We start from the raw sequence: 288,358 nt of genomic DNA on the forward strand, positions 1-288,358 counted from the left end.
ATTATTTTTATTATAAGTAAAATAATTATGACAAAAATAAATAACAATTATTATCATTTCACTTTTTGTTGAAGCCAAGACAAACAAATAATCCAACGTAAATTTATAATAAAATAAAAAACAGCTAAGCATCTAGACAGTAAAAACTACAATATACAATGACATTTACAAATCCGTGCTATTATAAATGGAGAAATTTATGTGTGGCTCAGCTCAATCATTGATAGAAAAAATAATAAATAAGCAAATTAATTAATTAATTAATTAACTGTCAATAAATACATAAGTAATGTTTAAGTACCTCTTCTCCCCATCGCTCATTTGTCTTGACTCTCTCTTGACATTTTTCACCGGAAAACTCTTTCCGGTGAAAATTCTCTTTAATAAATGCATATATGAAATAATGTGTGGATCCCACAGCAACACAGTGACATAAAAATTGAAATTATTCTAAAGTAATGTTACTTTGTTCTGTACTTTAGAAGCGTATATGACCGTATTTAACATTTAACCGTTTCTGTGCCGGTGCCGCACCTGCGCAGAGCGTTCTGATTCTACTTCCGCTGCAAGCACACTGTCACTTATGGGATTTGTAGTTCTCAAGGCTGTGCTTTTAGAACCCCTGTCAAGAAATTCTGACCAGAACGCGTTTTACGCCGTGGGTCGGGACTAGATGATTTGCAAATATACAAAATCCACTTCTTTCTTATGTCAACAGTGTGTCAGACCGAAAAAATGTCGAAACGGCGTTTTTTCGTGCACTACAACAACCAACATCGCCCCTAATGAAAGCGAGGCAGTGTAAACACAACTCCAGGAACATGAAAAGATCGGGTGACAGTGAGGGGGAGAAGAGAAGAAAGGTATTGATAGCGTTTTTCTCCGTTCGGTCTGGCATATTTTTAAGCCCTGTCGCTGGTTGAATATCTAACGCTCCGTATGCGGTGCTGCTGGCTGCATTCTGGAGGCTAGAAAGCTGCGGATGTCAGCGCATACCTCACCTTGCCTGTTTCCTTTATTGTGTTTTTCCATTTTCCCCCTCTCAGTCTGCCACAATGAAGAATTACAGTCACATTGAAAGGGCGGTTTTATCAAGCAGATGAACTGCTGATGTGTGGCTTTAGGTTGCAGGAGCAGGTCTAGACTACACTCCATATTTGTGAAGAAAGACGACATGATGCGAATTAAAACAACACGCAATTATTCGAATATAGATTCACCTCAATTGCAATAAAGTTTTATATATATATAAATACATAACTACCACAAAATCCGAAAACATTTGCATGTTACATTTGGATGTTACACTCGTATGAATGGAATAGAGGAAAAAAAAAAAAAGATGCTAATTGCACTACAATTAGCATCTTCAGCGCAAGAGCTAAAACAAATAGTGAAGTTAGTCATCGGAGTATTTGGGATTTTGGTCAGCTGCCAGGTCAGCAGTCTCCTGCAGCTTTAGGCTTCACTGCTGATGCGTTGGCTTCAGTATCAATTTGATAGTGCAGGACAAACTCGTTCATTCTCAAATAACAAATTACGACCTTTCCTGTTATATATTTAGAGATATTCACTCAATACGTCTTGTTATTCTGTCACTTTGCTGAAGTTACACCTGAATTTCCCCACTGTGGAAGAATAAAGGATATTTCTATTCTATTAAATCTTCGAAATTAGCTTTATGCCAACACAAAGGATTGAATCTAAAAGACTATTACGATGAACTTTACTTTTAAATTATTTTACTTTTAAACTATGTGTTTACGTTCAAAAATAAGACAGGTAAAGCAATCTAAATGCTGAAATTGTGGGATAATTTATGTTCTTCAGTTTATATTGTTGATGAATGAAGGAATAATTTTTTGAACAGTTTGCATGAATGTCAGTTGAAGTTTTTTCAGCCATTATTTTTGCATATGTTAACCCTAGCTGTATCTAATGAACAATAAGATAGCTACTGATGTTCTGGGTTTGTTTACATTAATATGATCAATTCCCAATATATATTTTTAAATAAAAAGCTGTTGGTGAAGGAACAGTCGGCATTGAGGCATTTTGGAAGCCACAGACTTTCCCACAGAGATATAACTAGTATTTGTATCAAGGTATTTTTGTTTTAGTTTTTAAGTTTCAGGAACTCAGAACATGTTCCTTCATATTGTTTCTAGGATTTAAAGTCCTTTCGATGAGGAGAAAATATCACTGTGACTGAAATTTTCTGTGGCTGCCATTTAGCATGGTAAAACATACATATCACGAACCAGTGGTGGATTTAGTCAAAGTTATCTCACTGTGGAAATGCCATTTTTGGTCCATGCCTTCCTATTGGGACTTCTGCGGGGAGACATAGCTGTTGCTTGATGATTATTAGGACGAGACATGGGCCTTTATGAGATTGTTTGATAACCGTGAGTGGAAATTCTAAAGTTTGACTGCATCATGGAACTTACACCAAAAGTTTACTTAGAAACCTAAAACATTATATAATTGGTTTGACATAAAACAGAAAAGCCACAATGATTCATGTCACTATATATGTTACAGATCCACTATTGTTTCCCATATTTTGATCCTGCTTGGTAGACCAAATCAAAATATAGAATAAAAAGACGCTTTGCTTATTGCATAGATTATCATAGAATAAGCAGAAGGCAAGAAAATGCTGTTGTAGGTTTTTTTTTCCCGGCCTGCTGAACTGTAGGGTGGCTTTACTCTCTTTAGCAGGCTCAGAAAACTCTGGGATGGTTATTTGATACTTTCTCTGGCATCCCATTATATGGACTTTAAATTGTTAATCTGCAATGACCCACAATTCTGCACCGTTGCACTTATAGTCTTGCTTCTTACCGTTTGTCTGTCTGTTTCTCCTCCTATCCTCCAACTTGGTGACTGTCTGCTGAGGCACATGTGTTTGGATCATGTTAGACAGCAGTGAAACTATGTAAGACGTGGTTCCTCCTGTTTATGAAAGCAGCCATGGCGGCCAGATGAGCGGCTCAGAGAAGGAACTCATTCCAGCTGGCCCTCCAGGCAGTCGGGCGGCACAGACCTAATGGCTTAGCTTCCTTTCTCTTTAGATAAATAAAAGATTGAGTAAGAGCCAATGTAATTGCAAAATGACTTTATTGTAGTAAAGCAGCCAAAGAAAGAATTGCATGCAGTTTTAACCAGGTTTCGTCGTATCTGTTGTTTTGTAATGACACAGTTAAGAGCAACTTTAGATATTATCTGTTTTTCTTTTTTTATATTAAATCTGTCTGCTGTTCCATTCTGAAAAGGATTAGAGATTATCTTAATGGGTGCTTGTTTATTTAAAGAAACCAACCCTCAGCAAGGTAGTTATGGTTACTTAATTTTTCAATTTTAAATTTTTTGGCAGCTTGTTTTCTTGATTATTTATGAAATAAGTCAAAACAGAATGTGATATGACAGGTTTTGTTGCTCGATTGAGTGAACATGTAGACTATTTGATATAGTTCATAAGTTTTTTGTTTTTTTTCCCCTCGAGCTCCTCAAAGTATCAATTTGAAATAATCATCACAACCACGAAGGACTGTTGGGTTGGTTATAATATTTATATTAGGGCTGAAACGATTAAATGGATTAATCGTGATGAATTGATTATAGAAATAATCGTCAACTAATTTAGCTATTGATTATTTATTAACATGCGTACACAGATTTATAAAAAATACCATTTGCTGAAACAGCGTCAGAGTTGTAATTAAATCAAAACAGCTAAAAAAAGTATACAAGTAGCAGCATTTAAGATAAAAAAAAAAAGTTTGTATCTGTATCTACCAAGAACTCCTCAAGAGGCAGGTTTCATATTTTAATATATTTATAATATTGTACAGAAAGATTTAAGTGGTTAAATGAAAAATCTTCTGAATTGCAAATTTTTTTTTTATTTGATCAATCGATTAATCTTTAAAATAATCAATTAAGAAAATAATTTCTAGTTGCAGCCCCAGTTTATATTATATTTAGCTATTGTATGTCATAGAAGCGGGCTGCACAGTGGCGCAGTTGGTAGAGCTGTTGCCTTGCAGCAAGAAGGTTCTGGGTTCGATTCCCGGCCCCGGTCTTTCTGCATGGAGTTTGCATGTTCTCCCTGTGCATGCGTAGGCTTTCTCCAGGTTCTCCGGTTTCCTCCCACAGTCCAAAAACACGACTGTCAGGTTAATTGGTCTGTCTAAATTGTCCCTAGGTGTGAGTGTGTGTGCATGGTTGTGTGTCCTGTATGTCTCTGTGTTGCCCTGCGACAGACTGGCGACCTGTCCAGGGTGACCCCGCCTCTCGCCCGGAACGTTAGCTGGAGATAAGCACCGGCAACCCCCCCGACCCAACTGAGGGACAAGGGTGTAAAGAAAATGGATGGATGGTTGTCATAGAAGCCTAATGTAGATTTTAGTCAACAAGATGCTAAAGGGAAAGAGTAGAGTGGTAAATGTGAGGTGATTGCAATTGATATTGTCATTGCTGTATTTAAAAATATCACATTTTCATGTTTTCCAAATGATATGCAGCCCTGGTTGTGACCTGAAAGGGGTAATATTTCTTTTACATTATCGCTGCAGCCCCTACTCCCCTCCCACCGCCGTAACGATTCCATTTGGCTTGTAAAGGGCTTTAAAGCATTTCATTATGTTCTATCAGTTTCGTCATCACAGGATGAGTTTCCACTTATGCCTCGGCAAGTGAGAAAACAGCTCTGACCCCGTCCTTTAACCCGATGTTCTTTGATGCAAACTCACCGTATCAGTGTTCTTTGATGCAAGCTCCCCATTTGTACAGTGATGACAAGTATGAAGTGTTGGGTCGAAACAGGAAGCGTGTGTGTGTGTGTGTGTGTGTGTGTGTGTGTGTGTGAGCAGCCGGCTAAGTAATGATCACACGGGGTCACCAGATGTTGTGAGGTCCTGGGCTCAGCCCCAGCCATTGCTTAGATCAGCCTCATTGGTTTGCTCTGGTTGTGGCACCTTGTGCAAGCTGTTTAGGGTATTTAATTTCTAAACACTCATTAAAATGGTTTGTGTTTCCCTTGGTGGGCCTGTTAAATTAACAGCTACTGAGGTAAAAGCTGATTATGTAGCCACACATCCGGACATGGTTAATCAATTCTCCCCTACAAAATGTTAGCTGATGAATTAGTGTAAAGGAAACGATTTATGGCACCTAATGCCAATGTCCTGTCGTGTCAAGGCTGATGTTTTAGCAAGAGAGGGTGTCAGATTTAGCACATTCAGCAGCTTCACGCTCTGCCAGCCATCTTTTCTCCCTCAAAACCTAAACTGCATGCTGCTTCCTCTATTAATGAGCCAGTAATAGAGAAATAGTGTAAGGTAGTGACATAAAACATGGGTATGTGTACCTGAGGCTGGGTAACACATAAGCTCCTATGGAGCCAGATTTACACCTAGGCTCTGTGTAGAATGGTGATGGTGGAACACTTGGCATGGGGGCTCTCAGAGCTTCATCAGACCCCCGCTGGTTGGACTGTATTAAAGCCGGTGCTTAGAAAAATACGGCTGTGGCAGATAATGATACTATTACACTAATGGAGTTGGCAAATGAAGGAGAACCCAGATGCCCTGCTTTATTACCAGAGGGGGTCATTTCCTCGCTGCATTCCTAATGGCCTGAGCACACAGTATTGATCAGGCTATCATGCTACTAATCCTCTACAGAATTACTTATCGCTGCCTAGGTGTCGATCCGCCACATGCCCTGTGCTGGCCTAGTCACTGGGCGGCTGCTATTCGTCCAGTGGGGACCCACTGGGCCACTCACCCAAACATGATTTAGGGCCGAGCAGGGATGGCGCCTGGGAGGTCTTCAACTCTAGGCAGGTACGTTTTGTAAAAAAGAAGGGAGGTAAATGAAACTAACAGCTTTCATTTAATTAAGGAGCAGGCAGTGATGCAGTTCCCTTGTCTTTATGGCCTTGCTGGCCACTGCAGAGCAGAAGAAGCTGTAGTTGGGTGTTGTTTTCCTGTGTTGTACTGTAAATTAGAAACAGGCAGCTCTCTTGCTGTTATCAGCAGCAGAAAGTAATGATCACTGGGGTTAATTTGATGTCCAGCTGCTCCTCTGTGCTTTGTTTCTCTGTTCATTATTTGCTTACACCATAAAACCAAGGAAAATATATTTTTTTAATTATTCATGGTGTGCATCATTTTAACATGACAAGAAATGATATTCTCTGAGATGGTCATTAGTATAAATGAATTGGGGGTCAGGGCTCTTTGCCCAGGGCTTGTGACTTGCTATATTATTGGTCCCTTTACTGGGCCTCTGCGTGCATTATCATCCCCAGGTCACTGGAAGTGTGGCATCCCTGCACATACACACCCTTTTATTCACCTCTGGCCTTGACTAATCAAAGAGTTTACCTTTAGGGGTGCATTTGCACTGTTAGTTAGCATTAGTCCCGTAGCCATAAAGAAGTATTTATACATTTCCATCTGAAACAACCTGTCCTAGCAAGGGAAACGAGCTATTGATCCAGATATTTAGTCATTTCTTTCTGCGTGTGCCATCAATATTGTACAAACATCCATCCATGTGTCTATGTGAGAGTTGACCCTGGCCCTTGCCTCCATTTTTGCTCCCATTGGAGCTCAATGATATACTATTATGAAAAGTAAAATCAATGAATGCATATGAAATTTTGGTGTGTAATATAGTGCTGGCCAAGGGCCCCAGGTCTTTCTATTGATCGACCGTGTGAGTGTTAGAGGGGGCTGATTAGTCTGCCGGTGAGCTTTTCGTCTACATGTCCTTACCTTGTCTTGGTTGTTTGATCTGTGCTCGTATATCTGGATTGACATTTTTACACATCAGTTTGGGTAGTCAAACCATTCTTGAAATGAAATCAGTCATTCAGACACTAAAAGCGCCACAAAACTTCTGATTCCATTAAGCTAATGGAACAAGAAATTCATTTCTACTAACAATATGGACACTGGAAAGTGCTTTAAATGTTGTGAATTTGGAAACCCTAAAAGAGTTGCATTCAATATGGAAAGTCTTAATTTTTCTGCTCTCTATATTTTTTCAATTTCTGGAAATACAACAGTCCAGAAAAACTTAAATCATCCAGAAATACATTGATTAGGTATAAAGTTATGACTACTGTGCTAAATGCAAAAATTAGATTCTTGATAGAGCTGAACATCAAGTGCGACTGGATATATATTAGCGTGCAAGATAGCAACTTGCTTTTTATTAAATTAAGTCAACTGAGTCAAAGCTAAAAAAAGGGGACAGTAAAGCCATTTTGAATAACATTAACAAGGGTTAGAATGTGATAGGTGGTGCTGTGGTGGCACAGGGGCTTGGCACGACCTATTATTAAAGCCTTAGTCCTCGTGTCGGTGGTCATAGGTTCAATTCCTGGCCTGGTAACATTTGCTGCATGTATTCCCCCTCTCTCATTACCCTTTTTCCTGTCTTAACTCCTTTCAAGGTCACTAGAGGCAACAAAAACTTGAAAAAATTAAAATCACTAGAGGCAACAAAAACTTGAAAAAATTAAAATGTGATAGGTAAACATCTTACTATCAAAAGTACTTTGAATACTTTAACTGGATTGTTATGTTTTACAACATAAAAATTGTGTATTCTAAATTTAAAATGCAACAGGCATTTTTAGCGTGTTATTTTTTATTAGGAACAGAAAAACACAAGACTTGTTTGGTTGCTGTTTCTCTTTGTAGTTCTTATGATAGTCTGTTTCCTTTTGTGCAGAGTGCTCCTCTCACTTCTTGTTACCGTTTTTTCTGAGGTTCTTTGTCATCTTTAGGGTTTGTATTTGGTTTTCTGGTTCTTTGGGATGATTTCCAGAGAGCCATTTAAATTCCCTACATACCTCTGTCCTCAGCTGTTTTCACTCAGTAATTAGTCTCATCTGGTCTTTATCCTGGTAATCAGCCTCCCCTGTATAGAGTTAAGGTTTTGCAATGACCCAACCAAAGTCCCAATTTGAATCTGTTGTAGAATCTGTGGGTGGGGCTAAAGGGTGGTAGTAGGGAGGCCTTTGAACCTCACTGACTTTGAGGTCATTGCCAAATATAAATGGCCTTAAACATGCAGAATCGGGTTAACCACTTTGAGGTGGACCTTGTTGCTATGATGCCAAAATTAATTATTTTGTTGATTATAAGAAGTTTGTAATGACATCCATCTATTTTTTTATTTGACACAAACCTCTTGGTTAGAGTAAAATCGTTTATATCTGCCAGACGTTTGGCTAATTATTGGCTTAGCTGTTACACTTCCTGTTTCCTTTTATTCTTTGCAATTTCCTCCTGTAATAAACCCTTCATGCCTCTGGCCCTTGAACTTGTTCAGTTTAGGTTTCTTTCTCTGCTGTAGACTTTAAGCAAGTTTTTTGCATCCGTCCATATGGATAACTGAGTTTGTGGGCATCAATTACCTTTTTCGACTAAAGGTGCATGTAACCAGTAAAATGTGGTTAATCATAATGCAGCAACTGGTCTTCTTTCGCTGTGACATCTTAGAATTGATTAGCCTGGAAAAAACAGCCCCTTATTCTATGCTTTGCTTTGTGCAGTTTCTGGACCCTCAACTGTTGAGAAACAATTGCGTCGACTCTGTTGAAGTTTTACATTATACTTGATTGCTAACATTTGGCCATGTGTGGGAAAATATCTTCACCAAACCCTTCTTTGCAATTGTATTTGTTAGTATTGCCAGGCAGCTGTTTTACAAGGTTGTAGAAGCTTTAACATGGCTAGTTCAAATCGCCTCTAAAGGCTTATGTGTCTGACTGCTCTGTGTGTTGGTGCTGAGACATTACCCACAGATGGCAACGTATTTGCAAACAAGGCAGGAGTATTTATCATGCAAACCGACTGTCCGGTTCAGCTGTTCGGTTCCATGAGGTGACTTCCAATGTGACCTGTTCAAGTAGGGTTCATTTGTCATGCATGTGTCCTTTCACTGGAGAGACATATAATAATCAGTTCAATCAATACATTGTGGTTGCTTATCGGACAAGTACTGAATAAACATGGAAATGACCTGCTCACCTCACACACAGAGGCTAAATTCTCTGAGGGGTCTATTAGCCACTCAAAGCTATGATTCAAGGATTTTTTTTTTTCTCCATTCAGCAGTGTGCCAGTTTTGCTCATGAAAGGATTCCTCTGGAAGAGCTCTCGTTGCTGTTTATTTGTGAGGCGTATTTCCCTTTGTAATGACTCACCTTTCTAATAAAGTAAGAATGCCTGCTGCTATCATCTGGTTTCAATGGAGAGTTTGCAAGCCTTCATTCACAAAACCTGCGGGGGCCAGGTTCACAAGGTGCTGTAAATACAACCTGTTAATTTGTACATCATAAGTTTTTTCTTTTCCATAAATGCGAGCTGTGAAAGTGAGTTCAAAATTCTGCCACACGTCTCTTTTAGCCAAAAGACAGGGTTTGGCATTTCTCTCACAGTGCCTCGCAAATATACCTTTTTTATATTGTATCAGATTACAAAAATACTCAATGGTGTTGTATTGAGGATTTATTTGATATATCAAATGAATGTTGTGCATAATGGTGAAATGCAGGATGGTTTTCAAAATGTTTTCATGTAAAAAGTGAAACATTTGACAAGGAAAGTGGGCATTTATGTATATTCAGCACACTGTACTTAGATACCCCTAAATAAAGTCCAGTGTAACCATTTGCATAACAAAAACAGCAAATCAAGTTAATCTCTGTGTGTTTTAGTCTCAGTAAAATGCATCTATTCTGTGAAGTCATTAGAGAACATTAGTTGTCTAGAAGCATCATGATGGTCAAGGGACAGCCAATACAGATTAGGACATTCACTATTCACTATTATCTTGGTCTACAATAACAATCCTTGTAAAATGTTTTGAAATTTGTGTCTGTAATCTGACAAAATGCAAAAAAAGTTTAAGGGTGTGAGTAGTTGCTCATAGCGCTTTTTGTCTGCCTTCTGGTTACAGACTTTCACCTATAAAATGTTAACTACTTTCTCATTTTGAAAGTCATTATTAGAGTGGGAAAAAAAGAAGCTTCCAAGAAACTTCCAGGGTTGTTTGGCTTTTCTGGATTGTTTTTGGACCTTTGTGTATTGCTCATTTCAGAATCTACTCGGAAACAAGTCTTTGAGGGGTGTCTGCTCACTTCAGGTGGTCTGTTCATGTCTCAGTGATTTCTTCTCGGAGCCCCCCGTGTGTTTTTTTCTTCATCAGTCTAACTTTTTCTTGCATATGCGAAAGAGCCAACGACAGTTTGACTGGCATGCTGTCAGACAGGTGATGCCTTTCCAGTGGTGGAGCATCAGCCCTTTCCTGAGAGCTTGTATGCGCGAGAGTGTGTAGAAAAAGTGGGGGTATTGTCAGGACGTGACCGGCACACTTTGCATGTTCTCCTCGAGACAGGTGCTTCTGGGCGAGCACTGGTGCATGACAGTTGCCTTTCATCGCTGTCTTCTCTACACTTAACCCCTGACCAGCGCTCCCTTCTTCCTCTTGCTCGTCGTCTTCTTTGCCTTCTTCTTCCCTGCCATTTTTCTCCATGTCTGACCTCTTATCCCGACGCTTCCCTCCGCCGTCCTAAGTGATGGACTGGGAAAGCTAGGAGGCAGCTCGCATTTTGTATGTGTTGGTGAGGAGGTACGGCAGGCTTGTCACAAGCCTAATGCTGTCAGGCCTCGGGAAAATTCAGCTGTCCAGACCAAGCTGCACAAACACCCTCTCATTTCCACCCGCCTTTACACCCTCACTTTTTGTTCAGCAGTCCGTAATTCCATCCACAGGCGCTGTCAAGCACTTGATCAAACGTGCATAAAGAAAGGAGCCCCTTGGCTGATTCCCATCCCCTCTCTTCCTATCATAATGTAGGCAGATTTTCCCTCCTCTGCCTGTTTCTTCAGCACTGTTTATTCAGATGAGCCTGTCTGGGGGGCAGCAGGTCACATCCACTTGCCTGGCTAAAAAGATCCTGAATTGAGGGCTGTCTCCTGTGAGATGAAGAGAGAAAAAACACAAGCAGGGGTTAGGCAGGGCTGCGGAGCGGTCATGTCAGTTCTGTTTTTGGACTGCTTGGTTGTGTGTGTGCGTGTGTGTTTTTGTGCGTGTGTGAATGCCATAGTGGAGTAAGGGTTAGGGAGCTTGAGGGTTCACTTGTCAACCCTTGTGTCATGCTTGCCCTGGCCTTGCTGTGTAGAGGGCATCCACTGTCATTTGTTTCAGGACTGTTTGAAGTGGAGTGAGCCACAGAAGCATAAAAACTAGTCAGGAGTTTGTGAGCTCTCAGGTGCCCCGATGTACTGCATAGTCGTTTAAAAGTGCAAATACCTGCTGGAAAAAGTGACACCAAAGTTTGACTTTTATCGTGGATGCACACTTACCACCTTCTTTATATGACACACCTGTTCAGCTGCTTGCTGCTTAACACTAACTGGAGCCAATCACCTGGTAACAGCTCAATGCGTTTAGAGATCTGCAGAAGATGATGACTTGATGAAGTTCGAACAAAGCATGAGAACGGGGAAGAAACTTGGCATGGCAAGTGACTGAACATGGCATGATTGTTAGTACCAGACGGGCTGATTGGAATATTTCAGAAACTGCTGATCTACTTGGATTGTTCAAAAATAACAACTAACACTTGTTACAACCAACATCTAAAAAACATCTTTGAATGCACAAAATAAAATAAAAAATCTAAAAAAAGATACCCTAATCAAATGAGCGTCATTCAGACAGTAGTCCATAATTTGGGGTTTCACTGGAGATGGGCTTCATCCCTCCATACATCACCCATCAAGAATGAGCGGGCATGAACAGTGAACTGATGAAGGGATGTTTGTTTTATACTACAATTTTATCTGTAGTCAATATCTTTGAGGAATTTTTCCGAAACCTTGTTGAATATTTGCTATTAGTTTTAAGAGTTCAGGCAATTTTGACAAGAAGCGGATCAGATTTACAGCTGACAGGGAGCACCTAATAAACTGGCCTGTTTACATCCCATCTTAACTGTGTTTATAGAAGCAAAATATTTTTCATTGTTTTCTGCTGTGAAAAGTTAATGTGTTGATTTCTGTTGTTAGTCCTTGAGCTTCATCATTTGGATTAAAGTCATTCTTGAGGCCAGTTCCAGAGAAATACACCCTAAGCTTCTGGTTTTCTTATACCTATTCTAAACTTCTGAGCTTTTTGAAGTTTTTTTTTTCCAGTGTGTGTGATCTGCATTTGTGTTTGCCATTGCAGGTTTGTATGCGTCTTTCATGTGACATACATCTCCTACATTCTTCCCACCATAGGGGGAAAAAAAAGTACAAAACAAAAAACCCCCAAGTGGTTAAGACCCCTTAACTTGTTGTTTGAGTGTCAGTGAAGACAGGAGTGCCAGGCATGCTGTGAGCTTAATCCAACAACAGCCTGTCTGCCACACTGTTGAGGTGCTATCGGCGAGCGAGTGGACCCCTTCGTCGCAGCTATTGTCATATACACGGGGCATTGTCACTTATGAGATGGACTCATGTAAATGCGATGACAGGCTAGTGTCTCAGCTGACTGACAGCGCAGAGGGATTGGGGTAATCTGAGTGACTGATTTGAGGCGTGCGCCGACTCGCCTGTCCCCGTAACTCCTAAGAAATAGACAGCTTGAGCAGAGTTATCTGTGTTTGTAAGTCCTTCTGCTGCACTGGGATGACAATGGGGATTAGTGCCAAGGTTCTTTAAACTGTTTTATTTTTTTATTTTACTTTTGGGAGGAGGGTAGGGGGAGCCTTATCGGTGTCTTGGCAGGATGCTGCCGCAGCCAGCTTTTCTTGACTGTCAATTAAAGAGGGGATCATTAACTTCAAGGGTATAAATGTTCTAACACTGGTATTACGTTGGGAAGCTAAGTCGCTGACAGATGTTCTAACTTTAATTCTCCACTTGTTTTTTTGTCCTTTAATTAATTTATGTATCACTATTTGGGTTTTAAATATTTTTTTCTCCTGTCTGCTCTTTGTTAGACTGTAATCTCAGTTTCCATGCTAGTCGCAAAGACGATTGGGCTTTGTCACTCGCCTGTGTTTCTCATAGGGTTCAATCAGCTAATGCATTCAATATCATCCAAACTGAAAGGTAAACAGTATCTAATGTGTTCCTCCACCGCCTCGGTGCAGCCTGAAGGCATTGGGCGGATGGAGCACAGAATGCACGCCTCTACTTCCCCAGGCTTTTCAGGGGGACCCAGGCACCTGGAATGGTGCTTGATGAAAACAAAACGAGCTCAGCTTGTACCTCTGTACATGCACGGTTGTTCGGAAGGTAAACAATAGTATCGTGCTACTTTGGGGTTTTGCCTTTGCAAGCTTTAGTTGGCGGTTGTGAAGTATCTGTGTGACAGCTGCGGTTTAGGTTCTCAGGCGCAGAGCTGCAGCGGGACACTATAAGGAAGGTGTGTGCTGATGGTAGCTACATGGAGATCGAAGGGAAACCATAGGCGGAGAGACGTTAAGGGGAGTAGGAGAGAGACAGTCGACAGAGACTGCTAATGGGCAAAGTCTCTTCATCCACCGCCACTGCCATCACCGCTGCCACCCCGCTCTTTTATGACAGCTCTTTTTCTTTGTTCTACCCGTCGGCCCACTCTCTGCTGGGGATTCGTGACAAGTTTTCGCCGGCTGATCAAACGTTACGGTGACACCTGATTAGGATATAGCGCATGTTTACAGTTGTGCATGGCGAGGACACCCCCTCCGTCTTTTTCCAGACAACAAGGGAGACTTCACCTTGACTAATTAAATTTGCACCTGCAACACCAGCTGTGACAGGCACTGTAGGGCTGCATTTATTTATGTCACTCTATACATACTTCCTGTGACGTTTACGGAGGCTGAGTTTTCATGAGTTCATCTGTTTGCTGTCAGCGGGGGTTCCTCCGATGATTGTCTTCATTCTGTCTATGTCTTTTGGGATGTTGGAGGTGTGGGGGTGGATTAGTCTTCTGCCATCCAGGCAGGTGATTGCACCGGACGTTGTGGTACCAGGAAATCCTGAAGTGTAATGTGACGGCTTTACTTTACCGTTACTTGTGTATTGAGTCAAAAATTATCTAATTGTTTTCAGTTTTTGTGATGTTTCTGTTTGCTTTTCATCTAGTATTAAAACCAGAACATACGGTGACAAATTTACTTGGACCTTTTAAAGAGAAAATTGAAAATCAATTTTTTTCAAAGTTGGGTGCAATATTGTAAAGATCTCAGTGTTTAAGTTACACAAATTTCATGTTCCTGGGTCAGTCTGTGTATATTCAGTCATGCATTAATGCACATACACGCTCCGTTTGTGCTCGTACATGATCTGCCTTTCAGAGCGTGCATGTATCTATCTAAATCAGTGTTAAGAATATAAAAGGCCACAGCAGAAGCGAGCAGGACATCAGTCACCCGGCAGCCGAAGACAGGGCCCTGATAATTTGCGACTCTACCCCCTATCTCAGCCTCCACTCTGCCTCCCCAGCCTCAAATTGACCAAGCTCGACTGCTGGTCATGCTGTATTACATGGGTTAGATGAAGTAATTATTTCTAGGCCACTGACTACAAGCAAGATTAATAGTTTTTGAAACGGCCATAATGGAGGGCTGACCTGCCGTGACATAAGCATTATTTCAAGCTCACCTCCACTCCCATCCCTCTCACCTCTGGGTACCAGCAGAGTGTGATTTATACCTGAGCTAATGAGGGAAGGGGACCTAGGAGCTTGGGGCTGCTGGCCTACCATTGCAGTGTTACCGGCTCACTTAGACAACTGTACTGCTCAGACAACATGGTCACCTCAACATAGGTGACTGATTGCTTGCTTGATCGACTCTTTGGATTAGATATAATTAAGCAATAACCATTTTAATTATAAATAAATCTATACGTTATGTTGACGGTTTAATTGAGACTTGATTGACATTTGCTTTTCTTTGGAGTGGATGGTTTGCTTGTATATAGGCATCTCATTAAATTACAAATTACTTAAAAATGTTTTTTTTCCAAAAAGCAGTGATGTATTTGATGATGACTCCATGTATCTTAAAAAAACAAATGTAGGTTTTAAATATGTAGAGTAATACATAACATCAGTGAAAGCAGGAATTTTAAAACCAAAGTGTCCAACCTAATAAACAAATTACCAAATTACCAACCACTCAATACCTTAAGTTGGCTCCTTTTCAGTGCATTATTGTACGGAGGTAGAGTGGTACTGCTGAGATGCTAAGGAACCCTTCGAGCCTTCAGCTAATCTGCAATGTTCAGTCTACTATCTTTCTTCATAGCAGTTTTTAGGCCATTCAACCACAGTAATATGGTCATTAACTCAGGTTGCCATACCTTTGTCAGAATGGGTGACATACAAGTCCTGGTGAGACAATGAACTCGGCATATGTCCATAAAGCTTGTCAGTCTGTCCTGGTAGATTGCTATATCGACCTTAAACACAGTGGAGCAACATCAGCAGACATGGCTCTAAAAAAAAAAAAAAAAAACGACTGACTGTGAAAACTTTATGCTGAACACAAATACCTTGGCTTTTGCTGCCTCTCCGTTCTTCCCTCAGACTCTGTTACCTTGATTTCCGAACGAGATGCAAAGACGGAGATGCGAAGACGTACTTTCATCTGAAAGAGAACTTTGGACCACTTAGCAGTAGACAAATTGATTTTATTTTTAGTTCATCTGTTGTTCAGGAGTTGAAGCTCATGTCCTGTACGTATATGAAGGACTTTCAAGCACTGGGTTCAGCTACAGTCTACGCCTTGTAAACCTCTAACAAACCTCAAAGGCCTTTGCTTCGCAATACTGAAACGGTACCTGTTGCTTGTGCAACTTATGGTCAACCTTTATATTAGTTTGCATTTATACAACACTTTTTGCCGTTAAGTGTTACTGTTGTTTTTTTTTTTTTTTATTGGGTTACATTTATACTACACATTTAATACAATTGCTAATTTATTGACATGCATTTGTAATACTGAATCCTTTTGCCTCACCCTTTACTCTGTTGTGCCTGTTAGATCAGAAAAGTCAGAGAGCTGTCACTAGGTGGCACTTGGACATCACGATATCAGGTGTGCCCCCCTCCTTCCTCACCCCCCTTTTCATTTCAACATCCTCTTCTTTTTGCCTCTTTGTTGCCATCTTCACTTCCTCCCTCTCCTCTATGCTAAGTACACCTTAGATGTCAGGATGTTTTATTTTTATTGGATGAGGGGCAGCGTGTAATGCGTTCACCTCGATTCCAGCCAGCTGTTAAATGCCGCGTAACATGGTCTGGCCAGGCTCCGCCCCGTTAACCCCTCGGATTGGCTGCAATAATTAGCAGAAGTGAACAGTAACTATGGTGCCCAGCGAGTGGTAGCGACAGCTTGCTACCCCTTCACACAGTGCAAACGTGAGCTTTAGTGACTTGGCTCTGGCCCAGCTTGCCCACGTCCCTCCTGACTTGTGACATGTTTCCGAGCTTTAATATTAACTCCCAAACTAAATGCATGCATGCAGTGTGACATCTGCAATTACATTTTCAAATGACTGGGTTCTAGACCTCCAGAATGTTAATCAGTCACCATTCTGGCTACTGTGAAGTGTGAAAAGGATTAAGATGTTCAATTCCTAGTAGAATATTTGCCTTTGTACAGAATGAGTGAGAGAAAAATAAATATGGAGAAGAGGCAGCTCTTCATGCAAGACAAGTGCCATCTGCTACACTTCTGGATTTTACTAATGCCATTACAATAAACTTATCTACTGCTGGATTCCAAGAAGATAGTCTGGGTGTTGCGTAAACAGACAAGTATGATATTCACCCCTTAATTTGATATTAATCTCAGGTCGCATCATAATGCCAGTTTATCTGGGTCAAAGATTACATGAGATGGGATTAGACCTGTCCTAGATGTGCAGTCGACATCTGTTTTGAGCCATATGTTTTTCTAGTGGTTTAGGATTAAAACTTGGACTATTGCACTTGCTTTGTAATACGACTCTATGCTAAAATGTGATTCAATAAATAGGGCAACAGATAATTCAAGAGTTGATCCAACTTATTTTGGAAAAAACATAGTTGTAAATTTTCGAAAAGTTAAAGGTGTAGAAGGCCTGTTCGTGGAAAACTGAAACAGATTGGTGGCTTTCTTTGGTATTTGTGAGCTTCATTGATGTATTTTTGTTCTAAAATGATGCATTTTGTCTTTAAATTGTTTCATCAAACAACACACTGTATCAAATCTAAAGGTTAGCATAAGGTGATAATAAACGACATGATAATGGTCACAGCTGCCAGCCAATTATACACAACTCCCATGTCTTAGCCCCTTGTTTACCCTTGACTCCCAACCATTTTGGGTTGGATTGAGCGTCATTCTTTATCCCAGCTGAAATGCCAGACTCGGTAGTGTCAGAAGATGATCTAATACGGAGCAGAAAGGACACAGAGCTGAGAAATCACCGTCATCTGGAATGGTTGCTTGTCACACGATGGGTTTGATCAGCGCATGCGGCTGTACGCAGAGCCGGGTCTTTGCTCTGTCTAACAGTGGTACCGGATTAGAGGCACAAGCCACTTTTACTGTGATCAGTCACTCATTCATGGAGACACGCGGCAGGACTGAAATCCTCCTTGCGCACTTCATCCACATTATGTACAAGCTCCTTCGTCGTCAAGCCTACTGTATGGAAATGAGAAACACTGCTGTTGACAATGATAGCACATGTTTTCAGACGTTTCTGTTCTGTTACTGGCAGCGTGCAGCTGTAGTAACACCTTCAGAGCTGCCTTGGAGTAAGATACAATACCGAGATGCTTCAGCCTATATAGCTGCTTGACCTGCCTGAATCCCAGTGATCTGTGACATGTTGAGACAATGGCAGCGAGTGTGAAGAGTCTGGCCTTACACCCCTCAGACATTGTGTATCGCTAAGTGCTATTGAATTGTTTACTGTCACAAATCACAAACCTTACAATGACCAAGTCTGACTGCTGCACACCCAGTCACCACCCTGAGTGATGTGCAGGTCCGATGGACTCTGAGGAGCGTAGCGCCAGCCTCTGGAGCGGGGCATTTTAAACGCTCCACCTGGTTATTGATCACTTCTGCCTCGCTGAGCCATGCCTAGCAAAGGTAACAGAGAAACACTGAGTTTAAAAGTAGGCAAGACGCAGAGAGGAAGGGTATTCTGGTGGCCTTGGTCCTGTGGACCTCTGGTTTGTCCTTGACACTGCCTGTGGGACTGGCCTTGAGGACGCTTCTTGTCCTCGTTGTAAGCCCGACATCCAGCCCCTACAGTTAGCTCACCCTCCCCATGGGCCAGGCTGCACTTTGCACAGCCATATTGATTTTTTTGGAGGGCCAGGGAAAGTGTGGCTGGATGGCGAGAGTGAAAGAGGGAGGGGGGGAATGGAGAAATCAAGGGAGCTCTCTAAAGCACTGACTTCTCCTTGACTGCACCTCGAGACGCGACAACCCTGTTAGAACAACTCAGTGGCCCTGGTGCTCCGCTGAAAACTGCTAATCACAGTCTTTCAATCAAACGCTCTTCTGCCTCTCCTCTCTTTCCTCCCTCCATCCTCTCACTCCTCACCCTCACTGAACTGGACCCAGCCGGAATATCAAGGGACTGTATCTGCATTAAAACGGGCCTTTCCAGGTGGAAAACAGCTGACCTCAAGCAAGTTGTAATTTGAAGGTGAAAACTAAAAAGCTTTCCTCGATCGACATAATCTTAATGGAAACATTATGGCCTGGCCGCAAACTAACAATTAGGGTAAAATGGGTATTAGCAGTCCTAGCCAAACGGTTCATTCACATTTTGTCTCTTTGAGGAGGAATGCTACTGGGTTGAATCCTGGAGAGGCTAGAAAACTAAACAAGCCCTTCGAAAAATGTTTTCTGCCAGCGTGAGTCACATGGAAGGATAAGGGTTGTTTTATTGTTCACAGGAACTCTTTAGATGTAGTGCAGCTTTCTTCGTGTGAAATACTTTGAGGGAGAGCGTATGTTTCCGATAAAGAACATGCTCAGTCAATCTTTCCCGGATAAATAAAAAAAAAGTTGGGTATGCCATACATCAACAGATCTCTTAAATCCCTTTATTTTCCTTCTCTTCTTTCCTTCTATTCTTCTCTCCAGATTTGACACTTGCTAAAGGTCAGAGAAGCATCTTTCCCCCCTCCTTTGAGGTGTAGATAAGTGTGAAATAGATGTTGACACCGCAGACACATTGAAAAGCACTTAAAGCGAGTGGCCATGTGCCAACCTGTCTGAGTCTGGCTTTGTGCATTTGTAAATACTTTTGAATGATTGATCTGGAAACCTGGGTCTTTCTGTAAGTCTGGCAGGTGCATCGAAAACGATGGAAAGTCCAAAAAGACAGATGAGGCCTGATGCTTCCTTCCCTCTCACCACGCTCTCTCCAGCTGTCAGAATTAGTAGTAGCCCAAGTAAAAAAATGGAAAGTAAACATAAAGATGAATAGGACAAGACATGTGTGGTAGCATAGCCATAGTAGACGCAGTAGATACTTGGTATAAACAGTATTTCAGCTTTTCTACAATACTGTAATTTAGCAGATTTTCCAGTTAAGTATACCTGGAAACTTGATTTTCTGTATAAAAAAACAATGCAAATTAGATTAAACACATTTTTATTGCATATAATATAATATATGTTCATTGGACATGACTGAGACAAAAAATAATCTGCAAATCAAAATAAGAACCAATATAAAACCCATCTGGTTTAAAATGTGCTAAAGTTAACCGTATTTACCTCTAAAAATACATTAGATTACATAACTTATTTCTGTTTTACTTGCAAAAATTAAACAGTGTTTAGTTCAACTGTTTTATTCTGTCAAAATGTTTTATTTATTGGACATAAATGATATCAAATACAATTTTTTGTTTACACTTTTCCATTTCTTAATTCACCAACTCTAGTTTAAAAGCGGAGGGGCCTTCTGGATCAGAACTGTCTGGTGCAGCTTTTTGCAGGTGTTTCAATAGAAGTTCCCTTCACATTTTGATGTATGACCCATACGCTCGTAAGGCGTCCATGTTTCTACTTGTGTGTGTGGCAGAGTAAGTTATCCTGCAGGTGTGACTGGTAGACGGATGTGAAGTGTGGTCACATCGTGTGGGTGTGTGTGCACACCTAATTAATGGCCGGCAGTGCCCCCCCCCCACCACTCTGGTAATGTGTTCAGATCAGTGTTATAAACAGGACGTGAAAGGTCTGCCCAGCGTCGTCTTTTTAAACGACCAGCCTCTTGTTCCGGTAGATGGATGGAAGTGGTCTGATATTAATGATCACGTCTCCTGCTGCCCTGTCGCGAGGCGAAATCAACGACACAGCGTTCAGCCTCCAACAACAATTAGCAGACTGGAGCCCGCCTGTCTACCATTTGTCATCGCTCGGGCCACCTGGGCACCCCCCTCTGAACACATGCTGAACATGTCTGTCAATATATACAGAATGATGTCTGATTTGAAAAAGTATGCAGTGCTTAATGGCAGACCTACTCTTATTTCTTGGGATATTAATCTTTTCCCCTTGCTTGTTGCTAATCAGAAATTGGCATCAGATATACAAAACGGTCACTGAATCTCATGAGTTCAGCATAACCCGAAGTCTTATATACAATACCTGTTGTGTTTCTGAGAAAAGTTGAATGATAAGCTGCATAACATTTGACATATTTTGTTTGTGCAAGTTTGAATGGGGTGCAAGTTTGAATGGGGTGACTTGCATAAAACATTCCCTGCAGATGTAAACTAGGCCTACACGCTGAATAGAATCTGTAAATGCATTGCAAGACAAAACACATTGTCTCCAAAAATTTACATTTTAACAAGGAAGTTGCCGGAAACAAACTTTTTTAAGATATTTCCAGCAACATCCTGCTGACTGCCCTTTGGCTCTCATAGTCCCTATTTAAATTCAGTTTCTGCTCTGTGAACAAAGGTATAAAGTGAAGGGGTTACACATTACCAACACCCCCATGCTGAGGTCAGCTCCCACACATTCCAGTTATCCATTTACCAGTCTGCCCTGTTAGCCATCTCACTGGGTCGCCATTTTCACTCTGCTAGTCCTTCTTGGTTGGTTTTAGAGAGACACGCATTAAAAGAATACAGTTTTAAAGTTTGGTCAGGTGTCTTGCAAATGTTTTTGTACTGCTTAAACACTTTATAACGTATTTAAACTACAAAAAATATTGTCAAAATACATTTAATTAAATTGATAAAATGTGAAAAAGGTCAAGGATTTTGCAGTTTGCAGACGAATTGAGACGGCAGATCTTTGTGGAGATGAAATGACTTCCATTACCTGAAGAGCATTTGGCATTTGATCGAACTGCGTTCTGTTTTTTTGCGCGCATGTTTTCTCCAGGTTTTTGTTATTTTAAAGTTTAATACAAGTCTTCTATAGATGTTATGTCCATCACGCATACAAACACAAAGCATCTGACAGACCAGGCACACCCTGCATCTGCGCTCCGTGTTGCTTCACATGAGGATCCTACATTCTTCGACCTGTTGCCAAATGGTGCGAGGAGGAAGCTGCTTTGATGCTCACAGGCAGCCTGTCTTTCTGAATTTGACATTTTACAGCCAACTAGTCAAACTTGATGATCCACCATTACTTTTGAACCAAGTGATCCCTTCTGAAACTGGTGTCTAACAAATACCAGTAACTTGCTGTTTAAACACAGCGGTCCGTTGCAAAGCCATCTCTAAAGACGTCATACCTGTTACTGGGGGACCGAAAGAAGACACTTGGGAAGATGGTGAAAAAATTGCCAGAGTGCCAGTCAATTTGACCAACACAGAATTAACAGCAGAGCATCAAAGTAGACATTAAAATGGTTGTGTTTACCAAAAATTATTAAGGCAAATATAATTAGTTTGATCCTTTACTAGCCCAATTTGCAACTTGTTGTTGGACACAGCAATTAAAGGGGCGGGACATTGAGAAGTAGGAAAGGGTAAAACGCTATTGCTTTGTCCGTGCTTCACGATGCATTAGCCAAGTCATGGTAAGTCCACCAGGAAGTGGGTGTCCTCTGTCAGTATTTGTACCAAACACAGTTTTTCTTATCCCAGTAGCCTTTCCGAGGCAGACAAAAGTCACACTGAAGGTGTTTTTATCCCTGCAGCTGTGCAGTTATCTGGCTATTCTGAGCTATTGATGCTAAGCACCGGACATTAATCTACTTTGTGAGGATCACTTTGAAGAAAGTGTCCACTGGGGTGTCACAGATGTGAAATAAATGAAATTATTAAATATATGGTACACAGTATGATATCTTTTATAGGCCAAGATCAAAGCAAACCAATTGAGTTCTATTCTACCTAATATGTTTTTCTGTGATAAACAGTCCGGCTGAAGGAATAATCCTATCAAGGAAGGGAGAGATTAAAAAAAAAAAAAAAAGCATCAGATATATCACTTAGCACAGACGGTTTGCACTGCTCCCATGAAGCACCCGCGTTACAGTATTATAGAAATTGGTAATCTTGTTTCTTGGATCTGAGTTGAAACGCAGACCTTTTTTCGCACCTTGTGACTTCTTTTCTCCCCCCCTTTTAGAATCAGTAGCAGACATGCAGACAGGAAGACAGACACAGCAGCTCTCTAATGCTGTGAGAGTCCATCTGCCTCAGAGGGCTCCGGTAACTTCCTGTCTTTGGCTTTTTTCCATGGAATTTCGTAGCAGGCCGATGTATTTGACATGTTTGTGACAGCTTTGGTTGTGCGCGTTTCAGGCTGAGGCATCACGCTCGCAACCCCAGCAGTGCATTATTCAGAGAACTCATAAATGTGTGTGTGGGTCTATAGGAGTCTCTTTCTTTGCTCGACAAAAGATGAAGCCGGCTAGAAGTATATTTCTTATAAATACGTTAAAAAGCATGCGAATGAGAAGATATGGATTTGACCAAACACATGGCTGCAATCATAGACAAACACACATACAAGAGTCGACCGGAGTCTCACCTTGATATCTTCAGCCTCTGTCATGGGTTATACTTTGACACCAATGAATGCGCGTCAGGTTGTCAATTTCTTCCAAAAGCCTTTGAATGCAGCCTGGTCATGAATAGTGTATGTTGTTTTGTTTTTTTAGGTTCCAACTGTCTGCAGGTCTGTTTTTGTTTGTTCCAGAATAAGTTGGAAGGCCTGTATGCTCTCATGCATCCTTTAAGAAAACTTCCAGCAGGTGTTGTGTTGTTTAGCCTAAGGTGAGGATTCAGCCCTGAAGGTAAATTCGTCCAGCCGCCTTAAACCAGATGCCCTCCCGTTTCCTTGGCCTCCATTATCGGGATCTTTTCTTTTTCACCCTCTTCTGTCTTTAATGTTCAAATCCTTCCCTGTTTGCCCTGGTTCTGATCCCTCTCTCCCTTAAATCGGGACACACAGCTTTTTATAACCGCACTGTAATGTTTACGAGCAAGACGTTTTATTTCACTCTTAAAACTCAGGAAATATTTTGGCAGCTGTCTCCCGTATTCCCTGCAGCGTGCCACATAAGGTCTTTGGCATTATTAGTGAAGGCAAAATGTTGGACGCATGCTGTAAATGTCGCTAAAATATACACACGGCCTTTTTTCCCCTAAACTGTTACAAATGTTTGGTTGTTGAAGAGCACGCCATTCATCTTTAAAGATGTAAAAAGTCAGTGGTGTGCCGGTGACATTTCACCTCACTGCTGCAGGAACACCACGCAGAGTGTGTGTGCACCTGTGGAGAGTGATTGTCTACATATGCACACAGATGCGGTGCTGCTGTGCACATGTATCCTCCTCCTGTGAGAGAAGAAGAAAGGCAGAGAATTATTATTTGGGTCAGCAGTATTTTGTGCCGGTTGCCGTTTGATTTTCGGATCAGAATGGAATGTAGCCCCCTTGAACACGTTTTACTCGAAAGGTTCATGTCCGGTACGGCGGTGGGCATAGACCAACGAAAAGCCCCTCTTCATTTATTAACCCCAATGGTAAAATGTGTAAAAACAAATATGTTTTTATGGACTTAATCTAAAATACATCAGACTTTTAATCTTTGTGGGGGTTCGGGGAGGGGGGTTCAGTGGGAACTTCTTAACAACTTTGCAAAAAAATGCTATCTTGCTTCACTGATAGCATTTCACAGGGTCAGACGAGGATTTTGGTACATTCCTCATTTTACACACTTTTTCTAGATCATCCAAAACCCTGGGTGCTCTTTAATTCCGTCTTCTCTGCTCTCTGCTGGATTTTGTAGTATTCAGATGTGGGGATAACAGTGGAAGAAGGTTGACTTTTTTTTTTTTCTTGTCTGTTGAACCGTTTCTGTCTTGATGTGGTCACATGCGTTGGATCATTATCCTGCAGATAGACCTAAGGACAACCCATCTCCAGTTCTCTAAAAGAGAACACCAGACGTTTTATTTAAGAACGTTTCCTAAGAGTTTATGATTCGGTGCTCTCTCACCATTTTCCTAGGGTATTAGACATAATAATAATAATAATAATAATAGTAGACATAGGGGGGATTTCCAAAAAGTCGTCCTTTATTTTGCGCCAGACCAAAATGGAGTTGGTTCAAAAAGCTCAATCTTAGCATCATCTGACAGAACACATAGTTCCCGTTTAAAGTACCGGTGGTGTTTACTGACCTACATTACTCTGTTTGTGATGGAAGGACAGAACCCACACACTCACATGGCATCTGGATAGCTTTTAATGGTTGGCATAGTGACCTGGTGACCCCAAGATGTCACTATGTTCTGTTTTTCTAGTCCATGCTGGTTCATTGCATTGAACTACCTTGCTGCTGAAATGTGCTGTAGGAAAAAAACTTGATGATGATTATAGTAGAATGTTGCTGACTTATGAAGATAAACTCACATCTGCCTTACTTTAATGGCCTGTTTCCTTGTCTTTCCCTTCTGTGTCGTGTCATGTTACAGGAATTAATTACTCATTGCAAATCTTGAGAAAATATGAGAATTATTTACGAAAATGCAAATGTTTAAATATTTGGTAGGAATTGCTGGGGGTGCCATTAACTGTTTGTGTTGTATTTTTTCTTACACCAAACTAAAAAAAACAACAAAAAAAACAATAATTTCTTAATATTGGATTTTTTTCCCCTCACTGACTTTTTAAATAATTCTTAGTACAATATGTTTCTGCTGTATATGACCCCAATACATATGAGGCATTCTGTACATCTTAGTTTTCTGATTTCTCATCTTGATTGGATAATTGTTTTACTGTTTCTTTCAGTTTACTTATGCAAAACAGATTTTTACTGTGCTTTCAAACAAGTTAAGAACCACCGTTCTATTCGGAAACAACCCTGTCAAGTTTCTTTCACTGATCTGTTTTCCACAGAGGCGTAGGCTACTGCAGGAGTTGGGAGACCAGAAGATCCCTTTTCTGGGACCTTCAGATCGAGGTTTTCAGCAACTGGTGAGTTGCTCTTACTTTTTTAACTGTGACAAAATAGTTATGAATAATTATACAGATAGAGATGTTGATTATGTAAGGCCCTTGTTTCTTTGTATTTTCAGTGGGATTCCAGCTACTCTGGCTTGGTGTTGAGGAAATCGTGTTCGCTTCCTGCTGAGCTCCACAGCCGAGTCCAGGCGGCTCTGCTCACCCTCAGAAAGAAGGGCTGTCTCCTGAAGGATCTGGTCCGCGTCCGCGACCGAGACGTGTTCACCGCCGTGTCGCGAGCGCTGCTGGGTGATCCCGGCCACACCTACCGATATCTGGACACGCGGCTCTTTGCCATCCCCTGGCACAGCGAGGACGCCGAGGTTAAAGGACAAAACTGCTGTGATCCCGATTTGAGGGACGCTTGCAAAGCATTGTGGGAGCTTAACACATTCCTCTGTTCTGATGTGTCTCAACTGAAGGAGGGAGACCAGTTTTCACAATGTATGAAGGCCGAAGGGGAAGCAAAACTAGTTGAAGAGGGTGAGACAGAGTCCAAACACAGTGACGACTCCAAGAATAGTGAAGGAGGGGATTCGGAGTCCAGACAGAGCGAGGAGGGGGACACCGAGTCCAAGCACAGCGAGGAGTGGGACATTGAGTCCAAGCACAGCGAAGAAGGATGCTCTGGGTCGAAACAAGAAGCGGGGTGGGAGACTGAGGAGGGCGAGTCCTCCCAAGTCAAACCGAGTGAAGGTAGTTTTGCAGGAGTTTCAGAGCACAGCGAAGGAAAATGCCCCGGCTGGACGACGGAGGCCTTCAGTGGGACAAAGCCTGATCCCGTGGGACTAGAGGCTCAGGAGAAGCCTGTGGCTCAGCTAAAGCACAGCCTGTCAGATTACCACATTCAGGATAAAGAGGAACTTGCAGGTGGGCTGGGCTGTTCGCAGCCCAGTCCTCCCCAGGTGTGCACCGGTCCAGTCAAGTTTAATGTCACCTTACTGAACTACATGGACCCCACACAAATGAGCCACCTCAAGGAGGAGCCGTACTACGGCATGGGGAAAATGGCGGTAGGGTGGCACCACGATGAGAACCTCATCACTCATTCACCAGTGGCTGTTTACAACTATAGTTGTCATGACGACAAAGGTAAGTTTAAAGTAAAATATAGGAGTTAATCTCAGTAAAATCGAATATAATTAATGATTTTATTCTATGGATTCAATTCAAAAAGTGAAATGTATGTATTCATAATGTATTACTTTGATGGTTAATAAAATGCATAAATTTAGTTTCTCATGAAATTCATAACAACGTAAAATCAATGAAAAATGACTTTTAGTGCAGAAAAGTTTGACCTTTATATGTCTATAAATTACTGTATCAATGTGCTGTGGCAGAAAGACTATCGGACCTCAAGCAGTTTGGATTCTGAGCCTTTCTGCTTTTAGTCTCTAGACCATTGAAGCCTTGACTCAGCAACATGGTATTTCTTTTTCTTTTTAGCTGCAGTGAGATGCTTCTGATGTGGTCTCAGTTTCAGAAGTGTCTTAATGGAAAGAACTTAATCCTTTCAGCTCTCGCTAGAGCGCCCTTTTCTACAACACTTTTTCCTTCCACTAAGCTTTCCATTAACATGCTTCACTAAAGCACGCTGTGAACAGCCTGGACTTCTTCAGCATTGGACTTTATGGCTTACCTGCTGGACAAATGCCAAGCTAGCATTCTCCCTCATGATCGTGTAGATAATTACACGGCCATTAGGGTATTAAAAATATCACTTTTGATCTGCTGTCTGTTGTATTGTAATAATTTCTTAGAAAATTGACTTGAATAACTCAAATAAATTACATTTTTAATACTATTATAATTTACTGAAATGCATCTGTATTGTATTTGAAGTGCATGTAATGCTACTAAAATTGATAATGGATGTAAAAGGCTAGATTTAATTCTAAATCTAGCTTCTGAATACATTTTTACTTTAATACTTAACATGAAGAATGATATTCCTCTTCCAGTTTAACAATCATCTAAGTCACTTATCTCTATTGCTGTGTGGTGGATCAGATGCAGGTAACCTTGTGTATGAAGGCCCTGCAGCCCCGCTGCAGCAGCTGTAGACATGGCCTCTGGTGAGGCAACCATCAGATCCATCTCTGTGATAGTGTCAGGGCATTATCAAATGTCATCACCAGTTCGCCGCTGACAGTCTTATCGCTGCCTGTGCGTTGGGAGATCACAGACATTTGAATCTGAGCCCTTAACGTCGGCTCAATGGCGCAGTCTAACAAACAGGCCTTATCGCAGGCGCTACATCTCATCTAAATCATTTCCCCGAGAAATGATCGATGTGCAATTATCTGATATGGAATAATGAGCCCTGCTTTGATAAGTGTTCCTAGACTGTACCATTCGGATAATACGATGTCTCCTAATTACCGAATGCATACTCTCTCAAGAGCTAATAGTGTTTGCTGATTGACTTGATAAGGGGATACAGAGAACTTTGCTTTTTAGATCAGATACAAAACAAACTGTAGGACACCACACATCTAAAAGCACATTTTATTGGAGATATTGTCAAGTTCTAGAAAGAGCTGTGTAATTTTTGTGCTTTTAAAATATCAGAATATATTTAATTATTACTTTTTACAACCACCTTTTATTGCATTTACAGATTTAACTTTTCTGAAACATTTCTGTCTGATTTGCATACCTATACATTGAAATGTTTGCACATTTTTCTTTGCAAAATATCCCGAGCTCAGTCTCATTAGCAATTTTCAGGTCACAGATTCTCTACGGGACGTCGTAGTCATGTGTCATTCTAACACATGAACATGCCTTGACTGTTGCTCAGGCTGGACGTTTAGAGATGGTGAGACTGCTGCCTAATCTCAAGTCTTTTACAGCCTGATGTTTTAACCCCATCCATCAAACCATCAATTCTGACTAGCTTGTTAGTCGTGTAAATCCCACAGGACTGTGCTGCTGACACCATGTTTCACAGTGGGAACTAGATGCATTGCATGGAGTCATCTACTGTTCTCTGTGAAATGTTCAAATCTCACCCAAGGGATGTCGTTTTATAACATTATCCTTGACTTCTTCTGTGTGTCCCTTAATCTTTATGATGCTTTTTGTTCTCTAGTTTCCTATTACAAACCCCAGAATCTGGTAACAGAGCAAATGCATTTATACTGATATTTAAATGACATACATTCAGACTGAATTTGCTCCTTACATTTGAAGGCGATACGAGTCACTGGATTTTAATCTGAGGTATCAGAGTAAAGGTGGATAAGTCAAAATCCATATCACACTTTTGAAACATTTAATTTTCACTTCATGCTTAATAATTATGTTTGTATTGGCTTATCACCTAAAAATCCTATGTAATACAATGAGATTTTTTTTTGTTAAAATGTAATAAAGTTCAAGGGTTATGGGTACTTTTAGCTGATGGTCCAGTGTTTGTAAACTTTAGAGCTGGGACGTTCCTGCATTCTGTGTCTCCAAGTTGTACGTTTGCAGTGCCACACAGGTGTGGTTCTGATTGATTCCTGACACATTTCTGAGCTGGGCTGCATTGACCTTTCATATGGAGCAACACCTGCTCTAAAGGTCTGTTTTCCTAATTCGTTAAGGACCATTTCAACTCTGACCCTGTGAACACTGGCTTCAAACATGACACCTTCCAAGTTCCAGCTCTGGATGACCCCACAGCTCCAAACTTTGGTGGGGATACTCTGATGAGAACGAAACACAACTGTGTTCCAGTTGAGATGAGACTTACCAGAGCCAGGCTGTGCTTTTAGAGGCCTCATCCTAAAAGGACACAATGCAGTTTGCTGTAATCATTAGGAATGCAGATGCGCTCTCTCTGTTACACCTTTTGAGATTCGGGTGGGAAATTTTCTTCTCTGTCTCGGCTGCCTCACCTCGTTATTTCCTTTGACCTGAAGAACTGCAGACTGCAGAGACGTGATTTTTTTTCCTGGCCGCTCCGATCCAAAGGAATCTGCCACGACTGAGTGTTTTCCGGCACAGAGGATGGGCTTGCACCATTCCCAAGGCCTTCTGGGAGTCCTGTCATTAGCTGGCTCTCAGAGCACAATGGCTGGAAATTAAGTTACTATTTATCCTTGCTGAGCAAAGGAAAAGGCAGCCACGGGGCAGAGAGGCCCAGAAAGACTTTAGTATTGATTTTGCTGAAGGGTGTCGGCCGGCCAAGCCAAATCTTGTTTTCCTAGGATGCTGTGTAAGAACTGAGGGAGTGAGGGAAGAACGGGGGAGGTGGTATCAGTGAACGGGTTCAGCAACAGGAATATCACATACCCTCGCACACTCACCAAACAACATCAGGGGCTTTTATCCAACTATTTCCTCTTGCACAGCATAATGGTAGCATAAAGATCCTGTGCTAACAGCCAGTTATAACCACAGAAACACGTATCATCTTTGCTTGGTTGTTAAGTGATTCTCACGTTCTGGAGACAAGGCCTTACATCTTATATCCATTGTTTGGGTGGTATTGATTTAATCGCCACAGTCCAGACTTTTATCATGTTAATTCTCAATATAGTTTTTAATGTTATTTTATGGCCGTGCTGATGCGTGTTCATGGAGTAGTACTGTTTTCCGCTGCATCCTTTGAGAAAAAAACTGTTGTAGTTCAAAACTAAACTTATTAGTTTTCTTTACAATCACAGTAACATGATATATTTAATCAGGATTTCAGGTGGTTAACCAGTAAGCCTGTTACAAGTGTAATTAATTAACACCATAATAAAACGGGTTTCATTATTTACATACCGATAATATGTTTGGTGTACAGAGACTTTATGATCCATTTTATTTACGGTTTCGGTTGTATGTCTTTTGTTATTCCCGTTTTATGTATCGTTTTTGGTCTTTGTATTTTATATTGGATATTTAAAATATCTTCCAGTTCCAGTGTTGTGTTCTTTAGAAAATTACATTTTATTGGTGCTTGAGGGGGCAAATTTGCATTGTTATTCCGTTATCTATATATTACTTGTAAATGGTAACAAAAAGAACAGAATCATCGCTGGTTGCATTGATAATTATTGTCCAGAAAAATTTGTTACCATGACAGGCCTATTGACCAGCGCAGAGGAGATGTGAAATAGAAAGGAAATTATGCATGGTTTCTAATATTTGTTAAAAATAAAAATCCAAATGTTGCCTTGAGATAAACTCAGTCTAAATAAAACCACGACCAAGCAAGACATCAAGACAAGTCATGGATAAAGTTGTGGAGAAATTTGAAGCAGGTTTAGATAATAAATCTCAAGCCTTGAATATCCTCACAAAATACTGTTTCACCAAAAGAGTATGACATGACTGAAAACCGACCAATTAATCCGAAATGTCTGTTATAAATCTGAATGGGATACAGAGAGTCACAGCTCAGGTGGGAGAATCTGTTGACCCACCAATTATTCATTATGCTCCCTACAAATCCAAACGTACTTATGTATTATGGGTATTAGAATTGATTAAATACTGTACACGGCAAACATGTTAGAGACTGTAAAAGACTTGAGACTGGGGGGGTTTACCTTCCAGCAGCATAACGACTGGAACGGGCAATAAAATATGGTTCCACAAAGTATTAACCAAGGGACTTTGAATCCATATGGTTGGCACACTTCAGATTTTTATTTGAAAATATTAATTTCCTTCCACTTCACAGTGATGTTCTGCTGTTTGCTGGGCTATCACATAAAATTGCAATAAACCCATTAAAGTTTGTAGTTGTAGCAGGATCATATGTGCCAAGGTTTCCTTTGGTGAGGCGCTGTATTTAAATACTGCAGTGAAGTGGGATGTGTGTGACCGGCAGGTGAGTGCAGCGAAGGCAGCAGCGTGGAGAAGTCATGTTGGAGGATCGGCCTGAAGGTGGCCTGGGACATCCACACACCTGGCCTGATGCTGCCGCTGGAGTCCGGAGACTGCTACTACATGAGAGGTACTGAGGCTCTTCCGAAAACACGCATGCACATGTTAACATGCATTCACCACCATGTCTGAATACGAGAAGAGGAGACTTTCATTACTCTGGGTTTTAGTGTTTTCTTGTACCTTGTCCCAAATGACCCAAAGCAGCGGGATGTACTTCACTCGCACTTTTTCTCTGCTGCCCTCATATTTCTAATTCTCTCTGTGAGAGAAATGGAACTGAGGCACTGCGTGTGTGTGTATGGGTGCGTGTGTGTGCTTGTAAAGGAGACAGAGTGAGTAAAAGAGAGGTTTCTTGGCCCTGAACACAGGGCTTTAAGGTTCCATGAAATTGTGTGCATTAGAGAGGTTAGGAAAACCAAATGTTATTTTTTGAAGTCCTGTGACCCATTGCTGACTACGTCTCTATGGGGAGAACAGACAGCAAGCCACAGGGGTGTAAATCATGGCTTAATGCTTTTGGCTGCGGCAGACACCTCCACCCTCCTTTTTTTTGGTCCCCTGGGCCCATCCAGGCTCGCTCATATTTTCTGAGTGCAAGGACATTTATCCACATCACAGCAGAGGCCTGTATGTGTTCAGATGTACAAGAAGTGAGGAGTCCTGCTTGGATGGATGACGGGGATTTATTATTTTATAAAGGCACCCTTCTTTAGTAAATATTCTATTTCTCTGCTTGATAATTTCTCATATTTTAGTATAGATTTACTCTTTAATTTTATTACTAAGATTGACAAGACATACATTTTGTTTGGTGCTATATGTAAAACCTTACAGGTCTACTTGTAAGGGTCTTACTTAGAAACAAACAACAGTCCATCACAACAAGCTTGATAAATGTTGCTTGTAAAGCACTGAAATTCAAATTTTTGAAATTTCTGTCATTCAGACATTTTTTGTCATAATGTTATTAAGTGCAACCATGTATGATACTGCAGTGATTGGCAGTGACCTAGCTTTTCTGATGATGCTCTTGTTTTCAAAATGTTATCAATTCACCTTCATATGTGAGAAACAGATTTTTGACACTTTATCGTAGACTTTCTCGCTTCACCGTAATGCCACAATTATTGATACAGGCTCAAATATATGCATACATCCCCTACCAAGTTTGTATTAAATGTTCCTTAGCAAGTTTAACGGGAAGTACATTCTTCTTTAATCCTCTGGCAAAGTTATTGCATCATTTTGACTAAACATTGCAGCGCTCTTCTTACCAAACAAGGTGAAGTCCATTTAAATTTGTTGGTTTCCTGACAATAACTTGGAAAAATGTTCCACTAAAGGTTAAACAATTTGGACTTAACAACTGCCATGCATGGTAGTAGTAAGATCATGCTGAGTTTTTTTTTCTGCTACCAAAGTTTTTTGTCTATCTGTAATCAGTCTCTAAAACTATCTTTAGATCTATTGATTGTTTTTTTTTTGATTGTTTTTTTTTATTTTTAAGAGAGATCTTTAAAAGATATTGGGTAGTAAAGTAGCCACACCAACATTTACTTTGGTAATTGAGTTGCTACCACTTTAAGCCAGATTTTTCATTTGTATAATGGACTTTTTAATAAGTGCAGAGGGACACAGGCAGTAAATTGCTTCATGCTGGGGGGAATCTGCTTTCCAGAGCCATCTGCATCATCATAAAATATTTCGACAATAGGCATATTTATAAAGCATAAAACCAAATTAGGTGGTTAACCTCCTATAAAGTGAACTTTTAAATTCACCACAAACAAATAAGCAGAAATAGGATCATTTGATTGTTTTTATCATGGAGCGCCACTGTCTGCCAATATTTAGCTCGACAGGGCTCCGAACCGACCTTCTTCAGCAGGAGATTTACAATAAAACTGTCAGTTTAACGCCAGCCATGATAATAGAGAGATGGGCTGCTGTGCAGACCATTCTAATGGGAGTTGACTGTCGCGGATCAGTGGGGATTTATGCTCCACTTGGTGAGTACGCCCCTGAGAGGCCGACTGCTCCACCACGATAGCAGCTCGCGCCTTTCTCGGCCGTCTGTTGCTTTGTCGGCCTACCTGAATGAAACACTTGGCATGGCGCTCCAACACATGCGCTCAGCTATAAATTTTCAGAACTCGCATTGCTCAAAAATGCATCACGCATGCAATTCTTAGGCACGGCACCCCTCCCTAATCCGAAATCCTCACATTCGAGGCAGACACAACTAAAGCGGGTGTTAAAATATATTGTACTTGTGTTTTTTGGTGACATACACCCCTTGATAAGTAGTTTTGCTGTATTAAAAGGAAACTACAATGGTGTATAACCACATACGCCATTATATAATTTCAGCACCATTTGTCGGCGGCTGGCCCCTTTGAACTGCTAATGTCTAAGCTGCTGGAGGCAAATTGAATCACCATCATTTCCGCCCAAATGGAATTTCAGTGGTTAAAAAAGAACAATGCAAGTCTTGACACCGGGTCTGTTCAATAATCTGATTTCCAGCTCCCATTGCACAGGGGGGAACTGCAGAAAAGAGTTGACCCAATATATTTAAAAGCCTGCTTCCTGGAAAAGGAGGACAAGTGGCAGCAGGCACAGGGGTTGAAAGAAAGATAAATATTTATTACAGTTATCGAGTTTGCCTCGACTCCCTCCTGATCCCACTGGCTGCATTAGAGGCGCCAGGAAAAGAGCAGATTGATGGAGATAATTTGTTATTGGATATAAACAGTTTTAAAGACGCAGAGTAATTCTGCCCAGAGACCTAATCCTTCACAATCTCATCAGGGTGAAGAAAACACCGGCAAGTTGTTTTGTTTGTCGTCGTCTTCTTCTTCTTTTTGTTCCCCCCCACCATCCTTCCACCAAACAATAATATCTTCTTCCTAAAGCATTTGGCTGTTTGACTTTCAAATCACAGGCATTAGCTGGTGTACTCTTGCTCAAGGCGGGTGTAAATATGCACATGTGCTGTGAATGACAGCTCTGTCATGGCTAAATTAATTATTGGTAGGAGGCAAATAATGGCAGAGCTGAGAAACATCTATACACACAAAGAAACACATGGCGGGATACACAGGAAACAGCGCTAAGGCCTCACTGTAAAGCTTGTGTGATATTGGACAAATGTTTGCTGGTATGGCGCTTCCATCTTGACAGATTGAGTGCGATCTGGTTCTGTTTGGTAATTAAAAATTATATTACAGTGCTCTTCCCTCTATCTGAGTCGATGCTGGGCCGATGGGAATCTGTCCGAGTGTACAAGTTGATTTAGTCTAATTCACTGTTCGCTTTTCATCTGTTTTTCTGTTGTAATATCTCCCTTTTATTCCCATTAACAATCAATTCCACATCAATATGCTCCTTTCAGCATCGAGGATTGGCATCGTGCTTCCTGGTTTGGTGGTTTGCAGCGACGATGTCGGTTGTTGTGCTGATGGGTTTTTTTTCTGCTTGTTGTTTTTGCCAGATGACCTGAACAGCACCCACCAGCACTGCGTCCTCGCTGGAGAAACGGCACGCTTCAGCTCGACTCACAGAGTGGCCGAGGTGAGACGTTAGATTTTTATTTGCTCTGAAAATACCATGTAACTTGCTGCTAGTTTTACTAAGTAACACAATTATTATTAAATAAAGATTGATTTCCCTGAAGATTTGCTTTTTTAAAAAAATTTTTTAACATTTATTCATACCTTATTTTAATTTTATAAAATAAAATGTCTCTACTTTTTAATTAGTTATTTATTACCCTCTCCGATTTTCTTTTTTATACTTATTTTTACACAATTTAACATTTTTTTTTATCTCAAATATAATTTGAGATGTTTTTTGTATTAAACCTTTGTTAAATTAAAATTTATTAAAAAAAAAGAGAGAGAAAATATCGATTGTTTAAAATTTTTTTGACGTACATTATCAGCTTTTTCAAAGCCTCATTTGATTAATAACCTTGTGTAGCTCCTCCGTGTCGTGGCGTTGTTTGTGACACTGGTCTCGTTCCTATCAGTGTTCTAAGGGGACCCTGACCTACATCCAGTCACGGTGCCAGGAGGCCCTGTCCAACCTGCACACTGACCCCGAGACGGGCTCCCACAGCCTGATGACCCTTCAGCCGACAGCATTACAGCACTGTGAGGAGATTCACAATGAGGTGGGGCCACGGTGGTTACGTGTTAACCTTCAAGCGCACATGAATACATACATTTACTTGTTTTTCATTTCCTGTGTGTACACCTTGGATGGTTAGTAGCTGTTTATTTAATTTAAAGTTTTAGAAAGGCATTTGAATTTGTTCAAAATGGAAATATTCAAATTAGCAGGATTTGTGCCAGACAAAATGTGCAGAATGGCATTGTCTTCAAGAGTTCACATTTATTAATTTTTGATTGTGAACCTCTCTGATTCTGTCTGAGTGGCCCCAAAGCTCTAATCCCCACCCATCTGGTACCGCAAGCAGGTTCAAAACAATGAAGATCCATCTGCAAATAAGATGATGAGGATGATTTAATCCGGACAGCAGAAATTGTTGTTGAATACACTGAAGGCGTTCTCTGAAAATTACAGGGATAAGCGTCTAATTAAGGAAGCAAATGTATTAGCGCAAACATATATTTGTGCTTTTTCTGTCGAATGGATATAAACCCTTGTGACGTATGTAAATCCAGTGCACATACATACGTTATAATCTTTTTTGTTGACTTAATGTTCTGCATGAGAAAGAAGTTGAGACAGGAATCTTACAAATGAGGCAGTTTAGATTACCTATCCATCAGTCTGCGAAACTGATGGTTTTATTTTTCAGCATTTTTTGGGCCATTCAGTTTCACCTAAAACACTTAATTCTATTGGACATTTACAGTTTCACATTCTGCTAAATTGCAACAACAAACTTCAGTGTATTTTCTTGAGGTTTTATGTTATTGAAATTGTGATAAAGAAAAAAAACATGTGGCATTTGTTTGGGTTCAACCACTTAAATGATAATTTGTAGACCCACCTTGCAGCGCTGACCTTTTCTGACTTCCTTGTAAAATAGCTCAAACTCAGTCACATAAGATGGAGAGCCTCCGTTAAAATGTATTTCCTGGTTGTTTTTTAGGATGCTCCTGTATTTAGCTCCCTCCATCTTTGATCACTATCTTCTTTCTAAGATGTTCAAGGATTATGATATTGTTTTTAGCCCAACTCTGACGTCTGTTTCATAAACTCTTGATAAAGCACATTGTTTTAAGGGACTATGGTAGCTTTAATAGTTTCTCATTAACTGATCTTAGTGTTTTTTTTCTGCATCATGAGAGTTTTAGCTCATTCTGGGATTTGTTTAATGGCAGGTTAAAGCTCTTTGAATGGCAGAACAGGAGCTTGCCAGCTGCCCACCCTCTGCTTACCGTACTTTGTTGTTATACTTAGGGAAATGTCTACAATATGAAATTCAGGTTGCTCTCATTTGTCTTGCCTTGTGATGGATCGCAAGCCAATAGGCTCTCCATATGCTTCCTAAAGATGGAGCCGTGCCCCTGTCCTGCCTCTAACCTCTTTTCATATAAAACAATGAGTGATGCTGGCTTGGGGTTTCGAGGGATAAAGTGAGGTCAACAAAGAGAAGGCCTCAGCCTCCTGCCATATCTTGCTGCAGGCCAGCAGTTAATATACTATCTCACCTCTCACCCGCTTTACACCCCTGCGCCTGAATTGCACATCCGAGCAGACGCCAGCATCCGGGACTCTCAGCAGGATGCCATGACAGATGAGTCTGACATAAGGTTGTTTAAAGGTTGAAGACGATATTAAGCATTCAGCGCTGCCAAACAACAGGGCTGCCTGTGTTTGGAGAACTGCTGCATTGGTTCAGCTAGCAACACCTGCTAGTTAGCCTCAGAGCGCCACAGGATTACCAGGCGTCGGCTTTCACCAGGACGGTGAGGCGGGTTGATTCACAAAAACAAGGAGCTTTTTATACAAGCATTGGTGTATGTGCGTGTTTGCATGTGTGGGAGTGTGTGTTTAAGTGCTTAAGTAAGAAGGGGGTGTTCTCAGGGGCTCGGGCCTACCCTTCCCGGCTCTCGCAATGATCGATGTGGCCATTTGTTTGGAGTTGCCCACGAGAGCAGAACACCCAGCTAAATGATGTATTGTTGGTGGAGTTATTTATGATGGCAGCCCTCTTTGGTGCTTGGTGGGTGCACATTGCACAGGTCGTGTTTGACATGGACGACCGAGGAGTGAACAAGCCTGAGACACGCGGGCAACCTGACCTGAGCAGCGCCTTTGTGGGTCTTTGCTCAAAAAGTGCTAAACCACGCACCGACTGACAGTCTATTGATGCCGTGCAGTTGAAGGAGGGTCAGGGGGGCTGGCGTTTGTCAGAGGTAATAGGTGGGGCCTGATTGTGAGGGAGTAGAGCATCTGCCATCCGTCTGTCTTCGTTTGGGATTGGAGCAAGGTGCCTAATTGAAGCAGATATTGAAGGGAGGCAGAAACTGAAATAAAGAAAAGTTCCCACCTGTTTAGCCCTTTTCTCTCTGTCTCCTTTTAATCTTACCTGCTGTCCTAGTCAGTCAAATAAGTCTAACATAATACCACCACATGGCCCCTGTGTGCATGTTAGGCTTTGAAATGCTAATTCCAGACACAAATGTCTTGTCTCATTTAAAGCCACTATGTCTCTTCCCAGGTGGGCGTGTGACAGAGTGCCCTGAGGGACACCCCCCACCCCACATATGAGCTAGTCTCCAAATAGTAAATATTGAAGGAAGGGAATAGTCTTTTTTCACATCTCACAGAAAGTAAACTGAATAAAGTGTGTTTAGCCTTCCACAGTGTTCGTTTTAGGGTCATGATGCCTCCTGAGGTTCTCTACACATTTTCTTGTGTGTTTATTTTTTATTTTTTTACCACCATAAAGATTATACAGTCATTGTATTCTCATAAATTGCAGTTTATTTGTACTTTGTACTTATTTTTTAAGATGTTTTTGGGCTATAGTGGCCTCTGTTTCGCATTACTTGTTGCTAAATTCAAGGATTGTAAAGTAGTATTATTACTGACGTTCTTCATAATAATATTGGGAAATAAAACAAGAACCTTTTATTGCTAAAGATACAAATGAAAAAGGCTCACGTTATTTTGTGCAGTCATACCCTTGCAGATATACACCCACTCTGGCAAGTGTGTGGTAAGTAGTGGAGAGACTCACAGAGAGTTTGGGGAAAGCAGTTATTCTGGCTCTTGTGTGAGGAGGCTGGGATTGGTAAACAGAGAAGGGCAGAGAGAGATCGATCACACTCTCATCAACCCTCACCTCAGGGCCCCGGCCCCGGAAATTGATTGGACCCGCTCTGGGAATACTGTGAAGGTGTGAAGAAAAAAAAAAATAATTGTGCCTCATTAAATGGGGGGAAGAAACGAGGTTTTCAGAGCTTTACCAGCAGAGATGCCATAGTGGGTGGTCGCTGGACTAATTTGAAGCTAATGTGTAGTTAGTGTGTCCATCACCTGGAGAGATGACAGCGACTGCCGCAGGGGAGTCACCCTCCCTTACCATCTCAGAGGAAAAACTCAGCCTAACAGCCTCTCCTTTTTTTTTTTTTTCGCACAGACTTTCGATCCGCCTGCACGGGAAGGTGGCATTTAGTCCGAGTTTCCTGCCTGGCAGCTCTCAGCTGGGTGGCCACACTCCAAATACCAAATAGCCAACGCTCCTCGGTTGCTTTTAGATGGCCTGCTTTGTGGTTGCCTCTGGCCTGCGCTGTGGGGGACAGGCAGCCGTGTCAGCTCAAAGTGGAGACACAGGTTGGTTTCTTCCCACCAAAGGACAGGCAGACAATCAGAGAGATAGAAGGAGGGACAGCCTGGGAGAAAAGGACGTCCGATATTGGCCCTCGCGGCTTTGTTGTGTGTTTGAGCTGTAGTGATCGAAGGGGAGTGGATTTGGAGTGTGTTGAAGGGACCATAAAGGATGACATTTCTTTGAAGGGTGTGTTGTATGGAGCGACTGGGAGGCTGCTGAGCAGTGCCACTGGCTGTGTATTCTCCCTGACATGCACCAGTCCTTGCATGTCATCCCCACTGAGATCAGAGCCTTTTGGGAGTAAATGGCAGGATGACTCTGTGCACAGCTTCTACCTCAGACAGCCCTCACTCGGGTTGTTTGTGTAAATAGTTCTTGTCCTTTGTTGTTTTGGGGGTGATGGAGGGGAAGGTGACACTCATCTGACACAACAATGACCACATAAAAATGTCAACATTTTGAAAGAAGAGTTTTGGAAAAGATTGTTCAAAACTTTTCAACGATATTTCATCTTAGGCCTGAAACAACTACTTGCATTTTCCTTTAAACGGAATTAGTTAAGATTATTACAAAGATACATTCCATTCAGACAATTTAGGTTCGCACAATTTACAGGGTACTTAAGCAGTCACTACATTTTTGTAACAATATGACATTTGTACAGGAACTGGAAAATAGAGCCTGTTAAAACTAATTTATGTTAAAAATCTTTCTCTTTCTTTGTATTACTAAATGTGAATCAAGGCAGCAATAAATAAGTCAAAAACCTGACTACTTTGTACATTCACTCTATTTAATATTGTATGTAAAATATGGGGATAATCATAGCTGGGCCTTTTCTTTGTAAATTACATTTCATTGATGAACCGATAATGATATATTGACAGCAAATAAATGATAGATTTGTATTAAGGAGTGTGTTTTGGTGATTCATAAAAATGCTAAATTCTAATTCAGACATAACTATTAAATGTCATCATTGTTTGTGCAAGGGCTAGGCAGAGAAGTAATGAACACACACCAACACAAAGTCGCACATAAATGTAGAATGGAAAGAACTAATTTTGACAAATATAAATCTGAGAAGAGTGGCATTCGTTTGTATGCAGCCCTCCTGAGTCAAGAAAACATAGAACCACCTTCTGCTCCTGTGTCTTAAATGTTTTTCCACATCTAGAGACTAAACGTTTTGCTTATTTTTCTTTGTAATATAGTTCCAGGCCTGTCAAATTACACATGGAGCATCTGTAAACTGCAAATTTCCAGTTTTGCCACAATTTCTTGGTTTAATCAAGGTTTGAACTTTGACTGGACCATTCCTGAACATGAATATAGTTTAATTCAAAGTGTTCCATTGCATGGCTGACTGAGTGTTTACAGTTGACCTGCTTGAAGATGGACTTACACTATATGATGATGACACCCTCGTGTTTCACTGTTGTGATGTGCAGTGTTAGTTTTCCTCCATTCATATCACGTAGAACAAAAAGTTTAATTTTGATGTCATGCATCAATAACTCCTCCTCTTTGTTGTTTCTCTGATTAATGGTCTTCTTGTCCGACCTGTGATTTTACGATGACTGCCATGTCTCTCTCTTAGTTTGCAGTTTTGTTATATTCCTTGTATTTTCATGATGCATTCACTCATTCATCTCTCTAAAATATTGGGATATTGTTTATTTTTAACCTAACACTGCTTTAAGCTTCTCTACAACTTTTTCCCTGAGCTGTTGCTGTGTTCCTTGGTCTACATTTTTCACTAATGTTCACTATCAAGCCTCTGAGGCCTTCACAGAACAGCTGGAGATATACTAAGATTATATCACACACTGGTGGCTTCTATTTTCTAAATGGAAAACTTTTAAAGTTGCACTAGATTTTAATTGCGGATATAAGAGTAAAGGTTTTAGAAAACCCTGTTTCCCTCCAATTCACAGCGTGTTACTTCGTGTGGGTCTCTCACATAAAATCTGTAGTGAAGTATTAAAACTTACATTTGTAACATGACAGCATATAAAAAAGTTCAAGAGGTATAAAAACTTTTGCAAGGAACTGTATTTTGGGACTTGAAAAGTTGTGTTAAACATAATACTTTGTATGAGACATCAGATAAAATGGCAAAAAGAATCCTTAAAAAGGATGTAGCTTTTTTAATTCCATAGGACATTTTCAGCTGTATTGTTCCGCTTAAACTCGTCGAGATTATTTGGACGTTTACAGCTGAAAAGGCTCATCTTCATCCGTTTGCTAATGCTCTGTTAGGAGAACAATAAACAAAAATAGTTGTCAGAAGGGAAACAATAGTGCTTTGAGTTCCATGTGATATACGGCCCTATTGTACGCCAGTACACTTTGTGCTGTGCAGTTGTCTACATCAGGCTTTAATGGGGTTTGCATTGTTTTGGGTGAATGCCGCTTCGTGGGACGTTTTGGGGGAGGAGGGCAACTCAGCACCTTCAGTTGATGCTGGCAACATTTGGAGCAATCTCTGACACACACACTCAACACGGCCATGTTCCGCAGAAACATTACCAAAGCCACTCGCACACTTAAGCAGACAGGTACAAGCAGAGGCACAAACACACCGAAGCTCGCTCAGCACAGGCCCAAACTGACAAACATGCAAGCTGAACAACATACGCAGAAGTAGCAGGGCTACACCTGGCTATGCGTAGCATCCTTTCCAAGGATTAATTCAGCACTTCAAAAGAGCAGGAAACAAAAACACTCCAAGCAGAGGAGAGAGGGAAGGGGTAGGGTGGAGGGGGGGCGGGGGGGTGGTCTCCGCAGCAGAAACTGTCAGCTCCAGACGGTGCAGCAGAGCAGGGGAAGATGGGTGGGGTTTTCAGGTGTGCTCGCTCCAAGGTGCACAGATCCACACATATACATTATTTGGTGCAACTGTGTTTTTTGTTTCCAACTTTGTGTCTTTAAAAGAAGTGAATGTTTGTTATCTATGGTTGGAGCATTTATTAATTGTAGTCTATGCCGTCAGTGCTTTACTGCAACATGGAGGTTTTTATTTTGTAGCTATTTGAGTGCAGATTTGTTGCTGTGCTTAACGTCGTCGTCCTTTTGTCCAGCCTTCAGACTGATGTTCACAGGTTTTTCTCTAGAATATGTTGGTAAATAGACTCATGATAATAATAATATAATTTTCCATTGTCAACCTTGTTGTGATTCTGATGGGTCTTTCACCTCATGGATCATTGCTATCCATCTTAACCTGATTGTCTAACGTGCCCTTTAAAAAAATATTCTCGGTGTTGGAGGACGGTCTCTAAATGGTTTGGAAATGTCCTTAGAAACATTCCCAAATCAACATTCAGCAACAATGCTTTCTAGATGGCGGTATTGCACATCTAAACGTTGCTTGGCAACCGTCATAAAAAAGACGAATAAGCGGAAGACGTCGCCATGTTGATACACTGCCACGTCAGAGCGTAGGGCGGCTAGGGGAAGGGGGAAAAGTGGGGGTTATCACGAAATTATTATATTACGAGAAATTTTCGGGAGATAACGGCGGCAAAAATGACAAAAATACGGTAGTTTCCTGGCCAAGACGGGAGACTTGACTGGTATGGGACTCTGTCCGTGGTTTTATATGCACTACCAGCGGCAGTATAGCTCCGTAAAGTTTCGTCTGTCGCTCGCTAGGCGCTGGCGGGGTTTAGGCACTCAGTTTTAGTAAAAACTGTTTGCACAGGCTTTGGTTTTAGCTTGCCAAGGTAAGGACCACCTGTTAGGGCCTTCATCAGTTTTCCTCTCTGGTTGAGGGCACAAATAGGTCTTTCGGAAGTTTTATTCAGCGCACTACTAATTAATTTTATTAAATTGAAGCCGACAGTGACGCAGTATGATATTGTCTAAATTTGCACCAGTCAAACAATATCATAGAACAGACCCAATTGCGTCAACAACCCAGGATGCATTGCGCAGGTGAAGAAATGACAGCCTCCATGGGTAAAAAATATACCAAAAGATATATATTTTTTGAAGTAATTATGAGATTTGACATATCAAAAACATAATTTTTTTTTACTTAATATTAAAATGACAACATATTTATTTATCCCAACCATGGATTCGTTTAATATTCTACAATTAAATGCTTCAGTCCTTACATGCAACACCAAAAGAACATAATAATTCTTTTTATTTTTTATTTTCCCGTGAGTTTATTTAGAATTATAGCAAATTTTAGCCTGACTGAGTCTACATGTGTTTAAGATAGTGAACATTTTAGTGTTTGCATGCTGTTGGTATTTCTCATTGCTTGTTTGTGTTTCCGTAGGTGGAGTTTGAATGGCTGCGGCAGTATTGGTTTCAGGGCCAGCGTTACGCACGCTTCTGCAGCTGGTGGACCCGACCGATGGAGCAGCTGGAGAAGGACTGGAAGCTCATGGAGACCATGGTAAATCAGTTTCAAGACACACTACCCGTTATGTCACTGCTTAGGAAAAAATAGAACAGAAACACTTTGTACACCAAACTACAACTCCTTCCAATTCCGTAAATTTTAAACGAGTACCACCGAAACTATTTAACACACTGTGTTTACATGTGTTTAAAAAGTCCATTAATTAATATTTGTTAATTGATAAGAAGTACTGGATTTGTAAATGGTAGTCATAATTATGAGGATCCATTTATAATAGGTAATTTAAAAATGGTAACATATGGTATACTTTGAATAAATAACTTCTATTAAGTAGTAATAATCAGATTAATATTATTTCTTTTATTAGACTACATACAGTTCAGCCCAAAACTATTCATATCCCTGGCAGATTTTAATGTAAAACTCTACTCATTAAACCAAGAAATGTATTTTTGATAAGAAATCAGGCACTTCCAAAATATAATATAATATAAAGAAGTACATTTTAATTATATTATTTTTATTTACTTTTTTTTTAATGGCATGTAAAACATTTTAAACCATTGTCAACATTTATTGGGCAAATCTTTGTAGGCTCTTCTTGTAGTTGCTGACCAGCATTTTGCAGGTTTCCACTGGTATTTAACTGATTTAGTTTTCAGTGATGAGCTTCGACTGTAAGCGATCTGCTGTCCAGTGACGTTCCTTGGGAGGGAATAAATGGTTTTTAGCTGCTCACTGTGCAAGCTCACGTTGGAGGCATTGAGTTTAAGACGATTTTTAAATAAAAAAATATGCTCACAGCTATTTCTTAAAGAAAAAAAAATAAAAACAGTAGGATTAGAACATCAGATTTACAGTTAAGTGAGTACATAGTAATTATGCTGTTGGTTTAAGCCTTCATTACGTTTTGATTTGAAAAGTTTACTGTCTCATATACTCTTCTATTATATATATATATATATATATATATATATATATATATATATATATGTGTGTGTTTTCCATACCCAGACACGAGAAGCAGCAGGGGGCACTCTTGCATCACTGTAGCAGCTGCTTCTTCAGCGGAGAGCGGAGCTCCTCTTTTCCTCCCTGCAGTCAGTCTCTCTCCCGCTCCTGCTGTCTCTGGGAGCTCTCGGTCTCTGTCAGTGTCGAGCGCTGAGCAGTAATCACATCTAATGCTCAGGCGGGGATAAAGACAGGGGCTGGAGGGGAGAGCGGTGCCTGTGCCGCTGCTGCTGCTTGGCTCTAGCGGCAGGCCCGCTCTGTCTCGGCCAGCCGGAGACCCTGACAGAGAGTGGGTGAGGGGGCTTTAGAGCTCCACCTCTGGGTCCAGAAGAAGTGTGTGATTCGGACCGGTGTTTGGGACAGGGCATTGCTAAAGTGGAAAGTTTCTTGTGTCGGTATTCGTTAGTAATTTTGTGCTCTTCAGTGAAAACTTTATATGATACTGTAAATAAAGTTGAAATTCTTTAAAGTAGAAACATACAGTAGCACACTTGGCAATATAATTTCTCCAGTATTTTTCTTTTTTCAAAACTTGAAATTACACTGTCATATGTTTATTAGAATAAGTTAACTTTATTTATGTTTTTGCCTAAATAATTTATTTTTGTTACAATGTCAAAAAACAAAGGCAGCATCTCCTCTGGAGAAAGAAATAGATGTAAAAGCAACACCAAAAAAAAGGGAAAAAAATAAAACACTGGCACAGCACACAAAGGTAACGATTCTCTATTGTGATGAAAGACAACATTATTGCTTTTGCTAGCAGTATTTACATACATGCATCGACCTCAGATACACTGATGAAACAGCACTTCATAAATATGGCTTATAGATTTCTCTTTGGGAGCTTTTGATAGCTGAGGCTTTTCTGCCGTTGGATTAAAACACATTTCCCTAAATTACTTTGAGTTATTTAAATAATGGCGGTCTCTCCTGCAGTCCCCTATATTGGCATATATTTTACATTTTGAAGCTGGCAATTGACAGCGCCGTCTAATTTGGTGAAATACGAGTGACCTAGTGTGAGCAGATGCTGTTTACCATTTATTTATTTACATATTTTGGTTGCCTGCGGAGTAGATTTTAATGCGACGCAATTTTATTTATTTTTTTAGTCAAATCTGATATCGGTGTGGGTATTTTAAAAAACCAAATACGTGTCTATTTAAATAGGCTTTATAAAATGACACCGTATTGTTTTATATACTGCGCTGTAGCAATAAAAGGGCCTATTGTTTCATCCTGCTAAAATAGTAATACAAACCGCCAGGCTTCCTTGCTTTATTGTCATATTTAGCAGCAGCGTTGTGGGATGCGCTGGGCTGCGTATGCGTTTGTTAGTCTGTATGAAGAATATTGCAATATGGAGAGACTGGCTCCTGTATGTGGATACTGTCTCTCCCTGGGGCTCCCTCTCTGCTCCTCAGCCTGTTGTCATGCAAATGCTCATCCTTCTATTTGAATGACATTCTGATAAAATACATAAATAAATGTATAAAGAAGCAAAACAAAACGAGTCCACCGGCTTGCTGGGCACCTCTGTTTTTTTTTTTTTTTCGTTTTTTCTTTTTCTTTTATAAGACTCCCGAATAATCTTCAAGTGTACTTCACGTGAGAGCGCAGCATAGTGATAATGTGTGTAAAGGTAAAGGTAGGTAAAGGTTGTTTCGGGCAGGTGGAAGAAGGGCAGGAGCTGAAAGGTTTCTATGTTCCCCTGTGATCCGGGGTGCTGGATTCCGTTTAGACCCGCCTGGCTCCGAGCCTCGTGTTCCCCCAGGACTCTGCTATCGTTGGAGTTGTACAATAGTGACATTTCCTTAAACTAGCAACAATGAATGGCTTCTTTGTGAGTCACAATAGGCAGAAGATCTTGGCTCTATGCAGAATATTTTAAATACCGGCGCGGTATTTTTTTTATCTTTCTTCTTTTCACTGTAGGGGGAGAAGCGATGGCGAGCTCATGAGCACATTTCTCTCTCTCTCTTTCTGTTGTCCTTTTTGCTTGTGTGCGTGTGTGCGTGTGTGTTTGCGCAAGCCATTGATGTTAATGTATGCACTCGGCATGACTTTAATTGATTTAGCAGCTCTGCTTGCACAGTACAGCTTTTTCCCTAATTTGTCACTTTTCTGACTTCTGTGGCTGCTCATCTCACAACTTCAAAAGCCAGCACTTGCAAAGAGATTTCAATGCACTCCATCTCCTTCTTCTTTTTCTCCTTCTTACTCTCGCTCTTTATTTCTCTAGTTCTCCCTCTTTCTTTTCCTCCATCTCACCATATCTCTGCCCACCCCCCCTGCCCCTTTTCATTTGACAGGAGAGCGAGTCTTGTCGATGGAAATCTTTTCAACGCATATCAAGGAAATTAATCCACTTTCATTATAAACGGGATCCACACTGTTGAATACATTTGTATACTTCAAGACGTACAAAACAGGAAGTGGTGTCGGGGCCGCGTCTCCCTCCGCTCCGTTCACCCAACCTGTCAGTCCCTGTTTTCTGACGGTTTGGTCACAAACAAACTCACTCGTGAGCTACCTTATCGCAAAGCTCTCTCTGATTTATAATGGAGGCTAGCTTTTGTACATTTGTGTGTTTGCACAGGGATAATGTTTGATGACCATTTCAACACCCCCCCGCCAAACTCCTCACTGTAATAACAGTCCTCGGAAACAATTCGGGCTGCTGAGGTGGGTAGCGCTTGCAATCATACGCGGCCTGGCCCGGCCGCCATCAAGAGCTGATTAGGTTATTGAGCAAACGTGCAGACGAGGGGGTGGGTGGAGAGGGTGTAGAAAGAGGGATGGAGAGTCTGTAGAATAAGAGGAGGAGGTGGAGAGAAGTGAGAGAGCGTTTGTGTGTGTGCGTGTGTGTGTGTGTGTTGGGGAGACTTTGGAGGGGGTGGGGGGGTCAATGTAAATGTTATTGCTGTGTGAGCTCATTTGATCAAAGTCCTGGAAAGGTTAAGCGAATCCAATCTGGTTTTGTATGGCAGAGTGGAGACACAGGCGCTGGGGAAGAAACCCCCAGGACGGAGAATGGATTATCATATTGGCGCTGGAGTAGCAGGGGCCTCCGACGGACAGTTTACTCTGCCCGTAATGCGTTTAGACAGCAATTGGCCTTAATAACCTTTATTGACTTCAGCGGGTCAGTGCCAAGAATCTAATTATCAAAGTGTATCAATTTCGTTGGAGTTTAGAGTTGCACCGCTCAAAATAATTATTTTAAGGTCGGACCGGGGCAATTAATCCCCTCTCTCTTTATTTGATGGCTTTGTAAAACATTATAAATGTTATGGTTTCCCGTTGTGCTAAATAATTTCCAAAACATTTTTTTGTGTGCATGCGTGTGTGTAAAAAAAATTTCTAGAGAGCTTCCTGGTCCAGGTGAGGTGGGAAAAAGGCAGTTTTCTTTGTTTTTCTCTCTTTTTTTTTCTTTTACAGCTGCATGATGCAGCAGATGTTTCCCAGCACTCATTTTTCTCTTTTACTTGCACAGAGTTTTATACCCACTTTAAATGCACACATGCAACCCAGATTAATTATAAGTGTGAACTAAGCAGTAAACTGTTTAAGGACCGTTTTTATTGCTCATTATGAAGCCATTTATTATCTCTAACATTAAATCACACTGTGTGTATGCGGCATATTGTTTTGCGTTTAGAGCTCTGTCCTCAGTAAATAGGCTTATACGTTTATTTTATTCCGATTCTTTGTGGTTCTTATGCGCTGACGGTGTGTGTGAATGAGCGTGCGGGTGTTGATTTATTTGTAACCATCAGTGTTTCTGTTTGTGTGTCCACAATGTGAGTGTAGGAAGTAAATAGTGCAGCTGCAGAGTAGTTTATCCTTCCCTGACAGCCAGAAAGTGCTCTTACCTGCATAGTAGTCGCTTTTTTCCCCCCCTTATCGCCGAACATAGACTGGAGGCCCTAATCCACACGTTCATTACTGCGCGGCCTTGTTTATCCACAGCTCTTTATTAGCTTGCTTGCTTTGCCCTATTTAGACAGAGCTGTGCAAGAAAGAAATTACTCCGAGATTATTGTTATTATTCATTTAAAGAGGAAATATATGGCTGATAATACATTTTACATCACACAGCGGCTCATGTTTGGAAGCATGAAAAAAGAAAATGAAAAGAACCAGGAAGAGACGCGGAGAGGCAGAGCAAGAAAAAGGGGAGAGAAGAGGGGAGAAAATGTAGCGGTGCGAAGGTATTTGCAATTCTCTTTGAAGTCCCTATTCAACAGGGTAAGCTGAATTTTTCGGCAGTGCCTGATAGTGTTTCTTCGTAAACGCTTAAACCCCTTTAGAGAATTTCCATGGGCAGATATACGCGGTGGCTTGAAGGGAGCGTTTATGTTACCTGGAGCCAGTGCAGCCCGCAGCTTTGTACCTAAAGATGTACACTAGTGTTGAATGGAATCCCGCAGAGGTTTGTCTACGACAGAATCTCACTGCAACATCGCTGTAAGCCGGAGTGGGGAGGGAAAAAAAGGGAAAATGAAAGCCCTGAACAGCTTTAACCCTGTCACAGTATTATGGCTGTGCTCGCATAATAGAACAAAAACACTAGTGTCCATTTTGAGAAGTTTAAAACGGGCATGAGGCGGTATTAGAGTCTCATGGTGTGATGGCCTTTTGTGAAAGATGAACAAAGACACTTTTTCATTGTGACTGATATTTCTACAGAACAAGCAAAAATGATCATCATGGTATATGTGTGTTTAAAGCACAAATGCAGCTAATAATAATACTGCTGCTAAAATACCATTATTTATAAGTTGTATTCTAAGACAGATTTCAGCAAAGCTGTAGAATAAAAAAAACACAATTTACTGTTAGTGAATTTTCAGACACTGATTTTCCACCAGAATTAATATTAATTTTTTTGTTTTACTAAAGCCAATGTAGTGAAATTTAAAAGTTAGAATTCAGAAAAATAAGCCGACAAACAACTTGAGTAAAATATGGCATCTTATAAAAAACCCTAATAAATTTTATACATTCATATTTAGTTTTGTTCTTCTGTTCTTTAAATGGTAACAAGCTAATCTGTTCAGTTTACTAAGTTGTGCCTCTGGTAACTTGCCAAATATAGTTAGAGACTACATTGCCTTTATAAGTTTGACAGGCTGAGAACAGAGGAGAGTAAATCCTTATTGTCAGTTTGAGTAAATAATTGCCTTTGGCTCATTATCATACAAATGAAAAACATTTTAAAAATATGATTTGGTCTTCCTTCAGCCTGCTGCCTAGCAGTGTGCAGCAATAGGTGGGAGAAGGGTAACTCTGTGCCTTGTGTTCATAACTCTGGTTACTTTGTTTGGCACAAATACTAAGAACAGTGTGAAGGCAAATTAGTTTTAAAACAGGCTTGATAGCAGTAACCGGCCCATGTCTAGTTTTGGTTGTATGTAAGGTTTCTTTTTTCCTGTTTATGATTTGGTTTGATGTACTTAATTAATCTGTTTGTAATTTTGTGTGATTTCTGTAAAAAAAAAAATAGCTGAGTTTTTAGAAACTGTACTAAAAATACAAATAAAATGTATTATTATTATTATAAAGCAATTCAGGTTAGGTCAAGTAAAGAATGTGTGAAGAAGTTACTGCAACTGCTGATGTGCCTTATACTTTAGTATTCCCAGTAAAATTAAGGTTATTATTCTGTTGTCAGAATTTTTACTATTTTATTAAAATTACATTCTTCCAATAACATCATGTCTTAAACACTGTGTGGGATGAAATTAGTATTTTCTGTCACATGATTAAGTCAAACCTGACCAAGATTGTTACCCTGCTGCACCTGAGGGAAATATCATCATTATTGACTGCTTGTCTGAATGTAGAAACTGCACAGAAAGTAATGGCATTTATTTATTTACTTTATTTACTTTGAATGGCGGCTGCGTACTGTCGTCACCTTATCTTTTCACTGTTATTGTGAGAAGATTTATTCAAAGTTTTGTCCTCGGAATTGTAACGTCGACAGGATTTTTTTCCCTTAATTCCGTCTGTGGGCTTCGAAGGCAGCTTGTCTCGTCTTCTTAGAAAACAAATGAGCACTTTACAGAGACTGATCTGCCTTATCCGCTTAGCAGCACCCTCAATCCCTGTTTTTATTTATTTACTCACTTTATTTACTTGCTTATTCATTTACTTACCTCTGTATGGATTTATTTTGATTTCTTCCCCCTTACCCGTAGCCACTCTCCCTCCCTTCCTTTTCCTCTCCTCATCCTTGGCCCCGATCAGCAAGATAAGCCTTCAGAGGAGGGGGAGATAACATCCATTAAAGTGGTAAAGAGGACTTATGGGGCAGCCCAGATTAATCACTGCTCACTTTAATCGCATTCAGTGTGGACGGCGGCGTTGGCTGCAGGGCTCAGCTTCTTCCTGTGTCATACCATCAAAAAAAAAGAGAGCAAAAGAGAGATGAAGGATGAAGTGTGTGTTTGTTAAAACATGCCTTGATGGGGGAGAAAGTATAAAAAGATGAAAGAGATATTTCCGAACATCTCACAGCAATGCCCGCCCCTCTTCTACCTGACAAGAGACGCTAATGCCAACCAGCATTTGACATATAATTATGGCTCTACTTTGATCCAGGTGTAATTGTTTACTCCTCTCACAGGCAATCATGTCACAGAAGTTTAGCGAAAGACATTGCCATTGACAAAAGAAAACATCCTTATTTGTCATTAAGACAAGAAAGTAGATTTTATGTATATATTTATGTAATCATTTTATGTATTAAAAATATAGCGTCTAGCTCGGGGATACTTGCAGTGTATTGCAATAACATTTTCCCATTTTGTCTCGTCACAACTATAACCTTCAATCGAGGTGACAGGTTAACACAAAGTGGTGCATAATTGTGATATTGGCCAAAAAGGGGACACTTGGTTTCTAAAGTACTTTGACACGTACAAATATTTTAATCTGATACCCTTTAATGAAATCTGGTCAACCAAATGTCTTTAGAACTGACCTAATAAATATGCCCATCATCTGTGCAAAATGTTACCATCAATATGTTTGAGTGACACACTTAGATGTTTGTTCGACAATATTAGGGAACCACCTGCTTCATGAAGACCAAAGAGCAAACCAGAGATGCTAACATTCTGAACAGGTAGTGCTAGGTTTTTTTAAGCACTGCGGTCTATGCTAACAGGCCTAACAAATAAAGAATCAAATGACAAAACAGCCACTATGGTAGCTCTGGACGAACACCAGAGAGTCCCAGTTTAGGTGAGAATCTGTTTAAAAGACAAGTACTTGTTGTTGTTCTTGTCTGCATGGAAGAGTAGTAAGATTGTTAAATTGGTGTTAGAGAGCCATAAGACGCTTCACAAGCCATTAAGGGGAGACAGAAGCCGTTTTAAGGTGCTTAGTTAGATGAGACAAAAATTATCCTTCTTTGTCTACGTGCTATGTTGGATGAATAATTGTACACTCTTAACTCACTGTCACCAGAGTGAAGCACGGTGGTGGCAATGCCATTTTATGGTGATGGAGCCAAATACAGGGTGGTCCTGGAAGAAAACATGTTTGAGTCTGGAAAATACTTGACACAGATTCAATAGTTCACCTTCCAGGAAAAAAACAAAACAAAAATATAAAAATCAAGGCTCTAAACATGCAGGCAGAGCAACAGTGCAATGATTCAGATTAAACACATTCATGTGGTGAACAGGCTCTATCAGATACCAACCTGAAATCCAAATAAAAATATGTTAAGACTTGAAAATATATTTTCACAGGTGCTCTAAAGCCAGTAAGACTTGAAGTATTGTGCAATGAAGATTTCAGTCTCCACAAAGTTGGAGAGACACAAACCTTAAGACTTGGAACTAAGGGCTGCAAATGGTAGTTTTTGCACTTTGAATTTTAAGCTCTTCATTAGAAGAAAGCCATTTATCATTGTTATTACACTTACTTTGCAAAGTAGTGCTTCAATATATACAAAGTTTTTGGTTGCAACCTCCAAATGAGCTCTGCAAGCCAAACTGAACACAAATACAGGTCTGCTATCCAGAGCTCTGTATATTCTTTTAAACAAATCTTTTAAATCCAAATCTGAATTTTAATCAGCTCCCGTGGTTGCCATTTTTTATTATTGTTTATCTTCAGCTCAGATTCATCTCACATTTATTTACAGAGCCCCTAATCACAGCTGCTGTCTCTGAGGGCTTTATTTTACCCACACAGATGAAACAATAAATGAAACCAATTAATGAAAATCAAAACAGCCCACCCCAATTGTAGATCCCCCTAAAAGTGGAAGAAAAACAGTTAAAGCCTAATTAGGGACAAAAATAGAAGATAGGTGTTAGCGAGGTAATCCATTTTCTGGTATTGTTATGCACCAGTGAGATCAAGATCCAAAGATAAAATGAATACACTTCTGTGCAGCAGTCATAAAAACACAAAAGCGGGTTGGCCATTAATAAGATGACCACTAATCAAATTGGTCAACTGATTTCTTCCAGATTATTTCACTGTTTTTGATCTTAAGATGTCCCAAAATACTGCTTTTGAGTTTATTATTGTGAGTAGCTTAAGCAGAAACCATTTACAGAACCAACCGAGACCCAGTATAATTTATTCCCTATAACACAAATCTTTTACCTTACTAATGTTTGTGTCAGATTTGTATGTAGTAAAAATGCATTTTCAGCTACATTTTATTGGCACCCAGGATAAAGATAAGTAAAAAGGCTAAAGGTGAATAAATTGTGCTCCCAGTTTGTAATTTACAACTTTCTGTTTTAGTGGGCTAGCCGCTTGGCTGGATTATGATCCATGTTTATCTTGCACGGTGAGCAGAATTGCAAAGGAGATAAAAAAATAAAAAATGAAACATCCTGCTGTTAAAGAGTGTAATCTTTCCATATCAAGTCATCGTCACAACCATTATCCATCCGTCCTACCATCACAAAGGTAAACATGTGGAATTTGTTGAACTTGACTAAGACTTTACCTGGAACTATTTGAAATAAGACAATTTAAGTAACAGTTTAACAGAATTACTTAGTGATACTTGATATTGGCAAAGCATATCATAATGGAGAGTTTGATTGCTTTTACTGTTTGGGCAGATTTGTTCCGCTCCACAGGAAATGATGACAAATTCCCTCTGGTGCAAAACTGACTTTATTCAGTTAAAGAAATAAAACATATTATCTTAAGATAACCAGGTGGAGAGTTCAGTACAGTCATAAAGGCACAATTATAACAGAAGGGAAGAAGTTTGTTGATATTTGTGTAGTTCCAAAAGAAGTAGGCCTTCTCCTATGTTTCAATTTTTACAGCTTCTTGCAGTGTACAACTAGAGTGCACCACCTACATCAGTGACAGTCTTCTCATATTGGCCAATAATCACACTTCTGGTTGCCTGAAAGGTCAAATGTTTAGAAGCAGTATCAGATTGGCAAGCATCATCACAAATAAAAGTTCTCAGCAAATATGAAACAATAGTAAAGCTGATGCTGTAAACAAGATGACGGTGTACATTAAAGAGGAAGTCCAAGGAGCATTGAGTGAAGTTCTTGTCAGCGCCTTTCAAAAGAAAGCTTGTACAGTACAAGAAGCACAGCACACCTGAGATCAAAATGAAGTTCTCTTGTAAAACTCTGCAGAAAAAATATTTTTCAACTGTTTTCTTTTTCAACTGATAGTTCTCTGTTTTTACATTAACAGTTACATTTCTTGAGTTCAGAGTGTCCATCCTTGCGCAGTGAAAGGCCATTGCTATCCCTTCTCTGCAAAAAGAGATCTGATGTGTGGTGTTAAATGGGTGAGATGTAGGACATTGTAATTAACGCTAGTCCTTTAGCGAGCCCCGCCTCACTCAGCTGGGAGCGCCCGATATAGCACTCATTAATTCCTATTTGTGCATAATGAGAGGGTCATGTTGGAAGTAATGAATGACTCTTTTATTTGGGTGAAAGCTGCAGGGCAGCATCCTCTCCTGGCTAACAGTCTCATAAACACCTTTTAGCCGCTCTCATCAGCCTCCCTGGCTGAGAACCATTCACACGTGCACATACACACAAAACATAATGAGAGTGAAAAAGCACCTGGGTGAATGTTTCAAGAAATCTGGTATTTGGAGATGCGAGTATTCTGAATCTAAAAAAAAAAAATCATTTAGATTACAATCTATAAGTGAAGTATGTTTGTTTAGGGGCAACTATTCAAGAAGCATTCTGTGATTAAAAATCACCTACATTAATTCAGTTTTTTTTTGTTTTTCTGCCTTTCCAGAACTGTCAATTGATAAGCAGGCTTGATCTCCCTGCTTTTTGTTGTTTAGTAATGTTTTCAAAGAACAGAATGTTTGAAAAATCCTCTGGGGTTTGTTTCCAAATGCTGATTAGATAAAGCACACTTGCAATAAAAGTTGGCCACCAAACATCATTCTTATTAGCGTCTCTTTTGAGAAAAGATGAAACCACATAGAGCCAACACAGACACACACAAACACTGAAAAAGTTTGATCTGTTTGAGCTCTTGGATGTGACTACACTGTATGGCAGATTTTTGATTTATTTCAATAATAACATCCATGAAGTAACTCAGTCCAAAGAGTACCATATTCAGTTGTAATTCCTTTTACTTAATTAGATTATATCAGCGTTCTCCCAGATCTTTGAGGAATGTATACGGCTTTGTTCAACAGGCATTATTAAATGTAAAAGCTATTAGTGTGTGAGATTTTCATTCCAGACTGTAGTAGACAGTAAGCACACGTGAGTTCCTAATCCAGTTATAGTTAACTGCTTACTAATGTGTGCCATTGTCTGCAACTCAACAACCAAAGCTGGGGAGGGGTTTAAATAATGCAGCGAAGCACTGGATTTATTTACACAGGAAAACTGCAGATGACAGATTTTGATTGAAAAATAAGATTTAGAATTCATGAATTTCTTATGTGCAAAAAATCTATAGATCAGCAATGCTTGATTGCTCCTGTGCTGGAATTGGCTTCTTAAAAATCCCACCAAAGATGTTGACTTTTAAGGCTTCTATAGGAACCTCTAGGATCTTTTTCTCATCCAGGCCTTTCTTGACTTGACCGAGATTTAATTTGTCAACAGAAAGCAGCTAGTGTAATGATCTCTCTTTCTCAGCTTTTGTGAAAAATGCTTTTGTTTTACTAATTACTTTGAATGCTATCATGGGAAAGTCCATTTGGTTAGTTGAATATATCTGACTGCAATCCTAGCTTTGGTTAAACCAGGTTTCTCTTATAAAATGTTGCTCACTCCTCGTAGTTTTAAGAGACTGCACAGTATGTCATGGCACGGAACCTATAATTTTAGAGATCCCAATCTGCTGCACTTAAGATACAGTCACTCTTTTTTACTGTACTGCTATAGCTAATTCACATTTGATGTAAGACATGACATTTAAGAAGGCCTGTAAAATCTCACTACTGCAGCCAGATGCTAAAACTGAAGAATCACTACTTCCCAGAACCCAGGCAGTCTATCAAAACTTTGTTAGCTGTGCATTTCTGCCCCGGCGGGCATTTCCCCCTCTTCTAAAACCAAATTCTTCTGTGTGAGCATGTCAAGATGGATGGAAACTCATTTTATTGGTTTAGCATTTTTGAAGACCTGATGTATGGTGCAGTGTGAGTAACACTGTAACTCTTGGGCTTAAAAAGACTGGCTTTGGCCCCAGTCAGCAAAAAGCTTTCTACTGGCAGGAGAATGAGGCACTGATCGCAATCTGCTATCTAGCTGGAATCTAGACTCAGCTTTCATAAACTGAAAGAGAGAAAGGGGGGGTTTAAGAGAGCAGAAGGTGCTTGAGTGTCGCGCTCATCGCAAACATCTCTGTCCAGCTCTGTCTTTATTGTCCTGAATTAGTCAAAGGGCCTCTCAAAGCTTCACTGTGATGGATGGATTGCGCATTCAAGCCAGTCCGCTCAGGAGGTTTTGCACTATCCTTTTTTCGCCCTCCTGGAAAACTCGTTCATGCTAGGACCTATGTGACTGAGCCATTAAATACAATTGATACACACACGTTCATGATGAGTCAGAGACAAAACTTGTCCAAAAAATTAAGTACAAAAAAACAGCATGGCAAACTTTTTATGTGATTTTTGTGGGTGCGTTGGATTGCAACCTGACAGCAGATTTGCCTTTTCTTCTCACACCAAAAGAAAGCGGCACAAAAGCCTGTGAGTTCTGCTTCATTTGACCCTGTGCAAAGCATATGTCCGTCCATCCTGCTCGTATTCTGCCCAAAAGATGGACTGCCTTAAGGGTCAAAGAAAGCGTCCCTGCCCACTTGAGTGTGTTACAAAGCCTTCAAACAAAATCACATGTCAGGGGTCTCTCCTTTTCGGGTCTGTCTCTATTTCTCCCCAACCCTTTGTCACTTCAAACAAGTTGCTCTGATGTTTTAGACACATTTTTCTAATGTTTTACACTCCATATAATCTGCTATGTTTTGCAAAGCCCATTTTACTAGCTGACGTAATTGATGGCGCCCGAGACGCTGCAGAGGTCAACCCGGTAGAAAAGCCTTGGTTTCTGTCACCATGGAGATGGCAAGAACACATCAGCACACTCACCGTTACCCTCTCACAAAAGCACATACACACACGCTCACACAATAATAATAACTACAATGCCCTGGTGTCCATGTCAGGTTCTCAAGGTCACTTTTTTAAAATGAACAAATAAATGAAAATGCCAATAGTCTTTGAATATAATATTTTTTTATGATCAGTGTGGGTGTTAAAAAATGTAGAAAACCCCCCAACAAAAAACAAAAATGTTATGTTAGTTTCTTTGCATTTAGGCAAGTAGTTTTATTCACGATTTTACAAACTCTCCATTTTCCCCCTGTGGTGTAAAGCCTGAGATGCCAGAGAAAGTGCTTTCTGTTGCTATATGGAGGCTGTAGCAGCAGACCACTGCCTCTCACAAATAATATTCTGTGTATATTTTGAGAAATTCTGAAACGAATATCTTTTTTTCACTGAGGTTTATCAAAATTCTTGTTTTTATGAACATAGGATAACAAGATTTTTGTGAAATTTTAAGACTTTTAAAGACCATCCCTTGTTGGTATGATAAAAAACTGTGTAGCAGCGAAGAGGAAATAAGCATATCTAAATGAATAATACTTTGTGGTATCAAATTTTGATATATCATAATTTGTGCTACTTCAAAATCTAAAAATCTTTACTCTAAATCTAACCACTACCATTACATGCCTAAATCTAATCCTAATGTAAATTCAATTCAATTCAATTCACACCTTGGTCCCAAAACAGCACTCCTTTCTACGGGGTCTGGCCTTTGGGCCCCATAAGGAGCAGTGGGTTCTCACAATGAGGTATTTGTTGGGAAAATGAGCCTTACAGTGTGAGACACAGTAAAGCACAAACACACAGTCACACACATACAGAGCACATGCACTCGTACATTATCAACCAATCTCTGGGAAGTAGAGTAAATTTAATTTCAGATATTCCCCAAATTTTGAACGAGCTATGATCTTGTGACAGCAGGCAGATGGCAGAAATAATGTACATACAGTTACCCACACACCTTTTTTTATAACTGTGGTGTTGTGTTACAGAAAAGGGTACGTGGTGTAAGCGTATTTCTTTCCCAGATACTGTAGTTGTTCCACCGATAAAGAGCACAAAGTAACTCTGCGGTGGAAGGAAGCAAACACACACAGATCCCTTGTTCAGACTGGAAATGGCCTTGACAGGATCACAGCTCCCCTGTTGTTTATATCAGTGAGCAGAAGCTATCCATTACCCAGAGCAAGGTGCCTGATGCCTTTTTTCCCCACTGGCGGTCAAAGTGATATTGGTTTCCTGTATTAAAGGGGAGAGGAAGATGCAGGCAGCTGTGAATCTGCTAAATTCCCACTCCCAAGGCCAGTGAAATCAGGTGTTAGAGCAGCTGGTTGGAAATGGTGGCAAAAGTCCACATTGGTGACGTGTTAAATGGGCAAGAAGAGATTGAGTTATGGAAGAATGTTGCTTGATAAAATAAAACAAGAACGCTAAATCAGCATTTTACTGTAGGTAAAATTTGAAATGGTCTGAGGGAGTCCAATCAAAAATAATAAAAATGCTTATTCATTGCAGTAGGTGGTGCAACAACCATGTATTTTATAAAGAAGGTCCCAAACATAGGTAAAACTGTGCTAACCTAAAGACACTTGATAAACAGCTGTAGCTTGTATTTGTTTTAACATTGTTTACCTTTTAGTCCCATGCAGCATCTTCTGTCCAGCATATGGAGTTTGATAAAAGCAGAGTCAAAGCAAAGCCAAACAGATGAGAAAAAAGCTCATAAATTAGGAGTAGGTATGCATAAAGTGGGCTTCTACATCATTATTTCTAAAATGTGTGTCACACTATTGTGTTTCTGAATTGTGAATACATATTTGCCCTATTGCAGAATTCACACTTCAGGAACCAAAGAATTACAAAACTGTTTTCAAATGATGATTTCAATTATTTCAATTAACAGAAGTTAATTTTCAATATCACTCTGGCCCAGTGTGTGGAAAAGGTAATTTACCCCACTGTTAAATTCTGAACTATTTGTGATTATCCAGACAAATATGTTCAGTTTGGTGATCCACATTTAGGCCTGATTACCGTCAGACCTGAAGAATCAAGAAGTTGCTTAAGCAAAACCAGTATGACGACAGGAAAATAGGCTGAATATTTTCATTAAAAATATTAAAAACAAAGTTGAGGATATCCATCAGCTTGGAAAGGGTTTCAAAACAATTTCTTACGATTGGGACTTCACTGAACCAAACTGAGAGCCACTAAACACAAATGGAGAAAACATGGAACCGAGGTGAAACTACAGGAGTGATTGGTTCACCAAAATTGCAATGTAGCCTGGAAGTCACTAAAACCCAACATTTAAGCAGCGTTTCATTAGAGAGCATCATAGCAGCAGTCAAAGATGGTGTCATATAAATAATAGAGTTGTGATTCTGGCTTCTGTATGGGCAGCAGTTTCTTATTTCATGTCGAAGCAAAGTTGGGTAATGCAACAGGGCAAAAACCTGAAGCATATCAACAGGCCCACTGTTGAACAGCTAAACAAACAACAACAAAAATGTTTTGGAATGGTCTATTCAAAGTTTAAACCTAAATCTGGTTGAGATGCCAAAACATTATCTTAAACAGTCTGTTCATGGTTGAGGTAGTAATATTACACAAAGCAAAGGTGGCAGCAAAATCAGTTTTCTGACATGTTCTTTAGCTTTGTCTTCATGAAGTGTCATGGACTTCATGAAGTGAATCTCCATGAAGAGATACGTGATATCTCTTCATATGTCTGTGTCCGAGACACAAGAGATAGTCTGAGCATCTTTGAATATAGAGCATATCCAAAGAGTGACCATTTATTGATCAACTTTCAACTAGAATTCTTTTTTATTAAACAAGTTATTACATAGTCACTTTTGAGGTTTGTGAGCATTTGTGGCCTGCAAATGCAGAAGATTTAAGAGAGATTAGTAGTACTTCGGGTTTCTTGACAGTCTTGTATGAAAATCATCTTATGCATTCCATGGAGGCGTTGATAGCTTCCAAAATACTCTGCTAGTCAGCAAGTAGGTAAGTTTTATGGAGTGCAAACTTTCAGTGCCTGCACACATCTTTTTGTTTTAACAATACTGCCTTCAAAACTAGTTGGCCATTATGTAATCAGAGACAGCTATTCTGTGAAGTTTTACATCATGTTGCACTCTGTGTGCAGCAACAGTCCTCCCATTGTGTTATTCTGTGTTGAATGAGTGACACGTTGTTATACGATAGAAATGTGATGGAATAGACAGATGCTTGTTGGTGTTAAGATACAGTCCTGACTCGAGGTGTTAGTGAGCTGCCCCAGGCTGCCCTCCAGCCAGCCTCCGCTTGGAACACTATCATCACTCCAGCTCTCTCCACAAGCGAAAACACCACCTTTGCTTGCCTGCGTGTTTGTTTACCTACTCTGCCTCTGCACAGGAACGGAAATGTTTATGCCGACATTGTAGCAAAATAGACAGAGCTCAATTTGGGGGTCTGGGAAACGGGGATGGAGGTACCGAGGTTCCCCTTGTCCTCTGATTCACCTCAGGCCGTGGCCAGGGTCAGCGGGACATCTGTGGTCAGCACTGGGCTGATAGAGGTGGACTGTGAGGACAGCTACTGTCATCGAGGAGTAAATAGAAGTAAAGAAGGGGCTGATTTGTGCTAACATAAGCCCAAAGATAAAGGACTGAGGTCTGGCTTTGGCTGGGCTTGACCAGTAAACAAGCAGTGGGGTGCCTAAATGGCCTGGGGATCAGCCTGGGGCTAAACCTGAAGGCCTCTCTCAGCACTGAGTCCTTTAAACAGAAGATCATACGTGCGCACGTTCTGACACGCAATCACACATGCACACGAGAGGGCCCTCTACTGCACACACACACACAAAATTAAATGCAAATCCATGCTCACAAAAATTGAGCATTGAGCAGTCATTGAGAAAGAAGAAAAAAGCTTGTGCATGTAGTACTTTATAGAAATCTAAGGTCAATAATGATGTCCTTGTATTTTATTTCCAAGGATGTTTTTTTCTGTCATTTTCTGTGCATATAACCACATTAACCTCATAAACACATAACTGACATGAAAAGTTTCCTAAACTCTTAGAATAAAACAAGGTTGTATCCTCATGTGACAAACAACTTAACACAAAACTATTTTAAATCATATTTTTTCTTTAACAGTAATAAGCAGCATGTGGCAAGAACACAACTTACTCATATTCCTTTTGATGAATTTTAAAAGCTCTAAAAAATACCTCAAGTTGACCCAGATTGTTTTAATAGAATTCAACTTTTTTCATTCTTGGGTCTTTTTCTCTCATCTTTTTCTCAGAAATACACTATTTATGGACTGTTGGTCAGGCAATTTAAGGAGGAATTAACCACGTTGATGCAGTCATCTTTAGCCAAAGTATTGGCAGTTTTTGTCAATGTGGTGAGTCGCCAAGTCCTTCTGGGAAATGCAATCACCACCTCCATAAATATTGATCAATCTCTGTTTCCACAGTGGCTGCCTATGTGCTCAATTTATTTATGGCTTCACAATATTTTCACTGTTTTTATGTTTCTCCACTCTTTCTCCAAACTCTTTTGGTGCTTTCTAGATTGATTAAAAAAGTGTACTTTGGTCAACATTTCAGTCTTTATCTGAGTAAACTCAGGTTTGACTTTTCCAATGTTTTTTGGTTCATGACTGGTGGGTTCATTACACACCTGTGAGTGTTGTAGGCCATGTCCTGAATCTGATCTGACTCTTGTGACTTCACTGAATTGTAGAAGGGGCTTTGCTTTATGGTTCTGTCAAGGTTGCTTGTGCACCTTTTTTGCCACAATATGCAATACTCTCGTCTAGAAGGATAAACTGGACAAGAATTAACTCAGCAATATCCCAGGTGATTGTCCTTAAATTAATATTTATTTTTAAATAATGTTCTTTGGTCTGTTCCAACCTTCTGTGAAACTTAGTTTTGAGTTGTCATTATGTGTGAGAAATAAAAAATCAAAACAAATCAAAGTAAACTAAACTGTAAACATTTTTCCTATACTAAATCAAGTTTATGATTTTTGTCACCTCGAAATTTCAAATAACAAAATGTATTTTCAAAAACTTAAAAAACATGACCCGAGTTAAAAGTTCAAATAAATACATGTTTGTAACACTAGATGGTAGGCACTGGGCGGGCTGCAATCCCTCTGAACTATGGAAGCTCAAGGAGTGCATTGACGGAAAAAAAAAAAAAATCTAGATTTTTACAAAAATGGAATCTTCACTATACAGGAAATTTGATTAATCAATGAAATCGATTTATAGCCCACTCCTAACAGTTATGGGTTTGGGCTGACGTCTTGTCAACACTTTTCAATTAATCATATACCTCAGCTTTTATCCAACGTGTTTTGTTAATCCTTCCCATTTCCGTTCATCCTGTTTTAACTTTGAAATGTGTTGGAACAAGATTGGAATCACACAGGAGCAGGTTTCAGATCAACTGCGAATCATTTGCTCTGCAGCGTTTCAAGGGAAACGTTGATGGGGCATCACAAAGGCGGCACGGCAATGTGATGTCTACCAGCTGGGGTTGTGATACAGTCTGAATGCACTTTGTGGTACTTTCTCAGCCCGTCACTCATCCCGGGAGGACAGAGTTTGATCCAAACTGAAAGACACAGTTTGCAGAGGGAGTACAGCTGGCCCTTCCTCCTCCTGGTCACTGTAATCTTTGGTGTCTCCTCCGAGTTGGGTGTAATCATTCACACACCGCTACGTGTTTTGACACCTGTCCTGCGTGGTGCAGAGGGAAGTAAGCATATTACTCGTCTCCTTTGGAAACACGTACGCAGACAATCAAAGCCATCGTCACATGAATTAAGACAGACAGGTGGATTGTCAGAAAGGGATTAAAAAAAGGTGGAGAGGAAGAAATGAAAGTTCTCTCATATTGTGGAGTATTTCTGAAAGGAAGGTTGGATGACTGGGTTGGGGAGTCACTGTTAATGGGAAGAAATGAACATGCCTGACTGGTGGATGTGACAGGAAGAGACTGTTCTTAACAAGGCGTCAGAGTCAGTCACAGTTACAGATCCATCACTTCTCAGGCTCGGCTAAGGGGGGAGGCATTTAAGGATATTCAGAGCGGGAGAAAATGTGTGACGGGTAAAGAGGAAGAGGGATTTGAGTGCGGCTGACAGCGCTGCATTTAATTTGGGCTGCCAGATCCTTTTTCGTTTGACTCCCTCTCTACCAGCTTAGAGGCTGCGGAAGACTCGGAGGCGAAGGTTTGCCAGGATGTCTCTGATTAGCAGTGATGTGCCACGTCACACTTTAAGCTGGCCTGTAATTCATGTTCAACAGGGGGATACTCACACATTACACTTCGCTGTGCAGGACGCGATTAATTGACTCACACTCTAATATTGGGTGTAATTTGCCCATCCTCTGATGTGAAACTGACTTTATACTAGACTTACTGTATGCTGCCGTCCCGAGGATGTTATAATTGAGTCTCAGCTCAGAGCTGTGTAATTTCTACACTGAGAATAGAAGCTCAAGTGTTGTATGAATCACTTCAGGTTGTCTTTCCACCTAATTCCATGGTCTTGAACATTTAGGCTGATATTAATTAAAGCCAGATAGTTTGGATGTTTTAGTAGGATGTAGAGGTGTCATTTCTCTGTTCGCTGTTTTTAAGATCACGATTGCTGCTTTTACACGTATTTCTCTTAAAATCTGTTTTACATCTTTTCAGACCATGCTTTTCCTGGCTACTGTGGAGGAGGAAGGCCAAGCCGAGGAGGGACGGAGGGAAATGGCCGAAACCCTGCTGTCTGCCCTGACAGACAGGCACCAGCAGAGGCAGACATGGAGAGACAGGTAAAACCATGTATCTTGAATTTGGTCCTAGACACTGTACTCTTTAGGCAGATAAATAGCTCTATGTCAAATCTGAAGAAGACAATGATATACAAGTTCAAAAGTAACACAGGGGCTGCTGTGGAGGCGCAGGTGTTAAGTACAACCCACATATGAAGACCTTAGTCCTCGACGTGACCGTCGCAGGTTCGATTCCCTGCCTGGCGACCTTTGCCGCATTTCTTCCCCCTTCTCTCAATACCCACTTTCCTGTCAATTCGCTAGAGCCACTAGAGCCAATAAAACCTTTAAAAAAAGTAATCCAGAAAACTGAAAAAGTTTGGACAAATTAGTATTTTTTTCTCCAAAGTCCAAACGTGTTCTTTACATTCAAATTAAGCAAACATTGTATGTTTGTGGTTGTTTCTTTACTATATTAAGTTTTATGCACTAATACAGAAAGATTACAAGGATTTCTCTTCGTATTATTAAACCCATGAAATAATTTAGCTCATTAGCTTTTTAGAGTGGATATTTTGTCTATCAATGAGTAAAAAGAGGAACATAGTTGATTGCAAGGGAGTTTAAAAAGCATAATTTTCAGTTATTTGAAACATTTTTTTGATTGTACTTACATTATATATTGTGGTTGTATCAACATGTGACAATATTGCTGACAAAGTGGAGCCTGTCTTAGGAAGCACTGTTTAGTTGATGTCAACATGTTACTTGATCTGAGACAAGTTCACCCTCCTTTGAAGTAAGAAAAGGAAGAAGTTCCTCAGTTGACCTGTTGTATTGACTGAGTCAACTTGTCAGGTTGGTTGAAAAAAAACTCAATTAGACAGGGATTCCGAACATGGCGTTACCATTTGTGTTGTAATATTTAGTTTTTTGAGGAAATAAAAAAAAATTAACAGACAAGACACATTTGGTAACTTGAAAAATTATTCATGCAGTGACTTGCTTGTAACAGTAGAATTGGTGGAAACAGAGTGACGAGTAGTCGTTGATAGGAAAGGGTTCTTTCACCGTTTTTCAAATTATTCTTCGCTGTCAAGTGTCAAGTGCACATAATGTTAGAATGTGTACGGTTGCAAGACCCAAGTGTAGTCAGGTAGAGTCATGACAACAGTGTAGATTAATGATATTATATCTCATGTCTTACACAAAGAAGAAAGGCCTGCCTGCCATTCTCCCCCCCACACCCTTCAAAAATGGCCAATAGGAACATAACTGGAATAACAGGAATTACAGAAGTGGTTGAGAACAGGGAATCTGAATCTGGAATTAATTCAACTTATAACTGGGAAATTCCAACTTCCCAGTAGGAAAAATTAACTGGATCACCTAATCAAGTTGTATTTTCCACTGGGAAAATGGGAGCACCTCTGACTACCCCCAGTCACAACATGGAAGGCCAACTTTGTGTTTCACCATGGCAAGGTGAGGCGGAAAGATGTTTATTTTAAAAGACAAACATGTAAGAGTTCGTCTACAATCAATGTTACATGTAGCACCTGCAACTCTAAACTGAACAAATTAAAAGTAGTGTTTACTTACGGAAAGTAAAGCTTAAAATGGTGTTTGTAAGAACTACTGCAAATAATGGCTATGGGCGTTGTCATATTGAAATACCAACTTCTAAACTCGAACGCTTTTACCTTGGGTCTGACGTCAATCCCACCTCCAAGTTCCAACTTACCTGGTAACTGGAATGCAGCATGAGAATAATGGAGTGAAGAACAGGTGAGTGCGATTACTTGATTGAGCTGCAGCTGTGGGGTATGGCGGGCCTGGAAGTAAAGTAAGGGAGAGAAGCTACAAATGGGAAACTAATGAAATAGATTGCAAAATAATCAACTAAAGGTACTCAATACTCAAAGTCTTAAGCATCAATCATAACCAACAAATAACAATCAAAGTAGTGTTTGCTTAAATTTTGCTGCGGTTTGCCTCAAGTTAAGTAATTTCCATAACTAATTAGATTTCTTTGGCATCAAGAGTCAAAACCCAGAATGCAAATGTTTCTTTAGGCATTCAGTAACCAATATCCGACACAAGCAGATATTTAATTAACACCCTTTAGCCCTTAAGAAAAGAAAATACACAACCAAATTCATCCTGTAGCAAGTAGCACCAGTTTTTTCCCACAAACTCCAACTGCAATCAGCTCATGACAACATCACCAGAAAAAGTCACATCAGTTCCAAATTGATTCATCGATGACTCCTTCCAAAGAGCTGAAGTGAATTCCTCGGAGTTGCTTTGCCGTGGCTGGTGTGTGTTTTGTCCTGCTCGGGCCTGGCAGCTATCACCCCGACACGTGCGTCTTGGATAAGCCCGCTCACTTCCTTCCCTCCTGATAAAACCAGAGAGCACAGGGATTAGAGCCCTGGCCATTTATTCAGATAAGGAAAGGCCCCCACGCATGCCCCACAGTATTATTTTAGCTGTTCATTTTCTCAGTCACCCTCTACCTCAATGCTAGGACATACAAAAACACTGGTATGGCTGCTTTTTCCAGCGCTTGACTCACAAATGTTTAACTGCTTATTGTCCTTTTGAACAGATCTAACATCAGTGTCTCACTAACAAATGCTTCTATGTGTTTGTTGTGTCCCTTACATGAGTTGTGACAAACTTTTTGCCACTTTCTTTCAAAAGAAGAAGAAAAGAGGTGCACAACTAATAGCTGTTGTGAACCATTGGCCTTTTGGCCCTCTTTCTTTCCTTCTGTCTTCATGGTTACAAGCTAGTTTATGTTCGTCCTTTTCAACAAAATACATCAAAGCTTTGGGTTTTAATGTGAGAAAATCTGAATATTTGTTCAAGATGTAAGAATACCTTTTGAAGGCACAGTATTTGTTCACATCCCTCTAATTAGATTCTCTCATCTTTCCGTGGTGCCTGTTTTTGCGTTAATCTATCCCCTTTACATGACCCTTTGCTCCGTCCCATCCAGATGAGCGTTGTAAACAGCCTGTTTCCACACACCTTACTCTGCTGTGTCGACGCCCAGAGTCTCACAGCTCTGATGTGGGTCCTCCACTGATAGTGCATTCCAGCTGCATGTGCTGAAAGCTAGAAACCATCCTACCATCAGCACCATGACCTCCGCCACCCACAATGCGGAGTTACCACCTACTAACTGTGTCTAACCCTAGACTTTGCTCTGCAATCCTTAAGTTCCTGACAACGAGCATCACAGACCGGGACAGGAAATGCTCAGTCCTTGTCGGCTGGACAGAGAGACGTTTACTCTATCAGTGCTGGAAGACTGATGAGATTAGTTTTGGTGGGGGGCAAGACTCACGTGCGATGTGTTTGAACTCCGGCTGCTCCTGATACCCTTCTCTTCCCTTTAAACGCACTCAGTGTTTGTTCTCTGCCTCCACTATCCTCTTATAAAAAAAGCACGGGTCGTCCTGTCAAGTGGTTGTCAACAGAAAGCATTTGTGCAAACCTAAACACACGGCTATGTGCAATGTTAAGTGAGACAGTTGACTCTATGGGTGAAGATATGCTTTGCTTTTTGGGGGGCCAAAAGAGCAGCACAAAAGCTTTATTATCAAATAGAAAGAAATGTATATATTGTTAGACTAAATTGTTAAAATATGGTGCGCAATGTGCTATTATTCTACAACTGTCTTCAGAAGTCACATATTCAGATTGGTATTTGTCAGACAGATGAGATATCATGTATTAAAGTTTGTAGTTGTGTGTTCTTGAGATGTTAATACTTTAGCAAGGCATGAAACACAAATTGAGATTTGTCAACTTTATTCAGTCAAATCTTTTCAAAACATCTTGCAATCTTATTTAAGTTAGGATTTCTAATGTTATTCTAATACTAAAATTATAGTAAACAGATGATTTTGTTTTTCTTGCGGCATTTTGATGTTTCCAGGCTTGCTTGTTGCAAGGGTTTTTGTTGTCCTTTTCTTACCGCATCTTTTTTACAGGAAGCAAGAAAAAAAGAGGAATTGGCTGTGTTGACCAGTAGTTCTTCACAAGTGACTTATAGGCCCTCAGAGTGAGTGATGCCTGTGCGCACCGTGCGAGCAGAAGCAGTCCATTCATTCACTCTGAGCCAACAAAGTTATGAGAGCTTTTTTATTCTTATGAGCTTTTCTGGTAACTGGGTTTTCCCGATGCATACGGCAAATTCTTTGATAGATGCTGGCCTCCCTGTCCCTTCGGTAAATGCCCCTCGAGTACCTTGGAAATAGATGGATTATTATGTGGGTGGGTGACTGTGCCGCAGCCGAGCAGTTTAGCGTACCACACAGGAAGCAAGATACCACCTCCAGGGAAGGGGTCCTATTAGGATAGGAAGTGGCACATCCCTTTGGCATCAGGGACGTTTCAGGTTTGAAAAATTCATAGATCATGTTTCACATTTATGTGGTCACTGTTCAGTTTTATTCTTAGTTGTATTTTTATTTTTTTTTCAGCTTTTGAAGAGTAGTTACTACTTCTTCTGAGGTTGTGTTTTTACTCTTTGCGCTCATATATTTACTACTTTTGAACAGTTATGGATAAAATAATTGTTGCTGACCCTACAGAACCTCAAACTCGGTGCTCGAACCAGCAGAAAAAACAGCACTGGAAAAAGGTTTGTCACAGTGGCCAAGCAAACACTGAAGTGAACAGCTGCGGGTTTTGTACTGACCACGCAAACTGCTGTAGGCTTTGTAAGGTCATTATATGATAATGAAAATCATTACAGAATTACATGGGGGTTTAGGACATGAGAGCAGCAGGGAGGGGAGAGGAGGGCCACATTGGGTTTGATAAATGGACTGTGAAGGTGCCCATCTGGCCCTCTCTATGGCTTTTTCTTCCTGCTCTTTTATCCACTCTTGTCGTTTACTACCCTTCTTTCATTCTCCTCCTCTGTTCTCTCGTGGCCCAATGTAAAAGCGAGCTGGCCCAAAGTGAAAGATTAACAGAGTGCAAACCCTACTCACCTCGGTGGGAGAGAAAGAAAAAGAAAAGGAGACAGGCCGAGGTGTTTATGACCTAAAACAGGGTTTGTGCTTGACTTGGCAAACCCCAGCCTCCCATCTCTCGGTTCTGGATGGTAGGACTGAGCCCAGCGATTGACCTTTGGCATCGGAAGCAGTTGAACAGCTCAGGATGTGTGGATCAGTTTACTTTAGGAGAAGTGGGTTGCTAATGCATTATAACGTTTAAGAAAAAAGGACCTTTTCATTTATTCCCTTTGCTTCTTTGATTGGACAGCGTGGGGTTGTGTATACATGGGGGCTAAAAACATGTTTGTTAGTGTGAAAACTGCAGCAAATTAGGGTAATTTACCTTTACATAAATCCAAGTTAGAACATTCCTATTTGTTCTAACTTGGTAACTTAGTAATACCAAATGTATTACTACATTTGGTATTTACCAAATGTAGTAATACATTTGGTAAATACCAAATGTATTACTACATTTGGTATTTACCCATTGTTAATATTGAAGTAGGTGAGCAAAACTAAAAAAAACATCATTCTTATTCTTTTACTTTAGTTTAATATGACACATGGTGAACTTAAACCTTTTTTTTAGAGTTGATGTCATTAGAAATGTTGTGGCAGCTTTTTATTTATTTATTTATTTATTTATTTATTTATTTATTTATTTATTTATTTATTTTTATAAATTCATCTTTAGTTAAACATTGTCAGTGTTCACTCTACATTTCAAGGTGTGATTTCCCATCATGTGTGAGATTGCTAGATTGTTTAACCTGCCTTTCTATCATTGTCTTTCTACACATCCAAGCCTGTGTAGACCTCTTCAGTGATACTAAATTTCTCCTTGGATTATTACAAAGCATAGCCTTTGTGTTAGTTTGTAATAATAGTCTAAATCAATCTATTTTCTTGTGATTTGGATAAGTCAAGTTGATTAGTATAGCACTATTTATGCACAGGCAAAGTTAAAGTGTTTTCCATGAAAACAAATGGAAACATCAAATATATGACAAGAACAATAGAAAAATTCAGATGTAATTCTGGAATCCGTATTCCTCCTCCACAGTATGTTTCCACTGTGCAAGGCTGTAGATCACAAAGAAGTCAGTGGTACTGATGGACTCTCATGCCTTTGAAGTCCATATCTGACCTAAATTTTAGTCACAAAGATGCTAAGGCCCAGATATCGTGACCATTGTGATGATATAAAACAAAAGGAGTAAGGTAAATGTTAGGTAATTACAACAAGTATTCTATAATTGCATGTTTTGCTAATATTGTAGCCCTAAACCCAAGTAAAACAATATGATATCGGCTTAATACTGGGTAGGTAATGCAGGTGGCTGCTTGACAGACATACATTAATGGTGTTGCTTTAGTGATAAATGGCCCTTCTATAGCTGATTAAAAACGCAGCACCCCGACTGGGTTTCTATGAATATGTATATCATTTGTCTTGCAGGTTAGAAAGAGGCCATGCAGCACTTACAGTGTAACTATGATTTTTGTTAACATTTGTGAAATCGATTACCTTTAAAAACTCAAATACACTTTTGTAATTTTGTCTGTCTTATCCATTGGAAACAAAAAATTAAATCCACACAGAAGAAGCTGTAGGGTCAAAATGTCAGAAGCACACCCAATTTGTGATGTACTACATCTGTTGCCTGTGTTTATTTCTTTTCTCTAAATCTTGGAGGGTTAGTGAGGTCTTTATCCAAGCACAAAGGAAATATCAGCTGACATGGTCAGCAAAGCCAATGGATAGACAAGGCGGCCCACGTGTCCACAGCTGCACTCATCACTCAACTGTCCAGCTTGACCCGTGACCCTTGGGCCCGTCTCCAAGCCTCTGTCGGCTTTATCTTCTCTTCTATTGTCATCCTTTCTTGTCCTCACCTGGGCTTGCTGCTGGTACACAAAAAGTCCAGTCTGTCATCAAAACCAAAGGTCACCAGGGGCCAGAAGGGGCTGGAGAGGTTAAAGCTGTGCCCAGTCGGGGATGACCCCACCAGAGTTGTCAGCAAACGGTTGCACCCCTGTGGTGATGCATAGTCGCACACCCACAAAAAGGAGCGAAACCTTAATCGGCTGGCACTTCATTCCTGGAGTGGCGACATTCCTTTTGTTGTGCTGCCCCTGACAAACCTCGTCCCGATTCCTGTGTGGGCGGGACAGAAAGTTGCTACACAATGGAAGGCCCTCCATCCCAGATGGAAGCTGCAAAGATTTCCGGCATCATGATGACAATAAAGATGGACAGATCCAAGTCTTTTCTAATGGAGCCAATTCTTAAATACATGGAATTACAGTCATGGCAGTAAGAGCTACTCATTTTGTAAAATCAAGAGCTTGGAGGCCATGTGTTCCCTTTGCAACTATAGCAAACTATAATTTGTCATCAGGACAGTAAACAATAAACACATCTTTAAATTCCACCTTTTGACAAATGGCTTTTTTTATACTAGTTATGATGCTAAACTCAGTTCAAAAATGCAAAGGGTAGCTTGCTTCCCATCATTTGAAAGGAGAGGTTGCTTTATTTGAATTTACCCATAAGGCATTTGCTATAAAACACAAGGAAGTTCGCTTTGCATGTAGTTAATTTAATTAAGCACTTTATGAGCAGAAGTTCAGATTTATTCAGAATGGCAACACCAAAACATTATTGTTAAGGCAAAACCAGACATAAGCTCAATTCAACTTAAACTGAAATGGGTAAAAGTGATTTAAATGGCCGATTTAAACTGGATGCAGGGTAAATTAACTTTAGAGAGTGATGTCCCAAGTCCTGATGCAGTTTATTGCTTATGGCTCAACAACAAAGACAGCATTGTCGTTAAGAGTGTGTGCACGTTGCTAACATTACCTGTTTAATAGGTAAATCTTGTTAGTTGTTCAGCATTTGTTAGCTTAATCAGAGCCCACAGACAGTAGCCTCGCATGAACACCTTTATTATTGTATCGATAGCAGCTCAGATGGGGTTTGCAGAGTCTGTTTTCTTTGGCAGAAGTCACAAGCCAAAACTTTTGCTGGCTGCGCCCTTGTTTCTCTTTACCTCAAGCGTTTGTTCTCCCCAGCGGTGGCCAAACACCTGTGTGTGGTGGGTGGAACTCTCACAGCACAACTGTATTTTCTCTGTCTCCGTTTTGTGTGTTTCTTTTACGCTGTGCCACGTACTTTTGCCGTCAACTGCATATCTGTGTTTACTTGGTTTGGGGCACTGAAAGGAAAAAAAAACAACCAAATAAGGACATTTCATCTGCCTCTTTCATCACCAGGCAGCCTGTAATTAGCGCAGGCACAGTGGTTAGCTTGAGATGCTGTCATCTAATTTGTCTGTCTTTATCTTAAACATGTCTGTGTGGTCCCTGAGACTGTGCGTACTTTTCGTGCAGCCTTGATCGCCCGTGGCCTGGGTGTTTGTGAGGTGTGTGTTTGATTGTAAATTATGATTTCTTTTCTCATGCACCCACCCTTGTTAAGCAATCAGACTGTTGAGCATGACACGACCTGACCTCGGCAGAACCTCATGGCTGCTGTTGCTGTAGCAAATCGTCCCCCATCCCAATTTGCTTCCAGGCTGAAGAATGTATCAGAGAGTGTCCTATTCTTGTAGGGATGTGTTGTGGATGAGATGACTGATGGTTTTATTTCTTTACCTTCTACTTACTGTACAGACAAGTTCTCTACATAAATATTCCCTCACCTCTATCATGCCTGGTTTCCAAACATGCCAGTAATCAGCTAGTGAGAGGCATGCTTTCTCTCCCTCTCTCTCCCTCTCTTTGTGGTTTAACTGTGGAATTGGAACGTTGGCAAAGCGAACACTCCCTCTTTGTTTTATATCTCTGCTTGCCTTGAGACACAAGTGCACACAATTATTTACAGGTTTTAATTGAAACACTCGTTTCATAATTACGCATTTCACAAGAAGACATTGTCAGTGGAATGTGGCACAGAAATTGGAGAAAGGAGGATTTAATATGTCATTAAAAGTCCCACAGATATTTAAACACACTTGTTAGAGACATAGTTGCCCATTAAAGGCTGACTGTTTAATATGAAAGCAGAATTTCTTTTTGGAGAAGAAGGTTATGTGGAGTGACAAGGGGTAGAGAAATGGCATAGGCCTGTTTCACGAGTACTTGGGCAAACCAGGACATTCCTTGTGGTGAACCCCAACATCCCAGAGAGCTGATAATGCATGATTGGGTGAGGTTGTGTGGGAGGGATGTGAAACAAACAGCAAAAACATGCCATTATAGGATAATTTAGGTTGTTCTCTCCAAACCCTGGTTTTTAGAATTACATTTTACCAGGGTGTAACGATATATCCATCTCATGAGACAAGTTGATGCAAAGTACAGGGTTTTTGTGAAGATTTTATCATTACTTTTGGGAAAACAAAAAATTTACTTTTTCCTACTTTTTCCCCCAGTAATGTGAATGAAGTAATGAAACCTGCTGTTAATGTTTGACTAATGTAGCATGGCTAGACAGTGTTGCTTGAAACATAATGTCTATAATCTTAATCTTGTTCTGAAAAGTTACACTTGTCTACTCCGGAGTCCACTTTTCATATCAGGCGAGAGGTTTCAAGATGTTACTCTTGTATTTCAAAGTTATTTTTAGATGAAAAAATTACATTTATATTTCAAGTGACAAAAGTAATCTTATGTAAATAGAAGCTGCTATGTATGTATAGAGTGTATAAACTGTTTAACAATCTTATCAGAAACCATGTTACTATGTTTTATAAGCAAAAACAGAAATTTTGATTACTTACCAGTACATATGCACCACTCCAAAACCATCATTTTCTTTTTTTTTTAACCATTGTGTGGAGGACTTGCTTGAGTGAGTTTTGTCATTGTTCACTTGCATTACCTACATTTCTTGCTGTTTTTGACCTTAAAGTGACAAACTGACACCTGAATATTCTCCTTTAGGATTTATTTGGAATAGAGCAGAATTTATGGTTCCATGAATTTTCACAAGTCACTTATGAAGCGGCACAAGTGACCCAGACTATCACACCACTACCATCATATTTGACTGGCTGTTCATTTTTTTAATTCTGTGCTTATTTTACACCAGATTTAGAAGAACACACAACTTGCAAAACTTTTCACTGTTTTCTCTTTAGTCCATGTATTGTTTGTTTTAAATTGGGGCTTAAGATGCGTTTGGCTGATGTGAGAAAGGCCTTTTCATGTTTTTGGCAGCATATTTTTAGATGACATCAAACATTCTGCAGAGCAGGACACTCAAAGGTCATTGATGCTCTGTTCACCAGTGCCACATGTTTTCATTATTTGAAAGTAATGGCTCTCATTGTGCTCCACAGGATGTCACAAAGTCTTAGATATAATTCTGTAATCCTTTACAGACCGGTGCGTTTCTGTGACTTCTCTTCTGTTCTTGATTTTCTTTAAATTAGTGTGTAATGTTTTGCCTTTTTAGATCTTTTTAGTCAACTGTATGTTGTCAGACAAGCTCTACCTTGCGACTTCTTGAATCTAACGGCTAGAATTGGTGTAGCTAATGGAATTCAACCTAAAAAAAATTGGTTAAACACAGTTCATATGTGGATTGACAGTAGGGGAAGTTACATCTTTTTCCTGGAACTCCATTCAGGTGATTAAAAAGTTGGCACTAACAGGCTTTGTCAACATTGTCATTTACTGTCAGTGCAACTTTTTAATTTAGGTTAGTCTTGTTTTAAAGACTATATATTTCACAAATTAGTGTTTTAAGATGCTTATGATACTTGATGTAAATTAATATACAGTGTACATGTTTTTCTTTAGATCGTTTCCATATGTGTTCTTGTTTTTGTTGTTATTTGTGTCTAGGGTGATGCAGTAAAAGCTGTCCAGGAATAACAAGTTTAAAAAGCTGCATTTTTGGCCAACTCTGGCACATTTAAATATATATTAATGTCCTGACCTAGTAAATTAAACTTATAAACTGAACTTTAGCTGCCTTTGTGACTAACAATAAGCCAATTATTGTATTCTCACAATGCTAGAAAATCATTCTTTTCTTCTGTCAAGTACCAAAATGATTGAAAAATAAAACCAAATGTTGTCTTGCCTGACAAGCATACACGATTAATAAGCTCCATCAACACAGCAGGGAAAGTGAAGAGCCTTTATTGTTTCACACTTAGTGTAACAAACAGTCAAAACTGGGTGTCAAGCTTAAAGTGCACACCTTCATGTTCATGGCTAATTATAAGTTATACTTCACCAGACGAAGCCAAATCCTGACGACGACTACATACAATTTCACTTTGACAACAATAACTAAATTTCACTTAGCTAAACCTCCACATTTTATTGTCTCAGAATTCATAAATCTAAGAACTACCAAGGAAGAAAAATCCTTATCAAAATATGCTAAGAAAACACTTACGTTGATGAACTTGAGCTAATTTTCCAACATCCAAATCAGGGGCAAATAATGTTTTATATTAGCTAAATATTTTTTTCAGCTAACTACATCTAGCATTTAAATACACAAATGTGTACAATATAAGTGGTTGCACAATACCTGCGCCCACTAAAATAAGGAGAACACACGCACCTCCCCACTCTAACCCAATATACACACATCTTTCTCCCCTTCTCTGTTAATTATAACCTACACTGCAGGAACACTTCATTTCATTGCAAGCATATTGTCTCTTCAAGGCTGGCAGGCAGGTCATAAATTATCCTGAAGGTGAGGATGGAAGTTGGAGGAGATAGTTATGAAAATTTCATCTGTCTGCCGTAGCGGCTGCAGCTGCTCCTGTCGCTGGAGGGATTACACCGGGTCACCGTGCACGTGGGTGTGCTAGTTGGTTTTTGCACACGCCTGGGTACATGAACACATGCGTGCAGCAGCAGCGTGGACAAATGTACATCAAGCAGGTGCATCTTTGTGCATCCCTGCATTCGTCCCCGTTCTCGTGCGTGTCGCCAGGGCAATGTGTACAGCAGGTTGGCCAGGTAAGACCTGCCTGTCAGTGTGTGGAACATCTCTGGCATCATTGTCACCCCGGGACCCCCGGCGCTGCCCCGAAGCAGGAAGACTGGGCGGGGGGACAAGCTCACAGGGCCGTCCCCAAGCTGTCTCTGTTCATTACAGCTTCAAAGACGGGATGCGGCCGGCAGGTGGCTGGACCTTTACTCCTTACCTACTGTGATCATCTGCTCCTCTATTCTTTGCATGTATCGGTAGGTGCGTATATAAGTTTCCTTGAGAAGAAGAACAAAAAAAAAAGTCAAAGAAAAGCCTTGACTTAAGCAGCGGAGTGCATATTTTACCTGTGACCTACCAATTTGTGACAGATTCATTGAGGCACCTTTAAATACATGTGCTTACATATTTATACACTTACATAAGTTCTGCATTTGGAAGAAGCTGAAGTGCTGCTGTAGCATTTTCTTGACACAGACTGGAAGACTTCTTCTCAACAGACAGCCTCGCGGTACAGCAATTAGTGGGGGAAGACAAACACAGTAAAAATCCCTCCTCATCACCTTCTAAGTCGATCTGTAGTTTCCTGCAAAAATTCTATTAGGGGCAAAGTCCATGGTTGTTAATTACACTTCTAACTAGCTTGCCTCCTGACGAATGGATTGCTTCAACAGTGATGTAGGATAAAAGGGATATCAGCGATTTCACTTCCCCGTACAAAGGCTGCTTCTGAAATGGGTCATCAATCCCATAGTGATAAATGTCTGGTGGAGTAATGACTCTCTTATCGGCGCCGGATTACTACAGATATTTGTAATTAGTGTAGCCACACAAGTCCCCGATAGATGTTTTTTTTTTTTTTTTTTTTCAACCAGCACAATATTGAAGCCTTGGTTTAGTGCTAAATGAGAACTTTCTGGGAATAATAGGGATGGTTATTGAAGGTTATTGTATTGAAGGAAAAATTGTAATATCCAACTATCTAAATCTGTAGGATTAGATGCATATACACACACACAGACTTGGGGTTGTGGGTGTTGGGAGTCTTCTTCTTCTTCTTCTTCTTCTTCTTCTTCTTCTCCTTCTTCTTCTCCTCCTCCTCTCCCAGCCCTAGAGGTAGCCAAGTATATGCCAGGGGGAGTGAAGGGTACACTTTTAACTTCCAATTTTCCTGTTTTGGGTTGAGATTCAACTTGCGGCCGTGAATTTTCTTTGCTTCTTCTTCCTTTTTCCAGCTCTCATGAAATCACAATGAGATGTATTCAGCCTGAGGTGCAGCTCTATTCACAGTGCAGTTTGACACCATGAAGGCCCGCTCCCCTCTGCTTCCACAATGCACCTGTACAGATGGGCTGCTGACAAGTCGGCATCACTGATAAAATTGTCTTCGCTGTGGTCGACGTATGAGGCTGTTTAATATTGATGTAAAAATAAAGGTAGCAGTGTTTAATTTGTTTCTTGTTAACTCCATTGATAAAAGTGATGCCAGTGAACCCTTTGTAGCCAAACTACAGATGATGTTTTGTTGCCAGAATATACACCCACTGACCTATAAACCTATGCACACATGCACAGCGTGCCCACTGCTGACAGACGTATAAGCAGATGTAGCCAGAACTGGTAATGGCAGGTGATTATAAGTGGCACATGTGCCAAACTAATTAAACCCCTGGGTTGACAGCAGCATTTGGTAGCACCGGCATGCTGGCATTAGAATAATTGTAGCAACGGCACATTTCACCTGCGAGACCACAGCTAACGGCATCATTTATTTTGCAGCAGGCGGATGTTATAACAGAGGCTCACGTTAGTTTGCTTTTGGTTTGACGTGTGCAGACGTGCTCTGTGAAAACATATTTTGCTTGGGGGGTAATGTTTTAACATTGTAAACACCAATAAAGAGCAAAGCTGTGTCATGAAATTCAAGTGTTTTTTCTACAACAGAGAAACAGAACATGGAAAATGAGGGAGGAATATGTTCATCACTCATCTCTGTGTCAGCTGATGTAATTAGTAACAACTGGAAGATAGAGGAGTAGTGTAAGTGGTCTTCAAACATACAAATAATATACTGTTTTTATCCAGTATGTTGGAGTTTATGGGTAAATAATGAAGGCATCTTTTCTTAATCACATAAGACTCATGCAGAAATGCATGTTTTAATTTAAAAAGCTAGGAAGTTTTGGAGATCTCTGTGTTTTTCTCACAAAATTTGAAATGGTGCAGTTGACATTAAATTTACACTCGATATCCGTTACTATCCAAGTAATTGAGATATACAACGGAATCAAAGCAATTTAGTTCATATAGTTCACATATAAATATTATGTGCAATACAGTGGACTGTATATTGTGTACAAGATTTAGCAGAAGATATTAAAGATGATTGAGAGAAACTAGGCACTTGCAAGGATTTTGACTCATACTTCCATACTATTTTCTATACATTGGATTTTCAATCAATTTTAATTTGGATTGAAATTATGTGACATGAAACATGGAGGTGCGGTGACATTTAAAACACACAGTGTTTTAAATGGTTGTATGTTTATGACCCAGCCTTATTCTCTCAGTGCTTCATAGATTTATTGAGATGCTCTCTGGAAAACCTTGACGAAATTTGAGCATGCTGAGTTTACACAGATGCAATTTTGATTTAGTGGAATACTTTTTGCTTTCATCAGAAACTTGTACCTACTTACTCAAATAGGTACACGTTAGAATGACTAACATGTTAGTCATTCTAACAGCGTGGCATAACTTGGTAGAATAGGACTTTCTGGTTTAAGGTAGCATGATACTTTTTACACTTCCAGATTATGTCTCGAAAATGTCTGCAACCAATACCAACAGTGTATTTGAGAACAAAAAAGTATAAGAAGGTGTTGAGACAGCTCTTTGGTGTTATCTGTCATGACTTACTTTTGATGTCAGACCTAGATAAAGGGAGGGTTTTATAGGACAAAAGCAATTGATGTTAATTTGCACTAATTGGGTGCAGAATTGCTTTCTAAATAATCTTTTTGATTTTATTTTTTTACTGCTTCTTTTCTTGTTATATGCTCAATTCTTGTCCTTCCATCATTGTTAGTACTTATTATACACAACTTTATTTATAGGTTCATTTATTGTGAATTGCTTGTATGTGAGGATTATTTAGGTTGTTACCAGAATATTATGGGAATTCCACTTCAATGACTACATTTGAAATGTGTTTTCGGCGGAAGAAACACATGTTAAGTACTTACCTTACTTGTGGATTAAACCGCATTGTCAAGAATGTTGAACCATCCAGTTAAGACAAGATTGTTAAAGGAAATGAAATGAAACATTGAAGTATAATAAGTCATTTAAAGGCTGACAGCCTAATGATGTTCCTAGGCAGGTCGACCCAGTTCTGCAACTGAAAGAAGACAAGGACACAAGGACGAATGTTTTTCTTTTGTGCTGTTCTCAGGTCATCACTTCTCCAGCTGGAGACCTGAGAGTCTTCATCACAGAGGTTAGGGCTGGGGCAGGAGGCCACAAACTGCAACAGGAGGCCCACCTGCACACATTCTGTGCATACCCTTGCATACACTTTCCAGTGCACGCACACGCACGTACGAACACCTACACACGCATGCATAGCCGGTAAGTTGAGTAAGAATTCAACTGTGCTTGCAGTTCTACAGAAACTGGTGTGTCTGCACCCGGCTTGACTGATTCATGTGAACGCCTTGTGTAATGCAGCAGGTGTGGCTAGCCCAGGTGCATAATGCGCGGCATCAGAAGAAGTGTGTGTGTGTGTGTGTGTGTGTGTTTGTGACAACAGTGAGGGAAAAATCTGATACAGTGCGTTAGTGTTTTTACCTGTACTGTCAGGTTTATGAAGTGTGACGTGGCATGAGATACCCTTTCATCTGAACTCCAAAAAGAGCAAGACAGATACGCTTTAGCATTCCCATGCTGTAAATCACAGTGATGACAAATGACTTGCACACATTTTCCCAAGAGACTACACCATCCTGTCCACCTTAACTTAACTGCCTCTTTGCTTTTACTGTAGAGTGTACATCACATACTGAAGCTTCTTTGCCTTTTTCCTGTCTTTTTTATTTTTTATTTTTTACACCACATACTCAGACTGTGTTCCCTCTTGATAGCTACTGTGTTAAGCTTGTTGTAGAAGAAGTGAAAAATCAGCTCTTTGAAGGCGCAACTAAGTGGCCGATGGCAGCTGATAGCTAGGGCTTAGAGGATCCTCATTATGTGCTGTAGCAAGCTGATTAAAACATTTGATTCCTTCCAAGCATGTGTGTGATGGTACCATTAGTGGTCTGTGTGTGTCCCGTGCACGTGGAGGCTTACGTGTGCACGTGCATGTGTGAAAGCGCGGGCCTTTGGGCTGTTGCCGTGTGTTATCTCTTCTTTCAACCTTGTCATACTAATTACAGTCCGTATTTACTTACATTCTCTTTTTGTTTTCTGTCCTCGATTGGCATCTGTAAGCGCCTCTGTCTAGGCTGTTCTCATTAACAAACTGATGATGTGTGATAGGTCTATCTTGTGGTGATACGGGGGAGCTTTTCCAGAAAAAGAGGTTACGATAGAAATGTTTTCAGCTTTTTGCTGCCACAAAGTATTATGCTCTTGTTATCACGGATACTGTGATTGCATTCTGTCATTCAGTCAAACAGAGAAATATTTTCAAATTCAAACAGAAAAATTTGTTCCAATCGCTTTAATCAGACCTTTGTTAATCATCTGACACAGGGAAGTGTGTTTAGAGGAACAGGATAAAAAAAAAAGCTAAATTAAAACTCAACAAAACTCTCTTTAATCTCACATGGCCGCAATTTACAAGCAACAGCTACTGGCCTGGCGCTGGTTCTGCATGTTTCTTAGACTGGGTTTCAGTAATCCACATCACACAAATCAGATGTGCTGTATTAGGCTTACAGCAGAATTAAAAGGTCCAGAGTAAAAGAAAAAGAAAATATATTTAGGCTGTCTTTTGGTCCGATGAATTACATTTCATCACGTTACAACCACTTACGTCAATGTTTTTCTGTCACTACTGAAGAAAAGCATCCCCACAGCACAGCTAAGGAGTTTCATCTAGGCCAAAATGTTCATATGGTTTTTGACAAACTCCAAACATGACTTTATATGAGTTTAATTTAATATTTGCTTTCTTCTTAAATTGCTTCTTAAAAAAATTTCTAGAGTGCTTGACTAATAGTTGTCCTATCAACCAAGTCTCCCACCTGATGTGCATCTCTCCTCAACTTACATTATGCAATAATTAGGAAATGTCTTCTTTTTTATATAGGGGTATCAGAGTAAGAATTGTGTTCTGCAAATGCATGTCCAACCTTTCAGGTTGTCAATTGTCAGACAAATTGAAAACCTTCTACTTCACATTGAGACACTACTTTGCATTGGTCTGTCACAAACAGGGCTGTGATTGATTATGTTACTGCTTACGTCAGTTGTGGCACACCCTGGAATTAAGCTGTCTTTTTCAAAGCCCTGTTTGCTATTAACAAGGTTCTTTTATTGAGCTGACATGGTTAAAGCGTAGTCGCCGAATCACTGTCCCACTCCGTCACCCAGACTCTGATAATGGAATTTGTTAGAAGTTAAACTACACAGGAAGATGTGAGTACACATGTTGGGATAAGCAGGATGATAGGCCTAGTAGGGCTTTTTTTTTGGGGGGGGGCCGGGGGGTGAATGGTTTTACGAGAGTGTGAGTGACTGATTCCCGGACACAGAGTACTGCGCATCCTGGATGGTTAAATGGCATTTATTCAGCCGGTTAGTCTGGGAAAACATATGGTGCCATTTGGAGGCCCAGACTGGTGCACGCTGTTCTCCTGTAATTAGACTGGCCCAGCAGAGCAGCTACATAACTGCTTCATGATAAGCAGCCTACTGTAGCCTACCGTGCTGCTGCCACCCAGTCCTGGCTGCGGCACAGCACCAGCACACCGCATTACACATCCTGTTAACACACTGTTCGACACCAGTGAACAGCAGTGACACCGCAGCTTTGGCAGCTGCACCTAAAGCTGAGAGGGCCGGTTTTACTGTACGTATGTGATGGGACACACCAAAAAGTGTGTGCTGTACCTTTTAAATTCTTTGTGCATGTTGTACTGATTAGTTAAGGTTGTGATTGAGATTATGCTGTTCAAATACATTGTTCATTGTACAAGGAATTCAGAAAGTAAACAAATTTTTCCTATGCATTTAAAAAACATTTCATAAAATGAAAACAAATTTGTTAGATACGGATCTAAAAGCTATTGGTCACTATTTTGCATATTTGAGCATAAAACACAAATACACTCTGTTTTTTGCTAATGTGGAGCTTGCAAACTCTAACCAATGCTGGATATTCTCATGATCATTTAGTTCAGTAGAATGAGTTTTTCATTTCATCACTTTAAGGAATGTTTTAGTAAATTCACCTGTATTTCTACCCTTTTCAACAGCACATCTGATTATATGGTACCCCTTTTATTTTACCCTTTTTAATGCTTAATTGTGTTTACTCTCTTCCTCTCCTCACCGTCCCCCCACCAGGTTCAGGGAAGCAGATTGTGGGTCAAAGGCATAGGTTTTTTTGGCAAAGCCACTGGGGTGTCAGCTGGGCTGTTGTCCCATAAGGGGTGGAAGTGGGTGGGTGGGGGATCTGGACAGCCTGGCAGCCCTGCAGGAAGGCCCTGTTAAGGAGTCACTGCTGGGAATCGGACTGAGACTTGCCCAAACTATGAACATGTTCACAAACACACATACAATGTTTGAGGATTGTTAGAGAGAGCAGAGGGGGGGTGTCCGACTGTGGGATGAAGATGTTTCCTCCCTCATTTATAAAATGTGACACCAGCGATCTGCCTTCTCCTCTCCAATCAACATCCCTTCACAAAGACACAGACGGTGGTCCTCTATGCTGCAGTTCTTCTCAAAACCAATAGATGTTTTCTCAGAAAATAGAGCATCACTGTTGACATACACCGATCAAGTTGAACTGTTTAGGTTTCTGCTTTTTATTTCATTTAAAGCAACTAGGCACAGAACACAAGAATTTGATTGATTTTAAAATAACTTAATTGTCAGCTCATAGTGTTTTAACAGTAGATTTTAAAAAGTGAAGTAACACTGTAAGTAGCTGGATGTGACTTTTTCCACACAGTCAATGTCCCATTTCATGTTTTCTTTCTTTCTTCTTTTTTTTTTGCAAATGAAATTATTTTTAGATTGCTGGATTTGTCTGTATCTGTGAGATGTTTTAGCCAGCTGACCTTCAGTGCTCAGAAACGGCATGAAACAGTTGTCTATCTTGATTTAGATACCTAAATCCAACAAGCCCAAATCTAAAACGTAGCTCTTTGAATTTTCTCACAATAGGACCTTCACGCATAGCAACTGTAGTTAAAACTTACTTTTCATTAGGAGCCGCAGTAATATTTACAGCTTACAACCCCCAGCATACACACATTGCAACTGCATAATGTCTGTGGCCAAAAGGTGCTGTCTACATGCCAGCCTGCTCTCTTGTTGTCTGTTTAGCAAGTACAGCATGCAGAAGCGCTACCAAATTTGCATACACAACCATGTATATTTCAGTAACATTTAAAACATCACTGGCAGTGAATTATGCATGGGGCTTGGTACAGTCAAGGTGCTCGTTTAATGCTCATGCAAGAGGAAATTGAACTGTGTTTTCCTTTGCTCATGACACTCGAGGCCCAGGGCCCCTTAAAAGTACACGGAGCATGCAGCCTGTAAATGGACCGGTGGTGTACACTGTATTCCCCTCTTACAGGCATCTGACAGGTTCTGACGGCTCCGTAATAGGATTCCCACCTCTCCAAAGGGACTGACTGAGGTGTTGCCGTAGTATCCTTGTAGACCCCTCTGTCTTCCTCTATGCAAACGCACACTTGTGTTTGTTAAATGCGGTGCTGTGGCAAAGACGAGCGGCTGAATAATTCACAACTGGCATGTCTCACAAAATGATGCAAACCCGTGCATGGATTGTCAGTGGGAGGAATAGAGTGTTGCAGTAAACACCGCCTAAAAGGCTCTTATGCATTATAGACAAGTCTTTTCAAAGCTGTTTTCTCATATGCAAATTGAACACACTCAAATGCAAAACTTTATTAAGAATCCCACGCATTCCTATAAATAAGGCACACACTTGTGGATGTTTACATTGTGCATGTGACTAATGGAAGAGGGTGGAGGGTGTTGGTCGAAGTGCACAAAGGGTACAGTAATTGACACAGTTCTGCTGATATCAGTGTTTACTTACCAGCAGTCGGAGCTGAGGCTTTCCCATCGCACCATAGCTGTGTTCTCATAACCCTTTTCTGCTCAGTGAAAATAGACTGCAGAGGATGAGCATCATTAGATATGTCATTTAAGACACCTATGCTGTCCCGCTGCTCTATATTTATCTCCTTGCAAGTCTGTAACAGGCCCTCAGGTCAACACATTGTGTCCCTGGCTGTCAGCTCTGCAGTGGACCAGACATATGTGGTGGATAGAGGCAATATGAAGCCGCCTACTTGTCACCCTGCCCTCTTTTTTCTTTTTTTTACCACTTTCTTTTCAGCTCCCCATTCTCTCTTCTACTCTACTCACCTTGCCACTCGATGCTTGTATTTTCTTCATAATATAGAGGTTAATATATCTGTTGTAGTTTGACCAATAAAGCAGTTATTTATGGAGTTTGTTTTAGCCAACTATTTTTGCGCTAAATAAAGATAAGCTAAGCCTGTAATAAACAATCTCGTAAACAACTCTGCAGCTCGGCCCTAGTGACCTAAGGGGCTTGTAAGAGCTTTATAACACATTTATTACCCTTTTAATGGCTTGGGAGCTTTGAGTCATAAAATAAGCCATCACTAATTTAATTTCCTGACATATATTGAGTTTATGTTATCTTTAGGTCTTGGTCATTTTGCCATTCTGATGGATTTTATGTTTACCTACGGCCGTTCTTAACGCAATGTGACACCAAAGACAGCAACAGTATATTCAACACGTGCCTCAATTATATTGCCACTTAGTATTCTTAGTCTAGGAGGAAAAGAAGAGAATCTATTACTTTGCTACCCAAAAGCACACTTCTACTGAGAACAAACGAAAGGGCCAACGTGGGGAATAGAGATATTTGATGTTGAATCTACCCCCTATTTACTGTAGGATGCCTGAATAAACGTGTTCAGAAGATGGAAAGTGCATTATGACCCATAACCCCAAGGTATTTGAAATGGAACAGCAGGACTTACTTTGAAAAAGAATGGGAGATGTGCTCAGGGCTCGCTGTTTATACCTTGATGTGATTTGGACTGAAATATCTTAAAAAAGAGGGCTGTTTATCTGTTCTTTCCATTTTATGGCTGAAAATTGCAGGGTTTCAAAGAGAGGAGGGGAGGCTGTGCAGAAACATTTTTTTCGGAACAAAAAAGGAGACTCGGCTTTTGTTTTACGATTTTAAATCAAGTAAAAAAGCAGTCAATGAGCAGAACTGTTTTAAAAATTCTCACAGAAGTCATTGTAACCCACACTGTGGCGTTATAGCATTCAAAGAATGTAATAGATCCAGGTTTTGGTCCAAATTTTGGTGTTGCTGTTATCCATTATAGTTGATTAAACTTACTCTATAACCTTTATATTTAGTTCTGGTTTCTGTTCTTGTCTCGAAATACCCTCTTCAGCATTTCCTCCATTTTCCTTAAGTCGAAAAAGAAGCAAAGTATCAATTTTTCATGCTTTGGAAAAATCTGGTGAGGGCTATTTTCCCAGTCTTCCTGCTCAACAGAAACTGTAAAGCTTGCATGGGGAGAGAGAAACACAAAATTGCAGAGTAAATCAATACTGGACCTGCAATGTAAGGGGGGGCATGGGTGATCCCTTTTCAAAGAGCAGTTGAATTTGTACGCCTTATGTTTTTGATCTCTTACTGTACTCATTCCATTCCAGACGGAGTTGTTATCATAGTTGCTCTTGTTTGTATGTTATTTTAGCTTCTTTTCCAAGTAGCTATTTTGCAATTTGAACAAAAATACAATTGAAGGTCCATCTGTTTCCAATAGTCCTAACGTCGGACAGATGGGGCTGTATATCGAAGCCATACCAGGATCCTGGCAGGTCAGAGGATTCGGTAATGAACACGGCGAATATGCGTCCAGACTGATTTCATCCTAACGAGGTCAGCATGAGCTAAAATGTCTAAAAAATATTTAATGTTAAGTGATAGTTGGGCAAAGCAGTTGCACTTAAGTTTTTGTAATACCTTTAAAAGAAATTGGGTGCATGTTTATAGATGCTTTTCCCGAGTGGTGCAAGACTTTAGAGACTGGTTTTACTGACCTAACACAACCTGAACCGGAATAAGTGAAAATGATGTGCAGAAATTTGAGGTTCTACATGCATTCATGTGCAGCGTCAGAATTTTTGGCACTAGGGTTCTTTTAAACAGTCAAAGCAAATTTCTTCTTTTCCTTTTGTTTTCATCTGTTTTGTTTTTAGACTACTTACTGTAGCATGACGGCACGTGTCATCAGCATGAGAGGCCCCAACCCTAATTGAGCCCCTAACTTCTAAACCCGCTCAGTACTTTGCGGCGCATGCCATCCTCATTCTGGTTGAGCTTCGTTGGGCTGCTGGAAAGCACCACAGCATTTTGCAGAAACCACTGCGACTTTTTGAGGAGTCATGGGATTTGTCACATGCCTTCACTTTCAAACTCTTCAAATTAGACTTCAAACCAAAGGCCTTATACTTGTCTAATTATACATGTCAAAGGAAATCTTCATACTTACCACTTAAGCATTGCATATGTGTGTAGATAGCTTGGCCACTATCCTGGATGTTGTAATAGAATAGCTTTCCATTTTGTTTTGTGCTGCTACTATCCTGCTGTCCTACAGTTAACATGAGGAACAGATTGCTCCACTCTTTGCTGTCCTGATGTCTTGAAGTAATTGTAACAAAAACTTGCCACCCCTTGTCCCCATCCCGTCTTGGGTGACAGTTGTTTGTCGGAACAAGTCTTTTGAGGATAGAGCTTGTTTCTGATTATTACCAGTGGACCCGTGTTTAGCTGAGACCCTTGAAGCTGCCAACTTTTTCAGCCTCACAAGCATGCAGACGGCAACATTTTTAACTGGATTCTTTAACCTAGAGACGAGCCTCGGGGCTCTAACCAAAACACTTCTAGTATAGGAAAATTGAGTTGCTTTGAACTTCTGTGTTTTTGATAACTACTTGGTATGCTTCCTGGAGGATAACCTGTGAGTTTCGCTTCCCAGTTCTTAATCCCTTTGATTAAGTGCCAGGGCAAGATAGCTTGGCACTCAGCAGGCCTCTTTACCTTCCTAATATCCTGACTGTCCTGGGCTTGAAAGTACCAGTGCTTTGAAATTTTAGTATGAGATTATATTCTTCCTTGTTAGTCCAAAACCTCCTCTGCTGATAGTTTCTATCAAAGTTTGAGCCAATAAACCTCTTCCTGATCGTTTGCAGCCTCTTGTCCTGTTTCAGGTCAAGATGTCCTCTGTTTTTCTTGCTCGGTTTGCACATTATGATTCATATCAGCAAGAGTGTACGTGAGACTGAACTGCTCTTCCTTCTTAATCTTGCCTCCCTTTATCCTTTGGAGCTGACAGCAAGGCCACTGATAGCACAGCTCATAGAGCTAACTAGTTGTGTCTGCTATTATGCATAATGTTAGTGGTCTTCCAGGTCCTTAGTTCAAGGCTACATAATTAATAGAGTTCACACAGTTCATTGCAAAAGTATTCACACTGCTTGACATTGTTCACATTTCTTGATTTTGCAAGCACAAAATGTATTGTATTGGGATTTTATGTGATTGAGCACCCTTTCATATGAACTTTAAATAGGATCCACTTGTGTGTAATTGGATCTCAGTATGAATCCAGTTTCTGTTGTAAAAGGCTTCAGAGGATTGTTGGAGAGCATTAGTGGTAAAACAGTGTCATGAAGACTAAGAAACACAACAGAGAGGTGAGGGATAAAGATGTGGAGAACTTCAAAGCAGATTCAGGTTGGAGGACATTTAATTCACCATCAACACATTTAAAGAGTAGGGCACACTTGCAAATCCACAAAGAAATGTTAAACCACACAAATTGGCTGGCCGGGCAAAAAGAACGTTAATCAGAGAAGTCAACAATAGTTGTATAGTAAACCCAAAAGAATGCCATAGCCATTCAGAACTCAAATAAATATAGTTCTTAGTTGTTCACTGCAGAAATGAGTTTCTTGTTTCATAGAAAATTCGCAAGATATTTGAATTGCAGACTGATGAGATGACCTCTAATTGTTATTGTTATCCGAACAATGCTCTAATTGTTATTAGTGGTCATCTAGTCAGTTTGTATTAAACAATGTATGGGACACAGAAAATATGTGATAGAAGGTGCTTTTGTCAGATGACACCAGAATTCTACTTTTTTCAGTGCATGTGAAATGCTGTGTGGCTAACTCCATAAATACATTATTGCCACCATGAAACATAGAGGCAGCAGAATCATGTGGGGATGATTTTGTTCAGTAGGACTGGGAAGCAAGTGAAAGTTTATAAAAGATGAATGGGGCTAAATACATTGCCATACTAAGAACCTGTTGAATACTTCAGAAGATGCGAGACTTATATGCATATCATTTTTCTATGATAAGTTGACTATTTTAATTTTATAGTAATTTATTGTAGAGCAGTTAAATCACAAATATAGTTTTTGCAAAGACAGCATTTTTCTGACCTATGATACTTTTGATCTGATGATGTTAATCTGACTTAGCAACAAGCTCAGTTCGTTTACATCTGTTTATTTTTTCGACAAGTTTTGCTTCTCGGTTATTTGAAATGCATGTCTGAAAAATCAAAACAATCATACGTGCAGCAATGGTTTGCTTTAGCTGCAAATCATGACAAATGTCTGCGCTTGAAAACAGTGAATGCATTTACTTTATGGCAAAAAACCTTAGCCTTTGAATAAACAACTCATTTGCTGTATCTCGATCCCAATTGCTGCTGTGATTAGCTCAGCCTTTCCAAAGGAGAGCTTTGTTATGTATTTCAGCCGCAGCAATTCAAAGGGAACTACTGGATTTAGATGAAGACGGGAAACAAGACACTGAAGATTTGGCTGACCCTCCTCAGTACGCTGTACCCTCTCTGCCCACACCGCAAAGATACGAGGGCACCTTGACACACTTCTGATGCATTTTTGGTTGTTGTGTAGATAAACTCCACCTCCCACTGAACTAACTAACTAAAACAAAAGCAAGATCTTTAAAGTGACATTCTGAAAAAGTGGATCATTTTTTAAAATTATAAAACAAGCTAGTTAATAGTCTTTTGTCCGTTAGTTTAAATTTTTAGGTTGTCATGATAAGGACGTTTACGGTCCAGAACACAATTAACTGCAACTTTGTCCGCAACTTTGTACCTGTTGTCAGCTAAAAAGTGCTTTATTAATAGCTTAGCTATGAAAGTAATTAGCACAACTTGAGAAGGCCCTGCTACTTTTTCTGTTGTGTCCGCAAGCTTATCAACTGCTGATTAATTCCCAGCTTTGCTGCTGACATTCAGCTCTTCTTTAGTTTTTCCACCACAACAAATCAATGTCTTATAGCAGATGAATCATGATTTAAAGGGTTGAGTTTTTCACCGTTGTGGATAACGGTGTTTAATGCATTTGTGTATGAAAGCTCGTTTGCATACTTTGACTGTGAGCACAAGTATGTGCAAAACTCAAGATGGGCACTATTATTTCTGTTGGAGGGTATCGCCTCACCCCCATCTTTTTTAAATTATTTATTTCATATATGTATTTTGTTGGGGGGCTACTGGGGCATGAATAAGCGTGTGTCACGGCCTTTTTCACAATCCCTTCTGAGCAAATCCCACCTCCCGTCCCTGCCTTGCCCCCAGCAGGCCGAGCTCAGAGTTCTTCTGATAGCCATGAAGGGATTTGAGCTGGATGGGCAGACCCTGACTGGGCTGATTGCTTTGAATGGCACTGGCTAAAGCTGCCTTTGAAAGCAGGGGCGTTGATGAGCGCCTCCTCGGAAGAGTCTGTGTAGTCACTGCCTCTGGGAGGGACCCTCGCTAATACCCCAACATAAAATACAGAGCGGGAGGCAGGGATCACCGTTTACCCACAGCCATACGCATGCAAACACACACACACACATACATGCACCCAAATATATATATAAATATATATATATATAAGTATATATATATATAGCACAGAATTGCTGACTTAGGCAACAACAGAAAGTACTTTGGGTAAACTTTTGGTTACGTTCCTTCCCTGTTGATGTGTCTGTCAGTCAAACTATGCAGTGATAAATGCAGCCTTTTGGAAAGCTGTGAAGTTCTTCACATTCCCATAAGTCATCATTCAGTGGAAGAACAACATGCCAGACATCTTTATTTTTCTGCTGAAGGTTAGTAGATAATAAGCTCTGTGCCGCTTGCAAAGGCAGGGAAGGAGGGAAGGTTTATGTGGGCTCACTTGTTTGCTCGCTGTTTCACCTTGTCCCTTTGCTCCCATAAAACACCTTGAACATGAGAAGAGACAAATTACAGCTCCAGACACAGGTGTCTGTATGCATTTTTGTCCCTCAGCGGGGCCCTGGGGTGCATTGCCTGTGTTCTACAAGGCTGGCTGTGACATGGGAGCTGTCACTATTGGGAACCCTGAGGTCCATTGATGCTTCTCTGAGCAGGGTGGCCTTCTGGCTTTGATGCCCTGTCCCCCTGAGCAAGAAGGACTCAGCTCGGGACAGGTCTGCACTCAGCACTCTTGACCTCTGGCCCAAAACCCAGTTCCCCCTTGACTTTGCTATTACCTCAGTCATGGGAAAACATACCATCAGCATCCTTGGTGATTAACATGAAAGAAAGAGCCTGTACAGTTTCAAGCTCATTATGGTGGTTTGGGCAAGTTAAAACATGAAGACATCAGTGTTTTTGGCTACCTGTCTTTACTGTGCTCATACATATAGAAGGATTCCCTTGGTAACGGTTACTGAAGTCAGTAAACATTGTGGCGGCATCAGAGACTTTTGGAAATGTTCTTGACTTTCACAGTAGATTGAACGGCTGCAGGCGAAAGAAACACAATTTGTGTGAAAGAGAGAAAAAAAGAAGAGGAAAAGAAGTAGCAGTAAATTACAGACAAGTGACAGATAGAGCGCAGCTTATCTTCTGACACCATCAGTGTGGAATGAGGGCCTGTTGTGTATAAGGTAACTCTCTGACAGATCTCATGATGAGGCTGAAGGTGAGTGAAATCCAGAATATCAGATGAACCACCATGCACGAAAAGGGGTGTAGTACCAAAAAGATTCTAAGCAATGAGTAGCTTCAGTGTGAAGTCTGCTACATTTTCTTTACAGCTGCAGTTTATGATTTTTCATGGTCATGTCTCCAATGCCTCCTTTTCAAAATAAATCCACCATTGGTTTTTGCAACTCTGGCCTTCTTTCATTTCAGAGGTTTGTTTTTGAAAAGGCCGCTATTACAGCCAAATGGTTTCTGCGCTTTTCTAAACACGGCAAGGCATTAGGCGGAGCTCGGGTTGCAGGGCCTGGCTCCTAATGAGAGACCCAATCAAACTGAAGGAAAACACAGATCAGCCCCGCTACACCAGACCCAACCTGTGGTTTACCTCTTGAAACATAACCACACTAAAGTGCATTCTCCCTCTTTCCCCTTCTTTTCTTATTCTCTTTCCCCTCCCTCGACCTCCTGCCATGACTTTATTTTCGTTTACAGCCAAACTTGATCAAAGTTGACTGTGCAGCTGGTCCGTTCCACCCTGATCTGAAAGTAAATAGATTAACACTGGGGCCAAAATTTGGGCTGATGGTTTGTGCAGATTACACGCACAGTGTTAGTTTGTCTTCGTATTAGTACAGATTTTTCCACCTAGTCCCAAAATCTGAATTAACAGTATAAAACCTAAGATGTCATGTACGTCAACTAGGGATTAGTATATCTATAATTACAATGTATTGTCACACCTGGAAATGTTAGCATTGCATCGTTTCCTGATTTGTCATTAGGTCTTTAATATTCTCCGTCTTAGCCTGTCACATACTGCAATATAATCTGACCTATGTGGCGTTAAGAAGAAAGTGTGGCCCATTTGATTTACATTTTACAAAAATGGAGACTAAATGTTTTTATTTGCTGTGAAATGTACATGTGTAAAAAGGCTTAAAATAACTGTTTATTCCAGTTGCAAAATCTTACACATATTTTTTGGAAATTCCCTGCTGTTAATTATAGCACATTTCTAAAGTTGTGGGAAAAATATGCTAATTCCAGTATAAGAAAATGTATAAATATGAAGTGAAACAGAGTTCATTTTCCCCTAACCTCTGGCAACCAGATTGGAGGAGGACTCATGTTTATTTAAAAAAAAAAAACATGGTCTTCAACACAACTAACAGATACTATACCATGCCAACTGATTGCTATGGAGATAAGCCAAATAGACCTTTCTGTTCTACCATCACAAACAACAACAAACATTGTGGTTTTGGTGTGAAGCGAAAGATGGATATGTGGAAAAACATCTCATGTAAACTCTTATGCATGGTGGAGGATTTCTAAAGCTGGAGACTGGCTTCTCTTAAAGAAAGGTCTTAGTAGCCTTGACACATTGTTTGGTTCTATTTGATATAGCAAGAGGTTTATTTTGTAAAAAAAAAAAAAAAAAGAAGATATTCATTACTGTCTAAAACGTATGATAAATTGATACAGAAGGGTAAATCAAGAGGACCCATGACTGAGCAGTCTAGAGAGATTGAGGAGTAATGAGGAATTACATCTCTGTGCATGCTTCAATATTTTGAAGTGTTATAAAAGAAGTTCAAGTGCTCTCCTTTTGGTAACAGTACTGGTAATTTTGGCGAAGACAAAGGTCAGTGTTAGGTAAATGTCTTTCCTGTGTTATTTAATCTGTGTTAATAGGTGTCAACTCTGACTGTCAGTAAAATAATAATTCTTCATTGAATGTCATGATGTACTTAATTTAAAGGTTGGATTTCTGTACCAAATCCATGTGACTGCAATAAAACCATATTTAAAAAAATAAAATAAAAAATCTGTATATCCATATCTACCCTGGCCTTCATGTTGACTGAGTGAATACTGTAAACTATAACTTATGCTTATAGTGCTTATGCTTATGCTTGTTTAACAAAGGCAGCTATATCTATGTGGTGTGGAAGCGTATGGCCCCATCTTAAAATGACTGGTCTGAATTTCATTACATGAACCACATTCATAGAGCATGGATAGAATCAACCATGGTGCCTCTGCAAAATATTCTTGGAGTTGAACTTATTTTAGTGGAACTAGTTGGCATGCAAGATGTCAGGCTTTGGAAATCCTTTACTTTAAAGTTCTTTACAGTGGTATACCATGAAAAAAGACTGGCCTGCCTTTAAATCTCCCTCAAAGCTGTCATCTTTGGATTGTATGCTGCCAGGTGGTTGTTTTTTCCCGTAGTAAAGGGAAACTCTAAAGAGTTTAACAATGAGCAGAAAATCTGCAGAATAAGTAGTCAACATTCAGCGAGCCAAGACTAAACTTCAGCTGACCCCTTGGCTCTCTGCAACTCTTTCTCCAGTGTACACAGACTGCTATTGTATTTGTTGTGGTGCTCGCCTGCTCTGCATTACCGAGCCAGAACGCCTATCAATAAGACAGTGGATTGGACTCCTGCAAAGCTGTAGTGGAAGAAGGAGAGGAGGCAGAAAGCAGTATGCACAGTGTCATCTGTCACTCTGACACTCGTCAGTCTTCTTGCGGTGGGGACTATGATTTATGGAGGAGGCTCCATGTTGAACCTTGAGAAAGGGAGGTGGGGAAGCGCAGCCTACTCTGTCCCTCGTGTTTCTCCTGCACACCTATCTGAGCTCTTCTTATTTCAATTTCTGTTTATAGTTTTGACGGATTATAAAAAGGCAATGCCGGATGGATACCTAAGTCGCCCCCCTCCCTCTGTTCTGTTCCCTCTTTTTTCAAAGTGAGTGATTGTTAAACAGTTTATGTATTCTCTTTCTGCCTGTGTGTTTATTGGAGGTAGTGAATTAGGTTTGAAACCATCACCGGAGGTTGTGTTTGAAACTTGAAAGGAAGCCCCAACAGCACAGCCCCCCCACCCCCCACCTCTCTCTCATCTCCCCCATCCTCTCACTTTGCTTTTCTCTTTCTTTCTCTCCGTCCCTGCCGCTCAGTCACTCCCTCAGTCACACACAGCCTCTTGCAGCACAGTTGTCACACAGTGGCGCTGCTATCTGCACATTATTAGTTATTACTTTATCGGCTCCCAAAGCTGTCAGAAGACACCCTCCTGGAATATACAGCAGGCATAAGCCATCAGTCCTCATTACGCTAGACCCGTTTGCAATTTATACCCAGCTGCCGCTCACACAACCATGACAACATGCTAATATGAATGTGCTTTTGGTGTGTGTGCATGCGCGTCTATGCAGATGACAGGGCTGCACACATATGATACGAGCGCACCTTTGAGGGAACCCAGTCACATGTATGAACGGAGCATGGCTAATGTGCAGCATGATAAAAGCATCCGCAGAGGCCTTTATGTATGTGTTTGAAGATGGCTTATGTTTTTTCATGATCTGTGCTTCCGCTCTCAAGCCACCAGGAGGCAAGGACACTGCTGGAAAAAAAAAAAAGAAAGAAAAAAAGCTCAGGACAGCTCGAGTCCTGTTTGACACACAGGTGTGCTGTAAAACCCCCTCCAGGCACCTTGGACAGGAACAGGGCCCAGCAAGTTGAGCTGAGAGAGTTACTGCATATCCCAAAGATATATGGTGAGATCTAGATAAACGTCATGGCACCTGAAGAGAGAGCTGCCTGTGTCTGTCTGTGTGTGCAGGATGAAGGTGGTGAGTTTGTTAAAAAAAAGGAAAGAAAGCGTTACATCAACATAATGAATTATGTTTGATTCAGCCCTTTCACACTTTGCCTGAGGTGGCTGTCATAAACAGATGTACAAGTCAGGTTTTCATCATTGCTGTTGGTGTTTGACTAAGGAAGAATTTTGCAAATTAGACCTCCTGCTCCGACATGTTTTTATGCTTATTATACAGTCCTGCTGCCAGTGACTAACCCTTCTAGTGTTTGATCTTGCAAAGTGGCCACATTAGCGTTGACTAATTCCCTAACTGGTGATCTCGAAGTGGAACACGTTCCTGAGGCCTACTGTCACATTGTCGTTGTAAGAGCTGAGTTTTGCAATCATTTTCTTTCTCCCCAGTTGGTATTTTGTTGAGAAACATTCGTTGAACACATACTTTGACAATGCTGTCATCCATGTTTGGCATGGCACATTTTTTGAAGTGATACCCATTTAAGTTTCCTTTTCCAGGTCACCTAGTTTCAAGTGACTTTACTTGTTCTGTAAAACCTCACCAATTACAAAGGGATGTTCTTATTTCTTTGTCTTTGTAAGCCGTTTAACATGAGAAGCGACTAAACTTTGTTGTTGAACCAGTGTTGAGTCTGCGCCTCATAGAGAACTTGGCAGTGATCCAGGTTCCAAAAAAAATGTCAAGACACTTTGTAACCAACCGCCTGTCACACAGACACAATTTGTTTCTATGTCTTTGATTGACTTTGTGAAAAATACCAAAACGGTTTAACAGACCTAAATTAATATTTTATCACTTGGCAATTTCCCAAGTCTTTTTAGCTGAAAATGTCTATGGTAGTTCAGACACGTCAAACTTAAGGCCTGCGGGCCACGTCCGGATTTCTTGAACATTTGGCTCCTTTAAAAGAAAGCATAAAGTAATTAGAAAATTTTTTCACAGAACATTTCTTTAATATTCATGTTTAGTGAATGCTTTTTCTTTAGTACTCAACAGATGCAAAATACTATCTTGTGAATTTAAAGCCAACTTTATCTAATCTCAACTGGGATCCTGCTTTTTCCAGGTCAACATCAAAATATGGTCAGTTAGGGAGTCTGAAGAGCTGATAAAGATTTAGTTCAGTTCAGTTAAAATTTCCAACAAATTTCATCTCAAGGTCCTTCAAAAGAAAAATAAACATATCACAGTTATATTCAATAATATATATTATTTCATCAGTCTAATGCAATTAAATCACATAAAGAGATGCAAATTCAATCATAATTCATTACAGTCAAGTTTCTTCTTGCCAACTGGTGTAAAATGTACAAAGAAGCTCAATGGACAGAGTCAAGGGTATTATCTACAGAGAGAGCACAGACAAAAGGGAAATGTTCTTTTGGGAATTATCAAATCAAATCAATGGAGAACCGTAAATTATATCCTGGATTTAACAGAAAAACTATGAAGATGAGCACAATTGGTGAATTATCATCTCTTTTGATTCACCACACAATCTTGCTGCAACAAAAAGAGAGCAGCTGAAGCAAAATTTGGGGTTTTATTCTATGATAAAAAATGATCATAGAATAATAATTCCAGCTTAACATATCAACTACTTTTTCTGAATTCTTTTAGGACAAGAAATTTCTATTTTCGGGAATATTGTATTGTTTCTCTACTTGGTATTTTACAAAAGTCACTATTATACAGTAAAAATGTGAATTTAACTTTATCTCAAGTTATTATTTTTATTTCCATCCCCAATCATCAATACATGTTTCCTTTCCAGAGAGCAGTTTGTGAGTTGGTAAAGCTTTATGTTTAGCTGCTGTAGTAATATTGTGGAGGACATAGTTGAGGAAGGTCATGAATACTTATATTGCATCGTGCGAGCCTTTGAAGCAATAGTGTCTCCATATTGGTTATTGAAAGAGAGAAAGAGCCAAGTCCCTATTTGTCTACTAACAGCATTATCAAGGGAACGCAGGACTGTAGATGGCCAGCAGCAACAGGAAGGATTTGAAGTTGCTCTTGGATAGTGAGTCTCCATCCCACGTAATGCTAAACACAATTATGCAAACTTTTTGCTGTGAGAACAACACAAAATAATGGCTTTAATATATGCCCTTACCTCCAGCTAGTGTTTTGTATGCAAATTAGGTTTGATTCCAGGGACGAAGAGGCGGAGTGTCTCTTGCATCCATCCATCTTTTGTTGCCGGGCGGATTAAGGGAGATCTGTTATGGTTTGTTAACATGAGAGCTTTTGATTCGAATTGAAACGAAACCATGTGTAGAATTAGATTAAAGACAATGTGTGATGAGTGGAGGCCCAGGCATGTTGCTGGACTTCACCCGCCCGAACGGCACGACTCGCCACTGTGGTCCCATTGTTTGGCCGGTTTCTGTTGTGAAGTGGGGTTTTTGTCCTGATTTTTTTGTTCTGTAATGGGCTATAATAACTTATATAAATCACAGCGACTGAGCCGACGCTTCTCTGTTTGGGCTTGGCATTGATGGAAGGCACAGCTCTCCGGAGGACCTGTGAGCAGAAAGTCTTGTGTACGGCAAAGGAAAGTTTGAAAGTCAGCGGGCTTTAGGTTTGACAGTGTTGTTTTGTTGTGAAGGGAATCAACCTGGGGTTTACTTCTGGGGAGGAAGGTCAAATAAAGAGAGAGGAAAGCTTTGATAGTGATCTACAAACAGTGTGTTAAACCAGTGCAGGTGAAGATGTGAAAAAATAAAAAATTTAAAAAAGGATCTGTGTTGGTGTGAATTCCTTTTCTCTCTTCTACCTTGCCTGGAGGCTTTTTTTGGACATCAAAAAGAAATTGAGAAAAATGATGATTATAATATCGGGCTGCTCTTATTAAAAGAAGTACGCTAACATCAACAGAAAAAAAAGAACATAAATAATGCGCTGTTGGAAAGTGTGCTGTGTTTTTCTAATCTTAACTGACCTAAGTTGAAGGCATGTGGTTGTGATAGTGTGCAGGGAAGATAAATGAAGGAATCAGGAATTAGTCTCAGCCCTCACTGTGTTCATTACTAGTTAGTGATGTTTTGTCAATAGCGGCACCCACATCGTCTTGTAAGCTTTGGGCGGTGTGTTTAGTCTGCACTGCTGGGAATTGTCCATAACCCTGTTTTACATTGAAAATAGCCCAGAGGAAAAGCGGTGGAGGGAGGGTGCAAAGAGTAACCACTGATTAATTATGCACATCCTTGATTGTGACATGCTATCTGCTGCTATTAATGGGCAAGGATAATCACTCCGGATTGTAATTGCAGCCTCTGACTTCGGAAGTGCGCTGTGTCCAACATCAATCTTCATACGAAGCCCCACAACGGTGACTGAGAACTTCATTCACGACTGTCGTCGAGTCTCCAACTCATTTTCGGGAGAGAACAGAATAGCTAAGGAGACGTGGGGGCAGGAAGGGTGGAGGTTGCTTGATATTGTGTCAGCCATAGAAAAGGCAAGTCAGAACCGGGAACTGGGATATTATCGTACACTGCTTGAGGTGATGAAAAATAATTAGAGATGTGTGTGGAAGAAAAAAAAGATATGTGTTTTGAGGTGTATGAAAGTTTTTGCAGCTTTCATTGTTTGGAATTTTAATTCAACTCTAAATGAGCGTCATTACTCTCACTCATACATGGTAATATTGTGGGAGGAAGCATACATGAACTTGGGAAAGAAATATTGCATTAAAATGTTAAAAGATGAGCTAATAAGAAAATAGCACCATTTTAAAGAATCTTTAGAACTGCCAAAGAGCTGTTTGAGGAGCTGAATTTGCTCTGAAATGTGTTCTTGGAAATATAGATGTCTGTTTTTTGCCATAGCTGCAATAACTCTGCCTAATAAAGGAAAATATAAAGATGATGAATGGACAGTTTATTCCCCATATAATCCAATTTCAGCTCATTTTTTTCATTAAAAGCTGAAACCTTATAAACAGTAACAGTGAAACTGAGCCCAGATCTCAATTATCTTTTCACCCCTTAAAAAAAGCCTGTCTGGCTGCTTAAAAGCTTAAATGAAACGAAGAATATAATTAGAGGGCAGGAAAACTTTTTAGGGAAAATTTCAGAAAGCAGAGCAATCAAAGCCTTAAAAGTAGCATTTGGTTCCCTGTCAATGTCTCCTGACCAGCCAAATGGTGTCAGTGTAATGGGGGCCCTTTCTGCCGAGACTCTCAACACATTTCTCTTTATTCTACCTTCTGTATGCCTTGCTGCTGTCACACTTTGTAGCTATATGTGGCTTAAATAACTGGGGGGAAAAGCTGGTGTGAGAGTAGAGACAGTTCGGAGGTATGGCATTTGCATGATAGGTGATGGGACGAAAATAAGAGAGCAGAGGAGCGAAAAACAGGTGTGAGAATTGAAGAGAAATCATTTCTTTTTGGTTCTTCCAGGCCCTCTGGTGAGGCAGAACAAACTGCGACTGCTTCGGCGAGACACATTAACTGTAACTGCCCTTGATCTGGCAGCGCTTAGAATGCTGTCGGCATGGCTAATAAACACTTCATTTAGTTTTAATGGTGCCGGCGCCTCTCGGCAGCCTTCAAAAGTACCCTTTATTTGGGTCATTTACGGCTCTTCCTCGAGGAGCACCCAAGGGACGGCAGATCCAGTCCACATCACTGTCTCCCGGAGCACTCCCGGCCTGGGGAAGATTAATAGGGCTATCTGGGAAAAATAAATAAGTGATGGGCTTTACCCCTGCCAAACAGCCCTGAGAGCTTATTAAGGAAAAGTGAGAGAAGACGGGGTGTAAGAGAAAGAGGTTTTAATATTAATTTTTCACCTTTTAATGTGGAGCCAAGCCGTTCCTTTACTCACTTTCATTCATTTTTTCCAGTCTTTCACTCCGCTCTTCCGTCTGCCTCCTCTTGTGTCTCCGTGCTCTTCTTCTGCAGTAATTGTAAACACCACAATTATGGATTGTGTGAGATTTAATTATAGTTTGTGGAGAGCCCTGGGGGAGCTCTGGCGGAATGCAGTGGCTGATAAAAATGCCAGCTCATCAGCATCCCTCCAATGATGGTGAGCCCCAGCGAGGGTTGACCAAAGGGAACCGTTCCCCCAGGGCCCCATTGGCTGACGGACCAATTAGTATTAGGCGGGAATTAATCTTAACAGGACGCAGTCACTCAAACAGGTCCTCCCAAGGTGAGGAGGAATTAATGGGGTTGCCTTATTGGTTATTGCTGCTGTTGTCTTCTAGGTCGTTCCCCGCTCTGTGAGTGGGCTTAGGAGTCTCAATAGACTAGATTGCTCTGTAGCACACATTTGTTCCTCTGCATGCGCCTGATCAAGACGTTACTTGGAGGAAGCACGGAAATGTAAACTCAGACTAAAGGAGAATGTTTCCTTTCTTACTGTTTTGTTGAAGTGCATTCCAGATCTGTTTAGGGATTTTTTGGGAATTTGAATGCACTAACGTCTGAATTGCAACAGTCATTTATTGCATTCAGACATTCAAAGAGCAATTGTCAGACCCCATCAGCAGTGGCTCATATTGTGATCCATGTCCAGTTTGAGTATTGATTTTTAAGGAGCATGGCTCCATTAAGGTCCTGCCTGGGGGTGTGGAGGGGTCAGCAGGGGAAGTTGTGGGCTGCTGTGACCTCAGCTGCAGTTTACAATCGATTACCTCTGACTGGGAAGCGAGAAAGTCCGAGGGAAGTAAGCACAGGGCCCCACATGCGATTAAGCTACATTAGCCCTCTGGTCAGAGCTGTTCCAGAGGTTGAAGTAAGTTAATTAGCACTTTCTTATGATATCAGTGATGACAGGGGTAGAGCAGCAAGCATTGATTTGGCTTTTCTCCATTTCAGCCTTGGAGACCAGCAAGAAAAGAACCAGGTATTGCAAACCAGCTCCTTTCTAATCGAGCACAAAGGGCACCTCATTACCTAGAAGTGATAAGTAAACACTAATCTCTTAAGACTACTAATATTTAAATCAGATGTAAGGATAGAGGGTTGTATAGGCCTATAAGTCCTTTGAAATTATCTTCAGGGAGTATGATATTATATTATTTAAAATATACCAGATATCTTGTTATAATACAACCACAAACTTATATTTAACTCTTTTATTTGAAATTGTGTCTGTTTTTTGAGTGGGTAATTTTAACACATGAATATGCTTGAATCTAAACGTATCCATTATAGATATGGCTGTATGTTTAGGATTGTTAGCTTGATGGCAGGAAAACCTCCTTCCCAGTATCTAGTTTTCTGCACCCTGAACAGATTGTCCATTCCAGATTTCATCTTTAGCTTCATCTGTTTTCCTAACAATTCTGAGCAGTTTCCCTGTACTGCTGAGTAACATTTTGATATTTTTGGAAAAACTGGAAACATGTCTTCTTATAGTTTTCTTTCAAAAATGTTTGTCTCCTTGCCAACTTTCTACAAAGGAGAATTGTGGAATGCGTAACTTGGTGTCAGCAGATTCTTTCACCTGAGTTGTCTATCTTTACAGCTCCTCCAGAGTAAGAGTGGGTCTCTTCACTGCTGCTCTATTTTTCTTCCTTCCCTTGACTTTACCTTAAGGTGGAAGGCCATCATGGTAGGTTTGACTCAGTCAACTTTTGGATGACAGATTACAACAATGCTCTTTGAGCTGTAAAGTGTTTTCAACTTCTCAACCCCTCCACCTCTGACCTCTTGTATGTCCATTGGTGTTTCTGACACTGTTTGTTTACAAATATTCTCTAATGTTCTGTCTTGACAGAACAGCTTGATTTATAGATTAAGCAGAAGTAAAACATGTTCCACTTGGACAACTTCTTAAGGCAGTCAATTAGACTGCATTTTATTTATTGGTATCAGAGCAAAGTTGGATCCGTGCAAATGGCACATGAAGCTCATGATGGTTTTATCGTGCATGTCGTCTTGTGCTTGAATATAATGTGCAATCTTTGGCCTTTTGTTTGTCCTGAGCTTACTTCCCCAGGGAGAAATAAAAGGTTTAAAGATGCCAAAACATATTAGTGTCTGTCTCCTATAGTTACCACATCTTAGACATCACCCTGTTTCATCACTTCTCAGCAGTAATCTCTTTGTTGTTTGGCAGCCATTTTCTTCATTTGGCATCCCACTTTGGTTTTGTCATTATTTTTAAAGACTTCATCATTGCTGTTTTTGATACGCTGTCTTTTTACCTCTCTGCTGGCCTCACAGTGCGCTCTTTGTTAAATAAAAAGCTTTGCCAGCGGATCAGTCATACGCTTTGTTCTTCCTCCTTTACAGTACACTGCTCTCAATATTGTTTGTTTTACCAGCAGCTAAACTGCGTTACACCTTCTTCTTCTCTCTGTAATGCTCCATCTCCGCCTGTCTGTTTCTTGCTCGGGGCCTAGCCAGGCAAAGTGAACAGCGACAGATGAAGCACCTTCTCTGTCAGCAGTGTTGGAGGGAATTAATCACGATTCAGTAAGTGCTCTGATGAGGATTCCAAGATCCTTGTTAGAGATAGAGCCATCAGGTGTGTCTGATTCATCATTCATTGACAGCAGCCTCGGGCAGGACACCGAGCCAGATATTAAGGCCTGTTTAGGACCAAGTCCTGCCCTCCGGTGTTGGTGATCATGAGAGCTCAGAACTTGGAGTTATTATCCATCCAACCTACCTCATTAGAGTGAAAACTCTGGCATGCTGTGTTGTCAGATTCCTGGACAACCAGAACAAGAGATCAAAGATTTGTTCAATAACCCTTCTAATAACTGAAGTTTACACTAAATATATTGTATTTAGGGTTTCAAAGTCAAACTCTGAAGTGTTTCATGCAACTTCACGAATACACCCAAATAAAAGTATGTCAACTCTATTAAAAATGTTTTTGTTCAGCTTCAATGAGAGACAGGCAGACATGGAACAGACAGATTCCTTTGCATATTAGTGACTATGTAGCCATGTCCTTACTTGTCAAGGAAGAGGTTCATCTCCTCTGCAAAGACGGGCGTTGTGTTATGGTCTTATAACAAATGTCTGACACAGCATCAGATAAGAACGTGTGCCCGAGGCCACAGAGGTCCAATAGGACAGGAGAACAGGTTGAAAAACAATAAATATCCCCAAAATGGGACAAATTATAAGTGTTCTGTTATTGAAGGAGTCTAAGTAATGTGTGCTTTGTGTCTGAACCGAGTTGCACATTCCTCAGGGTAATTTACAACACAGCTTCAAGCAGCTTGTTTAATTCTGGAGCCCAAATTAAAGCGTTTGCGGCATATTGGCATATTTTTCTTGTTAAGCAATGTTTAAGGTAGAGAGAGACATGGCAGTAATTGCAGGTTTGACTGAGGGTTGGAGTTTAGTTAGCAGACATCAACATTCGCCCCCCACCACCCTCCTGTTCTCCCTGGCCTGGGAAGAAAAAGAGGATGAAAAGATAATGTTGCAGATGAAGCATGAGAGAGATATGTCATCCTCTTAACTGTTTTACAGCTGGGGATTCACATGGATACTGCAGAGAAGTTCTAGAGTACAGCAGGAAACATTTGAGAAGAAGATAAACAAGAAAGCAATAAAAAATAACTGGGACAGAAATTAAGAATGAGGACACATCAGCCTGTAATAGCGGTAGCATAACAAACACAAGCCAAAATTAGGCTCTCACAATAAACTGACAAGGGTATAAAAACAAGCCTGCATGCATGTTGTGAGATTATAATGAGGCATTGATTGTTTGTCCTCAATTTCCATTTTAGTCTGCCTTCAGTTTCCTCTCAAACTGAAGTCAGACACTTGTAAACATCCATACCTTTGTCTTTGCTCTGCTCATTAGCCGTTCTTTTGACTTTCTCCACGTGCTACACAGATAGATGTAGTACATCTAGATCCGAGGACCTATGTCACTTCCTGTTTGCAGGAGGGCTTCCTGTTTACCTGACCGGGTTTTGCCTGACCTTCTGTTCCAGGGGCTGCTGTTTATTGCCTGGTTTGCAACAATCTGAGTGTTGCCGTCTTCGTGGATGTTTGTTTGCGCTGCCTTTTACTGTGCCATTTCTTAACTGCCAGTGTGGCAAGACAGGAATGTGCTATCACTTGTTTTTGGTTTGTGGAGTGAGAAAGCCCAATTACTAAGGGTCCCTGCGCCTGCTTGCCATAGAAGTTGAGCTGCACGTGTGTGCTGAGGTTGTTCTGGTGAGCAGCTGTCCCAGGCCCGACTGGCAGTGATGGCAGGGGATGGTTATGGCTACGGCGCTGACAGCAAGGAGGGAGGAAAAAAAGCAGACAGGCTCATAAGGGACACCTCATGTGCTGTGCGCTGCCACCCTGGTACCGCTCAGCAGCCAGCACCCACTGTCTGTCTTCTCACCACTTTTAACTGCTGTCTAATGTTGTAAAATCCTGAATGTGACGCTGCAGTTGAAATTCTCCAAGTTTACACAATATGTGTGGCCAATTAGAGCTGGGGTAATTACACTGATGTATAAATTATAGTCTATTATTCCCTTTTCCCTCATGTTGACTGTTAAATGCTGTGCCATTAGCTACTTTACCAGCTGTGATGGTGGCCCATGAGGGCACACAGACTGTCAGAGTGTTGGTTACCAGCATTGGGACACATGAAAGTGCCTGCAAAATGTTGACAGTTTTCTCGGATATTTTAGAGACCCACATGTTGTGCATTTTAAAAATAAAAGAAAAACGACAAATAGATGAGTGTTTGTCCTGAACTGACTATATATGCTGTTGATGAGTTTGAAACTGCTGCAGCATTGCAAAATCTGAGTGAAACAAAAGAAATACAGTTTCTTAGTAAAATGTTCATAAAATGTTATCTTTTTCTACATTCTGGCATGTTGCAAATAAAAACCTAGGGGTTTATGTGGCCCATTACCACAAAGTAGTGAATAACCATAACGTAGAAAAAACAAGTTTGTTTTTTTTTTTTTTATTTTTTAAGATTTTACCAATTAAAATCTGAAAACTGCAGCAAAGATTTGTATTCAGTCCCCTTTTTTCTGGTGGCCTGAAATAAAATCCAAATGCAACTAACTGCTGTTAAATGTAACCCAATTTGCAAATAAATTCCAAGTGTGTGTAATTTAATTAGAATTTGTAAACGTATACAGTGCCTCTGTGAAGACCACAAAGGTTTGCAAGATAAGATCAGACAAGAAACAGCAACATGAAGACCACTCCTTGCAGTTAGTTTCACCTTGACATGGAGCGCTTCCATTTATTTTCCTGAAAGGAAGGATGAAGACACTCCCACAAAGAAAAGGCTAGTCAAACCAGTGATGTCCAGACTTTTGCAATGCAGGCCAAATTATTGTTTTTTTTTTTTTTTTACAAACATAATATAAATGGATACATTTTTAAAAATACTTGTTGTAATACTAATCTAGTTTTTGTAGGAAATGTATCAGGAATTTGAAAAAAAAAACTTAATTTGATTTAAATTTTGATGTGTTGGTTGGGGGTCTCTTTGTACTCTGTGATCAGATGCGAGAATGGGAAATGGGTCACTGTTTGTCAGGTTTAATGAATGGGCGCACTAACTTGAGTGAAAACCACTGGATGTTTGTGGTCCTGTTTAACGTGAAATTAAAATGAAAGCACAGTGTGACTGATAAAAGATAAATACTTTGTGTGCACCCAGTGCTGTTAAACATCATTTAAAGAGTTGCAAATGGCTCCCAGGCAGCTCTTTAGACACCCCTGATATAAACTGACAAGCCAGGCAAAGAAACCATTAAATCAGAAAAGCGGCACTGGGGCTCATTTTACCTCTGGAAGAGTTGGAGAAATCCATGGCTGAAACAGGGAAATCTGTTGACAGGATAATTATTAATCTTACATTTTACAAATCTGATGTTACAAATCTGAAGAAGGCAATTGTTGGAAGAATGTTAGAAGTGTATAGCGTTCTTGTTAAATGCAACCAAAATCCAAGTTTTATGCTTTCAGAGAAAAACTCTGAATGCACATCAGCATGAATACATCCCCACACCGGTAGAGCATGGTGGTGTCATGCTGTGGAAATGTTTTTCCTCAGGTGCCACAGGGAAGCTGTTGAAAGTAGCCAAAAAGATGGATGGAGCAAAGTACATTGTAAATGTATTTTATAATATAAATTAATAACCTGTCAGAGGTTATAAGACTTAAGACTGTTGCAAAGTTTCACATTCCAACAGAACAGCAGCCCTAAACATACAGAACTGCAACTGGTTTACATCAAGGCAGATTAATATGTTAAAAGGGCCCAGTCAAATCCCAGACTTCAATCTAATTGAGAAACTGAAATAGACTGACTAACAACTAACATTGAGCTAGTTCACAAAGAAGACTGAGCAAAAATCTCACTCTATATCTACAAAGGTGCTTGAGTCGGGGTTGCTAAATACAAACACATGCAACAGTTTTGGGATCTTTGTTTTGAACCTTGACAATAATGCATTTATTTCCTTCCACTTTAGATTTGTGCACAAAAAAAAAAAACGTTGAATAAAATGTATTTATGTTTCTGGGTCTAATGTGATGAAGCCTAGAGAAGTTTAAGACGGATGAATGCTTTTGCGAGTCACTCTGAATCTGTTCATTTTAACATATTTTCTTTAACGGTCAAAGATAAAAAGTAAGCACGCATTTGCCTTCAGATTAACAAGCCTCAAATTAAAACGGTAAAACTGAAGAAACATATTCCTATCCGAGACGGCGTGCATGATTTGTCTTCGGTGCTCCTGCGCTGTGGGCAGTGTTGTGTGTGACGCAGCATTGACTCCCCGCCTCATATCCAGTGTGGCAGCGTAGTGAGCGGTGTCTAATGGAGCCTCTGATGAATAATGAGTCCATACACTGGTAATGTTCTGTGCCGAGTAACGGCTGCATTGGTTTCTGTCCTGTTAACTCTGCTGCTGTAAGATTGATTGTGGTGTGCACCCCAGTCATACAAAGACACTTCATTGCTTGGCAATGAAAATAAAGCTTCTCCCGCGGAAATGAAGAGCAATGCCACCGTGGTGCGGCAGACCCGCGGCGGGCCTGGAAACAACCACATCCCTCAGTGTCGCTGTGAGTGAGTGACACACCATGAAATATGCACTGCTTCTGTAAGACTTGTTTGTTTACACTCTGCTGTGTACTAATTGAGGTGTGGCGCAGTTTATTTTTGCTGCAGTTGAAACGAACTTAAGTCCCCCCGATTAGGGCCCTCACCTTACTTCAGAGATCCTCCACCAAGACTCTCCTTCAAATTACACATGACACTGTGAAGAAACATCTAATAGAAGTGTGTAATGGGCTCTGATGACAAACTACACGGTTGGAAGACCATGTAATCTCCCCGCAATTAATTAAAGTGTGTCCTGTGGATGTGTGTGCGTGTGTTTGCTGTTTTTTTTTCTCCTCTCATTCCTTTTCTCTCTCGACCAGCCTAACCAGATGCCACCAAATAACTGAAATAACATTGCCTGTCAACAGTAAAAAATGAAGACCCATACCCTGACAAAGAGGGGTACTTAGAGCTGGCAGAGAGAGGCAGATGCAGGGTTGTTTGTGCTCCAGTGCTTCTCAGTGTCCCGGTTAGGGTCCTCCACAGCTCAACATCTGTACCTCCACCCGCCTAATTACCCACAGCCCCCCACACCCCCGCCCTGCCAAACGAGTCTGTCACTAACTCAAAGCTTGCTGAGGAGACTTAGAAGGCAAAGATGATTATGAGGAGAGCTTGTCCTGCTGTTCGTTTTGATGGATTTTCCCTGTTTGGTATTTTGTTTTTGCCATGTCTAATTGTTCCCGCTTCCAAGGCTGCAACATTGACCAGCCTGCAAATTACACACCTATTGCATGTGCAGTGCATTGCATATGTATTCATACCCTTACCTTTACAGTTGCAAACTTTTACATATTTTATACACAAAGTTTATGGTTCATAATTATGAAGTGGTCAAATATAATACATGCTATTTAACATATTTTGAAAAATACATTTGTATTTAGGCAACCTGAGTCAATAAAATAATTTGTAGAACCCCCTTTTACTGAAATTATTAAGTCTGTAAAGCTTAATAATTTGTTTTAAGTTTTATCTTTTAAAAACATACACAGAAGTTGAATCTTATACACACTGTGGAAGCACCTTAAACTGTTGCAGTGGCAAAGATTCAAAAGCTCCATCTCCTTCAGTTTTAAGTCCAGCATGAGTGATAACAGGTAAACAGTAATAAGTTGACTGGTAAGTAGAAGGAGCTGAAGCACAATATAATTCTACCACCATCTTGCTTCATAGTATTGTTGGGGTTTTATTTTCAGTTAAACTTCCTCATATTGTGTTTTACACATTGACCAAGAAGTTCAGTTTTGTCTCTTTCCAAAAGTTTGCTTTGCCTGTCATAAAGATTAGGTTTGTGGACTGTATGATTTATAGTTGTCATCTCAACAGGATCCCTATTTACTATCAAGTAATTGCCTAAATTGGATTTTATTTAGGGGCTTCAGTATGCATAAGCAGACCTCGTTATTAACATTTCCACTTGTAAAGAAATATTAAAAACTCCAGCGAAGAAAACATCCCAATAACAAGCATTGTAGTTTGTGCTTTTGATGTTGCAAAATGTGAAAAAGCTTATTTTAATAGCAGCCCTTATCTTTGCGGTCAGATGTAGCATCTTGCAAGCATAAAATCTTTCATTTTAAAGAAGACAACCTTTCTGTCCTCTTTGTTGCAGTTCCCACTCTTAACTTTTCTCATTTATCGTTTTTCTTATTTATTTCCCTCCGTGGTATTGATCTGAAGACACAGAACAATTAGGTCCATTTTGAGGATAATTCGTAAGCCATCACTTATTTTTATCATTGAATGAGAAATTTGCCATGCTTTATGTAAGTTTTGATGGGAGCTATCAGTTTAGAGTTGCTTGTGCCATTGATTTGATTAAAGGCATTACGCATTGTCTAATGAGTTTTACACATGGCTGAGTGGTGAATAATCACCCAGTGATTTCTGACCCAGAACTCCTCTTTGCACCGCCTCCTCCCTACGTTCTCCCTTTCTTGCACGCTCCAAGCCGAGGACCAGACACTTAGTAGTTTAGGGAAGAGGTAAAGGAAATCGATTGAGACTGTGATTTGAAGAGGGGATTTTTTTTCTCTTTCCGTTTTCCTACTTTTTCTCAAGTTAAATTGATTCCCAAGCTTGTTCTGCTTTAATATTCACTTTAGCTAAGTGTTCAGTAAATGCGGAGAGAATGTGAATATTAGATGTCGAGCGTCTTTGCATTAGATCAGTTTGGAGAACTATAAATTTTATCCAGCCGAAAACTGTCTTGCAATTAAAGCGTATTGTGTGAAATAAGCACCGTCCCTGTCGGGTGTTCAGTTTTATCGAGCCTGTCTGAAAATAGAACTCATACCTGCTGCTCTGTGAATTGCAGCACATAAAAGATGGACTGAATATGTTCCCGGGGAATATTGCCCTCTCCAAAAGACCAATCCGTCTTGCTTAGGGAGGCAATCTTAGGTGCGGTAGATAAACTAATATTTGTGTATAACCTCAGTCAGACAATACAAATGATCGGATGATTTTTCATCTCCTTATGCATACAGGGAAATATGAAAAATTGAGGTTTAGGAATATTTGCAGGGTCTGCGAGGCGGCTGGCTGGGCCGCTGAGTGCCCTGGGCCACGCTCCTCACCAGCGACTGCGGAGTGAAGAGTGATGAGAATATTATACCCGTCTGTTTCCCGTCACTCCCCTTCCTCCCCTCCCACCTCCTTTATTCTCTCCTCACACCACACTAATTCATATGGCCACAAGATGGAGAAAAAGCCAGCGAGCAAGGTAAAATGAGAGACGGATCAATTTGCGGGCTGCCTTTCTGATTTGCCGGCTTTGACTTTCGCCTTCAGTGATTGACAGTCAGGCTGGCATAAATCTCCTAGTCTCCATGAACCTTCTTTCCATTTCATTGTCCCCATCACCCCAAACCAATGCTCTTCTTGCTGCTGCCAACTTCCGTCAACGAGACAAGCCCCCTTCTCATCCTCTAGCCATGCCTGGGTTCATCTACTGGTAGCGGGCCAACCAGTTCCCCACATTTGGGAGTGGGTGGGCAGATGGGGGCACAGACTCGTTCATAGCACCAAAGTTTTGTCCTCATGTTTGCGGAAGCTGAGAGAGGATACCGAAAAGGCTGTGAATTCTAATACTCCATCTGTTCAATTGATTGCCTAACATGGTGTCAATCACCCCTAATCTCAAACACCACAACTGAACTTTGCTTCCTGCAGTATGTGCAGGAGATTCAATGTTTATTAAAAACTTTCAGAAGAATCTTCACTTTATTTTGTTTTGGACAATAAGCAGCCCATTAGATAACAGTACGGAGTGTGCTTTACCAGCGTCAGCTCTAAGAAGGGCATGTTTCGCTACAGGACAAAACGCGTTTGGTCTCTTTGGAATATTATTGCCCAGTCTTACTTTCTGTTTTCTTTCTGTCTTTAAAAATCTGCTGAATCCCAAAGAATCTAGCCGTCAAGTGCAATTCCCCTCACCACAGCTCTCTGACACGGAGATGGTGACATTTACCCCCGAGCTTTCCTCTTCTCCCCCTCAGGTTAGGCGGTTTTTATTTTTAGATTATTGCGTTGCCTCACGCCAAAGCCTCCATGTTTTTCCTTGAAAACCTTTCTGTTTGCTCTCTATATTTCTGCATTATTTGCCTGTGCCCTCTGCTTTTCAATATGTCTTTTTTCCCTCCCCCTTTTTATTTCATTTTCTCCCACCCTTCCTTCCTCTTCCCCTCTATTTTAGCTTTGCTGTGGTGAGGAACTTCTCCCCTCTCGTGTTCGTGATAAATCAGGGGTGTGAGCGGCGGCACTCGGTCGGAGGCATCAGTCGCGGGGCTGATGAGATAAGCGGTGCTCATCTCGCGGCCCTGTATGGAGATTTATTGGGCTGGGATAAGCAACAAGCTAGCCATCACTCTCAGCCAAATAGACTCCCCGCCTGCATGTGTTTATTCTTATTGCACTGCCACGACCACTGGCTCTGTCAGGGGTGGAGTAGCCCCCGGAGGCCTGCTCTACGGTGGTGGAAGCCTAGCCCTGCTCTCTGGATCATTACCTTCTATTAGATCAAGAAAACAAGGCTCCACAGTGGGGCTTTGAGTGACACTGATGGCCCAATTTTTCTCTATCTCTGAGGACCACATAGGCATATATCTAAAATAAGGTTATAGGATATATTGGCTCATCAAATCTGATGGTGTTGTCTTGCTGTTTTTGAATTTCCAGGTTCTTCTTTTGGCACATAAAGAAGCTGTCTCAGATAAATACAACCTATATTTCATTGGTAGGGTTAGACGTCAAAGAGCATTTAAGGGAAAGGTTAGAGTAAGTGCACATGTTGTCTCTTATCATAAATACCGGTCCCTACTCTGGTGTTGGTACCTGTGGTAAAGGTGTTTGCAAAAGCACTTAAATGGGATTCTTATGATGAAAACTTAAAATGTCCTGGTATCTCACATCTTGCTTAGAGAAGAAACTTCTGCTGGACTTTGAAAGAAAATCAGTCCCACAGCATCACTGATCCTCCACCTTACTTAACAGTAACCATGAAGTGTTTTTCCAGCTTTTTCCCACTTAATGATATCATATTACTCAAGTTACAGTACAAAAAGAGTTTACTAAACTCTTGACCCACATGCTTGGAAAAAGAGAGACATATTGATGTATTGAGAGGACTCAACCTGCTTCTGCCATAGAGGGGTATAACCAGTGATTTGATATATTGCCTGTATAGTTTGTTTTTTATTGTATATCCTATGGTAGCTTGCATGTTGGTGAAATGTGAAAGAGAAAAAAAGCATCATGTCAAGTTGTGATGCTTTTAGAGCAATAGCCATTTGACACCTGAATGTCATTATTCTCTAATGGCATCATAAGGCCACGGCAGCTATTCTTCAGCTAAAGTTACACCATCTCACTTTAGCTTCAGCTGCTGATGACAGCATTAATTTTAAGGAGCACAGAAGTCTAACACATTGAGCGGTACCCGGATGGTGTCACGGAGCCATAGGGCACGATGAGCACATCAAGCGTCCGCTCCTTCCTCTGCTCACCCCTCTATGGCACAAAGACATACACTCCACTCACCCAACAAGATCTCCTCAAATTGCTTTTACCCTCCTCACCCCGAGTGTGTACACAAGAACATGCACGTCCTCACACAAACTTAGGCCTGGGCAGGGTATGGGGGTTAGTTTTCCAGCACTCAGGTTATATTTAATCATGGCTGTCGGATAAGGAGGCTTTTCTCTTTATGAAAGGTATTAGAGCAGCAATGTGTTTTCCCTCTGCTTTACACTCTCCGCTCCCCCCGCATGGTTCTCTTCACCTGACCTCTGTTACCGTGTGCCAGGGAAGAATTTGATAAAGTGACACCATGCTCCCAGCATCTCTTCCTCCCTCTCTCTACAGGTCCCTTCTCTGTCTCAGATTCTAATAGCATGTCTGGCAGATCTGGACTGCCTCTCATCTCATCAGCGGGGTCACACCGTTGGGCTGCCCTCGCGCTCCTTTCACCAGCACTCGCCTTGTCATTTATTTTGCTGCTGAGAAGGCCTGCGAGTCAGCAGGTCTGATTCAATCTCCTCCATCTTCAGGAAAGGGTTGCACTCACAGCGTAATAGTGCTTGGAGCGATGAAAAGGGGGCAAGTTTTTCCTGGACAAGATCACAACTTCTCATCCAATAACTTCCTAGTTTCAGCTTTTCTTATACTTTTTCTTGTCCCATTCGTCGTTAGAGCTATCCTTTCTACCCAATTTAATGCTCACATTCAGAATATTCTAGACTTCCTTTCCTTTTGCAGTCTGTGATTCACCCCGACCCTAGTTGCCCTGTATTTCTTCTATTTAGGAGCCCCATTCTCTTTGATCGAACTAAAGTTTCAGAGGAAAGTGTGAAGCATTGAGGAAGCTCCAGCAGGGGAGGGTTTACACAGCCTTTCAACAGTTTCAACACTTTGAGAAATAAGGGGATACTCTTTATTCTGCTTCATGTTGCACCCGGGGACCCACCCCACTTCAGTAGCATGCATCAGCAGACACTTGGTCATTAGGTAGATTGACAGTGATTGTCTTGGCTGCAGAGCTGAGGCAGTCTGTGCTCAGCCTCAGATGCCTGCTTTGAAATGCACACATATAGATTTTGTGTGGGTGAACAGAATTAACAGAAAATGTTACAAGCGAAGAGAATCGATAATGTGTGAAAGATGCGGCGGACAGTGTGGAAATCACATTTTGGACAGGTTGCTACGCCATCATTGATTGTGGGTAGGTTTAAGCAGCTGCTCTTGATTTTCTGACTTAAAGGCTCACGGTCCGAGCATCACTGGTGCTCAATGCCTAAACTCTGCAAAAGTCTTAAAGAGAACAGGTGCGGCTTTAACTTCAAAGTGAGGAGCCCTCATATTTGAGAATATTCATTGTCAAAAATGTTTTGCAGTATGTTGGGCGCATCTGGAACGTTTTGGTAGTTTCTTTCCCTTTGAAAAAGTTAACTTGTTTTTAATCAACCTATTTAAATGTATATTGATATATTTCAAAGTAGAGCTGCTCGATATCAGGAAACTATTGTGATACTGTTGCTGACAATTGCAATATCAATTACAATTAATCAATATTGCATGGTCTTTTCTTACCATTAAGCAATGCTTCTGTCACTTTTTATGAGTTTTTGCAGCTCTGCTTCCACAGATATACATCTGGTGAGTGTAGCACTTGGAGTCAATTCAACTGCCGCAATATACTATTAAGATGCATAGCCTGATTGTCTAGCACTTTAAGCATAATATACCATATAATACAAGCAGTCCTTTGCAATTGTGGTGATGGTACATTTTCTTCTGTCTTTTTTTAATGAAGATCTCATTGTGGACATTATGTGACAACAGGAATCTTAAAGAGCTTGAGACTGTCCTCTATTATTCATCAGAGGTAATGATGGAGAGGAGTTTGCAGGATCTGTGGAGCTATTGATCCCCTCTTCTGGTTTCATTTCTCACCCCTGTGGGGAAAGTAAAAGGAGAGTTTGGCCTATCCCGGATGCACACCTTCACTCCTTGGTGATTCTTCCAGCCTCACTTTCACTATCCGTGACTAAAAGTTACTGGCTATAGATCTGTGTTATTTTGTGTTTAGGGGCAACTAAAATATTTGTCACGAGGTTTTGGAACATTTTCTTTCTTTTGCTATTGTTAATGGGAGAAAGTTGTCCAAGTTTATTTAGCTGTTTCTGCATAGAACCTTTTAAAGTGAATACACATTTTGATGCTGAAAGCTTATTTTTTTTCTTTATCATGTTCATATTTGGCTTTCATGCAAACTTAAAGTTTGGGGACTGTTACTTTGTTTCTCTCTAAAAGGACCTATTAAAACTTATGGTAATAGCCCTCATCTGGCCTGTTGACCGTTCCATATATCGGTGTTTGTAGAGGCTTCCCTTTCACATTCTGTGCCTACGTAATCCCTCACTCCACCCTTTTTACTGCCTTGGTGCACAAATGCAAGCAGGTCAAATTAGGCCTGCCCCTCTTTAATACCACAGAGAGGGGAGAAGCAGCCATTATGAATTATCCTTAATTACAGCCATTTCCTAAACTAATAAAGCTGCAAAATCTTTACTGCAAAGGTTAGTTTACTCGGGATGCATAAAAACCGCTGCACATGTGCCATTCAACGTCTGTGTGTGCGCTCGCACATGCTCGCGCTGGGTGTGCATGCCCGCGCATTCAAGCGTACACACTGGTGATTGCTGTGTGTGTGGGCACAGGAGAGCTGCCTGGCTTGCTGGCAGCACCCATGGTCCCATTAATTTCACGTGGGCTCCCTATCACCAGCCACAGATGCCTATAGACACGTAAATGAGTCTCCTGTGAGCAGTGGGCCGCCTCAGCCAGCCAGCTCGGGCCTAATGGTCTGGAAAGCCAGCGTATGTGACGGCAGGAGATGTGGGCCTTATTTACACTGGCAGACATTAGTGGATGGACGCTGATTCCCTGATTAACACGTCAGCCTCGCTCACATCCTCCCCCAACCCCATGCCTCCACCAGCTTTCTTCATCTTTCTGCACGTGCAAGCCTCTACATTCACACAAACACACACGCACACATGAAGGAAATATTGTTCACTCACATTATTCTCTTCCTTCTCTGAAATGTATTTTACCACTCGCATGGCCGTACCAATAGAAGTATGTGGAGTGAAAGAGAAAGACACAAACAGGCACACATACTGTGTTGGAAGTGCGTGGTGGCGGACTGCTGAGAGGGGGAAGCCATCTGTGAATGATAGCTCCTGCGGAAAGATAATGTTTCTCACGCAGAGCTGCGCGAGGCGCTGATGGAAGAAGATGACTCTTTGAATGGCTAAGTGGGTAAACGTTAGATCATGGCCACAGCGCTCCCATTCGCCTCGCCTGCCATCAATCCCTCCCTCTCTTTCTCGCCATGCTTTTTCGCTCCTCTTCTTTTCCGTCTACCAGATTGTTTATTGAAAAGGCACGAGGAGGCCGCCGATAAGAGAGGCAAAGCTAATGCCGTGATTTGTGTCAGTCACGCCGTACAATTTGTAACAATCGCAACACTTATCACAATATAATATGTTTATTCTGGTCAATTAAGTGGCGCAGGAAGGCTCCTGCTTTTGAAGTGTCAAATGCAAAATGGGACAGGGCGAGTGCGATCAAAGGAAATGGAACTAATCTAATTGTACAGCATCTCACACTGCTGCCACCGCCATCGCTACTGCCAGCAAGCCTATGAAGTGATTGCATTTTAAAGAAAAAGAAGAAACATCTGCACAGGTTTATCGCCACCAGAGGAAGCCAGGAGCCGTTTTCAATGACAGACTTGTCTGATACAGTGCACTTTTTTTTGTTTTGTTTTTTGTTTTTTTTTACAATCAACTCAATCTCATTACGTTGTAGGACATTGAGTTTCACACAGAAACAAGCATTTCTCTTCAACATATGAAAACAGAAAGACAACACTTGCAAAACCTAATGCAGTTTAGACCTAGTTTTGTGCACAAACTTATAAAATTCTTGTATACAAGTGCTTCATAACTTTCTAAAAATCCCTCTTACAAAGATAGAGAAACTCATAGTCATTACCGTACAAGTATGACAGCAATGCATCCAAGGAATGTCGAGAAAGCATTCAAATAAGCATGCTGTTGCAAAGGTCTTATTGCTACAGGGTGCCAGTACACCCATCTGTACACAAATACATGTATATCGACTCGTGTATTAGAGTTGACTTGTTTGCGCTTCAAAAATGCTCGTACATGCAGGCAGTATTAATAGGCCCATCAGCACTCTTTGTTAGGTCTGTGCTGCACAGCTGAATGCGCACATGAAGACACACACCTGGATGCGCTGTAGCTGGATCCAGCTTTTAGTCAGAGGAAGAATAAAAACAAGCCATGCAGTGAGGGCAGGCTGTGTAGCAGAGCGGTGCCTCCATCGATCTGAAAAGGTTCATTAGGTAAGTGCTGACATCACAGATTGATGTCTCTTTAAACCAGTGCCTGCCGAGGAGCTGACGAGGAAAATCAGCATTATTGACCCCCCTTGGTCATACTTGTGTCTGTGTCTTTGCAACATGTAAGCACCGTTGGACATGCTCATATGTATCACTGGATGAACATGCATGAACCAGAATTTGCCACTCGTGCGTATTTCTTCGTGTGTGTACATGTGTGTTTCCCTAAATGCCACATTGAATACTCATCTTAGATGGGTGTAGGTGCTCACTAATGCTGCTAGTTATACACTCAGCGATGCGGCTAAGGAGCCTGTCAGCCTGTTTGGGCTTTTACACCACCACCCGTCTGCCATCACAGAGTGGGGAAGAGACGTAGTGGAAAATGGAGATTAAGAGTAAAGAACCTAGGGTGGAACAGTCAGGGAGGGACCAGATAGAATCTCTCCCCATCCATATTTCATCAGCACATCTAGGAACTCTGTTTGGTAATTATGTTGTGTGAGCTGCTGACTAATTTGCAATCCAGGGAGAACCTCGGCGGGAGCGGCCTCAGAGCTGTTTAGTTCAAATTAAGGATGCAGACTTTCCAACTCATTTGTGAAGGAATTGACAGTAAGTTGCCTCTCTCTTTGACCCCGGTCTCCTCACAATGTAGCTGTCGATCGAGTTGAGATGTCGTTTGTATCTGATGTGTTCCTCTAATTAAGATCAAGGGAGAATCATTGGCATTGAGCTGCTCCACTCACACATTGATTGCATTGGGTGTTGGTGTTGGGGAGGATAGCATTGATGCAGTGACAGAATGGGATTTGTGTTGTGTTTTGGTCTTCTTATACTTTGTCGTTTGCTGCCTTTACTGTTATTTGTATTAGCTGTAGATTGTAGGCATTTGTAGACATTATCTACTTTAGCTTCTTGTAATAAATGGATTTAAAACTGCAATTTATGGATACTTTACAATAATCTTCAAAAGAGGTTATTGACAAGTCGATAAGAATTGTGCATATGTCTTCAATGCTGATGATAATCTAAGTATTTCCTACTGATAAAAACACAGGAAGACAACCAGTTTCTTTGGAACATAAACAGGGATCCCTGTGTCAAATTGAAATACCTTTAAGCAATCTATTGCCTGGGGAAAATGAAGGGGAATTGACTAATCTGTCGGTATCAATGTTCAAGATGGTGCAAGTTCACAAATAAGAGAAAATGAAGCACTTTAGAAAGTTTTCCAGGACTTAATTTTATCCTGAGCTGAGCATAATGCAAAGTAAGTGTTAGGATGGAGAAATGTGCAGAACTGAAGATGTGTATCCCTTCTAGGCCACCATCACCTTAGGCATATTGCTATTGGCTGCCTTCGGGAGATTAAAGAGAATAATTGCCATCTGATTGGATGTTTAATTTTTCATAGACCTTTGATGCACAGGGTGTTTGTATTACCTTTATCAACAGGCCTACATTGCCTTGCAAAAGTATTAATGCCCCTCAAACTTTTCCAGATTTTTTTCACGCTATAATCCCAAACTTCAGTGTATTATACTGAGATTTAGTTGTCATAGAAAGAATACAAAATCTGAAAAGTGTGGCATACTTTGGTATTCAGATCCCTGAGCTCATACATTGCCCAACCACCTTTATTGCAATTGCACTTGTGAAATTTATGCACATCTAGAAATTGAATGTTAGCTTAGGTAGAGTTCTCTTATAACTGCTGTCCTGTGATTTTTCCACTTGAGTTGTGGATCTGTGGAACTTCTCCTAAACTACCATGGTTTTCTTGGCTTCTCTGACTAAAGCTCTCTGTGTCCATTTTTTCAGTGTAGGTACAGGGCCATCATTTGGTTTGATTGGCTTTCATTTATGCAAACCTTTCACAAACCGGGGTCCTGGGTTTAAAAACCTGTGAACATTCTAAATGCAAATACCCAACAAATTGCAAACTAAGTGCTAAATTTGGTCTTTTAATAAATTTTGCCCACTTCATGTGAGGATTATCCATTCTCAATTGCAACCTAAAAGCTTCTCAACTGATTTTCTGAAAGCAGTATGAGTACAGGAGAACTAGATGTGCAAGCTCCTCCCAGATCACAACATTAGCTGACAGTCCCATGTTCATACCTCTACCTGGTGACACTAATCTCTTCTAGTAGGTGACCTACCTCCCGTTCCAAATCTGTCTGTGGAGGTGTGTGTGTTTTTGTTTTGTGTGATGCTTGCAGCAGATGTCTCCTCTGCGGTTCCGCTTCGGAGGTCCAGGAAAGGTGAGCTTCTCATGGTTGTCATTTTGAGGTGGGAGAGCAATCATTTCCTTGGACAACAGTTCCATCCTTATCCCTGCTTTCCGCCTGTTCGGATTAGTTTCTCTCTATGAGAAAATTTGCATCCAAAACATTTACCCCTGATGTTTTTCCTTCTATATTTCAAACTTTCTTTACATTCTATGGCACCTGCCTCTAACCTTATCGGTGTCTTTCCTCTGTGTCCCCCACCGATTGCTGTACAACATTTTATTACAATTGTCAGAAAGAGAAACACTTATTTTGTTGGCTGATTACATCAGGGTGTTTTACCCGCAGATCACCAGAGCAATTAAAATCTGTAAACAAGGCAACCCATGATGCCTCAGTCCAAACAATGGGGTCCTGTAGGATAGGGAATGTGTTTGAAGGAGAAGTGTGGAAGAGAGAGTTTCTCTCCCTTTGGCTCTCTCTGTTTTTCTTCCTCATTAATTAGGAGAAGCTCCTTGAACCAGACACAGCTGTGTCGATGGGCAGCCTTGTACAATCAAAGTGACACATATTTCAGACACAAGATGAAGTTGTTTACTTTTGTGTAAGACCTCGCGTTACGCTGATGTACTTTGTTTTGCATCACAGCAAAGGCAATGTTGGCCCTATTGTGCCAGTCGCAGCTGTTAGGAAGAGAAAAGAGAGCAGCCTGCATCAGTTGCTGTGAAGAGAAGAACCTCTCTGCAGAAATTCTTGATCCAAACAAACCCAACAAAATTCAAAGAGAAACATGGAAGCAGAATTTCCCTGGATGCCTCTGTTTTAGAGCAATTAAGCTACTGAGAAGGCCTCAGCCATATGCAATAATGTAAGTATTTATGAGTGTAATTATTGAACTTTATTTTCTGTGATTCTATAACTGTCTAATAGTTTATTGGTCTGTAATTCACAACTTTTGAATGAATTACAGACTAGTACTCTGGACTAAGTTGACAGTGCCATCATTATTTAAATAAGCAGCTTATTTACAGCTGAAGATATCAATTATCTGTAATTCAATGTGGTTAACTGTGTGGTTAAAAATAGTTCTGAAGGTGTTGAAAACACCACAAGCTCCGTTTTAGTATTTTAATTTCATTAGACAAAAGGCCTCTTTGTAGTTTTGTGTGAAGACATGTGGAACATGTCATGTATTTGGTGTCAGGATGTGTGCGTATTGCTTCCGCAGTCACCCCCGCCCAGATTTATAAATTACTCAGTAGCTGAGTTTGGGCAGGTTGGAGCAGAACAAGTAGATGGAAGGAGGGACCGTGGGAGTACTGCAGTTCAGCATGGTACTGTAATGATGCCAGTCTCTGTGGGCCTCACCAGAGGCTATATGCCTTACCAAGATCCTGTTTACCGTCAGCCAAAGAAGCTGCCAGCAACCCATTTCCATAACGCCGCCCGCGGTCTTCTACGGAAACGAATTTCTCTGCGCCGGAGATGCACCATAATGCTCCCTGCTTTGTACCACTCACTTTGCATTCTCTATCTTGTGTTTCCCCCTTTTGTTTCTGTCTGCTTTCTTGCCATTTCATCTTTCCTTCAGTCTTTTCCACCACATATAGTACCGTATGTAGACAAGAAAATTACCTTTTCATCTCATTTGGCCTGAGCACCGTCTTCCATATATTTCTGTCATCTGACTACTCTCCCACGATGCACAGACTTGTGAAGTACATTGCTGGAAGTCCAATTAGATTCTCCCACTGTACATCTCTGCATCTCCTCCAGAGTTATCATGTAGCGCACATTAATTAAACAGAGGGTTAAATAAAGGGTAGGCTTTCCTACCAAATTATCCTTAGTTTTTTTCTCAGTTTATTTAAAGGGACCATTATTTTTCATGGTGGGCCAATTTATGTTTTTATCTTTTATACATGGAGAAGGTGGATTTTTTTTGTAACATTTGTATTTTGCTGAAAATAATGTGCAATTGATGTATGATCTTGTGAGTATAACTCATGCATCACAATGTTTGTATCATAGTCTTTCCCATATAAGTCAACTATGTCTGCCCCATTGTGTATTTGAACCTATGCCTCTGCACAGACACATCTCTGTGTGAGCCTGCCATCCTCAGCTTTTTCCCCTTGTTCTTTCCTGTCATATGTTTGTGCAGATTTTTTTCAGCTTCAGCCACTTGTGTAGTTGCCATGTTCCTGCGTCTGTACATCAGTGAGCATCTGCTCTTTCAACAAGGTCCCTATGGCCTCAAATGTCAGACCAAGCAGCTGCCAGACAAGTGCATTGTGCAGTAGGCTTGTGTTTCACCTCCTCCCTTCCCTCCACTTCTTGTTCTGTGATGTTAACTGTGATTGAAAGTAAGTAGGCAGCAGCAAGCGGAGAAGGGATGAGGAGAAAGGTCGGATTATTTTTTTTAGGGAGTTTTACTTTTCTTTAGTGCTGCCTTGCTCTCTAGGGCTTTTTGGTTGGGTAGGGGAGGGAGTGTCCTGTTGTGCATAACATGCTGCTCCCTTTGCCCTCTGGTGTAAAAGTCTACCGCAAAGAGACGCCATTTGTATTTTGTCCATATTTGGTCCATGTACTACTGGATGTCAAGGGAAAATACAGCGTGTGCACAAGTATCTCATATGTCTTACTGGCTTTGTCTGAATTTGCTTGTATTTACCTTATGCAAGTCTCTACTTGCATAAGGTGAAATACCACTTTATGTATGAAAAAAAGCAATTCCTTGTTTCATTCTTTTACATAGATGGCATGAAGTGTCACTCCATGATTGTTTTAGGTACTTCTAGACTTGTTTCATGCATGTGCTTTTTGTGTGAGCAAGTCAGTACAGGATGGGAGCAGTGAAGCAGAAGGTTGAGGAGGCAGACAGGTACTTCCCAGATGGGGCTTAGGGGTCAGCAGGTCATGAATCCTGCTCAATGGTGAACTTCCTCCATAGTTTCAGGTCTTTTGTTGCTAACAAAGTTTTTTCAAATATTACTCTTTATTTACCTCCACTCATCTCTCTATAGACTCTGTGCAGTGCTAGTGTTTGACGCCACATAGAACTTTGCAAATTGGCCAAAAATGTGATTTGTGTTTTATCTGATCAGAACGCCTTCTCCCACATGTTGCCCTGCAGGACTTATGGCAAAGTAAAAACAAGACTTCATTTGGCCTTGCCAATGTTGCCCTGTCAGCAGATTGCTCTACCTGAGCTGTGGATCTCTGCAGCTCCTCCACATAGCCCTGGAAAACAATCTTTGCACCTGTCTCACTGCATGTGCATAAGCAGCTGTCAAAACTTGCTGGAATAAGCTCTTATTCAGCTCATACAGACTTGCACTTGCACTCTAATATTTAAGACAGCATTGATTCCTTGTTGCACTTCATTGTAAAGATGGCACAAGATGTCCCTGGATGCAGGTTTCAAAGCACATCTAGGCTTGTTGCATGTATTTCTTATTGTGTGAGCAAGTAGCTGCAGGATGGGAGCAGTGAAGCAGAATTAATCGAGGTTGAAGAGACAGACAGGTACCCCCCCAGGAGGGGCCTGGGGGGCAGCAGGCCAGGGGTAGCCCCTCTAGCTCCCTTCCAGCACACTCTGCTCTGCTTTTAGGCGCTGCTATTGATTTGTCCAGTAGATAAAACCCACAAGTTAGCTTTTCTGCTAAGTACTGCTCTTTTCACCTCTTCTTTCCTATAAACACACACTGGACATTGGTTTACTTTGATGTCAGGTGACATTCCTTTGCCATGCCATACTGTCATTAACACAAAGTAGGGATGAACCATTAGGGGGCACTGTTAGACGTTCCTTTCCACCCTATAAACCAATCTGACATACTTTTTTATTTGATTCAACTAATGCTGTAGGAAGCTGTGAATGAATAGAAATGGAGGCTCCAGTGGATGAGAAAAGACACTTTGCTTGTCCACCATTCGCTTTCATGCATGGGTACCAGGAGGTACCCATGCATTACTCTGGTAATTCTAGCCTAAATCCTGTTATTCTAAATATCAGTTGAAATTGTTTCTCTATTTTTTTATTTTTTTTTAATAAAATCAACATTTGCAGTGAAATATAAAGTTTGAACTTGTCAGATGCAGATGGAAGCCGAGGCAACTCTTGATCAGCTTAAGACAGTTCATTTGACTGCGAAGCCTTCGTGTGATCGGAAGTCAGTCAGCACTACCTCAGTGCTAGCTGACAGACGGATGATCCGTGTCTTCAAAAGGCTTCGTTGGTGACACATTAACATGAGCCGAGCTTCCTGGAGGACTCTGAATTCGGAGCTGTCACAGGTGGCAGATGAGATAAAGCTACTATGCTGCTCTGCTTGTTTCGTAACATAACCTAACTCATGTTGAGAAGAAAATTGGCACCTGCTTGACATCAATTAAAAAGCTGTTTCTGAGATGAGAGGGAGCGTTGTTGTAACCCGTCTTGTATTTTTAATTAAAACAACCTCCTCTGAGTCATCCTCGGCTTTTTCATGTGTCCGAAGTCAGAACAGGTGTGAAGGTAAAAACAAACAAAAGCAAGACGGGAACGCCACGAGGGTTTTGGGCGTAATATAACTTCCCACGCATAGAGTTGCAGACTGGTTTATCCTTACAAGACATTGTGACATGATTTATCATTTTAATCTGTTCTTAGTTATTCCCCTTGTTTCAAGTTCTGTGTCGTTTTTCATGACAGTGAGCCAAACCTGTTATTTTGTGTCAGAATGGTTCTGTTTTTAAGTGAGAAAATAGAGGCTGTAACCAAAAGTGTCAGACATAAAAGTGATACATTGTCAAAGACTTCTGCTGTGTGATTCTGAGGATATAATTATATTTACCTGTGTCACTGTTGTGCAATAACTTCACATTAGATAGATTAAGATTTAGTAATTGCTAACTGATTTGTTTTTTAATTAGTAATCTAGAACACCATGTCACATCAGATGACAACATTTAAATATTATTTAAGGCCATTTAAATATATTTTTTAACTATTTTATTTATCCTCCATAGTGAAGGCAGTTTTATTCTTCACATTTTGTTGTGCAATTCAGGGCTACATATTATTAGAAAAACTTGCAACATGCGCTAATGTTGTCGAAGGTTGAGATAATGATATGACTAGCACTCCATAAACACATTAATTTGTATAGGAATCGGATGATTTTTTTTGTAAAGTACATTGAGAAGACATTTGTTGGGAAATAGTGCTATACATAAATGTAATTGAATTCAATTTATGTTACCATCATCTTTCTTTATGTACTCAATACATAAACAGATTGAGTTCATAGGTCCAACATAATGAGTAATCTGTCCTGCTATACCAAAGGAATTATTCCATCTAAACATAGTTTTTTATTACAAAAGGGTTGAGTCTGAACAGTTTACTCTTTGGAATAACTCACAGCTACAAAACTAGCAATATAAAATACCCCTAACTTGCACACAAAGTAGTTTTGGTAACTACCAGTACCATTTACCTCCAACATGAACAAGGAGGACAGAGACTAATTGCAGGAACAAATGTTCCAGACTGCGGGGTTTTCAGTTGTCTGGGCCTGGTCCAGGCCCTGTTCATCTCAACCTCTGTTGGCAGTCATATACACACTACACACACTATGCTCTGATTTAACCAGAGGCAGAGTCCCTGCCAGCCCCCACTCACTCTCATCAAAGATTCATAAAGGCAAGGTTCTCAATGATTTTCTGTCTCTTCCCGTATTCACAGCTTGTTGTCCTCACCCTCACCGTCTCCTGCCAGTCAGGCAGCGGAAGTCAAGCGGAATTATGGCTGAATTGGCCGCTGGCTCCCACTGTGCAAGTGTGTTTTCATGAAGTGTGTGTATGGCAGTAGGCTTTAGGTGAAGATGCACAGGTAGGAGCACATGCACAGCAGGGCAAGGGGACAAATGGGCAGTGACATGTTGATGTTGTACTAAAAATGCTGAATCCCTTGTGAGGGTAGTGAAGTCAGACTCCACCTCCTCTTCTCATTGCCTCACGCACTCCTTCCGCTGTTCTTTGTCTTCCCCCTGAACCCCTTAGCCTCGTGTGTTGTGGCAGCTTCCACTCTGGATCTAAAACTAGCTCAATCAGAGCCCCTGTTACCAGGCCCAGGGCATGCCATCTGTAGCCCTCGGAGTCCTTCCGTTAGTATGTGTGTGTCAATGTGTGTTTGCCGCCATATTTCTATTTGTGTGTGTGTCCGTTTGCACCCAAGTTTCAACGCATGGGTGTGTGTTTGTGCGTGAACCCAAACCACCGTGCCTCAGCCTGTTAGTCTTGCTGCTTACTGGGCTTAGCCAGATGAGGGCCACTCAGCCCGGATCTAATTCCTTCGGCTCTGGCAGCACTTCACTCCTGGCTCTTTTCGCCTCTCGAGCGTGCATCTGTGACCTTGGCTGACATCAGAGGGGGTTAAACTGTGGACTTGGAGATGCAACCACAGTGATTGAGTTGTAAGCTAGTTTTTGGATCAGAGCTTCCTCACAGCCATCTGGGTTTTATGTGGGGCTCAGAAAGAGGTTATCCCTCTCTTACTCCCCACAGCTGACCCGGGATCAGTTGCAACGCCAGAGAATTTAACAAGAGCCATCCTCGCTGGGATAGGTAGGGCAGAGTGGGGATGTTTATGGAGAGGGAAAATCGTTGAGACAGGAAACTAATAAAGAGTTGATCTGTTACCACTTGACTTGTAATCCTCTGTTTTCATTACGCTGAGCGCTTCTTTTGGCTTTTGTCGTCTTGTTGTCTTTGTGGCAAACAGACTAAGCCTCTGTAACCAACTTTGGCTTTTGTTTTGTTTTTTTGACACACCAAGAAGTATCAGCTTTCTCACATCAGTATTTTCATAATGAAAGGTGGTGAAACGGGATTTTCAGGTATAGTGAGTTGATTTTTGTTTGATGTTTTTTGTGGCATCAAATCATGTTAGAATCCATAGCTGATAGATTGCAGTCAAAATCTAGTCACTAGAAAGAGCTTATATTTTTGCCCCACGAATACATTTCACATATTAAATGAGAATTCATAGTCATTTTGATTTTCTTTTATTGTACTTTTAATTATTGCGCTGCCTATGCTGCATTGTTTTTTTTTAATGTTGCTTTTGACTCTAAACCATCTGGCTTTATTTTATTTTTACATCATATTTTTCACAGGTAATTTTTTTCATTCCACATTTTTATGTAAACTGATGTTCTTTCCCCAAATGCAGGGGTGCAAACAAGATCTCATTGCATGAGATGTTGGAATAGAAAATCACACTTTGGATGTCCTGGGAACCAGTAGGTTGTTGCTGTCAACACATGATATTGTCCGTTAAAGTTAATGTAATGTATTAGTCAGAGTCCTGGGAAATAGACGTAAATGTTTTATCTGTTTCTGACTCTTTTGAAGCAATAGAGGGATTTGTTCTTTACTTGCCATGTGTTGACAGAGTTGACTAAAACCAGGCTTCTCAAGCTGGCCTGTTGATTGCATTCTTTTGGATCCTTGGCATTAAATAAATATTGTGCTAGAGGTAGATTTTTTCAGAATGTTTAATTGTCAATTTTCTAAAGGATTTAAAGAGCTTGTTACTGTATTTATTATCTTGATTTAAATGTTAAAATATTTCTTTGAAAATGATAAACTGGCTATATGGGTTAAATTAAGAGAACTTGGTGTTAGTTTTATAGGCAGACTAGATTTGGCAGCTGGTGAAAAAATATTCATGTCAGCCGTTAGACAGTTGAGATGTGACAAAGACTTGAGGAGAAAGACTTTAGACTTCATTACACTGGGGGAAAAAAGAGAATGTAGCTCTGTGTTAGCTTGTTACATGCAATTGAATTAAGTTTGTAAAACTTACTTTCTTTATGTTTTTACATTAAATACTTACATTAGGTATTTATAATATTTAAAATAATTAAAAGTCTTGTCTCGTTCTCATAAGCTTAACATCATGTATTGCCTTGTCTCAGAAAACTCATTGCATTGCATAATGCCTTACAGCATTGGCATTGGGAATTGTGCTGTATTCTGCGTGACGTGTTGTGTGGTTTGTTTCTGCTTCATTTGACTCGGTAATCTACTTTCTTGGCTGTTTACTTTTGTTCCGTTTCAGGTTTTTTTTTTTTTTTTAGCTCGACTAAAGTTATTTTTGTTTCTCCACTTCCCTACCTGGTAGGTCTCATGTTTGGATCCGCCATCTAATGTGAATTATTACATTTAAAGTAGCCTTAAAACCACACACCAAGTCAACTGAATAGCCAGGTATTCATTCCATGACTCACTTCATTAGCCTTTTGAATGGTGTTTGGTGCAGTGCCTTAGGGCCTAACCTGACTGCTCTTCCAAACAAATTGCTGGGTGTTCACAACGTTTTTTTTCCTTTCGTTTTTTAATGCAGAGGCCCCTTTGATTATACTATTTACTTAATAGGGTGAAAAAAAAACTTGTGTTCTCGCAGCAGGAGTACCTGGTGATGCAGAAGTTCAAACACCTGGCAGAAAGCCCTAGTCTGGCACGAACGCACAGTTCATGCATGACTGCACACACATTCTGTGCTATGCTTGAGTGAATTTGGGACTTTGTCTATTGTTGCTTTTCTGAGGAAGTAAAGCACCAGTAGGATTTTGTCTTGCAGATTAAACAGAAAAAGTAAAGGTAGTTTTGTTATTGACTTCTTGCAGATGCACGCATGTGAACATTTTCTCGAACAGCACCACTCCTTTGTTTGTTGAAAAGATGAAGACTCAAAGAGCTTTAACTGAATCACCGATGCTGCACCTAAAATAATTACAGTTGTGCGTGCTAGGATGGCAATATTTACCTGATCATTTAACAATAACTTTTAAATGGCTGTGTCCATTTTTGCTTTATTACCAAGAGGGATTTGGATGGCCATATTAGACTTCCGCCTACACCCATCCAACTAATGAGCTCCATAATTTACGACTGCCACATCGAGAAGGATTTAACGTCATTTATTGACAAAGCCTTTGATATGATCTCAAGGAGTGTCAGCAATGAAGTGACTACTTGTATGCTGTTCAAATAAAATGTCATGTTGATTCAAAGTTGTTTCCTGCTATTGAACACTGTGCTGTTTGTTCCCATACTTTGTTTAAAGGAAAACAGAACCTTTGCTGTATGTCACTCTGTCTTTCTTGTAAAGCAGTTTAATACACACATTTCTGAAACCTGATATCTGTTTTGCAACAGTTTAAAGCTTCTGTCTCACAGTTTGCTTTACATAAAGGCTTAAGAACTTAACACCACATCCCCCGCAGCTACAAGGATGACTTGTATCTTGTCCATTTAAGATACAATACACTATAATTAGTTGAGTTAGCTCGACCCCTCTATTGTCGCTTGAAGACAGGTGGGAATTGTGCCGTCGTTAGATCGACCTTATCATGTGACTGCGGTCAGGTATTGTCCAGTAGCTGGGCTGGGCTAGGTTGCTATAGCAGCACACCACATCCATCACCAGCGTTATTGCACTGTTCAGATGATGCCCACAAGGCCTAGAGGATCTGAACAACAAGGGAAGGGGAAGGATAAAATATTTTAAAAAAATATTATTTTACAATATCACTCCCACAATAACTTTTCACAGCAAAGGCAATCAATCAAAAAATAAGAGTTAGTGCTCCCATTGCCACATTCACCATGTTCTTGATGAAGCCTCTTCGCCATCGTAAGATTTGCAGCCTGTGTAATTCTAAGCTGGGAAAAGCTTAATCACTCTCAGGATTGTAACCATTTTTACCCTTACCATCAAGTCTTCCTATTGCTCCACTTTCTCCCCAGGGGTTTTATAAATGAACGTCATTCGGAAAAACCTCAGTGTCTGGTCGGAACAGAGTTTAATTAGTTTTGTCTGTTTACATACAAATGTCTCATTGTGGTATTTTGTCACGTTTGCATGCTGAGTAGAGCCAGGCGCCCCATCGCAGTACAGATATACTACGTTAAACTTTCTTTTAAATTGTCTTTCATTTCTTTTTCCTACTTTAAGCGGTGTGTTCTACTTGAATAACTCTTCAGCCAGATACAGGTGGCTGGAAGGCCAAAAGTCACAATCATTCTCATTCTTACCGAGTCAACCTTGAGCACACACACTCAAGCCATCTCTCTTTCAGCCTTAGGGGTTGATCTGTCTCTCCTCCCCTTGCTGGAAAAGTAAACTGCCAGGAGGACCCTATCTATTTGTCCTTTACCTGCCTTCTTTTTTTATTAGAACCTGATTGCATTTGAACAATAGTTGTCCTCTCATAAATTTTGCGCCTGTGTTGACATTAGGCCACATTCCATCCAGTACCCTCAGGAGGAGAAAGAGCAGGCCAGGGTGTTTGGTAATTTGTTACGCTGTTAAGCACCTAATAGACGTCCACCTGGTTTTTGAGAGCAGTAGCAGCAGTTTAGGAGCTCCCCTCCTTTGCACTTCCAGGCTGCTAGTGTTTTATTGCCTTCAATTATGAAGGCTGACTTTAGCGTCTACCTGGCTTTTGTGTGTGTGTGTTTTTTTCTGTTACATCTGGTTCATCCAGCTCCAGACAGGGCAGAGAGCCAGGCCACATCAAACACTCTCGGTGTAAAACAGGCGAGGACTGTGAAGGTATAACAAAACTTCTATGATTTTGCCGTAGACTCCCTTGTAACCCAGAGTCCTGGGTTTGAAGCTAGCTTAAGATGCCAATAACGAACCTTATTTGTTTCATGTGGTTTAATGAGCAATATAGACTTCAGCTGGCAATGGGGAGACCTCACAGAGTCTGAGGAAGAGGCTACCCCACCCACAGGTACCCATACACTCCGACAGAATCATTGTTCCCAGCAGCAGCGCAGTCGTAAGTGGCACGTGGGTGGAGTGGTGGGGGTTTTAAACAAGCCCTCTTACTAATGCCCCCTTTTTGCCGTTACCGCAACCATTAATTAAAGGGGAAAAAAAGAGTGCATCAGATGTTGGTTTTATTAGCCAAGGCTCCTTAGAGGGACTCAAAAAGAAAGGAACATATGTCACGCATTTGATCATGCCCCCCTCCCTCCCTGGTACTTGCCCACCTCACATACAAAATGTACAGTCAGCAGCCGTCTGCAGACACAATAGCATTTGCTTGATCTTAAGGAAACTGTTAAAAGCTGGCCCTGCTCACGCTTTAGTTTCTGCTGGCTGGTTCATATTCTCCACTACTTCACATTTGAAGCTATAATTATGGTAGTAAATGATCAAATTTAAATTTAAAGGTTTGTGTGTCAGTCTAATGTCTCCAATATGACAAAAACCGGGGTTCAACGTGACTTTTTGAGTTCTGGGTGGCATAGGCTGAGATTCAAACCTTAAAAGTACGTGGGTTCTGCTCTCTGGATGACTGTCTTGTATCTTGCACAATACCAAGATTAGTACCTGGATTAGAAGCAATCAACCCGTCTGTCTTTCACCCATTAAAACTGTAACTGCCTAAAATAAGAGGCAGATGTGCTAAATCACTAATTTTGTACACAATGTTGCATGCATACTAAAAGTACATAGATAATATACTTCTTTCATTCTCATTTTCCCTTGGAGCGTGATTGCATGCCCTAGCTTCAGGGACACGCTGATTTATGAGACACATGCCTGTTTTTTCATGACTTGTTTGATTGCATTCTCAGCTCTCAGGCACTCAGGCTGCCAAAACCATAAAAGTTCACACCTGCGCAAAATTTCTTGCGAGTCAGATGAAACAGGCAGAGCATGAGGAAGCAGGTGATCTAAGGTATTTCACTTCCCTTGATCAGCACAGGCATGTAATACAGATGAAAAAGTGGCAAGGCTGATTGATTGATGTTCAGTATACTTTTGTACAAGTTTTATCTTTTGGGGTGGTTAAGTTCATAGGCAGGGAAGGACACATACTTTTGAAATGGTTCTTTGTTCAGTGTTGATATTGGTCTCCGCTGGTGTCCTTTAATGTACTGTGTACAAAATACACCACTGGGGTAGCTATAGTTACACATTTAAAGTCTAATATTTCTTTTTCTTTATCTGTTCTGATCTTCATAAAACATACTTTCATTGAAGTTAGGCAAGGGTAGGTGTGAGATTCTCACAGTAACATAACCCTGAAAATGTTTCTTGATAACCACACAAAACTCTTAGACAAGGTGTGTAGCAATAGTTTTTATTCAAACCACAAAAAGTAATACTTATTTGTTGTTGTTACAATTTTTTTTATATTTACAGTTAAAGTTTTCAACACATTTTACTATCATTTTCCGTACGCACTGAATCATTGCAGAGTCATGTAGGGGCTGCTGATTCAGGGCTCCATAACATTAATTTGTAGTCAGGAATAGAGAGTTAGACAACTCGGGCGAATGTGTCAAGAATCATAAACCTACTCCCTTATATAATTTTTTTTCAGTGATGTATGTTTAAAAAGAAGAATTAGATTTTATTTAAATATAAGGTGATAAATTGTCAAAGTTGGTGTAAGCCTAAGGTTGTTTTTTTTTCCATTATTGTTACTTTTTTTTTTTTTTCCGATAAACACTTATGGAAAATTTAATGAACATGTAGAGTGAATGGCTACTGAGGTCAGTAGAAGTTTAATTAAATTCAAATGCATACCAGCTGTAGTTTCAAACGAAAAAATGACCTCACCAACCACACTCCTGCAGTTTCCACCCAGTGGCTTTTCAATCAGTCAGCTTTCTCTCTTACAGACAATAGGAACGTTTACTTGTTACCAACGCTGAAACAAATAAGGGAGTGCGATGCTTAATTTGTAAATCAAACAATGCCGGAACTTAAATAGCAAAGTGAGAGAGGAATTAACTGAGGCCCAAACACAGATACTGAAAAATTTTGCTAAATTATGTTTAAATGCTTCATGTGTAATTTATCACATAAAGCAGGACCATGTATTGCCTGGTTATTTAGTATACCCCACAGTGCGTTTCCTCCTCCTCCTTGGAAAACAAGCGCTGCTCTAACTTTTTTGCCTCCACTTACCTTTTTCTTTCTTTGACTTTTGTAAAAAAGCAACACACCATTTTGGCATTTTGTATGATGATGTCCTGAGTCAGGAAGCCCACGCACTGTAGTCCCTTGTGATTACAAAAAACCTTCTGTAGCAATAATGCAATAAGCGTTGTCTCCTATCTACATTCTCGGTTGTTTTTCACTTTGCCTGACACAATTGTGCATTTATCAGTGTAATTGCTTGAGTCGGAAGCACTGATGTTGTCTATTAGGCGGATTTCTACCCTGTTAAGAGCGTAGAGCCTTTTAATGTATGACCCTGCTTGAGTGTACTCCTACACAATTACACACCAACCAGAGATTGAAAGTACTGATGATGCTGATGATTTGGCTGGTCAGGACGGTGGGTGATCTGATGGCAGGGATGATATTGGACCACCCTTCACTCTTCTGACAAGCCTTTCAGATGGACTCAGAGAGCGAAACAACAAAGTGAAACTGAGGTTAATCATTTTATTTACTCAGTTTTCTCTCCCCCCTTTTCTCCTCTCCTTCCTTTATTCAACCAAGTGATGGAGCTCGGACCATGGAGTGCAGGGGGAGGAAATCGATAGGGAGCGCATTACAGTAAAACGTATTGATTAGGAGACCTGTGAGCAGTGTGTTGGTCGCAGAGATGGTGGAATGATGCAATGCTTAAAGGAATTTATCCTTTGACTTTTACATTAACCTTTTATTGACTGCTTTGCCTGTCCATAATTAACACTCACTTTAGCTAAAGTGGTTAGTTTGAGCGCAAAGGGGCTCGGGCCCTTATTACAGTGAGGGCCGTGGAGCTACTGCCCCAGCCGCAGTTCAAGTGCACTGTGCTGCACGGAGGTACAGGCCTCTGTGGAATAGAGGCGATGGAGTCCTAGATACCTTTCGCATTAGCATACCATTTGAGCAGGGGCCTGCCAGGCTATAAGGTTTCAGGGCAAATTGAAATGAGTGATTGTATTGCCAATCTCTCTTGACCGAGCGCCAGATGGGATAGTTAGGCCCATATCTGTCTGGGGTTAATCCATTGGAACAGCCTGGACTCGCAAACACGTTCTCTACCTCCTTTAAAGCCCTCCCTTTCCAACACCACTGAACACACACATGCACGCCTTTTTGTCTTTGACCTTAACTTTAAGGTGGACTGCTCTGCCAGGGGAAAGTCTTTCGGAGGGCCTTGTTTGTACGCCACTGTGGCTTACACAGAATATCTTGTGAGAGCCCTGGAGAGCTTAAGGCACCTCGCCCGGTATTGACTTTTTGTTTGGTTCCATTTTAGCAGTCAGGGGACGGTACTCGGGGAAACAGTGGTAGATTGTGTAAAAGTGTGTGCTGAATTACCTTCACTATATTATCTTTGATAGTCCTCCAGCCTCTATATCTTTTATATCTCTGGTAAACCAGGAGCCTTCTGTTTGCGTACAAATGTTGCAAGATCCCTTGTCAAATAAATGCAGCAGCTCTGTTGAAGGTGGCCAGTCGGGGTTTCACGCTATGTAGCCTTTCATTATGACTCAGGGCAGCAGAAAAAGGCTGTTCTTTCATAGCTCTGCTGCATGAATACTTAATCAGACCAAATCAAAAGCATGGCTTCCTCTGGCCTGTGGTGTCCATAAGCCGATGTCAGCAGAATCGCACGGTGTGTATGTGTGTTTGCTGTCTGGGTCAGTTTGCACTCACACACTGCAGAGATCAGTATGCCATCCATGTCTTCATCTTCCCTCTCTGAAGTGGTGCTTCCTTTAATTCGCACCCTAAATAAATGATGAGAACATTTAAACACACGGCTCGTCGCAAAGCCCCAAGGTCGCTTAATCGTATTATTTATGAAGTGATGTGCTACATAATGGTACTTAGTGCATGTTAACAGATGCTATTATCAGGCCCTGATCCAGAACGCCAAAAGATATATTGGACAGTGGATGTTAATGCTGCTCCTCACCACCGTAATGCAGCAGCCGTTTAAAGGGCTAACCGCACCAAAAATGCAGCACTTAGGCTGAGAGCCAGTTGAACATTAAGTGGCTCTGGAGAAAATATATTACAACAAATTGTGGCAGCCCCCGGCTGTCCCCTAACAACTTTAACATCCCCTCATCCCATCCATAACTGACCCCCATATCTTTCTTTTGGTCTCCTTCATGCCCTCCGCTCAGTCGGTGGCCACAAGGTGGTGTTGGTGGTTGGGCGTCTGTGGATTGGGTAAAGAGATATGACAGACGGTGGCATAATGACTGAGTGGGGAATATAGCTGGCCTTGTGGCTCGGGAAGCACACACTACACAGGGAACATACAAAATGCCATATCCAGCCTCTCCCTGTTGCACCTCCAGGTCAGGGGTCACTCTCGTCTGTCAGGAGGAAGAGGGAGGGCAGATTTACAGTGACAGCAGAGAGCACAACAGAGTCACAGCAGTAAATATTTACACAGGTCTGACAAAAGATGTGGCCGAGGTCTGCGGGGGTTCAACATACTGTGGAAATTACAGATGACCTCCAATTATTAATCACACAACAATCATGCTGTTACACGAAGAGGCTGGGGTTTCTCACTGCAGCAACAGAGAGTGATGTTCTTATGAAAGCATCCTGCTGTGTGGGGCTATTGGTGAGTGTGAAATGAACAGGGCATTAATCATGATGCATGATATCATGTCTTATCATCACTTTTATGCTGTCACAGGCATTCATCGCTTGAGAAAATATGTTCTGACATCACTTTTCCTATTTGTCTCAGCTATGTTTGGTTCTGGGAGCTTTCCTGGCTTGAAAGTGTGTCAGTATTGCCAAAAACAGTTCAAGCGTTCAAGACAAGTGCAGGAAATTCAAATGCTTACAGTCTCTTTTATACAAGAGAGACAAAGACAAACTCCTAAGCTGCAAGTGAGATAGAACATCCTCCATTTATCTCCAGCTCTTAACAAATTCACTGTTGTTGAACGCAGCAGCAGAAAGTCTTCCAAGTCTGTTGCCCTGATGTGTGTTTCTTCCAATTAGTTCTGATGGGAGGGAGGAGTTAATGGCTTTGTGTGTTTCCTGTGTCCTCTCGCCTCAGGTGCCACTCGAGTCTGGCGCAGACGTTACCCCCCGAGGAGGCCCCAGTGGACCGACCCTTCTGGGGTGTGGATGACCCCGGCATGCCTCTGCCCTTTGATCTGGCTGATATCATCAGCAGAGTGGAGTCACTGCTGTGGAGGTGGGCTCAAAATAAATGTACACACTCACTGAATAAGTATATTTTTTAATGATGGGCAAAATTGCCTGAGTCATCTTTTATTGCAGTAGCATAATCTCACACAAAAATTAAGAAATCCAACATTTGAGTGCATTTATTCAGTTGGGAAAACAATCTCATCTTAAAACCCTTTTTTTAGTGGTAAGGGATCCACGTAGAAAAAAATCTAAAACATTTGTTTGACTGTAACTGGAGTCGGGTCGGGTCAGTTCTTCTCACACACCTGCAGCCTCCAGTCTTCACCTCCTCCAACACTAACAGATTTTTGTGCTTAGTCTGTCTGCCAACTGACCACAACTAGAGAAGAAAAGAAGTGTTGGTGAGTATCCCGTTGAGATTTTGAGGGTGTTTTTAACCTCCATTACTCCCTTCAAATGTTGGTAATTTAAGTATTGGTTCTTCTACAGTCTAATCAATGGAACCTGAAAGAACCTGATATCTATGTCATAAATATGCATACATAAAGTGAAACATAGAGCCATAAATTATGTAAAAATTTCTAGAAAATCTCAACTTAAAGTTAAATACAAATTAAAATAATTCTACAGTTACAATCATTTTAAGGTATAATTCTGGATGTCAGTAATTGTACCAATCAATTATTTTTTAACATGGTATTTGTCCCAAATTCATAACTTAAGTTAAAGGTTGTGTTTTTCTCTTTTTTTTCATTTGGCTAATATGCAACAGCAATAAAAGACACTTATTTCATGGCTTTTCATACAGCAAAACTAGGTTTGCATTACATGTGCCTGCTGCTGTATGATTGTAATAATACACCAATTCAGCATCCATTTACTCAAGTGCTTGGCCTGTTTATTTAACACTTTTCTATAAGTTAATAGACCAGCTATTATTATTCAGTGTTTTACATAAATACGTGCACACAGACACGCAATAACTGATGTGATTATATTTAGAGCAGTTTGTGAACCGTCAATCATGACATGGAGACTGAAACGTACATGTGGAGCACACGATGTGGGAACAGCTGAAAGGCTTGCTCAAGGCACTAGCAACACAAATGGCCATTTATGGTCATTATGAAGACCCAAAAGGACAATTTAAATAAAAAACAAAAATCAAGCACGAGTCTTAGCAGCACTATTTCACTCTGCGCAGAGATTCCTACAGCCCTAAAAGTCTAACTTGAACTGGTCACTTCACATACAGCTTGAGCCAACAGACACACCTGCTTCAAATTGTGAACAAAATTATGTTTAAGATTCAAAATTTGAGTTTATTTTGTGTAAATGGAGCCAGTTCAAAAGTCCTCTACTTTCATGATGTCTATTTCATGTTTGTCTATTTCTCTTTGTTTTCAAATTACATTACAACCACAAAATAAAAATAAAAATGCGTTCCATTATAGATGAAAGCGATGCATGGCTTAGAAAACTGTTTTTTCAAATGAAATCAGAAAAGTGCAGCATATTTGTACTTGTACCCGACCCCAACTATAAGACAAAAAATTTTAGAATTACCTTTCACTCAATTTATGTTTTTTCTTGGTATGGCTCCGTATCAACTTTGCACAACCTAGTGACTCAATATTTGCAAACTCTTCTTTGATCACACAAAATTGAGCTCATTGGTTTTGCAAGAAAATGTGCATCCACTGTTGTTTTAAACTATAATTGAGAGCTTAATAAATTCAATGATTCCATGTTCAGCCTTAGTCTTTCACATGAATAAATATTTCATATTTATTGTTTTGTTTCTGTTCCATTAGGATGTGAAGGACAGATAAAGGAACTAAGGATGAAAGAAATCAACCCACCAGCTTCTCTGAATGGTCCCCACTTCAGTTTGAGGAGACTGACCACTGATGCTACATTTATTGTGATTCCATCATGGTTGGATTCCTTGTGATTGGGGCATCTACACCCTTTCCTTCTCTTTCACCCACCGCTTTCCCTGCCGATACTGGCATTCCGGTCGCTCCAACTTGGATTTGTCTGGGAGCAAAGACCAGACCACCACCTTTATATCCAGAGTAGTGCTTCAGTAACATGCTAACAACGCAGAGCTTAGCATTGAGCTACTAGTATCACAACGGTCTAACAAAACATACGTGGAACCTACATTTCAGTGTTGGCATACATTGTGTAACTATTTATTATTTCTGTGTACTCTGTTGCTTAATCTCACGTAATCCGAACATGCTTTTATCAATGGATCGACTCCTCGGTAGTCACAGTACAGTACATCCATATATGCTTTCTGCTTGTCTCACAGTGTTATGATACAGTATAGATTGGTAAGAAAACTCACTTTGGTCACATGGTATCGCATTCTTCACTTGTGTATAGTGTAACCCCGTTTTATTGTGTTCAGAAGTGGAATGAGCCTGAAGAGACCAAAGAGAGACTATGATAAGAAAGTTCTGAATGTCATCCGGTGGAAAACATGAAGAACGTGTCGTGTTTGTGGTGCAGTGGCGTGCTTGTGCCATTTTGCTTTGCGAATGTACTTTGTGTGTGTGTGTGTGTGTGTATGCGTGTGTGTGTACATTTACCAATGCGACTATACATGTGATCGGTTGTTGACTTGTGTGTGTGTTTTTTTTTGTGCACGCTCTCTCCCCCACATGCCTACATAAAGGCGCGAATGTGTGAATGTGATGGTGTGTGTGAGCCCTGCAGGACGCCTGCTAGTTGTTTGTTCTTGAAGACGAAGAAACGGGGAGCTGCAGAAGAGTCCCTTCTTCCTCTGCTCTGATGAAAGGCAGCTCTGATAGAATGACCCGGAACACAACCGCCGTTTCTCATAATTACAGCTGTTCAGTCGCTTTTAATTACTCTTAAAGCGTGTAGAGCACCACGTTCCCCTGTAATGCTGCGGGCCATCCGAGAGAGCGAGGGGAAGATCCGGAGCTTCTGACAAAATCCACTTTCAGAAAAGCTGCAAAAACGGGTTGAGGAAGAGGGCCGACCTCAAAGTGATTTAGCAGCTCAGCTAGTTTTATTTTTCTCTAATTCATGATGAAGTAGAGATGCTGTTTGCTATTAAAAATGCAAAATGCACTCCTTTTTTTACTTCTAAGGTTTTTTCCAAGATGTTAATGGTTGCCAAACGCTGTTCTTCTTACTTCTTCTCTTTCAGCGCTTTTTGTTGTTTGTTATTGTCGGGGAGATTGGTTTGTAGATCAGCAGCGGCGTTGACTTGTTTGAATCACTCTGTGCTCCCAGCGCCTCAGCTTGTATGTCTGAAGCAGTAGGAATGGCAGTAAATAAAAAAGAAATGTGTTTTATCCAATCGCCTGAATCCTTCTCATTTTTTGAAAGTTGTATTCCTACCCAGTAACAGCACACAGGTACAAACTGTTCATTACAAAAATAGGTGCAGACATAAAAAATCATGTTTCCAATCATATTTCCTAGCCTAAATCTTTTGAAACCAATACGTATAGTAGTTAACAAATGTATGCAGGCTTAGCCGATAAAAGATAACATTAGAACAATGTAACTTGTGTGCAAAAAAGAAGTCTTACGTTAGAACATGTCTCAAAAATGTACTCAAGTAAATGTGAATACAATATTGTATTTTTATGGAGTTCATATGGTTTTGATTTGTCGGTGTGCTGCAAACATTCTTGTGCAGCTCTCTCTTGAAAAATGGATTTTTAATCTCATTGAGACATACCTGGTTAAGTAAAGGTTACAGTCTCTGTACTTTGTGTTTGTCTATTGTAACGGGAACAAATCTGTAAAAGTTAAAGGGATCTGAAGCCTTTTGCAAGTCAATGACTGGAGAATATGTTCTGCTGATTTAATGGGCTACAACTTAAAACAGTGCCAGTATCTTTAATATTGCATCCCTTAACATTTTGCCATACTATATTTTGTGTTTGGAGAAACCTCCCGATACCCCTGAGTGAGCACTAGAGCTTATTTTCCTTTCCTTTATTTTTATCAGATAACCTGCTGATTCTTTTATCTCCGAGAAAAGCTGCTGTGTCAGCAAAAACTTTCCTCCGACTGACTCGTGGACAGATGGATTGAACGATGTCTCTCCCAGTAAAAGAAATGACGGCTAATATTCTCAATTGCACTTTGAGACCTCACCGCCCCGCCCTTTACCAGCTGCTGTCCCAGAGGTTGCTTGTGTTAACTACTTCCTGTAGTGGCTGAGTGACTGAGTGATGGATGAGTGTGGAGCATTCTCCCCCCTTAGGGGGCAACTAAAAAAAGGGGCCCCACTTGAAGAGACAATTACACGGCGCTGGTGAGAGCCACAGGTATGCATTGTTCTGACCGGGGTCAGCCGCCATCCAGCCAGCCGAGCCATACTCAATTAGGCCGACAATAGGGGCAGAGAGAGATAAAATAACCAGGTGTGTGGTGAGGAAAAGGTATCGGTTTAGGGTCAAATCCCAGTCAAATGTTCCAGTGTGCGGCTGTGGCGGTAAGGCTGAATACAGTTTAGATAAATAAAATAAAATCAAGAAATGTGTTTTAACTTACCTGTGATAAATATTTAGACACCACCTGCAAAACGTAGATTTATTATAAAATTTTGGTGAATAAAAATCAGTCAAGGTTAAATGAGGAACTACTCCAGATCTATAATGTATCAGGCAGCCCTGGTCACACTTTTGGTTCTGGGCTCTGTGCAGCAATCAGTGCACGAGCTACACACTCTAAAATGTATTTTGTATATACCAAAAATGAAGACACTTGTTAAAAAAATGTGCATGCTTGAGTTTTTGTAAGCTGATCCGCATGTGTAATGTATTTGTGTGTGCGATCATTGTGTGTCCAAGGAGTCCTGGCTGGTGTCAGAGGCCCCGGGGCCACAGAAGCAGCAGTAATTGTAGAAGCAGGGAGAAGAGCTGAAGATAGCATCGCAGCTCTGGGGCGGCTGTCAGCAGTGGGACGGCCTGCTCTCATTTGTCACCAACGCAGACACACACCACTCAGCACCAACAAAACATTGACTTGATTGAGTACATGTGAAGCAACACAAGCCCTAATGTTTTGCAACTGTTAATTACACTGAAGGTCATAAAAGAGGCAGAGCGGAGAAGTTTCACATCAGCATGAAGACTGTGCAGCACATAAAGTAACTGCTGTAAATCCAGCTAAAGGTTAAAGATCTGAATCACTTTCTGGGGCCGGTGCAATCTTTTCCTATTCATGTGCAATTTAGCTCGTAAAAGCTTTGGGTTGTTTATGCAAGATACATAAAAGTCTATTTTGTTTCTTTGCTAGATTTCTATTTATTAACCACCATAAAATTTAAATACTAAAAACAGAAGAAAAACATTTTTTATAAACCATAATTATGTGCCTTTTGTTCCGAAGTTATCCATGCGTTCAGTTATTTTTTTATTGCTTTGCCTGTAAGGTAGTTGTTTTATTTACGTGATTTGATCATTCTGTTGTGTGTCAAGTGGCTGAATGTCTGTCTCTGTATTACTGAATTCTGTAAAGTACTTTATGTTACACCTTACTGTATGAAAGTGCTCTACTAATAAAGTTGGATTAATTACTTGATCATGGAATTTTATCATACAGGAACCCATTTATTAAAGGAATTTGGATTATTATTTTTGACTCGACTCTTGACAGAGACCTTTTCACTTTTTAAAAAATATATATCATTGTCAAAAGAAGCTTGAAACAAGAAGTATTCAGTAAGAATACATATGGTACCATATACAATTTAAGGACTTTCCCAGTCCACCTGATAACCAGATGATAGATTTTTTTGAGGGTAGTGTGCAAAACACTGAAGTTGACCATGCTTTCCTTTGATGCCATGCAATGACAGTAAAACTATTTGCTTTGTTAGGGCCACGCATAATTGAATCATCTGCATCTCATCTAAAATGGATGGATCCACAGTCCAAACTGGCCATCCCAGAACATTAATTTGTATTTTATGTTGGCAAGATGCATTTAAACAAAATTAATTACACAACGTTTTTGCACCACGCTGGAGAAATTCTCTGATGAGCATTATTATTTTTATTAGTAGTATAAGTATTGTCTTTTTTTTTATGTTTCAAGAATTTATTTTGCAGAAATGCTACAGTAGCGCTAAAAACCAATAAATAAACATTCAAATACTCAGTGTTGAAACATACCTATTTTTGCTTTTACAGTATTGAAGTTGCAGGATGTAAGAAGCGCAGCCTATAGGCCGATAGAAAACTGATCACCACTGACATGCTTCCTTGCCCCCCGTTCATTCAGCATGAGAGTGAGAGCGAATTGACGGTGAAGTCATGTTGGTGATGTTTATGTAGTCAGAAGCCTTGCAGTTAAGCAGCTCTGATGAACACAAGCTATGGCGTGATGAGTGTGTGCACTTATTGCAAAGTGGAGAGGAGGTCTTCAGGGAGAAAGCCCTTTCAGATCAAACAGTAATCTGATCAAATGTAGAGCATGTTTGTGGGTCTTTGCTGTGGCCCTGGCTCTGGTAACCAGCCGCCGCAATATCATCTGTCCTGCAGGACCTCAGTCTCTTTATCTCACCCTCTTTCATTACCAGTCTGGAACGGCTGACCCATTTCTCCCATTCAATCCCCATATTCATTCCACACTCATTGATCTCTGCTGGTTGAATTTTCTACCACTGGAGTTTGTCTGAAAAGATGATCTTTGTAGCAGTTGCAACACTGTGGCTAGTGTAGAAACAGATCCCAGGAGCACGGGAGTTGGGATTCTTTGTATGCTGAACGGTCTGCTCCACTGGGTTATTTGATCTGATGACAAAAATCACCTGGCTTGCCTTGGGGAACCAAACCAAAGTCAATGTTACATGTCAGCTAATGTTCAGCTTTTGTTCTTTATTTCAGAATGAAATTAGTTGTACTTTAGCCAACTATAAAGCACAGAAGCAACAAAAAGAAAGTTTCTGATTGTGAATTCTCACTTTTACACCATTCCAGTCCACTGAGCCCTGTTTCTCCAAACCACCGATGAAGCATCCCCACTCACACCTGTCTCCCTCTCTTAACATTGCGAGACCCCTTATTGCCCCGCCATTCATATCAGTGGGATTAAATGGATCGTTTTCCAACGTTAGCAGCTCCTCCGCCGAGTGGTCTTGATGTCAGGGCCAAGCATAATTGAGTCATCTGCATCTCATCTAAAATGGATGAAAGGACTTTCTGATATCGTCAGTCCTCTCCCCATGCAGCAACCCACTAACACACGCACACACACGCATGCAATCCACACCTAGGACGAAAGAGAGAGAGCTTTTTATTCATTTTAGGAAGATAGAACAAAGGCAGCCAGAGGTAAAGGAGCTATAACAACATCACCAGTGGAATTAGAAACCAAAGAATACATTTATCAAAACGGTTGTACTTACTTACATGCAGACCTTGCAAAACTATTAATAATTTTCCACATTTTGTCACTTTATCTTGAAGTCTCAGACAGAGGAAGATTGAAAAATTTACAAATATTTCATAAAAAAAAAAAAAAAAATTATTTTGTTTTTTAGAGAAAAAACAAAAAGAGAAATCCCGTATAATTTTCCAGCCGCTTGGTAACTTTGCTCTAGTTTGTATGGGCTGATTACATAAAATCCCAATAATACACACAGGCTTATCAGTTGTACAAGTGTAGGAAGAATGTGCAAAAGTCCAAGCGGTATTTATTCTTCTGCAAGGCAATGTACTGTGTGCGACTGTACACTGCAATGAATTGGCACTATTTATAAAGCTTTGAGCATTTACACAAGATTTGGGAAGATGCTGTCATTTTTCTCCTAACAGGACTTTTTTTTTTTTTTTTTTTCTCCGAAGCAGCACAGGAGAACAAAGTGACAGCTAATACTTTACAGGTGAAGCATTCCACCTGAAGGCAGCTGGGGACAAAAGTATCAAATTGTCTCCTTTCAACGTTGATGGCAATTAGAGTCATTTATTGTACGAGAATCATCACAGTGATGCATTTTACTTACCGGGAGTTTTTTTTTTTTTTTTTTTTTTTTTTTTTCCTTTTCAAAATCTCTCTGAGATCCTCCTCAGAAAACAACAAAAGGACGAGTACAAAGACGCAGATGGATCTGTTGATCTGCCTCATTTCAAAAGATGAAGACAAAGCTGAAGATGAAAGAGAGATGTTGTTCAACAAGAAACAGAGAATATAACCAGAAATGAGACAGAGAAAAAAATTGTGTAATATCTACTGTTCCTCGTCTTCTATCAGCATTTGAAGTCTTTCTCAGTTGCATCGGACTGCAAAGGCAATCGACCTCATCATTCTCTTCCTATGCTGCCATCGTGTTTAATATATCTCCAGGAGACTGTCAGAACAAAATTGTGAATATTAGGTCATTCTTAAGGATTATTTTATATGCAGAATCCAAGAGGCAATGGACAGATATGAGAAGGGAGGAGGGATTGCTTTGAAAATGGGGGGTGTGGGTGGCAGAAAGGTGTGGTGTGTTCGTCAGGAGTGATGCTCACCTTATCTGCTCCAACCTTGAGGATGAATTGGCAGCCACCCGCTTTAACACACACACTCACGCACACACACACCATCTCAGTAGCGCGCACACTCATATCCCTAACGCTACTGCCCCTTGATTGACAGCTCTTCGAATGAGTGTCTGAGTAGAGTCGGGCTCTGGCCCTCCAAGTAAGTGGGCCGTCAAATTACATCCTGGGGACCGGCTGGCCCTCCACTCCCCTGGCAGAGGAGATCTATTTATTTGTCTGTTTATTTGCTTGGTTTAAATATTTGGTGGGGGAAAATATTGAATTTTTGTCCCCCGGTCAAAGTCCCCCTCATATTTAGTTAATAAAGAGCAGAGGAGGTTGTTTGCCCAGAAAAGTGCAGGATAGGGGACTTTATTTAAGGGAGTCCTCGGAGAGAGCCGGTGACCTTCTTCCGAAGGAGGAGAGGTTTGTGTACACTGAGATGAGATTCTCCCTCCCTGCCTTCGCTAGCCTCTATTTTCCAGTCTAGATGTGTGCTTCCTCCCTTCTTCCTCCTTGCTTGCTGTCACTTTCTGTCCATCCTCGTCTCTGCACTTCTTTTTCTTGCTCATCTCTCGGCTGACTTTCCTCCCCATCTCTCTTGCCCACCTCTCTTTCTTTGCAGAGCCTTGCTGTATTTGACTGGAGCCTCTCTGTGGACTCCCCGGGCTGCATCCAGGTTAAACTCTTAATTGCTTCGGCAGTGGGTGGTTTAAGGCATCGGCTCACTGCAGCTCAGCCGGTCCCTGTGCACGGGGTTACAGGGGAGGAGAGGGGGGGGGGGGTAGCTCTGAGTTTGGCTGTGAGTGTTGAGCACAGGGAGGAAGCGCTGCAAGATGATAAAGATTTATTAATAGATGCTGGAGACGACCTCTGACTGCTGCTCTCCAGCACGCTAATGCTGTGTGTTGGAGATGAGAAATGATCTCTACATGCCCCATCTATCTATCTATCTGTCCATCTGTCTTTCTTTGTTCTCCATTCTTCATAATATACTTAAATTAACTGCTCATACAATGGCCTAATCCATACATCGGCCTCTGTTGTATGGATTAGGCCATACAACTATAGTCGTCATGCAACTATAGTGACGATTTCTGGATTATAGCAGTCAGAGGAGCACTTTTCTTCAACAACTGTACATTTATAATAAAATTTCAGCAAGATTTTACTAAAAAAAAACAACAACTTTCAATTAAAAAAAAACGTAAAAGAAAACAAAAACTTTTCTTGATGCACAGTCAACAGAAAGCTTGTAGAAAGAAGCTAGTCTGTTACAAATAGTGAAGAGGATAATGATCGAAGAACTTAAACTAGAATTATTTATTTATTTTCTGAAAGATTTCTGTGCACTTGTAAATACCAAACTCTGCTGTTTTCACTTCAACAGACCACGTGAGACAACAGTGCAGCAGTCGTAGTAAAGGCATACACATACAATATATTTCACTCACTTCTCACTACATTAGACACACTTTTTCAACCACTTGACAACAAAGTGAACAAAACAACCAATTGACAAGCAGAAATTGTGTGGATTTAGGTGAAGTATCAGAGAATAACAACTCAAACTATGATTTTTACAAACCGGTTATGTAAAAATCCAGTACTGGCAAGTTATGACAACTAAGAACAGGAAGCGGTGAGTAACTGGTTTAAAAATGATGAAAATGTTTTGCGTTGTTTCATGGGTCTTCATTTGTGAAGCAGATTTCTAAATCTGCTAGACACCAACATGGGCAGATCATAAATTGGCATAAACAGCATGAATCTAGTGAGTATTGTACAGTGAGTAATGTCTCTAATCATATTCATCCCTCTTATGACTGCAGTCCATCATCTGGTGGATACCATCAGCAGAATAATGCAGCATATTGCAACCCAAGTTATTTGGGGTAATCCAGATATTTTTAATAATTAAGGTTATGTCTCCCTTTGTCTCTTTTATCCTGCCTTCCACCATTCGTGAACTATGTATGAAATCTTGCAAGATGTAGCAGGATTTGAGTATTTAAAAGTGGGGGTGGAGCCCATTGTTTGGTCTGGGAGAGCATGTTGTGGACAGGGAAGTTCAGGCCTGGCTGCTGCAGGTGGGCTAAATTTATATTTTGCTTTTCATTTTTGATTATGATATTCTTACCGATATGCCTTTCAGTTTCTAGATGCCTCTAATCTTTGGAAAGATTGAGTTTGACGGGCTTACAAACAGGAAGAAAAGAACCGGTGAGTGTTTATTTTATTTCTTGGTGCATGCTAATGCTAACATTAGCATGCTCGTAACTATCGAGCAAATTTGTTCAACACTATTTGATGAAAGAGATGTTTTTATATTGTCTGATGGTGCAATATTAACATTCAAATATTCTAGAACATTAATGAAGATGAAGAGTACTCTATTTGAATTGTCATTGTATTGGGTTATGATAACCAGTGAAGGAAACATGCACGTGTATTCCTGGGCTGGTTACTGGTGAAGCAGAACTGGACTTTTACTGCTTGTTATAGTCAGGATCTTTATCAGCATATGGACTTTTTTTTCTAAATAAAGAATTTGATCATTAACTTATTGGAAATGTTTGTGGTTAATGTAAAACTAAACAAGTCGTCTAATGGTGAAAGCTTATCCTGTATATATTGTAAATCATTTTTCCAACTATAATATAAACCACCTTCTGCACTATTTTTTTGTCCGGTGTGTTAATAAGCTCTGATCCTCCCTGAGTCGTATCTTTAGGTTTTCTGATATATTGGCCCTTACTTTAAACAGTTATCATCTCATTTTAGCGTGATTGCAGCATCATAAATGCTACAATATCACAAGGATTTGATCTGCAATCATTGCAATCTGCAATACATAACAAAGAATTTGCGGTATTTCTTTTATCCTCTCAGAGTCACCAGCTCTCAATCTATCAGAGCACCTTTGGGAAGTGGCAGAGAAGATGATTCATAGTTCAAATCTGCTTTGTTGTCGCGCTCGTTCAGTCATGGTAGCCTGTGGGGCAGTTTTGGAGATTTCGCCCAGATACGTAGCCGGTGCTTAAAAACCACACCTGATTACTCCAGTCCATCCTGGTCGTCTTCACAAATATCTTCTATGTCTTTTTTTTTGGAGACAAAGGACTTGTTCTCATATACAGTACAATCTGTACTGCTTCTGTAAACCAAGTCCTCTGTGATATCCCTCAGTGACTTACACAGATGGGTTTTTTTTTTAAATTATTTTAAGAGTACATTTTAACTAGGTTGCTAACACTTTACACCAGGAAAACAAATCAGTTATACTGTCTTTTCTCCTCCCCCTCTTACAGATAAACTGTGCTGGTGTGTCCATCCGTCAGGTTCAGCTTGTCACATACAGCCTCAACACATCTCCACATTGATCCAGGCTGCAGTTTAGTTGAGGCCCCTGCTACTTCTAATGCTGTTCTGCCACCAAAATAAAACCCGGCGACATGCCTGCTCAGCTAATCAATGGGATCAATAGTGCATTGCATCCTCTTATAAATATGTTGACACCCGTCAGGTCCTGTAAGTCAACTGTGAATTACATTTTTGTGCTGCCATGACAGTTAATAGAGTCAGTATACTGCTCGGTGTGTGACAAAATCCGGCAGTCGTGGCTCATTTGAGTTAATGCCCCCCCATCTCAGTGCTCCACCCCTGCTATTGATTACTGTTTAAAAGGCTATGGGTAGTCAATACGACCCCTCATCACCATCTGTCTCTATTTACTAATAAATAAAGTGGAGTGCATTGACTGCTTTGGCCTTGCCTGTAAAAGCATGCATGCTAATAAGCGTCAGGCCCCTGTAGACACAGGAGCAAGAAGGTGTGGACTTTCTTCCCCCTCACAATCTCTGCCTGGTGCTTTGCACGAGGCACAGAACTCCAATCATTGTAATTGCCTGCCGGTCTTCCTGGTGTTCAATATCCCTCATCAAACGAAATGCGTCTTCGCTCCGCCTGCATGGATTTTTTTTTCTCCACTCGTGTCCTCGCTGTTGTGTTGTTGTTTTTTCCTCTCAAGTAGTGTGCAGGTCAGCTTTTAGGGTCCTGTCTAGTCATTTGTCAAGACGTGGGCCATAAGCTTTGCCTCAACACACTCTGCTTTACTGATCAATTACTGTTCATACAGAGGGGCTCATTTTAAAAAGCACCCATAAAGCAAGTTTCATAAATGACACAATCTTTTTCCATCCAGGTTTTCGATCTGACTTTTTGCTGTATATGTTAGGGAATAAATTAGTCTTTGTTTTAATAAAGATGCTGTAGAGTTGTTATGTTATGTTAAACTGCATGTTTCTTTGCTTTGCTGAACGGCAAATCCTTTTTTTCTTTCCAATGAATGATTTTTTTCACAGAAAGTCATCAGATTTTCAAGATTAAGGTTTTTAAAGAATTAGTCCAAAATAATTACACGTCATTTAAGGATCTTAAGAAGAAAACTGGTCCTATTGATGAATGTAGTTATGTTTTATTCACATTAAAATGTTTACTTTAAAGAAACAATCAATAAAACAAATGTATCTATAAATTCCATTCGATTTAAGACTTCTTGCTAAAGTTGTTTTGACATTTTAAACACATAATTATTCTATTGTATACGAGTTAAGACCTAAAGTTTAACATTTATTAATATTCAATCAATTAATTATTACAGATTCTTAATTTCTAAGTTATAAACAATGGCCCATTCATATTAGGACTTTGATATATGATGATGCGCATTTACCATTTTTGGAAATGACAGTTGTCAAGGTCACTCAAACGCTAATATTTTAAAGCGTAATAAAGTTATTCTGTGGAGTAACATGGATTTTGTGACTTCATCTATAATTTAAAACATGTACCTTCAAGGGACAGGAGGGAAAAGCAGTTGAAGTAAAAAGAGCAAAGTTGTTTCTCGGTGTGTCCACTGCAATGGGTGAAGGAGCAAAAAAAAACAACAAAAAAAATGCCGATATTCACAAAGCAGATGCACACAAACACATTCCTGCGTACAGACAGAGCATCCATTTGGTCTGACACTGATTTCCTGAGTGAAGGCGCGCTGCTGATGTGAGGAGGCTCTCCAAGCTCAGCATAACACAGTACTGCTGTGTCAACTGTGACCCGAGCGACCCTGCAGGAGCTGGAGAATGGGCTCTGGGGTCGCTCTGTGGCTCAGGTGAAATGAGGGGTCAGGGGTCAGCTGTCCAGTGTGTCAGGCTTGCTGATCAGGAAGTGTAGCCTCTCACTTCAGGGAGTACAAAGGGAGTGTCATGTTTTGGATACATACTCGCACTCTGACATAAATCTTCCACGCTTACATGCAGCAGAGCTCCCTGCTAGCACACTGCCACAAGAAAGTGATGCAAATTATAATGCGGGAGGTGCGATCATTATTTTTAATGTGCAACTCTGAATATCTTGTGGAGTTTAATTCAATTTACAGACTTCTTGAACATATTTAGAACTCGACCTTATTTCTTCCTGGGTTTGTAGCAACATTACACACAGTTAAACAGAGCAAGGGCTCATGTTTGTTTGTCCCTACCCCGGCTCTCCGTCTGCACCTCTCTCCCATTGTAGACACATCCAAACGGACCCCCTACCTCTGCCGTGCTGAGGCAGCCCTTCCTTCCATCCTCGATCCTGAGTCTCAGGTTAGAGAACTCACTGTTGTTCTGAGCCACCCCAACATCCTGGTACCGCTATGAAGGGAAAACACTGGCGCTTCAGTAGGGTTTCCTTCCCCTTGGCTTTTTCTAAAGCAGCCTCTGCTGGCTGTCCGGATCAAACCGGCCCACAGTGTGGTGCCGAGTCCTCTCTGCAAACAAGAGGAGGCCCTCTGCATTAAAGACTCGCAGCAGGAGAGCCCGTCCTAGAAGTTTAACTTTTCAACAGCCTTGGAGAGGTAGTATTACAAGGACGGATTATTGTACGAGTTTCCTCCCGAGTTTGTACTTGCAAATGATTCAAGTTCTTTAAGTTCTTTTTTTTTATGAGTCAATATGCTGTGTATTTAATCAACCTGCTTTTTGCATACCAACAGACACAGAAACGCTGCCTATAGCAAAAATACTGACACACATGAGATGTTTAAACATCTGAAAAGTGCGGCACGTTTCCTTATTTCTCTGACTACTGACTCAGGAGGACGGCTCATTTCATGGCTATACCAAGACTTGTTGACTCCTGAAGGCTTTGTACATCAGGAGGCCGACATCGTTGCCAACGCTGCTTTTTAAAATTGTTAAAGCAAAGTCAAATTGGGTGCAAAGCATCTGTGGACAAATATTTTCAGGTATTGCTGACAATTCTTGTTTCAATCCAAGTTTGAACTAAGACGAGGTCAACAAAAGTGATCATGTCCCATAGTTTCACATCATTTATTTGGCTGCTGTGACACAGATTCTTCCACCTGAGCTCTGGATCTCTCCAGCTCCTCCAGAGTTACCATGTCCCTGTCTGTTGGCTGCTTCTCTGATTAGTGCTCTCATTTCTGTACCTATCATCACAGGCGGATGGCCAGGTTTGCAGTTATGCCAAACTCTATTAGGATGACGGATGGAACATCTGTGGATATTGTTTTAATCACCAAACCTGCTTTCAACACACACAACAATCTACAATTATTTACGCTTCACCTTTGTCCTCGTGATGAGGTTCGTTCACACATATTCTCCGACAAAGTTCTGAGGTCTTCACAGAATCGCGTTTACACACACAGGTGGGAGACAATGAGCTTAAGATTAGTTCAAGTTCAAGTGAACTGAACTTGAACCTGCTTGTATCATAGGGGGCAGAATACATACATCCTACATTACATTTGTCCTTCTCTGTTCACTTTGCAGTTATGTGCTACTGTGCACAACACAAAGGTTGATCCTGAACATAAATTCCAGGTAAAATACCTTGAAGCTTGTTGCAAAATGTAGAAAAGTAACTTTGAAAGGCACTATGTTCCTGTTTAAACATTTTAAAGTTCATTTAATGTATTTTTTTTCATCCCAAATTTTGAATAGTAGTGCATCTGTTGGTTATGCCAAAACCAGGTAATATTCTCAAATTAAAATTTTTCCTTTATCATCTTGCTGTTTAAATAAAAAACAGGAGATAGCCCCTCTTCTCTCTCCATCTCTCGCTTTGCTCCCCCCCACCTGCCTGCCTCCCTCTCCTCCTCTTGCCTTCTTCTTCTGCTCACTCTGTCCAGGGAGTCATTATTGCTTTGGTAAATATTTCATAGACCTCAATACCTTTGCACACAGCCACCTGCCAGCAGCATCCCTTCTCGTGGAAAGAGAGATCAAAATGAAAGAGAGCAAAGTGGAGACTGTGGAGGAAGGAAGAAGGAGTCTGTGTTTGTTAGATTTTTTTACTTTTTGCTGCCTTGTGTGCATTAGCATTTACAGTGAGGATGTCAGCTTTTTAATCGAGGCTTCTCAATGGACCATGTCCCTCCACGTGTTCTGGAGAACTTCAGGGTGTCGTCACGTTTATGCAAAACAACGTTCCGTTTTCTTTGGTCCTATTTTTCACTTTACCATGTTTTTTTTTTTTTTCTCAGTTTGTTTTCAGAGATGGCAGTGATGGGAGTGAGGGCGAGTCAGTCCTCGCTCAAGACGAGACACATAAAGAATACTAAGCCTCTCCTTCTTCTAACCTTGAGGAGCCCTGTAAGTGGCTCCCTCTCTCCCTCCCTTTATTTTCCCCTTTCGCTTCTACAGCCCCACCTGTTTTTGACCGCGTTAGAGAGGGGTCTTGCATCACCTGCAGTGGCCCCTCTCTTTCTTCACCTGCCCTGCATCTCTCCCCTCCATTCTTGCCTTGAAGAGAACTCAAAAAGAGCTGCGATTCAGAGATGAAATATTCAGCCTGGATGTAACCGCTTTAAGTTGTTTCAGAGTGGATAGCGTGTTGCCACAGAGCTTTGACTTCATAAATAAATGGTCAACAGCAGCTTCTTGGACGGCACTGCTTCCTGTATATATATGTGGCCAAGATGTTCGTGTGCCTGGGGCTAGGCCCTTCCAGTGAGTTCCAGGCCTTAAATATGGATAAGCTTTAGCCGCCCCTGGACAAACTCCTGTGTAGTCGGAATAAAATTGAAGCTTAGCTGTAGATTCTGACCTAGGAGAGAAAAGAGGAAAATCTTTGGAAAAGCAAGGCTGTTAGTGGTAGTACAATGAGAAAAATTTGTTTAGATGTGGTTCAAACTTCACGGATGTTTGTATATTCAGCCAGCCGGCCAGCATGAGACCTTTCAGACTGAAGCACTGCCTTACTATATTGCTAGCTGCCCATCTACGCTCACCAGCTGCTTTATTAGGTAGATGTCAGAAGCGATTGGCATGATGAACATCATAGCTGCTGTACATCCATGATGCAGAACTCCCCAAGATGCCCTGTTGGGCTGAGATGTTGTGATTGTGGAGACAACTGGAGCCCAATGAACTTTCATGTTCAATAATCTAGTTTGAAATTGTTTGAAAGCTTGCTGGATGTAGTCCTCAGTCGTTCTTAACACTCAAACCAGCCTGTCACAAACAACCAGGCCAAGTTCAAAGTCTCTCTAATCCCTTTTCTTCCCCGTTCTAATGCTTGGCTCGAACGTCCCCAACCAAGTTGTCTTCACCACCTCTAGGTACTTAAATGCAGTAAGACACTGCTACGTGATTGGTTGATTTGCTGTTTGTGTTAAACAATTTAGCAGCTGCATCTAATAAAGTAGCCGCTGAGTGTAGCTACACTCTAATCCTTTCTAAACTGGCCCCCCTCCTATTTTCCACCGGAGGTCCAAAGCAGCTCCTGTTTCTGTTGAGGGAAAAGCTTGATGCTTGGTTTCCTTTGAGCCTTTCTGTGTAAACTCATGTTCACGCTTTTGCCTCACAGTCCTGGACGTTTTAACCAGGAAATGAAATGAGTCTGTAACAAATGTTTTGGCTTCTGTTGAACTCTTTAGTGAACGGGAGCTTGCCAAACGTCCTGTTCCCAGTAACCTCCTGGGACGGCAAATTCTCAAACTTCAATATGTGGGGGAAGGTTGCAATAGTTTCTCTCTTCTTTATTGAAAATGCTTTAAAAGAAATGTTTTACAGAATTGCTCGGGTATTAGGATAAGGAGGATTGAAATGAAGGATTTCTTTTGTGAAGTCCATTTGTATTTCATTTCTGCAGATGGAGATACAGTCTTGGTTTAGCCAGGCCGCTTAAGGCATGAGCATTAATCTGTGGGTGAAAAGGCGTCTTTAAACGTGATAAAGACGCCCTTGAATACAGGTTTGGCCTCTATTGCTGCAAGTTGAGCTCAGGTCACGAACAATTTGTGACTCATTGATTTTGTGTGCGCTGCCATTTGTGTGTGTTACTGTGAGGATACGTGGCATGTTAAACCCTATGAACTCGTAGGCATAAATCAGCAATGGGAAGCAGCGTGACACAGGCTGTGGGGCCTTGCCGGTTCAGACTGGAGCTATTACGGGTCTGGTTTCAGGTGGAGGACATCAGCTGCACTGATCTATACTTCCCTGCAGGGCTTTGGAGATTATTGCTGTAAAGGAAGAAGAACTACAGAAGAAAACCTATTCAGGTCACCTAAATAGTAAAAAGTTTTTCTTCCCAATGCCTGTACGACACATGCTAGCTCCCGTGTAGCCTTTGCAGCGATAGCTTCGACAGTAGCGTACATGAATCATGAGCTGCATTCATGGATAGCTGTGTGCACACTCAGACAACATTGTTTGCTATTCTGTCTGTTTGTTGCAGATAGAGCCTGGGTCTTGTTAGCTGTCAGACCAGGAATCCACAAAGCGTTTCTCTCACTTATTGATGGGGATCCACTAAATTACAGGCTCAAACAAGAGAGGCGGCTGCAGAAAACAAGCCATGCAAAAGTTTCCTCGGAGCCCCTCATGTTTCAGCATTGTGAGCATGTACACAAAGAAAAAAAGGGAGTGAACGTCAGGAGGATTCCAGATGCGTTTTCCTTTATTTCACTTTCTCTTTTCTTTCGGCTGCCATTCTTTGGTCAGGCCCTGTCTGGTCTTGCTATTATCCTGGGGTGTTATCAGTGTGTAGCTGCTTCTTCAGATCGCTGCTGCGATAAGGGCTAAATAAATGGAATGCTTGGCTAGTGGACATAGGTCAAACCTTGTTTCGTCCCTGTTTTTTCGTGTGTTGCTGTGTATGTCTGCAGGGGAAGTGGAGGCTGCAGCACGAACAGGCTGTGCAGTCTAATGAACTTATTGATTTCAATTTCAGGTCTGTTCTCTCGCTGCCTGACGTTCCTGAAGCTTTCATCCATAGCTGGACATGAATTAGTAACTGTGTCTCTTGATCGGAGCGTTTCTTTTTTTTCTTTTTGGGCCTGCCTGTCTCGTCTTTTTGGGATGGGTTGCCATCTTGAAAGTTTGTGTTTTTTGTGTTAAAAAAAACTCAGGCGGTTAAAAAGGTTCTGCCTCTGTGTGAGTGTTTTCTGTGTGGCTTACACCTGTTTCTGACTGAGATGGAGCTAGCAAAATGACAAGCTGTGTATGTGAGTATATGAATGCTATCAGTTATTAGAGGTCTTTGGAGATGCTGAGTGATCTTTCCCCAAGGGGTTCAGGGAGCAGCTGACAACTGTTTGGAGATGTCCAAGTCTGCATGTGTGTGTGTGTGTGGGTGTGGGTGTGGGTGTGTGTGTGTATGTGCATCTTATACTAATCTGTATCTTGTGTCGCTTCAAATCTATGCATATATCTAAAAAAGGGGTGAGCATAGCACATTCCCAAAAGAAGTCCAGTTCATGGAAAACGAGAAGCCGCTGGTGTTTGGGACAGGAAGCCTTTCTAGGCCTGGCCCTAACGAGCACTGTGGGAGCCTCTAATGTGGACAGAGTACATCTGATATCCCTGATGATGTCCAAAACTTAAACAGTTAGAAGGTCCGGTTGCCATATGTAGATGTGCAGCAGCCCCTTGTTTTGAATCTGATACTCTGGGAATCACAGTGACGGGGGTGTGAGCTCTGGTCAGTTTTCCAGAGTTTCCACTGAGAGTCCCTTCAACAACCAATGACTGCAGAAAACCCAGAGAGAGAGAGACAGATAGATGTAAAGTGTGAAAGAGAATTGATGCTGAGTAGCACAGGTTTTAATAGGGCTGTCAGAGTCGTATTGTTTATGTCGTGTTCCAGATTAATCCATTCTTCCTTTATGAGCCTCTGCAGCCACTGTAAATTGCAAGCACGAGGCCGGTCGACTGCTGAGTTACGCCTCGAGGATCAGTGCCACACATGGGCGGAAAATAAATCATTTCCCCTGGATTTAACGCTGGGCAATACCTGGGCCCTTTGTAAATAAAGCCATAGATGTTTTTACACCCACCCGCCCCCTGTTTTTTCTCTCTCCTGCCTCCAGGGCTCTTATTGAATCTCAAAAGGAGTAGGAGACATGAGAGAATAAGAGAAAGCAGAGCTGAAGTGAAAGCAGGCGGAAAAGATGGAAGGAGATTCCAAGCAGCGAAGGATGAAGAGACACGAACGAAGATAGCTTCACCTAACAGACAAACGGAGAAAGAGAGAGAGAGAGAGAATGTAGATTGTGGCTGGGGGTGATGTATGATTGGAGCACAGATTCCGCGAGTTCTCAGGGTGTGCAGGAGATCTGTCAGACTGTCTAAACACAGGCCCGGCTGTGATCCACTGTTCTTTGGCAGTGTGCACAGCTTCACCAGCAAAACCAGCAGGGTGACCAGCCTCTTTTCCAGTGCTGGCCATTGCCCATGCTGCTTTCCCACTTACATCCTCCTTCCGTCTTCCCAGCCTGTGTTGCCCAGGCAGAGCAGTGGCCGAGTCTGGAGAGGCAGAAAAACAGAGAGACAGCAGGAAACAGAGGAGGACAGAAAAGAAAGGCAGGAACCAGTTGTTCATCCTGACTTTTGCAGTCTGTCACTCCTAGACAACCAATGGCTGTGTCTGAAGTACTCTGTCAGGGCTTCATGAGAAATATATGGTGGGCTATGTGAAAATGTCTCTTCTGTAGTGTGTATCAGGCCTGTCTTTCTGCTTTTCTTTGCCTTTTTAAAATCCCCTCCCTTCCCTTTGTCAAACTCTCTTTATTTCTACTTTTGCTTTCAAGAGCTCAAAGTTTGCTTTGCTTTCCTGTGACAAAGTATTCCCCAGTTGTTAAATGTTAATCAATGGCATGCAGTCGGATGACACCAGAGGCTTCAGCTTTCCGTAGAAGAGAGAAATTCAGCTGGAGCTCACCATGGATGTTCATGGTCCACAATGAGATCAGAGGTTCTCTGCCTCCCAATTTAACACTGTCTTTGTTCTCTTTGTAGAGTCCAAAGCCAATAATTACATAAATACAGCCATGGAACAAAGCATATCCTAATTCATTCTTAGCACAAGCATTTAACCTATCCATTATTCATATCTCCAACAATGCCAGGGGGCAGAAATCAGTGCTCCCCTCACCCATATATCTGCCCAGCTACAGAGGGAGTGATGCATTATTCAGGCCATGCCAGGCTAAAGACCGCTGTGTCTTGCTTGCGTCTGCTGGAAGCAACAATCATCTCACTTGGAGGCTGTTTGTAATTCTGCCCTCTTCTCTCTTCCACCCCATGTTGCATCATGACCAGTTTTCCTCTGTCCATGTCTATCGTCTGATGCTCTCCCAAGTGGACCTCATCTTCTTTATTTTGTCAGTGAACATACATAGTCGAAGGTTGTTTTAAGAGGGGATGTTTTGTTTATAAGGAGGGCTCCGTATTACCTGTCTACCACTGTGGAGTTCCTCCACTTTCTCATACAGATGATCTTTGCACAAAAGTGCTCTCTCTATCCATGTCCAATAAGCATGTCCCCATTGGAAATGTGTAATTTCTTTCACTGTGTGATGGTAGATCCTGGGACAGCAAACAATGTCTAGCTTGTTTCCTTGGACATCTGGTCAGTTTTGTCTCGTCTGAATTTGCAAACTCTGCTCCACCTAAAACCATAGACCTCATAATGCAGAAACGACTGATCAGGACTGCTCTGCTGTACGGTTGAATCCCCCAACTTCCACTTTCCAGCCAAAGGTGAAACAAAATCCTACAACACGTAAAAATTGTAACAAGACATGAAAAATACTTTTTTGGTATGAAAAAGTGAAAACTGTTCTAGGAACTTTCAGCCCAATCGCAGCTAGAAGGAATACGTGAAGCAAAACGTCTGTTTCTTTTGACGAACTGCGTGGTGAAAGCCTTTGACTTTCATGATTCAAAATGGTTGTTTTTGTTTGAAAAATCTTGTTTTAAAATTACTTATCCCATTTGAAAAACTATGGAAAACCAAATGAAGATGTATTCATGTTTCATAGTCATCCGGTTATGCTGAACCTTTTGTCCAAACTCAGTTGATCACTGCAAAATGTAGTATCGTAGATATAGCAGCACATTTACACTTTATTTTAGATTTAAATATAAGGATATTAAATACTAAAAACATCAGATATTTTACTCACATGGATAAGCAGTACATGCACGCTCCAGTTGGCTCTATCAACATTAGGACCTAAAATAAACTTGACAGTGTTTAGGTCACTGCACAAACCCATTAAAAACCTAAATAAAAGAAAATTTCTCTCTCTCCGAGTAAGGGTACCTGGTTGGCCTCATTTCTTATTTAAAATCAGCTTCATAATTTGATCTCTGTAAAACTTAAGTTGCTTCAGGTGTTCGGCAGGAGGAATGATAGCCTCAGGGCTCGAAGCTACCGTGAGGCCCCGCAGAGATTTCCCATCATCCCTGCAGTCTGGCAGCAGCTTTTCAAACAGCGCCCCTTCTGAAGTTGCCCTTGGTTCTACATGTGTAGCAGTAATTATGGATGAGGGGGACTAAGATCTGTACAAAACCATCAAACATTTTACAGCTTGCTGCTATTGTAATAAAGATCAATAGACACAGTATCAGTCCTGGTTTTGAAGGAGAGGTGGTGCCGAACATTTTCCCTCTTATAATTCCTCTCTTTCTTTTTTCCTCTCTCCATTTCTGACTCATGTCCCCTCCCGTTCCTACATCCTTTCTCGTTACTCTCTCTCCTCATGAGGAGACGGTGTTGCACATCCGTTTTAATTGCTGAGGTTCTGTGATGTGAGTTGCTAATAGACGCCGGTCCTGCAAAAGAGCAATAGATGGAGACAAAGAGTGAAGAGCGAAACATCTTCAGGCAGAGCAAGATGGTTGTACAGCAAAGGGCTAAGGCCAGACTTCAAACCTGGCATACAGTATGTTGTCTGGATATTATATGTGTGTGTGTGTGCGTGTGTGTGTGTATATACTTCTTAGAAAAGTCTTAGATGCATGTGAACATGACGCATCAAAGCAAAGGCAAATAAATTGTGCCTGTGTGATAAAAGTCCTACTCATTCGTGTGTGTATGAATGATGGATAGTGCTTGAAACGCTCGTCAGCCCAGAGACAACCCCATGGCCTTGTGAACACTCACACTTTTCCCCTCATACTTTCCAAAACCTAGGAGTGATGGGGCTGTTAGTCTCCATCTTAGTTTGCCCACCTCTTGATTTACCATTGCATCACTGGCTGTCGGGAAGCTGCTGTGGGCCAGAGAGGTGAGGCGCTGCTTTGTTCTGAGGTGAGCCTGGCACTCTGTTTATCTCCTCTTGTCAGAGAAAATGTTGTTTGATCTGTAGCTCTTCCATGTCTCTAGTTTCAGGTTGAATGACCTCAAACCAGCATAGGAATCTGCTTCAAAAGATCATGTTTTGAAAAAAACACCATAGTTTGCCTAACTACTTTGTTTCTGTAGATATGTATGTTCATAAATAGGTTGATAAATCAGTCTTCCTTCATATGCAAAGAGATGAATCGGTACTTTGTGGGTGGGCAGCATCTGACCGAGGTCTTGATGCTAAACCAGTGAAATCAGAAGTAATGTGTGTACAGTGGATCTCCAGTATTTGTGCTGGTCAGAGACCACAGCTGCCTGAGAGTAGCTCAAACCTTCAAATACTTCAAATGCCTCTAGAAATGCTTGCAACTGCCTATTGTAATGATTCAAACACCAAATATACCTTATTGTTGGTGGGATAAAGTGGTTGTTTCCTGCAGGTCACATGTGACCTGCATTTCTGGTTTTCAGTAGTCAGGCTGCTGTAAACCAGAAATGTTCCTCTGCTGCGTAGAGCCAAGATTAAACCTGGTCCTTCTGAAGCAAGAGAGGGAGGTGTGACCAACATTTTCAAAAATGTTTTAGATGGTAAATGGACAGTTTTTACTGAAAGTATGTAACTTTTAGTAAAAACATTAATAGCTTTATCCCTCTTACCATCAGCTATAACCTGCTTCTTTGTTCCAGCTAAGAACAATGTCACACTTCACTGCGCAAGTTTTCAGGGTCATGTGCAGTTTTATTTTTCTGCTACTAATATTACTTTGCATGTTAGGCAAAAAGTTCAGTTCTGATCTCATCTGGCCAGTGTACCTTACCTCACAGGTATGCTGTCACGTATCAGTGAGTGATCAGTGTGAGTTTAGGCTCTTGTCAAAGCTGAATGAAAATGGAAACGATCCAGGGAGACTTCTTACACTTTCTCACCAAAAGGAAAGCGAGGCATTCCGCTCTGATCACAACACAACATCGCAGGGCCTCTGTGTTCGCGACGGCATCGTGATGCTTCTCAGCTGTGATCGGCTATCTAGCAGCGAAAGCCTAACTGATGAGACTTTATCTGTTTTATGGGGCAGTTACATTCACTGCCTTGTCAGTAAGTGATTAATGGATTCAAAATGACATGATGGCTGGGATATCAAACTGTGTACTGTAGAGAGAGTATAGATTTTCTGCTGAGCTCCAGTGTGTCTGTTTGTGTTGATAAAGACTAAAACATAATCTGCCTCTCATTATATGGATATTTCATTTCCTTGAAGGGAACTATGTATGATTGAGGTTCTCATTCAAATAATCCTCAGCAGTTGTCCTTGGTGAGCATATTGTGAGCACTGCAGAGAACAAATGAAATACACACACAAATGTGTGTTAGAAAAAAAATACCACTTGGGTGAATATAAGCCCTGTTTGTGGCAATCAATGAAGTTTGGCATTTAAGTGTTAACTTTAAAAGGCACCCATAATCTCTCGGCATTGTTTTTTAATGGCCACATCAACGTCTTCAAGGATAATCATTTTATCTGATCAGCAAGGATTTCTAACGCTCTTATCAGCCGTGCACTTGCTGCTGTTTTTTAATCCTTCCATTCTGTTTCATTTTTCAAATTGATTCTGCAACACAGAGGCTTTCTTCAAGAGATAATACAACTCACGAGAGCAGGTCATGATCCGTAAATAAGGGAATTTCACTCCAGCTGGCCGCATCGTATCTGCCATCCTTCCGAAGACTTTCCAAGGAGCAGGACAATTCAGACTGACTTTTTGAGGCTCCCTCCCTGAATGCGTTTCCGGGGATGTCATACATCTTCCACAGGAAATAACGGTGTGAACTAAAAGCCGATGGTACTCTCTATGTTTTACCTAAACGTTTGAAACAAATCTTGTGTGTTGGGATGAAAATGGTCTCCCCTTCGTTCCCTATGTCTTTACATAATTTCAGAATGCGAGCATAGCTGGAACGTGAGCAACACTTATTATCCAACAGCATGACCCGGGAGGACACAGAATTATAGATAAATAAAAAACAGGAAGTTTTCTTGCATGTGTACCGTGTTGGAGTCTGATAACGGCTTATCCATTGAAGGCCTCGGTTCACCTCGCTAAAGTACGCCGCCCGTTCCGCTCACGGGCCCCTGAGAGGAAAGCTGTTAAATCCAAAGCACTCCCTGAGCAGAAATCTTGGGGTTGATGTGGCTGTGTAACGCATGGTGAAGACAAACCCGGGCCTGTTTAGTCTTGTGGGGAAAACATGGTAAACACCACAGAATGGAAGCAGATGAGGATTTTCTTTTAGCTCAAATGACCTTGTTTTTACACTGCTGGTTTCGATACACAATATAATAGACTTCTGTAATGACCAAGTTTTACACTGACCAGAATCATTTTAGTCTGGTGAAACACGTTTCTATACACACTGTTTTATGTTTGCCACAACGTACAATGACTGAAATGCAGCCTGATCTCCTTGTAAACTTGAGCGCAAGAATGTTGATTGTTAGTTTGCAAGAAATATGACTGATATATTGAGGATTAATGCTATTTTATCCAATTAAAGATGACTTTTTATGTTGTTTGCAAATGTACCCTTAGTCATATTAGAAAATTGTTTGACTAACATGCAAAGCAGTATGTTTAGAGACAAAGCCCTTAACATTGGGGTTTACCTTCCTGCAGGGAAACCACATTAAACATGCACTCGGAGCCAATTAAATAGTTTAGAACAAAAGCATATTTTTTATGTAATAAGCTTCAATCACAGTCCAGGCCAAATAAATATAGTTCTTGCAGTACTAGAAAACTGATGTTCACATGGTATCAATACAGGCTGGCAGAGACATTTGCTGCAGTTAAAGTTAAAGATTTGCAAGCTTTTTATGTTTCTTTTGGAATAATGACATTTTCCTCGGGGCTGCACAGTGGCGCAGTTGGTAGAGCTGTTGCCTTGCAGCAAGAAGGTTCTGGGTTCGATTCCCGGCCCCGGTCTTTCTGCATGGAGTTTGCATGTTCTCCCTGTGTATGCGTGGGTTTTCTCCGGGTACTCCGGTTTCCTCCCACAGTCCAAAAACATGACTGTCAGGTTAATTGGCCTCTCCAAATTGTCCCTAGGTGTGAGTGTGTGTGTGCATGGTTGTGTGTCCTGTGTGTCTCTGTGTTGCCCTGCGACAGACTGGCGACCTGTCCAGGGTGTACCCCGCCTCTCGCCCGAAACGTTGGCTGGAGATGGACACCAGCACCCCTCCCGACCCCACTGAGGGAAAAAGGGTGCAAGAAAATGGATGGATGGATGGATGGACATTTTCCTCTCAAATGTCTTTCTGCCCATGTCTGGTACAGGACACATTTCACTGTGGGTAATAACAGCTAGCATCTTCAGAAGGGTTAGCTTTTTTTTCTGGGGTTGATTAGAACATTTCAGACTGAAATGTGTTAATCTCTTGGACACAGAAAACATCTCCTTCCTGAGCTGTATGATGATTGGATGTTGCCATTGTGTCCCTATGTGTTTAAAAAGATAAACCTTCAAAAACCTGGAAATTGTTCCCGAGGTGGAACCAGACTTGTGCTCCACAATCCTGTTACTTTGGCTGATTTCTTTTCATTTTCAAACAAGAAAGGAGTGTGTTTGAGGTTTGATCTTAACATTTTTGTAGAAGTTATCAAATGGAAATAGTCTTGGTAATTCCAGCTGACCTTAATAAGCAAGAGATTTAACTTTAGACTGAAAAAAATGGCATGTGTATATTTATGTAATTGTACAGAATTTTCTGGGTTCAACTGTGAAAAGAATTTTGTTTCTTTCTTTCTTTTAATTTACAACTATACTCTACTTTATCTGCTTCACAAAGCCCTAGTAAAACATGTTGTTCTTTTAATGGGACAAATGTGACGTTTCAAAAAGTAGTCAACACTTTTGCAAGACACAGTTTAGAAAAAGTTAACCTTCCAAGCTGATTGCTGTGATCTTAGCACATGCAGTCCATTACGGTAAAGAATTTGAAGTATGTGCCCACTTGGATATGTGATTTCAAAGTACGAATGTTTGCTGGAATGGCAGGATGAACTGCTTCCAGCCATTAGGCTGCTGAATCCCTCTTGGTATGGTGACATGAAGATACTTCCATCCTCTCCACAGGCACCTGTCTGGAGGTCAGAGGTCATCCTGTTAGGGGTAATCCCCACAGTAACCTGACCAGACCGAGGGATAGTGCCAACCAAATGTGCTGCGGAGCGCCAGTCTGTCCCCCTAATTCTTCCACTAATCGCATTTTAATTGAATTCCAACAAACATGTAAAAACCTGTTTGAGTTTTTTTATTTAATTTTCCTAACAGATGTCCCTGTGATCCCTGTAAAGCGATCCGCCATGCTGACGTTTTGTGTTTGGAAACGCACGAAGTGTCTGAGCTGATTGGTGGAAGCGAAACCGTGAGCGGGTTCTTGGGGTGGATCGGAACATGACTGATTGAAAAATGGAAAAAAAAAAAATAATAATTGGATCAAAAATGTACCAGTTCTTACTGAAGTGCTTAATGTTAAAGGTCAGAATGGAAGCGATAAGCTAAGAGAGTTGGGTCACCTGCTGACATCCCACTAAAAATTACATTATGACATTTGGATGTTGAGCCCAATACTATTACTCTTTCATACCATAGTGTTAAAGAATGTGAAAATAAAACCACAATCTAACTGCTTTTATTGAAAAATGCAAATATTCACAAAAAAGCTCAGACTCAATAGTGTCAGGTTGCACAACATTTTACTTAGGGGTACTATGTGTCATTCCCTTCTACTCATCTGTTATGCACTGTTGTTTTGTGATGTATAACATGTATAAAATCCCCATCAAATGCATAGAAATCTGTTGTTGAAATGTGAAAATGTCCAACTGTTCAAGCGGTACGAGTACGTAATGATCAAGACTTTTCCTGGCTTATTTTTTTTCTCTTGCACTGCCAATTGGCTGTAAATACTGGATCTACATACAATCTTTCTTTAACAATATGCGAGCACATTTTTTTAATAGAATCATTTTAGTAATACATTATTTATATCTACCACTGTCTAAAGAAGAGATTTTAGTTTTACAGCGGATGTACAAAAAATAATTTTTAAGATTGAAAGCTGCATGTCAAGAGGGGGATCCACCAAAACACCTCAAACTGTTTGGTTTACAACCAGACAAATTGAAATGTAGTGCCTGCAGCCTGTTACCAAGGCCTAAATCAAAAGCCTTTCTGTTAACAGAGCCAGTGATCTGCAGAGGAAAAACAGAAATCTGACTGTGAGCTTAAGAAGCTTTTGTCAAATTTGATCATTTTTTGTACATTTTAGTGATTTTTGGAAATAACCGAGGCCTGCATGATTTGCGTCCCTAATCGGCGCTCTTTTTCTCCCATTAGTATGGCCAGACTTGTGATCCCACTAAAAACAGGCAGAAGAAAAAAAAACAAAAAATCTCTTCCCCAAACAAAGCGTTTGTCATCAGTTTGCAGTTGCTCTGTTTGCAAGCATGGTTCGGATTTGCTTCAATGCGCAGCTGTCACTGAGCCTGTTGGACGTCCTGGACCCCAAACACACAAACCAAAAGAGATTAGTGTGCCATGTCAACCCACTGCTACCACAGATGGCACGGATGCTTTTAGCCTGCTCCCTGTAGACAGCCACTCATTGATCTTTCATACTAAACTCCCCACAGCATGAGTCTTGATACTGTTTTATTTATCATTCTGGCATTTACTATTAAGGCCAATAAAGTTTGACATGTGTGGATTTTAACTATAGGGGGCACTGTGGTTTCTGTGCAGCATGCTGGAGGTGGTGTTGGGGGGGATTGTGGAGGGAAGTCAGATTTATATCCTGGCAGCCAGAACTGTCACCCACAGTAATGCCTCCCCTGTCTCTCTTTCCTTCAGCCTTCGTTTAGTTCCAATTCCCAAAATCCAAATCCAGTCTATAATTCACAAGTGTTGTCTCTCACCTTGACATACACCTAGTAAACGTGTAAAACATTCTGGTGGGATCTGCTCCAATTTTAATAACCAAATGCTTGAGGTGGTTGTGTGTGGTGTGTGTGTGTGTGAGGGGAAAAAAGTGAGATATCAGTTACTAGCTTTTAAGGATCCTGGCAAATGCTGAAGGAGCCCCTCAGCTCTGACTCGGAATCCTTGTCCAAAACCAACACAAGGGACAAGTAGGCAATTTTGTAAATGTAGTTTTCAGTTCCTGCGCATATTTTCCAAGGGTGTTGCACTTAAGCTCACCATGATGATGTTTGGTTCTGGCTCTCATCCAGGATATTACCTGGGTGAGTGTCAGGTGATAGCCTCCCTAATTCCATTGGAAGGCAGACAGAGATTCGCTTTTTTTTTTTTTTTTCGTGGAGATTTCACAGAACCCCAATCCCCTGTAAACGTGTTGCTCCTGCGGTAAAATGTGATCTTTCAGCTAATGAAGGACACGCTTCGTTTCCTTAACTCAATCGCTCTCTAGTTTTGGCCTCTAGGGGGAGCTTAACCCACTTTACTCCTGTTTTTACTGCATCAGGCCCTGGCAAGAGTTTAGGCAAACCTTTGTGTGCGAGTATTGATTTATGGCCTCGGCTTGAGGTGTGCATCTCTCCAGGGGTAATCAGCCTGACTGGACAGAAGCTTGTGTGAACAGTGGCTCCCAGACATCACTGACACTCTGTCCGACCGCTGCGCCGGGAACCGCTGATTGGAGTCTGCGGTCTGTGGCGTGCGAGTCTCATGCACACACCACAGCAAAGCAAAGCCCTCAATCACTAGGTCTTGGTCCAGTTCATGCCCTGTGTTGCAGAGCTGAGTGACGCGCAGCGTGCAGAACGCTCATTAGAATCTATGTTTCACAAGCAGAGCAGGGATAGTAAATCGCCAAGGCCTCAGAGTTGTTATAGCCAGCGCTAACAAGCTGCATTCTGTCTGCTTTTTTGGAGCTAAGTGGTAGACACTGTGTAGTTTTTGGCAACTTTGGGGTATAAAAAAAAGAGCAAACAATGAAAACTCCTGGAGTAAGGGTCCAAACCTCAATGTAATGAAAACTTGTTTAGTCTTTCAAAGTAGCCCTTTAGGTTTCCGGCCCCTCTTCTGGTTAAATACTGACAGAAACATCATTAGACAACAAAAACATTTCAGTGACATCAGTTAAAAGGTTTGCTGTGGGAATATTGTGGAGCTTTTGGAGGACGCTTTGCAATCTCTCAACACGTGGTCAAGGGCCCCTGCACCAGAACTGTGCAAACAGAATTTCCCCCTATGGCCCCACTCTTAAATCAGATCAGCCTTTTTTTTTTACATGCTACATCTAAGGGCTTGCTATCCCATGTCTAACTACCTAGTCTTTTGTTTGCTCGTGTTTTCTTTTTCCTCTGTGGACCGGCTGGCTTTGACCGTGTAATAGAGTGCATATTGGCCAAGCGGGGCAGCCTGCTGTGACCAGATCAGATGTGTGCTCCTGATTATGAAACTCCCTTTTAGTCACTGACAGACATGGTAATAAATGTGTCCATAAATTGAATTTGGGGCTTTTGAAAAGGGAGCAGGAATATCTGAGGAACATTTCAGCTGATTGTCTCCAGCCGACATGGCAGCGCTTCAGTGGGATTCTGGGGGGGAAAACTGATCCTGCTGTGGTGCGGTTGGAGAGTTTTGGAGTCGAGGGTGAGGGGCATACGGGGGTGTGTATGGATGGATGCCCAGCCAAGTAAAATAAAGACTCCTTTATTGCAGTTCAGAAAAATTATATGATTGAGTTTGCACAAACGTAAAAGAAAAAAAGTGTGCAGAAGTAAACATGAACGTTTTTGACATTGTAAGCTTTACTGTTATTTTTATGTGTGCCTGTGTGTGTTTTTGTTGAGGTGCATGTCTCTCTCTCTGTGTGTGTGCTCTATAGAAATTTAACTTTTTCCTTGAGCACTGCTGAACAGCAACAAGTTTCTGAGTCATTCCACCAAATTTGGAGGGAAAGGATGTATAATGTGCTTATACTAACTTAAGCACCCCCATTTGCAGCAGCATTACAGAAATGTTGGCAAAGTGGTTTTGACAGCCAAAGCAGGCCATAACCTTTCTTTTTCTTTCCCTGCTGGATCAGGTGTTGGATGCATTTAATACAAAGCTTACATGGGATTTTTGCATCAAGGTTTTTTATTTTTAGAAAGATGTTGCTGGACTAACTTTAATTTTAAATTGACCTCAGCTGAAACTTGCTTCACAAGTAGTGGAAAGGAAACGTACAGTAGCTTACTGTACAAAAGTCTTGAGCCATTTCTTGTTTCTCAATATTCTGCCTTTAAGGAGCCAAACTTTTTTTGCAACATTTCTTTATCCTTCTGAACAGATTTATGACATTTATGTCTTTGACATGGCAACATTTTACCCGTTTTCAGTCCAGCACCTGACAGCTTTTAGAAGACGTTTTTTGTACCCCTATCTAACCCTGACCTGTGAATAATTCAAGCACGCCAACATTTCAAGGAGTAATGACTGATTTAGGATGCTGATAAATGCCACTATTAATATCATCCTCAGAAGCAGATGTTGAACAAAATAAAGAGATGAAATTACAAAATAATGTAATAATGAACATCTAAAGTGGATAACCTGTTCTTGAATATTCTTACACAGCTCGGCTGACAGATAAATGATAATTCAGTGGAAGGAAAAAAGATGTACTTATTCTTCATGGAAAGTAATTTTGAAACTGTACAAAGCGACTAAATTCACCCTGAATTTTCTCTTTACTTTTTTTTTGTTTTGTTTTTCTTATTTATTGTTTAACTGCTTGATAGTGGTTAACATAGTACAGTTTGAAGGAATTTTGACTTTTTAAACATTTTATCTTTTTATTGCTTCAAAGAATAATAGAAAAAACAGGAACTTTAGTTCTTGTTAAACAGGAACGTTGTATTTCTTCTCTTGAAATACAAGACATTTTTTAATTATTATTTTGGGGTCTGGCCTAGTGTGTATAGTGGGTTCAATGCCGGGCCATTCTAGCAATAAATTATTTCATAAATTTTAACTGCAGAGTCCAAGGTAGTTATTTTAATTCACAGTATCGGTAAATAATTATATTCATTTCTATACACAGTCAATGCAACATTTTCGAACCTCTGGTAAAGGTTTGTGAAAGCTCTTCAAATATATATTTTTAATTCAAACTTTATTCTAGGTACATTTACTCAGAAAAATACAACATTTACTGAAAACACCCCAGCTTTTTAACAAAACTGCCCGTGGCACAGTTATTGACATCTGCAGTAAATATTTAGTGCAACAACCCTTTACCGTTACAACAACACTTCTCTCTTAGAAGATAGGCGCATACAGACAGACTGATCTTTGACCATTCCTCGTAACAGCATCTCTTTAGATGGTCCAGAGTTCTGGGTCCTGTCCTTTGCTCTCTTCTCTTCAGTTTCACGCTCTGGTTGTCTGCAGGATTTAGGTTTGGGGGTTTGCAGGGAGAACTGTTTTGAAGTGATCTGACCATTATATTTGGACCATTATTTTTGTTAGAGGACTGTGTGGGAAGAACCGACCTTTCGGTTTACTGGTAGAGTCCATCAGATTTTTATTCAAAATCTCCTGGTGTTTCAAAGATTTCAGATTAATTGTTTTGCTTGACATGACTTTTGTAGGAATACAATCCCAGAGCTTCTCAGATCCACCATTGTACTGAACAGTGAGTCTGAGTCTATTCTTTACTTATTCTTAGTTTTGTTTTGCACTGAACGTGTCTGGAGTGTTTGCTGTTCTTTAATATTAGACTTATCTGACCAAAGCTCATCATTGAAAGTAAAGTTTCTCCACATGTTTAGATTTGTGATTGTAAAACTACTTTTTTCTGATATTACTCCAAAACTACAAGTTGCCATATAGGTGGTCTCTAGTGGTTGTAATATAGACTCATATTTATATCCAGTGAGATAGAAAGTTGTGAATTGTAAGTTTCCTGTTTAACGTAATAATAGCTGTCTTAATTTTTTTTATTTTTTTTTAATACTCAAATAATATTTATTTTGCTTATCTTTTTAAGGCCAATTATTGTGACAATGCTCAGTTTGTTGAAAATAACTATTTTATCTAAACTAGATTTTCCCTTCTGAGCCAATGTGCTAAAACTGAAGATTGGATTCTTCAAAATTTGTAAAAGATGAATTTATTTCAAGGCGTTTCACAAAATCCACCAGGAGTGCTGATGCTCGTGTCCTGCACTGTAAATGCTTCTTGCTTCAGCAACTATTTTTATCCAGGGGAGTCATAAGGGAGGGACGTAACTTCTCAGAGCTGTGTGACACATGTAACTCCGCTACCAAGAGTCGCACATCCACAAGTGTTTGTCAGGCCTGTCTTCTGGGCTTTATTTTCATGAAGCTGTGAAGTTGCAGGTCTGAAAGGTTCCCCTGGGGCAGAGGGGAGCCTGAGTCACAGCCAGAGACACAGACGCAGACAAGAGCCGTCACAGTCCTGTTTTAGAACTGGCAATCTAACATGATGCTGTGAAACTGCTTTACTTTATTATTTATTCACCATAGACATGTGTCTTGGCTAAAGGAAGACGAGTGACTGTGTAATTTTTTTGAAAACCCCCAGCTTTCTCAACTTCTCATTGCTTCTCCTTCTACTCATTTTTTTTATCATTATATCTAAGTTTCTTTTCTTTATCTGCCATTCACCGTCTGTCCCACTCTGACTCTTTTCCATCTACTTCTTTCCTCGCTCCATCCGTCTATCCTGTCTTTCTTTGAAATGTTATGATTCACAGGCTGTGATCTCTTAGAGCTGTCTCCTTTAAGTCTATGTGTCTCCTGAGTACGACCGCAGAATGGTACATCACTTCTATCCTATGTAATTTCCTGGGCTTTATAAGGTGCATTTACTCACCCTACAATGGTGAAAACTGTTCTTTTCTGCCGAGCTTAGAGGCTCTGTCATGGAAACCATTATCTGGTCTGGGAGCGGGCCAACATTAGCCTTCAGAGTTTCTCCCCTGATTAGACAAGAGCAAAATAAAAACTTTCTAAAAATTGTTTGAATTTTAAGACCATTATAAAACAAAAGTGTGTAGGAGATGTCGAGCGTTACCACAATGCGGCAGAAGCATGAAGTTACGGTGCGATCCATCATGAAGTGATTTTCCATTGTAATGAATAATAAATGTTTTAAAGGTGGTTTCAAACCAACCAAATAAATCTAGGAAATGAATTAAGACACATTGTAATAAAGTATAGGAAATCCTGTCAGACAACAAAAGTTCTTTTGGTATAATTCTCTATAAAGTCCAAACCTATTTAAATGGCTCCACCTGTATTACTTTTTCACTACGCAACATAGTAGACAAGCTCAATTACTTTCCTATTCTTACTTATGCTTCTCCTTCATATTCACTCTTGTGCTGTCAATAAAAGGGGGCCAATAAATCACTTAGCTGTCCCTGCGGGTTTTGGGGTATTGGTGTTGGAATGAGTTGTCCTACTAACGCAGCTGAGTAGACATTACTCCCAAAGCCCCCTAAAATAAAAAAAAAATCCTTTTCCTACCACCCTCACTTTAAAAAACCAACATGGTGAAAATTACATTTCGGTTAAGGAGGCTAATAAATCTCAGCCAAACGTTGCAGCAGAAGTGGAATAAGGGGGCCCTCCATGGTGGATGCAGTCTCAGTGATGTGGATTTTATATTGAAGGAAAGAGGGAAGCCATATAAGAGGAGGGTGGTGTTTTGCGGTGATGTGTGAGACGGGTCAGATAGATAATACAAAGTCTAAGCTATGCAATGAAGTCTTTTAGATTTTATTCAGATAAGCAACGTCTGATGTAATCCACGATTACTGTAAGAGTTTGTTGGCTCAATTTGGGAAAAGGAGACAGCTCTGACTCACCTCTTGTGAAGAAACACAGTTACAGCTCTAATTTTTACTCTTGGGAAATGCCTCAATAACAACAGTCTGGGTGTAAGCATTACCTTTTAGCTTATTATGAGTTACTGCAGTGTGTCCACATGGTCGCCCCTTGTTAGTTTTCCAGTTCTGGTGCCTGTTTGACAGGAACAACCTCTGTACTGCCATCAGAGACTCATTAAAACACACATCCACAAATCTGTCAGCAATCACTGCACCAAGAAACATTCGGTGCCACTCACAAATTAGCGGCAAAAACGGCTGTGTTTACCATGTTAGCTTTTCATTTCTCAGTGCATACCCACAAAAACAAATAGTGGTTGGAACCTTGTTTGATACAGCAGCGTTCATATTTATTTTGCCATTTAAATGTTACAAAAATGTAGGCATTGGGAGACATGATAATGGAATCCAGATTTTAGGTTTATTTAATTTGTAGCTCTGCAGAGAGTCATTTTATTTTAGATTACAGCCCTGCATAAGCCGTGCTGTTTGTGTCTCTCGGGCTTACGTTGAGTAACAGTGTTGTGTCTCAGTCATCTGGATGTGCTTTCCTGTCCTCAACAGAGCGCACTTCTTATCTTCATCTTTTCCAACCCACAACCTCATGATCATGTGGTTTATCCACTTTGCCCAATCACAAAAGCAGTGAGGTGGACCATTTACATGCAAATGTGGGGAAGTCATTCAAAGTTCCCCATATTTTTTGCATAAAACTGATGGCACAGTGAGACATGTATCCATGCAAACCGATGGGTAACTCAAATTCACGATCAAAATCTGGAATTAGTGGTTCTATTGATATTGGTAATCTTGGATTACCTGATACAATAGGTAGGATGTACTGGATTACAGTACTATGTGTATGAAAGATTTATTCAACACAAACCATTGTAAGTTGCTTATTGCTGCGGATAGTGCTATGTTTTTAAAAACCAACAGTTGTTTGGATGTTGTCAGGGTTCATAAGAAGCCTTTGACTCTCACTTTGAATTTTTATTTAACACTTGCTCCTCTCGCCTCACCTCTTACCTCCTCACCACCTACCCAGCTTGCAAGCTGAGACAAAGTGACTTTGTCTTTGCTAAAAAGGACAAAAAATATATTAAAGACCTACAGTATTCAACCATCTTTGAGAAAATGTCAGATGGTTCTGCTTGTGTTTCTGTTTTCTGAGAAGCTTTCACTGTTTAGATTATGTTATGTGTACAGTCACCTCAAAGGCTTTATTTTTCTGTGTTCAACTTAGTAATTTCCAGTAACAGTTTCAGCCTGTCTTTTTGGTAATAAGATTGATTGTCCTAGTAAAATGCAAATTCCAGTCATTGTAAGCGTACTTAGGTCTTGTTAGTCATCATGGCCGATACGTTGTAATAAGATATGGCTGCTTACTCTGTGGAAACATTGTTTCTTTCATACCAAAGAACTTTCCCATGCAAGAAAGCTCCACCCTACACCAGGTGTTGGTAGGTCTAAATGTTCTGTGACTCATAAACCAATTATAGTGATTACTCTGTTGAGTGTAGTGAAGTAACAACACAGGGAAAGAAAGATGCACATGTATCATAAATCAAACAATTGACAATAACAGATACAAGATGGTATGTCATTTCAAGATGTACCCAATTATCTGATAAAATCTGGGAGAGTCACCTGTGAATGGATGATTTAATGCTATGACAGATACTGGGTTTGGATTCTTACACAGGATTTCTGTATTTAAAAAAATGAATTTGCTTTACGTAACCTGGAGATATAATTAGGTGACTATTCGTACTGACATCTTTTTCAAGATCAAACAAGACATCCAAATTCTAAACATCTTTCTGGAGTTGGTGTTGCTCAACATTAAATTGCAGGTTGTTGTACAGACAATTAAACTCTTTTAAGTGGCACTGTGTGGTTATTACAGCTGGTTCTGAATTATCTGAGAACAAGCAAAGTAAAAAAAAATAATAAAAAAAACTAACAAAAAAAAACAAATTATCCACTCATGGTAGATATTCAGTTGCAAGAAACACTTGAAAAGAAGCAAAACTCTCTGCTCCAATAATGCCTTTCTGATAGTTTAATTTAATTTCCAGGTGCTCCATTGATGCAATGAGATAACGGTGGTAATGCGAAAGTACGGCAATGTACTCCATCTCGACATACTGAAAGGTTGTAATTTTCACATCCTTGATCCTAAAGACACACACTATTCAGACGTGGAGCTCATTAAAAGTGGAAAATGAACCTCAATTAGGTGCAACACTTGCTGTTCCACAAAATCTCCCTAATTTCCTCATTCTTGCATGTTTGTAATATGCATACCAGTGCGCCAACACATCTGACAAGAAAACCGACTGACAGCAGCTTATTAGGTTTCAGGATTCCCTGAATAGAACTGCATGTCATTGAGGCATAAGTACAGTTTGATGCTGGTTATGTATTTGTTCAAATATTTCACAATATGTTTTTGTGGACTTACAGGACTAATTCTAATTCCAAATGTCAGAATCAAAAATATGATGATACCGTAAAACACTCTAATATTTTCTACTATATTTTTGTAATTTTGTGCTTTAAAGATTCCTTCCAGTGACACATAAGCATCTGTTGAAACTGCATTAGTGATATCATGGGAATCCAGAGCTGCACAGAATCTGAGAGTGAATTGTTTTCAGCCGATATCCTGAAAATAGCTAGAAGGGTCAAAGCTTCAGTGTTTAACTTTTGTAAATACTAAAAAAAGCAATAAAAACACAAATGTATTAAAGTTGTCACCATGTTGTGACACTGTAACATGACACAGATAGTCTCAGTGCTAGTATTGCTAGGTTTTAGCACTGTTAATTATGGTGAATCTGATAGTGGTGGAGAAAACCAGAATGAGCATTCATTATAGGCTCTGGAGAATTAGCTATAGCATAGCAGAGTGTGAGCAGCCATACACAAGCATGATTGGTAATTCTAAGATCCTCTTCCTGCCTCTGACAGATCCAGATACAGTTTATTCAGGTGTTTTGATATCCTTCCAAACATACAACTGCTGTAATTTGCAACACTTGGAATCAAAAATATTTACTAGCATTTTCATTATTGTTTTTTTTTTTTAAGTTCAGATTGAAATTATTTAACTTTTTCATTCTTCTACCCGCTCAGAAATACCTTGAAGGCTCTGATAATTCAGTCATGGAATACAGATCAGATTACTTATATTCAGTGTGCGCTCCTCTGTTGTTACTTTTTTAGTACATTAAGATGATTTACTTGAAATGGGGACAAATGAAAAGTTGTATTGGAAGAAAATTGCAGAAACAAAGATGATCCCAAAGGATTTCAAAGCAGAGGCCCTGGAATTAGATTAAAGAGCCTACTGAGAAACACCTGTCTGTCATTGACTGATCCCCCTCCTACCAGGTCCCAGATGGATTTTGGGTGTAGTGGGCCCTATTATAACTTCCTCCTTCATCCTCCCCATTAACACAAATGTTTTTCTTTCTGTCGTTCTGTGTTGACCTCCTTCCGCAGTATTCCCTTTCCGTGCATATCAGGAATTCTGCTAGGGGACTGGATGGTGCTGAAAATTGAAAAACAGTTTAGTTGGATGACCAGCTGTGTGCCAACAGAGCTCAGAGCACCGTGGAGAATGGCCCATTATCTTCCACACACTCTCTCCTTCATTCACACCCCAAACCCAGGCCCTGCGAAATTAGGCAGACAGACTCTGCTAAAACCATCACTCATCCTCAGAGATGCATGTGGGCCACTCCAGCACACACCCACTCGTATCCGCACACACACTCGATTGCTTATTTTGAATGCTGTGTGAGAAGTTATTTTCCCTTCACTCCCCTTGTCTTTGAGCTCACCAACAGGGGGGCCAAGAGCCTTCATGCCATGTGTCACTGCTTCTGACACACAGGACTAAGCAATTCATTAGAGCATGGGTCGAATCATCCCTACACATAGTCTTATCTGTCTGCTCTCAGTCAGCCAGCCTATTGAACAGCGGCTGGACGCCTCTCACTGCTGGTAGGATATGAGCAATTAGCAAGTAAGACCTTTTAGCGCTGCCAGCTGATTTGCGGCCAGTTTTCTGCATACGCCTGTAATTCACTCTGACATTTCATCTCCTCACTTGTCACAGTCTTTATTGTGTATTACCACAAGATAAACAATAATGATGAAGTAATAATCAAATTGGAGGCAATATAATCATTTTGTTTTCCCTTGCGCCAATGTCCACTGGTTGAACCTGTGGGAGACAGCTGAGAAGTGAAGGTTCTTATGCGAAGCGGCGGTCTCAGGAGAGCTGGCTCAGGCAGCCGGGGGGATTCTTCCCAAGTCAACCCAGGGGAAATGGATGACAGTTACACTACCCTCCGGCCAATTAACTGTCATTCTAGCTGTTGGTTTAACTTGCTGACCTTACCTCTACTCTGTTGTTTGTCTTATCATTTCCGGAATAGAGGGCCTCATCTGTGTATGTAAAGTAGAGTGGTGACCTTCAGGGAATGAGAGCAAAGGTCACAGTTCATCCACTGTATTTCTTTCGCGTCACAGCAAATATGCCAAGAACTCTTCTGGGAATTTCAGGGTGCAGAGAAAATGGAGTCCTGTGGGACGAAAGGGAGCTTTCTGTTATTACTTCCAATTACTTCCCAATCTCCCGCTCTATCTACCTGTAAAATGACATTAGATATGCCTGTTCTCATGGTCCTTTACACAGGAAGGCTGTGCTTCTCGGTGATGAGGCCCGTGGGAATTCAAGGTCCATTTTGCTTGCCCTTAGAGTCATCGAGTGGCTGAATGCATCCACAATATAGGGGAGCAAAGTTAATTTCTTAAAAAATGACAAGGGGTTTTGTCATGTGGAGGACGTGTTGACATTGGTGGGAGGAAGCTATGTGCAGCTCCCACATTTGTCTGCGGCCAGGCGTGGGCTTGAGGCTGATGTGTGAATAAGGGTACAGTTCTGGTGAGTGCTGCTGTCTTAGCATGACAACAGAAGGGGTGGGTGGCACTTGTCCCTCTGTAAAGGGAGACAGTGATACAGCGCCCACCCTTCTCTGCCTGCCACAGTGCCACTTCATTGTGACCAGTTGCTACTAAAGGACAAAAACCTTGAGAGCCGACACAGCTGGAGATGGAGGGGAGCATTCATACTTGATGCTTGACTTGTTCAGACACTTTTCTGTGCTGTGTCTCACAAAAGCACACTTCCTGATTCCCATCCTGTCCGTGACAGGAGATGGATAGACAGCTTTACTTTATATTGGCTTGAGTTTTTTATTTATTTTTTTTCCCTGGAACACAGGAGGATGAGTTATTATTGGTGATTTTCACCTAGTTGTCAGACTTTCTTGTTTGAATTTACGTGTTTAGTTTCTTAACATTTTAAAGGAAATGAGAACCTTCATTGACGCCACGTGTCATCAGATCCTAACCAGAACTTCTGTGTTGATTTCTGGTTCAACTCTGTTTTTGTGTCCCACTATTGACTAATAATTTTAATGCTATGGAATGACTTACCAAACTAAACAATTACTATCTGTCTATTAAATTTCCTACTACTATTGAACACAGTTTAAAAATACTTTATTAAATCATTCATGCTTTATCGATGCAGTATTTAGTTCTATTTTTTACAAGTTCCAGGTATGCACTTTGATTTTTTTCTTTCATGTACACTAACCCATCCACAGTTATTAGCTGTGCTTTTAAACTAGTTTATTTTGTGTTTGAAATTGACTACCAAATACTAATTGGCACCATAACTCAAGCAGAAAACCTTGGAACGGTACAACATGTAGCAATGTCTTGTTTCAAGCTAACTTACTTTTTACATTTTCTATTCAAGCTGTTAGTTATCACTGTTTAAAAAAATTGAGTCATGTTATTGTTTTTGTTTACTAAATATTACAAATTTCATACAGTCATTTTCTGTTGATTTATTTAGACAAAAATAATAATTAAAAACGTTCACTTCCCTTTTGATTGTTCTAAACTTCACCAATTTAATATAATTTTATTACCAAATAATGCAACTTGTCGACTATATGAGGCAATATGTCGTTAATGTTCAGGATAAAATGCTTAGGATTCAGGACAGAACCATGAGGATCAGCACAAGTAGCTTTCAGTAAATCAGAATTAACTTATTTGCACATTTTGATGTTCAGTATTAAGGTATCTTTTTACTAAATAATCTGATATTCCTCTAATATATTGTTTCCTGAGCATTTTCATCAACAATCAATAGTGTATCGTGTCAGAGGTTTTATAAAGTTAATAAAATGTCAGAAAAATCTCTAGTATCCCAATACATTTTTTTATCTTCATCGTGCTGCATTACTGTCATTGAGTTTGGTTGGTTTGCTTAAAATCTTTCATTGTCTCGAAGCAGCTTGTCTAAAGATGAGTAAGATATGGGGAAAGAAGTGATTGGGAATTAACTTCAGGCCAGAAGTTTTTCTTCTGAGTACTTTTAGATCCTGAATACAGAAATGGCAACAATCTTTCCTGCCACTGCCGAGTTACTGTGTCGCATTGGCTTTCTTTCTCTGGGAAACGCCAACAAAACAGCCGCATGCATGAGAGCCCACACATGCACGTGTACACACACATACACGCTGTTGGTATATGTTTCCTCATTGCTCATTTGCATGGCAATGCCATTATCTGGGTGTGAGGTGTCATGCCGGAGTGGCTGACAATGTTTCTTACAACAAGTTTATCTAGGCACAAAGAAAGTTGAGAAGAATAGAGTTCTTTCTCTACCTCCTCCTTTCCTGGCTTTAGCGTATATTCTCTTAAACTCCCCATGGAGTACGAGGAAGCAAGTCACTCATCCTCATCCTGCATGATAGAGTGGTAAATCTATTATTTATACCCCTAGTAAAGCCTGTGGTAAACACTTTGTCTAAACATATAGTTACTGTTTTAGCACTGTGCCTTTCTTAGTCCCTCTTCAATATATTTCCCAGCCTCTGTCTTTTTCCTTCACCTTTTCTTTTTTTTTTTTTTTTTAATATAAAATCTGTTTATTTTTACTGAATTTGTTATAAATTACCATAACCAAATATACTCATGCAGTCTTGGCGAGGCCTTCCTTGGAAACAGGATCCCTGCTCTCAGTGGGACTAACTACATTAAATAAAAAAATACAAAGGTTGAGCTGCTTGTCAGTATTCATTAATAGTAGCGGATATTGGATTCTGAGCAGACACATTACTGTGGACCTTCAAGCGTGGTAGTTTGAGGACTATTGGGTAAACCTAAAGACAATCAATAACAGGGTTTACAACTTAGACACTGGTAAGCATCGTCATTACACTGAGAAGCCCTCTCACCTGCTGTTATCGACCCTTCCTTTCAGGTTTACAAGTCTTGTCTGGTGATGTCATGCGCCATAGAACTGTACGCGTGTGTCTGACTTGGAGAAGCAAAGCAAACAGGACCCGTCTGGGTCACGAAGCAATGTGCAGGGATTCTGAAAGGCCCTGTGTGCGGTATCCATGTTTGAATAAATCTCTCGGTGCTGCTGGTGGTGAGGTTGCAAAATGCAGCAAGGTGATAAGTCGGAGCTGCTGAGTCCGGCGCTGGGAAAGTCTCTGGTGCTTCTGTGTTGTGCTGATAAGCGGACACAGTGCCGAGGTGGATAAACAGTTTCCTGAACAAGGTTTACTCCTTACCAAACAGCACATAAGTTCTCTGGTACAATGATAAGCCAGCAAGCTGCTAGAGCACACATACCAGCCACGTGAAAAATAACAAGAATTTGTTGTAAAGTACATGTTTTATTTATTTACAAAAAAAATTCTTATTTTTATTATTATTATTATTTAAATTACTATTATTACTTCAGGTGTGACTGTCTTTCATAAGTCATGAATAGAAAAATATAAGCAGTAAGAGAATGCGGGAGATTCATAAAGCGATTTTTGCTTCTGTTTTCTCTGACATTTAATTTGCGGTAAAATAAAGGAATGTTTGAATTTTTATCAAAAAGATAACACAAGGAAATTTTATATTGCAAACAACTGGGCGTGTAGTGAGGTGCTGCTGCTCATATAGTTTGGGTTTATATCAGAATAAAGTAATTATAAAAATATAGGTATTTATATATATATGCACACAGTATTTCGTCTTCATTCGAGGTTTGTTTTCAGAGCTCAGTGTCTCTTATGCAATAAGTTAAAGATAATAAGTTAAACACTGAAAATATGCATTCTTATTTTTCCTATCAGAGGCACTGAAAGTGAAATAAAACAAAATGAAAACGTTAAATGATTATTTAAAGTACTGATTAACCAAAAGTACAATGTTTAGTTTCTCTCTATTATGTACATCAGCCAATCTCATCTAAGCCACTGGATCCAGAGAAATATCTGCATCATTTTATTTCCAAAAACGCATTTGTTAAAGGTGTTTTGTGGTCTCCTTAGCCGTAAACTGCTAACAGAAAACATATTCAATAAGGCCCTCATATTACCCCTGAGAGACGTTTTTAAAGAGTTTCATATTGGCACAAAAGAGAAAAAGAGTTAATAAAACAGCCTGTATTATTTGACTCTCATAGAGAAGTGATGGATAACGCCTATTGGAAGAAGTGAAAATGAACTCACTGAAGAGGATGTGAATGAGACAGAGGGACAGCTCCGGCCATCATCGTTAGACTTCCTGTTTCCCTCCCCTCCACCCCCTCCATCATGCCTTCATTCACATTACCATTATTAAAAAGGAGAGGACTCTTTTAATAAAGTCTATTAATCACACCAGGGGAGTCGGTCCATCGCCTCACCCTCTTGCGGGGGGTTCTAATCAATCAAGCCTGTTGGTAATGTATTCATGGGAGATGTAAGAAAGGACTTGTTTGACAGTGTTCCAAGGAGGAAGAATTTATTAAGTCCCCCTTCAGGAGTCAGGCAATCCAGAGGAGCCATGAATGCTCCCCGTCTCTCACCCCACCCTTGTCCTTTCTGCCTGAGACTGGGAAGAAAAAGGCCTTCATCATGTATGAAGTCTGTACAAATATTGGAAACGTTCAAAATATGTCCTCTCATTAACAGCGATGAGTGAAAGCTAGGACTTCTGGCATTTGTCAGATGTGCTCGGAGTGTAAAAACACTGTTGTACAAGGCCTCTGCTGTGTCGGGCGATGTCGGGACATCACTCTCCTGCTATCCTCTCAAAAGCCGGAGAAAATGTGTCTTATTAGTTCACACGAGGTGGTGAAATTCTGTGCTACACCGCTGACTAATGTACAAAGCTGAGAAAGCACGGCGCTCATGGTTTTTGCCGGGCCTCTGTCAGTGGCGTGTGAGAGGAGAGGGTGTGGAGCCGGGGCACCAGGCGGGTAAAATCATGCAGCTGTTGGAGGCCTTCACCAAGTCCAGACTTTATATATTTATTTGCTTATTGCTCATCTCCACCTCAAAACTTTTATTTGCAAATTAATTAGGTGCAAAGGAGGCCCTTTACCCAAAAAATACCTCACAAAGCAACTTTTGTTTGCCGCGTATAGATGCTCAGAACATACACATATGAGACTGAAACATGTTTTATAGAGGAGGGGGCTGCCTTTGCTTTGTCCTGAGGAGGGACTCAAATACGGCTCTACTTGGCTTCAAAGCTGCATTTCCATAATTGCCCTGTAACTTGGGTCTGTATGAGAGATCTGAAAGGGGCTGAAAAAAAGCACAATCTTTCAGCTGAGTGAACGGCAAAAGCCCACCCTCCCAAAACCCTCTCTCCCTCTGGCCTGTGGCCCCCTTCTCCACTTGTTGCCTTTCGGATGCAGTGAAAGAATTCCTCTCCCTAACCTTCGTCAACAAAAGGCATGAAATCAGTGCCCTCCCTCTCTCTCGCTTCACCCTGGAGAATGTCACTCCTTCTGAGTCCTTTTGTCCTTTCTTCAACCTAAGGAAGCACAACAACCCTGCTGTCTGTGCTCCCTGGCAGTTCTTTAGCATGTTACTCGTGCACTTTCACTCGGTTTCTCAATAATGCATGCCGTATAAAACATGCAGCAGACACAGAATGTTTGGAAGGGGTAAAACTGAGCTCCTCTCTTCCCTAACAAGTTGCCGTGGAGTGCACCGACCCACAGGCCTTTGCACCAACGTGAGTACTGTTTGGAACATGTGCTCTCCCTGTCAGGTAACACACAGGCCCGGTGCTCCCAAAGGGGGCAGCGACTCTCCTGGCCTGGGCAAGCGCTCGGGTGGGGGGCGGGTTTTGACAGTGGCTCATAAAAGGATTAGCCCTGTGCACAAAGACAGCAGGCCACTTCTAACCCCAGCTAGGTTCACAAAGGAGATGACATTTGTCTGTTTCGGTGGAAGGAGGGGGTGTGGTTGGACCGTCCAGGGTCTTGGAGGGAACCGTGGTTGAAGTGAAACATTGACAGAAGGGGTGGATGAGGTGAAAACACAAGAGTGACCCTTTTAGTGTGCAGCAGCCTCCTCTTTCACAGGACTCCTCTGGACCCCTCCAAAGATCTGCTCTAGTGTTTATTTACTTCATGGTTTCTCCTCATTCACATAAGGTCCTCTGATGGCTCCATTGGCCGGAGTCTTCCAGTTGTCTGGCACTTCTGTCCACTTCTCTCCAGACACATGGCAGACGTATTAAATTTCATGTTCAAAAATCTGCTTTCATTTTTTATTTAATTTCAATAATTGGAGTACTGTCTCAGTGTGTTGAGGGCAAAAGCAAGCAGAGGTCAACAGCACTCAAGACAGCATATGAAATGATTAAATAGGAAATTAAGCATAATTTGTTTTTGCTGTCAAACGGGGCAATGTTTCCCACAGTCTTTATACCACAAAATTGTTAATTAATTAGTTTTTAATTACAGGACAGGAAGCATAATTGGGAATTCATTGTCTTTGAAAGTGCTAAATCTGAATCTGTATTGAAATCTTGAAGTGTAGTTTCACAAACTCTATCAGTCGAGCTAAACCAAACACAATGCACAGGCCTCGGATACCCACGCTTTTCACTTTGGGTGGTATGGCTCTCTGCTCAGGGTTACCGTGGCTGGGGGTGCCGCAAGACAATTAAATCAATAAATCAATCAGGCAATAAATAAATAAATAAATAAATAAATAAATAAATAAATAAATAAATAAATAAATAAATAAATAAATAAATAAATAAATAAATAAATAAATAAATAGGATGCAATTTTGATCGATGAATTGCATGTGATTGGAAGTAAGCAAACAAAAATTAAGCAAACAAATAAAATAAAGGTAATAACAATTTAAACTGCTCAGAAAGCAACTGAATTTTTCTTGAATGAACAGATTCTTTAGAACAGAATCTCAGATTTAAGAGACGATGCTCTACTTTGTAAAATACAACAAAGTAGAATTGTTAATGTTATGAAAGGTGAGCGCTTTAAAAACACAATGTATCAACTGACTGGAACGAATTTATCCTACGTTTTTGTCGATGCCTTAAAACACATTTTGTGACGTATAAATCCTTTGAATATGGAGAATCCTGTCCATATATATTTTTACTTCTTTTTTTTTTTGTTTGTTTGTTTGTTTTCTGGTAATGGGGACATTAGAAGAAGTTTCGCCCAGGGCACCATTTATGCAGGAACCGGCACTGGCCCCGAGATCTTGATTTAAAAAAAAAAAAAAAGGACATTTACAATGTCATTTTTTTCCACCTGACTTTTTTGTGATCAGATTATTGTTAGGCTGTCGGGTGCTGCGTTACACCCCTGCAAACTCTGAAGACTTAACGCTGCGTGGACCCCAGAAACAAGCAGAGGAGTCAGTGTTGATTATAGCTCATTAGCGGAGAGAACATCCACTTAACGTGCGGGGAAATGAGTTACACACCCGTCCGCGCCTCCCCCTGGAAATGGTCCCTGCGTAAAGGCTCGGAACAAAATGTAAGCTAATGCATTCCATTTGCTCTTTGTAGCCGGGAGCAGGTTGGACACGTATGGCGACATACGCAGCCGTGATTACTTTTGTTTCTGCGGAGGCATTTTTAATCCCTAATTTCATGCACTGATCAGAGGAGAGGCCCTGAGTCCCAGACATGATCACTGGCCCTTCAGTAGCGTTTAGTTTCAGCGCAATCCTGGTGATCAGGAACGGTCCGTGTTGTGGGGCCCCCTCAGGAGCAAACATCCTCAGAGCTACAGGGAATAAATATCAAGTCCTCTGTTGCTGTGCGCTTGAAAACACAGCCGAACATGTAGCCTACATATTGCTTTTTTAAAATTATTATTATTATTATTATTATTATTATTATTATTATTATTATTATTATTATTATTATTATTATTATCTAAGCGAGAAAACAAACAAACAAAAAAAACTCAAAATGTATAGATTACGTGCTGCATTAGTTCAAATGAAAGAGTCTCGTATCAAAATATTAGATGTAAAAAAAAAATCTCCCTTTTAAAAATTCAGTTTAAAAAATCCTGGCTGATGCCACTCATTAATATGTATCACACGATTGGTTGGGCTCTCTGGGATGATAATTGATTAGACAGGAAGGTAACATGTTTTTTTTCTTCTTCAATAAATAAATAAATACATAATAATTATTACAGATGTCCATAATGATAATAATAATAATAATAACACACTGTTTCCTTTGGCCAAGTTCCGTTTTTCATGCAGATGCTCTGACATGAAGAGTTTGTCCCATTGACTTGAATTGGGCCTCTGTGAGTTTCCTAAACAAACTTTAAAAAACAAGCGAGAGGAAATAAACCGAGTTTAATATAAACATGTGTTGTTGTTTTTCAGCTTAAAAATAAACAGTCCAAAATAAAAATGCATTTATTTCATACCCTCCACACTTTCACATGCTTTCAGTTTTAGATTGATTTTCACCACCTTTTTATTTCCCCCTCTGCTCTCCAACCTTTTTTATTTTCAGATGTTTTTATTTGAACTCATCTGTCGTTGTTGATGTTCTTTTTTTGTTTTGATAACGTGATTTGCAAGACTGAACTGAGAAGTCATCCAAGCCTAATGTTAAATAACCAAAGAGATGGGAAAACTCAATAAACACTCAGCCGAGGAGATCCAAAAATAGCTTTTAATTATTATAATTGTAATAATAATAATGATTATCATTATTGTTATTGTTGTTGTTGTTGTTGTATTGCTAAAGTGAAGTCCTGAAACGCTCTGTACTTTTTCTGAAGCGTTTGAGTAAATTCAACACACGCATTTTCTTGAGGATATCAACGTGCGCATATTTATAAATGCAAGACATTACTATCAAAATCACTTCGCATCTGGTTTGAAAAATTAAGAAAGGGTGGGGGGGGAGGATGGGTAAATGTCTGGACAGAACATGTGTGTGGACGCGCGCGCGCGTGTGTGTGTGGGTGCGTGTGTGTGTGTGCAGCAGACCATGGCCGACTGCATGCGACTGTAGAGGGAGCTCCAACACTAAGTTTCCATAAACTTCCTCTGATAAGCTCTCTCACATGCAAATGCTCACATCGCGGCCGAATAAAACAAATGATGTTATTATTAGTTATACAGCCACGATATATTACAATTACACTACAAAGCGGCCTTGGTTGAATGAAAAAAATAATAGTAATAAAATGCATGATTTATGCGGGAGAGAAACGGAATTACAAACGGAGCAGGATGAGATGTTCGAAAGGCAAAAATCCATCTTCAGGATCGACTGAACTAGTGATGCTCAAACAGCCATTCATTACCTTTAGTCTGTTTTTTTAAAAAAAAGCACAATTTTCAGCGAAAATTAATGAAAGAATTATGCTTTTTAATATGAGCGCTACGCCTGTATATGGGGATAATCCCACAACATTAATATCCAAATGTATGCTGCAGCGCTGGCTAATTAGCCTTAAGTCCCTCCGCTATAAAAGTGTGATAAATCCCTCTCGAATATTTACTTATCACTGCCACGGAGGATGAAGTCTGTGCCCCAGGCTGTCCACTAACACACACACACACACGCACACACACACACACACACACACTCACACACACTCACAAACCCAAAGCGGTGGACTTCAAGCTGCTGTGCACCACCTGCATCATCAAAATCAGCTGTCAAAATACCTTCAACTAAAACAGAAAAAAAAAAATGAAGAAAAACATTTTTTTCTTCTTTAAGTTGCAGCAGTTCATTTATTAGCCAAAAATATAGACTTTCTTGTACAATTTGGTTCACAAGTATGTACATATTCTTAACTTTATATACAAAAAAAATTATAACATCAAATCCTCACAGAACTTACAAAAAGAAAAAGGGGGGGGAAAAGCTCACAGACTACAGGTTCATACATTATTACATTAGCAGTTTTACACGGGACATGCTTACAATGTAAGTAGGCTATACAGAGATCTTTTATTCTTATTTTACATTCCATACTCGATTTCAAATTAAAAGATGAGAAGAAGAAGAAGGAGGGGAAATTGAGGAGCTGGGAACCATCGCTGTTTTAAGTCGGTCCTGAAGCCTTAAAAATGAAATACACAGGAGTAAAAGCTAAATAAAAAAATGCAGTGCAGGGGAGGAGAAAATAAACAGTAATAACGGCCTCGTGAAGAGTTAAAACATAAAGTGATATAAAAGACAATTGCCTTTCAAAAAAAAGAGAAGAAAAAAAAAACGAGCTTGAAATGAATTTGCATTGAGCTCATTTGCATGACCAAAACAAGTGAGTGTAAAGAGAGGCCTTAACGGAATAACACAAGCGGTGCACACACACTCTCTGTCTCTCTCTCTCACACACACACACACTTACACACGGGGATGAATTAAATTTTCAGAATCAAAGCTCATTTGGATAAATATGGCATTAAAAACAAAAGAAGCAGAACAAAAGAAAAGAATGAGATGGCATCAAAATAAAAAAAAAATAAAAAAAAATCGAAACTGTCAAAACCAGACAGCCTTCCGTCTGTTTGATCTGCCGCTTTCTTTGCATCCAAAGGCACTAGATCTTCAACTGCGGGACAGAAAATTAACATGAAATTGCGCTAATTTTACTGCCTGTTATCACAACCCACATTGACTTTTGTTAAAAATTTATCCGCCTTGAAAGAACAACAACAACAAAACCATCTTGTACATGTGAATCGATGTAATGGCGAATTTTGGATTTTTTTTTTCCAAACAAATTTAATATTTATTATTTTTTCTTAAATGCTTTCGTTTCCTTTTTTTTTTTTTATAAAAAGGGTAAAGGGCTTTTTCCACAACAATTTATCTTTCATACACACACATACAAACAAACACTGTCTGCTCCTAGCTGTAACACTTTAACACTGATCATCTGTGTGGCCTGGACAGAGAGAGAAAAAGGCAAAGGGAGATCTAAAATTAAAGAAATGAATGACAGGAAATGGCCTATAGTGTCTCTGGAGTTTAGTTTTTTTTTTTTCTCTACATGCGGGTCTCAGTGCCGGGGACATGTACCTGTGACTGGAGTCTCTGAACTATGACTCTTGTCCTCCGTTTGCCTGCTGCTGTACAGTGCCAGGCTGGTGGCGGTGGCCTGGTTCGCCAGTCCCAGATAATGATTGGAGTTCAGTAAAGCCAGCTGGTGCGCCGAGAACGCTCGGTTCGTCCAGTTCTGGATTTTCCCAACGGGACAGGAAGAGATTAGTCTGTGCGGGCCGAGGATGGTCTGGGTGGCCGTCCCTCCTCCCGTCGCTGCTGGGCCGCTGCCGTTCACCTGCGGCGACTTGCGCGGATTGTCGGGGGCCGTGGCCGTCTCTGCCAGGGACCAGATCTTTGGTTTCTGGGCCGGGGCTGGGTTGTTCTCTGAAGGCGGAGAGCTGACGGACACCTGGTTGAGTTTGAGCTGTTCTGCGTTTGGTTGGGACGCCTTGATGTCCAAAGATGGGTGGTGGTGATGGTGGCCGTGGAAGAGCTCTCCACCTCTCTGCGCCTCCTTGGCCTCCTTCCCCACAGCCTTCAGAAACCTCTGCTCCGGCCCTTGTAAATCCTCATAGCCGTCCGAAATCTCAGAGTCGCTCCTTCCGTCTAGTTTTATGTCCGAGTGAAGGTCGTCCTGGTCGTCCAAGTCGTCCTTGCTCTCAATATTTTCCGTGTCGATGTTCTCCAGGTCAATCTCCTCCTCATCCTCCCTCTTGTCCCCCTCCTCCCCCTCATGGTCGCTGGTGTAAACATTCCCCTCTTCATCGGTGCGGTTCCGGGGGGTCCAGGTCATCTTGTTCTCCTTCTTTAGCCGCCTCCTGGCGTTGGCGAACCAGGTGGACACCTGGGTGAGGGTCATCTTGGTGATAATGGCCAGCATGATCTTCTCGCCCTTGGTTGGGTAAGGGTTCTTGCGGTGCTCGCTGAGCCAGGCCTTCAGAGTGCTGGTGCTCTCCCTGGTGGCGTTTTTGGGTCTGGACGGGTCACCGAACTGATACTGGCCATATGGGTAAAAAGCAGGGTGAGGGGGGGCGAACCCTGGGTGCTGGACACCGTGGCCGTCTTTCAGATCATACTGGGCGCCCTAAAAAGACAAAGAGGGATTCATGAGCTGAATCGCCATGTGAAGTGTTCATTTACAGCGATGGGCTAAAACTGCAGGTTCTTATTGAAGGTAGAAACAAAGTAGGTTTTTATACGTTTTCAGTTTTAGTTTGTTTTATTTATTAATATTTTTCAAATTGCCCCCTATGCATGTTCGCAAATAAATGCAAGTGTAATTATTAAAAAATATATTTCTCATTAATTAATTAGCTATGCACTTCCACCACATTTTTCACTTTTCTAACTCGCTTTAATCAACTTCAGAAAAGTGGAGCTAAGAATAAACTCAAACAAGATTTTGTTAATGTTTCACTTTGTAAAAAAAAAAAAAAGAAAGAAAATACTTTTTAACTAAATGTCCAAGCCACAAAGTTCAACCCGGCGCTGCAAAAGTTCTGCCTCTAAAAACTCCCAAAAAGTTTCTCCGCGTAAAAGTTGAGAGAAAACTCAACACACAGAGTTAAGACACTCACCAATTGATTGAAAATTGATATATCGTTGGAGTAAGGTAGAAAGGCTCCGTAGCCCTGCGCGGCTGCGGCGAAAGGAGATCCGTACATGCTGGAGAGGACGTTGGAAAGTGCGCCGGACGGACTCAGCTCCGTCCCGGCCCGGGCGCTGCCGGCGATCCCTTGGCGCTCCGGCGGGTATATCGGTCGGATGTACTGATATCCCAGCTGAGGGAAAGACATGTTGATAGGAAGCGGGGAGGAAGAGTCTTCTGCAGCCTCGCAAAGCAACGGACTTGCCTCGGTATCCACTTTTACAGTGTGAACATGTGAGCAACAAAAGGTGCCAGGCTCGGGAAGTCTATATTTCCTCGGGAACAGCCACTGTAAACGATCCCGGTTGCGCCCCTTGTTTCTTCCTCCTCTTCGTCTTCTTTCCACCCTCACTTCCCTATTGATCTGGATGGACTAAGGTCAGGTCCTTACAGATTGCCTCAGATTATTGGGACTCCCTTGCTCAGATTGACATTTCTAGTCGTTTAGAAGCCCCTCCTATTTCTCAAATCTCACCCCTCTGGTACAAACCACACGCCAAACAGCGCTCTTTCGCTCTCTCTCTCTCTTCCTCTCTCTCTCTCTCCTTCACCCTCTCTCTCTCCTCCCTCCCTCTCCTCCCTCCCTCTTTCTCTCCCTCGGATAAATGCACTAATGTCGGGAGCTGTTTTTTGAATGAGGCTTCAAATCTCATTTTATGGCTCGCCAATCTATTTCATTTAGTGTTTGTCAAACTGCAGACTTAAAAAAAAAAGTTATTCAGATATTTTGACCACATGAACAAAAGTCTTGAGCATTATGATTAACTTGGCTGGTGATCTCTCTTTTTATTTGTTTGTTTGTTTTGCGTTTCTAACATATATGCAAACTTTTCTTTCGATAAAACTGAAAGCTGCTCGTCGAAACAAAAAAAACAAAAAAAATCATCCCTCTTTGAATTCAACCTGTTTTAAATTTGAATTTAAACGCGCTTTTTCCTCCTTTTATGAAAGTTCACAAACACCTAATATTTATGCAATGTTCCAAAGTAAATCCGAGGCGGAAACTTGTGTCTTTAATAATGAATGCATGTGCAAAATGATATTTGTCACACTTTAAAGGAAATGTATTTATTTAAAAGGCTTGATCGCTGGGTAAGAGCCGCGCTTTTCTGCACCGGTTTGGACTCATGGAGAGGCAGCAGAGTCGGAGTCCTTCTTTTAATTCAAGACATCAAACGGGGTCGCGTGTAACCCCTTGGTATCAAAGGGGGAAGACGCCACTGATGGGGCGCATTAAGCCGCTAATGAAGACAAAGTGCAAAGTAAAAAAATGTGAAAACCAGATGGATGCACAATTTAGTGAATTGGGCTGCAGGGATGTTTATTCTGAGAATAAACATAAACACAATTAAATATATATAAAAAAATGTAATAACAATAATAATAGTAATAATAATAATTAATAATAATAAATAAAACAAATTTTAAATTACACTTTTTCTTTTGAAAAAAGAAAAAGAAAAAAAAATCCCTCATCCTTAAACATCCATTAAGTAATTTTGATGCAACCTGTTTCTTTCGTGTAAATAATGCGGATTAAAACTAAACAAGGGAGTCAAAATTGGAATTCCATGAATCAATAAAGAAAAGTGTGTATTCGGGACAAGCATAATCTCATTTCGAGCCGACTTTGGTAGCTACCAGCATCTGTTTTGTTAATCATTCGCCATACAAACCCAGAAGTTCAGTTGTTTTTATTATTGTTATTATACTACTAGTAATATTATCCCCCACGCACCCCATTTAAATATGCTTTAAGTCTTAATGCCTTATTGACGGCGTGATGAAATCCCATCAATCTCAGTTCTGGTCTGATAATGCGATCCGTTTTTTTTTTTTTCCAAGAACTCTGAACTTGTATAAACCTTTAATCTTCTTTTGAAGCAGATAGTTATCATTGTCTGGGAGGGATAATGGCAGCTATAATTTCTACTGTGGGGCTACCCATAAGGATACGCCTTGTTTCTGTAAAACTCTGCCCTGAATGTGTGTGTATGTTTAAATGTGTGTGCGTGTGTGTGTGTGTGTGTTCCTCGCCGACATAGGCTATACCCAACCCGGATTATGGGGTTATTAATTACAGCGGCTTGCTGGTGCCATGCGACCGGAATGGTAATCACTACGTAGCAGTCAATAGCACGGGCACACGCAGGCGCGCGCGCGCGTGCGCTCACGCCCGTGTTACATCGACCCGCAAAACTGAAGGGGTCTGTGGGGGGAGAAGAGGGGCTGCGTGGGAGATGTGACTTTTAGATGCAGAGGAAGTTTAAGAAGGTAAAAAAAAAAAAAAAAAAAAAAAATGTGTGTGTGCGTGTGTGTGTGTGTATTTCAGAAAGAGAGAGAGAGACAGAAAGAGAAAAGAGAGGGAGAGCCCACGTGGCTGCTCGAAGTGAGAGTGTGGGAGTCCAGCGAGGTGTCTGCCTGTTTTATGTCCGCTCAGCAGCGCCTCTAGTCCGGATGGGCACGTGTCTCATCTCCGGGTCCGCGTAGCTCAGAACTTGCACCTTCACCGCCCGGCTATCACCCCTCCTAGCCCACCGCCCCACCCATCCAGACTAGAGACTTCTGTCTGATTTATTGCCCCCAATCAAACACACCACGCACTAAGTTAACACTTTCACACCGTCCCGGGAAACTGGCGCAGCCATAAAAGCATTAAGATGCTGCAACCCTGTGAGCCTTGGTAAACAGTAAGCATGTGCCGGGCTGCCCCGAAAGCCACTGACTCGTAGTAATAATAATAATAATAATAATAATAATAATAATAATAGTAATAATAATAATAAATTTTATTTATTTACTTTTTCAAAACGTTAGTGTGCAGGAGCCAATTTAATTTGCAGCTGTAAAAATAAAACAAGAAAAAAAAAAAAAGAAAAGAAAAAAGAGGGCAATCACACGCGAGTGACTTGAGGGCTGTTTTGTCGAGAGCTCTTCGACGGTAATTATGCAGATGACACAATTTCACATTCTCATAAGCAAACATACACGGCCTATCGCTCAACAGTAGTTCCTTATGCAATACTCAGGGCACCAGCGACACGTCGCAAATGATGAGCCGAGGCGCTCTGCAAAAACAGGCGAGATCAAAGGCTTCAAACAGAGACACTTCAAATTACACATTTGGATCTTTTCCATAATGCCTCGGTGACACACTGAGAGGGAGAGGGGAACAGAACATAACTCTTATCCCAAAATCGATTTTAAAAGAGCCCTTGCAGATCAACTTTACAGCTACATATTAAAATAAAAGGAGAAAATAAAAAGGAATTCTAATTAATTACACTTAATGGACACACACGAAAATAATAGCTATAAATTTTACACGAATAACTTCCAGTATAAACAAAAGCTAATGGTCGACTGATGGCAAATACGCAAGCTTATCTGGAAGCATGAAACGACAACTAAAAAGTTCGGGAATAATTCACAAAAGTGCCCAACCCTCCTGATTACAAACTCATTATAGTGAGCTGCTGTTGTTCTATGAGGAATGTTCCTCTGCGGGCTCAAACCTAAATCTGTTGGTAACCTAAAAAACTAACTGTGCAACACATTCAATCTCCAAATATGCTCTTTTGAAACTCATGTCCCATTAGGGTTAAATAAAGGGCCCATAAATCTGGCGGTGTTTAAAGAACAGAGGCTTAATCCAATAAATGAATTAGTTTCTGGAAATTAATTGTTCTTAGCAGCAGAAGCAAGTGTACTTTGAAAATACATTTAAAGTTTAATTTTTTTCACTGTTGGCATAATTTAAAGAGCAGGATTTTTAATTACATTACACCAACCAATCATGCATGTTAAATAGATAGCCCAAGTTTGATTTGCATTAGTGGAAAAGTAGAGCATTTTGGAACCCTTTCCTTGTGCTCGCACCATTTGGAAACAAATTAACAGTCAATGGACTGCAACTTATTAAGTTGGGTTATGACGGCAGATCAAAGTGTGAATTAATGCATTACCTTGCAAGTGTTTCACATTAACTTGTTAACTTTGGGGTGCAGGCAACTACTAAATTTAGGCGTACAAGCTGCACGTATCCCATTTTAGATTCAGATCTTGCGGAGCTCTCGCCAGGCACCTTCAAGCATAGACATTTTGTACAATGTGCATTTTAATTGTAATACTGCATGTGTGCATGCATACATAAAATACACTAAGAAGAATTAAGAAAATCTAAGCTAAAACTGACTTAAAACTCATAATATTTAGACTTGTTGTGGATCTGTTTTTCTTTCCATTAACCCACTAAATAATTGTCCCTAATGTCTGTTTTAATCTGGCAGTTTTTTTTAATGATTCAACCAAAGATGCTTATAGATTTTAGTGTGTGCTCTGAAGCATAACCTGTATATTTGTTGTAAAAAAAATAACAAATCTCTCCTGGCAGGTATTTATGGAGCATCAAAGTATTTAACTAGGATAATTCAGGGTTATTTTAGCATAAAACAGGCCCGCAGAACAGACACAGTCTGCTGTCCTGTCAATGTAAAAGCAGTTAAACTGAAATTTCATCACATTATGTAATGCACTAAGCATTAAAAAACACTTGCACTGCACTTTGGTGATGAATCCCGGGCTTAAGGGAACATAATGTCCACACTAACCAGGAATGCATGCTTTGAAGGTGAGTTGTACCTTTCCTCCAATTTGCTTCCTCGCTGTCCATTCCCTTTCACTCCATTTGCTTCAGTTTCCCCCTGTATCAGTAACACAAGGCATTGATTTTACGGTAAAGTCACTTTGTAAAGGGAATGAGTAACTCTGGGCCCCCACTATCACTGTATTACACGGGTATGGCCCACGTAACAAGATGAACATTGATTCAGCATTACGGATGATCGATAATGAAATAAGTAACTTCAGGGCCAAATTAAAATGCAAGCTGGCTTGATGCTGCCAGGCTCTTTGTGAGGTGACGGCAGGAGAAAGGCAAGAAGAGGGAGGGAGGGGAAGGGAAAGGCAAACAGGGGGAGACAGAAACTACGAGGTTGTGGCACTAGAGAACTTTCTGGATACAGCAAGAGTGACGCAACTCCTAAAATAATCCTTTATTATCCCCAAAAATATTCAGACGTTCCAATTTCATTTAAATTATAAATTATAAATATTTGCTACTGAGGCTTAGATTGACAATGTTTCCTCAGATAAATCGTGAACGCAGTAATTGCCTCGGATGTTTGTACTTGTGGTCAATGATTTATTCTCCATGTAACATTCTAAACATGATGGAAATTAACTTTGCTGGCCTGTTTATTTGAAAGGAATTAACATTTCACATCAAGTGGAAACGTGGCTTAACATTGCCCCTGGCATGATAGGAAGCTGATGACATGGGCAGATGATCCTTTGCCTCTGGCTGATGGAATTCAAATGATGTTTATAAAAATATAATACTACAGGATATGTCTGCAGAATTTGTTTCATTATGTCTTCCATGATGGTTAATGACCATCGACCAGCTAAGAAAAAGCCTGTGAGAGAATTGAATTCAGCCGATAATGCCTTTCTTATTGTCTGTTTTAATTCTCTATAATTTATTAGTCAAACTTCAGAAACCATGTTTTATCTCTATAGTTTACCATTGAGCTACTTGCTTCCGTTTTCCCCAACTTGGCACTTTTGGTTCACAAAACCATTATTCTTTGATTTGCACGATAGCAAAACCTCACAGTAACGGAAAAATGACTACAGTTCACACAAAACACCTCAAATTTGACCTTTTACCGACACAACCTGCTTTTTTCCAGGTCCCTTAAAAAAAAAAGCACTGCTGGACGCTAACCTTGTTTTGATCATTTAAAAATTGAGAAATCTTTGAAGCAATCTATTGTTAATTGTACCTTAAATGTTGATAATTGAGGCAGTTAAACCCTGAATGTGAAACTGTCTTTTATACAATTATAACATTTTAAAACAGCCTTTGTCATGAGTCAGCTATTTTGGCTGCAGTACTGCATCCTTGCCACTTTTGGTACTTACAGAGTTCTCTTTGATGGTTTTCCAAAAAAAAAAAAACCCCAAAAAACCATAATTCATTCTATTTTTCATTAGCTGTCCAGTGAGATGTTTCTCTCATAACACAACAGGTTATCTCACTTTCTGATTGGTTAATCTGATCCCATGATGTCACCTCTTTTATAGAAGCAATTTGAACTAACACTGAAATACTTTGAGACTTTGCCCGACTGACTCAGAGAACAGACTAATCACCCTGTCAGAAGATTTGGTTACCACACACATTCCCATTTGCATTGTACACTGTTTTGAATTTATGTCTTTTGAGTAACTTTCCTGTGAGATTTTTGTTTTGTTTTGCACCACATCATTGACGTATGATGTGTTTTTGAGACTCGGCACCTCTCTTCCCTTTCTTCTAACCAACCTGGTGCCAAATTGACAGTGGAGAACTATTCAGCTGTTGGATGATCTGGGCCAGAACAGCCTGCCTGCCTTCCTTTAGTACTTTCCCATTTATTTAAACAGCTGTTTGTGCTGATATTTCCCCATCAGTCAAGTCAAGATAAAGTTTCGAAACAGCGCTCCTGCATGGACCATTAAGTGGTGAAGTAGCTGAATTTTGAACCAGTAAAACACATTTTCTTGTTTTAACGTGCTGGTTCTGGCTATAAACTCTGTTGGATCAAGACTTAACCCTGATCTTAGAAATCTTCCTTTGTACTTACCACACTTAGACTGATAGTAAAGTCGTAACTATAAATTAAGTAGTAAAAATCCCTTTGTTTTGACTTCTAAAAAAGTACAAATTCTAAACTAAAAGAATAAAATAAATATACAGATATATCATGATTTTTTTTTCTTTAAATGTGTAATAAAGGTCAATCAATGCAAAGGTGAAGAATTAATCCTTTTGATCATTTTTATAGATCAAGACAGATTAGTTCAACAACCTTACATTAGCATAGCTGGACAGTGAATGAAAGCATTCTTATAGATTTCATCCGGTCAGCTTTCAGCCCTTTTCCCTGGCTGACATCTCAACTGTGGACACTCAGTATCAGTTTTCAAGCATTTTGTTATTTTATTTTTTTACTTTTATTAAGCACGACAAAACCTCGGTCCGTTCAGCTGTTGCTTCTGCTGGTTTGAGACTGGAGGCCAGGCAGCTGCACCAACATGGGTTACGAACTTTCTCATGTGTGTGGAGGCCTGGACTTTGCAGGGGGAATACTAGGCAAGTAGATGCTAATGACAACAAAGCCAAAGATGGCTTCAAAATCAGGACATTAGCAGCCGTGTAACTGAATATTTTCATGAGCCTACAGTCACCATGTCTAATCAAAGATGGATAGCTTGAGAAGAGCCTGTGCTGACTCTTTGGCCTGGAAACACTGGCTAGCCTGTATTAAGCCTCACTAATGTTGAGCTGATGCCATCATTTACATCAGATGAAAAAGATGAATGTGTGCTGACTTCAGAAAGTAAAACATTTGCTTTAAATGTTTTTTCATTCACTTCTAAAGCATTAATTTTAAGAGGTTTTAATTGGTTTTTGCATGGTCAGTTTTTTTATCCAGAGTTTGTAATTATCAATATTTTCTGAATATCTAACTCAAGTAAAAAAAGGTTAACAAAAGTATTAAATTACATAAATAATAAATTAAAAATATAGACAGATTTTCACTGTGCCTTTGGATTCAGATGCTTACCACTTGTGGTTTGCTTGTGTTGGAAATCAACAGACTGGAATCTAATCGCTATTATACATGAAGATTATAATAGTGATTTTAGAAATACATAAATGTGATCTCTTAGGTTGAGCTATAAAATAACATCAATGTTTACATTAGGAAACAATGTTACAATGTTGCTTGTGTCTGTCAATAAACCCTGCAATGTCATAATATTACAGCAGCAGCAACCTTATATTACCCCAGTGAAAAAAAATCCTCATCTCATTTGTCTGTGAGTCATAATTAGCATTTTCTTATTAATTATTTACAAAGCATAGCAGAACTTTCCTCTTTGTTCTCTTCAGGATTTAAATATGATTCAGTCACCATGGAATAACTACAAGGTTATGACAGATTTTGCTTCCTATTTAGAGAAAAAAAATGAATCTCTGTGGTGAAGTTAGGCAATTATGGCAAAGAAAGATGTCGCACTAAATGAAAATATGCTGGAGTTTTCCTCAAAATGCTATTTTATGACAACTTAGCAATGTTGTGATGCAATGAACCTTAGGCTTGGCGGCTCTTTATTTTGTATTGATCAGGGATAACATGAACATTTAGTGATATTTTTTATGAACAGTAAAGGGCTATGTATCTTACCTTGAGCCCAGTTTAGTGGTGCAACCTAACAAATAGCTGATTAGATTAAACGTAAAAGAGAAACATCAAAATTTCTGTTGTTATCCAGATTTGTGAGATAAAACTAAAGGTTGTTTTTTCCAAAAGATGGTTAAATAAAATGTTTCTTAAGCAGTTGGCTTTTTACTAGCTGATAGATGATGGAGTTGAGGCTCATCAGTACTGGCAAAAGCAACTTTAATATGGTGAGGAAAATAACATTTATCCTACAATTAGAGAGCTTTCTGGGAATGCTGCAAATTACCATCATTCTTTCACCATTTTGTCAAAAACAGATGTCAAGGCAATTGATAAGGTATATATCTCAATGACAAATGATGCATGTCCATCAAAATCGGCCAAAAGTATTTATAATATCTGTATCAGTTTACAAATTTGTATTTTTTTAATCAGCCTGTAAAATTGCCATGTAAGATCTTGGCTCTTTACCATTAAAATAAAATAATTTATGAAATGTCAGACTGAGTTTGAAATCATTTCAGTTTATGGTCCTCAACTCTTTGATTTTCTGTTTCAACTGACTTCAATAATTCAATAAACTTTGCATTGTTACACCTAAAGAAGATATGTGACACATTGACACGTGTTCTGGGACATGTCTTCAAAAAAATCTATTACAATAATTTGACTCTAAATGTGAAGATGTTTTTACAAAACATCCTGTTGTACTTAAGAAGACTTAAAGCCTGTGGTTTAAATCCTAAATTCAATAGCAGCTATTGATTTTTCCTTTCTTAAGAAGTGCTATTTTTTTCTTCTCATGTTAAGTAGTTTTTCTTGAATTTGGAACAAACTTATAAAAGCCAGTCTAATACATAAATTTTGTATGTAAAAAAAATATATATATATTTTTTTTGATACATAAAAACGTGTATGTGGGGAATACCTCTGGAGTGGTTGTTTCCAATGCAAGTGCTAGACATAAAGCTGCATTGGAGCATGAGCTCACATCTTAACTAAAAAACAACTTTGTGAGATAAAATAAGATTGTAATAAAAAATGTCATAAATACGTATACTTTACCGTATTGGGTTCAGTTTGAGCATAGATGCATGCAAGCCCCTGCACGTGGTCGATAGCCGGCATAAGTGTCTGTGCCTGCACAGTGTGTATGGGTGCGTGTGTGTGCGTGTGTGTGCGTGTGTGAGCGTGTGTCTGAGTCTGATCTGTTGTACAACAAGTACTGGAGCAAGACTGGACCCAGCTGTCAGGTCACTGCTGTCACAGCCAATAACGATTACCCTCTCCCTGCACCTCTATTGCTGCTTCATAACCACCAACGCAGGGGAGATCCGCCCCTTTTAGGAGAACAATGCACCCATGAGTGGGCCTCATCATCGCCCACGCCCACTCTTATCAGCTCTCTGAGGGCCCTCTGCTCCACATCTCAGTAGCTCTGTGTTTAGATCTGCTAATCTTTGTGTTTCTGTCATTTTCTTTGATACTCCGACTTTTAGTTTTCTCCTAAACTCTGGTTTGGTTTGATTTTAGTCAATACAAGTGGATCACAGACTTTTATTGTCTTATATAAAGCCTTAATCATTAACTTTAAAAAAAAAAAATGAAAACTTGTTTTTTTTTTCACAGTCAATTTTACAAACAGATTCTGAGTTTAGCACATATGCGAAACTCCTGCTCCTCCATTAGCCACATTAGCAGACTAACACGAAATGCTCATCGCTCATCAGCATCATTTGCTGGGATTGGACAGCCATTATAGCATATATTAAAGAGGCCTCACAGCCTGTCAACCTCGCCAGGCCAAGTCTAATGAAATGAGTGCCCCAGAGCGGCAGTGGATTAGGAACACAGGCAGGAGAGTATATTTTCATGTATACATACGCATGATTATATATTGGAAAAGTGTCTGCATGCTATTCCCCTGGTTCCTTTAAGCTTACTGACCAGCAAAGCATTTGGGCCCCGTGTGACAAGGCGGAAGAAGAAAATCGCTAATGCTCTTAGCATCAAATAATAAATCCTTGAGTTGTTTGCCACCATGTTTAATTAAATATTCAAAGAAAAAGAATTCCTGTGATTGATTCACCTGCTGGATTGATCCAGCATCGATTGTGAGCCGTTTTGTTGCCCCACTTGGGTTAATGCTAAATGGTGTCTGAGTTGCTGGGATAAATTGCTAGCTTGCACTGGAAGCAGAAAAAAATAAAGAAGAATTTTTAGATTGTCGACCAAAAGGTTTTGGAAAACTATAATTAAAGAAGCATTCTCTTACTGTGTTGTGCAACAATAGGTTTGGTTTGGCTATTCATAGTAAATATGAAAGGGAATTTCTAACAAAGATTCTTTGGAAAAGAAGATGAAATTGTTTCGTCAATATCATTAGAGATACAGTATCATCTTTGGGAATCTATGTTTCTGTTTGCTCTGACAGCCAGGTTGAGGCAACTAGTCTTTAGGATACACGTGTATTCTCAGGCATGGTAGATAATACTAGTGTACACAAAATAGCCAACTTTATTTTGGATTTAGACGAAGACCTACACATGTATGACCACACATCATTAGCTTGGAGCTCAATGATATTATGGGGATTCCAGCTGTGAAGAAAATCATCATACCTAGGAGCTGTTGTAGAAATGTACATTATGGGATTCAAGTTTTTTTCAACTCTCTTGTTCTCCGTCCATAGTTGGGGCCAACACGTGATAAACTTTATACTAAAAAAAAAAGAAGAGACCACTGTCACCTCAGCTGTTTAGCTGCTGACTCCCTGTTTGAGCTATGAGTCCTTGGCACGGTATAAACTGATGCTGTCGTCTCTCAGCTTTAGGTTGTTGCTGAAGTTATCAATCCACATTTGAAATTAATTAAAGCATTTGGAATGTAAAATGTAATTTTATAATTCTTAACATTTTCAGAATTTATGGCTTTAAAATTTGATGCTTTTTACCCTCTAAAAATTGTGAGATAAGAATGAAACGTCTTGGTTCCAATATTTCTAAAAAAGGGGATAAGAGGGGAGGAGGAGCTGTGTCCAGACAACCCCACTAACCACCTCCTCAGTATTTGAGCCCAGCATGCTTCACTCCATGGCTTCAGGGATTCAGATTGCTATCAAGGGTTTATCAGTCTCATCTTAGCGCAGCATTGATCTTCAGCGAGAATCTAATCCAGACTATGAAGTTCAATAACAACTCCATTACCTGAGCGCTTCTGATTGGAGAGTTGTAATGCCAAGATTAGTAGCAGGCAGCCTGACCTGCCAGCATTGATTTGCACTGCAAAATCACTTGGTTGAAAAAAAGAGAAAAAACGTGTTTACCCCGTAATTGAACAATTTTTATTTTCTTTCCCCATCTCCCCCTCTTTTTTTCTTTTTTCCTGGCCATCTCAGCAAGCTTGGCCTCCCCATTGATTACTTGCCTGTTTATGTTAGGGGTTACTTAGGAGCTAAGTAGGCTTCTCCTCCTTCTCATTTGTGTCTGTATTTGTTTTTGTGTGTGAGGTTTACCTCCCTCTATTTTGTTTTAGTGCTGCAACAAAGCCCCTGTACTCTTGCAGGTAAGCGGCAGAGGCTCTGGGATCGATGGCCCCCTTCTCTCAGTGAGGCAGGCGAAATAGCCCCCTCGCAGCCTCCAGAATGGATGGCTTCACAGCCTGTTAGCCTTAAGTAATAGAAACATTGAGCCCATCCTGGCAGAAGAGACAGCTCATTTATAGCCTTTTTTTTCTTCTCCCTCTCCCTCTCTCTGTGCGTGTGTTTTCTACCCACACAGATTACCCAGGTTAAATAAATGAAACAGACTGTTTTGCTCAGCCATCACAGGCGGGGCACTGAAATGGATGAACCTATTTCCCTTAATGCAGACACGAGCGTTACACCACTTCTCCCCCCACGCTGGGGTTACAGGTTAATGACATGCTCATTTCGCTCAGCCATTTGTTTTGTTTTCCTGCAAAGTTCTGATAAGTAGCTAACCAACGAAGCTTGTAATTACAATCTTACAGAAACCGGCCCGATCTGTATATAAATCTCACCATCCAATTACAAGATGTAATAATTCTGCACTCAGGCTGGTAATGAGGTCTAATACTGGCGCATGTGATAATCCCCTCTGGATGCGGGCTTGATCAGATGTTGGCTTTGTAATTAGACTGGCAGAAAATCATTATTTCATGTTCAAATAGAAAATGAGGTTGGTGGGAAGTTAATTTCTCTACGCTCTGTGAAGCGTAGACAAGAATTTAATGATTTAATTACAGTTGTAAGCTCTTTGGATGAGACTTAAATTGAGCTGAGATTTTTTTTTCCCTCACTGTCGCATTGAGAGCTGGGCACATCAGAGGTTTTGACAAGAGTTCAGAATGATAGGACTGCCCGATGCTTTTGATATTGTAAAATTCCTGTTCTTGTTATCCATTGCATTGTGCTTAAGTGAATTTCTGATTACTGAATAAAGCAATCAAGAAGGTTTGCGGGATTAAATTTTGTGATTATAGTTCTTAATTTAATTTCATTGAAAAACAAAACAAAGGTGTGTCTTCAGTTTGTGTTTATGTAGTTTTCAGTTTAACTTTCTTGAACAGAACAGTGTTCTTTTATATTATCCTCTTGTGTTTTTGTCTAGACTTGTTTGACACAAAGCAGTTATGCACAACTTGTTTTTCGTCTGCCTGTTTTTCCTGCTTACTTGTACCGTTTCCTCCCATAATTTATTGCATTGTGTAATGATGGACAGCTCATATAAATAGTAACAAAGTTAATGTTCAAAGCGATCCTTAACTACATTGTGTCCTTTACTTTCAGCAATACAACTGGTCCTGAAACAAAGAAGCGGTATTTTCCCCTGGTAAAGCCAACAAAGGACATTTTTTACTTTGCCTGTGTGATCACACTGCCTCCCTTTTCCTTTTACACTTGGCATTAAACAGGAAGGAGGCGCGGCGTGTGTTGTCTGTTAAGCGCTGTGCAATCACTCCCTCATTCACAGACTTAGGGTTTGTTGTGTCACATCCTATGACAGTCAGATAGGAATATCTCACCCTGGATAAGATGCGCAGATTTGAGAAATGTCACTCAACATGACTGATTCTTGGCCTCCCCTCCCTCCTTGTCTCACTTCCTTACTTAGCATTTCAAAATTCCCTTTCTTTGCGGTGCTCCAGGGAAAAGCGGTAAGAGGACCTCCTTTATGAGGCCTATCAGTCCCGGAGATGGATATGTTTGCTTATTGGACAGTAAAAGGCCAGTCTTCAGGTGACAACTGGCCATGGTTATTCAGGCTTTTATTCATGCATATTTAGAAGATGGTAATGAGCTTTTTTTGCATTGTTGCATGAGAATGGCGGGTCCCTGGTGGCGCTGACGGGAGAGTCTGACTGGTCGAGTGTCCTGTGCCTGTGTGTGTGTGCGTGTGGGGGTGTGTGCACGTGTGTTGGCGCCTAGCATCCCCATCTATCCATTGACTCAACTGCATCATCTTTTCCTTCACTGTAATCCTCCATACTCTCGTATACAAACCCACCCAGTGGAAACAATGGCACACCGCCTCTTCGTCCACCTGCCAGTCAGCAAGTGCCTAACAGCTTTTTCCTGTTGCCCAGGGATTGGCTTTGTGTACCTTAGTTGTTTACAGTTAAATAGCTTCTTGTATTATTGATGGCTTTATATCCAGCTTTAATATTTCCTGAGCGAAATGGACAAAAAGTCATTATGATTTGATATTCAAGAAGATTAATCCAATGCATTTATTTAGATTATTTGTTTGAGACAGGCCTTGAGGAGAATTTAAAAAAAATGTTTTTTAAAGCTTATATAAAATTGCGAGGGTGACAGATTTAAACTCATTTGCAGTTCCATCTTATCAGAAATAATAAAATATTGATAATAAAAATTAAAACTTATTAAATAAGTTGACACATTTTCAGTATTTGTTTGTAATAATCCTACTTGTTGTATTTAAAGCAATTGTAAAATCACAAATTTAGTTTTCTGGAAGGTTCCAGGATTTTTAATACAGAAATGTTGTTGCATGGAACAGTCAGTTGGAAGATTGTTTTTATGACAGTTTTCCTGTCGACAGCCAACGACTCTCTCCAAATTGAGAGCAAGTGTCAAAAGGTCATTGATAAATGAAGTGTTCAGGTTCCTGTATCGAATTAAATGATGTACAGTTGAGTGGATGAAAAAAGTGTGTTATAAAAAGGTCAATTCACTTAATTAATATAGCATTTTTTGGAGGAGATTCACTCCTGAACCAGTCAACTTTATCTGGTAACAAGAAAAAAGATTGGAATGGTGCTCAACAGTTCAGTGTAGAAGTGATCACAGAGTTCTCTGTGTTTGCACTATAATTGAAGGATAATAGGAAGAAACAGGTGCAGTTGAAAAAGCTGCACAAGCAAAAGTAATACCCATACTTTTGAGAAGGTTGTATAGCAACGGGTTTGGGGCCAATATGTAAGGATTGGATTTTGGCTGGAGTAGGTCCTTCAAGAATCCTTTTGTTATGCCATTACTGAACTGTAGTCAGTCAGAAGCATTATATCTGGGCTAAGGAGAGAAACCCAGTCCATGTTTTTTTCAGATGGAAATTAATTTTAGATTTCATTTGGAAATCAAGGTTTAAAGGTTGGAGGAATAGATTAGAGGCACAAAATCCAAGTTGCTTCAAGTTTCCAGAGTCAGATATGATTTAGAGGACCATGTCATCTCCTGGCATTAGTCCACCGTGTTGTGTGATGTCCAAAGGCCATGCAGCTGTTTACCTGGGAAATTTAGCACATTTCATACTTCCCTCTGCTGACAAGCTTCATGGAATGCAGATATCACTTTCCAGCAGGATTTGGCATATATCCACTCTGTTGAAAGAACCAGCACATTGTTTAACTGCCTTAGTATACTAAGCTTAATTAGTCAGTAAACTCACTTAACATAAACCATGAAAAAAATCTGTGGGGCTTTATCAAGAGGAAAATAAAAAAACCCCACCAAACTCAATATGATCTAAAGGCCACTATGATAGCAACCTGGATTTCCTTAACATCAAAGCCAGAGTCATTATAGCTAAAAGAACCTCAACCAACTACTGCAATATAGTGAGATATTTTATAGCAGGACATTTCTTACACTGGTTTTATGCAATATTACAATTTCTCCAGAAACAAAACCTTATTTATTTCCATTAGTAAGGCATTTTAAAATGAACAGAAACAAACACTTGAAACAATCAAAATAATTTTTTGAAAGATCCACTGAAAAAAAACAACAACCTTTGAATCAATCTATTTTACTAACACGTACCTCTACATTTTTACCTATGAAAGATGTTTTTTTGCAATATTTGGAGGGGGGGATGGCACCATGAGAGATTACATATGTAGAAAGACAGGAGAGGTCAAAGATCATTGTCAATTAGCATTTACCCAGATGAGCAATTACCAGCCAACACTAGGGCTATGAAGATTGCACCATTTCTCATCAGCGTGGCTTTCAACCAACACCGTTCATGTGCTTGTTGGAATCAGCAGAGGGATACTGAGGAGGATGTTGTTGCTGATTAAGGCCGTGTTCTTTGCTTGGATATTAAAAACCCACCACCTGCGCACTTCCCTGTCACAATACCCTCTTATTTAGCAACACAGATTTCCATTGAGGACCCTTCTCACTGAGGTTCTGCTCAGCTGTTGTGTAGCTTGTGTGTCATCGTACAGTTGCAAGTGTGCTTGCACAATGGTAGAGGTTAGTGGGGCCAGCCAAGACGGAGAACCATTCTCCTCTTCGTAACAATGGCCACATGTACCAGAACTGAATACGGCTTTTGAGCATGTCCTGACTAAAAAAAAAACCCTCTGGTGCAGGCATGTCCAGTGGGACACCTCAAGTCCAGACTATATGTCACTCTGATTTGTATCTCAGTGCTTATTATTAACAAGGTGGCTAACACCAGTGCACCATTACCTAGGTTTATGAACACTATATCATACACCTGTGCTCAGTCCAGACAGGGTGTAACTGTGATGTCTGTGTTTCTTTGGCAGACGCGTCCCCAGCTAGACCCCAGTTTGACAAACATTTGGCCAGGCATACTGGACGTCTTGGGGAGTGTGCGGTGGCCTGGACAGGCCTGAGACAGGAAAGAGGACTTCTAAATCAGCCAGCAATCCAAAGGCCCGCCATAAATCCTCCAAATGGGCTCGGGTGTGGGACGTAAAGCACACCTGCAAGACTTATGTAAGACTTATTAAACCATAAATTGCAAACACCAGACCCTTGCTAGAGCTGCTCTTTGCTAGAATAAATCTCCGAGTGTGTCCGGCCGGGGAGAAAGAGAGAGTGAACATGAGAGATAAAGCAACTGAGAGGGAAAAAGATATATTGTGGGTTAGAGGTAGTGAGAGTGAAGTGGAGGATACTGAAGGTCTGATAGCAGAACCTCCATTCGATGATAGGATAGACAATACTGGGCTTTGATTGTACTTAACGCTTAATACTTTGCTGTCTCACGAACTGAGTCAGAATAAGTGATGTCAATCACTTTTTATGATATTAGCCTCTGTCGTCATAGTGGAACTGCAAACAATTATTTTCCGCAACTTTTGGCCTTGAGAGGAGTAACTGCTCGATATCCACACAGGCAGAGACCGATGAGAGCAACACAGGGAATATTTATAGGAAATCAGAGTTCCTGAGCTCCGGAGCCCCCATGAGTTCCCAACACACCCACGCTCTCCTCCCTGCCTGGTTGTGGGTCCTTGAATTAAACATCAAAGCACACAGGAGTGGAGGGCCCAACTGCCATAAATAACAGTGCGCTTGGGGAGGGAAGGGGAGGATGTTCAGACGGGAAGAGAGCAGGTCACCAGATCGCTCATACACATACTGTCAAAGCAAATTCATTTGTTCACAAAATGGGTGATGTTGTGTGAGGTTATTGATTTCCGCGTGCCATCTGTCTTCTGTGAAGCTTTGGCAAGCAGACTCTGGCACTACCAGCCTCAGGTTCCCCCATTTTAGTCTCTGCAGCACCAGTGAAAAGAAAGGATGTGGAAATCAAAAATTGGGTGCCAGGTTTTAAGACTTAATAACAAAATTACTTCTGCCATGAGAACAAAGAATGTAATGGATTTTTATTTGGGTTTCTAAAGAAAAAAAAATGCATCAGGCTTACAGTATTTAACCACAATTATGAAACATTTATTGAATTCTTTTTATGTTTGGAGAGAATGCGCAGAAAACATCAAATCTAATTTTCCACCTCATTTAACTGCTTCCACCAAGTCCTGTCAAAATGTCCCAGCAGAACTTTTAGATCCAGCCCTAATCCTCCTTCACCTCCCTCACTCCATGCAGATGGTGTTCCAATATCTTTAATACACATGAATGCTTATATGACCCTGTTAAGTGCCATGCTTAAAAGAAGTTTGCCTTAAACTAGAAATAAAAATCGAATCCTTTGTTTCCGTATCTGTTGTGTCACCAAAAGTCCTCTTCTGATTGGATAATTATGATTCTGTTCAGACAAATGTTTGTCTGAACAGAGGTTATGATTCTGTTCAGACAAAAGCATAAAAAATTGTATTTTTTATGCTTTTGTAATTTTTTAATGAAATACCAACAAAGGCTATTGTTTTTGTTATTTCTCTTTTTTTTTCTCCTTGGAGTTAGTCAGCAACGTTTTTCAGTTTCTTTAAGTACGTCACCCAGTTCTGAAACTACAGCGAGGGACTTTTGAACATCCGAAACCCAGAACCAGATGAGATCAGTGCTTCTCTTTGCAGAGTGACCTCCAGGCAAACAAAACCTCTGAGCGGAGAAGCTGACTTTCCTTTTGAAACACAAAAGCTTCAAGTACAACTGACCCACAGATTTTGCCTCTCTCTTAAATTAAAATGAAGTTCTGCTGCTCATGACCATAAATTACGTTGGTTTGAAACAGCAAAACTTTTGAAAGTGTTGAACTTTCCTATGCTGATAAAATAATTTGAACATTCATATTTATATTTTCTCCTGTCTTTACAAGGCAAATTGCAGAGAAATTAGCTTGTGTGACTCTATGTGTTGCCTTTGATCTAAGAAAATATAAGGCCTTATTTGAACTATGATACTAATAATGTGTTCTATGTTTATTTTTTTAAATCATTAAATCATTTGCAATTATATTTGACTGGCAAATAATAGGGACAGAAAATTTGTAACATATTTTGGATAAAAATTCATTTAAAACGCCACAGTAAGACGACACAACGTCCCCCCCGAAAAAACCACAAGATCACGACAAAGTTGGGTAAAAAATTCACACTGAAGGTCCTGATTAACATCTTATTTGTCACCAGCAACTGCATACACGAGTTGAAGCCCACCCTCTGTCTCCTCCTCTCACTAACAAGACTTGAAGTCACAGCGTACCTCCATGTTGAGCTACCAAGTGTGGAGGGCTGGCCTTCAAACATGGAGCCCAGCTGCTGCTGTGTATTTTTGTCAGCCAACTCACACGCGCAGCGGAATCCCTTGGTGTTTGCTCTCGTGGAGGGCACATGTTGCTGGGTAAATTATCACAGCAATGGTAAATAGTGTTTTTATGAGGAAATGTAGCTTGGTTGTTATATTTGAAGTCTGTGCTTTGTATACTGCTGCGTTATTAGGACAGATTGAGGATGTTTGCGCCTGGTGTCTGCACTCCGCCCATGTGGGGTACGCACTCATATACACACACATGCAAATACACACATGCATGCAGAATGACAGGCTTAGTTCTAGCTACGAGTCTTAAATGGCTCTTTTGTTGTTTCTGTACAAAGAAAAAATAATAAAAAAAAGCAAACATCACAGCCTAAGGAGTGTGTCAGTGTCACATTCGTGTCAGTCTCTGGGTAAATGCAGATGAATGGCAACAGCAGGGGAGGACTGACTGAATTTTGAAGTAAGGAAGAAGAATGCCATGAACTGTGAAAATACACTGCCGACCTTTTTATGATTGAAATCTACTGCAATCCAGCACAACAACACAGACAAAAATAACTTTAAAAAAGTTTCAACATTGAGTTGACAGTCTCAAAAAGGTGTGTTGGTGAGAAAATACGCACAGAACTGCATTCGATCCAAAAGTTCAGCTAATATTTAAATACCAAAGTGTGAAAATAGGATGTTCAATGAACAAATGTAAAGTCAGTGTGACAAAACCTTGACTTGTCTTTCATAAAAAAAGATAAAAAGGAAGTTATTTTATTAGATTGCAAAAATTGAATGCTTCTATGCTTTAAGCTTTTCAATGTACATATTATGTATTTGATAAAAAAAAAAGAGATCCATGCTAAAGCATTAACTTCATGTTTTCAAAAATTACTTTAGATTTTCTGCAGCTTGGTCCTTATAATTTTTTTATTAACACTTGAAATCACTGATGCATAGAAAACAAGGTAGTCGCATAATGGTAGTATAAATTCCTGGTGCTTTAAAGTCCTCAGCATTACACCATGGACACAAGCCCTACCAATTAAGGCCCATCCAGTTTTAAAAACAAGGTGAAGTATTTTAAGGAGAATTTGTTTAATGTTGCAGTTCTTAAGTTTTTAAAGGAATTTGAGAAAAAGCATATGATAAACAAGTGCTTCACAAAAGTACTTAAACCAGTTGATATTTTTATCATTTTTTCATGCTGGAACTTCTGATGTAAAAATATTTTATGGGGATTTTATGTGATAGATCAATGTATGTGTTAGATTTTTTTTTAACGTCCTCCTCCAGTTCCCAAACTTTTTTTTTCCGGATTGCTCTGTATTTACTTCCATCGTCTTATTAACCCTGAGCAGATTTCTTGTCTGTGCACAGCAAAAGCATCCCACAGCATGATGCTGCCACCTCTAGAGCGAACAAGGTGTTTTACACTGTTGCTTTCCTGCTATAAAAAAGCTCTTAAATGTTGGGCGAAAAGTTGAACTGAAGTGAACTCAAGTTCTTTTAGCGATATCTTTTTTGTTCTTCTTCCTTATAAAGGTCAGATTTGTGGAGGGCATGACTAATAATTGTCACCTCTGCTTCTTTGCCAAGTTTGCCACAGCTGCTAACTTGGCTAACCACCAAAACGGCGTTCCAAGTTTGCAGCTGTGCCATGATCATTACATTTTTCATTGATAGATTGCACAGTGTTCAGTGAGATGATCGAAGCTTCAGATATATTTTTCATAACCTAACCCTGCCTCAGACTTCTCCACTACTTTATACTTGACCCGTCTACTCTGTTTCTTGGTCTTCATGATGCTGTTTGTTCACTAATGTTCTCTGGGAAACCTCTGAGTTTGACAACATTTCATTTTCCCGTTAGTTTCATGATTTATATATAACACAAAATACCTATAATTTTACTGAGTTAATTTTGGCACACTCTATTCACTAATGAGACCAATTTTTGTATTCTGAGAAAAGAAAGTGTGGAAAAGTATCAGAGTAAACAGGGAAGAATACAAATAAGAACTAAACCTATTAGATGTTGTTACCTGTTAGAAATGCTGAAAACCAGGCATCATGCTCCTTTCACTTGACAATTCTGTACGTTTGCTAGTCTGTCAAATAAAATTCTAATGCAATACATGGAGTTTTATGCAAAATATCAAGGGGTGTGAAAGCTCATGAAAGCCACATTTTTTACTGTCACAGTATTAACTGTACACAGTAAAATTGTGCATGTAGTCCAAAAAGATAAGCTGTCTAAGATATGACATAAAATGTTAGAATTTCATTTAAGATGTTTGAAGTGGCTAAATGACTGGTGTACTGACTTTGTGGACACTGTAGTTATCTTAGTGTTTCATATTTTCTTTATCAATATAAATGGATAGAGTGCTTCACCCATGAATGGATGAAATTGAGGAAAAGAGGGGGCATAATGACGTTGACATTCTTCTCACTTTTTTTTTTTTTTCCGGAGCCCCAATTACCCACTAATGCGTGATAAAACCAGAAAAATGAACAGTCACCATTTCTGGAGCCTTGTTCAAAGACAAAATCATTCTTTCCTCTCCTCCCATTCTTTGGATAGAAGTAATCATGTTTCGTCCCAAACACCTGCGCTTCAGTTGCCCTGACCTGCAGCTCAAATGAGAGCAATTAATGACAATTACCCTCCAGGTGTCACAACATAGACATGTACTGATATGGACCTATCTGGATGGAGCGCATGCTTGTCCTCCAAGTAAATATGTAATGATAACAGCTGTAACACAGTGGAGTGGAGAGGCAGACGATTGTCACCTTTGCAATCTATTTGTGTTTGCCTCAGCTCAGCACCACATTAACCGGTTCAGACAAACCAGAATGAATAGACGCGGATTTCCCTGTGGAACAGAGTGGAGTTGACTGGAGGTGTTGGAATGGAGATGGGGACAGATGGGGTCTGGAAATAGTCTCCGCATTTAACCTTAATGCTTTTCTGTGTCAGTGTTCGAAAATAGTTTGTTAGCTTGGAAGCATGAAGCTTAAAAGTTTACCATTTGTTCTTGTTAATAATCGTTTAGAATTATTGCTGTAATTTTCAACTTTAGCAATGTAAAGGAACACCTGAAAGCAGACCACAGGTCATTTATTACGGCAGTGACCCCTAAGCATCTGGGCCCACTGTCCTACATGTTCTTAAGTGTCCCTGCTCCAGTGCACTGGATTCAGATGAGGGGATCATCATAAAGTCTACTGATGATCAGTTTATTTGAATTAGTTTTGTGGGAGAAGTTTAAAAGCTCAATCATGCAGGAAATGGCTCCTGACCAGCAGAATTGGGGGCCACTGTCATTGTGTAGTTAAATAATTTGATAAAAACCTTTATTTTATTAGCTTTTGATTTCTTTTTTTGTTACATATACACCCAGATTAACTGGTCAAGTCTTGCTAAGACACCTCCTTTTATATCATCCCATATGAGAATTATGAGAATCTATGAGGAAATAAAAATAACTTTTGCAGACGAAAAAATTAGTTCCTTTTCAATGACAAATAAAAATAATTCTGCTTAATGATGTTAAAAACTGTTTGCCAAAAAATCCCAAAAGCATGATGTAAAATACTGATTTTAGATTTATCTTTGGAATTTTTTCATGACAAATTTTTGCATTATCTCCTGATATTATATTGTATTGGATCGGAAATTCATCATTGTATGTGGGCAATCACTTTAACTAAGACAATTTTTAACATTGTTCTTTTATCTAAAGCATTACTTTGCAGCTCTGCCTGCATGTTTTAGTGTTGCTGTCCTGCTGGTGAATCTCTGTTGAGATTTCAAGTCTTTTCAAGGGTCAAACAAATTAGATTTATGGTTTTCTATGTATCTGTCTCCATTCATCATCACAGCGGGGATGGAATGTTCAGGATGATTTACAATGTAAGTTTTTGACGATGCAAGGTGTTTGGCATGGATGCAACAAAACATTAATGTTGCCTCTATCCTCTTGCCTGCTGTGTCCGTTGCATGACTTTCGGCAAAACTCCAAGTTAGACTGCAGAGTACGTCAAATAAACTCCCAACAAACTTTACTGAGCTTGAAAATGTTCAGCAGTTATGAATACTTTTGCAAGGCATTGCAAATATGTTAGCTTTTTAGATTTTGAATGTCTAAATAAAGATAGTGAACCACATATAACTTCAAAAAAAGTTATTAGTTTTGAAACTGTTACAATCCTGGACTTGGTTTTGTGTGATTTTATGAAAGTGGTTGGTCCAATGTAATTGTGGGAAAATTTCCCTACTTGAATAGAGATTGCTCAGGTGCTAAAGTCAACTTTAACCCTCCTCCTATGGGTTCCCAACCCTTTCCATCTGAACAAGCATTAGCATAAATGCATTAAAATGTGAATAGGAATTAATTTGGACTTTCCCCTCCATAGGAATTAATGGGAGTTTGTTCTGCCCATACACCTCAAATGGCTCCTGCTCCTCCACAGTCCATAAATATTAATATTAATACAGCATCGCATTTAAAGGTAGCGCTTGACTGAAGCCATATACAGAATATTATTAGAGATCACGATACGTTTCTCATGAGAAGTACAGCTGAGTGAGTGCATTGCCTTGCCGTTGTGATCTGTAAAATCCAATCTTCATAGAGCACAAAAAAGTTATTTTTAGAGAAACGGAAGATTAGCAGGGCCCAATGACTGCAGTCTGAAGCTATTAGGCAAGTGAGGATTTTTTTTTCAGCCTACTGTTGAGAGAGGAGGGCCCACATCTTCTGTTCTATCAAGGTTCTGATTCACAGTCACACCGCTGTAGCACTATTATCATGCCTGAGTAGATCATCTTGGCAGATAACTATTATCACTATCTCACTGCATCCCTTCAGTCTACTCACCCAGATAATACAAATCACAGAAGTTTCTAAATCACTGCTTTCACCTTCTTTCTTTTGCTTCTTTGTCTTTGTCATTTTTCTGTGTGTGGTTGTATTAAACATCTTCATAATAGTGAAGTTACCAAAGAGCTTTGGCCCAAACCTGGGCTCATGTAAAGCACTACTGCATCATCTACGAAAAGCGCAATCAATAAATATCCTTTTTTCTGCAATATGAAGCTTTCTAAAGGCGTATTTCAGACATTATTTGCTTTCTTTTTCTTGCATTTGCCTTGTCTGACTGATTTTTGCATTAGTCTTTGAATGCTAAACTTTTAGTGTTTTGGTCCAAACTCTTTTGAGTTGTCAGAAGCAAAAGGATAACGGCAGTGGGTAGGGGTCTTGCATCAAACTATTGAGCAGGCCCTTTCTTTTCCTGTGTCTCCCTGCTTTAGCGTAGCTAATCCTGACAGGTTACAGTGGGCAAGGTGAGACATGTTAGCGCTGAGCCGTGTGAAGGTGTGAAGATGGAGCTGGCTTCAAAGTCCCAGTGAGTGGGTGAAAGCTGCATGCTGCCACCAGAGTAAGCTTGGTAAACAATATTCACCTTTAATCTTTCTCCTCAGTCTTTACTCTTCTCAAATCCAGTCAATACAATCTCACTCTGCTTCCAGGGAAGACGGAGTGTGAGGCTGGAAGGTGTGTTAAAAAAAAGAAAAACATAGGAAAAAATAGAGCTAATCAGCTGACCTGTAGAAATCTGATTTAAGGCTATTTTGTCATTACCACACTTTCTCTTTTTATTCTAGTTATAAACAAAGTACTAAGGTTTTCTTCAAAGTAGGGTTCCATGGAGAGATTTTTGTTAATTCAGTGATCGTCCAATGTATTTAAATCTCTTAATTTTTTTTAGCATTGTATTAAGTTAAATACTTCAATATATTTTATTCAGACTTCATGTGATTGACCAAAACAAAACAGTTTCAAATTGCAAAGTGGAATGAAGCGGTGCATGACTTCATGATCTCAAAAGTGTCTGGAGACTAACATTTCTGCCACTTATTCCTTGCAAAATAGTGAAATAGTTGCTTGTTTTATTTAGAGGAATCAGAGTAAGCATCATTTTTCTTTCACTTCACAATTTTGTGCTTTTTGTTTAGGTCTCGTGTTTAAAACTTCAACAAGCTGCTTTGAGGTTTCTGGTTAGAATATGATAAAACATAAAAATGTTCAAGGAGCATGAAGACTTTTTGTGCAGTTGTCTGGCAGGAGTAGTCTGAACTCTAGACACTTTTTTTTCTTTAGTTTTTCTTGCAATAAATGACCAATGGACAAAGAATCAAGCCAAATATGTTTTGATAGAGAGAACAGCCCTTTCCCTTTTTTTGTTGCTTCTGCTAATGAAAAGCACTTGGCTGCCTTCATCCGTACGCCTGCAGTGTTTCGGTATACATGGAGGATCTGCAAGCTGGGGTTACATTTGTGCATCAGGTCATTCCTGTAGTGGGCTGGTTCCAGGTCGGCCCGCTCCCCTCTGAGAGCCCCCTCATCAAGCCTGCCTCTCCTCTGCCGCCCTCTTCCCCACAATCCCCATAAACTCTCATAATTGCCACATTAAACTTGAGTTTATTATTTTTCTCCAGGTGCAGGTGTGCAGATGATATGAGCCCCAGGTTGCATTTACATACAAATTGAAGGTTTTTATTAATCAGGCAGGCAGCAGGAATCAAACGGCAACACTCCATCAGGCCTTTAAATACATTTGGTGACATTTTTACCCGGCATTAGCATGATAGGGCAAGCGGAGTATAATGTACCAATGATTGCTTTTCCATTGAAAGCACAAACGGTTTCATTTTTCCTGTCATCTCAAATAAGTGTTAAAGAGGGTTTGGAGGCTATTGTGCGAGTGCCGTATGCTGGGGACCTGGGACCGCTGATGGCCATATTAAATAACCATTAGTGCCTGAGCTTAGATCATTGTGGCATCCGCCTCCTCTGAATTTATCCTGTGATTTCAAATGAAGGCAAGCTGTGCCAGCTTTCATAAAGTGCTCAAGCCCTCTCCATTTTTCCTCAAACTAAATGCATTACAACGGTAATTTTGTGACTGTTAAGATAACTAGCGTTAACAAGCACTTAATTAAAATGTACAATAAATAGCCGTCTGCAGCCTTATCTCCCCTCCAGAGCGAGGCTGGTAGGAGGCTCCAATGCTCAGGCCGGCTGTTCCCCAGCTCGTTTGCAGATTAATTGCTTTTCTGTCTGGCGAAGCCTGCCTCTTCTGCAGCCAGATCGTAAATAGCCTGATAGGGAGTTTATCAATCAGGGCTTTCTACCTCACTGATCTCCCCCACACAGTCTTGTCAGTCTGACTGGCTGTCTGTTTGTACATCTTCCACTATCAAACAGACTCCATAAATAAACTTCCAAAAGCTTCTGTTGTGCTAAATCCGTATTTGGCAAATGCCGTTCGTTTTCTGCGTCTCTGCAGTGTTTTAATGTGTTTCACTTTTTCCCTTTCTTTCATTCAAGCGGATAAGTAATTAAGTGTGCATACTTTACGTTGTTGGCTCTGAGTATTTACTTTACATAAAGCTCGGGCACGGCAACAGGAAGAGGGCAGACACAGGAGAAGGTCCATAACTTGTGGTTTCACCTATGCCATTTATGTCTGCCTACATATGAATATTTTACAGCTGTACATTTTCTGCCCATTTATGTGTGTATTAGGTGCATACAAATGGGGCTTAAGTATACTGCATGGGTTAATCAAACACTAGATTCACATAAAAGCTGCCAGGGGTTGTGTGAGATGAGGTGAAAGCAAAACAGAGTCTTTTCAGTAATAAAAATTAACAGCGGTCAGCCCCTTTGGATTGGATTACTCTTCAGAAATGTGACTGCGGCTCTCTCCTCTAGGGTTAATGGACCTTCTCCCTGCAAGAAAAGCCTGCAAAACATTTTGTTAAAAACCAGATCGAAACAGAAAAAGAAAAGCAGTTTCCTGTCATACACTTCTGGCCCCCCTCCCCTGTTAGGTTCATGGCCCACCCTTAACCTATGAATGATAAATCTGCCTACAGAAGCTGCGAGCAGGACGACCCCCATACTGGAAGACCCCCCAGGTGTCCTCTATGATGCATCCTGTTTGTGTAGTCAGTCCTCCAACCACTGATCCTTACACTCATAATTTATGATGTAACACTTGATACTTGCTATTCATATATTGTTTAATTTCTTATTTTATTGTCATGTTTATAAGACCCATTATTACAGTTTTTATATTCAAAAGAATAAGACATCATTGAATTATTTGCTTTTTGCATATTTTGTCAATCTAATCTGATTATGAGATACTTTAAAAAAAAAAATCTGTCTAGATGTGCGAAGCTGGTGGACATATACACATTTTTTTAAAGCTTTAATTTTAGTGAAAGGTGGTTCCAGAACATCAGGACTCAAGAGGGCTAAATACAAATACTTTTAAAATTTTGTTTTTATAAATGTTTAAGAGCAAATGTCTCATCAATAGAAGGAGAACATTAAGTGATTGGCAGCAGTAGCTCAGATGATCCCTCCTCTCCAGGAAGGTGTCACAGATAAACAGAAACGGCGGGTCAGATGAAGTTTCGATTGGGGGGAAAAAAAGAGTAATCTGAGATATAACCTAAAGTTAAACAGCCAATAATGCAAAATTTAAGAGAAGTAGGAGAATGTAGGAGTCAAGAAAAGTCATTTTGTCCTCCGGCAGCATGAGAATATGTTATAGACTATGTGTTGACCAATCACATAAAATCCCAATAAAATGCATTGACATTTGTACTTGTAACATGACCAAATGTGAGAAATGGTTTCTTTGTGGCCATTTTTGAATCCTCCTCTCATTAGCTTAGTGTAAAAATGGAAAGTTGGAGGCTATTTAATGGTGATGGTTGTGATCAGACTCACTTTAGTCAGAGTGATTTACAATACAGGCCGATGATAAATGCATTCCATACTCACAGGGGTGATGAGAGGGAGCTGGAGAGATGGATGCATCTTGATCTGTCAGTTTAGATTTGTTTAATGAAAATGGCAAAACTGGGAAACTAAAAAAAACATAATAAAAACACAAAAAAAATTTAAGTTGATAAGAGGAGTAACATCTTACAGGCTTAAATTTCAACTCTGGATATTCAGCCCACTGCTCAAAAGTTTGATATTAAAGTCTCTGGCAAACTGATTACGTCTAAAACCACAAAATCCTTCCCGGTTCTTTTGTTTTCCTTTTTTTTGTGGTGAGAATGTTTTGAATTCATCAAACCTTTTATTCAGGCTTTTATAGAATATATCCAGCATTGTGGATTTAATCATGTAGTTAACTGTTTTGTAAGATTAATGTTTCTGTCATTTGAGTTGGAAAACGCTGCATTATTTTTGAAATGCAAGTGAAATATCCGTTTTTTTTAAGAGCTAAAGTAAGCTGTTTTTATTTGTATTTTATTGTTACTGACAGACTTTCATGTCAGACTTAATATGGACTTCACAAGCAAGGACCTTTCTATGACAAAAGTGTTTGAACTTATTCATTTAAAGCAGCTTCACTCTCCTGCTTGCTGCCTTGATTGGTCTATTCCATCCTGGGTGATTGAAACTGTGTTATGACAGCCACAGTTGATATAATCAATACACACATCAACACTGACTCTAAATGGGTCAGCAGACAGAGACAGCACATTTTTCAGGGACTTGTACAGTTTGCCTATGACAGTTTATGGAAAACAAAGGATAATTTTTTTATAGATCTTTGTGTAGTTTTTTCTTGATATATTTTAAACTTTGGAGAGGCAATTAAGTCTCAAATAGGAGTTGTTTTTCTTTTCATGCATGCATATTCTGTGTGGCTCAAAGTGAATCACTTTTCACTTTGCATGATTTGTGGCCAAGTTCAAGGATAAATCCCAAATACCATCCAACACACGTAATTTAACACACTGTGCATTTTCTATAAATAATTTCCCAGCCATTCATTTTCTTTGCAAGAAGAAAAATGTGATAGATTCACCTCAAGGGGCAAAGTAATCACTTTTGTGGTCAAAGTTGGGACAAGCCATGTGTGATCACATGGTCCAAGTTTGTTGTCCTGTCAGGATTTAAATGCAGTCCTCTGTAATATTTCTTGCTCTTGTTTTTGTGTGGACCTGAATTAAATGTAACAATAAATAGACATGTAAATCATTTCTGAGATTTATTTAGATAAGTTTAGAAATGTTTGACTGGTTTTAATTATACATAGGCATCACACTATTTTACAATCAGTAGGGCTAAATAAAGTTACAACATTTTCAATAGTTCTGTTATATTCTGTTTGTAATGCAGGTTGAATTACATTGAATGAGGAGGTGTTATTGTGAGGGGACAAAAAAATGATTCAGGAAATCAAATTTCTGTTTCTGTGCTGGTATTGGGAGGGATTTGTGACCTGTCCATTGTCTGCCCACTGACAGCAAAAGATTCCCACCGGCCTCCCCAGTGGGTGGAAGCCCTTTGCAGAGTAATCTAAAACTTTTTTTGGTTTTACACTTCTAATTGTTGGATATACACCTGCTGAATCAATGACTTACAGGTTTCATTAACTGTAGATACAGATGAAAGCACAGAGATTTCTAAGTCTGCCACCTTGAGGTTATTTGCTGTGGTCATTTTGCTGCAGTGTCACCCTCTGACTGATCAAGTTGCTCATCGGGGTGTTTGCTGGCCCCTCAGAGAGGGAAGGTAAAAATTGATGAGGTCTAATTGGTCTGTGTCTTGTCAGCACTCATTAGTCCCTCATTTACCACTATCTGATGGTGTGGTTGTATTGGACCTACAGGAGTGATGACTGTGTTTGTGTGTGTGCGTGTGCCTGTGTGTGTGTGTTGGAAAGAAAGATTGCAGACTGGAGACACCTATCTTCTGACTGCTAAAGATAATACAGTGCTACTTGAGACTGGTCTTCAGATTGGTCTTACTTGGCCTTGAGATCACATTTTCGAAAGTCTAATTAATACTTAAAAGCCCTACAAACTGACAAAATAGATAAATACTTGAATACAAAATGACTTCATTAACTTCTAAAAAGCTCAAAATAAATAGATAAGAAATCAAGATATTATTTCTTTTTTATTTTATTCTTTTTTTAAAGATCATATTTTTAAAAAGTGCCATAATTAGCTGATAATGGTGAAGCCTCACCATGGAGGAAGGATAGACATGCTTGTCTATCCGCTCCATCCATCTTATGTTGCAGTGTGAGTGACAGCTGTTAATATGGCTTCGGCGTGTTGGTGTGAATTGGTAGAGATGCGGTGGCGAGCTGTGGAATTCGCTGCTGCTTCTTGGTGAGAGCTCTCCGCAGGCTTGGGTGTCACTCCAGTGACGACCTGAGAGCCATTAATTTTAGCTTCTTGAGCGGTTGTTGTAACAGGATCTGACATCCCCCTTCCTCTCCGGCAGCCTCCTAAATATACATTTATTTTCAGAGGGAGTCCCCTCATCAGGATATGATAGATGTTGACTGATCGAATAGTGTTCAAGCAAAGTCCACAGTCGGGCTCCACAATGCCATTTGCGTGGCTGTACTGTCACAAGAGGGGGGCGCATGGGGCCCCCCTCTCCAAGATCTTTGGTCAAGATCTTGGAGATCTGATATCCTGTGCTGTTGCTGCCTGACAGGGTCTATCTTAAGACTCCACATGGAGGTTTGGCATTCACCAAATCTCTGAGGGTTTCAGGGCAGGAAGGAGGAGGGTTGCTTGTGCTCCAGTAACTCCAGAAAACGCCGACCATGTGCATGTCTTCTATTCCTGCCTCTGGACGAAACAGACTCGTGTTCGTTCTCAGATAAGCAGTCCCCTTGCTTGGCTTCTGCAGCAGTGCTAAAATCCCTCTTGTAATTTACTGGATGTGGATACGGAACATAGCCATCATTACAAATACAAACATCTGTTCTTGGATGTTCATCTTTTAACTAATCTATCTGAGATTGGTGAAAATGCCTTGTCCGTCCATCTGTCTGTCTTCTACCCCCGATTAAATCTTGCAAGTTTATGAGAGGGGCTCAATATGTGGGAAGCACTCTGGACAGGTTGTAGGTCCATCACAGGACAGACTCAAGTCACAGAAAGAAAAGCCAAGGGAGAACTTGCAACCTGCACATAGAAACACCCTGGCTGGTTACTTCCTGCTGCAAGACAACAGAACCATCCAATGTGGCGTTGTCCAGATTTTAGAAACAATCTCACTCAAACATAATTTGAACACAACTTGACACTTGTTTGTAAATTAACTGAAAATAAAACGAGTTGCAGTAAGAATAGAATATGTACAGTGTTCATACGTGTTTTATTACATTTTGTTAGGACTATTACTGGCAAGATATTTCACTCTCGAGTAAAGTACAAGTCTTGTTGTAGTGATGAAGCTCTTCTAAAATGAAATGCTAGGAGTATAAATAGCTCTAATGAATGTGTCCATAACCACAAACATGACATGATTTAAAGTATATAACTGTAGAATCTAAGCTGGACTGCTGAAGTTGCTTGAGCCTCATTAATGAGTTAAATCCTGAGAGGGGATCAAATAAGGAGAAGGCAACTTTTAGAAAGCAGCTGGCAATCGGAGAAAAAAGTTATTTTCCTTAATAAAATTATAAGGCTAGAGAGAGCGAAAAGTATGGAAAAGAAATATTCCTCAAAGCAGAAATCATTGGATGTCTGAAACCCTTAATTTATTTGCACAGTTCTCTTTATTCATGTCTCAGTGTTTCTGGGCGGGCGCTCTCTCTGCCAACCAGGAGTCAAACATTGCTCATGTTAGCTCTGCTCCTGCCTGTGATGTGATGAGAAATTAAACTTAATGTATTTTTATGATACAGAATATATATTTTTTCAATTCCTTCACATTGTAGCAGAAGAGGAAAATGTTGAAACTATTAAAATTGTTTGTGCATTGTACTGTCGGGGTGAAAACTGGCAGCTCCTGTGGCACAACAGATGGTTAAGATGTTGACTTATGGTTAAAGGAAAACAAACCCAGAAGCTTTGGATTAAAAACCAAAAGAATGTAACTGATAGTGTGAAACTAATACAAAGAAAAACTTAAACTGCTTACGATGCACTTGATGCATAAAACCAAGGAGAGTGGCCATGCAATAACTTCGTTTCATTTTGGGTGAAATTTTAAAGTGGAGATTCAATAACCTAGATGTGCAAATCTGCAACAATGCGTGTTGAGATTTTTTTCTTTACATCTGCAAATGTGCTGTAGTTCATTAGTGGATTACATAGCACTGAATTGATGAAGAATAGAGAGACAGGGAGTCAGTACAGTGTTAACTAAGCCCTCACTTTGATCTCTCCTGACTGCAAATGAACAACTTTCCTTTCCTCTAAGTGCTGCACAGAGACCCAGGGTGGAGAGAAATGGAGGAGGGGGATAGGTGGTGTTGTTTAATTGAAGAGCATGGCATGTCCTGGAGGATCTAATAAGCAGGTTGAATCCTGATAAGGATAAGCTGTCCCTCTGGCTCAAGGGAGCCTTGTTTCAACCCCTCCATCACCAACTCCTTCAACCCTACCCCTGCTTTCTTTTTGTCATATCTTCGGTTTTCAGGATATATTGTACTTCCTGAAAAACTGGAGAAGGAATAAGCTGTTGAATTAGATGAGATTAATGGCTAAAAAACACAGAAACAAGAAATTAGACTTTAAAAACGACAAAAAGATTACCTGAGATTTTAACCAAAGGAAGGATAAATTAAGAAGAAGCAGACTCAATAAGTACAAGTGGTTAAAAAGTTGGGGTACAAGGGAAAAAAGTCACAGTTTCAAGCTAGAAAAAAGAAAAAAGGGATAGTAGCAATAGATGATGGGAGGTTGAGAGGGCCCAGACCTAAAAAATGGTCTGTAAAGGACCTGCTGGTGTGTCAGGCTGTTAGATCCAACTAGCTCCCCTGGGGAACAAGAGAGAAAGCATAGGAGAAACATTGACCTTGCATTATTTATGCTAGCCGCTATTGGTCCAGGCTGACGCTGCCTCCCATTGTGTCTTCATGATGAGGAACCACAATGAAGCGAAGGAAGAGGAAACACGAACAGGAGACAAGTCTGCGTGTTCGTGTGTGTGCGTGTGTGTGCGTGTGTGTGCCTGTGTGTGCGCGCTTTTAGAGGTTGGAGGTCATTACAGTGTGGCATGCAGACAGTTTAGTGAACAAGGTTCAGGGACATAAGAAAATTCTGCATATAATGCAGAGGTACACACACATACACACACATTCTGACTTGTGTGGGACACTGGCCTGTATCTGCAAGGTGTTTGCTGTGTTAATGCATAGAAGGGGAAGGAAAGAGCAGAGGAGGTCAGCTGTCATTTCCTGAGCTCATTTTCACCTTCATTTTTGTATAACAGCTGCAGGCAAGTCAACTTACAGGGAGGACACTGTGCTTCTTCACAGATGCTGCTTCCACTGCTCTCAAAAGTAGCAAGTCGAAATTTGGACCGAGTCTGACCTGAAGACAAGTTTTAAATAATTGCATCAAATCCAGCTTTTTAAAGATAATTCATCTTGTTTTTAATCACGTCATATTACTCAAACTGAACTTTTGGATAAACTTTTGAACCTTTTTAATATGGCGCCCCTCAAGTTTCTGTTCTCATACATCCAAAGTTTCCTTTAGATGTTTGACTCTAAGACAAATCTTTAACAAGTCTGAGGTTTCATTTTCTTAGCTTCTGGAGGACATTCAAATGTTTATCCTTATGAAAATAGAAATAAAATATGATAATACTACTTTGCAAACCTGTCTCAAGGACACTAGAAAATGAATAAGCTTTAATAAATGTAACAGTGAGATAATTACCTAAAGCTGATCTTCCAGTTGGAGTTTTTAGTGTTTTTTTTAAGAATAAATTTGAGGTTGCTCATGACATTATCTAGAAGTCTTTCAGAATTTGTCTCATCTAATGCATATTTCATAAAACACAAGGTTCAGTCAAGGTGCTGATATTACGTTCAACATTCAGTTGCCTACAACAAGCATTTCTGGTGCTTTTCAGTTTGCACTTTCTCCGAGATTCACTAAAACCCTGAGAAAAATGTTCTGGTGTGAACTTGCTCAGACCCCCATCATGCCACCGGTTCCTCTTTGTTAAACAAAGCTGCCCCAATTGTGTTGTAATAAACTCCATAGGAAGCGTCGGAACATCTCAGAAAGCTGTTACAATTAGGAAGCTCGAGACCGACCCCATCAGCTCCACCCACTCACCTTTCACCCTACTGCACTTCTCTGTGACAGCGCTGTCAGTTTTGAATTTAATTACACCCAACCTGACATACATAGTCCTTACCCTGTCATTACCCTGTCTGGATCCACCCACTCATCACGGCGCTACATCCACACGCCCCTAAGAGACAAGAGGAACCTGCCTCCTGTCGACTGGGTATGATAGTGGATGTGGTCTGTGAACGTGAGTGGGGTTGTGTTTGTGTGCATGTGCCAGTGTGTTCCCTTCTCTCTGTTTCTCTATGTGCCTGGGATGTGGAGATTTGTATGGTGTGTTAGTCACACCCTGTGTTATCAGCATCTCTGTGATGAGCATAAGCATAGCCTGAGGGGACTGGAGGGTGGCGTCACAGATGGTACAGTGTCAGGGTCCCCGAGTGTGTTTAGAGGATGGTGAATATCTCCCCTGTAGTTGCCCAAATTCTGTCACCATTCAACCTGCCCCTACCAGGGTACCGAGGCAAAGGTTGATTTTATTGGACTTTGATGGTTCACCCTGTCTTTTTTTTTATTTTTGTACAGCAGCAGTCAACTGTATGAGAATCAATGCTTCCCTGAAACCCCAACCTAATCCTGTTATCCCTTTCCTTCAACAACCTGCAAGGGACGAGGGGCGGGATCCCAAAAGTCGGCAGCCAAGAGAGCTGTGCGAAGCCTGCCCCTGCCGTTGTCAATGCGGGCTTAGCTGAAACACAATAGGTGTGTAATTCCAGGTTTTTGTTAAGCCAAAATCCAATCACATACATGACTGCAAGATCACAGAGAAGCACAACAGGAGGGTGAGCCTCTGAGGTGGAGGTGAGTCTACCTCACACAAACAGCTTCCAAACATCTGCGCGGCCATTTACGACAGCCTGCAAACTAGTTAACCGTCATCACAGAGATTAGGCTGGCCTCCGCCGCAGATTTCTAGGGATAGTCTAGCGCTACGCTTCTCTCGACACTGGAAGAGGTCGGAAAAGCAAAGTATGCCCCTCGGCTCCCATCTATTATCCCTCTACTTTGCATGAACAACAGCAGAAAAATGAGGGAAATGTGTGGCAAAACCACGGCAAGCATGATTGCTTTTAAATTTTCCATATAACTCTGTCTTTCATTTCTCTAATTACAGCTATTATGCTAAATCAATTCCAAATGAAAGAGAGGGGTTTTCAGCAAAAAAAATAAATCCTCACCCCATAAATTCCTGCATAAGGACTTCAAATGGAACGCGTTTCAAGCGTCTATTGTCTTCTCCTGAGACCGTCTTGAGCACAGCATTTGGGTTAGGTTGCGGTTTTGTTTTTGCCTCTTGTTTTTGCAGATGATAAATGAAATTAATACACGCGTTTAATATTTGAAATGCTCTGATGAATAATTTATGATGATGAGATTAAAAGTAAAAAAAGAAAGTCGGTAATCACCAGTACACAAATTCAGGACAAGCCAAAATGAATTTTTAACCGCTTGAGTCTGCTGGTCTGTGTGTTTCTAGTTTGTGCGTTGGGAGCTGTTGAATTAATGGTTTGCATCTTGACCTCATTCCACCAAATGCAGCTTGAGACTTTTTCTTTGAAGCTGATTTATGGCAAAAAACATAAGGCCTAATGCATCTATTCAGGAAGCCTAATGAACGCAATACCTTAATCCCAAGTAATGCTAATCTATGCTCACTCACAACAGACTGACACAATCATTACCATATACATGATTATTATTCATGTAAGGCAATTAATGATGCTAGTATCTCTAGTCAGACAACTTCATTTGCATGGTGTTCGGACAGCAGTGGGAAGATTAAAAAAAAAGAAGATGGGAAACTTTTAAATGATTAGGTTTGGGAGGAAACAGATGTTTGTGGCAGCATTATGACACTAATGTAATGTTAAGCTGAACATTCAGATATGACAAATATGTCTTCAATATACATATCAAAGCAATTATCTTCACATGTGAAATGAAGTGGAAGAAAATGAAACATTTTGCGAGTACAATTTGCTTCCATTGACCTTGCAAATGGTTTTTGTACTTATTGAACGCTTGGAGATTTTGTCTCAAAAACTCCCATGTTTTTTTAGATTTTAGGTAAGATTAAACAAAAGCAACACATGATTGTGAAGTGGATGGAAACAAGTGACCAATATTTAGTGAAAACAGCAAACTGCTGCTCTGTGTCCTCAGATGTATGTTAGAAAACATTAGTTAACATGAAGACTAAGGAAAACACCTTAAAGATGATGTTTTTTTTACTTAACATTATTTCCACACATATCCACAAAATATCAACAGCGTTTAACCATAGAAGTAAAATAATTACAGCTGCCAGGTTTAATCCTTGATGTAGATTGTCTTGGCCCTCATTGAGGTCTTTTAGTCAAAATAAAGTACTAAGCAAAGCCAATATAAAGAATCCAGCTGGTCTGTTTCAACTTACAATACATCTTTAAAGTGATTTATTATGACATTCAGCAACTCGAAAAGTCCCTAACCTTCACACATCTAAAGGGAAAAGCTCTACAATTTGGCTTAGAAATAATAAAAACAGATTTTCTTCCAGATTTTGTAATGTCAGGAATCACAAAAAATGCACACAGAACATCTGACCACATATTTATAGAGCTGCCTGGTAAAATACATACACAAAACATAATGCCAGTCCGAACCATGCTGTAAGATGAAATGCAGGGATGGTTCCTCCTATAGGTTTCACATATTATATGTGGCATGTCTAATACGAGAAATGTGGTGATAATGTACTGTATTTCCAGGCTGAACATCTGCCAACAAAAGTAAAACTACAAGATGTAGAGTCATGCTTTAAGGGCAATTTGGTGTTTTTTTCTCTTTTTTTTCAATAACTTGGTGATTACTGTGCAATATCTCTGCATTTTCCAAAAATCAAAATGAAGGGGGAAGTCTTTTACACCGAAGCCAACACTCACATGAGCTCCTGATCGGCTACAGCTAAGATTGTGGGATGGCTCACGACGAAGGGATTGTGTGTTGTGTAATTGTAAATGATTACTGTCTTTATATGGCCGGGCATTCCATTTTTCTTGTCCCGTCTTTCAGCCCCAGCAGCTGGTTGAATTTCTTTAATGTTTTCCCAGTCCAAATAAGAGCCTAATTCCACCAAATGGTGAGCAAAATAAAAAAGGGCTACCCAGTATAGACATTTCCATCCAGAGAAATGAAATATTAAACGTGTTCATTATACCCTCAATTTGCAGTTATTTCTCGTTGCACACAGCCATTTTTCCATTTTCCCTGCTCCCTTATTGGCACGGGGCTGAGGGCCTTGAGAGAAATCTCTCTTTTATTATTTAAATCCATGCACGTTGGCTGAGCCAGGCGAATCGTCTCATGTCTGCTGGCCTACTCCCTAATTCTGATTGGCAGTTTGATACATACTCAGCGAATGGAAAGGGTGATAATGTCTATGACAAAGAAAAAAAAATACCCTCCCTGTTATGTTTTTATTGGTAATGGAGAATATGGAGTTCACACACAATAAAAGTAGCCTTAGTAATTGGAAGTGGCAATGGTCTGTGTCCATGCGTGTGTAGGGCTGTCAGCACAGCGATGTAAATTTCTTTGACATGTTTTTGTCTGGCTAAAACTTTAATGTCGTGGGTGTGACCAATCGGATGCAAATGTTGTTTTCATCCCTCGCCGATGAGATGACCTCTGTCATTTCCCTGGGGAAATCAGGCTTTTGGAAGTATTTGAAGGCTTCAACTCCACATACACACAAACAAACTCAACATTTTTGCTCAGGCTACAACATTAAATGACATGCAGTGTGCACGTACAGTTACAAACATGACACATAATGGGGTCAGACGCTCAGAGAAGCACTGATTTGGTATGAAAAGTATTCACCTACTGAATGTTTCCATATTTTGCCATGGTGCAAAGTGTTTTCTATTTTGTCTGAAAGAATATCAGAATGGAGTAGAATTGTAAAGTGGAAGAAAAAGGCTAAATTGTTCACGTTTTTAACACATAAAATAGTGTGGCCTGCAGTTAGTATTCAGCGCCTGCTAAGTCTCTAATTTTTAAATCTTGTAGGTTCGTGGATAAATCTACATAAGTGGAAAATTTCAGGACGTATGGGAACGTTTGCAGTGATCAGTAAATAAACACACCAGGGTATGAAATCATACATGCATATTTACATGCAGCTTGGCTACAAGCATCAGCGCCTACATTTCCTCGCCAACTCCATCAGCTGGTCATTGAGGCTTTGCTAACACATTCAGTGCGCAACTCCACTGTGAGCTGTGCTCAGACACTTATTCATGGGAACTTTAAAAGTTTTAAACACAGGTGGATGTAGCAGCTTCTCTGTCAGCCTGTCATAACCTTTGACAGGATAAAAAGGCTGCATCTCTCACTGTAACCAGACCATGCTCTGCTACCAATAACCCACTCGCCAAAAACACTCATCTTTCTATGAACGGTTTGGTTGTGTGTGTGTGTGCGTGTGTGTGTGTGTGTGTTTGCTGTGTGTATGCTTGTCTTGTGGATAATGCTGCATGCGAAGGCCAGCTTTAATACCGGTGTGGAATAACAGGCTCTTTTGTACATTGTGAGGCAGCCAGCATCTGAGACCAATAAAATAGTGGCCCTTGGGTCACTGCTCGAAGGATGAAGGAAGAAGATATAATCATACACAGAGGACACAACACCTTTTTTTGTGCTTTCTCCGCATATTTGGGTTTGATGAGAGTGTGGGTCCTTCATAAGTTTAATATTTTCACAGTGTGACCTTTTGTCACTAATAGAGTGGCTTGCCAATAAGCGTATATTGTATCTTTAGGGGGTGCAGCCATATTAGTGCAGCAATTGGCTGTAGGAGGACTTGCTCCACGGAAGACACATGGCGTCGAGGCGGATGCAGACAGGAAACGTGTGTGTGCTCATGAGCGAGGATGTGTGCCTGAACGTGCGTGGTTATGTACGTCGGTGTGTGAGACGGCACATGTGTTGAGGAGGTGGTATGTATGACTTTTCTTTTTTGGCTTTCTACTTCATAATGACACTTGGAATGTCTCCCCAGAAAATGGAGCCTAAGCCAAGGGAGTTCACAGTCAGAAACCACAAGCCAAAGTTAAGCCTCAGCATTGCAGTGAACCATATGCTAAACCCATGTCATGCTAAACTCTGAAAACCCAGCAGCCGCGATTGGCTAAAGCCATTAGATAAACACTGCAGTGAAACAATTTAAGGCTATTTTTTAGTTGTTTTTTTCTCCTTAAAACCAAAGGTTTGTGAAGAAAAGCTCTTTTTCCAGATCTGATATGTTGTTTTAGTGAAAATTATGTCTCATTATGTTATTTTAGGCCTATGTGCAGCTGTCCCTTTGATTTTCTTAGAAGGCATTTTCACTTTTCTATTTTACACTTATTTTTACAGCTTAATCTTATGAATTCTCAGGAGAGACCTGACATAAATGCATGCCAAGAAGATCAGGAAATCACTAAAAACAGAAGCCATTTTTCCAAAAATGGCTTCTACAACAAAAATATCAGGATGTCTATAACTTCTCAGTGTTATGTGAGGAGGAAGAAATGTGATTTGATATTGGCATATGTAGCTAAGAGATGATCAAGTTCATAGTGTTTGGATGACAATAAACAACCCAGAGCTGAAAAAAAATCATTAACATTCTGACTCATTATGAATGTTAAAAGTGTGACACTAATACAAATCCTTGAGCGATACCTTTGGTGACATTATCTCAACAGGAAGAAAGATCACTTACAGCTTGGATCTTCGCTTTTTCTTCCATATAGATATAGTGTAGTTTTAACTGACCTGGCCAAGCCACTGTAGCAGCATTGGTACTGACCAATGGGGACGGTAGCTTGTGTTTCTAGCACCTGTTCTGTGTGACTCTGGCAGCCCAGGAAAAGCACTTTATCTCCTGTCTCCCCAACAATCATAACAGCCAGCTTACCAGGTTATTATAGCCCAACCTTAGCACATTTACACTGACTGCCAGATATCATCGTGGGTGTATTCCTCATCATCTTCTTGATGTTATTTTCTTCAACCTATTTCATCCCCCAGGTTGCAAAGACAACTTCTCTTTATTTAGGGCAGGCAATAATTAGAGCAGACGTGCTGTTTGATTTCCACCTTGATAACACCCTCAGAATGTTGTCGGAGAGTGTAAACACGTCCCAACTCTTAGTTTGGCTCCTTTTATTTGACTCATTTGTTCTTGTTGCTTTTTGAAAAAAAAACAGGTTGTTGTAGTGTTTGTACGTGCTTGTGCCTGTACGTGTGTAAGTGAGAGAGCCTGCTTCTGTTGCTGTGAATTGTCTTTGTTGGCTGCGCGCATACCAACGTCTTTCCTTTTCTTTAACCCACAGGTGTGTGCGTCTGTGCATGTGTGCAGGTTAAGATTTTTGATCTGAGTGGGGCGACGTGAGTTGCCCTGGGCTGCGAGGCTCATTAGGTATGTGCTCCTCTGAATGTGAAAGTATTTGTTAAACCACATGACAAGAATACCTTTCTGCTGCAACAGATGTGCTGTAATTAGAGAGGGCTTAAGTTGTCTTAGAGCTGTGTGGAAAGTCATCATCAGCTGATAAGTTTACAGCAGTGCCCTACCTCCTTCTCATGCACACGTACATCCACGCACTCAAACGCACTGTTTGGGTGCAGACAAAGATATATCAAATAATAGTTCTACTTTTCTTACACTGCAGTGAAACAATTTTTAAAAATTAGGTGGCATGAGAAAGCACTTTCTCCCACATAAACATGTAAAAAGGTGATGGAAAAGATATAAAAAAGTAAAAAGAGATCCTCATTAAGGTAATGAAAAAAGTAAATGATTTCAAAAAAGAAATTAGATGCTTAGTTATGCTTATGCATTGTTGATTGTAAACTGCTTCATAGCAAAGAAGATGTGTTAAGCCAGCATTTATACCTTTAATCTGAGATGTAAAGAGTGCAACTGATCTGGCCTGTTATCCATTTTGCAGTGAGTCAGGAAGATAATGGCCTATCTGTCAGCATGGGGCCTCCATAAAGCCATTAACACCTTTAGTTGTTCCCCTCCTGTTATCCAAACGTTCTGGGCAGTTCAAAAAGGCAAACGACACAATCTGTTAGCCTCGCTTAAACTCTGCGCTGCCCCTGATTTCAACATGCGCACCCACACGCACTCTCACACACACTGTCAACCAAACACACTGCTAGGTAGTAACATATGTGATTTGCTCAGACCTACTGTCTTACATCTAGATCCAGCTGAAAAGCATTTGCGATGGAATGCAGTTAATGCTGCACACCTGACAGCATCTGATGTACCACTTGGACCAGCTACAATCAAATGTACTGTAATTCCCTGAGACATTTGCCATCACTGTGCAGCAGACCAGGAAAACATTTTATCATGGAAACCAGTGAGAAAAGTGGTTGTTTGAAACAGCGAAGTTAGGTGGTGGCTAACATCCCGCTGTCCAGAAAACTATGCAAAATCTACCACTGCATTAACAGTGCGGTGATCATCTGGCGTAAATCTGACGCAGGAATGAAAGTAATGCAAACTACTGATGGAAGGACCTCATGGCTGATCAGGGAATTGCCCAAATTAACTCATCTCCAGTATCATTTTGGTGAAAGTCATTATACCAACATTTGTTAGCTGCATATGTAGTTGTCACAGAAAGAAGGATGTACACTTGGACGTTTTTTTTTTAGTAATAAGACTGGGATAAACCTCTTTTTATTTTTTGATTTCACTAATTGATAATATCTGTGTTTGAGGGTGGAGTTCCCAACCAACACATGCATGTAGACCTCAAATGGATTTAGCTTAGTTCTCTGTGTCTCTGTTCTCTGTGATGGGTTCTCTCTGTTCATGGATTTATTGTACTGGATCCACATTGGTTAACTAAATACAAGTGGCATAAGTAAAACCAGTTGGGCACCATATGAAGGGCTCAAATGGATGTGAAGAAAGTCTGTTTAAATTCTACCACACATACAGGACCCATATATGTCCAACTTTTTCCTTGAAGTGTCCAGCATCAAGCTTACATAGACATTTATCATGGAACATAATGCTACTTGTGCAACATTCCCTTTAGAGCTTGTTTTTCTCCCCATTTTCCAAATCAAACTCATATAAAAGTTAGCTTGGTTGCAGCAGCTGAAGACCTCATAGGTCCATCTTTTAATGATCTTTCATTATGTAAAAATTGTGTTGCCAAAAGGTTTATTTGAACTGTGTCACATGTGTAATATTAGTTTTAAAACGGTGAAACTGGCAACCATGAAGTCTATAATGAGCATCTCTGAGATGCAGGCATAAAAAAAATAGAGCAATGGACAGGCTTTCTTCATCTTTTTAGTTTGCCTCCTCATCCCACCCCTTTGTGCCAGTGTTCTTCCTTCTCCTGTAGCAGAAGCTCCCAGTGGCTCTCTGCTGTGCCTCTTTCTCTCCTTCTCTCTCTGTCTGTGTTGCCTTTGGCAAATTGGCAAATAGTGTTTTACTAACGTGGGTACATGTGTTAAGTGGGGATCAATTGTTTGTTTAACAGGATGCCTCTATTAGACTGGGAGGGTGTAATTAGTGTTGAGGCCTTTTCTTAATACAAGCAGCATCAGTCAGGGGGAGGGAGGAGCAAAGTCTATCCAATCAATGCCAAATCTCAAGGAGGGATTGGCTGCAGCTTGGTTTTGGGAAATTAAATTTATGATAAATCTCATCAGTGGGGTGGAGCCTCTGCATTCGGTGTAGTTTTCCTCAGCAACCCACTGTGCATCCGTGGTTACCAGCCTAAAGCCAACATCAAGTATCCATAATGAACTTGCACAGGGCATGTATAAAACCCCCATAATGTTTGATTATTCCCATTGCTGTTTTACTGGTTTGCTTTGTTCACATCAAATGGGCTCTTTGAAAAAACCTCACACCGTCTGTGGGCTGAGGTCTCTAAGCTTGCCAGCTAAGCAGATCAGCAAGTCATGCCAAGGAGCTGCAGAACAGAGAAACAAAGCAATTTCTCTCCATAGTCCCTCTTTCAATTTTCTTTTTTTCTTAATACACTCACATTCATAACTGCTGTACACTAGGAATTTTTCAAAAACAAAACAATTTTGATAAATCCATCTACAAACAATTTAGCCTCTGTTTATTTCTTTAGTCTCAATTTGGAGCAACATATACATCATCATTAACAAATAAGTTCAATGGATTAATGCATAGGGTAGACTGTTGGAAATGAATTCATGATTAGTTGTCATTTCATACACTTTTAAGCTACAAGTTTATGCAAAGTAACTTGTGCATCTGTAAATAAGTGCACGTTTGATTGCACATCCATCCATCCATCCATTTTCTTCCGCTTATCCGGGGTCGGGTCGCGGGGGCAGCAGCTTCAGAAGGGAGGCCCAGACTTCCCTCTCCCCAGCCACTTCTTCCAGCTCCTCCGGGGGAATCCCAAGGCGTTCCCAGGCCAGCCGAGAGACGTAATCCCTCCAGCGTGTCCTGGGTCTTCCCCGAGGCCTCCTGATTGCACATGTTTGCATTTTTTTTTTTTACTTAGAAAGCACTACAAACGTATGGACATATGAACACCAAACAAAGCAAAACAGTTTCTTATAGAAGTTTAAAAAAACAAACAAAAAACTTCCCTATTTATTATGAATTTTATGGCACTGTACCCGCATGTGTATACACTATAAGAAAATGCCAGACACCAGGCTAAGTTCTACTTTCTTTACTACTAGTGTAGTCTTTTGTGAATTTGCCACAGCTCGGTTAGGCCAAGATAAATCACAGAACTCAGGCTAGTTCTGTACTCCTAACAAAAATTGCATCTGGCACGTTCTCTTAGTTCTGTCAAACATGATGCTGCAGGCAAATACAAGTAAACTCACTGCAATTCCAGTTATACTCATTAAATGGCATCTGTGTCAGATCAAAGACTCTGTGTGTCACGGCAAATGCAGATACATCTCGCAACTTCCCTTAAAGACAAGAAGTAAACACTGATATGAAAATAAAACCAGCCACGAATACAAAAAAAAGTCCTATGATACAAAAATACAAAACAAATCCTATGATACCGTCGGCTTGTTGCAGGCAATAGTGAATTCGGGGCAGCAAATGAGTCAAAAACTTGATAGGAAGCCCAAGGCATAACAACTGAACAAACTTATGGGCTTGTTGTTGCTCACATATCCACCTTTCACACATGTCATATTAAATTCAGCTTTTTTAGAAGTATTTCCAGCTCTGCAGTGAAGTGCACAGGTGTATGGATGTGTGCTTAAGCTTTGGTATGTTAAGCTAGGAATTTGTTAAACTCACATAGTGCTATAAAGAGACACACACAAGGTTCATTATAAATAGTAGTATAAAGTCTAAACTTGATATTGTCACACATAATTTTGAGGTGCGTACGATCTTACATTTTTCACTGATATGTAGGTTTTCACAAATATCGGCAAATATTGTAATATCTACTGAGTTTGTGTTTAACGTTTAATGGGCAGTACAACCACATTATTTGATATATTTTGGGACTCTATGTAATTAACACAAAGTTGCAGAACGAATTTCTACATACTTGAAAAATATTACAAATCAAATCTGAAAATTGGAGCTTGCATTTTTATTTAACCTGTTTCATTTAAATTTTATATCTCTGAATTCAATCCTGCGTGACAATGTACCTTCAGATGGTTTATTACAAACATCATCATAAAGACCAATGAACTCCAGGTCAGGGATAAAGTTGTGGAGGCCTTATCAATGTTAGTTGTCAATAGATGCAGGCACAAAAATATATATATATATATTTTCTAATAATACAGGGGAGAAATGTAAAATTTTCATATAGACATGAGCATTTCCAGATGTTCACAGAACTGCAAACAGCATCAGTTCTGTGAAGTATTTCACAGAACTGAAATACTTTACAGAAGGAAAATCTCAAGTCAATATTGTAGAATAGCTATTTCCAGGGAAAACACCAGGCTAGGTTTTACTTTCATCGCATTTCTAATCTAAACAACCCACCCATTCTCCAACTAAGCAATAAGTGGCAGAGTGACATTTGAGTGGGGCCACCCCTTCTCATCCATTGTTGTGGCTTTTGAAGTCCCTTTTCAGGTCATTAAGCTCCATTTCCCATTCACAGAGAGCTTGTGTGGCAGCCGTTTGAGCACAACAATGGACCCTAATGACTTAACGCTTCTGTTTTCATTCTCCACCTCTCACCCATCCCACCTCCCCCACTTCAACTCTTTACCCACTTCTCCATTCGCCCCAAACAATCATCCTCTTCACCTCTTTAATAGTGGCTTACACCCCTCATTTGGCTGCCCACGTCTTTTTTTCTCTTTTTTTTATGGGGCATTGTAACGATCTGCAGCTGTGGGGTAAAATCGGGGTGTAATGTTAACCCAGGCAAAGAAAGATGACCCAATGTGCAGAGGTCAACATATTGTGTTAGTGCTAGGCCTATGGGGTCTATTAGAGGCTATAAAGGTTATTTTCTGACTCCATGGTGAGCCTTTTGAACTACATCATCTCTATTTTGTCACAAAGTGCTACTTAATTAGTCAAGAATTTACTACCATTGTGCTGGTAAGATGACTGATAAACTGTGATGGAGTTGAGTGGCTCAGGAATCAAAGACTTTTGGGAAAATCAGATGTATTTCAGCGGGTGTTCTTACATAGTTGAAAGCAGCAAACAAATGTCTTGGAAGATATGGTATCTAACAGCTGAGAGGAGCCAGAAATACAAGCATGCTATCACACACCCTATGCTAACTTACAGCAATAATAAATATGAGCATTCCCTGTTGGTAAGATAAACCAGTTCAAAGAGGAACACAGAACTCACAGACAAAGTAGAAAATAATCATACAAGTAATATAGCTTCAAATAGGTACACCTCAAATGTCTGTTCCTTGCACACAGCTGCTCAGGGCGTCGACAGTTTACCTAGATTTTCTGTACAAGTGGCAGATGAAGCCATAACCTGAACCGCAAAAACAAAGGGCAAAAAGGCAATCGGCAAAATCAAACTGACCCCTGTCACTCTCCCTCTCCTCAACTGGCGTAATCTTAATTGAATCTGCCTTACAGAAAGATGTTGACACTGAGAGATTGCACAAACCTGGGAGGGCTTTGTAAACGACTGGTGGTACTGGGCAAAAAATTGAAAACGAAAAGCATCCCCCCCCCATTCATTAATATGTCGTAGGATGTTCCACTCCCCCATTTCTCACTGTCTCCGAGAGATAATTGCCCCCTCACACAATCCATCCACCAGCTCACCACCAACAACCAGTTTGATCACCCACTGTCCAGTGAGGATGCCTCAGATATTTAGCATGTCAACATACATTGCCTATATGCCTGTCATCATAGCTACACTGCACTGCAAACTTAAGACAATTTAGATTTTGTCCCAACCAACAAATGTACGAGCTTTGGTTTGGTTAATATAATCAACATCAACAAATGGTGGCTTCAGATAAGAAGCAAACACAGGAAAACAGGGTCATATCGGCAATTTGGGTTCATTGACACATTAGCTTTCACAAACACTGGTTGGCCAACTCATCCCGATGGAAGAAATCCATCATTATGCTCTCCATTGTGTCTTTATTTACACTGGTAGCAGCATTTATAACCTGTCACAGTCACAATTTCTTTTTTCCAAGATGGTGAGATGTTTTTCACAGTGGTCATCGAAAACCCAGAAATTCATTTTTGAGTTCCTTGGCTGATAAAATAGTGATACATGAAATACCATGCACAGTCTGTACTGAACAACAACCATATAGCATATCCAGAGATACATCAACATATTACTTCCTGTCACTGTTTTGGGTGATGGTTTCTTTACTATAACTAATTCATTTTGAAATAGTAATTAATAGTAATTTCCTGTGCTTATTTAATACCAAACTACTGATAATCTGAATGAAATAATTCCAGATCATTTATTAGTTTAGCTATGCTTTACTGCTGAGTTTCAAGAAATGAGACATGATGGTAAACATCTTATAGAAAGATAACAACCGTGTTATCTTTTTCAGTGGAAGTCTACTGTGGAATTGGAAGTGACAGAGTTAGGAAAAGCCAAAGTCTTGCCTTGGCCAGATCTGCATATGAATGGCAGGTTGCTCCATGCAGGTGGCATGTGATAAGAGTCCTAATCTAGATGAAAGACCCCGGTGCAGGCCTCCCTTATTAGCTCTGATAAAGACAGGGTGTGGGTAGAATGCTAATACCCAGATTCCTCTCTCTGCAGCTAGCCTGGTTTTCATGGCTCACTCCCAGTTCTGTTTTAAAGACCATTGTAAACGATGCCAAGAAACATTACCCGGTGGATCACTTGAAAAAGTGAAATTGTGTGCTTTGACGTGGGTGTAAAAATGAGGGTTAACCAGTGTAGGTCTATTGTAGTGTTGCGAACATTTGACAAGTCACTATTTAATGTCCACAGCTTCAGTGAAAGCAGTAACGCCAGATTCTGCCGCAGGGCAACTATCATGCATAATTCATGTCTATTATTCATATAATTATTGATAATGCTTTTCACATCTGTGCTTATTTATTCATTAATTATTAGGGTTCATAATGTGTTCACATTAAACATAATGTTTAGAATTTTAAGCCGTTTGAAGAGTTCCGGTGGTCTTGTCTTTGGCCTGCTTCTACTTTTTGTTACCAAGTCGTAATAGAGAGATAGAGGGGAGTAAAGAGATTTTGTGCAATTGAGTGAATACGGATAGAGTTTTGCAAAATCAAGGGAATGGAAATTGAAACTCCTTGAACTCATCAAAAGAATAGTTTCTAATGTTTACTAAAACTGTTTTGGGGGGAATTTCAGGCCCAGTGCTTGAAACGTATATCTGAGTAGGAGTTCATCCGTATAGCTGTGTTACAGAGTGGGATGCTAACAGGGCAGAGGCTGAGGCATGCCCTGAAGCACCTCTGATGCCAGCAGGCGGGGTGTCTGATACCAAGAGTGTTTTCTGCCTACAACCTATTCAGATTCCCTCTTCTCATCCTAACGTTCAGTTTACATACACAAAAGCAGAGTTTGTTGTTCCACCCTTTTCAGAATCTTTTATTCTGAAATTGCTTCATTGTCACAAAGCAATGCAGTGCTTTGTGACAATATTCCCACAAATTAAACATATTCATAAATTGTCATTTTGCATCTCTAGACCTCAGTTTTGCTGAGAATTACCCCAGTTCTAAAGTTTTTACACTGTGCCCCCCTGTATCTCAGAGAATGGACTTTCAAAGAAGGGTGAAAAACAGAGAAGAAGCCACGGCATACAGTGTCTAGACGAGGTATAGTGCCGCACCCACAGGTCAGGTTGGAGAATATGTTGACAGCCCAACTCTGCATTCCACATATCTGCACTTAATGGAAGACTGGGGGGGAAAAAAAGCCATTATGGTCAGTAAGTTGGAAAAGGTCCTGTTTGCATACTGCCACAAATCATGTAGTGGGCAAAGCATACATGTGAAAAAAAAGGTTCTGGTCAGCAAAGATCACAACTGAACTTCTAGTGATACTAGTGACACTTATTTTTTTATGTAAATCTAGAGTAGGGTGAATTCTAAGAGAAATCTTCCAGTTGAAAATGTGCACCTGCATTGGGCTACTTGTGAGTTTTATGAGCTTATCGGTGTATGAGAGTATATTAGCTCTTCCTTAACCTTAGCAAACACAAGCTCCTTCAATTTTTTATTTTTTTTGTCAGGGCTGTGATAGAAAACCTTGGAAATCTAATTTCAATGTGAGAATACTCTGTACAGATTGCTAGTCCACCAAAATAACTTTTTATCATTATAAATCTGTATTTCCAGTCAAGTCTGTGAGCCGCATAAAAACTGCTGACCTCTAAGTCAACTATTTAGTGATCCAACGGTATTATTCTGAGTTCTTCTGCCCCAGCTGAAACATTAGCTCTTCTCAAGGCAGAGGCTTTCTGGGATGTTTCCAGTCTAGCTGCCAGCAAAGCTCGTCCTGGGACTGCTGGAGCCAACACGGCGATCCAGTTACCATTCTGTGTGTTGCATTACAAAAAGAGCACATTTGGTTCTGCTAATCAGCTGTAATGCTATTGTCATCGATAAACTGTGTGAAACATCATTCTTGCAAGTTATTCCTCAAGTCATTTAGCCTGGTAATTGACTTTTAAAGCAGTCTGGACTGAGGAGTGATACCACAGACCAGGTGGGCTGGATACACATATATCTATCATTTCTTTGTGCATGTTGATATCAAGGGTTTTGGAGGCAGACATCCCACAGTTCCCCCAAAATAGCTGCATCTTGGCCAGTTCATCCTCTGCACTCCCCATGTGTTGCTCTAAGCAGATAATGCAGAAACCTTCTCTGCAGAGCAGAGGAGGCAGCATATTGATTTTGTCTTAGATGAGGTCTCTGAAACCTCATTTACTGCTGTTGTCATCATGGTGGAACATCAGTGTCTGACAAGCTGCACTTCCCCCCCACGTCTATCCTGGCGGCCATCTTGGAAGCTGTTGAGGGATGCTAATGTGCCTGAGCATTAGTGTTGTCCTCTTCCAGTAACACTGTTGACAGAGGGCTTGCATGATAAGATGTATTAGGCCAGATAATGTTGCTGCTGACTAACCATTGTGCTGTCTAAATAAAGCCCTGTGTTAAAGCACTGATCTGCTCTTACTAGGTTACAGTGCAAACACTGTGAAACGTCCCAGGTGGAGCTGCCATCTTGGCATGTGGGTCACAGTGAAACATGGCACTCCTCTGCCCAGAGGCCTTTGGGTGTTCAATGAGTTGTTGCCAGAGACTCCTTTAATGATGGATTAATGAACACAATATTCAGGAACTGACTAAAGGAGTAAACGTTATCTATTAAATTTAATTTGTAAAGGTCCATGGACAAATCAAGACAGGACAAGTCATCAATCTGGAGGTGAGACGTAAGCTTTCTTTTAAGGTTTTTGTCTAAGACTGACCCAATGAAATTAAACATGATACATTGTGTGTAAGCTCCTACTTGGCTCATAACACCACCCTGTTTTCATCAACAAACAAAGACTGATTGGCAACAAAAAGCAAGCAGAGGAAACCTGCTCTCTGATTATGACTCATTCATACATTCTTACAATCTGCTTTTGTTTCGTGGATCAGTTGTATTCTTTTGTTTTTTAGCTGTACTTCTACTTTGGCCATAGCTTCTTTGAAAAATAAGAATCCACTTAATTTGTTATTCCTGTTAAAATGAAATACGTCAGAGGAGATTTCCAATTCTTTTCTTTATGAAGCAGGGTGAAAATATGCGCAGAGAAGTGATTCTACTTAATTAAACTAATTAAAGAAGATCATTAATAAAATATCAGTGAGGCCAGCTGTTTACAGTGTGGAAGGGCGGCCCTGGGATGTGTGGAGACGGGAGGCAGACAGACCGTGTGTTTTTAATATGTGCTTTTAAGGGTTCCCTCTGGTGAAAGTCTACTCAAGGGACGAGGGTCCCTTTGTAACAGTTCCTGTGGAGACAACAAACAGCATCGGCAAACACACAACAGAAAAAAAAACCCGGCTCCTCTGCTTATTCACTCTGTTGAGAAGTTTGTCGCCTGGAAGCAGATAAGTGGGAACAGAGTTGAAACACGATTATGGTATTTAAAATAATCCCTAGTATATTTTGTCAAAAGTTTGTTTCTTATATATATATATATATATATATATATATATATATATATATATATATATATATATATATATATATATATATATATATATATATATATATATATATGTCAATTAAAATTATTATTATGTCATATATATATATTATGTCAATTAAAATTGTAGAATTGTTGGAAGCTCATCTATTTCTACAAGGAGCTGATATATTTTAATTTACACATTACTAACCATTTTTCTTGCACTTTGTCTATATTTGCCACTTATAAAAAATAACTACAGTCTCCACTCACAGAGTTGTGATACATTCAGTATTTCTTCAGTATGTGCAGAACATGAGAAATAGCCGATTTCCTATGACCACCATATTGTTTGTTCTAATAATATTATTTAAACAAACAATATGCATTGCATATGAATAGCCTTAGTACTGAATCTCATGTGACACAGGATACATTTTTAATTGAGGTCACTCCAAACAGGTGTTTTTGAGCCACAATGAGCGGAAGGATTTCTTGAAATTATACATGACGAATTACATCATAAATTGCTGACGGGCTGATAAAGAAACGATGGACACAGTCAAACAGGGTGCAATTAATAATGCATTTGTGTTTGACCGCCTGGCCAAAGGGACTGGTGATAAATGGAGGCCATACGTCCGAAAGTGGTTTGAGATCCTGTGCCACCCACCTGGTTTAGATTAAAGCTTTACATGAGAAAAATGTCCATTTGTTCACATTGGAAGAACATTAAATGTATTTAAATGAGGGAGTAATCACACGTTATTTATCTAGGTACAGTATGTGTATGTATTTTGCTTTTCATTTATCCAAACATTGCACACAAATGTGTGCATTTGCACTCAAACGAGATTTGTAATGTTTTGTCCCAGTGACGGATGGTCATGGGGGTGACCTCTCTTAAGAGCAGTCACTGGTGAGGACCTGCTTGTGACCCCCAGCCACTCAGGGACATTAATCACAGAACTCTCCTTCATGCTTTTATCTCCCCTGCTGAAAGCTACTGTCCAGCCTCCACCCCCGGACTTCTTCATCACCTCGCCACTTCAGCCATTCATAAGGTTTTCTTCAACTTCGAACCGCAGGTATCACTCCATCAGTACACATTTATCAGGGGCTGCTCTTATCAGCTATCTGGGCCTGAATATGGAAATGGGATCCCTGCCACCGATAAGCGCAGCCTTGGATTATGCCTAGCTCTCCTTCATCAGATAGCCACTCAGGAATGGTAACAGGCTGGAACATTCCACCATTGTTTTGTAGCAGTGTTGACTGAAGAAGAAGTGCGAGGAAAGAGAGAGAAATGTGTGTATTTTCACATGCATTTGCGCATGTTCTTTAGTGGCACATTAATATATACACATATGGTATCATGATTCCATGTTATCTTGAATCCTGCAAAGTGGGCCAAACATAGAGCAAGTTCAAATTAAAGACTGCATCCACAAACAAACTCACTTGACAAAAATTATATAACATGCATCCTATTGTCCATGCGTGCTTAGCATTCACACTGATCTGCACGTAAGATGCTGCTGTCTTAGGATCACCTCGTGATGAAATAGGCCAGTCCTAATTAGAACCCCATAACCTGAGCTGTTTCTTCAAAGGCAGCAACTCCTGAACTAATCTGTGGCATCGCTTCATTATGAATTCTTCAAAGTCCCACCCAGCTGTCAAGCAAGCTTGTTGAGAAGGCCATTATTGGTGTGTCAAGTATAGCAGATACAAAGCTGGGTCTGTTGTTCAGCGATGCTCCCTTCCTCATGCAAACACAGACACACACAGAGGCTAAGGCATACACCGTGACCTCGAGATGAGTGTGTCTGCCTCTGAGGGGCTCAGGTGTGTTGACTTGAACAGACTCTTCTTACAAAGAAGTATTGATACGACTAGGAGGGCTCCTGCAAAATCAGAAACATCAAGAGAGCGAAGAAGAGAGAGAAAGAGAGGGAGAGAGAAAAGAGACAGCGAGGTCCATCACAGCTTATCTTATCAGATGTGTTATTAGCTGCAATTGGTAAACTATCAAAATAACATTAGTTCACAAACGAGGCTGAGTCCGTTGATGGGAATAAAGCACACCTCCATTTTCCATAAAGTGATGTATATGAGCAACTTAAGTGGCTTATTATTGGGTTTGATAACACAGAAACATCGGCCTCTCTGTTGAGGAGAGAGAACTTATCATCACAGCCAGTGTCAGAATCAAAAAGGCTTATAACATATTATAATGAACTCAAATAACTCGTGTCACTCAACCTCCGTGACTTCTGTGGCTTTGATAGTTTACCAACTGTGTGGCAGTGCACCACCTACTACAGCAATCTGTTGTAGCCATGGCACAAACTGTATTTTTTCAGGCTTCGGGTTTGAGATGCCTCCATATTTTAAGACATGATTCCAATCATTCCAAAATGTGTTTTCATCAGGAAGACTAATTTAGTGGAAAAATAATATCCTTTACCTTGTATTGAATGTGTATTTATTTTTAATGTAATGAAATAAGGCAAAGTTCTTAAACTTAAGTCCTGCAATGACTTAAAGTAAGCAAAATGTTTGCCTTGAATAGAAAATTAGAACAGATTGTGAATATTTACCATAGTGTTATGATTGAGTTTTCCCCCCCACAAATGTGAATTGCACATTTTTACTTCTGAAAACACACATAGGCATGCAATGAAATTGAAGACCGCCTTGACAACAGTTGTAAAATCATTAGCCTGCATCTTTAACCCAAAAGCTGGCACTTACCAATGTACCATTTACCACCAAGACTGCTGTGCAATAATACTATCTGACTTCCCCGACTCCTTAGACCGCCTGGAAAGGGTGAGTGCGTTCATGCACACAGGCAGCTAAACAGATTTTAATTGCCTCTCTGAATAGCTTTGGTAGTGATATCTGAGCATGTGGCAGTGGTTCTCAAGCACACTCCAACAGGGCTGGTCTGGAGATCGCTTTCTGTACACAGACAGATACTGATAGACATCCAGTGACATGAACAAAACCATAACACAGTGACACATTACGCTAGGCGCACAGAAAGGTTAGGGACAAATGTGGTATGAGCTAGCTCTCAGTAGGATCACAGGAGCCACAGAGGAATAGATTCAAGCATCTGAAACAAGACTCTGTGACTTTTTAAGTGAACATTATCTTGTTTCCCTAGCCTCAAACTCAAAACCCGGTACTTTTGAATGACATGAGCTGGTGCCGGCTACTCCCTGAGCTCTTGCTTCTTGTGTTTCTTTTTCCTACTGAAAAGATATGATGAAGACTTACACTTTCTTCAAAGACACCTCAATATTGGGGGACACAAAATCCTTGTTTAACAGCTCAGTGTCGCAGGCTGGGCTCCTGATTGGCATGCTTGACGGTCCACACGCTACCCACAGTCTTTCACACATTTAGCAAGGCTCTCGTGCTGCACCGAGACAGGCTGCAATGTCATGAGAATGTGCATACGGAGTGGCTGTGTCACACTTAAATCTCCATTAAATTGCCATTCTCACATTACCCCACAGTTAATAAACAGCAGATTAGTGCATTCTTTATAGTGCCCAGCACACATTTCCGCTTCTGAAGGTCTCACGGGGGCCTGGTCTCTTGCAGTTGGCATAACCAGCCATGTTAAATAGTCTGGATAAGGCATATGACCTGCTCTGCCTCCATTCCTCAACATTCACACCTCACTCACCAGCCTTTGCAGCAGAGGCCCATGCCCTCATGCCAACATGGGGCCCTCCTCATTGGAAAAATAATCTCCATAACCTTTTGTCTGAGTGCCCCCGAGGCACATTTGGCAAGAAATGAATTGTCCATATAGACAAGGAGAAAACCGTGAGAGAAATTTAGACGACGATGAAAACATAAATGTAGACTGCATGGCTGAAATTAGTGGGCCAAAGCAATGACAATAGGAAAAGATGTAATGCCGAAAGGTTACTTGGGTTACTCCACTGAGTCTGTCTGTCACCTCCATACCTTCAGGGGGCTTTAATCACTTTACCCTATAATTACCTCCCTTCAAAAGGCTCTGTTAAAGTTCCTGTAAAATAAACCTGATGCTATTGAGAAAAAGAGAGGCTCTCTCTTTTAATTAGGGCAATCCATCTTAACCTTGTCTACCTGAGGTGAAGTGAAGGTAGGCCAGGTCAAACTCCCAAAGCGTCCTCTTGTATTGTTTTCTTCTGCAACTGACTGAAGCACAATGTGAGTCTACCCTGCTCGCCACGACAAATCTTTTGTTGCCTGTCTGCTGGCTCCTGGTAGGATTTACCACTGAATGGTCTTTTTTTTACAGTAACACAATGCTTAAAGTTGACAATAGGAACCCAACACTGCGCTGGTGCATGTGAGACATATGCAAAAGAGACAATCACAAATTAAACGTTGGCTCGTATCATTTCCCAACTGTTTTTTTACCTTTTTTTGTGAATGGGCAATATGAGTTTTGTGAGAACAATGAGTCCAGTATAAGGAATTGCATATTTTTATATGCAGCCTTCTCCTCTGAAGAATACAGTTACGGAATAATGTGTCTACATTTGTCAATATTCAGTTTTGTTTTTTTTGTTTTTTTTGAATCAGTATGTCCTGGATGGCGCGTGTTGTCACCCACGTGTGTTTAGTCAAACACCAGACACGGCATTGTTGCGTTTCGAATCTTTATTTTGTCCCCGAAATGCTTTCTGGGTGAGGAGCATGGCTTGATGATCAAAAGTAGTGTTTGTTTCTCCTTCCCGACCCCAAAAGGGAGAAACGCCAAGTCCCAGCAGAGCACAGACGGGCAAACTGCCTCCCACAGATCAGCTCTCTGGAGGAGAACGTTCTCCCCCGTGTTTCTCCCCATTGAGAGTGTGTGTTGCGTTTCGAAGTGTTTTATTGTTCCCTTTCCCACCTCATTCCCTCATTCTTCCCCCTTCTTGGCTCACTTTAGGTGCCGCTGGCGGTTACCTTGAGCTGACACTGATGTGTGTTGTCATCTCTGCTCCAGCTGGTGGTTGGAATAAAACACACATACACACAAAAACCTCTGTATACACACAGAGGACTGCAGAAATCACAGGCCTTTGCATGGTATCTGTACATACTGTCTTCCTTCTCCTCATCCTCTGTCTTCTGAACACTTTCTTCACATCTAATCCCAGTGAATCCAACCCACTGTGCACCGCACACGCTTTCATCTGTGCTGAGATGGTGTGGTCGTATATTATTCATGGGTCGTGCGATCTGGGGCTCGTGTCATATGGCAGAAGTAATAAGATGGAGTAGTGGTGAGGAGGTGATGAACACAGCACAGGAGAGAGGGACACAAACCTTCCTCTCCTGTTGCCTTCCACGTCTCTCTGCGCTCTGTAAGCTGACACACAGCACAACTTTGATTTGTGATGGAACGGATGCCCCAAAATGCAACAAAAACTAAAAGTGAAACTTTTATATTTTTGTGAATTTTATATTTTTAACTTTTTTTGAGATGGATATAACATGCAGCACGATCCCAAGCTTCAGTTTTTTTTAAAAGGAGTACAGTACGTAAAATAAATAATGCTAATTTTTTTTTTATGGATATATTTCTAAAGAGGCTAGTGACATACACATAAAAAAAAGCATATCAGTAATTACCTCAGTAATCCCATGAAGAAAACCAAACAAGTCAATGAATTAAGGGCATGGGATGTGTAGTCTACTGACTGAAATAAAATACTTACTTGTTGGTGGAAAAAGAAAACTGTTAGTAATGACAGCTTCAAATGATCTTTTATGTGGAGAAAGTATTTGAAGCCACTGCTCAAATGTTAATTGAATTTATTCTTCCATGCATTCGTCCATCCATCCATTGTTAATACCTGTTTATCCTCGCAGGGGGGCGGTACGCCCTGTACAGGTTGTCAGTCCATCACAGAGCTCTGATCTTCCACACAAACTCATTTCATTCTAAATTTTCTGGGTTTTTTTTTTTTTTTAGATGAATTTATATCTTCAGTTCTTTCCCTGTATTTTCAGTTGGACTGAAGGGGGATGATTAACAGTCAAGTGAGCAGCATTTTATTTTATTTATTTATTTGTCTGTAGGTATTGTAATCTCCTTGGTTGTCCGTTTGGAATCATTACCTTTCTAAGAAATACACAAGTGTCATCTTTATACTCTTATGAATTATATCACCGTCCATTTCTCTATTTCTCCTTCTTATAATATATGTCTGTCCAAACCATATTCTGCAAAAGTGCAAAATATTCCCACCTCCATATTTCATTACTAGCATGGAGGATTTGAAGTAATGTGCACAACTAGTTTTTTCTCCAAATATTTTTGTTGCAAATTCTAAATGGGCTTCATTATGCTAAATGTTTTCATGGAAAAAAAACTGAACCTGCTAATTAATCTCTAATCTCGCAGAGCTCTCTCTTATACAACTGTTCTGATTATTCATTTGACTTCAACCAAGGACCAGGTTGGCAAAATACCCTTTGGCTAGGAAACCTTTGTGCAAAACAATGATTGCATTGTTTTATCATGTAAAATTGTAGTCCTTGATTAAATAAACTTAAATAATAATGATAAAATGTATTTCCTTTGGCGTCCCACTTCAGTACAAATAACTTGATTTATTGAGTGGTTTATTTTAATTTCTGTTTATGACTTTCATGTCAATAGCCCCAAAAGAAATGTTTTTACTTGTAAAAAGTTCAATAATTATTTTCCATGCTATGTATTTTAGCTCATCTGTATACAATCTAGTTGCAGTATTATTTAATATTTCCTTTAGAAGCAATTAAAACCTTTTGATTTTTATAATAGATATATGAATTTAATGTTAGTCTGTCAGAAAAAACTGTAACTGTTCTGTTGTATGCAGGAGCGGGACTTCTGACCTCGCACTATGTCTCTGAGGCTCTGCCCAAAAAACAGGGAGGTGGGATTTGAGGGTGGAGGGCAGGGCAGAGAGCAAACCAGCTGACCATTACGGGCGAATCACAGCCTAAGTCCTAGTGTGCGGTGTCTGGAGGCGACATGTGGTTCACCACCTGGCCCTGCTGTCTGACCCACTGGAGTGCGAGAGAGGAGCAAGGACAGCCTGTATAGCCATTTGCTCATCAATGGAGGGCATCACCGCCACTTAACACAGCTTATCGATCTGCACAGCCTGCAGTGCCTCAGTTGTGTGTCCATTTCCTATTGATTATTTCAAGTCTATTCTTATCGACTGCGTCCTCTGCCTTCTAACCACTGCTTCCCTCAGTCTGATCCACCAGGGGATTTTTTTTTTTTTTAAACAGTCATTTGAAATTATAATCTCTGTGAGTAAATGTCATAATCGCCCCTAAGGCCTGGTGCAGATTGGCTGGAGAGCAGAGGTCTCTGAGGTCAATGACACTGGTCAATACAGATCCATTTGTGTTATGGCTAGAGTGGCGACTCGAACCAAAATGTTTAACCTTAGTTTCATTTCCTATGCATGTTCATTTTGTATGGATCCAGTAATTTCCTCTTCATTCCACCATTCTCAAAGATGATGCAAGACAAAATAATATTGCTGTTCATGTTTGTGAGTAAATGAAGAGTGAAGTACTTGCAGAGTGCTCATCAATGCTTCATAGGTTAGATCATTAGATTTAAAGTGACAGGGCTACACAAGGATGGGCTGTGGGGGTTGCTTAGATAAAGATTGGCATATTGCTATTGATTTGCCACCCCTGGGGCTTCTTCTGTTACCATGGTTTTAGCCAGAGGGGAGGGCTGGGTAGAAGTATGAATCTGATACAAGGCAAATGATGTAACCATTATGAGTCTGAGTTAAACTTTTACGACCATGTTTGAATAATCTCCTAATTCTTTATTGCTTGGTATGAGTCCGATTAGTCTGACGAGTCGTCACCCACCTCAGATTTATTGCACCGAAATACGGAGAGTTTAAGCTGTTATGCTTCTGAAGTGTATGTCACCGCAGATAACCATCTGTGATCCTATAACCATTATTCTAACCCATGACAACGGCTGCTCTGGCAGTATGAGTCAGGGTTTTCTTTGTGAGCTGATAGGGGTATGAAAATCTCATGCTGGACTGACAAACTCCTCAGCTGTCCCTCTAAAGCAGGCTGAAATAAGAGCAGGCCTCAAAAAGCCCTTTGATCTTTTACTGCCTGGGTCAGGGTTGAAATGATGCGTAAATGAGGGAGGAAGGAGTTTTCATTTTGTCAACCTGTTCTGTTATTGTAAAGCAAAGGAGCCTTTGGTGTAACATGACATGAGATTGTTTTTTAAGTGCCTTTACCAGTGAAACGGCTGAACATGTTTGTACGTTTAGTTCACCCACATTGCGTCTCGTCCAGTAAACAGCTGTGGGGGCTTATCTTGACAGAATTAGTATGTGCCAGTGGATGTAAAAGAGTCGGCATTCGCATGCAAGCATGTGTGCAGAAAAGGCTGAATGTGAGCGTTTGCATTGTTCAGTTTCGTCTGCTCTGTGAGTGCACCTGCTGGCTGTGGAGCTCTGCAGAGAGATGAAGAGAATCCTCCGTCAGTACGATCGGAGAGCAAAGACAGCGCGGTAAATACCTGGCTAAAAGGGAGCAACCTCTTTAGCTGTTTACGGAGTGCAGTCGGAGCTGGAGGAACATAAAGGCGGCAAAACACGATCATTATGGGATGCATTTGTACTAAATCGCTGTACAGAACATCTCCTTCCCAGTGCCGACATCACCCACGCGTTGTTGTGACTACAGAGAGAAACCCCCGGAGCTGACAAAGGCAAAGGAAGAAGGGGAGAGGAGGAAAAATCGGGTGCCATACCCATCGCTCAAGTCTCGGCTTGTGTTCAGTAGTTCGATATTACACCCACCCCACCCATTTTTGATTTGAACCTGACAGCTGTTTCAGAAGTGCCTTACTCCATATCACAGAGAGAAAATGAGAGCGCTGAAATCCACAAGATGTGAAAGGTGAATATCGGGGGGGGAAACACCCACCCCCTTCAGTAAAATAAAAAGGAAAACCCCCAAACAGAGTGAAAACAAATACATAAATAAATAAATCAACAATAGGAGTTGCAGTTGAGCAGAAAAACACTGGAAAAAAGGGGGAAAAAACAGCAGAAGTAAATTTTGTATTGCGGTCATATCAATAATTTAGCTACCAGAGACATAGTATTTCTGTTCACAATATGGTGAGGAAGAGTTGAAAGTAGGGAGATTTTTTTTATTACTATTAGTACCACTTTGCAGAGCTCACATCTGTTGTTGCTCTGCAACACTGTAAATTATCTACACACATGAATAGTCAGATCCAGGTTACTCAACTTTATGAAAACAGTTTCTCCTCAGAGCAAATGCTATAAATTTACATCTACACCTTTGATAGAGAAATGTTTTATCTCCTTATTAAACTACCATTGTTCATGTTCCCCTGAACACTAGCATGAACATTATGCATCTCCAAGTTATCTAACTTCTACTGTTTCATCTAACTCATAATCTATCTTTGATGGGTCTCACTTTAAAATTTGCTTGCTGCCTGGTTGTGTAGTTGAAGACATAAAACCCATGCAGATATCTTGTGACCTCAGCTGGACCTTGCAGCACACATTATGATTCAGAGTGTTTTTTGGCCTCACTAATGCCATGTCAGTACCAATGCTCACGGTTAGCATCACTCCACCCTAGGATCAACAGTGACTCGGCCAAGCCTAAATGACCCTTGCCAGTGTACTGAGGGCTGGCGTGAACTTAATCACTTCAGCAAATTGAAACCACTCGCTCTGCAGTATTTTTACAGGGGTATAGCATATGACCTCAGTCTGTGTGGACTGACCTCCTCGTTTGAAAGGACTCGGGGACTAAAGAAAAAACACACTAATGCTGTTTTGCGTGTTCCATATTAGGCTGGAATTCCGAGCTTGCTTATCCTGCTTGCTGGGTGATTTATAACAACAAAGTTGTAATCTTCTCTGAGTTGACATTTAGAGGATGTGGTAAAAGTTGTGTCTTCGGCGTGGTTGCGTTTTTATCATCGGCTGGATTTGCCACCTTTTGAAGGCCTTCTGGGCCTGTAGTAAAATTTCTGACCCTGATTACTGGTTTTCAACTCTGGCTCCTGTCAGATAGGGGAGTAGGGTCAACAGCCTTCAGCAAAATAAGCTCGCAAGACCACAAATGATCTGACACGGTGTTGGAATGCTATGGTATTGATTCTTGGTGTCCATGGGAAAAAAAAAAAGTGAAGTCAGCTTTGCTTATTCCAGAAGTTTTCTGTGAAAGTCTTGTGCAGCTATAGGTGTGAAACACACAGGAACACAGAAAAGCAAACAAACCCCTCTGTCAGATGCTCAACTAACAGGTTACCAGCTAGCACATGTTTACCTGTTTCTGTTCTTTTGTTCTTTATCCGAGAGCTCAGAGCTGGGATGTCAGAGGTATTGAAGGACTTACACAACAGCTCACTATGATCTGCTTTCACTCAGACCTTGTCATGTCATAATGTTTTTGCACAAAAAAAGACGTACATGTACATGCTACTCCTCAAGTGCTGGAATTTCAGGACACATAAGGGGCTCCCCTGTAAAATCCACAATGAAATCCCCAACTGTCTTTTCCGCCCCCTTCCTAATCATAAACAGGCATTCACGTAGCACGGGCACTGCACCCTTAATACCTCTTTAAATAATAAGTATTTAGCCCTGATTTACAGGAGCAGTAAAACTCTTCAAAGTGCAGCATAATCTTTCATTAGGGATCCCGTGGACGATGTCAGCCATATCTGTTCTTCATTATCTTTAATCACACAGTGTTTTACCTGCTCATTTTATTGCAACAGAGATCATAAAATCAGTCTTGTTAAAAGAGAAAAAACTTGAACTTTTTTATATTATCTTGTTAACACAACCAAACAAAAAATATGTGTACATTATATATTTAGCTTATCTTGGACTTAGCTCGGATGGGTGGATCGTTTTCATTATAGCTTCAATTTATTTTGTTCATTCTTCCTCTTCATTGATATCATTTCTCCTTCCTACTGAATGAGAGTTGAAGTAAACCATGACAGAAGGTTCCTTCACACATCCATGAGACATTATAATTCAGGTATATTGAAATAGGTGATGAAAAGCGAAGTAAAACTTTTTAACACAGCCCAATAACTGACATATCACTCAGACTCTCTTTGCATTAGCTTTTCAATATCCTCACCAATGAACCATGGTATTAATGTAACAAAGTGAGCCCACTGACTGGGTTCTGTCCAGGAACTGGATTGGCTGCATTCACAGTTCGGCCAATAACACTGACCACTGCCTGATATGGGGGTTGGAGATCTCCGCTAAAGGTATTTGACCCACATGAACTTTGACCCTTAGATGATTGAAGTGGCGGCTTTTCCTGCTCCAGTGCTCCAGCCTAGAGACAAGGTGACGATTCCTGTAGGAGCTCTCTGGTTGCAAAACCTTAGAGAGAGGGTAGAAACACAGGGAGGAGCAGGCGCCAGGCTTTGTTGCGGGCGTTGTTGTAATCTGTCTGCTGGGTTTTGGCCTAAAGACATGTTGAGCAGTCATGAGAGGAGTCTGCGACCTTGAGTGGTCTCAGTTTGTGTTGCTCCGGGGCAACGTCTGAGTCATGTAAGCTGGATACGTCACTTAGACGATTTTGAGCAACATGTGAATTACTTCATTATATGTACCATACCTGTGCCACTTTTTTTTGTCTTTGTAATACTGTTAGGCAAAATAAACCAATACAATGTCTGCTATATAGTCCACTCATGTGGATATTTTTTCAAATAACCACTTAGATCCAGATCATGTCCATTTTTAGCACAAATCCAGCCAGGTGTTATGTTGCACTTCTGCTAATCTAATAATCTCTCTTAGTTTTCACCTTGTCCATGCCTGAAGGTCAAACAAATTTTCTCTCTTTAGTGGTCTCAAATGTTGCCGTGCTGCTCTCAGGGTCATCCCTACTAATCCCCAGTTACTCAAGTCCTGGTGGATTTCCCCCATGGGCAGGTGAAATCGGATCCCCAAACCCTGAAGCTGGGCCAAGATGTTCGCAGAGATAAACATCCCAGGCCGACTCCCAGTCAAGGGTCTTAGGCAAGAATTCAGAAATACATCATCACAAATCCATTAAGAGCAGCCCACTGTTTTAACCGGAAAGCCTAGCAGGAGCCACTAGACCCAGTAGCCCCAACCTGGAGAGCCATGCTCATATGCTGAGTCCTGACCCAGTGCAAATATATCCTTCGCATCAAACCAACTCTCTTTTCAGTAACAGCTTTGGGTTTATGAGCTTGCTCTTGTTCTCGCATGGTGCCTGTGGCCTGGCCAACTGCACAACGCCTGCACGGGACGCAGGCGGTGACTGTAAGGATCCAGGCGCTCGCTTTAACAGCCTCTGCTGAATGCCTGCAGACTCCTCTATTGTTTGTGGTGCAGCATTGTTTGTGCAGCTCAAAAACAACACTTGTGTACACTAACCATAAGTGGGAGATTTATCTCATCATCCGTCTATATTGCTCCCACATATAAGCCACAGGACTGCCTTCTTTTCACCAGAGGTATTGTGTTTGTAACTGCAAGTGTCGCCCCACATGTATTTGGCGAGGCCTTGTGTCTACTGAGCGTCAAGGCCACTGTACCCTTCAATTAAGACAGCTTTTAGTGGGAGTCTGTAAAACCATGAATGTGAAACAAATAGCACAGGCCAGAAACGTTTCTAAAAAAAAATAACTCTTGACAGGGTTATAGGGTACATTTATGAACATTATTAAGAATTTATTTACATTTTATGTAGTCTGTGTCTAGTTTAGCCTTTTATGCCAGTTTATAAAAGTTTTTTTTTTATTTATAAACTGTTTAGATTTTGTGTAATAATATGTTTTGTTAACTTAAAATGATACGCAGGTTTATTGTATTTTCCTTTTATTCAGACTTCAATCAATTAAACTTGCTTTGAAGGACCTTTTCCTTACAAGTGGATGTAACAGAAAGTACCTTTCACAAGTTAAAAAAGATAAGCATTGCTACTCCTACTACTACTACTCCCAATAATAATAATAATAATAATAATAATAATAATAATAATAATAATAATAATAATAATAATAATAATAATAATAATAATAATAATAATATAAAAAAATTGAACAGAGGAACTTGGTTAATGCTGTAATCAGAATGATATTAATTAGAATATTAATATCATTCTGATTAAGTTTAACTAAAAAACTTTAATAATAATTTTGTATCAATATACAATTACCTTCAGACAACTGAGGTACAGTACCTAATTAATTCAGCACTTTCATGTGTATCCATTATTTCAAAATAAGTGAAACCTGAATATCATAGGCAGGTCTGTCGGTTCTTTCATTCTCCATTGCACAGACATGCAAATGAAGGATCATCAGGACAGAACAGAGACCATTCTCACTACAAACTACACCCCAACCCCTTGTGCGATCAATCAGCTCACGCCTGATGCCAGGCATGAGCTGATGCCTGATGCCAGCTGATGGCACGCCTCTCCTCTCCACAGAGGAGAGGCGTGCCTGTGTGCATGAATCCCTTTATTTTATCCCTTTCTGTTGTTCATATCATCTTTGAAAAACTTTTCCCCTCTCATCTTTATTGTATTTACTACCACATGAGCTCAACGCAAACTGGCTGATTAAACTTGCAAGACAAACCAATACTTCCAGATTAGACAAACTGCTAAAAAATCCTAGCAGAGATAGGTTAGCTAATTACATTTCCTCATCGCTTCATAAGAACAAATAAATGGATTTATTTTTTTTTTTTTTGCAATTCAAGACAAGCAAACATCTCACTTCCAAGACATATTTCATTTACAGCCTGTTTTCATTTACCAAATGAGGAGTGGAGCCAATGAAAAAAATCAATGGCACAGATAAGCTGCCCCTGTGCCCTCAGTGTGTGACAGCGAGCCCATATGGACACAGCAAGGTGCTGTGCTAAAAAAAAAGAAGGTGATCAGGAAAAGACCCAGTGTCAATCAAAAGACTCCACAAAGAGAAGTGATGTTTGGTAACTAGCTATAATTCCTCCCACAAGATTCTCAATTCTTTGGACTTTAGATTTTACGTCTGTGCTTCAGATTGGGAAACAGAAATCTGGTCTAGGAGAGCAGAACAAGAATTTCCTGATGGCAGCTGTAAGTAAGTGAGCGTAAAGATTTCCAACTTTAGGTCAAACGTCCCAAAAACAACTGACAAAGATAAAATGTATGGAAAAGATCAATGATGTAGAATTTCTACATCGTTACATACAGTCTGATCCATGATAGTCCACACTTAGGGGGTTGTGTGCAATATGTTCTCTATTACATATACCAGGTGATTTCAGGCTGTCTCCCTCAGAACATGATCTCCTCCAGGCCAGGGCCCTCGTCTTGTTAAAGCGCTACGGACCCGGCGTGGATTGAGTTTAAAAGTAATAAAAGAAGCGGACCTGGCGGCTAGGCGAAAAAAACACTATCAGATTCCGAAGAGCAACTTTCTTTTCATGTTCAGACTGCATTCAATGAAGCGTTAAATTCAACAAATCCATGGTTGTGATCCACCAGAATCTGAGTGAGGGTTACTTCAATTTGTACCAAACGATCTCCACATGATCAAAGTGCGGCAGGCTCTCCCCAGCATACTGCTTAAATTAGACTAACACCAAAGTCTTTGGCTCTGGGACGGTTTTTGGAATGTCTTACCAGCAAAGAAATTCCTTCGCACATATGGTTTCAATAGGCCCAAGATGCCAGTTTCACATCTCTAATGGGCTGACAGGGAACTTTGGTGCTAAGACTCTGACTCTCAAAAGTTCTTGGGCTGTCACCCAAGCTGCAATTTTGTCCCTGTTTTCTACACTCCTCCTTCATCTCATATTTTTAGGTTCTGAAGAGAGGTGATTGTGCACTTGAGGGAAAGCGGTGCTGCCTCACCCTCCCTGCTGCAAACAGTATTTCATAGTGTGAGAGTTTTAGGTCCGAGAGTCTGTATCAATCACAGTCCTGATGCTACTGACCCACAGGGCCTGACTAAGCTGGTTTTACTTCTTGAACTTTTTGCACATTTTTGACATTACATCCAGAAACCTTATGTGATTTACCAACACAGAGTAGTGCATAAATGTGGAGTGGGAGGAAAAGAATACATGTTTTTCAAAAGCTTTGACAGGTAAAAATCTTTTTTAAAAATATGATGTACATTTGTATTCAGCCCTGCACAGTGTAGAACCACTTTTGTCTACTTTGACAACTGCAAGTTGGTTTTTTTTGGTATGTCTCTTCCATCTTTGCACATTTGGAGAGTGAAATATTTGCCATGTTTTCCTTACAAGATAACTAAGTTCAGCTGGACTGAACGTAGAGTGTGTATAAACATCAATTTTCTAGTTGCACAGGTTCTCAGTAATAAATATTCCCAGAATTTGATGAGGATATTCTAACATGAATATTCATTGATCTAAACCAGAGGTATCAAACCCGTGGGCCTTGAGTTTGACACATGTGATCTAAACTATTGAACAGTGATTTTAGTTTGAAATCTTTTAAAGTCTAACTGCTTTTATTTCAGAATTAGGTGCATCCATTTTTTCTTAGCTTCCCTGTCCCTGATCCCCATAGCATGATGCTGCCACTGTGGTGTTTCACATTGGGGATAGTGTGTTCAGGTTGAGGTGCAGTGTTAGTTTTCTCTGCTTCCTGTTGTACCATGAGCCTCTTGGCTGCTTCTTTCTTTAATAACCTTCTTTCTAAAAAAAAAAAAAAAAAGCTTACAATATCCCATAGAAAACTTACTGGTAGCACAGACTTATTTTTTGATTATTTTTTGTGTGTTTCCCAATACATGCATATAATTTCTATAAGAATACTAAAAGCGTTTATATCAGCCAGAGTGGACAGAGGGCCTTCTTTCCTCCAGTTCTTTATGTGCATCTGTTGGGCATGTGGAGCACAGAAAACATGCAAACACACCAGCTGGAGAAAACAAGGGTGCAGTTCTCGTGTGCCTGCTGGAAGTCACGCACTCTCTCGGCATGTTGTAAAATTCTCTCTGATAGCAGTGTTACAACCCGACAGGCTGTGCATAGCGGGTTGCTGTTTTATTGTCACTAAAGTTGGAGATATCACACCTTACTCATGATGGTGACTTGTTTGGATGAATGGATGTCACAGGAATTACAGGCATAAAAGGAATTACACAGACACACACACACACATGCACGCAGCCCCAGATATTTCACATTTCACAGCTGAATTGACTTAGGACTCTCTGGAGAGTTCAAAATGTGACATTTTCACTCTGCTTCTGTACTTTTGTTCCAACAGGCAGAAAAAAAATCTGAAAAGTAGAAGCAGCAGGGGGTTGGTAGGTGGGTTATGGGTTGGGGGCGCTTCTCCAGGAGCAAAGTCAGATTTCTCAGCTCTATTTCTGTTCCAGTGCAATTAGTCTGTTCCCAGAAGACAAGCCTAAGCAAAGGCAATACATGAATATATGCTTGGTTGCATGTCATTTCATGAGTTCTATAGTTTGGTGGGAACTCTAAATGTGTATATCTTTTGTCTTTGTTAGAGAATCTGCTTTATGTGCAACTTTTATTTATTTATTTTACTTAGCTATGTCTGTCATCAAGATTTGTAATGTTACTCTTTGGATTTGTAAATGTGCCAACTGAAACGGCAAAACACACAAAGTAGTTCATATGGACTGTATTAATTACAATTTTTTGTATGACCTTTGTTTAGTTAAAATTTTCCTATAGGCCACATCAAAATTTGCTCACACTTGGAACATAATGTATGCTTATGAGGCAGACCAGCTGTGTGTGTAGCACATGAACAGTGGGAAGAAAACATCTGTACTCTACTGTTAAGATGCCAGGTTTTTGTGGTGTGAGACATGAGATCAAGATAAATCATTTCACAGCTTTTTCCATCTTTTGCATGACCTATAAGTGTGCATTCTCCTAAACTTGAACTTGAAGCACCTATTTTTTGTTGCAACTCTAAGACTTTGTAGGTAGAAGTCCAACACCACGACCCAACTTGACTTGACCATATTTGTCCAGTGTTGCACAAAAAAAATCTCCAAATCTTTCTGACTGCAGCAGCAACTCCTGTGCGCTGACCTCTCCAGATCACCCCACATATTTTGAATTAGATTCTGGCCTGGGTTCTGGGTGGACCATTCCAAAACTTTTATCTTCTTCTAGTGAAGTCATTCTTTTGACGGTTTCAACATATGTTTTTTTGGGTTGTTTTGGTACTGAAAATTCCTTTTTATCTTCAGCTGGAGCCTAAAAGGTTTTGCTCTAGAATTAACTCGTCCATAATTTTCCTGCACATTAACAAATGATGAATGAAACTCCCTGCACCATGCTTCACCGTGAGTATTGTGCTCTTTTTGGTGATCTAAAGTCCTGTTTTTGCACCACACATGCCTGTAGGAGATGTAGCCCAACAGCTAAATCTGGATTTTATCAAAACTTCAGTGGACATTTGAAGAAAACCAGAAAAAAAAATCATTTTTAAAAGTCCCAAAGTATTCAACTGCAACAGAAAAATGTTATTTTGATTTATAAAGGACACATAATAAATTTTGTCTCAGTAAGATTTCTTTTTTTCTTTTTCAATTAAGCTTTAGAGATTATAGATCACATTAAAACCTGAAGAAGCTCTGAAATGAGCTCTCACTTTTTTAAATCAGAAATTATATTTTGACAGGTAATGTGGACTGATTATACCTGCTGGATGCTGCTTATTTTCCTGCAATGTCTTTCTATACAACTTAGATTCATCTTTGTTTTATTGTCTGCAAAGCTCGTGTCATAACTCAACATTAACTGTACAAAAAACTTCTGTAAAATATTAGTTCAAAAAGATGTTTCAGGATTTACCTTTATTCTTCAAAGCGTCCTTCAAATTTGATGTCAGAAATGCAGAAGAGTAACAGAGCACATTACTTGTTTATTTAATGACTCTAAACATCAACATCAACTTAATGTTTAAAATGTAAATTTAAACAGCAGTTCATTAAGACATATTTCTATTCATCACTCTCACAATGTAAACCCTTGTCTCCATCTTCAAATGGCATGTGTTCCGGCTGAAAGTAATTGTTAGCTGCAGTAATTTATGCATAAAGTGGCTCTTGTCAGGTGGCAACAAAGGAACTTTGATAAATGTCCCTTAATTTATTGCAACGTGTGTTAAAATCAAAGTGAAACATTTACAGGCTGTGCACTGAGTCAGGCCAGAGGAAGGGCCTCTCCGTGTTAAAAATAAGGTTTTCTCCAGAGTTGAGGTCCTTGTCTTTGGAAACTTTGGCTCCCACCTCCTCTCAGGCCCTCGGGGTTAATCAGAGGCATAAAGGTTACGATGTAAGGCTGGTGACTAACGACAATATGATGTGCACGGAAACGACGTGACAGTTTGAAGCCATTAACCTGGGAGTACGACTTTTTTTTCTTTTCTTTTTTAAGGAAGACAGGTCAGATTTAACACAACACAGGATGAGGTATATTTTTGTCCAAGTACACACTGTTTTCAGTTCTGACACGCTTGTCCGCTAAAAGAAATATCCTTCAATTTATGTTCCATGCGAAGTCTCAAACAGGACCTCATAAATTCAAAACGTGAAACGTTCGGCAAGCTTTCAGCCATGTGTTAAAACCTCGCCTGCTTATTTGCGAGGTTTGAATTGGAGAAGTAAATTTCAGGCAGGTTGCAACTGTGTTGTCACAGGCACAATCAATTTCACTCCCTCTTTTCATGTGTTGAGTCTGCATGACTTGTTCATGGGCAACTTCTTGAGAAATGCACACCCACTTGAAAAGAGAGAAAAACTGGCTAACACGCCGATTCACTGGCTGACCTGCGACGCGACCTCTTGCCTGTTTGCTGACATTTTCGCAATGGAGGCACTTGAACAAAAAAAAAAAAAAATGGGGGAGGAGGAGGAAGAAGACAGGAGTAAGAAGCAAAGAGGGGAGAGAGAAAGGGAGAATGCCTCTTTTCTGATGGATGAGGTCTTCTCCTGTTACATTTGGAGAGAACACAGCTGTGAAGAACTGTTAAGTACACGCAAACAAGCCGTCTGCTTCAGACAAGCCTGCCGGGCACCCGGCCCCACATCCCACTTGTACAGCTCTGACACATGATCACAGCCAGACAATACATGTGGGAGCTGAGCGCGCTCCACTAAAAAGTGAGAAATATTTTCAACTAGAACAAAAGAACAATCCACCCTCAATACCACTGGGACCCCTATTGGTATTAATTCATCTTGTTTCTCTTTGTGTTGTGCTGGTTTGTGTGCTGCCGGGGAGAGGGAAGACTGAAGGGAGAGAAAGAGGTTTTGGTGGTTCAGAGACGAGGAAATGGGTAAGGAATGGGGAGAAATGTAAAGAACATCTGCTACCGTGACATTGTCACACTTTGCTTAATGTGTTTTGAATAAGCACGGCTGTCCCGACTTGTGTGGAGGGAAATCTTTCTGATCCATATGCTGATTAGGGGGATTAATGTCGAATTCTTTTCTTAAGTGATCCACAGCATCACTGTGTCTGTTGCTCTTTTATTAGGCCGGACGAATGGTGAAACATAGAACCGTGCAACAAAATCCAAACTCCTTAAGCTTGATATGAATTGTTTCATTACCATCACAAACAAGAATATATTTTTTAGGGATTCTATTTTACTAATCAGAGTAGTGTATCATTGTGCAGTTGAAGGGAAACGAGACTCAAACTTTTGTCTTTTTACAGAGAACCAGAAAATGTGGTTTGCATTTTGGTTTAAAAAGTAAATCAGTTTGAAAACATGGTCTGCCTGTGTGTCGATTTAAGTACGATCTACAAATGCACCAGGCAGGTGAGAGGTAAAGTTTTGCAAAGGTTTAAAGTGGGCTTTGACTTGTGATGTAATGTTCCACGCTTAGAATATCCTATATAAAAATATCGAATAGATCTTCTGGAAATTCCAAATTTAAATTCATGTAGGTCTCTGTTTTATCACATGCTGTCCAGATGAGCTATTGCTACGTTACTATACTCTACCAAAGTTTGGGTCCAATAAGCTGCGTCTCTATTGGATACATGTGACTGTCATTCCTACTGTGACCAAACAAGGGGCCACATTAGTCAATCTGATCCTCTCTGAGGAACGTGAAGTGATGTGATCTTGATAACTGTGGCAAACCACTAATAAGCTGACAAAGTTTCTTAAACTTTTGCACACTTCAGCCAGCAGATACTGTAAAGTGGTTTGGGTCAGTGGCCTATTGTACTACTGCAAACATGTGGAGCTGTGCTCGGCTGAGTCATGCTTGTGATTCAAAGGATAATGGAGGTGGTTTGCTGACAGATGGATGTTGTGGTGAAATCCAAATCCCTAGGACAAACCCTGTGCTCTGTCAGATTCTTTGGTAATAATCTCTAAGTGTTTGTGAGAGAAACTCAAAACAGTTTGGATAATGGGATTGTGGCTTCTGTGCCTGGGCATTATAAGTACTGTCTGGGCCGTGTTCAGCAGTGACACAGCTGGTTTTGTTTTGGGCCATTCTTTCAGTCATTCTGTGGTGTGAAATTTTAAGGATTTCTGTCACATAAGCTACCACTGTTAACAACACAGCTGCAGTAACAAATGAATAACGAAACGGTTGTGCAAATGGGTGGATGTAGCAGAAGGGAGGTGCAGTGATCTTTAAAAGTGCGAGTTCTACATACTGACAAAAAGTGGTCATGTGATGAATAGGTTGAAATCAGGAGTCGTCATGTTGATTATTGGGAAAATAATATTTCTTATTTCACACAAAAAATGAAATTACAAAAATAATTGTTGAGCTCTCATAACAAGCTTTATTCAGTCAAAAAAAATGAACTTCAGACAAATCAGCTGACTATACAAATTAAACATTAGTGACTTCAAGAAAATTATGCCGAAGGGGGTAACGCTTTATTTGAAGGGGGGTGAATAAGACTGTCATGACACTGTCAGAAACATGACATAACACCTGTCATGAACATGAATAAGCCTTCATGAATATTAATATCTATTTACCTTTAATAACATAACTTTACCTTTAATAACATAAAGTTACCTAATTTTTAAAGTGCAATCAGTAATACTTTTAAAACACATTTATATCAGTAATGATTTATTGGTTAATGTCAAGTTGTCATAACAAAGACATTTTGAATAATGTCAACTTTGTATTAAAAGTGTCATAATTTACCGAATGAAGCTTTATGACAACAGTCATAAATATTCATGAAGGCTTATTCATGTTCATGACAGGTCTTATGTCATGTTTATGACAGTGTCATGACAGTCTTATTCACCCCCCTTCAAATAAAGTGTTACCCAGAAGGTGTACATACTGGCTTAGACCATTTACCCAAACAAGGGGCAACTAAACACAATATAACCACAAATTTCAAAAGAAATTAGACAGTTCAGTTTGTCAATGAACTGATTCTAAATATGAAAACTCAAAAATAAGAAAAAAATAAATAATTCTATCCACTTTACCCTCTTACGCAACAACAGTTGATACAATCCAGCTAATCCTCCCTGCATTTACTGTCAGCTTTGGTCGTCATATTTTGTCTGGCCAACTTCATGGACACCTAAAGAGGCTGAAGATCTGTCAGCTCTGGTCAAAGTGAAATGCGCTTGCTTACAAATAGAAACAATGCATTCAAAACTCAAAATAGGCCTATATTTCAAAATAACCAGTCATTATTTTTTTTATTCTTGTTGGTTACTGATGTTAATGTGGGATTAAATTGTGGTTACCGTGTTTGTGGCCTTTTGAAAAAAACAAACAAAAAAACTAATTTAAGCTGAAACGAGCAGATTTTGAAAGAAAAAAAATCAATAAAACTTTTTACACCTTAGACATTTTAGACTATTTCTCCGCTATAAACCCTTGTGGACCAGGATTTTTGCAGGTCTATGCAAACAAACAAAGCAACGTTAACTGCCCACACCACGATGGAGCTGGATGGAGCTACAGGCCTCTCTAATAGATGAGGGCATGGACAGTATGGACAAGCCACTGTCAACAGCTCCATGTCCAGGTCGCAGGATACACTATTGTTGAGTATCTCCATTTATCACAAGACCTGGGTTAAAGAGCAACCCCACTTCCTGTATCCCAGCACTTCATACTCAGCTGAGCTGTTCTGCAGGACCATCTCAAACAAAGGCAACCTTTGCACAGAATAGACTGGGTCTGCAAAAAGAAAATAAACACACAGATGAATAACTTGTAAGGGTGAGAAGGTTTGGGGTTCGTGGGGGGGGAAATACTGCAGGAAATATATTTATATCAATAGGCCCTGCTGTTGTTTTCCACTTTGCTGAGTGCTAACAGTAGCTACGTGCGGCTGTAGCTGCTGCCTGAGGGGATCGGGTGTTGAAGGAAATCCAGGTGAAGCATCACCCCTGCTCTCATGGCGTCACACTGCTCACTGCCTGCTGATGTGACACAAAGTACAGCCCACTTGGCACCACTTGTGTAGCTACACAGACTACTGAGAAGTTTTTTTTTTTTTTTTTTGTTTTTCCATGGAATCCAAAAAAAGGTTGCTTTAAAGACTTGGCGCACAAATTACAACATTTTATGCAATTTTATTTTATGTGGAGGGTCAAATCTTCCCACTTGAAAGCCACATTTCATATGAGGAGAACAACTGTTACTGAGCTAAAAATAAACATTTCATCACAGTCTCATATGTGTAAAGTCTCACACAAACAGTACATGTGATTCCAGTTTCTGAGGGACCTTTTGGGCATTTTGACCACAGCGAGGTGTTCAAATCTTATTGTAACTGAGCACTCCAAATCTGACTAACAATTTCATTAAATTCCTTTATCAGACTGTGCTGTAGCAACTTTGAAAGAATCGGCTTCACTTTTAATTTCTTTGGTAACAGAGAAACACAGCAGAGGGCAATAATTTAATCTGTAGCACTTTACAAATTGATGTTCTTGTTTGTTAGTTCCTCATCGCATGTGGCATTAGACAATGTAACCCCTTTAAAAAAATAAAGTAGGTAATTATCCATAGGAAGTTGTCTCCTTGGCTTAATTTAGAGCTGTGTACTTTAAAGCAAAACACTAGGAAATTGGAGAAAAAATGGAATTCCAACCTCTAGAGGAGTCCTATTCAACCTGGAAAAATAGTAAATAAAAAGGCCCTTCACCAAACTACAACAGCAAATGTTTCATCATTAATAGAGGAGAACACAAATAATCCTAGGAAGATTTTTAGTACAGTTGCCAAACCTTGCACAGAGTTATACAGTAGCTCCGTTGAGCCATCCATTCTCCTTCCTCTCAGCAGTAATGACTTTATGGGATCCTAAATAAATAAAATTGTTGGCATTCTCCTGAACATTATTACTTCATCCTCAGTAAATGAAGCAGCACTGAATGTAACTGTAGAACCCTGATCTGTGTTTCGACTGTTTTGATTCAATTGAGCTATCTGAGCTATCAAACAGATTAGCTTAATCTGAAACTTCCACAATACATGTTTGACCAGGTCAAAATAAAATGATTTATAGAAGTGTTCCCTTTGTGTACTAACCCAATTTTAGATGTGATTAATATACGCCTAGTAAATGGACATGTGCCACGGACCTTTAAGGTAGTTTTAATTAAACCTTTACTTAAGAAAATGTATCTTTATCAATAAGACTTAATAAATTACATACATGTATCTAATCTTCCTTATCTAAAATCCTTGTGAAAGTAGTTGCTAATCAAGTGTGTGAGCATCTAAACACTAATGACCTGGTTGAAGAGTTTTAGTCAGATTTAAGAGCTCATCACAGAAATGAAACGGCATTGGTAAAAGTTACAAATGATATTTTCATGGCCTCAGATAATAGACTTGTGTCTGTTCTGGTCTTATTAGATCTCATTGCAATGGAAACACTTTTTTTCACGTCACTAAAGTACCATGACAAACAGCCGAATCTAACTACTGGCAAAAATGACAAAGGAGACGACAGAAAGCAGGAGAATGATGGTTTGTTGTTTTTATTGAACAATGTGCAACTGGCTCCACCACAGGTCTCACAGCATCACACAGTCAAAATTATGAATGTCTTGAAGTTGTTTACATCCACCGCTGCCGTGCTTTTTAATGACTTATGTGAATCACTTTATTCACGTGCAATTTTAATTTTATTCAATTTTATTGTGACTTCAGATGACATGTTGCAAATTGGTGCTACTTCAATACACTGAAGTGAATTGAATCAAATCTTTCTTCCGGAGAGATTCTGGAGCTAAAACCTAAAACATGTCTAAATGGAAAGTTATAGAAGTCATTCTGTAAATTGCTTATTGGACTGGACTTATGTGAGGCTGATTCATTTATGAACATTAATAGAACATAGCTTAATAAAACAACTCATTATATGTTCATAGTTCTCAAAATATTTTTTGCATCCCCAACATAAGTTTGATTTCCTTTCACATCTCATTAGCCGTCTTGTTTTCCCCGCTCACACAGCTCCAAATGACTTTTACTCCCTTCCGTTCTCTGTTTCCGTATCCATGCGTGATGATGTGTTTAGATGAGGCTGGTGTGGTGACATACTTCTATTTAGTATCATTATGGTTTTGATTTCATGTGACAACATTTTTCCCTTCTCCCTTTAGTCACTTGAAAGAAAACAACAGTGCCCTCTCACTTGTTCTCCAGATATTAATTTGCCGTAATTTAATTTGGAAAACATCTCCAGCAAGTTTTCCTGGCACAACCTTTGAAGTGACAATATGAAATAATAAACCATATTAAATATAAATCACAGAGACGATGTCAGCGTAGCTGTGATTCTGATTTGATTTTAGGGGGAGAACACATGTGATTGCTCTCTTTTCCATTTCTCCCCCACCCTCTATCCCACTATTTCACCTTTAATTGAATGCGCTTCTGTTGTTGTTGCCAGCCGCCTCCTCCCACCCCCCCCCACCTACTTCCTCAAGCACGTAATGCATGCAGTAAATAATTCAAATGAAATTAATTTTACAGCACCTTGTTTCCACTAAGCATGCCAACATCTGTTGTCAAGTCACAAGTTTACATTGTTGGTCATTACTTTCCACAATGAGCAAAATGTTTTATTAAAGCCCCGTGGGAGTTCCTCTTGGATCAGACAGAGACGACAGGGCTACTGACTGAACCCTCCCTGAACTCTGACAATCAAAAATTGGTAGAAGCTCTTTTGCGCCTTGATTACTGTCTCAGCTCCCCAAACAGCCTGGGACTTAATGTGATTAAGGTGCAGGACGACCTCAGTCCTTCAGGAAAATCGCTGATCACAATGAAGCAGCTATGGTGACTTTTGAAGTGATGTAGTGCTTTTGTTCAGCTCAACTGAGTAAATCTCACCTTGCTGTTTTAGAAAGGTCTGTTACATTGTGATAGTACACCATGGCTTCTAAGTCTGTTACTTTTAATTACCGCAAAGGCCAGCGAAACAAAACGATGTGATAATGAAGACATTGAAGTGTTAACTGGTTTTGTGCTATGCAGATGTAAGCACATATCTTGTCGTCCCAAAAAGTTTTGGGCCTTCTTGCTTTCCACCATTTTACAAGGACATGTTCAGTTACCATATCAAGTCTTAAAGTATTTCCTCCATGTCTTTTAAAAATATATACTTTTTTTGCCAGAGTGAACCTTTAGGGAGATTAAATACACCTGACAAACACAATTATTTTTGAGTTTATATTTCTAATGGCAAGTCAAGTTCAACAAGAGACACGAAGACAGATATTACAGAAATCTTTAGAAACAAATGCTACTTCAAGGCAGTGTCACCGAAAGCTCTGGGCATCCTAAACTGCTGGCAATAACATTTTTTATAAGATTTGCTGACAGTTCACACTCAAAAGAAACTAGAGTTTTATTCCTGCATTTGTTATTTTAAGCATCTCTAATTTTTGATGGTAGAGACTCATTTGCAATAAATATTTAAAAAATTCCAACCTTAACTTGATCATCATCTTTTACTTCCTTTGATTTGACTCAGTAATTGATCATTCCTATTCAGAAATTAACTAAACAAATGTGTTCAATTGCATTAAAATGATGTAGGAGCAACCAAACTGAGGTAAAAGTTATCCAGAGACAGATTTAATATGAAGCAATTGTTACAAAAATACACTGTCTGTTTTCAGTGAGCTGCCTCAAACTGGTGCCCCTTGAGATGGTCTCCAGCCTTTCAAAGGAGGTGATTTGTTGCGATGTTTAAATTGCTAAAGACTAGTCCTATGAAGCTGCTGGTTGATCTGAGCAGGCCACGTTGCAAACACTGACAGGGAGCACCACTGATCAATACAACACCTGATGTAGAGTTCTTCTGCTGAAGAAAGTCACAGAAAGTGGTACTCTGACACCTAGAACATCAGAAACCCTAGAGCTGTCTGAATTTGGGTCGGGACTGAATTGGGAGTCTGGACTTTGAGAAGTAAAATCCTAGAATTGACAGAGGGTCCATTTTTAATTTTACTAGGACTGTGGCCATGAAATCAGACTTCTTTCTATTATCAAACTTACCAATAAATCATTAGTTCAAGTATTGAGCAAAATAAGAAAACATAATTTCATTCCCAGTTGGGAAAATAACAGTCAAAGATGTGTGTCTTTGCTTGGCACAGAATCTGTTTGTCCATGTTTTTCATGCATTTGTGTTGTACTGGTTATCATGTTTAATATTTAACATCTGGCATGACACATATAAGATTACATTTCTGATATTTTCCAGAGAAAATCATGTGCATTCACATGCATATGTTCACACTCCAGTGTGAACAGGGTTAAACCGCACATCCCTTTTATTTGTGGTAGACACAGTTCAGGAAGTAGGCTGTTTGTTTGGACTGGTCTACATTTAAACAGCTTGCACTCACAGCCCTTCAAAGAACGGCACATTGTGTATTCATCAATTTTGGTACTCATGGGGAGAGAAAAAATAAGCAGACGGCTATACATAAATCATTAAGGCACAATGAAAAGCAAATAGAAACTATACAGAGATGCGTACACAGGCAGTCATCAGCTGTGGGACGAGTTGCAAATGTGGTCTGAAAACCTCAAAACCGACGCTTCAGTCGTGGTTGGATGAGTACGGCTGGGAAAAAAGAGGATTTAAACACTAAATTCTCTGAAGGCAGCGGCTTTCGCAGAGCAGAAGACCGAGGAGAGACAGGTTGTGGGTGTTTTTGGAAGCAACTTTACACTGAAGACTTGGCTGTAAAATGTGAAGGGACCAAAGACACACCCCTGAGGAGCTCTGAAGTGATTCTCACCACCAAGGGGCCTTGGCAGTCCTGCTGTTTCTGTGCTCTTTCAGCCCCCAAGCAGGTGACAGTGAATTGTCCACGCTCTGGGCTTTTGCCAGTAACAGATGTGCTTAGTCAAATGACTAATTGAAAACCTAAAACAAAATCAGCAGCTTGGCTATTTGGCCTGCATAATAACAGGCCTGTGCTGATAAAGAGAGCAGCAGAAAACACACACACCCCTCTCATCAGCAGCGCCATTAACAATCATGAGCAAAGATGAAAACAGCGTTTGGTTTATTCGGCAAATGAAAGCACATAACTAGATGAAGTCCCTAGAGTCCATTTCCAATTTTAATAATACATCAAGCCTAGCTGCAGCAAATGCTGCTACGTCGAAAGCCAAAGCACACCAAACTACTTACAGCTCAAGCATCGGAAGACAACTCCCAGAGCTAAGAATTTAGCAAATGCATAAAGGTACACAACATGATAGCTATTAGCTAAATTAAAAGAGCCATTACTAGAGTTGTGTGTGCAATCACTTGCCAGTTAAAGACTACAACCCGAAATTTTCCATTTCAGAAAGAAAATCTGCATGTTTGTTTCTTCCCTACCTCATCTCTTTTCTAATCTTCATCATAAATAGCATGAAGCCTGAGCTTGCCCTAAATTATGTGCATGAATAATGAAATAACGTCTAATTAAAAACTGTTGTTAAATATGCAAAAATTTAATGATAATGAGATTGCGCAATGCCTTAGAGTAAAGCATGATATAAATTACTTAGAAATGCAACTTGGCTTGACCCAAACATTGCCTTCAGAAGGTTACTTCAAATATTTGGTCAGTGGCGGCAGTGGAGTGTGTCGACAGATGCAGCAACTCTGTCTGCCTCCTATTGTTTGCCTACACATGCATACATATGTTGGTGCAAGATGTGCAATCCGTATATGTGTGTGTGTTTGTTTACATTAACATATGTGATGGGTATTAGAGGGAAGTTAAATATGCATGCAAATGCATCGATTGCCTGGATCAGTGATTCTGCCAAGGCAATACCAGTGAAAGCAACTTCTTAAAAAAGAAAGAGCACAATAAGTAATCTTAAGAATTATTATGTTGGTGGTCATAATGAAATGTTGCAAAAATAAGAACAAGAATGTAATTGCTATAATCGACACAAAGGAAACAATAAGAGACTCTAGACAGTGGACTTTAGACGTTGCAAACTGGACCACTACTACTTATTATAGTAAAACAATGTAAAGCCACTTTGTAGGGTATTCTGAAATATTGATTTGCAAATGTTTGCAAGTGTTTATATATGTGTATATATATTTATTCAATATGACAGCCAAGAAAATAGATCATCACACCACTCAAAAAAAAAAATATTTCTTTTTCTGTCTTATTGTGTTTGCTTCACATCATCAGTCACAGCATCTCAGTTGTCCCCTGAATAAGTTGTCTTCACAGCTATGTGGGATAATCCCTTTATGTTGCTTAAGCCAGTCAAATAAAAATAGAATTCCTCAACACATATTTACATCAGGTTTTCTAGAGGTGTGTCAGAAAGCAAGCAAATGACAGTTGGCAGATTCCAACAGACGAGAGCGGATCTATGAAGAAGAAATTAGCATGCGAAAAGAGAAAGTTTTAAGTTGGATCAATGTTGTTTTGGTAATGCAGTCGTGTCCAATCTGTTGTTTCCTTAGATGAAACTTTAATTTGCCTTTCAAGCAAAACATAAGCAAATAAATATCATCTGACGTACTTGTAGACAAGTGTGGGCCTTATAGACTCTGATTTACACAAGTGATTAACACACACCTCTTTTATTACAGCTACCTTTACCTCATTCTTTTTTCTGTACTTTCTTAACTATTGCTGATTCGCATGGCAAATGGTGCTAAAATCCAGTGGTCAATGAGTAAAAGGCAGGTTAGACAGGTGCACAGTTCAACACTGGGCATGCACACAGTTAGTCACACTAGAGGGGGAATCTAGAATCTTAAATTAACTTTATATGCATGTTTTAGTCTGTGGGAGGAAGCTCGGGTTACCCTGAAAAAGCCTCCGTATAAACGAGGGGAACATACAAACTTCACAAATAAAAGGCCTTGGACAAGATTCAAACCCTGGACCTTGTTACTGCAAGGCAAGATTGCAAACAGCAGCTCCACCATGCAGCCTTTCGTCGTCAAAAGTTTATTATATTAAGATGCATCACTGAATCATGTTTATGGAGATGAGAGTTGCAAGTCAATTGGCGGCAATAATATTCCTTAGCTTTATAAATTTCCTTGACACATGCAGAATAGAGCTGTGTTTAATATTCAGCTAAATAAGACCTCACTCTGATTGAAAGGTTTTCACTGCACATTGTCAAACATGATTGCCCCATTCCGGGCCGGCCAGCACCGGGAACGATGTGCATATTTCACTTCCAGTCAATAGGCCTCCACCGTGTTTATTAAAATTTTAACAGGACTCTGGGCTTCACAGATTCATCAGCTATTCAAAGCTACTGAACAAATCAGCTGTCAGCCCTCCTTGCATGTTTCTGCCACCCTCCGTGTCCCTGACCTTCCTGGCATGTGGAGGAAACCACTGCTTCAGATGACTCTCCTCCAAGTCTTTATGGCCAAATAAATAGCAGCATGTGAGTCTAACTGTCATACATTATGATAAGGATTGCTTTTATGCTTGAATCATAAACAAATACTTCATTAAGAGGATGGGAATAAATCAAGTGACATTATGAGCGAAGCCAGCACACAATATGTTGTGTGAGCCTGTACTTAGAAATTTAGTTTAGGAAGAAATGCCAGTAATATTAATTCTGTGAGGAGGAACCTGGTTCACAGGATGTAAAATTATGTGGTTCTAAATATAATAAAATCAGCATGGAAACTGGGAACAGTCAACATTGCTGCTTGAATTACAAAAATAAAATGTATCCCTCTGTGTCCTTCAGGACATGTACTGCATCATCACTTTAAAAATGTCAATTTTTACTGTGTTTTGGACTGTTTCTCACAATTACCATTTTCATTTTCATGTTTCCCCACATCAAAAACATGAAAAAAAAAACTTTAACAAAAACATCGAGCTCAAAACAAGCCAAACACCACCAGAAGGTGCTAAAGAGTGATGGCATTACGTTTGGAATGCCGAACTTGGGAATCGATCCATAACACAGTGGCAACTCAAACTGGACAAACTGAGCTGTGGGCCTCATAACAACATTATTATGTGTGACACTTTATTGTATATGCATCTAGGTTTGGATGATGCAAAACTTTCTGTTCTGAAAGCTTACACTTTGGATTAAAAATTCCTTATGTCCACAAAGGAGTCCAATAAATACCAGGCAGCTTAACCTAAAACCTAACAGCTTCTTATTAATTAGTTTGAATTAATTCGGTCCTTTATTGCAGTGATAAGTTTTGTAAAAAGACTCAGCACATTATATTGGAAAATATGACTTAACATAATTTTATGTTAAGTCATATTTCCATCCACCAGATGGAAACAACGTCCATTAAATCTACAGTATTGCTAAACATCTGTAAAATGTACTTTCTGCAAAGTGTATTATTAATATCATCAAAGATGACAGTATATTTCAAGAAAAGAAAAAAAACTGCAGTTATTCATCATGAATTGTATTTCCAACCACCAACTGCGTAATGAAGTAGCTCAAACCAAGTGTTGGTAGTCATCTTGATTAGTAGTGATCACAGAAAGAGAAGCTCTTTCCAATTTAAAAAAAAAATTATTTTCAAATGATTCTCAGTATTCCAAAGAAAGGTCACAAAGAATCTCTTTCTTTGTCTGGAAATCTTTATGTTCAGAAATAACTCTGTCGCTTTAATGGTCTGGCTGCTAATTACCTCATCGATTAATAGTAGCTGCATGTGTGTTTTCTCTTCTCTCAGCTGTGGCGCATTTCTTACTTTGAGGCTGAGCTTCAATTAATTGAATAAAATTTGGTTTCCATAGCTCTTCATATACAATAGATGCATATGGAATATCCAGCTTCCATGTTTTTATCACAGGACAGCCGTTTTTAGCTATCTTTTATTGTCCTCTCATGGTTGTTCTGGTGTCTTGGTTTCCCTTATCAAACGAGATAAACACGCCACTGATGTGTGATAACTTGACACAACAATGTAGTGACGTCAAACGGGCAGATACAGAGTCAACTCTGAGTCGAGAGGCCCCTTTGATGGCAGAAATGCAAGGCTACGTGGAAAACAAAGGGCTCTCTGTAAAGTAGAATGAAATGCTTGCATGTGTATTCATATATGCTCAGTGCAGAGGTAGACTTTGTGAGGTGAAGACAAAGCGGAAAAAAAGGGGGTATCTGTGTGTGACTGAGAGAAAGCGAGTGAAATTGGATGTGTGTGTGCGCACGCACAAAACTCATTTTACTCCAGTCTCAACTTACATCTTTCATTCTGCGGATGAAGTGAGTGAGAAAGTGGCAGTTCTTTTGCAAATAAAATCGGGTTCATGCAAAGCCAGTATTAATTTGGCTTTTCCGTTGGAATGAAATGTTTTTGTTTTGGGAGGAAATTGCCCTGAGCAGTAATGAATTTCCTCCCTCAGTGCTATGTGGCACCACAATTTAGCAGAGCGATAGATCACATAGGCGGACAATTTGAGCATGCATATATTCTAATAGAAAGCTGATAAATATTAAATATGCACCATTTAAAAGAGGCTTATTTTCCCAGCTTTTAGTGCAGAGAGAGCACTTTTTATTATAATGGCTGCTGGCAAAAGAAGACAGCCAGAGGAAAAAAACCACAACTAGTATTATTGAGGCCAATATTTTTTCACACTGATTTATCCAAATGAGCCTGTTAGCAAATAACATATCAGAGAGGCACTGATCATTTAGCTTTGCAAAGCTCACAGCTCCCTGGCATATGACAATACCCGCTGCTGCGTTTCAAAGCATCGATCACCCATCATCACAAACCCGTGGTGATTTTGCCGTCTTTCTTTGGTGATGAAATGTTTACACAGCCATTCTCTTGTCGTCGTTGTGATCAGCTACAGACAAAATGTGCTGCTGCTTCTCTGCTGAAACAGATCTCACTTGTCTGAGTGAGGAAAAAAGAAAAATTCAAAACGTGTCAGGCTCTTTTTTTTTTTTTTGTAGCTGTTTTTGTTGTTGGAAATTAGTTTCGGACCCAAAGATGTTTTGTAATGTTTTCCCATATTTACTTTCATGTGATCTTCGTAGATAAAGGCATTTACAAATCAACTTTCTGGGCGAACAGCCTGAGTGACAGAAAAGTATTCAGAGCGGCTACAATTATTTTATTTTTGATTGTTTTTTTGTCATTTGGATTAATTTCACAGATGTATTGGAAGCACTTGCACATGAACTTGTGCTGAAACACTGATTTACAGAGGAATGAACTTGAATTTATCATGTAATTCATTTTTACAATCCAATTAGAGTACCATGCAAAAGCATTAATACCCGCACATTTTATAGGATTTCTAAGTGACAGACCAACACAAAACAGCACATATGGGGTGTGTATCTTGCAGTTTTACATATCTAAAGACTGGCATTATTGCTAATGTTAAATAGCTCAGACTCAGTCAGATTGAATGGAGAAAATCTGGCCTTTCTAACATATGAAAATACTCATTTGAGTTGTTCTAAAATGTATGCCATTGCACTCCACCGCATCCATCCTCCAGTTGTCCAACCAACCAGAAGTTTACTACCCACCTGTGGTTGGTGACAGATCCCTGGAATAACTTTACTTGGTCATTTTTATAAAGCTTTCAAAACAAGTTAAACCAGAATAAATCTATCAGAGGATAACAATGTTTTCATATCATTATAGGCGACTTCAGGAAAAGTTGGTTGACCTGACTTACCATCTAAATTAATTAAGGGAAAATTTGATAAAGTACTTGATCACTTAAATATCTGATAACTGTATACTATAATTTTATCACCTTTTCTCTGCTTTCTCCATAATTTTGATTTCTGCTTCTCTGTTTTCACCAACCATAGCCCTTCTGCACACAAATCCCACTATCTCTGTCCCTCTAAATGGTCATGATTACAAAAAGCTAAGAGTTAAATGGCATTTCAATCGTCTGGGCCATGAATGGAGGTCTGAGAGCTTCCGCAACCGTCATTTAGGTTGGTTAAATTACCATGACAAGGAGATGAGCAAATGGACATTTCATTGGCTTATCTGAGAGGAGGTTGCACTTTAAAAGAGCTTTAATGAAACCAATTATTAAAGGAATCTTCTCGTCGTCTGCTCCAAGTGCCACTTGATTGTTCTTGTTATAAACGTCCCTTTTTCCCTTGAAAGCGTTGGTTGCTATACCCACAGCTAGCCCATCTCTCTCCCTTGTATGGGGATGAGAAGGTCAATAGACTACTCTTCACAGTTCCTAGACCTTTTCCATATTTCTTAATTAGGCCAGTCGGGATGTAACAACGAAGCTGATAGTCTAGTATCTTATTCTGCTTCTGTTCATCCAAACAGACACACATGAACGTGTGAACACAAACTCACCCCATAGTAAGCTGAACTGGTTCAGTCTGACTGGATACCTGATGTTTCTCACAGATGAAGACAGACTGTGGAATGCATAGGTGATGTCTAGCTGCTTTTTACATATACGTTACACTTGACCAAAGCTGTCAGTTTGCAGTCCTTCAGTTGGCAATCCACAAACTTGACATGTGACATAGTTATACTTCCTAGGTGCCAGAAAACACATCCTCAACTTTGGGAGGAGGACGGGAAGCGCTTTTCTGTAGTGTCAGACAAAGCAAAGATGGAAAGAAACGGGCAGCAGTGGTTATCAGGGTATAAAAAGGCCATTAGAGCCGCTGACATTTTGTTCATGCTTGAAATCCTCAAGTTGTTCTACTGAGAACTAGTCGATTCAAGTACTAATTAGATATCAGAGGAGTGTCATTGCTCCAGCAGTAAGTGAGCATGTGTGTAAGGTCTGTGCCAATGTGGGTAATGTTCCTCCACAGCCTGCTTATTTCAAGATTTTTTTGTCCTAACCACTGCTGCACTATAAGTCATAAACCTAACAAGCAGGACACTGGGAGAAAACAAAGTTTGGGAATAAATATATCACCAGACAGACTCTATGAATAATCTCAGCTTCCACTTCGCTGAACTTTCCGTCTTGCATAATTCCACGTTTTTCCTCCCCTTTCCAAGCTATTGTGTTCTGAGAAGCAGTTTGAAGAGAAAACTGTTTTCGCTCAGGACACCGTCTCCAGTCATTTGTTCAAGACTCATAAAGTGGTTAGCATGAGACAATGCACTGCATTTTTGACAATGCGCTGTAATTTCAGCTGTCTCAAAAATTAAGTTTAAACGATGGCTGAGTGTTGGTGTGGCTGAAGGTGAAAATTCTTGCTTTAATATTTTCTTTTCCATTTGTTGACCAGTTTCCCCTCACCTAATCATTTTTGCAGTGTCCCTCCACTGAAAACATAGAAATAAAATAAAAAAATTATAAAGATGTAGCACTTATTTCAGAATATTTCAACAGTTGGATAGCAGTGCAATGACACTTTTATCTACCTAAGAGAGGCAGAAAAACACATTAAGTTGAAATAAAAGCTTAAAATGTTGTTTTACAAACTATAATCTTTTTGTACCAAAGCTTGTAGCTGTTTGCCTTCCTGCACAATTCAGTTCAGCTCTCATCTCTCTTCAGTGCTTCATCTAGGAATTCTCCCATTAAGCTTGATTTCTCCAGTTGAATTTTAACCGGGCCAATCAGCAAATAGAAGGAGGAGTTGTGAATGATATCATCAATTTCCTGTGCTATTTTTGTATAGAGCTGTAGCTTGGCAAAGGCAGCGGAGGAAGTGAATGAAGCAATTCAGCTGTGTTGGTCATTGCTTCCTGATATTGAGCAATTAATGTTGGAGCAAGAGGAATGCATAAGACATATTATGGCCCTACTCAAAACAGGGTTGTTTACGGCGCACGTAATTTCGCGTAAACTTCATCAAACAAGGGACTGGCGTTTCACCAGGCTTGCATTCACACAGTTTTTGTTGTCACACAAAATACCATGAGACATTTACAGAAAAAAACTGGCCAAAAATTATACCAAATAAATGTGATATCTTCACTGCTATGACAACTTGAAGACTTTTGATTATGCATAAATGTACCAGTTAATGAACAATAAACCAGTTAATATTGTTCTAGCAATATCTATACATTAAGTCCCCCCCTGCATAGCATGAAAATATGCAATATTTGCAGTAATAACGTGATACTTCATTGTACAAAAATAAAAAAGTATATAATGAAGTTTTAATGTTATAACTCAGTTTTTCATTTATTCTACAATTCCAGAGTGTCAGGCCTTTGTGTCTTTTGTTTAATTTATGTACCTGCTATTTTAGGCCTTTTAGAATAGCTGGAATTCTGGGATATCTCATTCCATGTCTCACAATGTGACGTTCATTAAAGCTGTGTAAAAGCTGCCTCTGCCTCCACCTCATTGGCTTCAAGTGTAATAACTGACAATCAAGTGATTTCGAGCCATTTCGCATTGCATGCAGGTACGTTAAACTGGCTTTCCTTCAGCTCAACATAAAGAGCGTGTTTGGCAATATGGCATGGTAATATGATTCATCTTTGATGGCTTTCAGAAAACACCATAAAATAAATTCAGGTAATGACTCAGATGTCATTAAGAGAGTGAGCTGATGGTGCAGTTAAATGGATGAATGCATGCCTGTATTATTTGCACTATGTGTTAGATCTATGATAGCAATTATGCTTTTATTTCCACTGTGCTGCACCAAGTGTGGTTCTCAGCTTCCATCAAGTCATTAAGTCGGAGTTTAGACAAGGAAGTAACTGATTTCTATGTGTGTGGTTGCCACTTTCCCTCCAAGTTTACTTTTTGTATTAAATAGGTTGTTGGTTTTATTCATTTTATGTAGTGTCTAGAAAAATTGTTTCTGTTCCTAATCATTTTCACTTTTTGTGATGTGAAAACATTAAATATTGTTATTATAATCAAATTTACTGTGATGGACCAACAGTGGTTCAAAATCATAAAGTAGAAGGAAAGTGATGCATAGTTTTGAAAAAAATTCTGCAAATCTCTCAATAAAGATTATTTTTCAGATTTACATCATTTGAAAAGTGGCATGCACATGTACTTCAGAAGTTCATTTCTGGTCTCATCTGACTCATATCTTTTCATCTGTGTCCCTTATTTGACAAACTACTCCACTTGAACTGAAGATCTCTGCAGCGCATTCAGAAAAGCCGCGGGCATCCAGCTGCTTCTTTGATTAATGCTTCCCTTGGGTAGATTTGTAGCTTTGTGTTCGTAGGTTTTAAGTTTTTGCTAAACTCTTTTCATTTTTAAGATAGGCTGAATTGGACTGAGTCAGATGTTCAACTCACAGGATATTGTTTTGACCCAACCCTGCTCTCTTCTTTTTCCTATCCCTGACCCTTTATTTGTGCTCCTTGGTCGTAATGTTTTGTTTACTAATATTCACTACCAAACTTCAAGGTAAGAACACAATTTTACATCCATCCATCCATTTTCTTTACACCCTTGTCCCTTATTGGGGTCGGGAGGGTTTGCTGGTGCCTATTTCCAGCTAACGTTCCGGGCGAGAGGCGGGGTCACCCTGGACAGTTCGCCAGTCTGTCGCAGGGCAACACAGAGACACACAGGACACACAACCATGCACACACACACTCACACCTAGGGACAATTTGGAGAGGCCAATTAACCTGACAGTCATGTTTTTGGACTGTGGAAGGAAACCGGAGTACCTGGAGAAAACCCACGCATGCACAGGGAGAACATGCAAACTCCATGCAGAAAGACCTGGGCCAGGAATCGAACCCAGAACCTTCTTGCTGCAAGGCAACAGCTCTACCAATTGCGCCACTGTGCAACCCCACAATTTTACACTCAGGTTAAATTTACATTCTTTTTGTTAGGTAACTAGATTTTCACCAGATTTTATTTAGTTTAGTAAAAGAAGTTGAATGTATGCACAAAACACTTTTTAGAATATTTTTATTTTTTATTATTTAATTGAAAATTATATGCATTTTCCCTTCCAGACGTAAAATTACTTTCAATAAAAATAAAAAATCTAAATATATATTTAAATATTTGGTTTATGTCTGATTAATCAAACTGCACTGTATAATTTTATTTGTTTGCTCTAATTCAGACTTTCTGAATTACAGCAAACGGCTTTATCTAAACGGTAAGCGTAAAGCAAGCATAAGGATTTATCCTCAGAGACTGTACAATAATTCAACACCACTTTTTAATGCTGTAATATGCAGTTTGATGTGAGCTAATTTCAATATATAAGGTGACTGCAATATGAATACGCGCCAAATTGTGAAACGTGCATGCATGTATTTCCATATCATATACGTGTACATCCATGAATGTCTGTTGTGCTTGCATGCTTGTGTATGCACATCTCTTTCTTTGCATGCCTCTCTCTATGTGTGCTCTGTATTGTGTTCATTCAGTTCCTTGGAGGACGTGACCTGTGTGGGTAAGGACAGTGTTAACGGAGGCAAATTGGGAGGAGGCCAGCATTCTCATTAGCAGGGCAGATGTGAGGTCGCTCTGACCAGATTGCTAGCCACTTCCTTAAAAAAACATCTCACCAATGGCCTGGCGTGAGATTTACAGAGGGGGAGCTGGGGCATGGAAATGTCCTGTGTTCCTGACATATTGTGAGTAGCCACCAGACAGGGGGAAGCCAGCAGTGTCAACCCACCTCAGAGGCCAATGAACACTGCCGCCCCACTCCCCCATCCCTCCCCTTCTCCGCAACAACATCCTTGAACAAGAACGATTCAAAAATAACACAAGCGGAAAACGGCAACGAGGTGCTACTTTATCCCTCCTGGACCCCTCCTGGGATGATTAGCAATCCAAACCGAAAGAGAAAAAGACAGAAAGGAGACGGAGGGGAGAAGAGGTGAGCAAAAGAGAGAATAAAGGACAGGCATGGAACCAATTTCACCACAATTTTCATCCCTTTAGAGATGCTTGTTCATGAAAGACCATTAGAACAACAGATTAGATAATTACAGACCGAAGGCCAAATCGTGATCTCTAGGTTTTTTTTTTCTCTCTCTCTCTCTCTTTTCATTTTCTCCGATGGGAATTCAAGATGGCTGCTGGTTTCATGAGCATGTGAGGTGATATTTCGATGAGGGCCCGAAATTGGCTTTTAGTAAAATGTGAAACATGCTCTGCACTTTTAAGAGCAATTAATTAATCATGTTGAGCTCCATCTGCTCTTTAATATTACATTTATAAAACAGAGAATGTTTAGCCTGCATGTTGGCCAGATTTAAGGTGATGTAGTGACCGATAATTAAACAAAACACCAATGAGTCACTCTGAAGTGGCTAAGGGCATAAAGATAAATGCCGCCTTCTCTGTGGGTTATAAGCACTCACTCAAGCAGCGGGGGGAAAGGGGAATTGCTTAGCAGTGTAACAGCGCTAATGGCTGTGCATGCATGTTTGCGTGCGTCTGTGAGACACCAGCTAGAATTAGGTAGACGGGTCACACTCTCAAGCATGGAGCAAGTACACGGAAAAGAGGGGTCAAGGGCGAATAATACACTCAGCCCCTCTTTTTGAGATGACAAACACGCGCTCCTGCCAGAAGGGAACCATTAAAAATAATTTACACAAGCTTTATGTTGGCTGAGCTCTTTTTGATGCAGTGTTTCCCCTGGTAATTACGGCAATGGCGCAGCTCCAGCCATATGGCCAACCGGGCAGTGGGCCGTGAGGCTCAGGAATACCTGGGTGGTTAATTAAGAGCTGTTGCCAGGGCCATAGGAGGCCAGTCTCAGATCTTCCATTGCCCCCTTCAACAACACCACCACCACCAGCCACTGCAAACACTTTCACTTCCTCCTAAAGCAGACCCTCCACTGTGACCCACTGTTGTCTCAACTCACACAAAAGCAGCCGCCACCAGGGACAGGGAGAGGCCACCGGTAATTATTTGAAATAACATCCCCCGAGCTGAGGTGGGAGAAAAACTGCGTACTCTGTTGTGTTTACGTCTTCAAGTGCCGGGTTGTGTTCACGTTCGCATTAGGTGTGCACACAGAGAGCTGAGCTTAAAAAGGTCAGCGTTCCCACCGTCCTTCTTTAGTACGGATAATGCTTCTTTCAAATGGAGGACAGCATAGCCCATATTTTTTATAAATACCTCATTTTGCATGCAGACGTTTGCTCTACTTCACTCGCCGCCACCGGACCAATTCGAATAAACTATTCTCTGTTGCCACAGAGCACTTGCCTTATTTTTGATAGACGTGTGCATATATTACTGACTCTAAACAGAAAGTGTACATTTACAGCTCCGGGATTAACACAAATCTAAATGAACTTTGATTGTAAAGGTATCATAATAAATAATAAATCTTTGTGGCACATCTTTTTACATAGTCAGAGATAATGCAGATTGGAAATTTATTGTAGGCTAAAACCATGTTTAAACTTTGACGTTGGTTCTAATATTTGCAAATACCCAAGTCTCTAAGAATAAAAATAATCTAAAATGAGTATTCTTCTTTTATCTATTGACCCCAATGTGTTGTCATGGTCTGTGTTGTTATAACATACAGCTTTGACCTTGGCTGAGGCCTCCAGTCTAAACATATTAATATTCATAAAAGCACTATCACTTTATCAATCTGCTAAACAGAGCTTTTATACAGTATAATGAAGCAATAATGAGAAATTTTCTCTTGTTAAAATGTCATTTATGTAATGAATAAAAGATGATGGCTTCAGCTGTCTCTGCTTTGTTCTCAATCAAGACTTTTCTCTTTTTTTCTCTCATTCTGGCCTGTACACTAACAATGGCGTCACTGGCAGACATTGTCCCGATAATCAGTCGAAATTGCTTCATGTTTCCACTGTATAAACAATCATTAGGATGTTGTTTTGTTCATTCGTTTCGCCTCAGCCTTTCATTTGTGAACAGTGGCTGCAACAAAAACATTGACAGCTTCTAATCTAAATCTGTGATAGTTCAAAATGTCCTGATTGTGACAGCATAGCAAGGCAAATACATTTGCGACTGTGTCTTTGCGTGCGTGTGTTTATCCCCCGGTGTATTTATATGTGTGTGTGTGTGTGTGTGAGAGCGAGAGTAACCCCCTGCTGACTCGCCTTCCTCATCTCCATATTCCTTTATGGGAAATGTAAATGGATACATGATTATCTTTACACGACCCAAGCAGGAAATGGGAGCCTACCCTTCACTGTGACTAAAGAAGAGAGGAAAATGTTATGGTACACATTATAAATGATTTATGGGTGTCGAGTATGGCATCTTTTCCTTGATAACCTCTCCTGTGTGTTTTACGTGCTCACTTTTCAACTCGGATCCAGCGAGGTCCCAGCGGTGCAGAGTTCTCTCCCTGTACCATTCCGCACAATAAACAGCATTATCTGTCTGCCTGTCCGCGTTCTGTTTACAGCCGTTTACTCTCACCCGGGTATCTTATGGTAATAAATCCCAGTGAGTGAAAGAGGGGTGATATACTTGATGCTGAATAATTGGTCATTTTGGTTGCAGACTCCCCTGCTTCACATTAAACTGATAATGAAGGCCTGCTGAATATGGTGATCAGCGTGGAGTGTGTGTTGGTTGCAGGCCTTCGTGTGCATCTGTCATCTGCATGCGCGAGTCAGATCAAGTATGTGTAGTGCCGAGGTGTCTCCTGAGTCAGGGATTATTGCTGATAGATTATTTCTTCAGCCCCCTCGTTATCACTGGATCAAACAGACATGTGACCTGCACTTCATCACTCTATTCATCCTCCTCTTAAACTGAGCTCTGGAGACCTGCAGGGAGAGCTGCTGGAACTGAATATATGAGACCAGGCGGTGTAATACTGCTGCACTGGGACCGTTATGCATAATTACGAACCCTTGCTAGGACTCTGTGTAGTATATTTCAGAAGAACGGTAAGTTTTGTTACTCTAGAAAATATTTTTGAATACTCGACAGGGGGAAAAGTGTTGAATATGTTTTTTTTCATCCATTAAAGAGGCTGAAGTCGGCATCATTAATCCATGTCGGTGCAAGAATGATTTTGCCTAATTCATTGTCTTGTCATGACTTTTGGCTTTGTACTAATTTTGTTTGTACTGTTTTTGAAATGTTATGTCGTTGATGTATTGTTTAAACATTTAGTCTTAATTATCTGTATTTCTTAGTTTTTCATTTATGTTGATCATCTTTTTTCCCTTCCATTTGCTTCATGTTCTTATCATCACAGCTAACCCTGATGGTACCAACCTACCTTAAAACTCTGTGCAGGTTTTATTTCTCTATGTTTCCTATTTGTGTTTTTGCTTCCCTGTTTTCCACACAGGAGCAACATGTTGTTCCACATAATTTCTGATTCCTCCCATGGTATCCTCCGTGTGTATTTATAAGTCTTAACTCATTCTTATTACATTTCCACAAAATAATTCTCTCTCCCTCCTCTGTTGAAATTCATCCAATCTGAAAAATACGACCAGCCTATAAAAAGATTTTTCAGAACGAAGTCCTTACACAGGAAGTCTACAAATGTTGTTGCAAAACATACTGATGACATTGGTTACAGGTGTACTTCTAGACTTCTGAGTGTTTAGGAAATCTCTTTTCGGGCTTCAGTCCATAAAACATAATATGTTCCAAAAACCTGCTCTGGCTATGGGTTCCTCAAAAGAGTTCTGATAGAAAAGTCAATAATTAGACTTTTCCAGGAGTCATTAAGCAGAGAACTTGAGAAAGACTTGTATTTTCAGCAGGGAGATATAGTTTTTACATTAAATCGTCGAATAATGCCAACAACCAAAATGGCTACTACGCCCACTCAAAAACGGAGACTAATGCTGAAGAGAAAGCATGTTGAAAATGTAGTTTTCTCTTCAGCAGAAAATTTGACCAAGTCAGTAAATCCTTGGGAAAAATGGTCTGATCAAATGTGACTAAAATATAGCTATTTTTGATGTTTGATTAAACAAAAAAAAAATTACCCGTTTCTAATTTTTGGAGGAGAAATTTCACTGTACATCACCTCAAAAAATATTGTTTCACAAGTGAGGACAAATACAACCGTGATTTTCTTTTAGATGAGACAAAGCTGCTGCAATGTCCCAGTCAATCTTGTGATTTAAACGCAACTGAAAAACTACAGGAAGAAGCTCCAGAAACCTTCTGAATTTGAAGACAGTTTTTCATGTTTGTGTGTTGATGTTTTAACAAACAAAAAAGGCTTTGCTACTCAGAATTGAACCCATTTCAGCAAAAGTGTGTTCAGTACGTTTTCCTTTTGTAAATATACTGTACGTTACTTCACACAGCTTAAATTGTGTTTGCTAATCACAAATATCTATTGTGAATTTTAATTGAAGAAAAAATATTGACGTTTTAAATACTTATTTTGTCTGCTCTATGATAATGATTGCACCAACGCTGAATGTTTGAAGAGGCCTGTCCTTTTAAAATGTTATTTTCATCTGTCTCATCCGGCTCTGGCCTCTACTGTCCAGACTCATGTTCCAGCCGCTGTTATTATGTGATATTGTCGTCACCTGTCCTCATTACTAGTTGAAGGACAGGCCCTTTGATGCTCATTAGTGAGCGCCCCAGTGTCAGCAGTACAGACTAGTCATAGTGAGGCGGTGGGAGCTGCGGCAATGGGAGCCACTGTGTCAGCCAACCTGTGTATACCGTGACAGCGGTGACACCCAGCCAGTGCCGCTTTTGTCAAGGGCCCCTAACGAGGTCATCACTGTCCCCGAGACAGAGGTCAACCTTACATTTGACCCCCGTCCCTCCCCACACTGTAATGTCAACAGCTCCTTCCGTCACCTGGCCCGAGGTGCAGTGGCGCCACTCTCCCTCTCTGGCTGCTGGCATGCCGAGCTGTCACACAAGTGGGCAGCGTGTGTGGAAATCAAGGTGGGCTGATGTCTTTTAATGAGACAGACGTAGAGCCTCGCTAATGTCCCCGCCTTCGTTAGGCAGGACCCAGCTGCAGCCTGTCAGCCCCCTTGTTATGCTCGGCCCTGGTGGGACGGCTCGGCACGGCAACCCGGCTGTCGTTCTGTCTGTCTGTCTATCAGTTGGTCAGCTTCTCTCTTCACCTCCCTTGGTGGACCTCAGTCTCCAGGGTGGGAAATGAGCTCTGCCTGCCTGATGGCGCTGCACTGCGTGTCAGGGGCTGTTCTCTCTTCTGCTGTTTTCCCTTGTTCCTGGAAGGTGGTTTGCTAATGATTCTCCAGCAGGGCTTTGGGGCGCTCCACGGCATTTTGTTTCCTGATTAGAATGCAGCGGCGGCCTTTGTCAACAGTGGTGTCAGCCGCTGTAAGGACAAACCATTGTTACCAGGAGCATAATTAAATCTGTTTCCTGTGAATCTGCCACCTGTGTTGACCAGGTACTCAGGGATACAGAAAGCTGTTTTGCCTCCCAGTCCATGTTTTTTATTTGTTCTCCCACCTCCTGCTAACTCTATTTTTGTTGCTATTAATGCATGACGTTAAGGGACTTTTTTGCTATGAATCTGCAATAAATATAAACGAATTTATATTAGTTTTATAGTGACTATTAAGTTTTCTTTAATATTAACTGGATTTTTTTCAATTAAATTGCTAAGTTGTAGTCCAGTAAAATCATAAATGTGTAAATTAAAATGCACACATTTAAGTGTACTTTTACTGATTCATTTTCAGTTTTTTGCACAAAAGCGTTGATATTGCATTTGTTATAAAGCTTTTAAACACAGTGCAGTTATCTGTCTCATCAGATACACAGTGACATGTGAGCGCTTGCAAACCACACCATTAAAGCAACAACAGTCCCTGGGATATGGACTGGTCAAAAATTAATTGGCCCCATGGCTGTTTGAAAGTGCATGAAATAAGAAGAAAAAAAACAACTCCGTGGAGTGTATCTAGATCTCCCACATAAAATATGTCAATTTTGTGCGCTGATGCCAGTTGAGCAATAATGACCCCATGGTGTTGTAGTATAGTGTGACAACACAAATGACACTACACTGTGTGCTAATGACACGGGATGTAGTCACTGGGTAAACATGGCAATTAAACAACAGTCTCAGACTGAGTAGGGCACACATAGAACCTTCACAGACCCCATTGTGTCTTTGTCTTTTGCTCTCTCTTTCTCTTTCTGTCTCTCTCCCTCTCTCTGCAAGACATTTGCATGCTGGAGGCATAATTGGCTGTTCTCATGGCGGCAGTGGCAGTATTCCTAGAATGAGGACATCTCAATGCACCTCACACGTCCTCACTGTCACAACGCTCGCTGCTGAAAGCCTTCCTGACACAAACACAGCAACACAGAACGCTCCCACAATGGCAGCCATGTCTGCTCCCACTCAAACTACACCCTGTGACAAGAAGGAGCTGAACTAAGCACATTTCTCTTCCTCTCTTGCAGTTTCCAAAGTTCAGGATTACCGTCAGCATGCAGGAGCTGTGCTGAAGAAGTTTTTTTTTTGTTTTTTTTCTCTCTGAGAAGCCTACGTGAGAGAGTTTGGAGGGTGACAGCCTCGCTGTAGCAGTTTGCAAGAGGAAACTCATGTTAAGTTTAGGCATGTAGGCACATTTGAACATAGAGTCAAACATAAATGCCATGACTTACATGCAATTTCGTTGTATGTCGGATGGAACCTTGAGTTTTTATCAACTAGAACGAAACAAAAATGTATTACGTGTCTTAATACAGAAAGCATGACTAATTTTTAATTCCAGTTTGCACTAATGTTAACCTTAATTACATTTTCACTCCACATTTGATAAGAAGTGGCATATGTTGAGATGACAATGTGCAGGGAAAATAAATATTGAACATGTCATGTTTTTCTCAGTTAACATTTCAAAAATGACCATTGGCTTGAATAACATTCCTAAAGCACCCAGACAGAAAGAGAAAGTACACTTGACATAATAAATAAAATGGCAAAGAGTAAAAAAATATGAAACACATACATTAAAGAAGTGGCAAAAAGCACCAAATGCCAAGAAATGCTAGAATATGTTATTATGTAGAAAGCAGTCTTACTCTCTGTCAATTGAAACAAACAAATGCTGGTTTAGTCCGAACTGATAGGCTTTGAAAATGTTATCCATCATCAAAGTATCACACAACAAGCATCACAAAACACAGGGCTCTCCCAAGAACGTTTTAATGTTATGGCAACAAATCGTTGGTGGCACTGTTCCACATGGCTTCAAAATGTTTGGATGTCACAGTGAGCACAGTTAGGGGTTATTATTACAAAGATACATTATTGCACTATAAATCAGGCATGACCAGGTGCTCCTTACAAGGTTTTAGACAGAAGTGTAAAACGACCAATCGGAACAGTTGTCAAAGAACCAAGGACTTCTTACGAAGAGCATCAGGAAGGTGTGGAATTAGCTGAAACTAAACTTTCCATGAAAACCATAAGTAATATAGGCAACTGTAATATCCCAAATGCCCATTCACCACACAAGATTCAACTATTAAAGAAAAAGGTTTGCTACAGAGCATTTTAACCCAATGCTGGGAGTGTCCAATCTGATCAAAAGAGATTTCAGATCTTATTGGTATCTCTACAGCTTTCAATGTACATCACTACACACACAATCCTGTGATGGACGGGCGACCACCTCTCACTCCTCTGGAGAAAGGCACCAGCTCCCCCATAACTTAGCAAAAATAAGTGGGTATAGACAATGGCAACAACACCAACAACACCATACAAACTTTAGAAGGGAAAACATCAGGTGGTTTATTCAGCATACAGTATTGTTATTGAACAATAATTTCTTTATATATTACTACAATACTTGGATTGCTATAGAGATCGAGTGGAATTTTATGTCAGTCACTTCAGTTACACACAGAATCATTTTCGATTTCCGTATTAGCAAATATACTAGTTAGCTACATTTGACTTAGTGGAGAGCCACAGATGCTCCCAATACAGGGCAGGGATCCTGAATCAACATGAATTCAGTATCCCTAACCTGGTTTTGTTGTCCCTGCCAAACCCTTGCTTCATTCACCCGCCAATCAATTAGCATTTATGCAGAAAACAGCCCCATAACTGTCAAATGCCCCAATTTTAAATCAACAGGATCAAGAGGTGTTGGGTCTAAGTTTAAGTCTAATTATTTTATTTTCAGTGATTGTCTCTTTGAAGTGACATTCTTATTTCTGTTTTCATTTTTAAAGTGCTACAACCTGAACAGTCATGTCATCTTCTACCAGAAAGACATTTTTTTAGCAAGGTTTGTGTGTTTCTTTCTTACAAACATTTAATAATACATTCTGTGTTTAGTTTTACCCCTGGGTGTTGATAGAGAAATAAAGTTTTTTGGCAACTGGATGAATGACTGTTGATGACAGTGGGATATCATTCATGTTAGGTTTGACATTATCCATCAAACCACAGCATACTCTTGTGAACAAACAGTCTTTTTAAAACTGTAAATGGACTCAGTCAAAATGGATGCTGGAGCCCAGTGAAGGCTTAAATCATCTCTCTGTTGAGCTCAAAAGAGAAGCGTTGAAGCCAGAAAATAGAAGAGTCAGGCTGATGGATTCTGGCACAAACACATTCCCACCTTTCCAATCTTATTTTCGTCTCCTGCCCTCTGTCTGGTTCCCTTGCAGGAGCTTAGTGTACTTTTTGTGTCCCAGTGCGTACAAAGTCTATCAGAATGCGTTTGTTTCAGGGAGCCCCCTTTCACTTTCAAAGGGTTAAACAGACCATTCACGGGCCTGTCAACATTCCCTGGCCCGCCTCACGGAAAAGTCTGCTCGAGTTTTGTTCCTGATCAACACTTGTCTCTTCAGTCCGTTGTTGCTCGCGTCGTGTAATATCCATGACAATCGTGTTGGGCTTTTCAGGGGGCTCTGTATCACCCATTCTGTGGGGCCACTTTCAGGCCATAAAGGGCTTTATTTGTGTGGATTTGAAAGAGTCATGTGAAGTGCCCTCGGACTGGAATCCTCTTCAGTAGGTCACTACTGTCTCAGTAGGCTTCCCACTCACAAGTGGTCATCAGTACTGGCTCCATATTCTTATGAAACATCATTGCTAATACAGCAAAAGTCCTAATGGTCCTTTGAAAAGGTGCCCTGCATGTAGTACTAGACAGAAACTTCAGAGGATACTCGGTAATTAAGCTACACCATAATAATGTTCAGAAACAAATCAGTCTCATTATTATCCAAAATGAATCTCAAATTCTCAACATTAATCTGGAGAATGCATTATTTCATTAAGTGTTCGTTAATGGATGTATGTTTTGAATCCACACAAAATTTGCCACTTCACTTAATAATAGTAAAAAGAATCAACAATAGCTGGTCAGCTAATAATAAAAATTGTCTCTTAATTACTTACCTTAATACATGTTTACCAAAGAATAATTAACTTAAAGATAACAGTCCGATTTCTTTTAGATTCTTGCAACATCAGCAGTTCGGTCTACCACAGTTCAGCCTACAAATGGTAGGCCAAGTGTTCCGGCCAAGGTTTTGGATTTTGTTTCTAGTTCACATGGAGAAAACAATTCTTCTAGGGAAAAAAGTAAAAATCTAAGGTGTTCATATGCTCTGCACAAGAAGGAGAAAACAAGTGACCAGGACTTGCATTTCTTTTACTGTCCTGTCTTGCTATATTCCTAATGAGATGAAAACCACAGCCCATTCAGACCCAAAAGCCTTTCAACAAGCCGAAGTGAATGCACACAAAATACACAGTAGCAAAAGACACTGAAGTCTGGGGCGTGGGAAGAAAGAGAAGTCCAACGGCATATCTATTTTCATGGACCATATGGAAATTCTGTTGTGTGTGCAGTGGACACGTTAGGTAGTGGTTGACCCTAACGACAGAGTGTGTACGCTGAATGGTAAACACAGTGGAGAGGGGCGTCACCCTGACCCCCAGCATATGGGTCTCCATTCGGAAGGATAGTTTTGCACAAACACAGCCATACTGCCCGCATACCCCTGGGACTTTGATTTGTTAATGAATTGCTCTATTGACTTGCATCCTTGCTTGCATCATTAGAGGACACCAAAAAACACACTGTGGTTTCTTTTTTAATCCACCCTGATCTGCACAGAGAGGAAGATGTGGGCATGAAGGAGTGTGTATGTGTGTGTGGATTTAGAGGGGGGTGGGGGGGTATACCAAATGCTATTGTGTGTTTGACTTAAATGCTCATGCTTGTCATCTGCCTTTCCCCCTCTTCTGGGGTTTTCCATTCTTTCGTCCAGCTAATTTGTATTGTGGCGATTTAAGACAACTCTCCAGTGCTCAGTGATGCGAGAGAACAAACCTAATGTCCCTCTCCCCCGCCTTTCTGCCCTACACCCCCTACCCACCCACCCAACGTACACCCTGTTTCAGGCGAGCCATGGCCCTGGACCAGCCTCCTCTAAATCTATTTCCCAGTCCCTCCCCAGCGCTCATTACCATGTGAAAACAATAATGGTTTTGTCAGGACGATACCTGCTTTACAAGTAGCAGATTATTGTGTCCCGCCAGTGTTAACACAACAAGTACAAGCCCTCTGTCTGTGGCCATTCCACCGGCTGTCAGCACTCATCCATAATGGCAGTGTCACACCATAACACACTGCACACAAAGACGTGTGACCCTCCAGCTACAGGCACAAAGACATGCAGGCTGTATAGGAGTTACACAACATATGGCTGCATCATTATGGACCACAGTTTTCTTCACAGCCCACCACTGAGCCAAAACACACTGCCCTTTGTCCAGAAAATGTGGTACCCCTGGCTGGTAGGCCACACAGTGCCATGGTTTTGCACCAATTACACCACACTTTAGCAGAAGTGCCATCTGTATGCCAAATGGCCAATTCTGTCTGGGCATTCTGGACCGAAAGGTGTGAATTGCACAGCCCTTTGAGTCTATTAAAGATATCAGGGGCCTCGGATGTGTGAACGTGTCTGCATGTTTGTTTTTCTTTGTGTTTTTCTTTTCACACCCTATACTATGTGGAAAGCATGTAATATTAGAGATTAGAAAACAACTTTTACAGCCTTGCTGTTTTCATTCACAATCTCCTTCAGCAAGGAAAAGGCAACCGAAGCTATCCCGTATCTAATCTCGTTGAACTTGCAGTGACATTGAGAGACATGGAACATTTAAAGGAGGGTTTTTCATTCCTAAACCAACACAATGGAGATTGTGTGTTTTACTGAGGCTTTGTCTTTTTTATCAATTTCCAGTCTAGATACTTGATGTTTCTTCTGCTTACACTGTTTCACAATGGCAAATGAGGAAATGTAGCAGACTTGGACAAGATTTGAACATTACTTTAGACATTAGGGGTTATAAAATGACAGTGGATTCATTGTTATATTTAACTGTAAAGTAGGTACTGATATTTTTAGAAAACAAACTGTTTACGTCACATATGGAACTGTTTGGTACATTTCTTTACGTGCACCTGGCATAAATGAACAGAGAACCATGAAATAATTTCTGAATGATTTGAGTCTCTGAAGCAGTTTGTGTCAGCAACATTAGGAGGAAGATTTTTTTTTAGCTTTCGGACTCCCGCTGTTTAAGGGAATTTCCTCTGACTGTATGTTTGAGGAGGCAGTGGGTCAGCTGGAGCAGCTTCCTGCCCTCTGCATAGTGGTGGATGCCTGCTGTGTGGGCATAGCATAGTTGGAGATCTCTATTGTGTGGAAAGAGGATGTGCTTTGGTGTTGTCTCGGCCTCTCCCTGGGACATAGCTTGTTTGACGTAAAAAAAAAAAAGAAATATAAAAAATAACTCACTGAATGCGCTAACAGTCAGGGTGGAGCATGCAGATCTGGAGCAGAATTAGCACATAGATAGGAAGTCCATATTAACAGGAAAAGAGCAATTGTGAAATATATTTGAGCTTAATTTTGATGCTTCATTATATTTTATGTATTTCTTAGCTCTACTTTCTTTGTGAGATTATAACTCTGAAAAGAAAAAAAGTAGTGACTGAATGTATGAAGCTGGCAGAGACATGTTGGTTCTAAATATGGACTCAGGGAGATATATGCAAACAATATACCTATGGTGGACCGGCAACTTGTTCAGGAGAAAGACACCAATACTGATTTGCTTGACTTAACCGGCAGACAGGTTGAAAATAAAGCAGTTTTACATGGCATGAGTTGAATGCTAAGGCGATATTTAACAACCAAGAAAAAACAATACAAGCAAAGATAAAAATCATGGTTATTTGTAAATGATTGCATTAAGAAAATGCAATCATTTACATAATCATTTCTTAAATACAGTCCATTTTTAAATGTATATGGTACAGCACATGTTCAGAAAT

General features: G+C 40.3%; 2 protein-coding genes and 2 long non-coding RNA genes across 6 annotated transcripts; 2 read left to right on the top strand and 2 right to left on the bottom strand.

The window, feature by feature from the left end:
- The first annotated feature begins 641 nt into the window (after positions 1–641).
- Positions 642–138,160, top strand: fto (FTO alpha-ketoglutarate dependent dioxygenase). 2 transcript variants are annotated; one of them, XM_081605403.1, is made up of 11 exons: positions 642–863; positions 25,411–25,488; positions 25,590–26,607; positions 31,331–31,456; positions 34,883–34,962; positions 35,420–35,563; positions 43,497–43,616; positions 63,929–64,053; positions 134,723–134,863; positions 135,178–135,221; positions 136,635–138,160. In XM_081605403.1, exons 1-10 carry the CDS (start codon positions 786–788, stop codon positions 135,191–135,193), a joined length of 1,926 nt encoding a protein of 641 aa, XP_081461529.1. In that variant the 5' UTR covers positions 642–785; the 3' UTR covers positions 135,194–135,221; positions 136,635–138,160. The 2 variants fall into 2 exon arrangements, with proteins under 2 accessions (XP_081461529.1, XP_008403789.1); XM_008405567.3 differs by lacking the exon at positions 135,178–135,221 and having other exon boundaries at positions 644–863.
- Positions 138,161–144,105: 5,945 nt separating this feature from the next.
- Positions 144,106–147,640, top strand: LOC103462661 (uncharacterized). 2 transcript variants are annotated; one of them, XR_533372.3, is made up of 3 exons: positions 144,106–145,435; positions 145,501–145,568; positions 146,657–147,640. It is a non-coding gene; the product is annotated as an uncharacterized LOC103462661 (long non-coding RNA). The 2 variants fall into 2 exon arrangements; XR_014086978.1 differs by having other exon boundaries at positions 144,106–145,568.
- A 26,390-nt stretch (positions 147,641–174,030) lies between these two features.
- On the bottom strand, positions 174,031–177,773 carry LOC103462662 (uncharacterized). The gene is made up of 2 exons (XR_014086979.1): positions 177,250–177,773; positions 174,031–174,513 (listed from the first exon to the last, which is right to left on the bottom strand). It is a non-coding gene; the product is annotated as an uncharacterized LOC103462662 (long non-coding RNA).
- Positions 177,774–185,298: 7,525 nt separating this feature from the next.
- On the bottom strand, positions 185,299–187,455 carry irx3a (iroquois homeobox 3a). The gene is made up of 2 exons (XM_008405569.3): positions 186,892–187,455; positions 185,299–186,398 (listed from the first exon to the last, which is right to left on the bottom strand). The coding sequence occupies exons 1-2, from the start codon at positions 187,108–187,110 to the stop codon at positions 185,331–185,333; spliced, it is 1,287 nt and encodes a 428-aa protein (XP_008403791.1). The 5' UTR covers positions 187,111–187,455; the 3' UTR covers positions 185,299–185,330.
- Between the last annotated feature and the right edge of the window lie 100,903 nt (positions 187,456–288,358).

Source organism: Poecilia reticulata, chromosome 3 (genome assembly GCF_904066995.2).
Source record: "Poecilia reticulata chromosome 3, P_reticulata-male-v2, whole genome shotgun sequence".
NCBI lineage: Eukaryota > Metazoa > Chordata > Actinopteri > Cyprinodontiformes > Poeciliidae > Poecilia > Poecilia reticulata.

Bases quoted from the DNA above. Each gene is read 5' to 3' on its own strand.
- fto (XM_081605403.1), top strand. From the start codon at position 786: ATGAAAGCGAGGCAGTGTAAACACAACTCCAGGAACATGAAAAGATCG. The intron at 864-25,410 runs GTATTGATAGCG...TGTTTTCCACAG, and splicing joins AGGGGGAGAAGAGAAGAAAG to AGGCGTAGGCTACTGCAGGA. The intron at 43,617-63,928 runs GTAAATCAGTTT...ACATCTTTTCAG, and splicing joins GGAAGCTCATGGAGACCATG to ACCATGCTTTTCCTGGCTAC.
- irx3a (XM_008405569.3), bottom strand. From the start codon at position 187,110: ATGTCTTTCCCTCAGCTGGGATATCAGTACATCCGACCGATATACCCG. The intron at 186,399-186,891 runs GTGAGTGTCTTA...TTGTCTTTTTAG, and splicing joins TATCAATTTTCAATCAATTG to GGCGCCCAGTATGATCTGAA.